At 34.4% G+C, this 265160-nt stretch overlaps 4 protein-coding genes across 5 annotated transcripts; 2 read left to right on the top strand and 2 right to left on the bottom strand.

Annotated features, from left to right (window-relative positions):
* Positions 1 to 44040: 44040 nt before the first annotated feature.
* On the bottom strand, positions 44041 to 49039 carry MS3_00004277 (uncharacterized protein). The gene is made up of 2 exons (XM_051212188.1): positions 46486 to 49039; positions 44041 to 46246 (listed from the first exon to the last, which is right to left on the bottom strand). The coding sequence occupies exon 2, from the start codon at positions 44605 to 44607 to the stop codon at positions 44278 to 44280; it is 330 nt and encodes a 109-aa protein (XP_051072341.1). The 5' UTR covers positions 44608 to 46246; positions 46486 to 49039; the 3' UTR covers positions 44041 to 44277.
* On the top strand, positions 48837 to 227509 carry MS3_00010478 (uncharacterized protein; the record flags this gene model as incomplete). The annotated part of the gene is made up of 76 exons (XM_051218846.1): positions 48837 to 48861; positions 50543 to 50580; positions 51600 to 51689; positions 53716 to 53793; positions 57993 to 58085; positions 59485 to 59536; positions 60211 to 60233; positions 67465 to 67661; positions 70506 to 70621; positions 71201 to 71628; positions 75940 to 76161; positions 76251 to 76310; positions 77764 to 77927; positions 81377 to 81570; positions 83387 to 83481; positions 84570 to 84650; positions 85873 to 86037; positions 90033 to 90137; positions 91376 to 91600; positions 94325 to 94687; positions 95437 to 95676; positions 97782 to 97807; positions 98752 to 98779; positions 100332 to 100643; positions 103290 to 103658; positions 104765 to 105009; positions 105317 to 105410; positions 109416 to 109468; positions 109899 to 110187; positions 111421 to 111621; positions 112696 to 115077; positions 116470 to 116508; positions 117469 to 117546; positions 121755 to 122522; positions 124131 to 125357; positions 129873 to 139068; positions 139105 to 148199; positions 151136 to 151294; positions 152462 to 152620; positions 153043 to 153390; positions 154351 to 154749; positions 156760 to 157235; positions 158500 to 158692; positions 159331 to 159817; positions 161601 to 161732; positions 165592 to 165829; positions 167480 to 167807; positions 168597 to 168877; positions 169612 to 169771; positions 171616 to 171873; positions 172680 to 172898; positions 173590 to 173889; positions 174700 to 175347; positions 177960 to 178243; positions 179110 to 179353; positions 181264 to 181689; positions 184047 to 184131; positions 185058 to 185521; positions 186390 to 187124; positions 188477 to 188683; positions 189175 to 189574; positions 190217 to 190243; positions 193382 to 193953; positions 197064 to 197289; positions 199501 to 199763; positions 204062 to 204325; positions 204766 to 204936; positions 205447 to 205935; positions 206953 to 207254; positions 209313 to 209454; positions 209870 to 210127; positions 212494 to 212814; positions 215104 to 216007; positions 223074 to 223357; positions 224846 to 224963; positions 226971 to 227509. 76 exons carry the CDS (start codon positions 48837 to 48839, stop codon positions 227507 to 227509), a joined length of 39966 nt encoding a protein of 13321 aa, XP_051072340.1.
* A 1759-nt stretch (positions 227510 to 229268) lies between these two features.
* MS3_00010477 (uncharacterized protein) lies at positions 229269 to 234021 on the top strand (the record flags this gene model as incomplete). The annotated part of the gene is made up of 3 exons (XM_051218845.1): positions 229269 to 229281; positions 231208 to 231696; positions 233693 to 234021. The coding sequence occupies 3 exons, from the start codon at positions 229269 to 229271 to the stop codon at positions 234019 to 234021; spliced, it is 831 nt and encodes a 276-aa protein (XP_051072339.1).
* A 3467-nt stretch (positions 234022 to 237488) lies between these two features.
* On the bottom strand, positions 237489 to 257930 carry SIRT1_1 (NAD-dependent protein deacetylase sirtuin-1). 2 transcript variants are annotated; one of them, XM_051212185.1, is made up of 8 exons: positions 257791 to 257930; positions 252945 to 257749; positions 247479 to 247876; positions 245838 to 245985; positions 242897 to 243115; positions 242645 to 242854; positions 240562 to 241020; positions 237489 to 238488 (listed from the first exon to the last, which is right to left on the bottom strand). In XM_051212185.1, exons 2-8 carry the CDS (start codon positions 253189 to 253191, stop codon positions 238151 to 238153), a joined length of 2019 nt encoding a protein of 672 aa, XP_051072338.1. In that variant the 5' UTR covers positions 253192 to 257749; positions 257791 to 257930; the 3' UTR covers positions 237489 to 238150. The 2 variants fall into 2 exon arrangements, with proteins under 2 accessions (XP_051072338.1, XP_051072337.1); XM_051212184.1 differs by having other exon boundaries at positions 242645 to 243115; positions 252945 to 257930.
* Between the last annotated feature and the right edge of the window lie 7230 nt (positions 257931 to 265160).

The following is a 265160-nucleotide window of genomic DNA, read 5'->3' as shown; positions in this document are numbered from 1 at the left end:
ACCAAAGAAACTTATTGGCGTCATATTTACCTCTGTGGAATAATTACGCATTTATAATTGTGGATTTTTGAGACCAAAACTCAACAGAACACGCAACGACTAGCCGATTTAAGTAACGTCCCTAATTTGTTATTGCATTTGTAACATTTAACTTGTAAATATTAATATTACTATTGATTGCTATTAACTTTGTTGATACTTTTGCGTTTATATATTGTTTGGTCCACCACAATTATTTGGTGAGCCCGACGTGATTATTTTTTTTTATATAGACATTTACTATATATATCTACATAATTTTTTATTATTATTGATTAGCACGACACCATTTCTTGTTTTTTATCATTATGAACTCTCCGGGTAAACTTATTGATATTGATAGTTCACCGACCAACCTTCTAAACTCTCCACAACCAGAGGATAATGTTTTAAACTCAATCAACGCTATCTCGGAACTAAGATTACCAACGTACGGTGTTAATAATCCCAGGATCTGGTTTGCACAGGTTGAGGCATTATTTTTGTCGAGAGGTATACGCTCGCAAGCGACAAAATATGCATACATCGTTGGAGCATTACCCATAGAAGTGGCAGCAGAAGTCGGAGACCTGATAGATAACATATCAGAAGCGGACCCATATGACAAAATAAAAGCCGCAGTAATCCACCGTACTTCGCAGTCTGATGAAAAACGCTTACAGCAACTACTCACCGCATGCGAGTTAGGGGACAAAAGACCTTCACAGTTGCTTAGACACATGAGACAACTAGCAGGCTCATACAAGTTAGATGAAGCATTACTTAAGCAGATGTGGTCACAAAGGTTACCTTATAGCGTCAGACAAATTCTCAGCGTATCAGGAGCCTCTGTCAGTCTTGATGATTTAGCAGACATGGCCGATAAGATAATAGAAATATATCCCGATAGTCGGGGAATTAACGCTGTACAACCCGCTAGTAGAGATGCTATGAACCCTACTCTTGACATGCAGCAACAAATGGCACACTTAACACGGCAGCTAGCATCACTGCAGGCGACTATCTCCACCATCCATTCTCGACGCCCCAGATCTAGGTCCAGAAGGAGATCAGTATCCAGACATCGTCTTAGGTCACCTAAGCGGGCAGCCGGAATTTGTTGGTATCATTCGAATTATGGTGAGAAAGCACGTCGTTGCACAAAACCGTGCAACTTCACGGCAAGCAAGCCAGACCATCAGGGAAACGAAGTGGCCAGACAGTAATAGCGGCAGCTGTTACTGGCCAACATGTCAGCCGCCTCTTCCACATCAGGGATCGTATTTCTGGCTCAGACTTTTTAGTCGATACGGGAGCAGAAATCAGCATCATCCCACTCCATCTCTCACGCAGACAACATACGACAAGCACTAAATTGTCCTTGGTAGCGGCTAACGAATCAGTTATCAAAACTTATGGAGAACAATCTCTTATATTAGATCTCGGGCTCCGTAGAAGATCCACATGGGTATTCATAGTTGCTCAAGTCAAACGACCCATCCTCGGGGCCGATTTTCTTAGTGCGTACAACCTGTTAGTTGATATGACCAACAAGAGATTAATCGACGTAAACACACGTTTACAGGTAAATGGTACACTCTCCAACGACAACGAGATCCATGGTGTTCGAATAATGAAACCTGTGAACAACATCTTCAACGACATTCTAACAGAATACCAGTGCATTACGAAATCAGATTACCAAAAGGAAGGTAACCCACATCTGGTACAACACCATATCACTACCACCGGACCACCTATTAGCGCCAGGGTGAGGAGACTACCACCAAGCAAGTTGCAAGTAGCTAAAAGAGAATTCGAACATATGATGCAACTTGGTATTATCAGACCATCCAACAGCCCCTGGGCCTCGCCGTTACACATGGTGCCAAAGAAGGACCAAGATTGGCGTCCGTGTGGTGACTATCGACGATTAAACAATCAAACCATCCCGGATAGGTATCCTATTCCACATATACATGACTTCGCGTTAAATTTACATGGTAAATTCATCTTCTCGAAGCTCGACCTGGTGCGTGCATACCATCAAATTCCGATGGCACCAGAAGACATCGAGAAAACAGCCATCATCACACCCTTTGGCCTGTTTGAGTTTCTAAGGATGCCATTCGGATTAAAAAACGCTGCGCAGACATTCCAACGCTTCATGGATAACGTAACAAGAGGCCTTGATTTCGTGTTTGCATACATCGACGATGTTCTCATTGCAAGCTCATCTTTAGAAGAGCATATCCAACATGTCCAGACCCTTTTTGATCGTTTTAAAAACATGGCGTCGTCATCAATCCTTCGAAATGCATATTCGCAGTCCCAGCCTTAGAGTTTTTAGGACATTACATTGACTCTCAAGGCATCAAACCACTCCCAGAAAAGGTTGAAGCTATTACCAATTATCCCGAACCAACCTCGGTGAAGTCATTACGACGCTTCCTCGGTATGTGTAATTTTTACCGCCGTTTCTTACCACATTGTGCTGAGGTATTACAGCCAAAAACCGATCTGTTGAAAGCCGACAAAAAAGGTACGAAGAGAGAGAAGAATCAAACATTCAACCTATCTCTTGATGCCAAAACAGCGTTTCAAAAATCAAAGTCGATGATAGCTAATGCCACCATGTTACAATATCTAAATACTGACCCCACAACCCACTTAATTCTGTGTACCGATGCATCTCAAAAAGCAGTCGGGGCAGTAATAAAACAACAGGTAAACAATATGACTGTAGTGGCATTGGACAATAGCCACACAATCCACAAAGCTGTGAACACGAGACTACTCAGAAAATAGATATTCAATATTTAACTCGGGGAAATACCTAACAATGGAGAAGGCGCGAAGAATGAATTGAATGGTCTGGAGTTGATCGAGTGGCATGGCTCGGCCATGCAGACGTGGTCTCTGCTGAATGTTACCTTATATCTCCTATTCATATTAAATATATTGTTCTTTCGCTAGCCTAACCTTGTTCTACATCATGTATTGGTAATTGATGCGATACAGTGAGTTGGTGTAGTCGATGGTGTGACTTCCACGTAAGATCTTATAGATTAGGCAGTTATATCACGACAAATCTACAAATTTAGGATTAGGTCTATTATTAGAGCAGTACTAATATCATAGTAGACCATAATTCTACATTGGTGAGCCCAACTAAAGAAACGCAACCTATTATTGTTAATCTTTATTTCCACCTTAACCTTCTCAATCGGTTTTTATTTTTGTAAACCCAGTTTTTTAATAGTCCTTTGATTAATGGTCACATATATTGTCGTAATGTTATGTCTATTAGTTCACATAAGTTACTAGCTCAATCGATAATAAAAGTTGATCATCTATATCAACTAATTAGCTTTGATGGTTCGTTAACAAGCTTTAATAGCATTTACCTGCTTCAGCGACATAGACTTGTTTAAACATCAAGCTCTAGCAAATATGACCTGTAAATAGCGTAAATATACATTGACTAACAATGCAGTCAAGGATTGAATAGTTATCTGGATCTAATTCTTAGTGTTCCTTCGCTTAACACCTCATCCTGTTTTAAACTATGCACTATCCTGTAATATCTTTTCTTCCGACCACTGCCTGCCTAATTTCATATTCTCGAGTTCCATTGCCAAACAACAAGGATGACACTTCTCCAAAAACATACGGTGAGTTCCAGCTATAAGTTTTCTGCAATCATAAGGTCATTTTTAGATGGTTCGTTCAATGACAACCACACAATTATCTGGGTTCATTCGATTGTTCTGATCCGAGCGAGTGGCAAAAACCTCAACAGCATCAAGCACCCTGGAATTAATTGCCATACTGCATGTTTTATTCTGGATGCTTTTGGATCAATACTACTCACGAATGGCGTTATATATGTCGTCCACTGAATAATCTAATTTTCAAAAATAATCAAGGCGAGTTCAACTATTTTACTGGATGATTTTTTTTGTACTTAAGATGTATATGTTTTTCAGTTGCTTTTGCCATATATTTGTAAGTGTCACTAAGCTAAATGCAGTAACTTCTTATGGAAGGTTTATAACGCATCATATTCCTGCCTGAAGTTTCACAAGCAGTCTTAACTTTAAAATTATTTATCTGGTCATGTTCATTATTTTTAAATTGTCATATAAGTCAACAACTTGCGCGTTAACCTGGCCCGTACATACGTTACACTATATCTTCATGTCTCCTAAATTTAGGAATCATCTGAATCGCCTTTAACATTTATCAATAAACCCATCATAGTCGTTGTTGCTAGTCGTATTTGGGTTTATGGATTGGTTTATCATATTAGCAGCCTAAAATGGGAACATAGTTTAGATAATAAGATTAAAAATTTAGGTACTATCAACTGCACTAGTAAAATAACTAAATCCCTAGGTAGCTGTTAGCTAAACAAACGTTTAAAATCAAAACTCCGTAGCCTACTAGAATTAACACTAAACGAATCTTTCCGAATTAAAATTTATAATTAAATTAGGCGTCTCGGATTCTTTAACGTTATAAATTTCTGATAATTTCGAATCACCTAAAGCAACAATACCTATTTTTCTACTGACTAATCCTCAATCAACACTATAACTAGTTAAACGTAATAGTTTCAGGATATCGTCATAAAGCATTGTCATGACTTGACAATCACGTAATATGATTGATAAAATTAATGAAACTATTAACAAAATCGGTCAGCAAATTGATTTACAATTATCACTAGTGTTGTTTTTCTTTTATCTTCATTCACTACAGATGATTACAGTATGTTTCTCTATCGGTTGCTTATTCAGTAAATATCTCAAAACCTTGTCAGTCTAATTGATGGTTTAGCGACACAATCATGCATGCAAATAATCAGTATAAGCAGTCGAGCAAATCTCCTGCAAACTGAAAACATTAATGTCGAATTTACCCCAACACTGACTAAGGTTCAAGCCATTATCATAGACATGAGTTGGGAGTGTACTCCCCTTGGTTACAACTTATGTACTCCCTGATAATCACATGAGCATCACTCACGGTTAATCATCTTGTAAAAACGTATTTGGTCGAGTACATCTTACAGCACCACATCACTTAGTAATGTGACACAGGCTTAACTGATTTCAGTAACTTATAATCACCATATCTTATTTAAATCGTATTCTGCCCGCATACGTGCAACTAACTTGTATGCCCATCAGCCGGCAAGTATAAATATAAATAAATAGTCTATCGCAGATCAGAGCATGTCTCTTACGAACACACTCATGTTTAACGATTCTTCCTAGCTATCTGTCCAAAATCCATATAATTATCACTCATGTATTTAAATTTTATTTTGATAACCATTCATGTGTATTAGTAGTATTACTAAATTCTATCACGGTCAAGTAAAAATGAGGTTGAGAAAATCTCCCCGTAACTAAATAAACCGTATCAAACTAACTGGAACACTAGTTGGAATTCTTCCCCACGGTATACTTTTGTTCCTTCAGTTAGCCTACTAATACAGATGCAATTGGAATTCAACTCTTATGGACAACTTACCGGCATAATCGTTATCTGATTTCATAATTTAAACCAAAACTAATACCAATATTAACATTTCTACAATATTCATTATTTTAATATTTCTAAACACAAAATAATTACTGCCTATAAGTTAAGTTATTAACACGCATCGTTTTATTATTATTATTGTAATCCCATTTTTTATAGTTCAAATAATCTTCAACCAAATTTTCATTTTAAGCGTGTTAATCATGAAAGCAGATATTTTAAGATTATTACATGTATTTCCCGACCAGATGCTGCCGTCTTTTTGATTTATCTTTCAGCTTATCAATACACGGAGGATCCTTATTATCCTTGGTAACCTCCGGCGCACGACGATCCCATCCAATTTGGTATCGAACCAACATCACGTTGATTCTGGTGGGAGAGTAGTGTAGTGGCATTGGACAATAGCCACACAATCCACAAAGCTGTGAACACGAGACTACTCAGAAAATAGATATTCAATATTTAACTCGGGGAAATACCTAACAATGGAGAAGGCGCGAAGAATGAATTGAATGGTCTGGAGTTGATCGAGTGGCACGGCTCGGCCATGCAGACGTGGTCTCTGCTGAATGTTACCTTATATCTCCTATTCATATTAAATATATTGTTCTTTCGCTAGCCTAACCTTGTTCTACATCATGTATTGGTAATTGATGCGATACAGTGAGTTGGTGTAGTCGATGGTGTGACTTCCACGTAAGATCTTATAGATTAGGCAGTTATATCACGACAAATCTACAAATTTAGGATTAGGTCTATTATTAGAGCAGTACTAATATCATAGTAGACCATAATTCTACATTGGTGAGCCCAACTAAAGAAACGCAACCTATTATTGTTAATCTTTATTTCCACCTTAACCTTCTCAATCGGTTTTTATTTTTGTAAACCCAGTTTTTTAATAGTCCTTTGATTAATGGTCACATATATTGTCGTAATGTTATGTCTATTAGTTCACATAAGTTACTAGCTCAATCGATAATAAAAGTTGATCATCTATATCAACTAATTAGCTTTGATGGTTCGTTAACAAGCTTTAATAGCATTTACCTGCTTCAGCGACATAGACTTGTTTAAACATCAAGCTCTAGCAAATATGACCTGTAAATAGCGTAAATATACATTGACTAACAATGCAGTCAAGGATTGAATAGTTATCTGGATCTAATTCTTAGTGTTCCTTCGCTTAACACCTCATCCTGTTTTAAACTATGCACTATCCTGTAATATCTTTTCTTCCGACCACTGCCTGCCTAATTTCATATTCTCGAGTTCCATTGCCAAACAACAAGGATGACACTTCTCCAAAAACATACGGTGAGTTCCAGCTATAAGTTTTCTGCAATCATAAGGTCATTTTTAGATGGTTCGTTCAATGACAACCACACAATTATCTGGGTTCATTCGATTGTTCTGATCCGAGCGAGTGGCAAAAACCTCAACAGCATCAAGCACCCTGGAATTAATTGCCATACTGCATGTTTTATTCTGGATGCTTTTGGATCAATACTACTCACGAATGGCGTTATATATGTCGTCCACTGAATAATCTAATTTTCAAAAATAATCAAGGCGAGTTCAACTATTTTACTGGATGATTTTTTTTGTACTTAAGATGTATATGTTTTTCAGTTGCTTTTGCCATATATTTGTAAGTGTCACTAAGCTAAATGCAGTAACTTCTTATGGAAGGTTTATAACGCATCATATTCCTGCCTGAAGTTTCACAAGCAGTCTTAACTTTAAAATTATTTATCTGGTCATGTTCATTATTTTTAAATTGTCATATACGTCAACAACTTGCGCGTTAACCTGGCCCGTACATACGTTACACTATATCTTCATGTCTCCTAAATTTAGGAATCATCTGAATCGCCTTTAACATTTATCAATAAACCCATCATAGTCGTTGTTGCTAATCGTATTTGGGTTTATGGATTGGTTTATCATATTAGCAGCCTAAAATGGGAACATAGTTTAGATAATAAGATTAAAAATTTAGGTACTATCAACTGCACTAGTAAAATAACTAAATCCCTAGGTAGCTGTTAGCTAAACAAACGTTTAAAATCAAAACTCCGTAGCCTACTAGAATTAACACTAAACGAATCTTTCCGAATTAAAATTTATAATTAAATTAGGCGTCTCGGATTCTTTAACGTTATAAATTTCTGATAATTTCGAATCACCTAAAGCAACAATACCTATTTTTCTACTGACTAATCCTCAATCAACACTATAACTAGTTAAACGTAATAGTTTCAGGATATCGTCATAAAGCATTGTCATGACTTGACAATCACGTAATATGATTGATAAAATTAATGAAACTATTAACAAAATCGGTCAGCAAATTGATTTACAATTATCACTAGTGTTGTTTTTCTTTTATCTTCATTCACTACAGATGATTACAGTATGTTTCTCTATCGGTTGCTTATTCAGTAAATATCTCAAAACCTTGTCAGTCTAATTGATGGTTTAGCGACACAATCATGCATGCAAATAATCAGTATAAGCAGTCGAGCAAATCTCCTGCAAACTGAAAACATTAATGTCGAATTTACCCCAACACTGACTAAGGTTCAAGCCATTATCATAGACATGAGTTGGGAGTGTACTCCCCTTGGTTACAACTTATGTACTCCCTGATAATCACATGAGCATCACTCACGGTTAATCATCTTGTAAAAACGTATTTGGTCGAGTACATCTTACAGCACCACATCACTTAGTAATGTGACACAGGCTTAACTGATTTCAGTAACTTATAATCACCATATCTCATTTAAATCGTATTCTGCCCGCATACGTGCAACTAACTTGTATGCCCATCAGCCGGCAAGTATAAATATAAATAAATAGTCTATCGCAGATCAGAGCATGTCTCTTACGAACACACTCATGTTTAACGATTCTTCCTAGCTATCTGTCCAAAATCCATATAATTATCACTCATGTATTTAAATTTTATTTTGATAACCATTCATGTGTATTAGTAGTATTACTAAATTCTATCACGGTCAAGTAAAAATGAGGTTGAGAAAATCTCCCCGTAACTAAATAAACCGTATCAAACTAACTGGAACACTAGTTGGAATTCTTCCCCACGGTATACTTTTGTTCCTTCAGTTAGCCTACTAATACAGATGCAATTGGAATTCAACTCTTATGGACAACTTACCGGCATAATCGTTATCTGATTTCATAATTTAAACCAAAACTAATACCAATATTAACATTTCTACAATATTCATTATTTTAATATTTCTAAACACAAAATAATTACTGCCTATAAGTTAAGTTATTAACACGCATCGTTTTATTATTATTATTGTAATCCCATTTTTTATAGTTCAAATAATCTTCAACCAAATTTTCATTTTAAGCGTGTTAATCATGAAAGCAGATATTTTAAGATTATTACATGTATTTCCCGACCAGATGCTGCCGTCTTTTTGATTTATCTTTCAGCTTATCAATACACGGAGGATCCTTATTATCCTTGGTAACCTCCGGCGCACGACGATCCCATCCAATTTGGTATCGAACCAACATCACGTTGATTCTGGTGGGAGAGTAGTGTAGTGGCATTGGACAATAGCCACACAATCCACAAAGCTGTGAACACGAGACTACTCAGAAAATAGATATTCAATATTTAACTCGGGGAAATACCTAACAATGGAGAAGGCGCGAAGAATGAATTGAATGGTCTGGAGTTGATCGAGTGGCACGGCTCGGCCATGCAGACGTGGTCTCTGCTGAATGTTACCTTATATCTCCTATTCATATTAAATATATTGTTCTTTCGCTAGCCTAACCTTGTTCTACATCATGTATTGGTAATTGATGCGATACAGTGAGTTGGTGTAGTCGATGGTGTGACTTCCACGTAAGATCTTATAGATTAGGCAGTTATATCACGACAAATCTACAAATTTAGGATTAGGTCTATTATTAGAGCAGTACTAATATCATAGTAGACCTTAATTCTACATACTACCCCCATGGCGTTTTTCTCCAAAATATTGTCACCATCCCAGGAACGCTATAGTACCTTTGGACGGTAGTTACTTGCTATCTACTTAGCCGTTAAACACTTTATGTTTTTAATGCAAGGACGAACTTTTACCATCATGACCGATAACAAACCTTTATGTTACTCATTCCACACATCGTACGACCGACATTCACCTCGCGAAGCACGACAACTGGATTACATCTCCCAGTTTACGACAGATATCCAATTTGTCAAAGGACACACCAACGTCGTAGCTGACGCATTTTCACGTAAGGACGTAAATACCCTGTTACGTAAACAAGACATCGATCTAGAAACCATCGCAAAACTACAAATAGACGATGCAGATTTGAAGGCCTGCCAGGAGAAGTCTAACTTGAACCTTAAACCAGTACCCATCCCTTTCTCAAATACATCTATCATTTGCGATGTTTCAACGGGTAACAATCGCCCTTTTGTACCTCTAGCATGTCGTCGACAGGTATTTCATCAACTGCATGACCTTTCTCACCCAGGAATCAGAGCCACAATCAAATTGGTTACTGAGCGTTTTGTGTGGCCAAAAATCAATTCAGATATAAAACGATGGACGCGAAGCTGCCTACAATGTCAACGCAGAAAGATTCAGAAGCACACGATCAGTCCAGTTGGCAAGTATCCCCTGCCGGAAAAACGTTTTCAGCATATCCACTTAGACATAGTTGGTCCATTGCCACCATCTAATTCATTCACTCATATTCTCACTGCGGTGGACAGGTTCACAAGATGGGCCATAGCATGCCCTATTGCTGATACTTCTGCAGAAACAGTAGCCGGCGTATTCCTTGGCCGTTGGATAGCAAATTACGGAGTACCTTCTATCGTCACTACCGACCGTGGTCCCCAGTTTCAGTCTATCTTATTTCAGGAATTCACAAGACTTCTGGGCGTGAACCATATCAAAACAACAGCCTACCACCCAGCAGCTAACGGCTTGGTCGAAAGATTTCACCGCCAATTGAAAAGCTCGCTGATGGCACAAGATGATACGACAAAATGGAGTGACGCATTACCACTTGTACTCCTGGGTATCCGTTCAACTATAAAGGAAGATATAGGTTGTACAGCCGCTGAGCTAGTTTACGGTACAACCCTTACATTACCAGGTCAACTAGTGGACCCAAACACTTTAACACCAACGGACCCAAGTCGTTTTGCTAGCCAACTGCTGCAAACCATGCAACGAATCAAAGCCATACCGCCTCGTGAACATAACAATCGAATACAACTCAACAGAAATCTAGAAACATGCAAGTTTGTCTTTGTTCGAGTTGATGCTGTTAAAAAGCCATTGAAACAACCTTATGAAGGACCATATCAAGTAATTAAAAGAACGACCAAACACTTCATAATCAACAAGTGTGGAAAGAAAGAGACTATCGCTATCGATAGAATAAAGCCTGCTTTCTACGAAGCACAACTTGACAAAGAACATACTATTTCACTGAACCAACCCCGTCCAGCAACCACCACTACAGCAGACAGGGAAGAAAAACTGAGTATCAAACCTACTTGTTTAACGCGCTCAGGCAGAGCCGTAAAAAAACCCAGACGCTATGTACATTTCGCCGAATAAAAAAATCTAAACAAACAATTACTGATGTACTATACGATTATACTCACCCGATTTTTCCCAACAAAATCCATGATTTTTTTTCCCTTTTTTTTTACAGTGTACATAATTAACCATATTTTTTTCCCACAATTATTCGTTTTGTCACATTTTTTTCATAGAAAAAAATTTGTTACAATAATAAACGAGTAAACTCTATTTAATTATTCATTTGTTGTACACACACACACTCAAAAAAAAATAAGCAGTTCATTTTTTTGGGGGGTCAGTAACAGTCTGCACATTATTATCATTGTTAGCAAACCAAGCTTTTAAATGACGGTATTCTCATTACTTTTGTTTGTCATGCTATGCCACATCACCGCTATTTTCACGCAATAACACACTGTATATTGTTAACGTACATGTCATACGCATCTCCACATTGTTAATTGGTTATTATTGTAAATATTTTTTTTTGGTATAAAATTTTTATTATTGTTATTGTAACCAGTGTTACCTCCGGACACTCTGGGGGGAGCTATGTGGAGATAGACCTGACAACCTTATTTTGTAAATAGTTTTCAATGTTATTTCTATTTGTTTTGTCAATTTTTCACTGTATGTACATTTATCATTAAATGACTGTACGTGTTGTTTTAGTCAACGACCTTGAACACTTTTTCCGTTGTAATTCTAACATAGCGTGACACACATTTTCGGTTGTTCACAAATACACTATTACGCACATACCCATTGTTCTATTCTCGCTCGTTACCAAGTCAATTGCGTTCTAAACTGGATATTATCCTCATTTCAGACTGCAGTGTCATTCCCATTATATCCTACACCAAAGAAACTTATTGGCGTCATATTTACCTCTGTGGAATAATTACGCATTTATAATTGTGGATTTTTGAGACCAAAACTCAACAGAACACGCAACGACTAGCCGATTTAAGTAACGTCCCTAATTTGTTATTGCATTTGTAACATTTAACTTGTAAATATTAATATTACTATTGATTGCTATTAACTTTGTTGATACTTTTGCGTTTATATATTGTTTGGTCCACCACAACATGTCATAGCATGGGTAATTCTGTATTGGAATTGTGGTAGGCTGATCAAAGCTTATAGGTGATTTCTAGGCGCGTCTTGTGTTAGCTAAATATTAATTAAGAAGTTTTAAAACACAGTAAGTCTTATACACTGTTTATTCCAAATCAGATAACAAAGTCATTTTATGTCATTATAATTTAACCAGCTTTTAGTGTACTATCAAGACAGTCATTTGGTTGTTTATATCAAATCGAGAATCAATGGGTAAAAAACTATTTATGAATTAATAGCGTTGCTCAAAGATTTTGGAAGAAGCTGAATGTGAAAGGTCTATGAAAACGAAAATATAATGTAGTGTTGGAGGAAGGAAGTTAATGTGTGCCATGGTGCCATTTCACATTAGTTCATAAAGTAATCTAGTCGAATGAAGAAAGTGTGTGCCGTTTTCTAATCTCAACTCTAGTGCATTAGATACTGTTTGCTAATAGCGAGCATTTAGGATCTTTCAAACTGCGGAAGGTGATTCACGGATTGTTGGACAGTTGCTAAAAGTGAAAGGAATCAAATATGTTCCTGTAGTGATTGATACAAATATGTATTTACAAACGGCATATATACACACAACCGCATACCGATTTTGGAATACAACATAAGAGTAAGTATTTGACACTAAATTCTACTAGTACAATCTTTTTAGACACTCTTTCTGTAGTTTTGTGATTAATCCTAGATTTGTTTCTTTATAAGTTTCGTATAAATCTTCAAGGAAGCAGCGAAGATTAGTAGTCCATGAAGTGGATTTTAAGCATCTTTTGTTCTTTGATCTGAATGATTTAATCATCATAAACACACACTCCAATAAGGAGTAAATCGCTAGAATCTCTCCACAACGGACTAGCTTGTTGCTATGTTGACCTACAATTTCAGAAAACATCCCTATGAACTACAAATTTACTTAAATAAGAGTTCGAATACTCAATTCAGTGCACGATCTAAGCACTACTTTCACGGGAAGCCTAAAGTTGGAAGCAAATGCCTCATTACCTATTTCTAAAACTAGACGGCTAATTGGTCCAATAATGAAAGTTTTCTTCACAACAAAGGCTATGATTACTCTTCACAAAACATGTATATGACCCTTCCTTCAATATAGCCCCTTTATCTTCTCAAACATGAATACCACAGACAAGATGAGAGTAGAAGATGTCCAAAGACGCTTCACACGCTGATTGCTAGTATGTAACTCCACTCTCGACTACAGAGATAGATGTGAGCACCTCTCCTTAGAACCTATAGGTATCGTCGGCTAGGAAACAATCTATTATTTCTCTACAAAGCAATATATGGACTCACATTTCTAACTTCCTGCCCAACTATGATTCACAACGCAGTCTACAGAATCAGAAACAACGCATGTACGCTGCCTATTGTAAAACACCGGAAACCATTGCGTTGTAAGTTTTTCACAGTACGGTTTAGTTTATTATGAAATAAGTTGCCAATTCCTATCCGTAACTGTGACACCATAACCAAGTTCAAAAGACTAATAGCACTATAACTTGACAACAAAGAGCTTCACCAACTATACCCTGAACTTCTGCCTCCAATGAGGCATTTTATTATGGACCGCTTAATATCCAGACCGGCCATGAATATAATGGACCTCAATTGTCATTAATATGAACATAACCAAATGATAGAACATATTTTTTACTCTCTCCCGATATTCATTGCTTATTAATTATGCCCCCACGCTCCTAATACTCACTTTCAGATTCAGAATCTTTCTGATGCTTAAAATCGTATTATTCTACTTGGGAGTCATGTCCTTTTTTCTATTATGCGTAGACAGATAACTCACTAATCTCATCGAAGCTGATCAACTATGGCCGACCACAAGAGGCTCATAATGTTCCAAATTCTTGTGGGTTGCTCAATGTTTTGTCTTCTTATTTCGAAAACTTTACAATTCTAAACTCTTGCATATTACTTCATTTGTTATCTATTCTTACCATCTCTAAACCACATATAAACTGACCTGTGTTGTTTCAAACTTTTACCATTAGTTATCTTCATTGCAGTGAGATATACTAAATAGATATCTAACCCATAATACAGAAGTTCCAACCATCTGATCTGATTTGCTAGTAACATGGAACTATTAGAGACGATGTATTCCAATAAGTAGCCTAGATTAAGGCAATATTCATACACAACACAAACGTAAGAGGGCCTAACATCACAAGAGTAGGGGAAGTGGTGTTACTGACCAGCAGGCCTGATGGTGGAGAGATGACGTCGATACATCCATGTCTGTAAGGCAGAACATTCCGCTAAATTACGGCTTCTTATGGTCACATGGGATGTCACGAACCAATGGAATGTAGTGTGCTTATGTTCATGTCTATAATTATTACTGTTATTAGTATCCTTATTGTTCCCCCGACACATTAGATATCCTTTTCATCTCTTCTTATCCTTCTAAACATATTTGATTCCTGATTGTCCTTTGGAATTAATTGTGACTTTCATAGCATCATTCCTAATTATTGTTGCACAAATGTTTACACTAATATCCGGTTTCACTCCGTATATTATTACATAAATCTACATGTATTTATACGAGTGCACTAAACGATTTATTTTACTTTTCTAAATTGTTGGTTTACTTCAGAGGTCAATATTCATATACAATTATTATTATTCTTATCATGATTGAACCCTTTCACCAGGTGTTCATTTCTTTTCTCTCCCTTTTTCCTTCTAAATAAGTATTATTCTTAAGATTACGAAGTTTGTAATTAAGACAGTAAATTGTGTTACATTTAAATTACTAAGTTGACGATACATAAGTAGTCGTTTATTCTTGTTCTGTGTTCATAAACACGCCTATTTAACTATTTGCGTATTTCACGTCTCCTTTATTTCTAGCCCCTTATTTTCTTCCTTTCCTTCTATAAACTCAATTAACTACCCTTCTCAATGATACAGAACCTGACTTATTATTCCATTATCATTACTCTCTTTTCCAAATATGCCAAATAAGATGCTAACATTATTGAAACATGTGTGTTATTGCATTTTTGAAGAAACCCGAGACGGTTTCTTCACAATTCTTATGTACCCATAAGATGTTTGTGGATAATAATAATAATAATATTAATGATAACAATGACCATACAAGCCTCAAAGCTTAACATGAGATAACTGAGAAAGTAGATGTTCTACATTTAACATGGAGGTGAAGCCGGGAATATTCAATTAAATTCACTCAGATGGAATGACTTAGCGTTGCAGACGTGGTCATTCTGTATAACTTGTTTTTGCTCGCACTAAATATATTATTCCGTCTTTAGCTTAAATGTGTTCTTTACAAACGCCAAACCTTATATCGCGGACTGTTACGATATGATGAGTCAGAATACACAATGGTGTGACTTCCACGTACGATCTTGTAGATTAAGTTTTCAGATTATGATATATCTGCAATTTTAGGATTGGGTATATTATTATAATAGTACTAGTAACGAAGTAGACCAAAATTGTTCAGACTTACCGTTATAATAATGTAATATATTTTTGCGGGGCAGGTAAATGAAGTTTTTACAGGCATGATCTACAAATTGCAACATTTGTTAGCTTGCATTTTGCTTCCCAAGTAGGGAAAAACAGAACACCCGTGCAGATAACTCGGAGCCTTAATGATCAGGTTTATACTTTGATGTCACACTGAATACAGTCTTTAAGATATTTTCCAATGTAGCATCGCGTCCACGTTACACACCCGATCCAATCTCGGCATAACTGTGTTAGAATTCTGGTCGTGCTAAGTATTTATGCAAAAAAAATTTTCAAGTGTTTAGTTTTTATAAAGTAGGCTCGTAGAGCGCTTGGTGTAAACTATGACCTTGAGAAAACGCGCGCTTTAAGCTTGTTCTAGACGTCAGACGTTTCATAGCTGTATCCTTAGAACAAGATTATGAGAAAAGAAAAACAGAGGAGCAGCAAGGCACTTGGATATGAACAATAAACAATACTTAACATTTTGTAGTGGAACAGTCAGAGGTATGTTAAATTATTAAATTAAATTCATACTAGCTCTTGTTGTTAGAGTGAAATGTGATCAGAGACCTCAAATGAGAGAATGCAGTAATAAGGAACAATGAGTTGTGATAATTAACAAGGTGGAGTAGGTTCAAGTTATTGGAGGGAAGTCGAAGTTATAATAAGGATGGCCGTTTATCAAAACGGAAAGTGCATTAAGAGAGTAAAGTGTTAAGAAAACTAATAACTATGCCTTTTATTGTCTGATCCGTTTAGTTTTTTTCATCTGGTGTCATCTACACAGCTCCAGTGTAAAAGTCCGAGTTAGCATGTTACAGGTTGTCTTAGTAGAATAGCTAATCCAGCATAAAATTGAAAACATGGGTTTGAATGATGAGCGTACAGAACAGATCGATTGACTTATTCTCAATCATAAAGAGCCTGATACACACAAAATGTTCTGCTCCACAAACACGGGTGGATTGAAGTCATCACCCTCACCATCAATGCTTCCCGGACAGTAACCCCACCCTTCCTCATTTTGCAATGTTATCTTTTAACAAATATTATACCCCACACGATGCTCTATGCTTCACAACCTGTTGAAAAACACTATTTCTCTATGTACCATTTTACAAGCTTATCAGGTAGTTACAAGCTATGTTCTGTGCGTGGGGCGTCGATGCAGTGCTTTAATTGACTGAAGTAAAAAGTATAGTTTGCCAATCAGAGTAATAGGGTAATGCAGGATGGTTGTTTATTAAAGCAGACGGAAAAGTATAGAAGTATATGGGTTGTAGATAAGTTAACGAGTGGAGAAATAATATTAATTGCTAGTCAACATAGTAAACAGAAGAGTAAAAAGCTAATAAACAATAAACAGGAAGAAACTCACACTTACTTTATGCTGATGCTATTTTGTGTTGTCCTAACCAGTTGATGGGTAGCAGACCACTGGTAGTAGGCAGTCGTTTGTGTGGTTCTTTTGACTTTTTAGTGTGCTAGTGATTGTTCCTTAGCGACCGAGTTTTGTTCAACAGTATCGATAGCTCCAGTGAATACCTGTCTACTTCAAGTGGAGAAAGTGGGGGAAAAATAACTAATACAACTCCAAAGTAGGAAAATTAGGCAGACTGAGCTTCAGTCCATTTTGGTCTAGACATGTAGAGATCCTATGATGACTGAGTGAGGCGCAGATATGTTCGTACGTGGTAGATCAGTGCAAGTGAGGGCTTGATCAAGCAATTTTACAAAAGTATGTAATTCATCTGCCATGCGTATTTCGGAGAGAAGACTGTTCCATATTATTGCATACTTCATGAGGAAGAAGTTTTCCCGAGTTTAGATCTGTATTTCTCAATGTTGGCGGTAGATACTTTGTTTCGAAGTTCGTATTTATGTGAATCTCGGGCAAAAACTATCTTACATGTTGAATAAGTGAGGTTTTTGAATAGTTTAAAGTAGAGGATTAAATTAGACCTAAACCTTCTCTCCCAAAGGGGTTCTATTCCTAAGATTTGGCATCGGTAACTGTAGTCAATGACTGAGTCCATCTTAAGTATTTTGCGGGTGAAGTCTCGTTGTATTCCTTCCACCTTTAGTATTTCAGGTAGACGTAGGTCGGAAAATAATAACGGGCGATATTCAACGATAGGTCTCATACAAACTTTATAAAGAGGGATTTTAGATTCATTTTGATAGAAATTACGGGGAATGAAGCCGAGTAATTTCCGCATTTTAGATGATTGTTGGGCCGACCTTGTAATCTATTAAGTACAGAACATATTTGGTGCATAGCACTGAAGTCTTTTGATATTGTACATCCCTTTTAGTTTTCGCAGCTTAGACCTAGTCTTTTGGTCGATAAAGAGAGTAATCGTTTTAAAAGCAATTCATTGGGGATGGTAGTGTCCAGTGCAGATTTGGTGGTAGTATTGAATATTCCTAAGAGGTTATCACTGGTAAAGAAGCTGCTCCAGTCAGAATGCTTTATTAAAAATCGTAAGTTTTCCCAGTCAGCGTTTGCATAGCCTCTATATTAGGAAGGCGTATTTGTTGTCTCTAATTTGTTTCACTTGGCAATAATCGTAATGGGGGAAAGGACTATTTTACGATCGCTGTTGTGAGACCTTTCACCAACCACCACCGATGTTGGTGTGACATTGTGACAGAATATATATAGTCAAGAATGTTGTGATTTTGGGCAGGTTTACATGTTGCCGCCAACCATGCATGTCCGAGAACCTAAGTATGCTTTCAAAGCACAATGGGCTAGAATGTATCTTCCAGTTGATGGTGGGAAGGTTGAAGACACCACAAACAATTTTGCGGGCGAAATCAAGAGAAGCAGCCTTAGGAAATCAGTTTCAGTTTGGAAAGGACAGGAGGCTTGATGGCCCGTGTTAGTCCTGGCAATGGTAGTCTCTTAGTCGATCCAACTTTCCTTTGAAAGAGTCGACGGATGGAGCCTCAACCACGTGCTAAGGTAATGAATTTCACTCGTCGATGATTCGATGGGAAAGTCGATAGTAAGCTGAGCTTGTGAACTTTTCTGGAGTGTCCTCGTAGATTCTCTGTCTTGGAAGATAAGAAAAATGAGGGCATATCAGGTGCAAATTTATCACCAAGCCGTTTAAAAGCTGTAATGAAGTCGCCTCTAGTTCTACGAAATGACAACGGGATAAGGTTCAGCTTGGCCAGTTAAGCATCATACGGAAGCTTCGCTATTCCTAGAATCAGCTTAGTTGCTGTTCTCTGAACCTTTTCCAAAAGCTCACTGTCTTTTTTAAGCAAGGGCTAGCCACTTGTATGCAGTACTCAAGTTTAGGACGTACGAACACTGTATACGAAGTCCAATACGTTTCAGCGTTGACATCACTAAAGCCCATTAGGTTCTAAAACTTTTGGTGGCTATTGCACGGCAGTGTGCAGTAGTCTTTGGGTCTTGGCTAACGATGACTCCTAAGTCATTATATGTCTTGACGACAGTTAGCTCAGTGTTATTCATCGTGTATGTATCTGTACCTTGATGACCGATATGCATCACAACACACTTGGAAGTATTTATCGGCAACTGCCAGGTTTGAGACCATTCAGCTAATTTCTTCAGGTTATTTAGGAGTTCTAAGCTATCACTCTTACATCGTATCGTTCTCCATATCTTGACATCGTCAGCATATACCAAGACCGATGATGATAGGAGACGAGGAAGGTCATTTACATACAAGAGGAATAGCACTGGCCCCAAAACTGTACCCTGAGGCACCCCACTAAGCACAGTTTCCCAGCTAGATAACTTTGAGTTCACCCGTACTCTTTGTTGACGCCTAACCAGGAAGTCTTTTATCCACATCAATAGATTGCTAAAGTAGTTTCAGAACACTTGAGCTGAGATATTGATGTCATTGACCGAGTTTAGTCGAGCTTGTAGAGATATTGGCTTTTAATTACACGATTTTCGAGGCTGAACATACAATTATTCAAATTGACATTCAATATGTAAGACGTGGGAGAAGTCGGTAATGATGAACGCGGGGACAATCATTCAAGGACAATATGGTTCGGCTATGCAGATCTGGTCAATCTACATAACGTTTTGTTCTTGCACTGAATGCAATGCTCTCTATCCTGTGGTGGTCAAGAAGCTTTAGACGTTATGTTGCTGATTGTTACGACAGGACGAATCAGCATGGACGATGATGTGATTTTTATGTAAGATCATCAACAACATCGCACCTTTAGAATACTGTAAACCTACGTTCTTCAAAGATCTCTATATACCGGTCAGTACAAGAAGACGTACTCAAAGACATTGTACTCGATTCCACAACTTAAATGACTTTTCCTCTTTAATAACGATGATAGAAATACTTGTCCGAACAGGGACAATAACTAAATAAAAAACAATCACACAGGAAAATCGTGCAGTTGAACTTAATAATAACCCCTCTGCACTCACCATACTACTCCAAAATAAACTTAAACGCTCTAAATCGAGAGGCAGTATATTCATTAAAGGCAAACAAGTATACGAAGATCTCAAACTTGTCACAGAATTATTTAGTGAACATTTTTGTTTCTCACTAACTAAAAAAACCATTTAATGATTCAGAACCAATCCCAGTAACTCCCTGTGAAATTGCTAATGTAGAATTCAATGTACAAAATATCTCCAAGGCAATCAGTACATTGAAACACTCCTACACTGATGGACCAGATGGTATTCCATCTTGCATGCTAAAACGTGGAGGTGATGATATGTGTGTTTTGCTTCTCAAACTATTCGCGATATCCCTCTCTTCAGCGTGTTACCCTACTGTCTGGAAAACTACACATATCATTCCCAAAATTAAAACAGGACCTGAAGCAAACGTTGAAAATTACCGGCCCATAAACATAACTTCAGTGGTATCCAGAGTGGAGGAAAAAGTAGTTAAGGCGGCTGTAGTTTAACATCTACTTGGTAATAATCTCATCTCGACCTCCCAGCATGGATTTCTTAGATCCAGATCATGTGATACATGCCTAGTAGACTACTTGAATGATATAACTCTGAAACGAGACAGCGGGCTCCTTGTATCAGTCTTATTCCTAGACTTTAGGAAAGCCTTTGATAAGGTCCCACACAAAAGGCTACTCGTCAAACTAAAGTCCTTCGGAATACACAACCCACTGTACTCATGGTTTGCTTCGTTCTTAACAGAACGTAAACAGATGGTAAAGTACAATGACTGTCTCTCGTCACCTAGACCAATCACCAGTGGAGTCATCCAGGGAAGCGTATTAGGTCCACTTTTGTTTCTTATGTATATAAACGATATATGTAACACCATAGAATTTGGGAAACCATACTTATATGCTGATGGTCTCAAAATAGTATACAGCTATAAGCCTGAGACACTAAGCGAAAGTGTATCCCAGATCCAAAAGGACCTCAATAACTTAACTATATGGAGTGAAAAATGGCAATTACCATTTAACCTCAACAAGTGTGGGATCATGCACTTTGGGAAGCATCCCTATAAACCTCAACTTCACTTAAATGAAAGTAGAGTCCAAAGACTCGAATCAGTACACGATTTAGGAATTAATTACACAGGAAGCCTGAACTTTGAAGAACATGCCTCCTCTATTATTTCTAAATCTAGACGGCTAATTGGTTTCATAATGAGAAATTTTTTCACAACAGAGGCTAAGCTTACTCTCTACACAATATGTGTACGGCCCTCCCTTGAATACTGCTCTTTTGTCTTCTCTAATATGAATATCACAGACAAGATAAGGGTAGATGTCCAAAGACGTTTCACACACCAACTGCTAGGATGTAATTCGAATCTCGATTACACAGATAGATGTAAGCACCTCTCTTTAGAACCTTTATGGCACCTTAGGCTAAAGAACGATTTAATATTTCCCTACGAGGCAATATATGGGCTCTCCTTTCTAACCTCCTGCCCGAATATGACCCATGACACATCCTATATACTTAGAAACAACACATACACTACTTACCGTAAAACACCAAAAACAAATGCGTTGTAAGTTTTTTACAGTACGGTATAGTTTATTGTGGAACAGGCTGCCAATGCTTATCCGTAACTGTGATACGTTTACCAGATTCAAAAAGCTAATAATCCTATTTCTAGACTCTAAAGAGCTTCAACCTTCCCTTGAACTCCCGCCCACCAATGGGGCACTTTATTACGGACCGCCTAGTATCTAGACAGAACAAGATTATAACAAGTTCGACCGTTATTAATATGAATATAACCAAATCACAGAATATATGGCTTATCCTTTCCTATTATTCATTGTTTATTATTCATGTCCTTATGCTCCTAACCCTCACTTTCAGTTCCCAAATCTCTACAGGTTAAATGTACATTATTGTTCCTAAAAGTCATGCCTCTTTTTTCTATTGCAAGTAGACAGATAACTCACTAATCTTATGGATGCTGATCTACTAAGGCCGATCATACAAAGCTCAAAATCTGGTCACAACGTCTTGTGAGTTGCTCAATGTTTTATTTTTCTTACCCTAAAATCTTTCTTCTTTTCTACAATTTTATACCCTCTCGTATCTTTTGGTTTGCTATTAGTCCTTACTTCTTTAAACCATTAGTTATTTTCTATAATGTTTTGAATTATTTGAATTATAGCACGAACTAAGAGTCCCAGAAATAACGCAATTGAATTAAGATGTGAGACACAAGCACAAACGAGTGTATTGTATTTGGAATTCGAAATCGAGCATTCAACAAGTACAAAGGTATTATTAATTCGTTCAAACACCACATTTTCATAGCAGTGTGATATACTATGTGGACATCTAACCCCTTAAAAAACATTTTTAAACTATTTGATTTGCTTGTAACATGGATCTAATAGAGACAGTGTATTCCAACTATGGGCTTTGATTAAAGCAGTATTCATACTTACCACAAACGTAAGAGAGCCTAGCATCACAAAAGGAGGGGAGGTGGCGTTACTGATCAGCAAACATGATGGTGGGGAGATAAATTCAATCCGCCCATGTCTGTAGGGCAGAACAATTTGTTTAATTACGGCTCCTTATGGTTTAGTGGGATGTCACGAACTTCGGGTGTTGATGCTGATTTACCACGCAAAATACCTCTTTAAATCGTGCCACGAACGTTGAATTGGTTTCACTTCCTACCCAGAAGTCCTATTACAAGCAAACCAGACAATTCGCTAATATACGAAGCCTACTCAAGACTCTATATGGAGTCTCGTGTCTGTTTGTTGATGTATTAAAACAAGACTTTAAATTAGATAGACCATCCCTCACCAAAAGTCTGTAATGCATTAGAATGTAAATTTATTTATTCAAATTTACTACTTTAAGGCTTATTTATATTATGTAGATGAAGTGTTAGTGTGCAAAAATGCGCTACGAACATTTTGGGGATTTCCCAAAATTTCTCCAAAGCTGGCAGCCTGGGATAATACCTGAAAAAAAATAATAATACAAAAAAACGAAAGGGGCTCTAATAGCTTTGAAAATGAAAGGAAGATAGCCAATTGTATATCACAATACTGTTTCTAGCACTATATTTTATTTTATAACCACACATAATCTTATACTCTCAGCTCCTTTCCGAATCGCCTCCATTTGCCAGTTGTATGTCCACTCACCCCTTGTTAACACTTATTTTCTTTAACCTATTAAAATGCTCTTGCTTAACAAATACCTTGATAAAAGAAAATTAGACTGAGTAATCATACCTTAAACATTCCTTCATGAATATTGGTTACTCTGCCTCTCGTCTTTTCTTTTACTTGCTCCCTCTTTCAGCCCCCTTGTGATATGGAACGAAAGATTTCATCCTGCACCATCCTCAAAGCCTTAGACATTCCAAAGGGACATAAGGTTGCGACATTTAGAAGCTCCCACCTTCAATGGACCTATCCTTGACCATCAGTTGCACATTTGCAACGCAACTTTCATGAAGCGCGCCAACTGTGGTACTGATTAAAACCATCTACACTCATATCTTATAAATTATCAACCCAGCTATGTAATTTACTACAGTGGATATTGTACCATTTGTATCAATTTGATCTTGCCTGTAAACTGGCATGCCTCATGTATCAAACTGTTATTTGAGAATAAATTATTATTTTTATTATTTATCTTATAGATTAGGCTGTCACATCATGACAAATCTACAATTTTGTGATTAAATCTATTATTATTGTTTGAATAATTTTTTCTGGTAAGCGTTTTTTAGCGAGTTAGTTTTCTACGGGATAGGGAGGCTAACCCCATGCTCAACCATCCTCCTTTACCCGGGCTTGGGACCGGCAGTAACTCTGGAAGAGCTACAGGCCGAGCTTTATTATGGTAGCAGAAATAAAAGTGGTAATGCCGAAATAGACCATATTTACGCAAGCTAAAGTTCCATCTTTTGGAACCAACATCGCCATACTGTGGCTCTGCAGTTCGCACCTTCTGAGGTTTACAGCTTATGGTTAGAGTGAAGAGTTAAGGGGTATATTTGACAAAAGCACGCACGATGAATGTTCTTCTTATTTTTATCTGTACAGTTGTAACCGACAATTTGCCAATACTATTGTACCAGTGAGTGAACTTGCTGAAGTTGTTGAATAAATATATTCTTATATCATTATTCGCCCATTAGTTCTGGTCTAGTAGTTTCGGATAGGTAACTACACTGTTTCATTTTTGTTAAGAACGTGGATGCTTCAAACATGACACCTTACTTTTACTCTGGATATAACTAGTGAATTATTGATAGTTGCTTATTGGGTTGTTTTAGACAATAAACTTTGATAACTCCTACAAACTTCACATTATCCCAACGGTAAACGGAAATCGAGTTTTGCTAGCCGACAATTTGATGTTCGATAATAATCTAGTAATTATGTCAACTAAGAATTCCTACAATGTTCCCACGTAAATCGAATAGGACTAGATGAGGGAAGTCAAACGTATGGGATGGCCCATGTCAAATCTGCCCTCACAACTTTGAGTAGCTTTGTTCAAGAAAGGCATTTTTTATATGAAGTGATCGGGGTTGGATAATGGTATGTCAGCTTGCATAAGTTCGTAGTGTTTACATAATTGAGTAGTCCATTTACGTCTGAAAACCTAAAAAGTCACTTTAAAGTATTCCTAGTACATTATTTTCCTTTCCTACTGCATTTTTTGAGTAATTCTCTATTGGAAGGCTGTCGTTATTCTGGTCTCGTTGAAGGTCGTAATAGGTTCAAAAAACAAATTAATATCAGTAAATACAATGAGATGATCCACAAAGAATAACTAGGGATGTCAAGAAGCTTCATGGACGTAGTAACAAACATTAGAATGTGTATCTCCAGCATCACGAACCCAGTGAGCCCAGTGGTTTTGGGAATGTTCATTCTAGGATTATGAAGGCCGAACTTTTGGTAAATTGCTAAGAGGCTAAAAGGACGCAGTTATCAGTTCGATTTGAAACCTGGTATTGGAGACTTAGTAGCTATCAACCCGTTGGTCTAACCTGCGTAGTTGTCAAACTAGTGTAAAAGACTATTCTGACAACCATTCCGGACTATATGAAAGTGAAGTATCTTTAGCAGGTTTTAAGAAGGGGATTTCGTGCTTGACAGGATTATTTAATAATGGCCTACCCTATAGTTAGCGATTAATTTGGTACAAATATGACTTATCCCTTCCTCTCAACTAGGACTGATCATCTGAGAGGACATTCTGATAAAGCCTTAAAAAAGAGATCAAATAGTTTCCATCCGAAGTTCCGTTTCGTGAGTCAAAAAGTGAATTACTAGAATCCTTTATCGGGACACGTGATGTCACTAAAAAATATAATTTAAAAGTGCCATACAATTTGGGTTTTATTTATTACCCACGCCCTTCTATTAATTTCCTAGTTCGTGACTCAGTGTAAGCCACTTCTTCAGAAAATAAATAGCCAACTCAAAATTAATCCAAGTTTAAATAGTACAACGGAACAACAAGAATATTGTGTGATCAATCAAAATACAGGTCTGAACAAATCAATGTCATGTCATTTCACTCAAGGCGATTCGTAAGCGAATGTATGTAAATTGTGTATATGTATGTGTGCACTGCTAAGGATGAAAAATGTGCAACATTTATAGTGGGGAAGGATAGAGTTTATTTCGTAAGATGACAGTGTGAGTTGTGAATGATATCCGACTAGGTGACTAGGATAGATAGTCCAAGTAGTATGTGTGGCAAGGCTTACATTGAGACACGAAACGTCAGAAAATCTAATTTTTCTACTAATTGGGGTATTGCAAATATATTATCTATTCGTTTTCAGCTTCTTTCATTTAACCTCATACTTCCTTAAATTGCATGTGGCACCGATGAATGATGTCACCTGTATTTCAAAAATACTTCGAACAAGTTACCAGTTCGTGATCTCATTTACGCAGATGGATCTACTGATGTATTTCGTAAACACAACTAAAGTTTCTTATGTACTCACTTACTCGGATAACTAACAACACGTACTTGAAATTAACTGCCTGACAGCAAACAATGTCATACATTCTGCTGTAAACTGCAGTTATGTATATGCATTCTGCCGTCTGGACTTATAGTGGAAGACGCGAGCAGCAAGCGCACTGATCGTTGACGATTCAGTCTTCCTTTAATGTGGAACATCACATTAAACTGACTAACTTTGAGAACTGGAGACCATCAAGTGAATGTAGATGTCATTTGGGAGAAATGGAGTAACAACAAAATTCAAACATCGCATTAGGCGAAATTCATAATTTATACCTCTGATGTATGCCTCACAAATGAAAATTAATTGAGTGGTTAGTCTTGATACGAAGGCCGATTACAAACACTCGTATTTCCGTTTTCAAAGCACACGAGGTTGATATTATTGAGCAGCATTCCTGGAAGACGTCGACAGGAGAAGAATAAATAGTACGACAACAACTTCCCTAAAAGCTACACCAGTTTGCACTGAGTTATACGCTAGTATGCATCAGTGTTCATTCTCATGATAAATCACACTTAGGTGTTCAGTGGCCAGATGTAATAACATACCTAAACGTCTAACAGCACCCACAAGTAAGCTTGAGCTACAGTGTCTTTTTGTTGCTTTGATGTTTGGCCAAATGAGAAAATAATAGATTTAAAAACCGACGAGACTATAATTTGTGAACGAACCAAGCGGATTTTGGCGCAAAGTTCATTCACCCGTTTGGCTAAATAGAGTCTTGGCATTATAGCTGACGTCAGTTCGTGCTGAAAGCATGAAATCTAATCCCTAACGTTAACCATCAACTGTAAATCATAATCTTTACTCTTTCAACTGCTTTACAGCCCTCATTTAACCCTAGTAAGTAGGTAGACGCTCTCACGGTCACTTTAGTGTCAATCAAAGGTTGTCCATAAGCAATAGTCCCACTCATACTTCTACTAAAACTGCACGTTTGCTCCACATCGCCGAAATATGCTTCCCAGAAACACCTTACACAGAGGTGAAAACCTTGGACCCAGCTTTGTATCCTTGCCTAATATAACGATGTTGAAGTCTTAATCAATTTAATGTGTAGGATTAGGCTCCAGTTTGGTATTGATACATTTATCCTTGCTGCTATAATAATAGACTTTTCAGTGACCCTAGATCTGACTCCAGTTAAATGGTATGCTGATTTTTAACGAAATATACCATTTTCTGCTTGATTCAGGTTGGTGAATAATGGAATAAGATAAGCCAAATTTGAGATTGAATTTCGAATACGTATACACTCCTTTTTATGCACTCATTGATCCAGACAGACAAGTATAGAAATGAAGTGAAGGAAGAGAAACGAAATGAAGCGAGGTGCGACAGAGAAGGCGAGCAAGCCAAAATGTTTTGATTAAGAGTGACTCAATATTTATATTCAAACAAAGATAAATTACAGACGTGTTATGAATAGGGTAAGCAATTGACACACATACGAAAAGCTGTCACGGTTAATATGTGGACAATTGACAAGGTAAAAATGTGGCTTGGGAAGAATGAATAGATCCGTCTGTCCAGAAACCAGAATAACCTATGTGGGCTTGGCGTAGTACAACCTAGTCCCAAAATTGTAAATTTTCATAGTGTAACTACCTAAGATCTAATGTGGATTTACGTCTACACACAAAAGAACCTGGTGTTCGCTGTGTGAGTTTTTTTGTGTGTCGTAACCCATCGACAGTATGCACCCAACAAAGCATATCTTGTCTTGGGGCTACTTCCCAGAATATTTGGTAGTCTGAACCCGTGAATATTTAAAAGTACTTTCAGAAAAAAATGCACAGGATCACATTGACAAATTATCATGTCTCTTATAACCTCACTCAATCTTACAGACGTCTCATCTAATTCAATAATAAATTATACCGAACACGACATCAATTTAAAACAAAAAAATGGGTTAGAACAAAGGTTCGTGTAAAATTTTTCATGATTAAGGTCAGTAATTTATGGAAGCCTTAAGTAAATAGATAGTGACGGTACGTTGACAGATTTTCCAAGAAGTTTTGATTTCGATCTAAGTTCTGTATGCAGTGATAATGATTAATTCAAGTGTACTCAACGATTATCTCCAGTACGAAATATATTTTTGTTATATCCCAATGAGTAGAAAAATTGTATTTTCGGCGTTTCGTGATTTAATGCAAGCCACTTCTTCAGAGTAAATGAATAACCGAATCAGATTAACCCAACTCTAGATAGTATAAAGGAAATATTGAAGAATGTTGTCGGTAGAATCGAAATCATGATAGATTTGAATATGACAGTGCCAATGCCCAGTTATTCTTGGTCAAGTTGAATTTGTGTGACCTGTTATTGTATTGATTTGCGTATCAAACTGTGGGTATAAAAATATATGTATTTGTAAAATCAAGCGCTGGAGATGAAATTGGGCATGCACGTGTGTGGAAAATAAATGGGTGAATTTATCAGCAACGCAACCATGTATACTTAACGTATCGCACAAGGTCATCTGTGCGTTCAAGCAACCACAGATTTTGTCACTTCATAATGTATTTTTAATTATATAACCAGATTATGTTGTTAATTTTTCTCTGTTTTTAATTTTTATTCGGCACGTCCGACTGCGTTACATTGTACGTTCACTGCATGCTGGGATGTTATCCCAAGTCATAGTGAATGTAATCACATAGTACATGGTTTCCAGCTAGACTGTCAGTGCATAATGTTACTGAAGAAAGGTTTGTTGTACTGTAAACTATGTTTCTATGAACAACTGACTGTTGTCTTCGGTCGGAAAGCAATATATATATCCTTTTCTTCTGTTAGGTAAGTTCAACTGGCCTATTATTATTATATTTCGTGTTTTGGTTTTATCGGCTTAATTATGTCCATTTAACTACTTTGAGCAACATGCCTGTGCAAATGAAACAATAACTATGACACTTGCTTAGTTTAGTATTTTTGGTTGTCGTATAATTCAGTTTAGTTGTAAGAATTATGGTATACTTAAGCATAGTGCTTGAAGCCTGTAACGAAGCAGATCAGTTTAGTAAGTATAGCTGCCTGTTTTTAGTGAGTATACTGATTCAGATCAGTCTGATTAAAAACAGGAAAAAACGTGCCTTTGATGCTGTTACTGTCATACATTATAAAATAGCGATAAGTATGTTTGTTGTTTATTTCTAGACTGTACATCTATCACTGACCATATTTCATGATCACTGTCATCAAACAAATTTTCCCAGCAATAACATCGGTAGCAAGATAGCTAAGCGTCTGAGCTTTTAGTTGCCTTCAAAACAGCAGTATACAGTCTTAAAACATAAGTGTTCTGTGTCTCAACTAAATGCAGCTGGCTGTGGACAAATGTTAAGAATCTTTTTGACAACTGGGACTTTTAGTTTATCAGACACTAACTCTACTTGTATGTCTTCCTGTTAAACTAGACGCAGATGCATGGGAATACTTAAATGGGAGCAAAATAATAAAAGCATTGCAATACAGTACTAAGCCCATGTTATGCTTTGCACAAGTAACAGTAGCTGACTTTATCTAATATTCATGAACTCAAGGTAAATCACAACTGCATAAATTCTTTGCTAAAAAACACGTAATTTGGTTATTTATCTATTCCACATTTCTGACTAAATTCATCACTATTTTTTCATTTAGAATGCAACAGGAGTGAGCCTTCACAGATTCTAAAAACTGTTTCGCTCATAGTACTATGGCCCTATGGAACTGTTTAAGGGAGACCCAAATAACAGCAGATTATAAAAAGGATGCTGAACGTCCATTTTAGTTTCACAACCACTTCCAGTATTTTTGACTTCTTTTACTCTTTCGTTTGGAAAAAAAAATAAAAACTGCAGCTTAACATTACCAATACAACTTTTAAACGGGAACTTGATTTAAACCTTTGTTTGATATTCGATTCTTAATGAAAGTTCTTAAATAAATTTTTGAATCTAATGCTACTTTGTTTTATCTACTTAATCGTTGCAAGAAACTTGTGACAAGCGAGCCTCTCAGCACCTAGTTCATGTGTTCAAATGGTTGTGGACTGAATAGAAGCTTTCGCTTAACAGGCTTCTGTGTCAAGTAGCACGGGATCACCAAAACCTTCTGGCAGGAACCTAGGTATGTTAACAATAAAAGAGGGAAGAGAAGTTGGTAACTTATAGTATAATACTATCCTTAAGGATAGATCCAGTTGCCTCTTAAAGGACTCCTGGGAAGTCGCTTGGACTAGCTCGGCGGGCAGCGAATTCCAGAATTTGACAACTCTTAAGGAGTAGAAGTTGTGTCTACAGTACGTTCTCCTACGTTGTCTCCAGTTTCTGGGTGTTACCCCTTAGGTTAGTGTTGGAACTAAGCTTAAGTAGGTGTTTGAGAGTATGTCCAGAAGTGTTAAGGATACTGTAAGCCATTAGGTCACCTCAAAGACGTCTATATTCTAATGTGTTAAGGTTAAGTGATTAGAGGCGCTCTTCATAAGGTGATTTGGTATATATCTTCGTCATTTTCCTGGGAAACCTACAGACTCGGGTCCTCTCACAACTTATTCTAGCCACCATGAGTTATCACGGCAGCTGATGGATGTACACGCGTTACACATCCTAACCGTCCCTGCGTCTAATCCTATAGCTCCTTATTCAAATGCCATATGATAAGCATTTAATGCCCCTACCTGCACTAATGGAACACTAATAAGTCAAAGGCACCCTGTATGGTACCTTACATTGGTCTACGCACTCGCTTAGCTATTTAGTGAGAATATTACTACAGTCCTGCTAAAAATCCCATGAACCCCCCTATCTCCATGAAAAAGAGTCTGTATTTGCTGCATATAGCAATTTTATTTTTCAGAAGTAAGATATAACAGAATTGGAGTAAAATGGCAGTATACAGTAGATGCACGTGGCACATGTCTTCATCGATTAACTGAAATAGAGAATACGGATATTAGCTTAACAGGTTTATTTAGAAAGACTAGTGTCTACTTTGAACTTACTGCGTGAGAAAGTTACACTGTAACTACGAATAATGTAGGAATCTAGTCCCCTAGGGCGTACGAAGCACTCACACTAGAAGACAGTTCTCCAAAAACAATTCGAATATGAAGGTGAAATTTTACAGGTACTTTTCATCGTAAGGATGAACATATTAGGTACCGATTGGCGGCATACCTCAAAAAAACAGATTTGCGAGTGGTGAAATATGATCTATGAGAAAGTGAGCTTAACAACAGTTAACTACCTTTTTATTCTCTGATCATGACCCTTCGGCTTCATTTTATGGCCAAAAAAGCAAACATACACTACACACTGATAGCGCATTTCCGGCTTTTCAATGTTAAGCTTGCTTTAACGCACAACGTAATGAGTAAAACCCCTCTATTACTGCTATATGGCATATTTTTCATAACAAACCCCCTGCAATAGATTGGTAGCATCTGTGACTTCATCTATGGTTATTGGAAGTCTGAGTTCTTTCGAAAACAATACTGTTATCCCCTACTGCTGGGCACTCAGTATTAGCTTGACTCTTTGGTGGGATAGTGTTGTCCATAGTACTGAAGAAAATTGAAAGCCGGTGATTGTTTCCTTTCATTTTGCCGATAAAGGACAATTAGGAACGAAGATGCGGACAGTTAGTCACAGGCGGCAGCAACAATTATTTTAGCTTAAAAAAACGAGCTTCGGCTTTGGATATCTCGAAAACAAGTCAAAACAAAACCGATAAGACTAGCCAGCTTGGCTGAAGAAATACATTGACTTCAGTAGCAGCAGCAGCCAAAACCCAGAAAACAAAGCAAAATGAGAAAAAAATTTGCTCCAACGTTCAGAGTATTACATCAACTTCTGCATTTTAGCAAACTGAAACATTAAATTCTGTAGCTACACAAAAGAAATAACTGAACAAAGCACAGAACGAAGAAAGCCGACCTCCATCGCTCACAAAGATGGTGGATTTAATAGTTCCCACCTCATTCTGATTGGTTGCTAAGCTGAAGGGCACATTTACGAAATTGAGTCGCGTTTAATTGCAGCCAAATAAATAGGAACATATATGGTTGTTTGGATAAATGGTACAAGTTGGATAAATATCCAGGTCTTCTTTCCCATTTAGGGCAGAGGGATTCAACATAATGTGGAACGCTTCAGCTACTCGCGTTTCTTCATAGTTGGTACAGACTTTCTCGGCTATTTTGATATCCGTTTGATGATTATGGAAAATAGCATATCTTGCTATTGCTGATTTAATCTGTAAAATTTCCAATTCTACAAGATTTTTGGGAGGCCTTTTTGTGTGACGTTAGCGTTCCTTGGCACGAGTTGAGATCTCATGGAAAGAATCTCGAATATAGGACGCATCCCAATAGACATAATCTGATCTGTTGACACAACTTTGTATAGGAGTAAATGGGATCGTATCTTTAGTTCTAACTAAGGCGTTTCTTAGAGTGCTAGTTGTCTTATAGAAAGCTGTAATTTCGTGCTTTTTCAATATCCACTGTCATTCATCCGTCGTGCATTGTCGGTGAAGTAAAACAACAGTGCCAACCCAAGAAATTGCATTAGGATTTTTTTAAGGTGGACAGTTTCGTTTTAATATGTTTCGAATAATATTTCTAGGAACATCATTAAATTTTTTTTTTGGGGGGGGTAATTATTTTTTTTAAGTTTGTCTTCTGAAGTAGTGGTCCTGGTTGTTCTTCTAAAGTGATTCAGGTCATAGGAAAAATTTTCAGTGAATGGATGTGCAGAATTAAAATCAGTAAACCGATTTAAATGTATATTGAAAACTAATGCTTTCGCACTTCCGTTTCAAAGGGAACACACCAAGAACTTTACCTTACCTACCACGCATACACAGGTCTCAAGGAAAAACTGATCTGTTAGTTCTACAAAGCACAGTTTTAGGATTACCGTTTGTTATTAATTTACGGACACTTCTATTTACTTATGATTCCAGTGAAGGGTATTTGAATGCATAGACGATCCATTGTTACTAAATGAGGAAGGCACTCAAAAAGAAGCATATGACATTCCGCTCACAATCATTTGAACCATTTGAGCTTTCTGATTGTTTGGATGTTTTAAAAATACTTGTTCACAACTGCGCCAGATACACGAGGTGCGCTACTTCGTGTTCGCACAGACTCATGGGCATTTATAATAATGTCAGACAAGATTGATAATCTGCGTTGCTTTTCTCAACCGCTTATCCATTTAAATGGGACAAACAACGTGACGCCAGTATCACTACCAACTCTCAGTTTATTAAACGACTATTCCCGAAACAGTGTTAACTTCGATAAAGTTCATCTTTCTCTTAGCGTACTAAGATTGGACCCTGCAGACCGCGCAGTAATAAAAATCGCAGGTAACGTCAGCTATTCAATTAAATTATGAATAATTTTACTATGCTGCGTACAATCGCATCTTTGTCGGAATATCAACTAAGTCGACTTTCCAATATCAGAAGCTTCATTTGCAAGAAAATAAATCACTGTATGACCTAATATACTTGCGAATTTTTCACCTTAAGCACTTTAAATTGCTTATGGTCTCATGTTTTTGAACTTTATGCTCCTTTAAAATGCTTGTACGGGTTGTGATGCTCTTATCGACTTCAAGCTTTAGTACGGTTCGTTAGCTTTGATTAATTTCGAATACTCGCTAATCAAACCATCTGCAATCCTGGAAAACGCCTCTTGTCTTCTTGGTGGACTTTTGGTTTCGGAAAACGCAATTCCTAACATGATGAAAAGGCTACGTGCTAGATAACCTTCAACCACCGTGTAGTATAGATACTTGTTTGCTAACTTTAGGAGCAAATAAAAACTGATCGTATTACAATTCATCCAAATTTCCCCGTGTAATCAAGTCCTCCATCTTTTAAAATCGGCAAATAACAAATCTACTATGAAGATAATTCTACAACTCATACATTTACGACAAGGAAAATACATATTTATGGCCGAATCGCTCACGTAAATTTAGTGCTGTTTCTGAGTTTTTCGTGCTACATCTTTAGTTTTTCATCTCTTAATACGCTCATTTGATACTATCCGATTAGTTCATTGAAACCATTATATTTCTTGAGTAAGTGTCCTGGCAAACAATTCGGCAACATCGTGTCGTCTTCAAATGCATATGTTGTATATATGTATATATACGTTTAAATTCATGTCTTCATCGAGTCGTTGCTTTTCAGAGTTCCTTACTTTTTTCTGATTTTGGAATTACAATTATAATTTCTCTTGACAATAGTTATATACTGATCTTCAGAGAGCTTTTAACATCAGCGACGTGGAGGTACCGTAGTAGATACATTAGGTTGTTGAAATAACGTACAATCAATCCCCGTTAGGTGAAATCTCTTGGTAAAGTGTAATCTGTGTTTTTATGGGATAGAGTACATGAGGTGTGTTTTTAAAATGTTTATCCAACCATGTTATAAATATGTTTCTACCCATGAATATGTTTTTCTGTCCAGCCTTACCTTCTTAGCCTCACACCAAAGTTATCTGCGACGACTAGTATTTAACCCGTTTTGATCACCTACCGCTGAACACTCCCTACATACAAGGTACAGTCATTTGGTATGTATACAGACTAAACCATTTTCGTGCATCATGATTTCCCTATTTTGGCTACTACACAGAATACGGAGATTAAGTACTGAGATCCTAACTACTCAGGATGAGTTGCGAAAATTGACTGTTGATTTAGTGATGTTAAGTGATTGGGAAAATCAATGGTAAAAACAGGACTTGATACAAAGATGTTTTTGCAATTTGCAACAGTTCACATCAGCACATTTGGACGGACGAACAATTGAGGATTATTCTAAACATAACTATATGGTTACTTGTTAGGTTGCGTTTTATATGTACAGTTATGGTTGATTGGTTTACAAACGTGAATCGCAAGTTTCACTCTCACTCTACTTATGGATTGATTTACTTGCACAAGTATTCATATGTACGTAATTTTTGTAGCATATTTTTTAAAAATTATTGTAGTTTAATAAAGTGTCGTGTTAAAGGTCTAAATCAAGATTATTACTACTTATTACTATATATCGTTATTTTGTTAGTAAAAGCTCAACTTTATGGTTCGACCATTCATATACTTACTACCAAATCACTATCATTAGCTTTATTTCTCATATTGTAGTCTTTGTAAAAAGTTGGTGTCACTGAACTTGACGTTAGACGTATTGTGTTGAACTTACACTAATATGATTTCTAAGAATTAGGGCTAACAATTAGGTCCAAATTGACTGGAAGGTGGGAGACGTACAAACTGATTTCCTCCAGTCGCCTATGAAATTTTACCATGTTTGTTTCGTGTTACTACTTTGTATGTGAACTTGCACTTTATCACATTGAATATCTGTTCTCCTGGCTGATGATCTTGTCTTCGATTTCAAATCATTTAGTGGGATACTTTTATATTCTGGTCTCATGAACATACATCACTCGACCATAGTTTACTTCGTTACATTTTCTTCCGTTTTAATAATCGAAAATTGTTCAGAAAATAATAAAATTCACCTCTATAACGTATGAATGTAATTAGTTTTGTATTTGCCTATTTTTCCACTGTTGTCTGCATTTACTGTTTTATATACAAACAAATGTGCATGCTTTTTTGGAAATATATGGGTCTTTACCTTCTGTTTTTAAAATTTTTGTATTAGATGAACGTGATGCAATACAAAAGAAAGCCTTCACCAATTGGGTTAATCAACATTTGGTTAAGGTAATTATCGTTATTGGTTGTTCTTCACAGTTATCGTTAACTACAACTTTGTTACTGATATATAGTAGAGCCTTTTCACTTTTCTCACTTTTAAGTTTTATTGATATTTTAAACAGATCACGTTTCAGTAATGGGGATAAATGGTGTTAACTGATGTTCACCCATTCTTTTATCAAGTGTGCATTATAGTCATTTTCACCTGTGTATTAGTATTTTTTGTTCACTTGAATTAGGTTCATTTGTTGTAGTAATGAAATAGCAGTACTCTTTGTAAAAAAACAACCGAAAAATGAAAATACAGACGTTGACTGTATTGTATGGGTGGCTATCTGTGTAGAAAGTAGTTTCCTACAAATACAATTCTAAACTATTCCGTAGACTGTTGAGCACAGAGTCCTAGCTTACCTGTCCTGACCTTGCCTAAGCTAAGACTGTGCCTGACAGTCTAGGGAATAGTTTAGAATTACATCTGTAGGAAATTAATTTCCACAACCTATTTGTTAATAAGCATTGAAAAACGTCTCAAATGACGAGGAATATTTACTATTTTAATGAAATAAGTCATTGTGGCAAATCACGATAGTATAATGACCTTCATAGTAGTACTAACATCCAATTTCGTAGTGATTATTTTCAATTAAGAGTAGTATGAAGTTGATTCAGGTTATTGGACCATTTAAATACAAACCATAAAAGCTTCATTACAAAATTAAGAAACACGGTGTGTAATGTTGTGCTTCCATAACGTAAACACTTAATGCCTTCAAGATCGTTCATAATCATGTAAGAAAAGTCGAAAAAAGTCGAATTACTCTGAAACTGCATCCAACGTTTTGTATAAGCAATGCTACTATTTCTATTCTTAGGTGTATGTATCACCTCGTTGCTGATATTCACCAGTGAGTTTTGGTCATTCGTTCTGAGTATACATGTTGTCGCGTGTTCCATCAAACACTGATCAGAATTCTGTTTTGAATATCAACAGTTGATTTTACAAACAATTGCTAACAGTATGGCTGCTTGACAATTTATCTAGGCGTGAGCACGATTTATCTATCCTGTGAATAAACTCATTATTTTCAATTGATTGTTCGCTGAGTTGTGACCAATGTCATGTATATCAAGTACTTCTAAGTTTTGATGGAATTCCGTCGCTCGAAATGCGATATGGCCACTAGCCTAAATAACTCAAAATCGTGTGCACTATGTACAGATATCTCAGTCCTATACAAGGTCACTGGCGACCCTGACAGCTCGTTGATAAAGTCTGACTATGAGGTTGAGTGAGCGTCGATACCCTCAAGATTACAGATGCACCTTGCTGACGAGTGCTAACTAGCATGAGACATAGATCCAGCTCTTCTTGTCGACCACATCTAACCAACATTTACAACATAATTATGTGAAAATTCCTCATATATATATATATAGAGAGAGAGAGAGAGAGGATGAGATATTTGTAAGCACAAATCCTTTATGTTTGTCTTCGTAATTAGAATTAAGCTGCTTCTATCTGCACACCTAACCATTCAATTTTCTTTGATAGTCAAGACAATTTTTGACATTTGCTTGGTTAACTATTTTTCGTTTTCAAATTTATTTATCAAACATGTTTTCATATCACTTGACTGGTAGTACACAGATATATATAGCATATGAACACATACCTTTGTTATCGATCAAAACTCAGAATGAATCAGTTGATCATCATACTTCATACCACATAACTTTTTTTAAGAAACTCATACATTCAAAACGAATGCTTAATTTGTCAGTTATCTTTATCACAATCACCTTAATAATAATCAAAAAATTTTTCTAGCGCTTCAGTTAAGTCCTACTATTACACAGATAACATGTTACATAAGCATCGTTCGTTTTTCTGTCAATAATATGCTTATATTGTAACTAGTGAATCGAATTGACCAGTTTAATATTTACAATCAGACTTAAGATTTCTGAAACAAAAGTAAAATAATCTACATCTGGAAGTTTTATATAGTTATGACTTCATTCGACTTGGTTTTATGTAATCGACTAGGGTTTCTGCCTCACATATAATAGTGAATGTACAGTCAGTGAATGTGTTTATTTAAAGTTTTCATGTTAGCTAATGGTTCTTTCACTCATGTTCACAACAACGTTTGTGTCTGTTTATTATTAATTATACGCTAATAAAAACCATTATATTGCGACGTTAGATTGAACTGTTTAGTATATGGTCATGATCATTTTCTCTTCGCTACTTCTATAAATATGACTTCAGATTATTTTTGACTTATGGAAGATATAGTTGATTTATATATGTTTACTTATGAACTACCAACTAATTGGTAGGAAAAAAACACAGAATTTATCATATTGTTTCTAGCCAACTAGTTGTCTTGTGCACAGATGGTTTGAATAGTTTTGACTGTTATTTTAATAATTTTCTTTCAAGTTTAACTTTTACAAGTTGAAATTTTAAAGATCAATGTTACTGATATATTTTAATAGCTTTTCCATACTATCTTAACGGCCACCGTTATTTTTTAAAGTGTCACATGTCATGTACGACATTGGTAACATTCAAAACATTGCCAATAGACACTAGTAAGTTTACAGTTCAGTGATAACACTCAAGCTTATATGATTATAGAAACCAGTTCTATGAAGATTTACCTAATTTCGATAGCTTCTTAAGACTTCTAGTCATTTGAAAGCCACTAGAAATTATTACTGCATCATACATTATTCATGTTCAGTAAAAACTTATTAATATCCAATATACGCTATCAAATATATATAGCAAAAAGAATGTTAGTACAAAAGTGTTAATAATTCAAGTGACATCAATCGAATTGAAATGAAACGATTGTGTAAAGTGAGTTAAACAAAATTATGGTTTTATTTTAATACATAAACAACAACTAAGTTTGTTAGATGGTGGCACTTGTCAGCAAGGCATATCAAGCAAGTACTAAAAGTATGGAGCAGGATTTCGTTCGAGATTTTTTCGTCTACTACGTCCAACCCCTTGATATCTCAATATAGTGAACACTATGCCAAGTTACTTAGACTAGTGATATTGGTCACATAAACATAAAGTCTTATCGCTTTTATTGTTTCGCTATCATTTTGATTGTGGGTGTAACGTGTCACTACACGGAATGTTTGCCAAAAGGTTCACAGTGACTCTCTGGTCATCATGTGTTGTTTTTTCCCAAAGACTTCATAGAATATCCATATTCTTGTGATACAAAAAAGTACCGTTAATCCCAAAGTAAAGACTGATATTTCTTACTTTTCTAAAAATTCCTTTAGTTATTTTAATCATAATAACTGGAAGAGTTTAGATAAATTTTTAAACAATATGTGACAACAAAGAATTTTAAATTTTAAAATTGTTTTACTGTTATTCGTATATTTGTTTTACTCAGTTGGTGAACTCGATGAAATTGGTTTGTACATTTTAATGAGTACATTCAATGGAGTTGAAGATTAAATTATTATTTTTTTAACTACCTACCATAGTATTCTTATACACAAATTAAAAAAGAAATTGCGGTATCCTTCAAGCTACCTAATTTATTTTATACGAAGTATAACGTTTATAACATAAAAGATGTGTGATATGATAGGCCACTACATAATGTGAATCTGTAAACTGTTGTAAAGTATTAGGAAGAGAAAAGTAGTAAAGTGAAAATATCAGCAGAAAGTATGTAAAAATGTAATTTGATTAAGAACGCAATCAATGTAGATTTCGTCCAGTTAGGTGATGGATCATACGATATTCAAAAACGGCCGTTTCTGCTTTCTATTTTTAACCATTTACTGCAACATTTCAAGCCGCTATGATACATTGTTTCTACATTAATCAGACGGCATTCATCAGTTACTAACCACCGGAAGTAGTTATACTAACTTTTACATCAACTATGGATATTGACATGATGGGTGTCTCCTCACAACATATCTTTCGTTGACTACCTTTAAAGAGCATGGTGTTCTTCTATCACTTCATACACTACTGAACAAGGCTTTGGGTGCAGCTTCTTTTAAATATCCACCATTGCTAACTATAGCATCAGTGACAGTCCCCAATCGACCCTATTTTACAAGGTCGATTTTCATCAAAGAGGATCACAGAATCACGTCGTTGTAGCTTCTGACGTACTTTATCTCATTTGCGACGCATCCAAATGGCTTGAACATGAAAGATTGAAATCTCGTGTTGTGCCTTTATTTTTTAGCTTATTTTTAGTTTTCCTATTAACATTCTTTATGAAAATTTACTGGAAGCCCCAATCCTTCAGTCACTTGATATTTCTTTTGGTCACCCTCTTCGTTCATAAATCTAAGGAACCTCGATAAAAATAGGTCATGTTAGAATGAAATATTTTAGATGTAAGAAGTTATCTTCATATTGCTTTTTGTTTGTACGATATTCATAAACACAAAATGGACTAAAATGAATCTGTCCCTGATGCAGTACAAAAACAACCTAGTTGTACTTGATGTTACGGTAAATCAGACAGTACCTTATTTATTGGCTGTTTTGATAATTGATCATTTTCTGAACCCTTTTAAATTAAACTGAAGACTAAATATCATTTTAGTTAGATAATTTTGTATATAAATAATTTAGTATACTTTCTACAGCTTGCATGTTCTCAGTGTAGTTTGTATTATCACTGTTGTTCAGTCAACCAAAAAACATGCATAAATAATTATGCATATATATATATATATATATATATATATATATATATATATATATAATTAAAGGGAATTTGCATACAAACTATATAGTTGTGTATATATACATATAGACACACTCCGGCAAATTTTCATATCCATTTAAAGTGTACAGCAGATGAAACAGTCGATTATTTTAACTAGATTGATACCGTTAATAGACAGACATGAAATCTCATCAAATATATGTAGGTAAAACACATTTATATATATATATATATTTACATATATGTATAGGTTCTTCTGAATTTCTAATTTAAATTGAATAAATAAAAAAAATTCTAAAGCCAGAAATGTTCATTTGTGTTATTTTTTTGTCAAAGTATTTGTTGTAATTTTATTAGTTCGGTAATGTCACATTGAAATGTTCAGAAGTTCGTTCTGTTTTACTTTATGGCTGCGAAACGTGTCCATTAAGAGTTGAAGATATTCGTAAGCTACTAGTATTTGACCACAGATGCCTTAGAAATATTTCTGGCATCTGCTGGGATCACCGGGTAAGTAATAGTGAGGTTTTATTATTATTTATTTATTTGAACACATAAATATTGGTACAAGAGAGCGCCAATATATATGCGCCACACAAAACAATGAGAATGCGAAGAGAATAGAAAAAAAACAACTAAGGAGTGCAAAAGAAAAAGAGAACAATAACGAAGAGATTGGTGTAAGGTAGTGTGGTAGTAACGAGGTACAATCAGAAGAAATCTTTCAGGTAAGGGAGACACAACCACTTTTTATGAAGAAAGTAAAAGAAGGTTACAGCAGGATCGCCACTGGCTTCTATTCTGAGCCATATCTGATAACGTCTCTAGCCACTGTGTAGCACCATCTCTCGGACCCCAACCAGGGAGTCGTGAAGGTCCGACAGAAGCCAGTCCTTTGCAGCTTTCTTTCATGCCACGACACCATGTCATGCACTGACCACCTCTCCGCTTCTTCCAACCAGTCCCAGAGTCGGCAAATAATGCACGACGTGGAATTCTCTGGGACGACATTCGTAGAACATGTCCAAGCCACCGAAGTCGGTGTTTCAAGATGGTGACACCAATTGAATTATCATCTCTGTGCCCGAACACACGATGCCGGACCTCTGCATTACTGACATGGTGTTGCCACTAGATGTCAGCGATCCTTCGGAGACAACGATGATCGAACACAGAGAGTCGTCTAACGTCCTCAACTCGGAGAGACCAGGTTTCACAAGCATAGAGCAAAACTGCTCTCACCGACGAGTTGTAAATCCGACCTTTTACAGCCAGACTAACATCACGAAGGCGCCAAAGATGGCCCAGATTGGCATAAGCCACTCTGGCTTCCACTATACGTGCATTAATCTCATCACTCACACCCCCACCAGCACTTATGCAGCTACCCAGATACACGAACTTCTCGACTACGTCTATCTGCTCACCATCCAGGGTGAGTACAGGATTGGAATCCTGCCAGTCTTGTAGAAGTACTTTGCATTTCGAAGGTGCAGAGCACATACCACACCTACGGACACTGATTGCCAACTGATTAAGTGCGGATTGCATGGCTTGGGCATTATCACACAGTAAGATTATATCATCCGCACACTCAAGGTCGAGAAGTCTTTCTCCAGGCAACAGATCTACACCGCCATTACTTACATCCATCACAGCTGTTTCCAGAATGTCATCGATAGCAAAGTTGAAGAGGAATGGTGAGATTGGGCAACCCTGCCTAACCCCACTGCTTGAATGGAACAATGGAGAAAGGTGGTTGTATACCCTCACTCTGCCTGAGGTGTTTGTATATAGGGCTTTTACGATGTTAATAAACTTCTCAGGCACACCCTTCTTCAATAGACAATCCCAGAGAACAGTCCTATCCAACAAATCGAAGGCAGCCCTAATGTCAAGAAACACTAAGATTGTTGGCCTTTGATAAGTATGACGGTGTTCTAACACTTGGCGGAGGGTGAAGATATGATCAATACATCCTCGACCAGAACGAAACCCAGCCTGCTCCTCGCGAGTCAATCTTTCTCGGGTTTTGAACAACCTACGAAGTATGACGGAAGCCAATAGCTTGGACGCAATCGAAGGTAGACTTATCCCCCGATAGTTGTTACAGGAACGACGTGAACCCTTTTTAAAGATAGGGACAACTATCGACTCATTCCATGACGTTGGTACACTCTCTAGTTCCCAGACTTTTGTAAGCAACATCGTCAGTCCCTTAGTCAGAAAGTCACCACCATCTTTAAAAAGAGCCGGAGGTAAGTCATCTGGGCCCGGTGATTTGTAGCACTTCAAGAGTTGGAGTTCCTTGCGGACTTCCGCCTCATTCGGTGGATCAGTCGTCACCGGCCATGGAGGGCAGGACAGTCTGACCGATGCTGCCGGAGCAGCAGGCCAGTTGAACTGCCCTTCGAAAAATTCTGCCCATCGTCCAAGACGTCGATGGATGTTAGTGATTGGCATCCCGTCATCCTCACAGTTTGTTTCGCTCACACCAGACTTCTTGCTACCAGTGGCTCGGATGAGTTGGAAGAGCTTTCGGTAGTTACCAGATGCAGCTGTTGCTTCCAGCTCATTAGCACGCTCCGACCACCATCAGGCTTCTCGGTCCTTACGCAAGCTTTGCCCAATTTCATTACGTAACATCCTTCGGTTATGGTCAAACTCACGGTCACCCGGAGTAGACCGACGGGCTTCAATGAGTTGTAAGGAACCAGAAGAAACCCAGTGCTTAAAAGCGGGACGTTTCGCAAACCCACAACTGACTGTTCCCGCCATTTTCATGGCGTCATGCAATTGCAACCAATGCTCATCTATACTTTTCGGTGGAGTGGTAGCTAGCCTAGAGGCTAGCTCGGTTCGATACTTACTAGCAACAGAAGTTGCAACCAGCTTGCTAATATCAATCCGTTGATGGTGGTCACTTCGTTGTCCACTGAAAAGTAAGGCAAGATTGGCGCAGACCAAGGCATGGTCAGAGTCCAGATAGGTACTCCAAAAGGAGCGGCAGTCTTGTACACAACCACGCCAGCGGTAGCTGATCGCGATGTGATCAATCTGAGTCCAGGCTTGAGATGCAGAGGGAGGACGCCAGCTGGCACATCGGCGATGACTGTGCCGAAAGTTAGTGCTAGCCAGAAACAGGTTGTGGTCTGTGCAAAGTTGCAGTAGACGGTCCCCGTTATCTGACCTGCGACCAACGAGTCCCCATCGGCCACCTAAACGACTCTCTTCTGTGCCTAGACGCCCGACCTGAGCATTCAAGTCTCCGGCTAGTACTACAATATCTGTCGAACGCACTTTCTGGAGAAGAACAGATAACTGGTGGTAAAACTCAACCTTGATTGCATCCGGGCTGCAATCTGTCGGGGCATAGGCGGAGATGACGAAAAGACATCGTTTCTCACGCCGATTTCTTCTCACTTTGATGGAACTTTCTAATCTAACAGCAAATAACCAACCGGTTGTTAATGGGGATCTAATCGATTAGTGCTGCCTCATCTCTAACACTTAGTGCGACACCAACGCCAGCAAGACCAGACGAAGATGCCACAGGGTCCCCGGATAAACGCACGTCAGACAAGCTTTTCGAAGCGACAGATAGAGAGCGAATTTGTAGTACTTCGCCAGAGTCTTGAATACGGGTCTCGGATAGACAACAAACATCAATATCAAGACTTTCCAAAGTCATAGCCAGCCCTATCTGTTGTCTGACCTGCATAAATGTGCGAACGTTGAAGGCAGCCACTTTGAATGGTGCACGTGGTTTCAGAAAAACTGCTTCAGTTCTCGTATTCGGTGGTAACATACAATTCTCAACCGGACAGTGACTCGAGAACGTTTAGATATAGTCGAATTTCCACCAAAGACGAGCCGCTGTATAAGTATAAAAGAGGGTGAATAATGTGGAAAATAATAATAATAATAATGACAATAATAGTAATAATAATAATAGTATTATTAATGACAATAATTGTAATGATAATAATTTGAATCAATTGGTTGTTTTTCGAAGCGAGAAAAGTAATTTCCAGACATAAAGAGTTCATCATTTGTGTGTGGGCTGTGATACTGCCCGGGTGCCCAAACCGAAGCAGGTGGTTATCTTAGGGGGCCACTCCCCGAGCCTTTGACCTAAAGGTCTAACCCACAAGGCAGTGGAGCATCGTAAGGAGATGCAATCCCATGGAAGCCGGTGACCAACAATTGGTTCATACGCCATTTGTTCCCACAGGATACTGGAGCCCATGTGCACCATTGGTTTGAAATCCGGTTAAAGCGCCGGACATTCACTTTTCGTCCTCTCGTTTTCGTAAACAACACCCCCGCCACGAGAAGGCAATGAGTAGGACTTCCCTGGCAGAGGCTGTATACGCGTGGCCGTGTGAGAGTATTTCGAGAGGGAGAGCGGACTCTCCCCACTCTCGGCCGTACCAGGGCATTCGGGGGGCAAAAAAAATAGTGAGGTTAGACGCAGGGTATTAGGGAATGACGGTAAATCAGTTCATGAGGTTGTGAACCCTCATCGACTAAGATAGTTGGGTCACGTGTTACGTATGCCTGAACACCGATTACTACGACGCGCAATGCTGACTAGTGTTGGATATGGTTGGAAGAAAGTTAGGAGCGGCCAAATCAAAACGTGGCATCAGTGCTCGAAGTCACTAACTTCTGCTCTGAGCCATGTTGGTAGATGAAGACTACGTGGTTGTGTTTCGCGTGACTATTGTAACCAATGGTTGGAGACCCTGCGTGATATGGCTGAGAATCAATCACAATGGCGTAGGTGTATGACACTTTCTGTCTTCCTTTAATCTATGAGATTAAAATCGCTATATATCTTTCTTTCTACGAACTAATTCTTTCTTTCTGTACTATGTCCTTATATGCAATCTTTCCTTTATGTATTACCACCAATTAATTAGCTACTTCTATGAGTTCTTGTTAATCTTGTTGTGTTAATGAGGTATGGCAACTTGGACCGATGCACATGTGTGCCTGGTCCTACGTTGTAGCTGACTGACTGACTGTTTGTATTGATTGATGTTTGCTTGAGAATCGTTCATGGAGTATATATTTTCACGACGCTCTAATATAAAGCAAATTAATATTGATTACAGGTCAATGTAAAATCAGTAACTAGAGTTTATTGACATTTGAATTAAGAATTATTCAGCATCCGTTTATGTAATAGGATATTGTTGACGGTATTACTTTGTAGAATTTATTCAGGTGTAAAATAACTGAGATAAATGATAAAAAATATATTATTGGATTTCGATGATATGATAACTAGCTGCTTAGATTATACTAGGTTGTGTAATATCACAAATCGCTTGAAGTTTAGAACATGAACTCTTGTCATAGTTATCTGAAGGTGTTTTCCTCACTGCATAGTCTGGAGATCTTAGTTTCGGTTCCATATTGTGTTGTATAGATGATCACAGCTGAAAAGTTCGAAACAAAATAATCAACTTCTCATCACTCCCTTGTTTCAATCAATTAATTAACTCTAACATTCTAATTCGATAGTTGTGTTAGATCCTTACTATTATTGGGGTTAAAACTTAACCTGTATTATCCCTACAAAAAAGATCATAACTTTTAGTTCAAGCTCTAGATCTTATTCTATTACTCCATATGATTATGTTTATCAATACTAACAGACCCAAATCATGCAACTTACTTCATTCCAGTCTTGAATACTGTTTTTCGATTTGCATTTTTATATATTATGTACATCAATTTCATAGAATTCTATATACGAAGTTGAATATATTACTTTATATACAGAGTAGTATCATATTGAATATTTTCGAATATTCTCTTTGGTCAATATTTCCACTCTGAAGGGTTTAATAGCATATAAGTATGCCATTTATAATGGAAAGCGTTAATCATCTCAACTCTTTCAGTATTGATCACTACAATGGTTGTCAATATGAAGCTTAACATGTTATTACACATTGTGTCTATATCTAGATTATCTAATTTGAATAGAGACAGGCTGTAATTTAATTCTCTAAGCATCGATTGATCATTCTTTCTTGTGAATAATCTATTGAATCATTTGACTCTATGTGCAATAATTTCTAAAGAAGATAGTTTTTCACTCTATTTTTTTATACACGTTTATATCAATCACTACAATTCCCGCTTTAAAAATACCAATAAAAAACCCCCTGTTAATGTTCTTTTTTTTACATTCACTGTGAAAATTTCGGTATCACAGTCGAAATTTCACAAATCAGGTGTAGTCACACTAAGAATATTCCTTTTTTTTGGAAAAAAAAATTTTCTTTTTTCTTTATCAAAAATTAGATATGCACATGTTGTTTTGCAGATGATATTACCGTTTTTTGTGTGAGCTATGAAAAAATGAAATTTGAAATTCCGAAATTGTATCGTTTTTTCTTTTCGTGTGTGTGTGTATGTGCATGTGCATTTGTTAACGAATTATCTCTTTTTAAATAGTATCTTATTCTGAAAGGTTGAACAATAAGACTAGTTTATCTGTTAGTAACAATATTGGTGGACATTTATATAAGATGGTGAAATGTTTCTCACCAGATGATAACATTGTGTATGCTAGAAATTCATTTTGTAATTTTTACGTTAACATTTGTGTTCTCGTTTCAGTTTTCTTCTTTATCTTAAAATATATTTTTTGTGTTTCAATTCATAATTTCTCTCACTTCAGATAAGCTGAGTTGGGATGAACTGTTTGAAAAAACTACCAATTAAGTTGAAGCGATAACTTAATGATCCAAACACTCGGTTATTAATCAATAGGTTTTAAATTCTAACCATCCTCCTCTACTATACAGTTATAGTAGCCCAGTAGTATTATTAACCTTCATACAAAATATCCCCCCAAATATGAACTTGTATTCGGCAAATACTTAACATTACCTATTGATTTTTATCGACACTGAGAAAAGTTTGACATTAATTAGCGCATCTTCCTTATTCATATAGATACCAAATGACTGAACTTATCGGGCTAAAGTGATTTCTTGCTGTAAATTAATTCCATGGAATTATTTACAATGATTTGTTGTTTATACTTATATGTACTACTTTTTTCACGATTGTTTGTCACAATTATCATATTAGAAAATAAACTAGTTTTAAGTCATGTTTGTATATACTACACTATTATATACATAATTTCTACTATTCCAATGGTTTATGAATAATGAAAGAAAGAATAGTGATACAAGAGATTCTCGTCATTATTAGTTATGTTTCACAAGTTAATTTAATTTCAATAACATCTTTTAACGAAAGATTTAATTATTTTGTATCTTTGTGTTTTTCCGTTATGATACCTCAATAAATTAAACACCCTTACACAACACATTATATATACGTGTATATTATCGCTAAGGTTCTAACCCCCATATCTCCCACTAAAATTAGTTCCGAGTGATGTCACTAGTTCCCATACAACTTAATCGGTATCACCTGCTCACTAGTGACTGACTCCAGGAGATAATCCTGGAGTTCTAGTGTGAAGTCCTTACCAGTAGAGTTCAACCAGGTCTGTTGTGTGATAGGAACTCACCGAAGACAATGGTGTATGGTGGCGCAACTTCGTGGATTGGCTGAAGTTAGACATTAACACCGTTGGATGCCGGCTCAGTGGTCTAGTTGGTTAAGCGCCTGGCGCGAGACTGATTGGTCCTGGGTTCGAATCCCTCGAAGCGGGGTCGTGGATGCGCACTGCTGTGGAGTCCCATACAGAGACGAAACGGCCTTCCAGTGCTTCCAGGTTTGTCATGGTGGTCTAGCTTCAATTGACTCATGAATTCAACCTGTGAAATTTCTAAAATATCCACAAAACCTATTCTGATATTAATTGGTAGCGTAAAACCGATTACATCAACATGTAGATGAGTAATTACATTATTATTATATTGAGGACAGTATGAAAATGATTGTAATTGATTATAGCATAGCTTAATAGTTAGCTGTTGTTAGTAGTATTATTGCAGTTAAAATAAGTTGGTTTCACTCATGCGCGCTTTTCATAAGATGGAACACGGTTTAGTACTTACTGGTTGGTACAATTCTTGTAATGCAATAACTATGTCCTGAGTGGATTATGTTTTATGATCACTATATTTTTTTTTTACCATAGTAATAAACAACTATCTATCCCTCCTATCTGCGATCATAACACATCATTACTATTTTTGGTTAGTTAGCTTTCTAAATGGTCATAAAATATTCATAATATTTCGTGATTTATTCATGTGAAAATTCTTATTCAGTATGATTTAAAGTTCAAGGAATTAATGACAACAGATGAATAATACTTTCTTTTTTATCTTCACATATAAACTTGGTTTGAATATCATTAAATTTATTTATATATATGATAAATAATTTAAATGTCAGTTAATGCTGGAAATTACATTTATGGATGTGGTTGCTTTTTTTCTGAATTCTAGCCGCAAGCACATACGCCGTATGTAACGGCAATTTAGATTCGTTGAAGTTATTCTTTTTGTATTGTGACTGGTAGTTATACAGTTGGCTTTCCTTGGATAGCACTGTTGAGATATCCACACTAAAACTCGAATGCAACAGTCATCGCTTCAAATATGATATCATCTGTTCAGCGCTTCTTGACTTTGACTGGTTGACTAACTAAACGTGAATAGTGGCTCTCTAATTATGACGTTAAAGGTTCCAACTCCACTCCACCTACTTCAGTTTGGCAAACCGATTAGCATCAACACTTTTCATGCCTAGAATGTGAATGAAAGCTAGGTGACAAATATGTACTTTATAAATGAGTTGAATTAAATTTAAAATAAGAGTGAGTTTGGGATGTAATTTGTTAAGACAGTATCTTATTGTTCATGATTTACACATATGTTTAGTCGAAACTGAAATAGTTATCAACGAAAGATGATAAACTGTGCTTGTTTAGCTTTTTTCGTATTATTTCCTATTGAACATTGATGTTTTTTACGTGATTGGTAGTGATTTTCAGGGTCATTTGATGCCCCTTTCATCTTGTCAGTTGTTAAGTTGCTTAAAGAAATACTTTTCTGTACTTGACGTTTCTACACGGTTACTGTTTGCTAGTTTTTCTGCAAGCGATTTGTTTTTATGTTTTTTCAGTGAACAAAAACAAAATGATGCAATTTCTTACATAATAACAGCAGTCGTCCTTTCGTTATCGTTTATTATTATTATTATTATTATTATTATTATTATTATTATTACTATCCGCGTGTAATATAATTTCAGCTTAATCTATTTAATCAATGTAATGGTTCGTCGTTTGAACAGTGAACAAAACAACAAATGAGTAATTGTGTTACTCAGTTAATGCTTGTGTGTGTGTGTGTCTGTTTTAATTCTTTGACCGTTAGTAGTTAAAATGTTATCTTTTAGTTTTTAATCTTTTGTTTCACATTTTTGTGCAGTATATATATGTTTCATATGTTCATCACTGTATGGGTTTCCAATCCTTTGTTTTAATTGTTATCATAGTCCATTAATAACTTCAGTACTTAAAATATTCATTTCAATTTGTCGTTGAATGTTGGCTTTGTTGTTAATGAATTCAAGTTTCAACAATGAGACTGTCGATTCGGCTCCCCCACCACAGTCCAATTCAATTACATTGAATTATGTAATTGAATAAGAAATGAGGTTCAAAATCCACCGAGAAATCTTATATTTAATTACTAAGGTACATTAGTTAATTATTTAATTATGTCTAGAAAATGTCAGTGTCTTCAGTTCTAATAAAGTAGTTGTAGTAAATGCAAAATGATTGTTTTACTGTTGAAGTCCCAAATTAAAATGAAATAGCCATCCAGTACTCCTTGATTTCATAATAGATTGAAATATAAATTTACTTGTAATTTGTCAAATATGAAAAAAAATCAAAATTCAAGGTTATTTTTATAGAAAGAGTTATAAGTCTACCACAGAATTCACAGGTTTCTCATTATTTGATTAGCGAATTAGTTTAAAAATTAAATATTATTGGTTATTTATTCTCTGAAGAAGTGGCTTACACTAAATCACGAAACGTCAGAAAATCTAATTTTTCTACTCATTGTGATGTTACAAATATATTATTTATTTATAACAATCTACCCAATGTTCAATTTATTCGAAATTATCAAATCAAACCTAGGTAATGATACCTAGTTTGAAAATTATTGACCTACTACACTATACCCGATGCTGAAGTATAAACGAGAACTTTATTATTACTGAACGGGACTACTTGGAACTCTCTCTCCTTGTACAAATGACTTTATTCGTGTTATCATTTGCACTGACTTTCATTTTGCATAGTTATCCCATTTTATTCCCCTTATAACTTATTCTTAATTTCACATTATTTCCTGCAAGACCCATCATCTACTCCTGAAGAAATTGTAATGTAGCAAGCTTAACTTATCAGTATTTTTATCAATTATTTTATGACCCAGGTTTTTTTACAATAAACTGTTTAGTGTTTCAGTCATTTAATTATTATGATCATTGGATTGAATTGTTTCATGTTTATGTGATACATTTCACTTAGGTAAAGCGATTCTCTCGTTCTATCTGATGCGTAAGTTTCGTGGGATATTTGCCACAAATTTCTGGCTATTTCACAGTTTATTGCGTGCCTGATCGCTTTTCGTTTATTTGTTTTCTCTATGGCTATTTGTTTGTCTACTTCTAGATCGATTTCAATTCTTCAGTTAAAAATGATTCATTGAAAAAAGACATCTACCTATTGCATTTCTCTACTCTTTTCTCGTTTTCTTTCTCTATCAGCGTAATTGTTGGGTTCAAGATTTATTTTTGGATTTACGTAATGGTTACTTACTAGTACGTTTATTGGAGTGTTTAACGAATGAAGTATTGGTAAGTTGAATATGATAAATCAAGTACTCTTCAATTTAATTAGTACATAGTTTACTAACTCCCACCATAGTTTTTTTTGTTTCACCAAGGACTACAATTTTTTCCAGTTTATTGTTCGTACTCCAATTTACAGTTTAGGTAATACAACACTCAACGATTAAGTGATTGGCCTACGTCCTTTGTTCTGAGTTGCACTGCTTAACTGCAAATATTTACCCAGTTCGTTTAGATTGCAATTGGGTAAAAAAGTTTATCTCGTTAGTGAGATTCTTGTTTTAGACGCTCTAAAGAATTTACGTTTTACTAAAACTATCTACTGTTCAAAATCCAGTCTATACGAGTCAGTCAAAGAGTAACTCAAATGTAACTTTTCTGGCCATGATACTTAGTTTTGTATATTTGACAAATATGGTTTTAAATTCTACAGGTAATCTCTACGTCTAGTCCTCCCTGTCAATGTTCTCCAACTATTCTTCTGCATTCCAAGCTATTGATTTCAGTCAATACTTTTCTGGTGTCTAACATATTGCATATGAGTTAAAACCATGTGATACTTCGTGTATCACTAAAATAATAACATACATGAGTTCTAGCTAACCATGGTTTCTGTCTCCAGTTAAAAAGAATTTAAACTATTAAATATATAGATCAGCAAATTTTAAATACTGGTTGTTTAACTAACATAATTACTATTTATTATTTATTTATTTGAACACATAAATATTAGTACAAAGGGGCACCGAATACATGTGCGCCACACAAGCCACCTGATTTGTGTGTGGGCTGTGGTACTGCCCGGGTTCCCAGAGCGAAACAGGTGGTTTACTTAGAGGGGGACTCACTCGGATCTTTTGACCTAAATATCTGATCCATAAGGCAGTGGAGCGACTTCAGGAGATGCGGTCCCATGGTAGCCAGTGACCAATAATTGGTTCATACACAATTTGTTCCCTCAGAATCCTGGAGCCCATGTGCACCATTGGTTTGGGATGAGGGTTTTCAAACTCCCCTAGGTGGATCCTCTATATCCACCAACCCGATTAAAGCCCTGAACATTCGCTTTTCGTTCTCTCAATTTCGTAAACAACAGTGATGCCGCGAGAAGGTAGTCAGTTGGACTTCCCTGACAGCGGCTGTATACGCATGGCCATGTGAGAGCATTTGGAGGGGGAGAGTTAACTCTCCCCACTCTCGGCCTTACCAGGGTATTTGGGGGTTGTTTTTTATAAAGAGGTATTTATTTAGGTCTAAACACTTACGTGTTCAAATATATTAGGTATATGGCTTACAGTGAAATTCAAGATGCACGTTTGATCGTATTAGCAAAACATGTGAGTTGGATGTACTTGTATCCTAGTGTTGATGTTCACACTGAAATTCACTTCAACCAACGTGTTATACACTAAGCTACTGAATTTAAATAACCCAACAAATATGAATGCGTTAAAAAGGGTATATATTTTCGCGTTGTTGATATTTACTACCACAATTAATTAGTTTCAGTTGTAGGATGTCCACCCCGATCCGGTTACCTCTATCATAGCTCTTTTATTCACGAGTTTTATTACATTTGATTAATTATAATTCTCATTATTAATAACAATATGAAAGCACAAAAACCCTACTCATATTAGATTATTATTATTGGACTATTTATTATATGACACGATATAACTTCAAAATCGCTTAATTCATAAGCTTATATATGAATATTGTGTTACATTCAACAAAAATGAAACTGAAGTAACGACCATTCAAATGTAACTGGTTTTATGTTATAACTCATGAAGTTTTCTTTAGTATTCTCATTTCTAAATGGTCTTATAGCACATTAAGTAGTATGTAACCTTTTTTACCTACAACATTGTTTATCTTTTCTTAAGTGATAATTTTCACAACAAGAATAACAAAAAAACGATAATGGTAATGTTTCAATAATGAATGAACTTTCTGGTTTATATAAATATTTCTTCAACCACACAGTTGTTTTGTACTGATTAATTAATTAATTATTTTTATTTCATAGGGGCTTGAATACATTGAAAGTCGTGTCCATTGGATACAAAATATTCAACGTGTATTAGATTTTCTTCGATATCGTGGGGTAATTTTTTGTTCTATTTTAAATTTGCCCGTAAATTTCCTCCTCTATTTTTGATTTGTTCTTTCATTGTCAAATTAACAAAATGAGGAATACAAAAGTCAATATAAATGATACCAATGAAAGTGAAATATAATTTGTAGAGAAGTGATATACAAGTATAATGAAAGTTATAGGATAATATTTAATTTCATTATATAGGACAGGATGGAGAATGAGGTACATTTGTCTTGTTATTACTGTTTTGACATTAATCATTCTTCAGCACAAGAGAGCCAGTTGTAAATTAGGAAATTGGTTTCGCACTAGTTTAGTAATTCTCAGAAAGGTGCACATAAGATATTTCGTTGTTTTTCCTATTAATTAATTGTATCGATATGATAAGGTCGGAGTGCATTTTAATTGAACTTTATAATCCATAGTATTATTAATTCGAAATTCTTGTCAACCTACTGCAGTTAATGACACTATTTATTTATTTATTTATTTACTTTAACACATAGATATTGGTACAAGGAGGTACCAAATACATATACGCCACACAAATCTCATTCGATATGTGTGAGGGCTGTGATACTGCCCGGGTGCCCAAACCGAAGCAGGTGGTTATCTTAGGGGGCCACACCCCGAGCCTTCGACCTGAAGGTCTGATCCACAAGGCAGTGGAGCATCGTAAGGAGATGCAGTCCCATGGAAGCCGGTGACCAACAATTGGTTCATACGCCATTTGTTCCCACAGGATACTGGAGCCCATGTGCACCATTGGTTTGAAATCCGGTTAAAGCGCCGGACATTCACTTTTCGTCCTCTCATTTTCGTAAACAACACCCCCGCCACGAGAAGGCAATGAGTAGGACTTCCCTGGCAGAGGCTGTATACGCGTGGCCATGTGGGAGCATTTGGAGAGGGAGAGCGGACTCTCCTCATTCTCAGCCATACCAGGGCATTTGGGGGCAGTTAATGACACCTCGTAAACTGATTGGAATACTGCGTTCAATATCTGTCAGCCTTCAGATTTAGTTTAAAAAAACAAACAAACTTAGTTATCTCAAATCCTACTTTTCATTAATTTTCAAACATGTCGTGTAGAATTTGGATCATATTTACACTACGTGCTTGAAACGCACTGTAATATATATATATAGGTCAATTGGGTGTCTTCATTTATTTCAGTTTTTCTCTCTATCTCGATGGTAACACTATAACTCCAGTTGTCATTCAACATTTCTCACTACTTTCTAGACATTCGAAGTATTCATTTCTCAGTCTATAAGAATGGATATTTTTTGAAAATAGGTGGTAATAACATTCTATTTTAACTGGCAAAACATTAAATAAATTTTGTTGATTGTAATCGCTCGTTTGATTCACTATGACTAGTGTAGATGAGTGGTAACTACTCACAAATCCAGATGATTGTCCTCAAAAAGCTCCCGGTGAACAGATATAAAAAAATAAGTTATCGTTTGGCATTATTGATTTCTCTGATCAAGATGGTTTAATTGTGACGCTTTTACCGCCGTTAAAGACATCACTAACCTATACTTTATATAGAAGTGAGCTTCTTCATAGGTTCTGCCATTTTTATTTGTCTTTACATTCCTATTGACTTTTTACTCGATTAACCTCTGACTATGTAGATGATTTAATTTTTTCGTATGAGCTGAATAATCAGATTTGTCTACTGATTGCTTATTGATCTAAATGCTACATTCCTAGAAAGTATAATTTTTTCATCCCAGAATCTTAAAGTTTTCTCAGTTGAATTCATGTCAATGGTTGTATCTGTGCATTGATATTAATGGTAATGCATCGTGTCATTTCAATATCATTTCCTTCAGTTTACTAGTATATGAAGGTAGGGTCCAGTTTATTCAATGTACTATTTCTCACAATTAATACAATTTATTTCCTAGATAATGATGTATTTATCGTTGTTATATCTTTCAGTTTACTTAAAATTCAATGAAATAATTGCATTGGTTTGTGGATAATATTTACTCCATAGGGTTTCCAAATCCTAGTCGTGATTTCTTTGAATTTTATTAAACTTGATTATTGCATATTTGTGTTTCAATGAAACATGAGTCACTTCATATAACAAAGTGGTTTAGGTATACATAGATTTTTTTTCACACAAATAAACGTGTTTAAAAGTCATTTAAAATGTCAATGATTGTTATAGATATGGGTTTTGTAGACCATTCATGAACCGAGAAAATTAAGTCATAATTATTAGACTTATTTATTGCTCACCATATCACATTTATTAAAACATATCTTAACTGCATATTTTACATACGATTATACGGTTATATATATACATGCATTTAATATAAGAATCATGTAAATGACCTTAGTTACTGAATAGAATTATAAACCTTTTTATCAAGTAGAATAGTTGAGATTCCTTTACATTTATTGTCTTTGATTATGTCATAAATCGTTGATAAAAGGTCTATTTTTCTTTTAGCTAGAAGTACAACATATTCTTAATCCATAAATGTTAATTTATATTTGTAAAGAGCATTGCACCAATAAGGGGTAGGTTATAAGTTCAATCCTTATTAATCCACTTACGTTACTTTAAGGAACTGAGCAATAGTATCTTTAACCCTAGCATAAATTATATTTGTTCTAACCTGAGTTTATAAATCTGTACTTGGTAAATAAGTTATACTAATATTGTGAATTTGTTATAACTTGTGGCCTTGTGCCCTATTAATATATGACGTAATGATACTGTCAATTCGAGAACAGTGATTTATCAACTGGATCAATGATGCGTAAACCAGTACGAACAGTCTAGAGTCTTTATCGTTTCTTCTTCCTGCCTAGCCGTGCCTATTAAATCCAGAACACCAATCTCAGCTTCCGTGATATAAATCATGTATTTCAAACATACTGAGGTTATATACAAACCAAATAGACCACATCGTACCATAAAATAGAAAATAACATTTGTACAAGATCTAGCCAAAAGTGGCTGTGAATGTGGGAGACTAATTAATAGACTGGACATAACTCAAGAACGGTAAATCGTATAATAATAATTTATAGGTCAAAGTAAAGCTTGTAATATGAGGAGTATAGATATACATAATCTAGATACTAAATAGTTAGTTATACATTAAGAATAATAATAATATTTGCCCATAAATAGTTCTCGATAGTTACCATTCATAATTCTCGCCGGGATAAAACAGAATGGCACATATAAAAGAAAAAGATTGAGTTAATGCAACAGTATTAAGAACAAAATTTACACATTATCTTTCAAATTTTGTAAACCCTATTATTTACAGACTACTACTTTTTCATTATTTATCTTTTCCTATTTATTTGTCTTTTTTTGGTTTTACCACATATGTTGCCCTTCTATTATCATTAACTTATCTTTATCCATTTTTTCCACATATAAAACCGATGGTTAGAGAACCTGAATGACATGGCTCAAAATCGTTTGCAATGGTGCAGGTGCATCCACTCTTTATGTTCTCCCAAATTTTGATCTCCTTATTCCTCCTTGTCTCTTTTTTCCTCTTCCCAAATTTATTTCACTGTATTATACTCTTTAAATGACATCTCCAAACACTAATTTTCCTGATTACTGCTTATACTCTTATTACCTCTACCACTACGGGATTTGGATCGACCACTGCATCTGTGTGGTGTGGTAACTCGAACTGATGTACGTACGTACGAGTTCTACGTTGTTACTGACTGACTGATTGATATTTATAGAAGTGAGAGTCTTAATAAATACTTGATTTTTATTTAGTCCTTTAATTAGTGCAATCAACGTTAGAGCCTAGCGCTGATGTGGATTAGCCCAAATCGTCATACGATGACATGAAAATAATAAGATAAATTATCTTAGTCAACAGAGATCTACAACCTGATCAACTGATCTCCCATCTTTGCCTAGTAGTACCCTGAATCTGACTTCCATATTGGTTTCACGGTTGTTCAGATAAACTTGAACAGTGCTTTGAAGACATCTATTTTCAAGAAAATGTAGCCTACGCATATAGTCTACTTTCAAAGAATAAGTTTTATGTTTAATTTTATAGACAAATGCTATCAATTTTATATTATAAGCTTCTTTTACTATTTCATTATCATTTTGAAATTAACATGTTTTTGTGTTCATTTTGTTTATGTATTATTTTCTCCCATTTAATTATTTTTTAAAATCATAGATTCGCATAGTGAATATTCGTGCAGATGAAATCGTCGATGGTAATCCCAAGTTAACATTAGGCCTTATTTGGATTATAATTTTACATTTTCAAGTAAGTTTACTCTCAACTTCTATTCGTTATTGTAATAAGCTGTTCATTTTTTGCATGATAAATGCTATTTTTAGGGTGTCGTGGAAATTGGTTTACTTTGCAGGTTGTATTCCTTATGAATTGGTCTCAATTGGGTTGTCATCTGAAACCAGAGTGTATTGGACAAGCTTTTAGCCCTGGTACGGAACCTCTCGGCAGTGGACACCCATCATGTATCCGGAGGTCTAACTCACGACATTTAGGTCTCACAACGAATGCTTAATTATTAGAACCAACCGTGTAGCGTTCAGTTAAAGCCTAATAAGTTCCCAATCATATATTTATCGTTTATTGTCTCACTAACAAATACGAGAATTTCATAGTGTATTGGTTTAGATTTTTAGTGTTTCAACCATCGTAACAATGGTGGACGGTGGTGCAATTTCGTGTATTGGTTGAAGTTAGATATTAACACCGTTGGATGCCGGCTTAGTGGTCTATAGCTTAAGCGTTCGCGCGCGAGACCGATAGGTTCTGAGTTTGAATCTTACGAGGCGGGATCGTGGATGTGCACTGCCGAGGAGTTTCATACAGGGACGAAACGGCCGTCCAGTGCCTCCAGGTTTTCCATGGTGGTCTAGCTTTAGTCGATTCATGAATTCAACTATTAAATTACTATAATATCCCCAAAACCCTTCTCTGATAATTATTTATTTACTACCTGTGATGTTTTGTGGTAAATATTAATGGACTAATTCAAACATTCGACTAATCCAGGTTTATTACTCTATGGCTAGTAAGAACATGAGTGCTATAATTTTCCTGAAGTGCTAGTGAGAAGTCATGATTGTTCGAATTCAAACACATTGGGAGTGAATCAGTAGTTTCCAGTGGCAATAAATGACCATACATTATTGCAAATAGACTGAATTTAGCTATCCAAATCAATGGATGTCAATTTAGTGACCTGAAGGCCCTAGGTTCCTCCCCCTCATAGGGGTCGTAAATGCGTGCTATTGAAGCGTCATATGCTAGGACGAAACAGCTATCTAATACTTTTTAATTTTCAAAGGTTTTGTAACAGGAATTAATTCGTGACAAAAATTCAGATATTCCAGTTTAAAGCATAATATGTCGCAATGTCTTTACACATACCCTTAATGTTAGTATAGGAGAAGAATTAGGAACAAGATAGAGAAGTTGTTTTGGGAAAACCTCGGTGACTGAATGTAGTCTTTTCCGCCACCGAAATTCAGTTGTTTTCCAAATAAGTGTTAAATATGTTTACTTGTTAAAGTTTCTCGTAATATTTTGTTTAAAACCCTAATATGTGTCTATGGTGGAAACAGTTCACATAAAAGACTCTCTACTTTTGTCACCACGACATCTTTGCTATATATATATATATATATATATTCAGATTGATGTATATGAGTGTGTTGACTCTGAACTGGTACAAATACACTTGATACGTTTTTCAAAGCCAAAAAAATGAATATTCCAGACAGAAAATAAAACATAAAAATATGCTTATTGCAAGAATTGAAACTATATGCCTAATAGCAAATAAGTGGGTTTCATGTCTACCAGACAAGTGAAAGAAATGGAGACAGAATTATAACCGGTTCGATAATAATCTACTTGATATTTAATACATCCGCTCTTAATATCTAGTCTTAGAAACAGTCAAACCATAAATCTAGTCTTTCGCTGTATCTGTATGAAACAGGATAAATTACGACTGAAATACTATTGTAACAGGTTTTTTATTATCGATGGAAATCGAAGTTTTATCACGATGTAATACATTTCAAAAATCAATTATTTACTTTTATCAGATGTGACAGTAACAAACATTTAAATTTTTATCAATTTCCGTGCATACTTTAGTCGTTTTGTTTATGGCAACCCTAAAGAGAAAATTCTACTTAAACTAAATGAGTTGTTTAGTATTTCCTGTTTTAAATTAATTAGACATAAACAGTGTTTTTTTATCAGACATATGTAGACAGGTGCGTATAGTGTTTCTTCCATATAGAGTTAAACTACTTGATAGTAGTTTTTTTTTATTTGGAGAAATCGTTTTCTTATTCAATCGACTAACTTTCTGTCCGAGAATTTAGCTTTATTGTTGCTTTTTTTTTAGTAAGTTTTAATGTAAATTTAAATGTAAATTCCTTGTTTCGAACCTGTGTAATAAGCTATCATCTACAATTGAGTTTAGGGTTTTTTTATACTTGTGCCAGTATCTATATCTATTTTTTTCTAATTTTTGACTTCCCATTGTAAATCAGTCTTGTTACACATTCCCTCTACTTTCTGAAAATAATTACAGAATTCACGCCAGTTTACAGGCATGATCAATTTGATATAAATAGTAACATTAGATGTACAGAACAAACATGTGATAGAAGAAGGTTTTAAGTATACTAGTTCAGTAATTGTTTAGGTAGTACATGTATCACAGCGATCCAATGCATCAGCCGGGAGCTTTTAATATTTCTTAAATGAACAGCCTGTTGATTTATGAACGGTGTAATTAAGGTCATTTCGTGTGCCAGATCGAATTAATGATAATTATCTACAACTAGAGAAATTAAAACGAAAACAGAGAGCACGGAACAACAAAGCAGTAATTACCAAAATATATCAATCAGGTCTACCAAAATGCGTGTGTCATGTCACACAGTGATATACTGTTGATGTTATTCAAATTAGTTAAACTTGCTGGGGACGGTGTTAACATAAAGTGACAGCAAGTAGGTGGTTTTACTTAGGGAATGCACTAATAAAGATGGCTAAACATTTAAAGTTCCTATAATATCACTTGTGGAATGAGATACACTTACAGGTGCTAGAACATTCAATGCATTATCGATGCAGCGAACAAATAATGGGAGTGATTTTATCGTACGGATAGATTGAGGTAGGTTATTCCAGAGTCTAGAAAATTCACAGGTAAAGTGATTCATATAAAGAGATGATTTAGAATGAGTTTGTTTCACTAGTGCCAAGGAATTACGGATGTCATAATGAGAAATTTCTGCATATTGAATCACGTGATTGGATGTAAACGATAGTTTATTAAGTAGTTTGAAGAAAAAGATAAGATTTAGTTTGAGTCTCCTCTTCCATAAAGAGTCTAGCCCAAGTTTATTTCATCTAGAATTATAAGTTAAGGTACAATCAGCTCCAAGAATACGAAGTGTAAATCGTCTCTGTACTGATTCCAGCCTTAATTTATCCTTTATGCGCTCACTGCTAAGAATAAACCTGCAATATTTTAGAAGAGGTCGAACACAAACTTTGTACATTAAAATACGTGACTCATTGTTGTTGTTGTTGAGACTTAGAGGTCTGTTTTAATATCTGTTCTGTAAACGACAAGTCTTGGGAATATCAAGTCCTAAGTCTACTACTGTATGTAACCTAGATAACACTTCTCCATTTATGGTAAGGTCTAGGTTGAGTGATGTATCGCCGAAGCATATCCATCCACGTTTAGCCGTATTAAGCTCCAGTTGCCATTTTAAGCACCATTGTGCTACCTAGTTAAGCTCCATGATTATGCAATTTTGCATATTTTTCAGCTCATGTGGAGAAAATGAATTTACTACTTTAAGATCATCTGCATATAGAAGGGGCTTACCCACACAAAAACTCACAAATATCATTGATAGACAATAAAAAGAGCAAAGGGCCTAAGACACTACCTTGTATTACACCACTTCTAATAGGGACAGCGTTAGACAATGAAGAGTTAATTTTAACTATTTGATGTCGATTGCTGAAAAGGAATCAAACCAAGCAAGCAAAGGATTTTGAACCCCATAAGATGCGAGTTTACCTATAAGAAGTTGGTGGCTAACCATGTCAAAGGCTTTAGAAATGTCCAGATATAGCACTAAAACTAGATATTATTGGCTACGTAGAGAAAAGACTAAATTAAAGAAGTCAAAATGACATGTCATGCAAGATCGATTTTTAAGAAATCCATGTTGAGTATCATTGATAAATTTTCCAGTGAGTAAATAGTTGAAAAGTTCATCTCTTATAATTTTTTCCATAATCCTAGAGATAGCTGGAGTGATATTTATCGGCCGATAATTGTTCATGTCACTCTTATCTCTAGATTTGTAACGGGGTATGATGTACGCGGTTTTCCAACAGTAAGGATAAGAACCAGTTTCCATAGAGAGAGTAAACAGCTTTAGAAGAAGAAGTTCAATATCTGGACCACCATATTTGTAGAGAAATGATGAAATCCTGTCTGCTCCATGACCTCTCGAAAGCTTAAGGGTATTTATAGCCTTATTAATTTTCATGCGTGTGAAGGATGCAGATTTTATTGAGTTGCTAGTCACGCACATAACTCTTGAAGCAGAGCCACTTATGATTCCTACATCATTCGCAAAAATACCACTGAAAATGTCTGCTGTAGTTTTAGAGTCGTATATAACAGTGCTATTATTCTGGATTAAATTACGATACGTTATCCTTAGTTTCTTAAATTTTTCTGTTCTATGTTGGTCAAACGACATGGTTTCAGTCTTTTCTCAACTTCTGGATACTCTCGGTAATTTCTTAGGGTTCCCAGTACAAATAACTTAGATTCAGCGTACTTTAGGATCGAAGAGTAAGATTTTATTGTGATTACAAGTATCTTTTAACTTTCTTCCTTATAATTTATAGTCATTGTTAGTTTATTTAGAAATTAACCAATGGCTTGCTTAATCTCGCTTGTTTCATTGATGATTGTTCCGAATTCATTCGTAATTTTACTCCTTTTTCACTCCCTTCGTAACATACCTCTCTACTACTAAGCTGACTCAACGTTTTCAACAGGTGCTGGCAAACTCAAACTTAAAAAACTGATCTTTTAATCTCCTTTCAATATTTGAAATTTTGACTAATTGCATTCATTCCCTTATAGCTAAAACTTTAACATAAAATATAAATTTACATCTAGCTCCCGAGATGTTAATCAAAAATCTAGGTTTTGTCATTTTCTCATCTTTAAAGGACTTTAAAGGACTCGACAGTAAATCTCTAAATGATGGTATTCTATGTAATAGAGACACGTGAGTTTTGAAACCTGAATAATACAAGTTACTACTTGGTGTTCTGATTAGTGAATGACGGAAGATGGGTGTAACTTTTCATAGGCTATCGATTGTTAGTTTATTGAGTAACCGCAGTTTTCAACTCAGTGTTAATAATAGTAGGAAAACTTCATAATAGAATACATGCAAGAATAACGTTTCTTTCATACTTCTTCATGCAACTTGTTCAACATACCCTGAAGCTTGGATTGATGTTAGTTTTCTCAACTTTTATGTTTTGAGGCTGAACCCATTGACTTACATCTTCAATGATTGATTTTAAAAATGACGATGAAAATTTTATAAATGTCCATGAGTTTCCCATGTGTATCACCGTTTGTTGAAATGGCAATAAAACTTTAGTTATCTTCTCGATTGTTGAGCCCTAGGTAGAGAGTCATTCGTGTATATACCATAGATTCTGTTGTAAGATATTTTGTACCAACGATTGCGTTGTTGTTCCAAATTGTGTAGCCTGAAACGTGATCATATTAAAGTCAAATAAGTAGAGCTGTTCATAATTCTTAGTGATGCATTATTCCGATAATATATTATTACATTTTTGAAAGTCTTATAATGTTGTTTGGGTCAATCTACTCACATACACATTCTTAACAATCATTAAGTGTTCACTGGTAACTGAGATCATCTTTTATCGATTTAGTATAATTTGCATCATTTCTAAATTTGTTTTAGTGTTTAAATTGTTATTACTCTATTCATTAGTACATTACATCTTATGAAATAACTTGATCTTGTTATAGTCAATAAGATGATGAAGTTTAATACAACCTCTTTTTGTGGATATAACTACTATAATCCTACTAAAAGCCGATATAACTTGAATATTTATTTATGGTTTTTACGTATTAAATAAGTATAAGCATGGGCGTTGGCTTTTTTTATGTATATCATGATTTTATGGCAGGAAGATAGGTTAATGTTTTAATAAAGACAGAATATTAAACCTATGGCAATTTGACTAGGATTAAGAGAGGGGGTGGTCGAGGTGGAAGGAACATAGTTCAACTGTCAGCTACGCATGCATATGGATGCGACGATCAAACCGACGGAAAGACAATATGGTATAAGATATTGTTATTATTATTCATATTATGGTAGACAATATTCATAATGGTTTTAATATTTGAAAATTACCATTCTAATTGGTGTTTTATATGTATGTCTGTGTATATGCATAAATATGATCATAATTGTAATTCACTACTTTTGATTTCGTGAACGATCTGTTGTAAATGATCTGTGAGGAAATGTCGATTATGTTCGTTGTTAGGGTGAAATAATCTTTCACCTCACAGAAACGTACACACAAAATGTTAACTATATCATATGGTCCGTTTGTAGCTAGTGTATGTATGTGCGTATGCACGTTAGTGTAATTCCAGTACGTGTACTATTTTCTAATCTTATATGGATTATCTTGGATATATTTCATGTATATCGGTTTTATTACTCTCTCTACATGTTTCTTTCTGGATTATGATTTCATGAGTTAAAACAGTTGGTGATTTACTTGATAGGATTAATTTACCTATTGTTATCGGCTTTTTTACCTTCTAAATTGGTAAATACATTTACATTAGCTTTTTTGTGTTTTCTTAAATATGTGCTAATTGTTTATCATTCATTATATGTTGAAACGTCTATGTTATACGTGCATCAGAGTTGTTTTTCTTTATGTTTCTGAACTTTTTTTGAAAAATCAACATAACTGGTACTATTACACTCTCTACAACTCTCCATACTGATAACTAAAACTGTTATGTAAATAAATTATTTCACTGGTCATTGCGCAATATTGTTTGTACTTTTGGAATTACAGTTGATCAGTCACTCTCTTTGTACAATTAGAGACGACAGTTGCACTATCATTTTAATTAGTCTAGAATAATCACAAAATAAAAAACGCTTAAAATATTCTAGTTAGTTGCATATTGCTAGTCATATACTTTAGTTAATTTAGAACTAATGACATTCTACCATACAGCAATAAATAAAGAGTGGTAAATATTGTTTTTTGACATTCATATATAAATAAAAAATATACCAAGCCATGCAATTTCATAAGAATTTACTTGAATTTTTGAAAAATACTCCTATAACTTAAGTCATTTAGTTATGTTACGCTTCAGTTATTGTTACATGTTTCTACGGCTTGCTGAACTAGAAGTTGAGTCCATTGCTATTTTGACTAATCCATGAGCTTACCTTGATGTAAAAAGAAAGGATAACGTGTTAAGTGAAGCCTAGCTAACGGTTTAGGTGTGAACAATTCATTTGAGTTGTATATCTTGTTCAAATGAATATATATATATATATATATATATATATATATATATATATATATATATATATATACTAATATTTTAGCTAGTCATTGTGAAATAGTAGAGAAAGACTACTTACTTGTTCCATTTGCAGCCAGTTGGACTCAGTAGTTGATTTAAGCCTTCAAATGAACATTTGAATGCTTAAACTTATGTATATACTGATGAAACTATCAATATATTATTTGTTCTAATACTAATTACTTCATTATAAACTGTTAAGCAATTATCTCTGTATGTATTTATTTCTTCTACCACTGTCTTTATTATTATTAGCATACAAAACCAAAAAATGCATTGACTAAAATTTTCCTCTAAAAAGTTAATTTTATTGATTTTCATGTTAGCTAAAAAGATGTACGTTTTTTGTAACTTCCCCTCTCATTCTCTCTGTATTCTGTTAGTTGATTTATTGATGGAATCGATATAGATAAATGCATTTTTTCTTCTACAAAAAAAGATAAAAATGTAGAGGGTATACTTAAAATCAATCACCTTATAGCCGTAGTGTACTTTTTTTCACTGGTTTGTTCTTTTTTAATTCCTATTTATATTCCCTTCTTAAATAAGAGAATAAGATAATGAGAAATTCAAATATTCAAAGAGTTAGATGATATTCCCTTTTTAAAAAATTTAAAATCTTTACATATTTATCGTTCTTGTTGTTAAGTGGACGTGGTTGATTGATCCTCAGAATTAGATATGCAATTGTATGCATATACATACCTGTGACTGTAACGATGGATAGAACATTGAGGAATAGTTCAACTGGCATCCTGATACACTGCTGTTATTCACTATTCGGCAACAACGTGAACCGGATATCAACACTGGACCTCCAACTATTAACCTTTAATTAACTAGAAACCACGGAAGACATTAATCTCAGACTGTTCAACTTCAAATTTCTCTTTGAACAGTGATAACGAATTATCTGTTAGATTGAGTGAAATTTATCTTGCATCCCGAAATTTCAACATCATCACCTCCTTTTTTATGAAACGACAGAGATATTTTTAGTTTGAGACTCTGGGTGACATGGCTGAGAATCGATCACAATGGCGTGTGTGTATACACTTTCTGCCTTCCCTGAAACTATAAGATCGAAATTGCTTTATATCTTTCTTTCTACCAACTAATTCATTTTTCCTGTATGCAATCTTTCTTTTATATATTACCACCACTAAATTAACTGCTTCTATGAATCCGGTGTTCATCTTGTTGTGCTAATGAGGTGTGGCAACTTGGACCGATGCACATATGTGCCTGGTCCTACGTTGTAGCTGACTGACTGTTTCCAAGATCTTAACTTCAATGTTAGGACCTGGCAACATGAAAGTAGATTGGTTTCAAATCTAAGGTTTTTACTAGTTTTTGAATTAGGGATATTTACTGACACCGTAATTTTAGAGCTAAAGGTTTCATTAAATTCTGTCAATCTGCATGTCTTATGGCAGTGTTTGTCTTCGAAAGGCGTACCGAAAATGTACGTAACCGTACCACAAACTCTTCACTTGAATACAAGGAAATTACAACCATTTAATATCCTACTTATATCTATTTTCAGTAAGGGAATTTGTGGAGATTGTAGTATTTTTGACAGTTGAATTCACGAGTCGCTCAGAGTCAGACCACCATCGGAAACCTCGAAGCACTAGACGGCTATTTCGTCCCAGCATGGGATTCGTCAGCAGTGCAGGTGCACGATCTCACACGTAGGACTCGAACTAAGGAACTTCGGTCTCACGCGCGGACCCTTAACCTCTAGACCACCTACCCGGCATGTAACGGTGTTAATGCCTAACTTCAATCGATCTGTAATCTTGCGCAACCCTTCTATTTGTCTCATCATAACATTCATTGCGTACATTTTTCTTCATATCACTTTGACCTTTATTTTTATCTTGTTCCATTTGTTTCTTTTTGCCATCCACTAAAATATATATTTAGTTGGCGGAATTGATTGAAAATCAGACAAAATTACAATCGGATCTTCGTGTTAATTTATCCATGGATAATGCGGCTAAACAAACATTACTTAGTTGGTGTCGAGCAGTCACAGCAAATTATCCAGGTGTATATATAAAAGACTTTACTGAATCGTGGAAAGATGGTCGCGCATTCCTTGCCTTGATTCATCGTTATAGGTAAGTGTATTTGCCTAGAATTATATGTTTCTATACTCTTACATCCAATTTAGTATATTTTATCTTTTGATCAACAAAACACTTGGAGGATTCAATGGTTTTCAGATCGATCATTGTAAACATGTAACTAAATTAGAACGCGCTATTTTCTAAAAGGTATCCTACACTATCAAAACACAAAAATAACTAGTGATATTTTTTGCTATAGAATTTCTTGTTTAAAACTTCTATGTTCCTTATAATTTGTGTTTATTTCAAGGCTATAAATATCCCATTTTTGGGAAAAGTATGTCGGAAATTTTCAGTCACTTCAATAACTTACAATTGGCTTTTTTAAACTTCCTTCTACAGGTTAGCATTTTAAAATATTGTGTTAGTAAATAATTCTTAGATAGATCACTGTACTATTTTTAAAAGAGATTCTGAAGTCAATTATGTTGGGTTTTTTTAAATCGCAGTGTGTTATGAAACATGTCTATGTTTTTTAATCTTTCTGACCACTCTTTAGTTAGTATTTAACCTTCTTTAAGGTTTATTTCTGATGCTAGATAGATTTAGCGACTCCGTTCGTTCTAATCACTTTTAAGCTGTATTACGAATACACATTTTTCTTGATATAATAATCTTAATCAATTCTTGTTTCTAACTGCGTTATTCTTCAAAATTGTTTACTAACAATTTACTTTATACATTTACTGGGAGTCTACTCGATGCTAGTCACTCAGTATAATGTCGCTCTGCATTATGTCCTACAGATGATTAACCACGTCTCCATTAGCTCACTTTAATTCCTATAATTTTTTATTCTAAATAATATGGACTAGACTTTTTTCTCTCTGCAAGATCACTTACACATCTTGACTATGAATGCTGGCTACCATAACTCCTTAGTTCCGTATTAAGTACAATAGATCTTTTGTGACTGAACTTAGTAAATGAATTCCAATTTTAACCAATAAGCAACTGTGCAAATTAATGACCAAATAATACACCAATGGTTGGTCAGATTGTAAGTCTTCATCACGTGAAGTTTTTGGGACATATACTGAGTAATCTCAACCGTCCTACCTTGATCAAAGATGTTGACTAGCTTGATAATAAGTCGGAAGAAAGCTGGTGGTGACTAAACAAAAACGTAGGATAAGTCTATAAAGTCGTTGAGTGTTGGTCTGAGTCATGTTCGTAGATGCAGACTGTCTGATTGGAGTCTTCACTATTATCATGACCAATAGTTGGAGACGTTAGATAACATGGCTCAGAATCAGTCCCAATCACATAATTGTATCCACTCTTTGTCTTCCCCTATATTTCTAGTTTCAAAAGTACATTAAACGTTTTTTATTCCAAAAAGTCATTCGTTTTAGAATCATATCATCTATACCTACTCATTTTAATATCTTTGATACTTCTACTACTTTGGTGTTATTCACATTTTGTTAATATTATGTATAAACTTTAATCGATGCTCTGTTGTGCAAAGTTCTATGTTACTTCTTGATTGACTAACTGAAAAATACCACTAAATGGTTACTTATTAACTGATTATCATAATATTAGTAATAATTTGTGACGACAACTTATCGTATTGGTCATGAAAACTATTACGTGTATAGACAGAGATCTTTCTATGGTCACTTATAATCGAACTATCGCGTCATCCGTCACAACACCGTAACAAAATGCGCGTCAGTCAGTCATAACGTAGAACCTGTACATATGTGCATCGGTTCAACTTGTCATAAACCATCAACACAGAGATGAATTTGTCAGACCAAATCCCAGAATAGTAGGGGTAGTAACAGTGTTAATGATAAGATGAAAGATTAAGAATCGACGATACGACTCGAAACGAATATAGATTAGCGAAAAAACAAACAAAACAAGTTACGAGGAACTTAGAACCTCAGGATTTGGGGGGAGACAAAGAGTGGATTCGTCTGCGCCGTTACAAACGATTTCGAGCCATCTCATTATAAGCCGCTTATTATTGGCTAGGATAAGCGCGCAAACCCTAAACATATTGTCTACAAATATTAAAATGGCTCAATTCAGTTGTCAATAACTTCGCGGACTGGTTTCATCCTTTAGTAATGTAGAGTGGAGCGAACTGTTGCTCAATAAACTCGTTCTTTAGTTGAAAGACGGTTATCTCGGCCACGGTTCAAGTGACGCAAGTTTGCAAGTTTTCTGAATCTGTGCCCAGATTTCGTCAGATACCAGACCATCAGTACTGATGAGACTCTCAAGACAAGTGATGCGGTCGACACACTCATTTACTTCATTCTTTATCACTAATTCAGGCAGTGACGCAAACCAATCCTGAAGTAAGATTTTACATTCGGAGGGTGAGAACCGCATCATAATGAGCATATACTAATGTGTTACATAGAATATGTATTTAAGGTGTATGATAAAGAAAGTGCAATTTGAAACAGATAATACCGGAATACAAAACCCACTAGGTAGTCCAAATCATAGGTTGACTTTTATTACTTACGTAGGCTTTCATTTTTTGTAAAATTATCTCATTATTACAAGAAAAAAAACAATCTTTTCGATTTTATAGAATTTTATTGACTTATTGGAAGGTTTTATATTTATCTCATATCAACTGTAATTCTATTGAAGACTCAAGTGTTTGTTTTTTATTCTAACACTTATGATCTGTTTATTAATCAATATTCTTGATCAATTTAATTTTCTTCTGCCTATAATATTATTTGAAAGTATACATTTTTGCCTGGTTATTATTCTTGTTTTCACTTTATTTGAATCTATAATTTATCTGGATGGCGTTTTCTATCATTGTTATAATTTAATATCTTTCTGTTTGTTTTAATTTAGACCGGATCTAATTGATTTTCGTCAAATTGATCGTCAATCTACCCGTGAAAATCTTGATTTAACATTTGACTTAGCTGAACGTGAACTTGAAGTTACTCGTTTATTTGATTCAGATGGTAGGAGTTTTAATTTCATTGTCTCAAAGGATGTTTTATACTTTTACTGATCAATATCAATCTCATATATGAATAGATTATTAAAAATAAATAAATGATGTATGTTACTAAAATGATTGTATAACCATAAGTATTTAGTTTTGGCTCTGAGACATTTTGACCAATGATCTGATAATGTATTAGAAAGATGCAGACTATATCGTTTTTTTTCTTAAAACAATTAAAAGGTAGATAGTTTCCTAAACAAATTCATAATGTTTCAGTGTGTATTTCATTGCTGTAAATTGTTAAACAAATCAATAGAATTAGTCTACTTCAAATTCCATTTGTTACACTTCAAAGTGTTGTTAATAGTTATGACTTTTTTTCTTAAAAATAAACGATACATGCCGTCCAGTCCTATTGAGTTTCTTTTTCAATATAAATTAAAATGTTTTCTTTTGGTTTTCAGAATATTTATAAGACTTCATACTGATTATGTAACAAATCAACAAATTGATGAATTTCCACTAACTATTAAAGCTACGTGAATATTATCTAACCTTTACAAACTTGTTCTTGCTTTTGCTTTTGTTTTAGATATTGCAAAAACAACTGATGAACGATCGATTATAACTTATGTAGCCTCAATTTATGATAAACTAGTATGTAATTCATCAAAACATTCATTATATCCAGTACCAATTGTACCACCTATGCCTTCTTTATATCATCATGATCAAAATTCTACTAGTAGACTAATTGATTCAACTTTTCAACTTCTTAGTGCTTCTAATCAACTTTCAGATGAATTAAAATCACTTTGGTCAGATTATCGTATTTTAGGTAGTGATCTAATACAATGGTTACGATCAACTACTGATCGTATGGCTAATCGTCATTTTCCATCAGATTTAAAATCAATGCAAGAACGTGTTATGGATGAAATACGACGGCATAGACGTGATGAACGACCAAGAAGAGAAAGAGAACGTCAACAATTAGTTCGTATGTATGAAGAATTAAAGGTAAAAAGGAAACGTTATTCTTCATGTGTATTAAAATAGTTCATCATAGTTCTTTCTTTTTATCCTGAGGACTTTTTTTTTTACCAATAATAACTCCGTTTTTTATGATTTACTTCATGAATTACTCTATATTAGATAACCATTAAGAACCAGAAAGTACTGGAAAGTTGTTTCTGTCCCAACATGTATCTCCTCAACAGCGCACATTCACGATCTCATCAAGAATCAAGCGCACGGACTTCAGGTCTCAATGTGAGCGCCACTGAATCGGCATACAGTGAGAATGTCGCGACTTAATTGAATTCAGAATTCCAAACCATTGGACAGAGGTTTCTCAACATTTTGAAACTTATGTCCACGAATATACTAGATATTAAAATCAGGAACTTCAGATGTCATAGTGAAACGCTCAGTACTTTCCAACTGATTAGTTGAGATCCAGCTGTCTAACTTCAATCAGTTTGCTATACTTCACCATCAATATCTGTTAATTTTAAAGAAATATAGTCACTTTTTTTACATATATTCTCATCACAATACTCCAAAGTGCATTAGTGATCATTAACCAGCCTCGATGTTTATTTATATATTATACAAATACTGTATTATCATAGTTTATCCCAAAACGTTTTATTAAATAATAATACCTCAACTTGTTGTTTTGTCTGGATTCATCAACATTGTTGTTCTGTTCTTTTTTGTATACTCTTATGTTTCGACTTTAAAAAAAAACTAAATATATATTCAACCAAATATTCATTTTACATGCTATGTGTGTGCACAAAAGACGTTCAATTTGAGTTAAACAACACATACCGTCAAATTGACGGTGTAGCAATGGGAAGTCCATTTTCTCCAATTATCCCAATGTTTTTGTGTGTTATTTTTAAAAAAAACAAAGTTTAAATATGCGATTAACGAAATGACAAAATACTATAAGTATGTTTATGATACGTCAATTATTCGTAACAGCAAACGGAATGGAATTCATTTGGGATAACTCTTCAAGAAGGCATTTAACTATCGGACACGAAAAGAACAACATATTCAACTTTCTAAAAATTGCTATACGACGGAGTGTAAAGGGAACTTTTCAACGTTCGGTTTAGCAAAACAGCAATTAGAATGGTCCATACCTCAATTTCAGTAGTTTTTATCCAATTAGTTTGTTGTAACGCGAAATGCTGCTGATTGGAGCGCAGCGAATTATTGATCAGACCAAAGACGCGTAAAACACGTAAGAACGACCTAGAGTCCCGATCGGCCCTGCTTCCCTGTCTAACCTGGCCAGTTGAGTCCAGAACGCAAGTCTCAGCCTCTGAGATATGAATCATTATATTTCAAGCATACTCTGTTTATATACCAATCAAGCAGACCACATCGTACCATAAAATAGAAAATAACATTGTACAATATTGACCAGTAGGAAAACGACACGTGAAATAAATATTGACCAATAAGAAAGTAATACCATTTCAAGCCCAAGGATAGCGTTAAAGTTAACAGAATAATTTTTGGGGTATTTTCCTGAATATCCTACTATAGTTACAAGAAAACACTGGTTAAAATACTATTGTATAGAGTAGAAACTAAACTCACCACTTAACACTCACAAACTGGAAAAATGGATAATTGTTTAAAAATACTTCAGGGATAACTGCTACCCACCGAAATTCATTGATAATTGTAAAAAATCTGAGACATTAAGGCGGATGTGGCCAAAGTCAATAAAACGCCAACATTTATCCATCTCAACTTTAAAGAGGATACGTTGCAAGCAATATCATCAGGAGGCTTAACACTTCATTAGCCAGAACTTATCTTGCAATCAAACTATTAATCCTGTATAAAACATGTCCAATAATCCAATCAATGGTCAACAAGTATATCTTTTATGTTACCAATAACTGGGTCTATGAGTTCAAAATTACCTGTTAAAGTAGCTAATATGTTTCCTAAGCTTTTAAACGAGGGGAAGAAACACTTTAAATAGCACAATCACTCGATATCTCTTGGACATAGGACATCAGGTTTATACATTGAAATCTTTCAAGATGATCAATAAATATCCAAGTTCAAGTCTTCCAAAATTTGCTAAAGATTTTGCTGTCAGGCGTCAAAAACATGATTCATATATCCTAAAGGAATCGATTATCCGTCTTTTTCTGCCTTGACAACACGGACCTTTCTTCATTACACCATAAAATCCTGTTCAACTGCTTGTTTCAATTGATGACATCACTACGTTTTCTATTTTGACTGTCTTCTAGATCAATTATCTTATTTTGTCTTAATGACCTTTACTCATTTTTTCTTACTTATTCTTAGCGTTTTTCATTGTGCAACCACTCTTTTGTACCTCTATTATGTAAGTAATTTGAACTCATTTTGTAATTATAATTTCTAACTATTACGGATTGTAAGCAACTGATGTGAATCAAACGAAATAAAATCAATCCTTGTTATTCCGCTTAAGCCACACTTCTTGCTCTCCTCAAAATAATCAAGGAAACAATGTGTATAAAATCACAATGTAAGGACAGATTGACGTTGGGGAAACAGTTTAAAACTATTTGAAAATCACTATAGAGTACTGTATAATTTTGATATATATTCTACAAACTATATATTGAATTTTGACTTCATTTAATTGTGAACATTAAACATGTTGCTTACATCTTTAAAATGTCAGTATTAGTAATTTAATATTTACTTTGTGCAACCATAATCCATCCGTTTGTCCAATACTTTTGTATGGTTTTATTTCCTTTATATTCACTTTTCTAAATTTAATTTTTTTTTAACTTCTTTATATTGAACTATACTTGTCAGTTTGTTTTATAAAACGAAATTTATGTGGATTAATTTGTCAAGTCATGATAATGTTTATTATTATTACTCGACAAGTCGCATAATCTACTTATATTACATATGATATTATATATTATTATTGTTATCATTATCATATATTATATGTATACTTGTAATTATTATGACAATCTTATCATTTATTCTAATGACATATGAAATCATATATAGATATATATATCCTAAATATTTACAGTTTCAAAAATTTGTTTACTTAATGTATCAACAAACTAGTGTTTCAATACATTTTATAACCTTAAACAGAACTAACCCAGTTCAATTTGATGTGCTTTGCAATTATCATAATAATAGTACTAATCATGATAATGGTAACAGTAATAATTATTGTTATAAGTATTATTATTATTGGTAGTAGTAGTAGTAGTAGTAATGATATTAATAGTTTAGTGAACGACGAACTCAGTGAAGGAAGAACGCTTTATTGTTTGATGCAAGCTTACAGAGTGCCTTCGTAAAATATGAAAACCACACATTAAATACTTTATTTGCACATCTTCCTTCAGCTATCCTTTACATGTTTCATGATTCCTTCAATGCTGTTGTTATTAAAGTTCTCCTCTGTTTACATTTCTGTTCTCTTCAATTCAATCTTCTCCTGCCAGACATCCCACTTCTGATTGTGTTACATACTACTTATATCTGTCAACATCAGTAACATACACCACAGTAGTAGTAGTATGTTTTTTAGATTCAGTGTTCTAGATGAATGAATTTTGTTTCATAGTTACCTGCTTACAAGTAATAACGCAGTACTTAATGAGTACAAAATTCTTCAAACGTATTTTATGTACTCTGATATAGTAATAAGTAAAATTTGTGTGGGTGAGATGCTGCTCAGGCAGGTAAACCGAGAAAATTATTCTTCTTAAAGTACCATTCTCTAAACCTTTAACCTCAAATTCTAATTCACAAAGTAGTAGAGTAACATCAAGAGCTTCTACCTCACGGTTTTCAATGACCGAAAACGAGTTCATGCATGAATTTTTCTGTTAGAATCCTGAAACTTATGTAAACCACTGGTTTGGAACCAGAGTTTTCTAACCTCTCGGTGAACAACCTTCCGTGTTGACCAATCCAGTTTAGGCACCGAACGTTCACTTTTCATTCTCGCCTAATCCCAACTCTCATGTGAATCCACTGAGTAAAAATTTCCTTACGGAGATTATAACTGTATAGCCGTATGAGAGCATTTCGAAAGGAAAAGTAAACTTTCCTCAATCTTGTTCGTACCGGGGCATTTAGAGAAATCTCTGAATTGAACTACGAATGTATATTTCACTTTAATAAATAAATATGTTAGCTGCTCATGGCACTAAATTCATTTTTCTATGTTAGAACGTCTTTTAAGAATTCATTCTATTCATCATGATTAACTTGTCTATAATTAATTTAATCGCTTTTTGTTTTTTACATTTCAAAAAGCCATCTTTTGAACGTGGTTTACTACCAATTGATTTATTCCTTCGAATTGAACAAATTCACCGATTATGGGATGAATATGATATTGCTTTACAAGAACGTGAATTGGCTGCAAGAAATGAAACTCATCGTTTAGATCGTTTACAATGGGCTGGTAATCGAGCTCTACGTGATTGCATTCAAGTCCAAGCACAGTTGACTGCCTTAGAACGGCGAGTTGTTGAGGTTTGTAATATATATATATATATATATATATATATATATATATATATATATATATATATCCCCTTAATACTGTTCTCTTTTTATATAAGTTCCATTTCACTATGGCTTTAAAAAAATTCCTTTTATTTGGGAATGTTAGTACTTATGAGGTACGCATAAATATATGCGATTGGGCTTTCTGGTACAGTATTTTGAGGTCAGATATACCCTCTCTCTATCTCTCTATATATGATATATATTGTATGCATAATATTCGCCAGTTATAAATAACTTGCTAACTCACCCAGTTTATTATCACGAGTATATTGTGTTAAAAACGTTTTTTAAGGGTCATTCCATTCGTTTTTATCGTCATTATTATTCACATTGTTCATATTATTTTTCATGCCGACACATTTCGTCTATCGATCCCGTGTACTATGAATAAATAAGTGCAAATTTACAGTAGATCAAATTGTCAATTTTGTTCCATACTGAAATCAAATTGTTTTGTACCTTTTTGAACTAAAGTGAACAGTTGCTAAACACAAGGAAATAGCGTAAAATTATTATTTCCATCTCTCCACTTAACCTATCTGCCTATTTATCTATCCCACTCATCCATCCCTTTGTACACATCCAAAAATTTACAGTATACTATAATCATAGATGCATAAAATTATCGTAATTAAATCAGATCCAAATTCCCTTTATTTTATTATACAAAATTATCATTGTTCACTAAAAGTTGACTCATTTTAACTTCATGTAAAAACAATTATGGACAACGATTTTTTACTTTATAATTATCAAATATTATAAACTACTATAATGTTAGTGACAATTTCATTTCGATTTTGATATAATTCATTATTATAATCGTTTTTTTTTTTCAATTACATTATCTAATCGATGATGTATACTAGAACATTACTCATTTATCAGGTAGTGATTTATATACTTGGTATTGATGCAGACCATTGGTTTGATGGCTGGTCGTACTATCTGGCTTCGCAAATGCAAACAGGTGGAGTGCAGATCGAACCTGTTTTCTTGAAAACTGAATTATATAACTACTAAGTTACTGTTTCACCGCCATAATTCACTAAGTACGAACTAGTGTTTTCTCATTGCAATCTGAAATTAATTTAAACAGGCAATCAACAGTCCCTAGTATTTATGCTTCCATCTTGAGTTTCAATATAATATTGTAGAGTTTGAATCGTATATTTTAAAGTGAATCGTTAACACTGTTATCATATCCTTAGCTTTTAATCAACTGGAGTTATAATTTCACTCACGAGACTTATCTCTAGATTTTTAAATTACAGAAATACTGGTTAACTGACATTGTATATATAGCTGAATAAAATGGTATTATTTTTATACAATTTATTTTACCAAAATACTACTACAATGGATTACTTATCAGTTAACGAGTGAATTAATCAAGCACCAATATGAAGTTCAAAAAATATCAACATTGTAACACTTGGCACTTCATTTATTTCTCTAATCGAATCTTTTTTTTTATGAGAAAACCTAGTGTGTTTTATATATAAACAATAAACAAAGTTTCATTTACTATTTAATTTGTCGATTTCATCTACATGTTGAAATTAGTTGAAATCTGAACTACCTGGTCAGCATATATTCGATACTAATAATGAAATAAGACGTTGGTGTGATCAACTAACTCAAATTGAAGCTAAAATCAATGGATTATTCAATCAAGTACAACATTTACGCACTGGACGATATATGCAAACAGAACAAATTTATAGAAAGTAAGTTATGATAATTAGTTGAGTTTAGTGTTCAAAATTATTTGTACTATTCTAACTAGTATTGGCTAATGAATAATTGGTAATTCAGTAAAGGGTATAGATTTTTGTTTATGTAACTCAATTATGACATTAAATAAATGGATTGTCGATTGCCATGTTATCGTTTTACATCGTATATTGGTCATAAATTATGTCAAAATGTCAACTCTACACACCGAACCCGTACGAACACCGGATTTTAAAATATCTAATATTTTTTTATCTCACTCTTTTAGTTACAGTAGTTTAATAGTTAAACTACTTGAATTTCAGCTAGTGAGTTGCTACTTCGAACCTTGATCCACTTATTTTTACGTATGATGTTGGTAATGTTAGATCCCCAGAACTCACTTGGTAAATGCCTTATTTTTGTAATTCTATTTTAAAATTTAAACCTCTTGTTTTCACACCACAAGCACCCATTTTCACTATATCGTATTTCTCACTTGGGAGTACCTTAAATGCTATTGGTTCGTTGTCTCTTTTAATATGCTGTTTTTTAACGTTTTCCAAGGACATTGTGGTTGTTGTTCGTGCTTCTGACTACTTGTGGAATATATTTCCCTGTTCTGAACTCGGACTTCTCTCTCTAGTCAGCAGGGTTGATACGCTTCGGAATAATTAGCTTATCTGGTCATTGTATCACTGAGTCTTCGTTCCGTTCGCAGATTAGGTGAACGAGTAATCTCTTCAAACATAGCATATGAACAGCTAATGAGTAATACTGGTAGCTTTCACATAAAAGTATGACTCGTATATGGTGATTATGTAAAATTTTACTTTCAATGTATAATACATTAGACTTTCACTGGGTGTTTGTTCGATTTTAGATATAAACAGCTTAGAAAACTTCGTCCGTAATGCGTCAAACTACCTTGTTCATTGTAGCATTTAGACAAGTGTATCATTAACCACTTGTGTATATTGATTTATGATAGATTATTAGTAAATATGATACGTGAAAGCGGAATGTCATACAATAGTACGTTTCGATTATAGTTCTATACATACCTTGCTGATGAATTCTGAAGATTTAGGACTTTTTACTGATTAATTTCAGTCTATCAAATTAAACAAAAGGATAGAGATATTAATTTACCTGTAATGTTCTTATCCAACTGGAAAATTTTAGTTGATACTGAAGACTCCAGTAGTACATTATTACTATTTCATATCTTGTAGATTTTATTAGATGTTAATAATTATCCAAGTCACAGTCAAAGAAGCTAGAAAACATTCGAACAACTCTTGCCAAACCAGTGACCTTTAAAATTTTTCAGGAACCTAAATATCCAACAGAAATCGCTATTAATATCAGCATATTTTCCAGAATTCCAAGGGTTATCGCAACCATATAAACCATCTCTAATTTTTGTGCCTAAACTTACTTTTAGGTTTAACAATATTATCTCGATACTTCCCAATTGATGAAATAACAGTTTTGTACAGGTTAACGTGAAGGTGGCTTGTTTAATGCCTAAACCGAACAATATGCTCACTCACTCAATACACCAATTAATAATAATGTTCGAGTCTTTTTATGAACCCAGTAATTTAAACTCATTTATCCACCATTGATTTCCTACTGTATTATAACAAATCGATTGAGATTTACCCGATTTATTAATGGTTTATATTATGCCTTACGTTCATATCTCCCATTCCTTTCTTTTATAGTCTATTTCATGTAATGTTAAATTGTCAAATATGCATGCCTGTTACCTAACATATTATATATATATATATATATATATACATATATATATATATATATATATATGGCTGATCATACTGTGTTTGTTACCGCTGCTTATCAGTATCATCGTCACATGATATTACCAGTAAATTAGTATATACTCTATTACATACATACGTTTTACGTTTGCCTATCTATACACTATCCTTACCATAATCTTATGTTCATACACCTATGCATAATATACATAATTTAGAATGAATAATTTTAAATGGAAACAGTAAAGATTATTAAATTTATTCTTTTTCACTCATTATATTGTTGTTAATAATAACTCCAATACTATATTTCATAATTGCATAGAAGTATAGAAATAAATAAATACATGTTGAAGGTGTTTTGGTCTCTGACACGAAAGAATATCCTCATCTATCGTCTTGAAATAAATAATTAAATCATTCGTTCCTTTCAGTTAGACAATCATTGGAAACCAGAAAGCATTGGGCAGCTGTTTATTCCTATTATGGAACTCTCCAGCAACGAGCGCCCCATACTGGATCGAACCTAGAACCATTAGTCTAGCGCGCGAGCGCCTAAACTTTAGACCACTACGTGAGACATTTATCCACTACAGAGGATGGAAAATGGTCACGCAATGTCGCAAATTGATTGACGTTAGACATTTGCATCACTGGATGCTGGCTCAGTGGCCTAAAGGTTTAGAACTCTCGTGCGAGACTGATAGTTCTAGGTTCTAGGGATGTTCATTGCGGAAGAGTCTCATATCAAGATGAAACAGCTGTCCAGTGCTTCTTAGTTTTAAATAGATATTTAATTAAGAGAAATGAATAACTTAAACTATGAAAATTTAAAAATGTCAATAAATTTACTATAGAAACAAAGAAATTTATCACTGATTAATTTCGGTAAACGAATTTTTAGTAGGAAACTGTAATCAGCACAATCAATTTATTCGGTAACTAATGAATAAAATGTTTTTTAGAAAAAAAAAATCATAAATAGACTAAGTTAAAAATGTACACACTGACTTGATAACTGAATGGTATAATGCTCATGTCATGAGACCTGATTTAGCCTAATTTCACTACTATCTGGAGCTGTATAAGTCTTATTGATACGAAGATCCTGATTAAAACAGAAATATTTGTTAATTTCTTGTAAAAAAATTATTTGCTTTATTAAATAAAGTCTAAGTTTACAACATGACAGTGATATAATATTTGAAAACTCTAAATAAAAAAGAAAATGGTGTTTCAAATTCTCTAAATGAAATTGAATAGACATCCAATAATCTGTTGATTGATCGTTGATTCTTCAATTCATTTGGAATTTTTGTAAATGTAACCTTTCAAAATTACTTTTAGTTATAAATAAGTTCTTTTGAAGTTTTTGTTCAATTTGGAAATTAATCTATATCATAGTTTGATGTCAGCTACAAATTGTCAAAAGGATGATTCTGTTATATTTTCTATATGATTCAAATGATATCACCTATCCTACTGTCATCGGTGGGTAGTTGCATTACGCTTTGATGGAATAGTCCAGACTAAAATCAAATTGACACGCTTGTATTTGGGGTTCCTCATTCAAAGTAATCTTTAATCATTTTAGCTTTCCATTACATGATTTCTTATTCTTCCGATTAACTTTCTTGAACTTCACAACTATTTTGAAATTTCTTATTCTTTTCCAGTGTCTGTACATTACACCAGAAATTCTTAGATCTTCAACGTTTATATCGAGAATTTACATCTTCTTCAACGGTATTATCACCACCCAGTGTCGTCTCTAGTTCTGTTTGTTCAACATCTATGACCATGTCGAGTCACTCTACATTCACATCTCTTAAAAATGGTACCATTTTGGAAAACACTCACCTTATTCAAGGTAAATTAATTAGTCCAATCGAACAATGCTTACAATGGATTATGGAACATTCTCACACTGTACAAACTGCATCCTATGGAGCAAATCGAAAATGTAAGATTTTTTTTCGCGCCACTTCTCTGTTGTGTTGATGATTAGAAACAATTAGAATTTATAGTTTTACATATGATTGGGGCTTGAACAGCATTTTTTCACTATTGCATAATATCAAAATTATCTAGGAATATTTGTGATATAGTCTGTATTGTGATTCAATTTACTGTTATTGATTTATTCTATCAATAGTTGTAAGATAGAAAACTAAATAACGATACTAGAACTTGCTAGTTTTTATACATCTATACGTCCTCATTGTGTTAATTCACTATCTAGACATAGTGTGTTCGTTATCTGAGTTTAGCTTATCTTGTCTGATGGGTTAGACTGTGCAACATATATCTTACTTACTTACTTACTTACTTTCGCCTGTTACTTCTAATAGAGCATAGGCCGCCGACCAGCATTCTCCAACCCACTCTGTCCTGGACCTTCTTTTCTTGTTCATTTTTCTCATGTCTATCTCCATTCCCCGGCGTGCAACATATATCGCACTATATTAAATTCCTTACACAGTCCCACAATCCACCTATACTGTTATTCCATAGTATCTTGCGCAACGCGTTACCAGGATCAGATTCTTTGCAGCGTCGTTGATGTACATTACTGATAAATCTCAAGCTAAGTCTATACGGTTACCCGTTTCCGTTGTACGTTCGGATATTAAGGGAACATGATTTTCTACCTTAGGACCCTAACTGTTTCAGGCGTTTTTGCTATGTGTCTCAGCAACCTCAACTGCACAGCTTGTTTACTCCTTCCAATGCATTCATATTTACTCATACGCATATGTAAACTGGTCAACACAACTAATTGTGGAGAAATAATTTATGCGAGATACAAGTTTATGTGGATTTGTTAGCTTAACCCTCTGAGAACTGATAAGTTTGGGTGCTTAACACTATCTTCCTGATGGCTGTCATCAATCTTCAGTTCAATTTTATACCATCTAATTTTCTTCTGTGTAGTAGCCTAAAAACTTTCCTTCTGCACATGAGTTTAAATGCTATCTGACTGTATTAATTTATAATTTCTATCGTTATCTGTTTATCAGATTATATCTAAAGCTATTTAGTGGCGTGTGATACTAGCTGGTTTCAATAAGGACGTTAACATTTCAGATTAAACCCCTTAAATCAATACGTATTAACTGTGCCAAAGAAAATATACAAGGGTTTGAATGTATATTTATGTGTTTGTAGCTTGGTCATTATTATGTTTGTACAAATAGAAGACGTAGTAGTGAGTCACGCGACTTGAGTGTATTATCATTGGTTGATAATAACTATGCCTCGCTGTGTCGATATCTCTGTCACATTTACAAGGAACGCTAGAGCCTTAACACTTGTTTCTGTAATAATACACCAACATATACAAATGAAATTATTTTAATGAATTAGAGAATGGCATTAAACACAATTAGTTTCATTACTCGTGCAAAGTAAGTCGTATGTAATTATTTATCACACTTTAAACCACTGTTATCATCAATCTTATTGATATTAATGCCATATCTTTTTGGGACAATAGTTAACGATTTAACCACATAAACATTAATCCCCGATGCTACGGGTTCGAACTCCTACTTCGGTTCAAGCATCCGGCTAGTAGTTTCGTATGCCCCCACGTATAAATATGTGCATTAAAATCAAGTAAAAACAACCTGCATCTGGTTAATAAGTCTCACTTCTTATTAATATTACTGTACTCATTTTTTCAGCCGTAGAAGAAGCTACTAGGCGTCATGAACAATTTCATCGAGAAGTGTTGAACTTTAAGAACGAAATCGATCGATGCAAAGCTAATCAACAAAAGGTTATTATTTATTTTGTTTTATTTTTTTCTGTTTTTTTTTAACTTTTTGACTTATTATTCTAGAATTAAACCGTTTACACATCACACCCTGACAACCTTCTACCTAAAAGGACATGATTATCCCAACCGCTTCGTCCTAGATAGCCTTTACTCTAAATAGGATAACTGAGTAAATAATATGTAGATTCACACAAGTTAAACGATAAATTATTTAGTTTGTGTTGAGAAACTACTAAGATCAATATGCTATACTACCTAGAAGTTGGAAGGATATTAAGGATGGCCTGATTGAGGACTAGAAATAATCGATGAATTTATCAGTCTCAGTCGTGTCAAAAAATTGTTCATATTTTATTCCAAGAGAACAACCGATAGCTCATGATCTAATTTCATTATGTAGATTAAAGTCGATCATACCTGTATACAGACACATCTATTCTCTGTCTCATTTTATTGACCATTTTTATGTTTTTGCAGTCATTTATATAAATTCCTTTTTTGCTTGTTTATATGGAGTACAGTAACTTGAACCGGTACATATTTTACCCACTTTTCACGTTAATCGAATGTATCGTTATCTGAAAAGTAAAGTCTGTTTGATTAATTTCCAATTCAATATTTCATAATTAATCATTGTAATTTGACTACAAATCACTGTGGGTAATTGATCTCAAAATTATCTGTTAGTTTTACTTCTTATTCTCTCTAGTAATGTAACTCACTTATCCAATAGGGATTTATGTTGTTGGCTCTGTGCTGAACGCTGTGTTAGGGCTAACGACACCACTATGCTTTTTAAACTTACGTATACGTGTATCAGGGTCCAATCAAACCTATAACTCACAAATTGCAAGTCTAGTGCTTTAACCACTAAGTTACTATCGTACACTTACTTCAGTTTCGATATCGTTATTAACCTTTGTACCTGTATGTTTTAAGTGGTTCGAACTTGAGAAAACAAATTTATTTTCTAGAATTCTTTCGGATAAACCTAATTCCTATTTAGTCTTTTTAAAACTCGATGTGTTTCATTTCCGATCGATTATCAATTACATTAGTCACATAATTTTTGTTCTCTGCCTAAATAGCTTCCGACACGATCAAAAGAAGAGAAACAAGTTCTTAATGAATCACTTCAAATACTTGAACAAAATTATCAACAATTAATGGTAATCGGTAGAAACATTTTCTATTTTATCTATTATGATTATTATTTTCTTGCTATAACAGTAAATCAGTGAATTATCTTTATTCATAGTAACTCATCAATATATGTTTACACATACAGATAGATTTAATAAATATTTATGAATTGAATTAGTCAGACAGTCAAAGCAACGTTAGAACCGGACACAACTTTATATCGGTCCAAATTACTTCACTATATCAATACAGGAAACGTAAATTGACATGATGTATAAAAATTTAGCCGAAATACTGGTGATATCATTTATATTAAGACTTAACTTTGTTGTGGAGTGTTGAAAGAAGGCTATAAATATCATTAAATATTATTGGAACCCATGATTTAAGAGCAAGATTTAGGATATATACATCTGCACTTGTGTAACCGTATCACTTAAGGTCTAGCACTGCTAATGTTCATATTAATCGGTCTGCACGCAGCACAGTCTAATAGTCAGTGACTTCATATATTAATGTTACGTTTTAATTTACCCGCCAATAGCCTTCTTCCAACCCAATTTTATGCCGACCAGTATTGTACGTTAACATAAACGGTGATTATGAGTGCTTAACACGTATCTTAGGCACTTCAGATAAATATTAGATAAGCTGTAATAATCGTGTGTTTTATTTTATTTTCCAACGAATATTTTTTTAATATATGAATTCGATCATACTGCATTCTAATAAAATCTTTAATAAAATTCAGTAAGAAAGTTCTTCACTTGGCTACTGAATTATATTTAACTATGTCTGTAGTCCTTACTCCTTAATGAATACTGTACTGTATACGTTGGACTTGATCGAAATCATAAAACTCAATACTCATGAGTTTTCACTCTAATAACTACTGAGAACAATCGATAACATTTAATTGAATAACTATTATAGTACTGTTATATCTTTACTAAGATACCTTATAAGAGTCAGATTTATTGAACCTGTGGTTGAACTATCAAAATAGCTTCTGAACGAATTAATCACTTTTTATACATTATTTTTAAAAATAAAAATGACCGTAGTTATTTAATTAACTAGCTAAATTTGAAATTTCAATGTCTGTATCATAGTAAGACATTTTGTTGTCTCGTAAACTGATTTAGTTGAATCCGTTATAACTGAATAATTTCCTCGCTATTTTCTTCTTGTCCTAGATTTTACTCATTTCTATTTTAAATATCGCAATTTATTTACAATATTTATTAGGAAGCTTCATTAAAACGTCGAAATATGTCGAAGTCATTATTGGAATTTGTAGAACGTGCCTATAATGAATTAATTTGGCTAAGGGAACATGAATCATTCGAGGTGACTCGAGATTGGACTGAAATTTATCATAATGAACTAGATCGTATTCGAATTGATTTTCAAGTGGGTTGTTTGTATAATTGATCGATTTTTTTGCTTTACATTAAATTTCCATATGTTTACATATGTATATAATTGTGATCATGGAGACTAGTAATCATATGACATTTAAAAATCGGTGTAATTTATCAGAATTATTCTATCAATTGTGAACCGAATACATAAATGTTTACTCTCTGTGATACCATTTCATCAAGTTCATTATTCATTGATGTTTGAAAACAAATTCAATTGTAAGCTAAAGAGATGTAGTTCTCGTGACATTAAGCATCAGTACTATGGGACCTTGGAAACACTTTGTTCAACGCTAAAAAAGATGGTCCATGTCCAATCACTTTACATTTCACACTTAATATTGAATACATTGTCACTCGGTAGCATTTTCTGCACCGTCAATCAACATTATACTCAAAAGAACTTTGATATTATTCATTCTAATTTAAAATAATCTTTTCTTAAAGTTAACTTTTTCACAAAATTCCACTAAGTAGAAAGAGCATTAACAATTAACGAGTACGAAAAACCTGCATTTCCATCCAGTTTTCTTCTTTACAAAAGAAGGAAAGTGTAAAAAAATTCCAACTCTAAAAAAATGTACGCTCACTTTGCCCCACGGATATGTTTGCCACCAGTAATCCGTTTAAAACACACCAGGAACTACTCGAATAACGGTAGTGCGTGACCGGTTTCGAGTATTTGTTCCCTGAATTCCGCGATCGCAATGACAATTTTCGGAAACCACTACTTTTCAGAAACTTCAAGAAGAAGTACCCTTTTATAGTATGGACAACCTGGAAGTGAAAGGCACTCACACATCTAATAGCACTAGACTAATTACATTATTTATCTTTCAACCAATGGATTATTAGTATGCTCAGGATCTGTCCTACCGAATTCAGTTTTTAATTGCCATTTGATATAGATAATCTTTATAAGAATTTTAAAAAGTATAACTCCAAACCGAGTGCATAAACGTGTATTCATTTATTGAATTATAAGTTCAAAGTGATTTATCGTGAATGAAAAAGAAACATAAATTTATGTCAATTGCTTTCATGCTTCTTACACGTTTTTTTTACTGTGTGTACAAGCATATTTGTTTAATGAGTGAAATAATTGATTGTTGAACCGATCGATCGATCGATGTTACATACAACCTTGTGATCTGAAGCACTTTCTAACTGAATTTTGTTCTCTTTTTTATGTATGTTTTCTATCTTGTCATTCAATCAATGCGTTGAGTTTGTGTTTGTTTCTTCTCAATATAATTATCTATATTTTACTAGGTATTAAATTGTTCCATTCGATTTCTTATCGTAGTCTATACACCTACAAGTTATTTATCACTTTAATGATGATTAACTTAAGGTTAAAAAAAAATTGTGTAGTTTTATACTCTGTACAGTGTGTAATTATTGCTACACCGGCATGTCATAATTGTAAACTGTCTTTTAGTGTGATATGATTTACTTCACAAAAAATTGAATATAAAGAAATGTAATCTTTATTTGTCAAATCTAAATATAAGCATGTTGTGAATGTTAAATATTTTCAAGTTAAAAGCCGATAACACTTTTTATGGCTTATTGTCAATTCACTTGCTTTTTATAATCATGTTAAAAGTACCGAACTAAACATATTAGTTACCGGTACCTGTTATTGTTTACTTATTTTATGCTTTCGCAACACTTTCATTTATCTATACCATCATAGATTCATCTAACTATTTATTCGAAGTACATGTATATACGTACTTATGTGTATAGATGTTTTAAAAAGTAAAAAAAGAAAACAAAAATACACAATTAAACTGCTTTTATAAACATTTCTACTTATTACCGTTATTTTTCTGATTAAAAAATCTATTAAATCATTCTTTGTGTATAATGCATTCACATTTCTAATAGATAGGTCACTGTTTTTCATATCTCGTCCTATTCTTCCTCATTCACCCCTTTATTGATGTTATTATTATTATTATTATTATTATTATTATTATTATTACCATTATTATTATCTGTTGTCAGTGTTTAATCTCCGCTCTCTCTTCGATTAAAAATGTCGATCCTATCGATCTCTATTTGCATTTTATACATAGTCCCTTGAAAATATCTTTAGTAAGGACAGTATGGATTATTGACTTTCATAGAATTGAAATTTAAGGAATGCACGTTGTTTTTTTGTTTTGTTTTAGATCTCATTGATTATAATTGGAATTATTGTATTGAAATAATAAATTCTCATATGAGGTGCTTATGATTAGATATAAAATTGTTAAATGAAACTCCAAGTGAATAACATACTGAACAAACTGTTCCTTTTCACTTTTTTTTGGTTGAGTTTCAATTACCACCAGAATGTTTAGATCTGAATAGGTTGAAACAGTTGAATTATGTAGTGCTTATAAAATTTATACTCGTAAACTACACTATCAGAAATATGTAGAGCGATTACCAATATATTTCACAAGTTACATTATAGTTGCTAAATAATAACATGGCTAACAATTAATTGGACTAACTTCCTGATGAGTCCATATTTAAGCGAAAAAAATATGAGTCTGTAGGTTATTTATGAGAATCATCTTCAATTTTTTATCCCAGTCTGATTATAATACTTCGTAGTCTGAAGCTTTTGATATTCAAAACAATGTGTGGTGTAATTTTTAAAACGAGCGTTCGTTTTGATTGTATCATTCCTACCTAGAACTCTGTCTATAGTTTAGTATGGTTACTCTTCGCAGTATTATCCCCATTTCTTCGAGGAATCTTGAACTTTATTATATTTATGATCTCTTCTTTAAAAATGAATTTCAATGATAAAATTTCAATTACTGTCAACAGTACAAGTTTATCTTGCTTAGAGAAGTCGAGGAACGTTCAATACATATATATAATTCTCTCCTAATTGTCGTTATTGTATCTGTCATCGTCAACTTCATTGTTTTCTTCCTGATTATTCGTATCACAGTGTAATACACAATTACATTTTTGATTGATAATTATATAAATAAAGCAACTAGGAATTTTGCACAACTGTAAAACTTCTATATTTGAGTTCAATGAACGAGGAAAACCCTTTTCAGTTACACATATTCACACTATCGTAAAATGTGTTCACTAGATTGCTTAATGAAACAGCTGTTTATCATAAGATCATCTTTTGTAGAAACCAGATTTCAACTATATTGTGCTAATTAAAATATGTAACAGTTTGCAAAATCATATTTATGAATTCAAGAAACATACTGTTGATAAATCTTGAGGTTTTGATAGATATTGCTGATAAAATAGTTACAAATCTTTTGAAAAAGCCCATTCACAAGACATTTATTTTCATATAATCTAAGTTAGCCGTCCGTGTTATTTTTATGAGGGGAAAAATATTTTTCTCTTGACCATGCACTGAGCATTAGCTCATTACCCTGAATGTTAGATCAATAGACTCATTAAATCATAATACATTTGACTCAATTATTCAACTAACTGTCAATTACCAAATAAAAACCAAAACGAGAGTTTATTAACACATACTAAAATGCTGTCAATAAGTGAAGATGAAAACAATATAAAATTTGAATCATATTTAGTGTAGTCGAATATCCTCGTCCTCAATCCACTCACCAATCAACAAAAGATACTTTCGCTCGAGACATCAGACATATGCTTCCTTATGAAGGATAGGTTTTTATGACTGACTGTATCAATGTATATATCCCAATTCATCAGTTTCTACAAAATTAGTTTTTTTTAATACATCTTTATGTTATTGTTTCCTTTCTAGGAAAAAAATCTAGCATTTCAACCTCTTCCTCAAACATAACGGCGTGAACATGCAAACATATTTTTCTTAAGTATTTCAGAGATTAATCTGACGTATCTTCATAAATATTTCTGGCTGATTTTTTCTACTGCATATAATTGTATAGAGATATTTTTATTGAACAAATATATTGGCTATAATAAGTATTTTATATGCTTATTTCTTCCGAATTCTAGAAACTTATGCATGAGATACATGAAAAAGAAATTGTCTACAGTGAACTCAGTGTATTAGGCTCATCTATCCAATTGGAAAATTATGATGTAACTGATCTTGTACAGGTAAGTACTGGATCTATCGTTAGTCTGTCTGTATATATTACATTTGAGGTAATTTTCAGTTGTTGCCAAAATATCAATAGATTATTGATAATACAGACTGGTGCGGTGGTTTTAATGATCAAACCACTTGGCTTTCAACCATTAAGTTATAGATCCATGTTTAGAAATGCTTACTTGAGTTTGAGTAACAAGTTAACTGAAGAGCTGCTTATTCAGTGGTTGTACATTACATATTATTATTATTATTATTATTTTTGTACTATTTCACAGAGTTTTAGTTTGAAAACCAAAACAACTATTCAGTTATTTCTTGTGTTTTACGCAGCTTATTTTTTTCAATAGTAATATTTCTTTCAACTTAAAATATTTATTATCAATATCTTGTCTGGACATTGTATTCGGTATCCTCGTTATGGTTTGTTACATAGACTTATACATATAGTTACTTTTCTTTTGGAATGAGGTACTTCACGCATGAACTCGTTAACCGAACCATGTGGGGGGTTTGTAATCTTCCTGATTGTGATCCACGAGTCAACACAACGCTTATTGTTGACTACTGTAGCCAACATGATTCGTTCTTTACTTCTCTCTATAGATCTCCATTTTTTTGTTATTCCTTCCAAACTCTTCACTTTCAATTGTTCTTTTCAAGCTATATTCTCTGTTAGTAAGGCTTTTTAATTCTTCGTTGTTAATGTTGAGAACCAATTTTGAGCAATCTCCTTTGTAATGTATCAACAATGAGAAATTACAAATCTATACAAATAACTTCATACCCACTCAACAAGCTAGTGGGTATCGGGACTCGATAGCTTATTGCGTGACGCATCAACGTTTGAAATGATAGGTGCTAAGTTCGAGTTTCATTGTGTATACCAATACATAGGCGAAGATACATTGAACAGACGAATTGTAAATAGGACAAAACACACATCTTGGTTTCTGTTATTAACCAAAATCTATATTTTCTCTGTATCCGTTTTTTGCTATCGATTAATTTTTAGGCTTCCTACAACTCTACTACTTATTTGTTTTGTTATTAAAAGAAATGTTACGATTTTCCTTCAATTTTTTTCACTATTATGCATGATATGGCATTTACGATACAATAATGCTGACTATAAAACTTTTTTTATTGTTAGATGAAATTAGTAGCCTCCTTAAATCTCACTCGTATTTGTTATACCATTACTTTTACGATTCTTAGTTTTTTCGTTAAAATATTTCACTTTTAGACTTATCTAAATGCTTTGGAACGTCATTGGGCTTGGTTATTACAATTAACCTATTGTTTTGAAGCACATATTGAACAGAGTGCACGATTTCAAAGTTTTTTCAATGATGTTGAACAATGTGAATTATTACTAACTACATCATTAGAAGAATTACGTTCTCTTTATGAATCAACGTTAAATGCAACAACAACTGAACAAGGTGAAACTCTTCTCAAACAATTACAAGTGAGTAGAAGTGAATAATTACTGTTTACGTAACAGACTTTATCATAATCACTACTACAAATTATTGGATTTTGACTCATTTCTTAAATGAATCGATTGAAGTTTGCTTGTTCTATTTCCATACTAACTTTTTCTACTGAGGATTATTGTGGTGATCGATCACCAGAACTGACTAAATGTTCACCAATCAAGCTATTGACTAATTTTCATTCACTATTCAATAATCATGGTGAACTGTGTTTGGATATACGTTTGGAAAGAGCACGTTATGTTGGCCTAACAATGCATCCTCATTATAAACACATATCCTAACACTGTTATGTAGAATGGTTATTAAAAATTTAATGACAATCATTCAATAAAGTTTTAAAACATTTTTAAGGGACCCTTAACGATTTACGTAACTTGAAAATGCTTAAGAAAAATAGATCCCTTGGTGAAGCAAAAGTTTAAAGTCAAATATGCTTATATATATCTGTCCAGATATATGATTTATCGTCCCGTTTTTCTTTAGAACTGATCAGTTGAGGAATCCATTGCTTCCTCTTTTTAGTTGTTTTATTTTCTCGAAAAAAAATCCTTAAATGATTCCTGAAGCTATCACCCGACTGTCGAACATACAGTAGGTTAAACATATTTTTTTTCAAACTAATACCCAAGTCGTTGATAGGTTAATGCTTTATACAATTTAGTCACATTCTCATAGCTACAAAATTGATATTTTCTCATCATTTAAAATAAGCATACAGGCTTCAAGATTAATCTATCTTCTAAATCTATATAATCAATAAGATTAATGTTGATTGACACATTGAAAACCAACTATCTAATTCAATAAAATTAACCGATTATCATTCATTTTCATGATTCTTTCTTTATAGTACTTTTGTAATTGATTGTACACAATGTTGATCATTGTTAATTCCTTTAATTGTCTAGTTTACAATACACCAATCATATTACATGTCAACTTAAACAATAATATTGATTATTTTAATTGTATAATGTAAATTGGTCACAGTTCAACAAGCGAAACAAAATAAAGTCAATATTCCATGATAACTTAGAAAAGATAGAACAATATGCTGAATAGTAAAATAATATGAATTAATCTTTTATTTTATTAAATTCTCTCATCATTTGCTTACAATCTAAAGAATTTTAGAAAATAGAAAGATAGAAATGAAGTTTAGCATACTTTTTGCAATGAATTTGATCAGAACATGTTGTAAACATAATAGTTTAGTAACAATCTAAATTACATTTTCTTTTTTTAGCAAAGAAAAGTGTAAATGAAATGTTGCAAATAAGATATGATAGACGTAATACGACATTTTTTAAAACGATATTCAGTTATTACTACTGTTTTTGGATCTAAAAATGTATATATTGGATGATTGGTTATGTCGATTAGCTGTGTATGACTAAAGATAACCGGGATTGTGTTTAGATCTGGTCGACTAGATTTGAATATAATAGTTTTAATTAAGTGTTTCTCTTAGTTAGAAAGTTATTACAAACCATGAAATACTTGGTTACTGTTTCATCCTAATATGAGACTCCTCTATAGTGTTCATTCACGACCCTATGTGGGGTCGAACCCAGGACACTTAAGTCATATAGTAATGTTCAATATCTAGAAGTACTGAACTGGCTTTCAATATCGAAATTACCAGTCTCAATGAGTTCGTAATATATCGCAACGACCAGTCAATTCCATTTTTGTCAACTGTATTACCTCCTACAAGTCGGAACTCCATCATTCACTTGTTTAATTGATTATTTATATTTGTTGTGTTTAATGACTGATTCAAACTCATATATTCTCCTGATATGAATTCTATTTTGAAGTACATTTTCTTACTAGGGGTACTGTTGAGTACATTGACTAATCATATTCATTTTTTATTATTGAATTCAGAAATGAGAATCACTTAATACTGTATTTATTATACTACAGAAATTTTTAATAACTACTTGTCTTCAGTTATAACATGATTTCGTTAGTGAATGTGTCAAAATAAAATTACTTATTCTAAAAAAAAAATAATTTCAATCAGTCAACCAGTTTCATTTGTATACATAACAAATAATAAAAATGATATAAAATTGTAAATAATTATTATATTAAAATTTACTACTATTGGACTACTTAAGGAGAGAGAGAGAGCAATGAAAATAAAATGAATATGATCTATTGTTCCAGCGAGATCTTCAGGTCATCACCATTTCATATTATTTTAATTATCATTATCAATCTAAATTATTCTTTGTATCTACTATAGTTTGCATTTAGATACTAAATAAGGATAATAACTGAATAATCCAATAGGGGAGTTAATTAATTTGCCCATATAAATGGGTTTCAGAAGTAAAAACTGATGTAATATTGGTTTTAAATATTATCTGTTTGTTTAATGATCTAATCAACTAATGTATTAGCCGAAAAATAAGATTAGGTGCTCATATTAATGTTGCACCGTGATTTGAAACAATGAAATAGATCATCTCAATTTTTTAAATGGGATTAGTTGTTGTTTTTCACCGCATCTATACAGTATCATTCATTAGTGAATTATTCGAATTTTAAGACAAATTGAATTTTCTATGAAACGCTTATTTCCCCCAAAAAATAATGAACAAATAATTTTTTTATCACTCTTGATCCATTTATCTCAGATGTTTCTCTTCTTTCTCCCTCTCTCTCTCAACACTATTCCACAGGAACTTCATACTCGTGTAATTGGTCAAGAGTCATTTATATTTCAATTAGTAGACATAAGTCAAGAAATTATCCCACCAATACCAAGTCACGTGGATGCACGAGACAGTTCAACAACTTTGATTGGTCGACGTATACGTGTTCTATGCTCATTCCAACCGAAAGATTATTTCTCCGATAATCAATCCTATTCCGGTGATGTATCAATCGTTAATTCCGCCAATACAAGTCATTTATCAATTGCAAACGCAAGTATTAGTAGTATTATAGAGCCAATATTTTGGCCAGTCGGCAACAATACAGGTTATTTTGATAAAGGTGATTTTTTCATAATATTGGAAAATCCAGAAAATCATAAGCTTCAGGTAAGTTAATCAATTACATAATCTCACCTGATTACTCTTTTTTCCTACAAGATACTAAATACATATTCTGTTTCAGCATTAATGATCATATACATTTCGCTTCATATCACCTATGTCACGAAATGGGGACTATTTAATCGGATACTTCACTAATTCATTCTTCACGCTTAAAATTATAACTGATACAAATTCTCGATTTTTTTTTGCATTGTTTCATATTCTAAAGATAGAAAACATGTGTTCGCTACTCTTACCATGTTCATTTCAGTCTAAAATACCATACTTCTTCTTAGTGTTGTCGCAGTACACTGTTTTACTGTCTGTATATCTAAGTTGATCACTTGTCAAAAGAAAATTCAACCTCCATAGCTTCAGTCAATTCACAGTTGCTTTTATTATGATAGTATTGGAACTTAAAAGGTTATACATCATTAAATCGTAAAAGAGTAATTGAATATGAAAACTTTGTTTGCTGTAGTTAATCATCTCTACTACAAAAATACTTTATTGTATATATAAATTAAATATTTTTATTGCTTTTTATCGTTCCGTTTTTATTCTCATTTATTTTGACTTATAAAACTGTCCAAACCGACGAAAGATAGTCTGTTTCTTCTAAATAGTATTTATATAGAAATAAATTCTATTTTTCCCCCTTTATGATTATATATATATATATATATATATATATATATATATATATATATATATATATCATCTCTGTTTATCTTTTCTTTCTCATTTAATAGGTTCGTACAGCTAATGGATCTACATTAACTGTTCCTTTGACATGTTTTCTGCCTTGTTGGCCTAGTAGCGAAGCAATGGATCGAGCTAAACGTATTATTACAACTTTACAACATTTTAAAACATGTTGGTCTGAATTGAATTTACGAATACATGGACATTTATTAACTGTAACAATGTCTAAATTTATTGATGGTGCACCTCTTCAGTATAATATTCCACAACAAATGGATATACGAAAAGTAAGATAAACTATTTTATGTCAATTATTTCATTAAAAAATATTTCGAATAACATCGTTTTGGAGTTGAAACAATTATTTGCTGAAACTTTAAACTTCACCCTTTCCATTCATTATTTCTCCGATTTTTATTTATGTGTTGGTAGCTTGGTGGTTATAGTAGTTGAATTACAGACACTACAGTCTCCATGTAATACTAAATTATTAGGATTCAAATTTTGCAGGAAGTATCAGTTTCCCTGAAATTGCGAGTACTCTTTCCTGACCAGTACCAACCATTACGACACCTAGACCCAGAACTTTCTGCCGATTCACTGACCACCTAACATTGCTTGGAGTGATTAGTTCCTCCTACATTTATTCACACCACGATGCATAAGTATAGTTTGATCGGACTGATTTTTTGTTACCTGTTATGACCACCATTTTGTCTTCGTTATTATATCACTAAGCAAAGTGAAAGAAGTGTAAGCGAGTTGCTTCCCTATTATTCTTGATTACTGAGATGCTATTGATTAGTGGGTGGGTTTGTTCTGATATTGATAAATGGTTATGTGTGTTTTTTAATTGCCATTGTTGTTACGAAAGTACGTACTTATTTTATTGATAAGAGAAAATAATAATTTATCACCTAAATTCATTTTTTACAATTCACTAGTCATTTCTTTCTCACTTCAATTTGTTTCATTGCCTACAGTCTGTTTTGTAGTAAATTAGGTCAACTTCATGTGTTTATATCAGTGTATACATTAGACCTGGGAGGAACCAATAATTATTAAACTACAGAAATACTTCACGTCAACTATTACTTCTTTTTTTTCAAAATTAAAACTATCTCCACATGGTAACAATAACCCTGCCCTCAATAAGTGACTGATTTCGATAAAGAGTCCCCGGGGTTCCAATGAGAATCTGTAACTAGTGGGGTTTAACCATTTCGCATGTCAGGTATTAATGGCATTGGTAGATAGTTGAAGACTTTTTGCGGATCAATCAAAATTAGACATGTGAACCACTCGATGACGACTCAGTTGCCTATAGTTTAAGCTTTCGCCTTTAGAATTGAGGGTTCTGAGTTCGATCGTAGGTAAGGTTTTGAATATGTACTGCTTAGGTGTCCTGTACTAATACTAAACAGCTATCCAGTGCTTTCTATTTTTCTCTACTTGTTCTACTAAGATCGGTTTCTAATTTTCACTATCAAGAGTGCATACTGAACACTTATGTATTATATGTATAAACGGCTTCCTTCAAGAAAATTATTTTTTGATGTAATCAGTTGTCTAGTGTTAAAATTGCATGAACAATACTTTTTACTAGTATAGGGGTTGTGGAGATTATTAAGTTTTTGATTGAGATCATGAACCGATTGATGTTAGACCATCACAATTGAAAACCTGGAAGCTGAGGAGTCCCACAATAAGACGAAACGGCCGTCCAGTGCTTCCAGGTTTTCAATTGTGATGGTCTAACATCAATCGGTTCATGATCTCAATCAAATACTTTTTACCACTAAACGTTTGAACTACTGTAGAGAAATAATAACGGAAGAGCCCTTGTGTGTATGTCGATATGCTCACCTGAAGGTCATGAGTCTAATTCCGCTCAAGGTATTGTAAAATCTCAAAAAGAAGACATATTAATTGTCTTTTGCTCCCCTCGTTATCATCAATTCGTTGGTTAGTAAAAATTGCCTTCAAAAAATTCTATTCAATTAAAAAATGGTACATTTTTTTGATGAAATGGGAATTTTTTCTTATAATTAAACTAGGTCTATTAAAATTACGGTAATTTACGGGTCGAAACAAAGAAATATGTAAATTAGGTGTTTTGAACTATTGAATGTCAAGCTGGTTCATTTTTAAGAATTGATTATAACTCTGACTTTAAATTAATGGATCTCTGTTGGTGACCTTTCACTTTTCAGTATCATTCCATTCCTTGCAATGTGCGAACGCTTCGTAATTGACACCTACTTTTATTGGCTACTTTTTACTGTATGCATAATTTTAAATTAATAAGTTGGAATTATGCATACAGGCAATAAAATGTCTTCTCTTGAACCATGAAATCTTTCGTTTCGTTATCTTTTTTATTCATATAAAGTTATCATCTTTGAATTGTCATTTTGTGTTAGTCGTAACATCTAGTTACCAATAAAACAAAATATAACACTAAATAAGAATTAAATACATTATTCGTAAAATTCTAAACACTCAATAGATTAAATTCACTTGGTATTGTTTACTTGGATCTTCCTATTGGTGTTTTGGACTGCAATTGATCTGCCTTTTATTGGCATATATACACATTGTATTGATATTGCCTTAATTCTAGTCCAGGACTGAACAACTCGAATGCAGATACATCCAGCTGACGAATCCCAAATAGGGCAAAACGCGCGTTCTGGATCCTACTGCTAGCCACTATCCATCTTTGCTTATAACCCAATAGAGTGGTTTAGAAAATAGGATTAATAAGTTTCATTTTCGAGTCACATTGAAAATACCATCACTTATTCGGCTATAGGTGTACTCAGTTAACACGAGTATCATATTAAAACAAAATGGCTTATTTATGCAACAGTATTTTAGGCTGTTGGTCAATAATATTGAAGTTTCTTTCATTGAAATTTCCAGTCATATTGTTAGGACATGTGATATAAACAATCCTATTATAATAGTGTGTTTATTGTTGAACTTATCAGTGTGAAGGATACAGCGATTTTGTTTCATTATGATTTAAGATTGGTTAAACCTTCAAGTAAATACTTATCATTTAACTAAACTACAATTCTTCACAATCACAGATCAGCTATTGTTTTTGTTTATATTCATATGTCTCAGTTAAATATAAAGTACTAAGTTAAAAACAGTTGTTATCGATTATTCATGTGTTATTCTATGTAATTCGTTCGTTATTATCGTGTCACTTCACTCAGTTATATCAATAACCTACATTCTGTTATTGGCTTCTATTATCAATGAATATAATGATACTCATATATTTTAAAATTAATAACACTATATCTTCACATGAATCGCTTATTACTATTATTATTCTTATTATTTAATAGTTCCCCTGTTTCCTATATCTCACATTCTGTATGTACCGCTTCTGCATTACTTACCATTATTGGTAAAACCACATGATTATGTTTAACGCGAAGTTTTTTTTGGTGTGTAACCCTTTATCTTTCATATCATGTAAAGTCTTAACTAAAAGAATTTGAATTTTAAAGAAAAGAATAATTCACATGCTCATTTACACTTATATCCATCCAGCTGTGATGTTCATGTTTTAATTTTCATTCGTTATTCTATTATGTTGTTGTGTTATTATGTTATTCCAAATACTGATTATAGAATAATTCTACAATAATCTGGTACTTATGTTATGATTTAATTTGAGATGGGTTTCCTCAGGTTTTAATTAAAAGCTTGTAGCCAGTAGATTAACCAAGCTAGGAACTAGGTAGACATTTTTCGTTGAAATGAAACTGAAAAGTGCAGACCATTCGATTCATTGGTTGAGAGCTATTGTTCTTATCGCAAGACTTGATAAGTACAAACTACTATCGAGTTTCATCCCAAAATAAAATATATATCTAATATCTCTTAGTGTCTTAATTCGTTATGTAATTGATATCAGTTCATAAAGCTTTCAATTCGTGCTTTCTATGTAGACTATCAAGTGCTGAGTCAAAAATATACTTCATGTAGAACAGAAAAATTAATAACAATCCTTAATTCTCACCCCCCCCCAAAGAAAAAATATGGCCAGATTTCTTGATAAGACTAAATATTTTTCAGAATGATAGTGATTTTACAGCATAATTGTCTAATTAACTTTGTATATGATTTTCTTTAAAGTATTTGTAGAATTTTATGAAATCTTATTCTGAATGATACTTAACACGACAAATGTTTAAATCAGTCATAAACCCTTTTATACAAAATAGATGGAATATGGACATCATTGAAATCAAGACATCTGTCTCGTCGTATTTGGGACTTGTCAGTTAGATGTACCTGCATCCTATAGTCACGATTCTCTCGGAGACTCGAACCCATTGCCATTTTCTTCAAACCCCACCCTATTATCCACTTAGCTACAGAGTTCAGATACCCACTTACTTGTGCAGCGCGTCAAAATATCAACGACAGGACAATCCAAATCGCTAGAAATTAAAGTCATTTACTCTGTTGACATGACTCCTATTGGAATCAGTATAAATCTGGATTATTTAGTATTGATAAACTTAATTACTAATTGTACATTTTCATTCACTCATTGTCTCATGCTGTTGTGTGAAATTCCAATTGTGTTATTTCGCCTTAAAGTTGTGCAGCAGTTGCTTTTTCTCCAAATAAGCCGAAGATCCTGTTATCTGATGTTTTCTAGTTAAGAATTCCAATTTACTACATACACAACTGTTCATATTAATCGGCCATTCCCAATCGTATTTTTCCAATGATGCCTTCATTTCTGTGTTCATATAATTGTGTTTTAATGTAATAGAAATTTTTCAGCGCTCTTTTAAAATTGATCTCATTATCTAATGAAAAACTATAGTGGAAATTACTGAATTCTCTTCCAAAATACATTGTAAGTGAACCTGTTTATCCTTTTCATATGTTGACGTTTTTTATTCAGGTAATTTATCGTGATGCTGAACGTTATTGTTTAGAATTGCAACTAGCTAATGTACCAGCGACAGAAGTGGAGAAATTTAAGCAACGTTTTCTAGATTTTCAAAATAGTTGCATTAAACAGGTGAATGGTGTTCAAACTACTGATGACAAGACTGGTAATGAAGGTTTATTGACCAAATCATCAGAAATTTATTCAATTATCGATGAACTGAGAACAGTGTTGAGTACGTTGACAGTACGTCTTAGGGAGTCGAATTCAATACCCTTACCAGGTAGATCAATAGATATGGAAGTTCGTATTAAAGATCACAAGGTCAGTCTTTTTTTTTACCACTTTCATTAGCTTTAATTATTTCTTTAACTTGGAGGTTTATAATTAGCGTTTTGCTGAATGAATACTGAATAACAAATGTCGACGAAGATTGATAGCTTTATCAACTATTAACACAGTAATTATAATTACTTAGAGGTTCCATTGTGTATGATCAACGCTTTTAAGACATTTGACTGTATATTTCCAGTCTATATTTAAACACAATAAACAATAATACAACAGTTAAAACATTCGGCTTTCAATCAGTAGATTAATAGTTCAAACTTCTGTCTATGTAGTACATATGTCATCCGTGTGATATCACTAGTCATTTAAAAAACACACATCGTGATTCAAAGCCAACTACACAAACATGTACTTGGTGGAAAAGAGAAATGTACTAAACACTTTAACTAAAATAATTTAGATGCAAAATTATATTAAACCTACTTCATATTACATTTTTTTTTTACAAAATAACTAATCTGTATCTTGTTACAAAAATATACTTGAAATTTGGAAAAAATAATAATCATAAAATGTATAATTTTAAATTAAATATTTCTCGTCATGAGAGTATTTTCGTATAAAGAAAAATGAAAGAATTTTGTTTTTATGTACTTTTCTCTTGTGGAGTTTTTTCTTCTCACTGTGTTGTTATGTGTATTATAAAATACTCTGTTATTTAATTAATTATATGTGAATAAATAAAACTCAAGTTATTGAGATCATGAGGAAACCTAGGTTAGAAAACCATTGAAAACCAAGATGCACTGAACAGGTATTTTCTCCTAAAATGAAACTTTTTCAGAAGTGCGCATCGATGACCCCACTGTGTATTGAATCCAGGACGTACGGTTTGTCGGTCAGTACAATCTCTAAAACTACATACCGTAAATCTGTGTTGTTAAGAAAAAATAACTCTCGTTATCTCGATTTTCAAGCATATGTATACATAAATGAATTTCCTCTATATCTCTTCTATATTATATTTGAATAATTAAACAAAGTATTCACTTTATTAAATTCCTATCCAATTATCTGTGTGTTTACATAATGCATTACGGCTGTCGTTTTCATGCATTCTACTTGATAGCACTCAGTAACCGATTTCAGATTAATTTACATGATTTTTCTTCACATTACACTATTTTGTGTGAGTGAGGGCCATCTGAACTTACAACCAACTGGTTGCAAGTCCAATGATTTACTCATACATTCATTACTTCACGATTTAATTAATAAATTGTAGATAAGTCATTGAGCTTATGTTTTATATACATGTGGAATCTCACAAAATCTCCAAATATATGAGCAACTGGAAAGAAGATACAGTTGATCATTGATATATTATTATCTTTAAAAGTACGGAATATTTAAATGATTAGGTAATTTTTGTTAGTTAATTTCCCAGTTACATATTCGTATACTGAGTCTCCAGCTACTCCATGAATGTGTAGGGTAATGATACCACCCTGCTACCCAGACTGAAGTAGATGGGATGGAGTTCGAACCTGCAACTTATTGCTTGAAAGTCGAACTCCTTAACCATTGACACATCCCGTCTATCAGGTAGTGCTTAGAGAAAATGTTATTTTGGATGAGTTGATCGCAATATCTTGAGATGTATTTCATATTGAGTGGTTAAAGGCGTGTGATCTCTCAGGCTATATTGAATTTATTTAATATATGAACTTCATCTGAAGTAAAGGATTACACAAGATTGGTGTTGTATGATAAATAATTTAAATGTAAGATTTAACCCAGGTTGGATAGATTTTCCTTTTCATTACCATGTGGAAAATCCTTCTTATCTTTCAAATATTTAACTGTTTTTCTCCCAATATTCATATGGTATAATAGACCTTGTACTTTTGATTTGTTAACTTGCCATATAAAACTTCCTTTAAGAAATTTGGAGGTTAAACTTTATACTACTTATTATTGGTGAATAACGTATTCTAAGAAATCCGATGTTGTTTGTGTATGTGAAAATTAATTTGATTTATTCATTTTAATTTATCACATAGATAAAATTACATTATTTCTTTTATGTAACAACAAATCATGCATGAACGATAGTGAAAAAAACTAACAGTAATCCGTATTTCATTACTTATTGTAAGCTATCAACCCCTATATTCTATCCACTGACATATGAGAGTAGATTGGTCATTATGTTTTGAACTTCATCCATTTTAAATTAGGTTTGCCCAATTTATTTCAAGAACTAGACTTAGATAGATAACCAGTGAACTTTAACCATGGTGTATGTAAGACATTTATTTACCAAAGCATTGATAGATGGTTGGGTAATATCTCGAAATATAAAGTATTGAATTCTCACTAATGGTCTAAAGACCAAGCAATTGCTAAGAGACTTGATGGACGTGACTTGCATTCTTGCTAGGACCATGTGATCAAGTTTGTGACGAGCCCCATATTGGAAAACAGTTGTCCATTCCTACCGATTTTCATTGATTATTTGACTGATTTCAGTCTGTGACATAACCTATGACATTCAGCAATCTCCATAGACACTTCACACAAATTATTTTTCACCAATTAAGAAGTTATTATTTAACTAGTTTTAACATATCGTTTCACTTCTTTTTTTTCTAATAACAAAAAACAATTATGCCATAGGAATGGTCTCATGCTTTAGCTCGTGTTCGTGCTCAATGTACAGGATTAGAAGAACATATCAATAGTCAGTTACAATCACGATCATTGAATGAACAAGATACATTGTTGAGTACAAGTCTTTATGCTCTACATAGAGCAGCTAGTGAACTAGCACTAACTGGTCATGAATTTTCTTGTCGATTAGCTGATGCTGACGCATGGATCGCCCGTTTAGAACAAACTGATCAAATATTAACGGATTGTGAATTATGTCTACTAGGTTGTGCAGTACGTGTACATGGTCTATTACAACTTGATGATTTGAATAGTTCAACTGATCCAGATGGTCTTCGTGTTACAGTGGTGGAAAGAGCTCATCGAGATTTAAAGGTGCGTTTCATCATAAAATTTTACTGGTATTTTGTGTTGTTATTTGACAAATATTCATCACAAAATGTTTCGATTAATAAATAATTAGAACAACATATTTTAGAGAATAATATTGATTTCATTTAGATCGTCATCAATCTTTACTCTAATATACAGTAATAGTTATTCCGACACATGAAAATATGAGACCAACCAAACTATAATGGCCGTACTACTAGATAAATCAGCCAATTAGTTTGCAAGCATCTCTCGTAGTTTGCTGAATCAGTTAAAATTTCATACCCAGTTGCGTACTACCACACTTGTTCCCATAGTGATTATGTGCTCGACAGAATCGAAGCATTCAAAGTGATTTGCGTTCAAGTTTCGACCTTGTCTTTGACATATAGTACAAGATACAGTGGTTCGAGCTAACAAACGTAGTGTGTGTATCTAAAAGGATCTTGTAATACCCCTGTCGCTGTGTTGTTCAGAGAAAATGTAATGGGCGATCTTATTAATTCTTTCTACCCTGTGTTTCTCTTCACGTTTTACGCATCTCTTCTTCACTACGTATGTATTTAAAACTGAACAATCAATTTGCACTTTTTATTTCTTTGATGAATTGTGTAATATATCTGATTGAAAACAATACTGTTTGCTGATGTATCGTTTTGCACGATGAAAATTTTTAATAGTTTACTGTATAATTGTTTACGTGAAAACAGTTAATATAATCCGATTTTATTTAAATTCATCAAGTACATCAACTCAGGAACTCTACCAATGAACATGTTTCCCTCATAAAATAATCATTTAGTCATGTAGCCTGACGTATTAAAAATGCCATATATGAGAACGGTCTTAATTAATTAAATTTTTTCACCGGTTGCAATAGTTTATTATAATTGTAGACAGTCATGCTTGTTTTATATGTGCTTGTGGTAACTAGTCCGGGAACTTACTCAAACTGTAGATATACTTGCTTCCCTTTTATTAATCACATTACGAAGCTGAAATCCAAGAAATAACTAGATTTATGGATAATAAGTATGTTGACTGTTTTGACTGTTAGGTGATCTGCTTAGGGAAACATTTATCTAACTTTATTATTATTATTATTTTAGTCGGTAGCTGAGCGTCTTCCTCAAATTCGAACTGATCTAGATTTACTTAGTCAACAATTAACTAGATTTATGGTTTCCAATGAGGCATTTAATGAAACACTCCAGTATGATACTGCTAACCTATGTGAAAATTCAAACCTGTTAAAGATGCATTTATCACCTTGTACTGATAATCATTATTTAGAATCAAATCTTGCTTGTTCTGAACATCGTCTAGCTGAAGCAACTAAAGAAGTTGAACAAGAGTGAGTGAATATTTGTGTAATTTTCAAGTGTTTTTTGGGGTATTAAAATCATATTTTTCATGATATCTACTATGACATCTATGACATCAGATAATAAATTATATTCGTAATAACCTCCGAAATTGGAATCTAGATAGTTTCAACATTTCATTTGGTCATGTTGGGTCGGCGGAATAATAGTAAAATGCCTGTTTACCTACTTACGATTGTTACCTCCTCGTGGAGGAGCATAGGACACCCACCAGCACTCCCTATCCAATCCTTTCCAGTTACTATTCATCCTTTTCATGTCTGCTTCTAATTCTAGGTTCAGTATGTTCTTCGGCCTTCCTCTTTTCCGTTTCCCTTCAGGATTCCAAGTTAGCGCTTGCCTCGTGATGCAGTTTGGTGATTCCTGTAATGTATGTCCTATCCACTTCCAACGTCTTTTCCTAATTTCCTCTTCAGCTAGAAACTGGTTTGTCCTCTCCCACAGTAGGCTGTTGCTTGCCTGTGGTTCAAGTTTATTACTCATACCCACTCACACCTTCCCTCTTTGGACTCCTTAAACCTGTCTTCCAATAATATTGATATATTTATAAGTGGTATGATCAACTTTCATCATTTTAAGATGAATAAAAAGCCAATAATTTGTAAAGTGATTATTATTTTAATAACAGTGAGCTTTAGTAATTACTCTATCACTAGTTTAGATTTAATTTGGAATCCAGTTTAAGGCAGATAACTTGTTTCGCAGTATACTATATAGCTGTATATTCTGGCGGGAAAAATTCGGCCTAGATACATTGAGCCTATATCTCGATAACATTTAAACTGATCACTACCCTTTTTAAGTATTCACTGGTATACCTTTAAAAATTTGTCGTTAGGGTTAGTGAAAACAACCATGGTCGCTATAATTTCATTCGGGCCGGTGAGAGCATTGGATAAATTTTAGGACATACCTACACACATCCAATTTTATTCTATCCTCATCTGTACACCAATCAAAATGCCGTAGACCATGACTAATTTTCTCATACCCCCCATCAACACTATCTGGTTTTTTTCGGGAATCAAGTAATCGAAGACTTTTGATTGGTCAGGAGGAATCAACTTCATTTGTGTGCATATATTATGTTTGATTGATAAACTATACATAAAACCACTTAATTATTTGAATAAAATCGAGAGCTTATTATTCACTTGGTGAGCTTATTATGTTTTGATTGGTTGAATAATTTCTGAAATTCTGTTTCCTTCTGTACGTTTCACAGATATCTGTCTGTTAGTATAAACTTTTTTCATAAAAATTAGTTTATCATAAGTGTAGTTGTAGGCTTGTGTGATAGTTATTTTTTGTGTTTAGAAAATTTTTCATGATCGGTAAATCGAATAAATTCAGACTGATCACACTACGCCTACGGCAAGTGGATTAACTCTATCTAATCAAGATGATCGCCCATATATTTTTTTATCTGGATCAGTCTAGTCAACTAAAAGTACGCATACAACTGTAAATGTTATCATTGACTATGCAGTTAGCTGCCACCTACGCAACTTTTATTTTCACCCTCTGTATTGTTGGCTTGGTCAAGTGTTAGAAATAGGCATAACAGATTAATTGGACCGATAAATTTAAAATCGTTAAGGGTTCATAAAATTTATGTCGGTTTATTGGCATGTAAATTAAATTACAGACAACATTTGAATATTCACATTTCGATTTGTATTACTGAAACAACATTTCCGCTTTTGTTAGTGGAGGAAACTGCAGTTTATCAATATAAAGCAGAAATATATTGACCGTACACCAAAGCTTAATAAGGCTTATAAATATGTTAGAGATGCCTTACATACTGCATATCTCCAGACCTCATACTGATTGGTATAGGAGAAAGTAAAAAAAACTAAGGCATAGTGGTTAGCCCTGAACATGGTATTAAACCATGAGATATGATAAAGTACAAACTGGAAATTTGGAGTTCGTGCAGTTAACAGTGATCAGTGTCTTTAGACCTTAGGTGATATTACTGATAATTGGTTGTAGACAATGTAGACACATTCATTCCCTTTCTTATCCTAAATCTTGAATCTAAATATTATTTCATACTTTTTATTGTTTTATTTTATTCCTATCTTCAAAACATATTGGCTATCTTTGATCCTTCTTATTATCATTATTATTAAAACTATTCGAATTCATTTTCTGTTCATCTTGTTCAGTTAATCTCACTGAGCTAATTTGATATGGTAATTCAGATTGATGTATATCTGCACGAGATCCTTCATTGTTTATGAACTGACTGATGAATGTTACTAGGATCATATTTAAGAAGAAAGTACACTTAATAAATTACGTAGTCGATATGTGTAAAATAAATATTCGCCTCTCCAAAAAAAATTTATATTTTGAAGCAGAGATGTGTGATAGATAACAGTGAAATCTGCTTATAATCCTTGTGAATTAGTGATATCGATGCGATCCTCACAGGATGCACATATACCAAAAGAGACTGACCAATTGCAATTTTAAACATCATTGAGAAGATCCGAACAACCAGTATATATGAATTAAATTTATGAATTGTTTCTGATTGAGATGAAAACATGATTAGTGAACTATGAGCATGGAAAGCATCTCCTTAGAATTACTTCTACATAATTTTTAAAGAAACTCAACTATTACAATGTAACAAAAAGTAATATCTTTAGAATTAGTTCTTAACCTATTGACCATAGGCTAACACGTTCGGTGGGAAATACTAAAATATCTCTGTAATGCAATTTATATACCAATTAGTACTTGAAGTAGTTGACTTTATGCAATAAAACTTGTCTGAAGGACAGTTACATCAAAAGGTTATCCAAATATAAGTAGATTTTTCGAGTTTGAACCTTCAACCTATGATTTAATGACCAAGAACTTTACTAAATTGTTTCTTTTTATCTAAAATATTACTCCCCTGTAAGTGTTCTTCTCTTGGTTGATTGGATTATGTAGACGTCCACATCTCAGAGGTAGCATGGACAGCTTGGATTCGGCTAGATGATTTAGACTTCTCAAATGATCTAGCTCTTCTATCCCATATACAGGAACATATACAAACTAATTCAGACAGTGTAGTAGCAGCCTCTGCAACAGTAGACCTCAACATACACAAGGGAAAAGCAAGATCCTCAAATACAACTCAGAGAGCATCAATCCAATCACAGTTGGCGGAGAAGCTCTGGAAGATTTGGAAACTTTCGCGTACCTGGACAGCTTCATCGGAGAACGAGAAGAATCCGATGCAAACGTAAAGACCAAAATGGCAAAGTAAGGTCAGCATTTGTAGAGTTGAAGAACATATGGAACTCAAAATAATTGTCAACCACTACCAAAGTGAGGATCTTCAATACGAATGTCAAGACAGTTCTACTGTATTGAGCTAAATCTTGAAGAACTACTACAACCAGAATCAAAAATGCACAGGTATTGATAACCAATTGTTTACGCAAGATACTCCAAATACATTGGCCGGATGCCATCAACCTGCTGAGGGAAAGAACAAACCAGCTTCCATCTGAAGAGAAATTCAGGAAAAGACACTGGGGGTGTATAGAGCATACATCACAGAAATCATCAGACTGCAACACGAGCCAAGCTCTAATATGAAATCCTGAAAGGAAAAGGAAAATGGAAAGACAAATGAACACATTGCATCGGGAATTAGAGACACACATCAAAAGAACGAATAGCAATTTAAAACAATTGGAAAGAATTGCCCAGGACAGAGTTGGGTGGAGAATTTTGGTGGGTAGCCTGTGCTTCTCCACGAGGGGTAACAGGTATAAGGTATTGATTAAGTTAATAAGTATAAGGGTATGTAAAAGAAGAAATCAAACCATTATTATCTAAGCACTGATAAACTTGTAAAAATATAATAAAAACATTCATAATGAAATTTCAACTTCATTGTTTCTTATTGAACAAGAGGTTTCATAGTTATTGAAGGGAAGGATATGTTAAATTTTTTTGGCCATAATTAAATTTCCTATCACTTGAGAAATAAATCACAATAAGAACAATAATTTTCCTTGTTATTTGTAACAAAATTTATTCACTACTTATTATTAATTATTAGTATATGGGGGGGGAGTTTTAGAGATTGTTGAATTTCATTGTTTTCACATTGAAAATCAGCTATTCAAATCGTTTCCTGGTTTTCAATGATTGTCTAACTAGGATCAGTTTGTTATGCAAACTGCAAAAGTTTTAGTAAATTGACAATCCTTTTGATTTCTTAGTTATCAAAATCCCTTATTTATGTATATTCGGTATGCTGGATCGGTCGGTGTACATCATTATTATTATTATTATTATTATTATTATTAATAATAATAATATTATTATTATTATTATTATTAATTATTAATTATTAAAGGCATTCGTAATCACTGGAATGAGTGTCCAAATTGTAGTTAAAAAAATTCTAAGGTTATATCAGTGATCTAACAACTTAAGCAAACCAATACTATCGATAAACAGAACCGTAATGATTCTTCATTAAGGGCCAGTATTGACCTTTTTCACTAAGCAAAGTAAGCGTCCATCTGCTTGAGACTGACAATCTCGCTTCGTTTATCTTTGTAACAGTTGTTTTTTTATCGAAATGACACTATTCATCTGTCTAACTACAAATTCTACAGTGAAGATGTTTGTAATCGACATAGCTTTATTTAATGAATTAGTAGTTGACGTTATGATGGGAGATAGAAAACTCGATTATTATCAGATAATCTATCATGAGTAAAAATTTTTTTGTTAGACACATCAAACCCAGGTTGTGTGAAGATGTCTGTCTATCGGATCTTCACAAAACCAACAGAATTTTGTGATTCATTTGAATCTTTTTTCATGTTAACAGACTCAAATCATTTGGTGAATCACTGGTCTGTTTCTCAAACTATCAAAAATTATCCAGTCAACTTATTGTGTGGTCAAGTGAATTCTCTTCTCGTATGCGATCATTTGGTGAAATGGCTCAGTCTTTAGGATTAAAATCATCCGATACAAATATGATTACTGTACAAAACCCTAGTTTATTAAAAGAAATTCTTAAACAGTCTGATGATTTACTAACAGATTTGCAAGTTAATTCAGATGTTATGGAACAATTGAATAAAGAAGTAGCTCATTTAATATCTTCATTAACTGTGAGTTATTTTAAGTCGTTTTTTCTATAATTATGACCAATAATCAAGAAAATGCTCATTGTTTAATCAGGTTTATATATATATATATATATATATATATATATATATATATAACATCGCCCGTCTAGATAGGGGGTGGATAAACATACGTAACGTGTGTCCCAATCACCTCAGTTAATGATTTACTGCCTTACCAATGGAATTGCCATCTTTACCCAATACACCATCCCTAACCCAGCCATCGCTTGCTTGGTGGTCCCAAAATACACGAGCAGTGCTTCGAAGACACCTATGATCGAATACCCTCTACTCGTAATAGCCATGCTTCACCCAGTATGAAGTAGGACGGAGTAAGGTGATGCTCAATAAACTCGTCATTTGGTTGACAGACGAATATATCACCTACGGCGCAAGAGACACAAGTTGACAAAAGCTAACCAAACCTTCTGAATATGTATCGAGATTTCATCAAAAACCAAATCATCAGTACTGATGAGACCCCCAAGATAAGTGAAGTGGTCGGAGCTGTTAACTACTTCATTCCCCATCATTGATTCAGGTGATAACCTAAGCTAATTCTGAAGTAACATTTTGTATTTAGAGGAAGAGGACCATATCTGTGTTGTTGCTAAAGGTGGTCAGAAAGCCTAGTATTTGTAGGATAGTATTTCTGTTTTAAGCTTTATTTAAACTACTAACCAGTAACATTATTCCTTCAATTCATTTAGTGTTCAGCTGAGGTGTGTAGGTAGATGCAGACTACCAATTTGTAGTCTACTTGATTATCATAACTAATAGTTCGAAATGTCGGCTAATATAGCTTATAATCGTTTATTCATTCACTCTTTGTCTTCGATTGGATGCTAAGCTTCTCAATTATCTTAAATTTTTTTACCCCAGTAATTCATATTTTTCTGCATCATTCATATCTTTTATGATTAGTCTTTTGTACTACACCTAATACTGCTATTACTTATGCTACTCTGTCGTTCCTCTGTTCTGATTTCGTGTGGCAACTTAAACGAATACAAATATGTATTATTTTGCACGTTGTGTTTGAACGACCGACTGATCAGTTTTCAATCATCACTATGAATTCAATGTCTCTTCGAATTCTTCTACTAATCATCATCATCCTTACTAACAAAGTGTTACTTTAAAATTCATGACTATTTTGACTAAAAGAGATTCTTTCTATTAATTTCCTCATTTTTATAAATGTCTGTTTTATAGAATTATGCGCAACATACTCAAAATTATCGTGAATTAGTTGAGAGTGTGTTTCAGAAAGCTGGTGGTTCACGAGATTATCAATGGTCACCAGGATATGGTTTATTCGATATGGGTAGAGTATTACAAACAACTGATCAGCTGAATGAGCAATTTAATACACATTCTCGTCGTATATATGATATAGTGAATTGTTTAAATCGGGTAATTTTTCTGTTCGGATAATAATAATAATAATAATTTGATCAGAATCGTAAGCACATATTTTGTTACTGTTTGATTTTAGTTGTCAGATGACTAACATTTGCGGATTTCAGTGTTCTTATTGAAATATTCTAAATAAAATAATGGTGTTTCTTGGTTATGCACTCATTCTTACCCTTTTGTAAAATTATGTTTATCAAATACTATTTATGATTTCACACGCCTGTCATTAATGACATTATACAGAACCTCGTATGAGTATGTATCAACTCACATTGCCGTATTTCATATCGCAAACCTGAAAGGACGAAAAGTGGTCTTTCGTCACGCAAACTGTATCGCTGGATACGGAGCGTTCACCTAGGGGAGTTGGTAAACTCTGACTTCAAACCAATGGTATACATGGGCTCTAGGATCTGTTTTTGGTCACTATCTGCCATAGAGCAACAGCTTCTGATGTTTATCCCCTACAGATTAGACGTTTAGGTCATAGTCTTTGGATGTGGGCCCCGAAGAAAAACAACTGGTTAGGTTTGGACTGGTGGATAGTATCCCAGCTTACATACAAGTATTTTTCTATGACGCATACTGTTTTTGGTGCCTAGTTGTACCAGATTTTACGTCAGTTGAATAAATAAACTTCATATCACCATAGAGAATAAGACAACTAACTGTTAAGTCCTTTATGTTCAAGTTTCGCTCCATATACTTCAGTTTGGACATCTGAGTAGTATCACTAGCCTTCATTTACAAGTAGTGTGGATGAAAGCCAAATGCACAAACTCTCATTAGTGAATTAGATTCTCTAAAAATATTCAACTAATCATATTTTGTAAGACACTTTTAGATATCTCTTACCTTAATACACCAGACTTTTTATTCCCATCTTACTGAAATAACACACATATGACCCTTTCGTTGTATATCTGACTATTTATGTGTACTGAGAATGAGAAAATTTTTGAGCGTAGAGGAGACAAGTCGATACTTCGAAAAATTCAAGTCTATTATTAGTAAAGGATGGACATACTTTCGTTTTCACGTAATTCCTTTTATTATTATTTTTCCCATCAGCTTCTGCGATCCGAAGAACCTATCTCTATGAATTTATCTGGTCCAATTTTTGTAAAGCCTTATCGTGAACTCTACGTAGGCAAATGGCCAAATGAATTAAACAATTGTTTAAAGGAAACTCAATCGTCTTTTTCTCCCTTGGTATCACGATCAAAGTATCAAGAAAATGGAAAAGACCACACATTACCATTAAAAGTTGCAAATAATTCAAAAGATAAAAACCATTCAGATTTATCGTATTTTAATCAACTAGTCGGGGAAAAGGGACTCAAATATAGTGTATATCTTAATGATGTGCGAAGTCAACCGGTGTGTTTACTCCCAACTGGTTGGGAAGCAGCTACATTGACTACAATATCCAAAGCACGTGAATTATATGGACCAAAAATTTTTCCAACTACTGGTGCATGGTTTGTGACTAATTTAGCTGGTGAGAATGAAACATATGGACTCGGTGAAACTATTTGCTTAGGAGATGCACTACGATGTGGATTAATTGATTTAGTTGGGCATAACTGTCATCAAAATCGAAGTTCACTTGCCATTTCCTGGTCTGAAGCTATTGATCGTGGTTGGTTAACTGCCTATACTATTCAGGCTTTAAATAGAAATATAAAAATTGGTGATTATAGTGCATCTGTAACAGATTTTCTGACTAGTCCTTCGCGTAACCCTATCGATCGTCATATCGACCCAAAGACTGGTGTAGTCATGCCATATGGCAAAAAAGTTATTGATTTATACTCAGATGGATTCATAAATGAGGCAGATTTTCATCATTTAGCTTCTATTCTATCTAGTGGCATGTGTGTAGAATTTCGAGATTGTCACTTGACATGGTATGAAGCTTTAAGCATTGGTCAAGCAGATATATCTTGGAAACCTTGTCTATCTGATTGGTTAGCTGCTGGTGCGTACAATCCAAATACACGACGTTTACGTGTCAGTTTACTAAAGTCTGGAAAAGTTAATAGCAAAAGTAAAACATCGAATAATTCATTAGTGTTTACTGAAAATGAGTTAACAATCAGAGATGCAATTAAAAATGGACTTTTAGACAATACTGTCCCAGAAGTCATTCTACCTGTTGAAAACCAGGTGGGTGACTACCATGCTACCTCTTATCGACGTGTCAGTCTGTCTGAAGCTGTTCAAATAGGTCTTGTTGATGATGTATCTGGTTATTGGCTCGGATCAAGTTCATCTTCTAGTCGAACGAAGGTTGGTGTGGAAGTGGCTCAAGCTGCTGGCTTATTAACTAAAGCTCCTTGTCTAGCTGAAATTGTTTTATCTGGTCTAATATCGTTTACTGCTCCGAACATGAGTGAAAAACATCCTAGAAACAATGTGGGTATTCTTGATGCCCACACTGGTCAATACGTATTGTTTCCAGAAGCAATTAAACGTGGAATGATAGTTGGAAATCAACCAGCCATAATTCTTATGCAATCCCATCCCAATCAAGTATTGACTTTAGTCGAAGCTCTGAATACAAACTTAATCACGCCGTCCGGATTTATAATTTTGGAAAATAAACCTATGAATTTGTGGGATGCAGTTAACAATAATTATATTCGACTTATATATACTAAATCGTATCCGCCGCCTGTAGGTTTATTACTGGCTGCTAAGGAATCAAATCAGACGCATCATCAACATCCTATATTACAAGCTATTCTTACAGGACTAATTGATTCATCGAAAGAGGAGATTATTCTTTCTAGCACAGACCCACGTCAACACGGTACAAGCTCTTCGCAACAACGTATCTCTTTAAGAAAATCAGCTAAGCATTCAGGATTGTGTGACTTACACTCTATACAGTTATTAACTCATGGATGTGGATTATTCAATGAAGATGGTCGTGAGCTAACTGGTTTGGAAGCACTTAACTCTGGTTGGTTAAAACCATGTGAAGATTTTCAATTAGGTTCAACTATAACATATGGACAAATAACAGATCCTGTTAGTGGGTCGTCTATAATATTGTCGCCAAATATGAAAACAATGAAAAATATTGATATATCACCAGTTGGGGCTCAATTACTGTTAGGCTTATCTATCAATCGTCCTTCTTTGGCTTATTTAATTAATCAACGTTTTATAACACGTTTAGCATGGCTTGGTCCAGGTTTACATAATGATAATTTAATAAATAAAACACTGAATGATTCATGGTTCACACATAGCTGTCGGTCTGATGATATATTAGCTGTTATAGATCCAATTAGTAGACGTAAGATCACACAATCAGAAGCGATTCGCCGTCATCTACTGGACATGGAGACTGGTACATTTCGAGATCCTGTTCATAATCAAATCTATCCAATTAGTGAAGCAATAGAAAAAGGACATATTTTAGTAAAAGAAAAATCTCTTATGGTAAGTTATAACTTTTTATATGTTTTTTTATCAACACATATGTCAGTATTTTTCATTTCAAGCTATCCATTTGTTTAGAAATCTTTAAAAATAGAAATAATTTCCCTACATTTTGCAGTAGAAACCTAGTTTATTGATAAATTACTATTCATTGATACAAACTATCATAGAAGTATAAAGCTTCAATATATTTTTTCGCAGTGTAAATTATTTGCCCTGTTTAATCTGATTCAGATGCAAAAACTTACTATGAGAAATAAGCTATTGAACACTATGTTTAGATTGTTGATTAGGTTCTTTGCATATGATGAGGGTCATCAACATGACCTTTCTTCCAGCATTGAATTCTAAAGTACTAGTGAGTTTTTGTAATATAATTATATATTACTAATGAAGTTTTACTTCGAGAAAATTAATGGGATTTTAATGATTTTTTAAATTTTAACGGAAAACTTATAATGAAATAAGCAAACATGCGGAATACTGATCTGTTAGTCGTTTGCTTTACACTTTATTAGTTACTTTCATACTCCCAATGATGTTATTTACTTTCTACAATTCTCTCATTAATTTATTTTCAAAGATGATCAATCACAGTATTTTGTAAAATATAACTGAATAGAGATGTATTATGAATCTTCTTTTTCTCATAGTTCAAACTGCTTCACTTAATTCTGTTCAATTAACCCTATTAATAGGAAGAAATAATGGTGTTTTGAAGAATGAGTTGAAACCATATTCTGTGTATTTCTTTCCAATCACGAAAAAAATTAACCAATTGTTGAGTTTTGACGATTAAATGGATTGAAAAAAGACCAAATTTGCGTGATTCGATTACACTGAGATCGATTATGACGAAGTGTGTATTTGCAGTGGGGATTCGCTACATTTGTAATGTGGATACTATGATAAATTCTTTCATGAAATTCATCTCAAGAGAACGTAGTAACAGCCCTATTTGTGGCTATAACCATTTGATTTCTAAGTATTGTCTTTCAACTCTTTATTATTAGTCAGTAATAGTGAAAAAGTATTTAAAATAATTTATCTTCTGCGGTCATTAAGTCAATAACGATGGTTCATTTATTCTAAATAAGCAGAGGACATTGTTGATCCTTTAAAGTAGTTGAAAATAGAACATTGGATATGCTCTTAGGCCTAATGTGTCAAAAAAATTATGTGTTTACACGTTTCTCAACGTTTAACCTGTAGAAGAAACAGAATGAATATTCGTATCATTTGTATTGACAATGTAGTATCTACTTATTGTTGTTCACTAAATAACCTATTCTTATGACTGACATAGCCTAATAGAACACATCAATTCATCAAGCTTTGTTCTTACTCAAATTTTATTTGTCACTCCTACTTAACATAATCTTTTTATTTCAGTTTGACAATATTATTGCTTTTGTTGACATGAATGATCATGTAACTCATTATTCTAATACATGTTTATGTACTCGATTTTGAGCTGTAGGGTTTTTTTTTGTGAGAGCTAACGTTACATTATTGTCGAAATTTAACTCGCTATCTACTGGTTTAAATGTAAATCCTTGAACCACTAAGTCACCGTTCCACATGAATATCAGTTGTTGTTTACCTATATTAAAGAGTCTTTAGGAAAAAAGTTTTCTCATAAGTGAACATAGTCTGTATATCATAATGGCCTTTTTTTTTAAATAAAAGGTGAAAACTTCATGTTTGTGTGTGGATATTCGATTAATCATTAGGATCGACGAAAAGTGTTGCCAAGTGATGTTTATCAATAAAATCTTGATTATCGACACAGCCACCCTTTCAAAGGATAGATGTCAAAAGAGCAAATTACTATCGTATTTTTTAACAAAATGATAATTGTTTATAGAATGCTTAATCCCAAAATAAGGATGATTAAAGTTCACTTAAACATAAGTAATTGAACGAAATATGATTTGTAGTTCGCTCATTTAATATTGTGAGCATTGTGCTTATGAGTATGATATGTAAAGTATAGTTACAGTTTTTAACGCAGCCCGAATCGTTAACTAAGAGTTGGCGCGTAAACTTGGCTTGAAGCTACACTTTTCAGATGATAGCTACCTCCCTGTTTGAATCGACTTATGTAAGTTGGATTCGAACATGTGACCCAGTGTATCAATATCGAGGAATGTGAGTATCAAATCACTTTCATAAACCCATCGTCCTTAACTAGTTATTACTACAATCCGTTATGAATATTATTAATTATTGTCAATAAACATCTTATCGTCAAGAGAGGTAACTGTAATTGTAACAGTAATTTACCCTGTATCTCAGGAATTGTTTATAATCAATGAAACCTGTGCCTAAGTATCTATATTAGTAGCTGATGTCGTCATACGTCAATTATTAACAGTTATCTTTTATCAGAGAATACATTCATGGACACAGTGTTGTTCCGTATTACAAGCTATTGCATCTGTTTGCAATATTCTGTCTATTCATCTGGTAGATTCATTACGAGGCAAACTCAAAGTTGTGTATAATCTGTCGGAAAATTGTGAAAATTTCAGAATAAAAAACAGATACAACCACCAGAAAACTTCAATGTTTCACATTTGGGGAAACAAAGAGATCAGATAGGGAGGATTACTAATATAACATATTACAAGAATACAAACAGAAAGAGGAAAACATCAATGTCTACTTCATCTACTATGTTTTGATAAACTCGAAGTCCATAAAAGAATCCAAATTCATGATACGTCTGATTTGTATAACCAGTTCATTCAGGTGGTGACGATATATTATTTTGCAATAAGACATAATAAAGTTTACATTGAACGACAGCTAAATACTCATTAATACGTTGAATAATGACAATGCAGATTAAGAAGTTTACTGTCTAACTTAGTTATCCCAATACATCTTATGATTCTGGACAAAATATTATGATTTGTAATAAAGTTTATTTATCGAAATTATTCTAAAAAAATAAGAATAAACATGTAGGAGACTTTGTTTTAATGCAGTTTGTCGAGTCCAGAAAACAGTAGACGTAAAAAATAATAAATATTTACGTTTCTTTTAAATGTATCAAAGCTTCAATATTATGACATGTTTGGAAGTCCGAAATTTCTGGGAGCAACTAGTTCACAATTTCTATAATAAAAGAGTCATGTCAGTATATGTGTAATATAAAATTCTAAGTTACTACAGTCAATTGAATAGTATGAGTATTTGAAAGAAGTGATAAGTTTTCACCTGGGACATAAATAAGAGCTATTTTCTGTGATATAATCTCAGTTAATAATAATACTAATAACACTGAACTTTTAGCTTACTGGTATTGAGTATTAAATAGAATATAGCTGTTACTCTCCTTAGTCGGATTTATCTGTTTATGCTTAGTGTTATGTGTCCACTTTGTGTTAACCGCAAGAGAATAGTATTGAGTAGTAGCACAGATGCCTCTCGCTCATAGTTTATTCAATTTGCACAATAATAGGTATTGTTTTCTCAACTAGTGAACCTAGTTTCTTTTGGTGGCTATTCAAATTCCCACAAATCGTTTTTCGTTTATTTGCTGGTATAGGTATTCTAGTGATTACTTTGTGATAATCGTTACAGTAGGCCTCTGCTCACTTAAATACGTGGTTACCCGTTTTTAAAAAAAATAAACTAATGATTCGTAAGCACAACCAAATCTTTTTATTTAAAGAAAATTGAGAGTGATTGGATGAAGTAAGTCTCGGTGATCTGCATCATGAATTTGTTCTGTATGAGACTTTTGTGGCCCTGTATCTGATTCCAGTTCGATCGTATGCTGATTGCTATTGAAATATTTATGCCACCAATCTTCCTATATAACTATCGACTAAAATCGCGTTAGAGAATAACGGAATTAACCAAGTCGAATACGAGAATGAAGCTTGAATACGTATATTTCGTACAATCGTTGATCTGAACAAACAATCAGAGAGACGGAGTGAAGGAAGCGAAGAGGAGAGAGCGAAGCGAAACGGATAGGAGAAGTCTCTTTCGTAAGGATCTTTTAGTGACACGTGATCTGACTCCAATTAGATCGTATGACCGATTGTTATTGACTTATACATGTAGCCAATCCTCACATTTAATTATCGACTTAACTCGCTTAGTGAATAACGGAATTAAATAAGTCAAATACGAGAATGAATTTTTGAATTCGTATATTTTGTAAAACCGTTGATCGGAAAGCGAAGCAAAATAAAATGGTGCTTTAGTCGATATTTATACTCAAACAAAAAACAAGTTACTGACATATGCTGAATAAAATAAGAAATTCACACACATACGATCATATAAAAAACGGTCAGGGTTACTAAACCAATAAGTAACAGGGTAAAAATATGGCTCGAGTAGAATGAATAGATTGGTCTGTCCAGAGGCTAGAATAACCTATGAGCGCTAGACATAGTAACAGCCCATACAACATAATACTTTCATCATTTATCAAAATTGTACAATATGAAGTTCGAAAAGATGATTCATTACTTAAGTAAGAATAACGAACATGTCTTATATTTTTAAAACACAAGGAGCAAAGTGTTGTTTCTGTCGTCTTGATGTAATAAAATTAGTCTAGAGTCTGAAGAATAAACAACAACTCTCAATCTTATCACAGATATTCCTCATTCTTAGATTCGATTGAATAGTTCAGTGAGAACTTTGAACACATTAAATTTCCTTTTATACTAATTACCCTACTCACCAAATTCTATTCAGATTACATATAGAATAAGCTTTATCAAAAGCCTACTCTTGTAACAAATGACTTCAATATGAGACCAAAGAAACAAAGGTACTTAAGAGTTGATTTTACAATCAAACAATGTTTTTGCTATGAGAATACTACTATTTAAATTAGATCAGTCAAATATTATCACTTAATTCGAATTCCAGCACCTCACATGTATCTTTTGAGTAAGAGTAGAAAACATACAGCTGCAAAAACAACCTTATTCGTTCTAGGCCAACAATGCTAAATCGTCTTGAAAACAAAATAAATTTGATAAGGCAGATGTGTTTTTGAGAGGTATTTATCATATCTTTACTTTTTACATACTCATGAATCTTCCATTTGGAACTTGATGAAAAACAAAAGCATTTGAAACATAATTTGACTAACAATCTTTCTAATGATCGTAAGCATTAGTAAGTAGTAAAATTGTAGTTTGTAATGGTTAACTCCGTTTCTGAAAGATCTATTTGAACAGTATTTTTAGGAACATATTAACGCGAAATAGATGTCTGTTATTTTTTACGATACCACTAGGAAAATATGTGTATTAAGGTTTGACTTACAAACGCTGTATTACACTGTATAAATAGTTTGATCCCTTCAAATAACCTGAAGTGCAACAAAGTGGCTAATTCTAACAGGCTAACATTATTAAATTATTGTTTGTTATAAATAAAAATAATATATTTGTAATATCCCAATGAGTAGAAAATTGGATTTTTCTGACGTTTCGTGGCTTAGTGTAAGTCACTTCTTCAGAGAATAAATAACCAAATACAAATATTACAAATATATTATTTTTATTTATAACAATCAACCCAATGCTCAATTTATTCGAAATTATCAAATCAAACCTTGGTAATGACACCTATATTGTTTGTTATGTTGCGTTATGAAAGTATAGTTAAAGGCTGTTGTTTCCTAAAATATTGGAAATACTAGTCTACGTTGATGGGGTTGCAGCTCATTCGTTTTATTATTTCACAATAAATCGATGATCTAACCTACGAGTTTTGACTTGAACTCTAATAAATAACTCTAATCTTACCATAACAAGTTTATCTTGACCACTGACTTGTATATTTCCTAATTATTAATTCTTTTCCGAACCCATATTTTTTTGTAAACTTTTCAAGGTCATGACAGTAACTATTTGGTCTTGGGTAATCAGTGAAAAAGGTTTATTTGCAAGAAATAGACGAAAAACCACGCTGTACAATGAAAAATTATATTATTTGTAGCTTCATCTAAATTTGAAGTAGTTTATTTTAGTTTGCACTCCAACCATGTATTGTACACATGCTTATCCATTTATCTCCGTGACATCATTATGTGCTAGTAAATACTCTTAATTTATTCCATATTATTCGGACGTTCTTAACGTAGAGTTCAGAGTCTCGTTCAACAAAAAGCTTATAGTTCACGACTGTTTTGTAGCTATCATTAATTTGAAATTCCCAGTTATTGTTATATCCATAATCTAATGCAACAGCATTAAAATGATGTGCCTTAACATCAACTGACATTTCATGAAAATAAGTCCTGGTACTACTATAGCTTTTTGGTATAAGCAATGCTCTAGTCTATTCTGTGTTCTGTTCCTACTACTAATAACTATAGTATCATTTCATTGATAAACGTATGATGTTTTCAATAATTCCTCACTCTATATAGTCCATAAAATATAAGTAATTGGAATTCTGAATGAGGTCTGAAAACTCATGCAGACAACTATCTTCATTCTTTTTCATATTCGTAGGAATTATTCGAGGACCTCTATTCAACCATAGTCTTGTTATAACTTTAATTATCATTCGTGGATAAAAAAATAATTTTTAAGTCAAGGGCATCTCAGATTATCTAGTTGGGTTTTTAGATTCTGTCGGTCATCCACATGCTTTCATCCTTTTCCCCCATATATTTTTTCCTCTCTTAGGGTAACACGTCATCCGTACCCCACTCACTTCATTCAGAAGTAAATGAATCAGTCGAAATGGTTTCTGTCAAGGAGACTCGTCTATATAAGATTTTAAATGTTCTGGACCCTCGTACCGGCATTCGGATTGATCCAAACGAAGCTGCTAAGAAAGGTCTTATCAATTTGGAATCTTTCACATACCATGGTGTACAACCAAGTATTCCAATTGAATCAGCACAACAATTAGGTTATATATCAATTTACGGCAATAATTATGAAGCCTCTCATGATAGTCTTATGGTAGATTCTACAGATAAGTTATCATATACTTTAGCTCAATTATTTAATAGTGGTCAACTAGTTAAACAGTCCGGATCGAAATGTGTTATCAAAGTCCCAGGATACACAGATCCAATGTCTTTAAATGCAGCTATTACATTGGGTTTAGTTAATGTTGAACATTCAATAGTGAAAGAATTTAACACAGAAAAATTGTATTCATTGGATAAAGCTATTTTAGTTGGTTTAATAAATGATCATAAAGGTCTTTTATTGTATAAAAATAAATGGATTCCATTGACTGATGCTATAAATCGAGGTTTGATAGCTGATAAAAAATTACCAACAGAAATACCGACTTTTGAAGAAGCTCTCGAGAAAGGATTAATTGATCCAGCCTCAAATACTTTTCATCAATCAGACAACAATAGTAATTCTAATCGGTCGTATTCTATAAATGTTCATGATGCTATTAAACAAGGATTATTGAAACCTCCGGCTACTGAAGTAAGTTGTAATAAACATTTTGGCTTTTTTATCCATTCTCACTATAAATTAGACTTTGCTGAAATTTTTAACCTATTTGATTCTTAGAGAATAGAAGTTCTTTACACGAGTGTTCACTTCTATTTCTTTTTTACAACTGAATAAGTGAATCGTAAACAGAATTCCATCTATTCGAAATGATTAAAAGTACTTACAATTAATTTCGTACTTTGTTTCACGTAACTAACAGTATTTCACCCAGAAATTAACTCACATATACTTTTAACTTCATATGAAAATCAACAGAAGTTTGATTTTGATTAGTTGACTGAACAAAGCAACAAACTATGTAATTTATACCACTATTCTCACTGATTACTGTTTGCTAATGCTAAAGATGACTTTTAGCTAAGCCTTCTGATGTCCTTAAAAATATCAAACTCTCAAACGTAGTAGGTCTATTGAACTTAGATATATTGACTGGACCGAGTGGAAAGATATCTTGGGTTTTTTACAAGGCGAAAGTATAATGATCACTATCTGCTGCAACTATGCTCTTATGATGTATGACTTGGCAATCGTAGTGACTAACTCAGCAGTTAAAACAGTTATACTGTCATACATAATTCGAATCTGATCATGTTTTTGCTACCATCACACTTTATGGACACAGAAAGACCACAAATTTAGTGCAGCAGTGGCACAATGTAAATCATTTATAAAATGGTAAATAATGCACACAATGATTATGAACAGTATTAAGCATTGAAAATCAGAGGTGAGGAAAGCAGTAGTGACAGGTAACGGTTGATAACTGTTTAAACTCGTCAAGGAGACTACATTTATAGATCAGTACATAAAACTTTAAAATATAAAGTTCGGTTGACAATCCGGATTAACCTTTTAGAACAGATCATTCGGCCTCCAACCACCTTTCAGTTGCTTCCAACCTATAGCTTCAGCAATGTAGGCACTTGACTCTCAGATATTTAGTTCACATTGTAGCAGGTTCTCAGTACACATATATCTGCCCTTTGCGAATACTCACTTAAAAACCTGAGTGCTTTTATTTGAGTGTATGTGCTTGTTTGTTTATCACTCTTTAGCTTGCTTTTATCTATCTGACTATCAGTGTTGAGTTATGTTTGATAAAACTGAGTAGACTTGGATGCCGTTGCCCATACTTCACTTCTTACAGTCTATCTGAATAAATGAATGTCTGAAATAAATTTTTCCAACCCAGTTTGTATTTGGCTCTTATTACCACTGTTGCACAATGGGGTTAACCTAAGTATAATACACGGAATTAAAAGGAGGATTTATGTTTTATGGTTCGTTCATCATCATTCATAATGATGTTTGTGATCTGTCCCAATACGTATTTAAGTCAAACTCATAAATGATCGCCATAAGTTATACAAACCTAAGTTTGCTTATTAACTTATATTCATACCTTTCTTCACCTACTGTATGAACTTTAAAATAGATGTTGACAAAAATCATTAATGATGAAAATTTACGTTAACTAGTTTGATTACACTTAGTATTATACTAATTCTAACCAATAACTGTTATAAATAACCCAACCTCAAATAATTGTTTTATTTTTAAAACAAAATAATTTTATAGACTTTTGGAAATCTCAATAGTTTACCAAATAAAGGATATACTCATAGTATGGATTCCTTATTAGCTATTAAAAGACGAAGTGCAAAAGATTCCAATTATACTGCTGAACTACGCAATAACACATTACCTCCTATCATACCATCTGGCCATTTATTAAGTAATGGAAACGATTTCATTGCTAACAGTGGTCGTACTGAATCAAAATTGATCAAATTCTTAGATTGTCATGGTGTTGGACGACTACGTGGTAAATCATCTCATTGTAATTTACGCTCAAAATCTACAGTAAACGATGGAGATGAATATACTATTCGTAAAAAACCTAGAGTAAAAAGTTGTGATATACCTAAACTGAAAGAACGTAACTGTGTACTTTATGCTTTCTATTACCTACATGATGATGTACGTGTTGAAGCCTCTATCACCGATACAATGGTTCGTGAAGGTCGTGTTGACGTGCATAGAAAAACTATTTGTGATCCAATCAGTGGACAATTCTACCCTATTCCAGAAGCATTAACAAAAGGTTTTGTTTTCGGCATTGTTTTTACTCAAGCTGAACAACATTCGGAAAATGATCAGCGAACATCTAATTCTTTATATTGGTTGGAAGTATTTCATTATCGCCATGATATATATCGCTTAGAAAGAGTGTTTGATCCTTATTTGAATAGTTTAGTTTCAGTATCTGATGCAATTGGGACTGGTATTATTGATCCTATCCATTGCTCATATACTCATCCGGTAAGCGGAAATTTATATTCAATCGAAGAAGCTTTGTATCAAGGTTGGATACAAGCATTGCCTGTTGGTAATCCACCACCATTTGATTTAATCGGCAGTTCATTTGATCACGTTCATGTACGTACAGTTGAAGAAACTACCACTTTTACAAGATCTGTACATACTATACTTCGTAGTAAACAACTTCAAAATAATATAAATAAAGAAATCTGTTCACCTGATCAAAAATCTATGCATATTTCACCACAGACGACATTAAATGTACAACGTCAAATACAATGTAAAACACCACCAAGTTATCGACCTACTAATCGGATACTGACAGATTCTTCTATTAGATATAAACTGAAATCAGACAATCAGATTACACCATCTGAAATTAATCACAATATAAAAAGTGAGAAATCTGAAGTTTCGACATATTCACATCCTAATGAACAACACTATAGTGATCGTAAACAAGAGGTGAATAAAACTGCTAAGGTACGTTTACTGACAACTTATTTCTTGTTTTACTTCAATTTATATAAATATTCAAAAACTACTCAACACAGGGACGACAACAGTTTGTCAGCCATCACTGAAATGTATATGTTTATATAAGTAGTACAAATGAATTTCACTATGTACTGCTATGATTCTCATTTTAAATTATTAATATGGTTCTTGTAAGCATTTTTACATAGTTTTAACAAAGAATTTACTTGTTACTTTTATGAGAACAATATTTTAATATAAGTAGTAGAGAATAATTCAGTGAATATATTTCTGTTTGATGTTACGTTGCTAAGAAAATGCACAATAAATCCTAATTAGTTTTTATTATGGTTTGATATCAAATAGGATATCATTGGAAATCACTGAAACTATTGAGAATTACACTTTTATATGGAATTTTAACAGTTTATAAGAATGTATATTTATATGTAGATTTTATTGTAAGTCATTATTAATTTAACTGTCTAAGATAGATTCGCTTAACTGACTAACTTTCATGCTACAAAGATGATTAATGTAACAAAACAAAAAGTCCCAGTTACAATAAGATTTAAATAAGTATTAGCTTCATTCGTTAGTGGTCTAATATATATATGATTTCATATGTCGTTAGAATAAACAATAAGATTGTCATAATTATTATAAGTATACATATAATATATGATAATGATAACTGTTATGACTTTATGTTCGGCTTTTTATCAAGTGATTTATCCACCAATCAAAATACGACTTATACAATCTTAGCACTGTACCAAACCAATGATGTTCGACCGGTATGAGCAGCCTAGCGTCCTTATGGGTTCTATTTCCGCCTAGCCCGTCCACTTGAGTCCAGAACAACAAATACCAGCTTCCAATAAGCTAATGGAATCATTTATTTCAGACATACGGGGTTTATATATCAATCAAACAGACCACAAAATAGGAAATAACATTTGTACACAATAAAGCCAAAAAGCGGCTGTAAACGTGGGAAGTAGTAGTTAATGAACTGAACATAGCTTACGAACCGTAAACCGTACAATAATAAATTATAGGTCAAAATAAAGCTTATAATAAGAGGAATATAAATATACATAATCTAATTATTGAATAGTTATATCATAGGAATGTATAGATAATATTAGTCAATTGATATGTCTCAGAAGTTACTCGTGATTTAATTTTCGCTCGGATAGAACAATAATAATATATAATATTATATATAATATAATTAAATTATGCAACTTGTCGAATAATAATAATAATAAACATTATCATGACTTGACAAATTAATCCACATAAATTTCGTTTATATAATACCAATCAACCTATTAACCTAAAAATACTATTCAGTTCATAAATTCACTTCAATCATCGAGTTTCAATTATTCTTTTGAATACACTAGATGTATTTAATCGTTTCCTGATAATATTTATCATATCTTATGTTTGATTGTTCAAAATAATTATAATCATGTGTATATGAGTGTAATAGTTGAGGCTACAATTTACAGACGACCTTTGAGTTATACTAACACTTTAGCGCTCTTTTAAATATTTTTTCCCCATTCTAAGAAGTAATTAAGCTGGAAAACTGGATATATTTTATGATGCTTTCATTAGTAATAAGTCTTTCAGTCATTGTTTTGATAGATAAGTTCAGGATAAAACCTAGTTTAACAACAAGCATGCATCACGAATTAATGTTATTATTACCGAGTTATGTTCATTTTCGAATGATAATTCATAATAACTGAATATAATCTAGTAAGTTACATTGAGAAAATTATTAAAAACGGAACAGAATCTTATAATAAGAAACAGAATCAAAAGGTGAAAATACGATCTTAAACAAATTAGTTAAGATTAATGGATATTTCAATGTTAAAAATCTTTTCATACAACGACATTAGGAATTCTTTCAATTCTCTACTCAAATATTTATATTTTATTCATTTCAAATGTGAAGAAGGTTAGATTGAAGTATGGTTTTGAACAGTTTACAATCTAGTCGAAATCTACTGAATATCAACTTCGAATGTTTATTAAACTTTGAAACAGTTATCATAATGATAAGTCTTGCTAATTGAACGCTATATTCGGTTCCTAAGCTATTCTCGTAACCCCCAAGCTAGAACTACACAGCAACTTGAACACGAGAGAAAAGGTGCAAAATATGCGAGAAGCACTTTACTCCAAAGTTTCGTTTTAGTACAGAAAATATAGGGTTCTTATAGTGTTTTAGATGTCCTTGGGTTTCCCGAAAATTCTGGGATGCTACTAAACATAGTAGCAATATGGTAACCAGCCAATCAGAAACTCTACATGTGACTTCACTTTCTTGATGTTTCTGGCTAAACGTCAATTGAACACTGATTGAATAAAATGTTTCTTAGTGTTTCCTGAACCTTTCTTGTATTTTGTGAGAAGTTTTCTGGATCACCCCAACACAATAATAGAAATACTAATATGTCATCAATACAATATCATATCTTACCACTATTTCGTTCAATAGATAATACTCATTCCATTTTCTTTTTTAAAAAAATACGTAGTCACTTAAATCTCTGTTTGAGCCGTTAAAAATTGTTCGATATAACAGTGTATAAGTATGCATATAACAATTGATATTTGAGAATAGTCCTAAATTGCATTAGTCCTATTCTTGAGTTTATGAATCTTTGACGGTTCATAAGCAAACATGACCAAGATTTAAAAAATTAGCTAAACCAGAAAAAATTTTTAACAAATGATTTCAATTCTTTTAATAGTATTCTCGTCTTTAAGGCGAGACTATAATTTATGGATGAACCAATCAGATATAAGATAATGAGTCACGAATTTGGGCGCGGAATTCATCCATACATTTGGCTAAATAGAGTTTTGGCATTATAGCTGATGTCAGTTTGTGATGAAAACCCTAAATCTAATTTTTAACCCTAACCATTAACTGTAAATGGGAATTCTAACTGCTTTATAACCCTCATTTAGTCCTAATCAGTAGCTGTTCACTCTCAAGGGCACTTCAGCGTCGCTCAAAGGTCGTCCATAAATTATAGTCTCACCGTCTTTGACTTCATCGATGGTCATAACAACGATTATTATTACTTACCTTGTTAGCTTTAGCAATGATGATTATTTTCATCCTTATATGACATTAGAAGTGTTATTTTTTGTTAAATATTTTATGATATATGTATATATATTTTTTCTTTTCCGAACTGGGCACTTAGACAATTACAAACATATGTATATTGACCAGTTCTGTAAAATCACCATAGATTCCTTAATCTTTTCATATGCTTCCACTGAATGGTCTATTTCATTTATATATTCTACTTCCATAAGATGATTTTCAAGAAACAGATTAATCTTTGAAATGTTGGAGTTAAACAGTGCGACTATCGTCAACTCGTCTATAAAGAAACAAAATAAAAATGATGATAATAATAATTTCTAGCCTATATGTCGTTGCATTTTCAAATCAGATGACGACTCATTATATCCTCTTAAACGACAGTTTGACTTTGAATAAAAAGCTTTGTCAGACAGTTATTCAACCCCGGACTAACAGAATGAGACAGCAATTGCAAGTCAAAAATAGTGTCTGTCATTAATGAATAGGCTTATGTTCCAGAACCTAGCGAAAGATGCATTTAAATAAAACATATTATTAGGCTAAAAAAAACCTGAGTAATCGACTAAATATCATTACGTACATAATACTTTGGAAAAGAAATTGCCAAGTTTTTAATGCTATTTGATAATTTATATTAACAGTAAATCAGAGTTACGAATGTATCATCTTGTCTACTACACAATGGGTTCATCGATAATCTGAGTAACAAGCTGTAAAACAATTGAATTATTTGAATGTAAAATTAAGCGCTTGCCAAATTTTCATTCACATTTTCATGTATGATATTTACTAATTGCTTAGTTAATTAATATGTATATTTTTTATGTATTAACTCATAATGTTTGTTTAAAACTGTTAACTAATAGTAAACTTCTTTCTTTTCCTCTTTTTTCCTCCGTTTTTTGCGTTGTGTCATTATTGTCGTTGTGACTGTTTATTTAAATTACTATTATTATCATTATCATTATTATTATTATTACTATTGAAATACAAATTACAATGATGATGAATTTCTATCATGATCATCTCATTATCACCATCATCATCATTATACTACTCATTTAAAATATCGAAATCATTTATCCATGGTAATGATTGTTAACTATTTGATACTATGTCATTGTGCATTACATAATCAATCCCCTGTTGCATCACTACGTTCCTGTTTTTTTTCGTTTTTATTTTTTTTGTTTTTATGCTTCTTTGCTTGTTGACTATTTTAAATTTATATCCCGCGTCTGTGTCGTTTCTTTCACTGCTTGCCTACCAATTCGTTTGTCTGCTTATTTGCTCGCCTGTTTTACTGCTTGTATGCATGCATTTATATAATTGCTGGAATCCTCACTAAAATATAATTAAACATTATATATGTTAAGAATACACATTTTAGGAATTCTTTAGGTTTACCGCTGAAATCACCAGTTCATCCTCTTCAACCTGTCCGTCTAGTTGACAGTACTACACTACCAGCTATTAGTTTATCATTAGTAAGATATCAGTATCCTGATCCTACACCTAAAATTACTTCAAATTCATCGGCAAAATATACACCACGATATATTCTTCTTGAAACTGCTATTCAAAGAGGATGGATAGATACTGAACACGGTTTACTAAGAACACAATGTGGAAGAACTAGTACAGTTAATTTATTAGAAGCTGTAGAAAAAGCGTTAATTGATCCTAATCAATTGCTTGTATGTGTTCAGCACTATAATGAAGATAATTTGAAAGAACATCCCGTGTACGGTGATCAAGAAATACCTGTTTATTATAGTTTAGCAACTATACTTGATACAGCAACATTCATAATGCAAACAGAAACGACAGAGTCTTTACATGAACACTGGAGATCAAATCTATTGAAACTACTAATTAGAACAGGAATATGTTCAACAGGTGTTCAAGGGAGAATGAACGTCAGAATCGAAAAACGATTAAGCGAAAGCGATAAAGAGATCATTCGAAAAAATGTGTTACAGAAAAACATAATATGGCGAAATGAAAATGAAAAAATTGGACAGTATGAAACAAGTAAAAAGATCAAATTATCGGACAGCAAACAAACAATGAATATACACATCGGGAACAATGAGAGGACGAACGCAAATACAAAAGAAAAAACACGTCCAATAACAGAAAAAATTGAAACAGGCATAACATATCATAAAATATTTCAAACAAAACGAAACCAAAAATATAAAAAACACGAACCAGATACTGAATATAAACAAAATATCGAAAGAAACGAAACCAAACATAAAAACACACACCGTGAATTCCTGAACAAAACATATCCAGAAGCAATCCCAGTAGGTTCGAAGAGTGTATCCGAGTTGTTGTCGGACATGACAGAGAGACGAGGTGTGGACAGTGGTTTGGATTCGGACATGCTGTCGTCAGATGGTGTTAGGTATGGAGAAGTGTCTGTTGTGCCTGACCAGCGTGGACTTCAGTTACGTGAGGCGATTGAAGCGGGTCTTGTTGACACAAAGTCTGGACTAGTTCGTGATCCGTCTAGTGGCGAGGTGTTGACGTTGTCACAGGCTGTGAACAGTGGTCTTATATCGGGTGAGCGGTCGTTGGTTCGCGATCCTAGTTCCGGACGTCTCGAGAGTCTTGGTAGAATGATGTTGACAGGTTTGTTGGCGCCTGTAGGTTTGATTGCTCTGGCGATGGAGTCGACGTCCTCGAGACCAGGAGGTGTGGTGTGTGAGTTGACGAGTGCTTCGGAGCCAGTTGTAGATGTTGGTGTGGGCAGGTTGTCTGAGTTGAGATCTGTCGGTGGCACGGGTGATTCATTGTGTGTGGATGAGGTTGGTGCAAGTGTGGTGGACTTGAAGAGCGATCAACTGGAGTCAGTGACTCGTCCATCCGACTTGATGATGACCGATGTGAGAGTGGGTGAACGTGGTGAGATGAGTGTCGGTCGTGACGCGACACCAGTGCACAGAGGCGGTGATGAATCTGAGGGTGTTGTGTCATCAGAGACGATTTCTGAGTACGGTGTATCTGGTGTGGATGTGGATGACGTTGATGTGAAGAGGCGAGCGATGCAGACGAGTGAGGATGTTTTGTCGTCGAGCAGAGATGGTGTTGTGATGGGTGTGTGTTCGACGAGTGTATCCGAGTTGTTGTCGGACATGACAGAGAGACGAGGTGTGGACAGTGGTTTGGATTCGGACATGCTGTCGTTAGATGGTGTTAGGTATGGAGAAGTGTCTGTTGTGCCTGACCAGCGTGGACTTCAGTTACGTGAGGCGATCGAAGCGGGTCTTGTTGACACAAAGTCTGGACTAGTTCGTGATCCGTCTAGTGGCGAGGTGTTGACGTTGTCACAGGCTGTGAACAGTGGTCTTATATCGGGTGAGCGGTCGTTGGTTCGCGATCCTAGTTCCGGACGTCTCGAGAGTCTTGGTAGAATGATGTTGACAGGTTTGTTGGCGCCTGTAGGTTTGATTGCTCTGGCGATGGAGTCGACGTCCTCGAGACCAGGAGGTGTGGTGTGTGAGTTGACGAGTGCTTCGGAGCCAGTTGTAGATGTTGGTGTGGGCAGGTTGTCTGAGTTGAGATCTGTCGGTGGCACGGGTGATTCATTGTGTGTGGATGAGGTTGGTGCAAGTGTGGTGGACTTGAAGAGCGATCAACTGGAGTCAGTGACTCGTCCATCCGACTTGATGATGACCGATGTGAGAGTGGGTGAACGTGGTGAGATGAGTGTCGGTCGTGACGCGACACCAGTGCACAGAGGCGGTGATGAATCTGAGGGTGTTGTGTCATCAGAGACGATTTCTGAGTACGGTGTATCTGGTGTGGATGTGGATGACGTTGATGTGAAGAGGCGAGCGATGCAGACGAGTGAGGATGTTTTGTCGTCGAGCAGAGATGGTGTTGTGATGGGTGTGTGTTCGACGAGTGTATCCGAGTTGTTGTCGGACATGACAGAGAGACGAGGTGTGGACAGTGGTTTGGATTCGGACATGCTGTCGTCAGATGGTGTTAGGTATGGAGAAGTGTCTGTTGTGCCTGACCAGCGTGGACTTCAGTTACGTGAGGCGATTGAAGCGGGTCTTGTTGACACAAAGTCTGGACTAGTTCGTGATCCGTCTAGTGGCGAGGTGTTGACGTTGTCACAGGCTGTGAACAGTGGTCTTATATCGGGTGAGCGGTCGTTGGTTCGCGATCCTAGTTCCGGACGTCTCGAGAGTCTTGGTAGAATGATGTTGACAGGTTTGTTGGCGCCTGTAGGTTTGATTGCTCTGGCGATGGAGTCGACGTCCTCGAGACCAGGAGGTGTGGTGTGTGAGTTGACGAGTGCTTCGGAGCCAGTTGTAGATGTTGGTGTGGGCAGGTTGTCTGAGTTGAGATCTGTCGGTGGCACGGGTGATTCATTGTGTGTGGATGAGGTTGGTGCAAGTGTGGTGGACTTGAAGAGCGATCAACTGGAGTCAGTGACTCGTCCATCCGACTTGATGATGACCGATGTGAGAGTGGGTGAACGTGGTGAGATGAGTGTCGGTCGTGACGCGACACCAGTGCACAGAGGCGGTGATGAATCTGAGGGTGTTGTGTCATCAGAGACGATTTCTGAGTACGGTGTATCTGGTGTGGATGTGGATGACGTTGATGTGAAGAGGCGAGCGATGCAGACGAGTGAGGATGTTTTGTTGTCGAGCAGAGATGGTGTTGTGATGGGTGTGTGTTCGACGAGTGTATCCGAGTTGTTGTCGGACATGACAGAGAGACGAGGTGTGGACAGTGGTTTGGATTCGGACATGCTGTCGTCAGATGGTGTTAGGTATGGAGAAGTGTCTGTTGTGCCTGACCAGCGTGGACTTCAGTTACGTGAGGCGATTGAAGCGGGTCTTGTTGACACAAAGTCTGGACTAGTTCGTGATCCGTCTAGTGGCGAGGTGTTGACGTTGTCACAGGCTGTGAACAGTGGTCTTATATCGGGTGAGCGGTCGTTGGTTCGCGATCCTAGTTCCGGACGTCTCGAGAGTCTTGGTAGGATGATGTTGACAGGTTTGTTGGCGCCTGTAGGTTTGATTGCTCTGGCGATGGAGTCGACGTCCTCGAGACCAGGAGGTGTGGTGTGTGAGTTGACGAGTGCTTCGGAGCCAGTTGTAGATGTTGGTGTGGGCAGGTTGTCTGAGTTGAGATCTGTCGGTGGCACGGGTGATTCATTGTGTGTGGATGAGGTTGGTGCAAGTGTGGTGGACTTGAAGAGCGATCAACTGGAGTCAGTGACTCGTCCATCCGACTTGATGATGACCGATGTGAGAGTGGGTGAACGTGGTGAGATGAGTGTCGGTCGTGACGCGACACCAGTGCACAGAGGCGGTGATGAATCTGAGGGTGTTGTGTCATCAGAGACGATTTCTGAGTACGGTGTATCTGGTGTGGATGTGGATGACGTTGATGTGAAGAGGCGAGCGATGCAGACGAGTGAGGATGTTTTGTCGTCGAGCAGAGATGGTGTTGTGATGGGTGTGTGTTCGACGAGTGTATCCGAGTTGTTGTCGGACATGACAGAGAGACGAGGTGTGGACAGTGGTTTGGATTCGGACATGCTGTCGTCAGATGGTGTTAGGTATGGAGAAGTGTCTGTTGTGCCTGACCAGCGTGGACTTCAGTTACGTGAGGCGATTGAAGCGGGTCTTGTTGACACAAAGTCTGGACTAGTTCGTGATCCGTCTAGTGGCGAGGTGTTGACGTTGTCACAGGCTGTGAACAGTGGTCTTATATCGGGTGAGCGGTCGTTGGTTCGCGATCCTAGTTCCGGACGTCTCGAGAGTCTTGGTAGAATGATGTTGACAGGTTTGTTGGCGCCTGTAGGTTTGATTGCTCTGGCGATGGAGTCGACGTCCTCGAGACCAGGAGGTGTGGTGTGTGAGTTGACGAGTGCTTCGGAGCCAGTTGTAGATGTTGGTGTGGGCAGGTTGTCTGAGTTGAGATCTGTCGGTGGCACGGGTGATTCATTGTGTGTGGATGAGGTTGGTGCAAGTGTGGTGGACTTGAAGAGCGATCAACTGGAGTCAGTGACTCGTCCATCCGACTTGATGATGACCGATGTGAGAGTGGGTGAACGTGGTGAGATGAGTGTCGGTCGTGACGCGACACCAGTGCACAGAGGCGGTGATGAATCTGAGGGTGTTGTGTCATCAGAGACGATTTCTGAGTACGGTGTATCTGGTGTGGATGTGGATGACGTTGATGTGAAGAGGCGAGCGATGCAGACGAGTGAGGATGTTTTGTCGTCGAGCAGAGATGGTGTTGTGATGGGTGTGTGTTCGACGAGTGTATCCGAGTTGTTGTCGGACATGACAGAGAGACGAGGTGTGGACAGTGGTTTGGATTCGGACATGCTGTCGTCAGATGGTGTTAGGTATGGAGAAGTGTCTGTTGTGCCTGACCAGCGTGGACTTCAGTTACGTGAGGCGATTGAAGCGGGTCTTGTTGACACAAAGTCTGGACTAGTTCGTGATCCGTCTAGTGGCGAGGTGTTGACGTTGTCACAGGCTGTGAACAGTGGTCTTATATCGGGTGAGCGGTCGTTGGTTCGCGATCCTAGTTCCGGACGTCTCGAGAGTCTTGGTAGAATGATGTTGACAGGTTTGTTGGCGCCTGTAGGTTTGATTGCTCTGGCGATGGAGTCGACGTCCTCGAGACCAGGAGGTGTGGTGTGTGAGTTGACGAGTGCTTCGGAGCCAGTTGTAGATGTTGGTGTGGGCAGGTTGTCTGAGTTGAGATCTGTCGGTGGCACGGGTGATTCATTGTGTGTGGATGAGGTTGGTGCAAGTGTGGTGGACTTGAAGAGCGATCAACTGGAGTCAGTGACTCGTCCATCCGACTTGATGATGACCGATGTGAGAGTGGGTGAACGTGGTGAGATGAGTGTCGGTCGTGACGCGACACCAGTGCACAGAGGCGGTGATGAATCTGAGGGTGTTGTGTCATCAGAGACGATTTCTGAGTACGGTGTATCTGGTGTGGATGTGGATGACGTTGATGTGAAGAGGCGAGCGATGCAGACGAGTGAGGATGTTTTGTTGTCGAGCAGAGATGGTGTTGTGATGGGTGTGTGTTCGACGAGTGTATCCGAGTTGTTGTCGGACATGACAGAGAGACGAGGTGTGGACAGTGGTTTGGATTCGGACATGCTGTCGTCAGATGGTGTTAGGTATGGAGAAGTGTCTGTTGTGCCTGACCAGCGTGGACTTCAGTTACGTGAGGCGATTGAAGCGGGTCTTGTTGACACAAAGTCTGGACTAGTTCGTGATCCGTCTAGTGGCGAGGTGTTGACGTTGTCACAGGCTGTGAACAGTGGTCTTATATCGGGTGAGCGGTCGTTGGTTCGCGATCCTAGTTCCGGACGTCTCGAGAGTCTTGGTAGAATGATGTTGACAGGTTTGTTGGCGCCTGTAGGTTTGATTGCTCTGGCGATGGAGTCGACGTCCTCGAGACCAGGAGGTGTGGTGTGTGAGTTGACGAGTGCTTCGGAGCCAGTTGTAGATGTTGGTGTGGGCAGGTTGTCTGAGTTGAGATCTGTCGGTGGCACGGGTGATTCATTGTGTGTGGATGAGGTTGGTGCAAGTGTGGTGGACTTGAAGAGCGATCAACTGGAGTCAGTGACTCGTCCATCCGACTTGATGATGACCGATGTGAGAGTGGGTGAACGTGGTGAGATGAGTGTCGGTCGTGACGCGACACCAGTGCACAGAGGCGGTGATGAATCTGAGGGTGTTGTGTCATCAGAGACGATTTCTGAGTACGGTGTATCTGGTGTGGATGTGGATGACGTTGATGTGAAGAGGCGAGCGATGCAGACGAGTGAGGATGTTTTGTCGTCGAGCAGAGATGGTGTTGTGATGGGTGTGTGTTCGACGAGTGTATCCGAGTTGTTGTCGGACATGACAGAGAGACGAGGTGTGGACAGTGGTTTGGATTCGGACATGCTGTCGTCAGATGGTGTTAGGTATGGAGAAGTGTCTGTTGTGCCTGACCAGCGTGGACTTCAGTTACGTGAGGCGATTGAAGCGGGTCTTGTTGACACAAAGTCTGGACTAGTTCGTGATCCGTCTAGTGGCGAGGTGTTGACGTTGTCACAGGCTGTGAACAGTGGTCTTATATCGGGTGAGCGGTCGTTGGTTCGCGATCCTAGTTCCGGACGTCTCGAGAGTCTTGGTAGAATGATGTTGACAGGTTTGTTGGCGCCTGTAGGTTTGATTGCTCTGGCGATGGAGTCGACGTCCTCGAGACCAGGAGGTGTGGTGTGTGAGTTGACGAGTGCTTCGGAGCCAGTTGTAGATGTTGGTGTGGGCAGGTTGTCTGAGTTGAGATCTGTCGGTGGCACGGGTGATTCATTGTGTGTGGATGAGGTTGGTGCAAGTGTGGTGGACTTGAAGAGCGATCAACTGGAGTCAGTGACTCGTCCATCCGACTTGATGATGACCGATGTGAGAGTGGGTGAACGTGGTGAGATGAGTGTCGGTCGTGACGCGACACCAGTGCACAGAGGCGGTGATGAATCTGAGGGTGTTGTGTCATCAGAGACGATTTCTGAGTACGGTGTATCTGGTGTGGATGTGGATGACGTTGATGTGAAGAGGCGAGCGATGCAGACGAGTGAGGATGTTTTGTCGTCGAGCAGAGATGGTGTTGTGATGGGTGTGTGTTCGACGAGTGTATCCGAGTTGTTGTCGGACATGACAGAGAGACGAGGTGTGGACAGTGGTTTGGATTCGGACATGCTGTCGTCAGATGGTGTTAGGTATGGAGAAGTGTCTGTTGTGCCTGACCAGCGTGGACTTCAGTTACGTGAGGCGATTGAAGCGGGTCTTGTTGACACAAAGTCTGGACTAGTTCGTGATCCGTCTAGTGGCGAGGTGTTGACGTTGTCACAGGCTGTGAACAGTGGTCTTATATCGGGTGAGCGGTCGTTGGTTCGCGATCCTAGTTCCGGACGTCTCGAGAGTCTTGGTAGAATGATGTTGACAGGTTTGTTGGCGCCTGTAGGTTTGATTGCTCTGGCGATGGAGTCGACGTCCTCGAGACCAGGAGGTGTGGTGTGTGAGTTGACGAGTGCTTCGGAGCCAGTTGTAGATGTTGGTGTGGGCAGGTTGTCTGAGTTGAGATCTGTCGGTGGCACGGGTGATTCATTGTGTGTGGATGAGGTTGGTGCAAGTGTGGTGGACTTGAAGAGCGATCAACTGGAGTCAGTGACTCGTCCATCCGACTTGATGATGACCGATGTGAGAGTGGGTGAACGTGGTGAGATGAGTGTCGGTCGTGACGCGACACCAGTGCACAGAGGCGGTGATGAATCTGAGGGTGTTGTGTCATCAGAGACGATTTCTGAGTACGGTGTATCTGGTGTGGATGTGGATGACGTTGATGTGAAGAGGCGAGCGATGCAGACGAGTGAGGATGTTTTGTCGTCGAGCAGAGATGGTGTTGTGATGGGTGTGTGTTCGACGAGTGTATCCGAGTTGTTGTCGGACATGACAGAGAGACGAGGTGTGGACAGTGGTTTGGATTCGGACATGCTGTCGTCAGATGGTGTTAGGTATGGAGAAGTGTCTGTTGTGCCTGACCAGCGTGGACTTCAGTTACGTGAGGCGATTGAAGCGGGTCTTGTTGACACAAAGTCTGGACTAGTTCGTGATCCGTCTAGTGGCGAGGTGTTGACGTTGTCACAGGCTGTGAACAGTGGTCTTATATCGGGTGAGCGGTCGTTGGTTCGCGATCCTAGTTCCGGACGTCTCGAGAGTCTTGGTAGAATGATGTTGACAGGTTTGTTGGCGCCTGTAGGTTTGATTGCTCTGGCGATGGAGTCGACGTCCTCGAGACCAGGAGGTGTGGTGTGTGAGTTGACGAGTGCTTCGGAGCCAGTTGTAGATGTTGGTGTGGGCAGGTTGTCTGAGTTGAGATCTGTCGGTGGCACGGGTGATTCATTGTGTGTGGATGAGGTTGGTGCAAGTGTGGTGGACTTGAAGAGCGATCAACTGGAGTCAGTGACTCGTCCATCCGACTTGATGATGACCGATGTGAGAGTGGGTGAACGTGGTGAGATGAGTGTCGGTCGTGACGCGACACCAGTGCACAGAGGCGGTGATGAATCTGAGGGTGTTGTGTCATCAGAGACGATTTCTGAGTACGGTGTATCTGGTGTGGATGTGGATGACGTTGATGTGAAGAGGCGAGCGATGCAGACGAGTGAGGATGTTTTGTCGTCGAGCAGAGATGGTGTTGTGATGGGTGTGTGTTCGACGAGTGTATCCGAGTTGTTGTCGGACATGACAGAGAGACGAGGTGTGGACAGTGGTTTGGATTCGGACATGCTGTCGTCAGATGGTGTTAGGTATGGAGAAGTGTCTGTTGTGCCTGACCAGCGTGGACTTCAGTTACGTGAGGCGATTGAAGCGGGTCTTGTTGACACAAAGTCTGGACTAGTTCGTGATCCGTCTAGTGGCGAGGTGTTGACGTTGTCACAGGCTGTGAACAGTGGTCTTATATCGGGTGAGCGGTCGTTGGTTCGCGATCCTAGTTCCGGACGTCTCGAGAGTCTTGGTAGGATGATGTTGACAGGTTTGTTGGCGCCTGTAGGTTTGATTGCTCTGGCGATGGAGTCGACGTCCTCGAGACCAGGAGGTGTGGTGTGTGAGTTGACGAGTGCTTCGGAGCCAGTTGTAGATGTTGGTGTGGGCAGGTTGTCTGAGTTGAGATCTGTCGGTGGCACGGGTGATTCATTGTGTGTGGATGAGGTTGGTGCAAGTGTGGTGGACTTGAAGAGCGATCAACTGGAGTCAGTGACTCGTCCATCCGACTTGATGATGACCGATGTGAGAGTGGGTGAACGTGGTGAGATGAGTGTCGGTCGTGACGCGACACCAGTGCACAGAGGCGGTGATGAATCTGAGGGTGTTGTGTCATCAGAGACGATTTCTGAGTACGGTGTATCTGGTGTGGATGTGGATGACGTTGATGTGAAGAGGCGAGCGATGCAGACGAGTGAGGATGTTTTGTCGTCGAGCAGAGATGGTGTTGTGATGGGTGTGTGTTCGACGAGTGTATCCGAGTTGTTGTCGGACATGACAGAGAGACGAGGTGTGGACAGTGGTTTGGATTCGGACATGCTGTCGTCAGATGGTGTTAGGTATGGAGAAGTGTCTGTTGTGCCTGACCAGCGTGGACTTCAGTTACGTGAGGCGATTGAAGCGGGTCTTGTTGACACAAAGTCTGGACTAGTTCGTGATCCGTCTAGTGGCGAGGTGTTGACGTTGTCACAGGCTGTGAACAGTGGTCTTATATCGGGTGAGCGGTCGTTGGTTCGCGATCCTAGTTCCGGACGTCTCGAGAGTCTTGGTAGAATGATGTTGACAGGTTTGTTGGCGCCTGTAGGTTTGATTGCTCTGGCGATGGAGTCGACGTCCTCGAGACCAGGAGGTGTGGTGTGTGAGTTGACGAGTGCTTCGGAGCCAGTTGTAGATGTTGGTGTGGGCAGGTTGTCTGAGTTGAGATCTGTCGGTGGCACGGGTGATTCATTGTGTGTGGATGAGGTTGGTGCAAGTGTGGTGGACTTGAAGAGCGATCAACTGGAGTCAGTGACTCGTCCATCCGACTTGATGATGACCGATGTGAGAGTGGGTGAACGTGGTGAGATGAGTGTCGGTCGTGACGCGACACCAGTGCACAGAGGCGGTGATGAATCTGAGGGTGTTGTGTCATCAGAGACGATTTCTGAGTACGGTGTATCTGGTGTGGATGTGGATGACGTTGATGTGAAGAGGCGAGCGATGCAGACGAGTGAGGATGTTTTGTCGTCGAGCAGAGATGGTGTTGTGATGGGTGTGTGTTCGACGAGTGTATCCGAGTTGTTGTCGGACATGACAGAGAGACGAGGTGTGGACAGTGGTTTGGATTCGGACATGCTGTCGTCAGATGGTGTTAGGTATGGAGAAGTGTCTGTTGTGCCTGACCAGCGTGGACTTCAGTTACGTGAGGCGATTGAAGCGGGTCTTGTTGACACAAAGTCTGGACTAGTTCGTGATCCGTCTAGTGGCGAGGTGTTGACGTTGTCACAGGCTGTGAACAGTGGTCTTATATCGGGTGAGCGGTCGTTGGTTCGCGATCCTAGTTCCGGACGTCTCGAGAGTCTTGGTAGAATGATGTTGACAGGTTTGTTGGCGCCTGTAGGTTTGATTGCTCTGGCGATGGAGTCGACGTCCTCGAGACCAGGAGGTGTGGTGTGTGAGTTGACGAGTGCTTCGGAGCCAGTTGTAGATGTTGGTGTGGGCAGGTTGTCTGAGTTGAGATCTGTCGGTGGCACGGGTGATTCATTGTGTGTGGATGAGGTTGGTGCAAGTGTGGTGGACTTGAAGAGCGATCAACTGGAGTCAGTGACTCGTCCATCCGACTTGATGATGACCGATGTGAGAGTGGGTGAACGTGGTGAGATGAGTGTCGGTCGTGACGCGACACCAGTGCACAGAGGCGGTGATGAATCTGAGGGTGTTGTGTCATCAGAGACGATTTCTGAGTACGGTGTATCTGGTGTGGATGTGGATGACGTTGATGTGAAGAGGCGAGCGATGCAGACGAGTGAGGATGTTTTGTCGTCGAGCAGAGATGGTGTTGTGATGGGTGTGTGTTCGACGAGTGTATCCGAGTTGTTGTCGGACATGACAGAGAGACGAGGTGTGGACAGTGGTTTGGATTCGGACATGCTGTCGTCAGATGGTGTTAGGTATGGAGAAGTGTCTGTTGTGCCTGACCAGCGTGGACTTCAGTTACGTGAGGCGATTGAAGCGGGTCTTGTTGACACAAAGTCTGGACTAGTTCGTGATCCGTCTAGTGGCGAGGTGTTGACGTTGTCACAGGCTGTGAACAGTGGTCTTATATCGGGTGAGCGGTCGTTGGTTCGCGATCCTAGTTCCGGACGTCTCGAGAGTCTTGGTAGAATGATGTTGACAGGTTTGTTGGCGCCTGTAGGTTTGATTGCTCTGGCGATGGAGTCGACGTCCTCGAGACCAGGAGGTGTGGTGTGTGAGTTGACGAGTGCTTCGGAGCCAGTTGTAGATGTTGGTGTGGGCAGGTTGTCTGAGTTGAGATCTGTCGGTGGCACGGGTGATTCATTGTGTGTGGATGAGGTTGGTGCAAGTGTGGTGGACTTGAAGAGCGATCAACTGGAGTCAGTGACTCGTCCATCCGACTTGATGATGACCGATGTGAGAGTGGGTGAACGTGGTGAGATGAGTGTCGGTCGTGACGCGACACCAGTGCACAGAGGCGGTGATGAATCTGAGGGTGTTGTGTCATCAGAGACGATTTCTGAGTACGGTGTATCTGGTGTGGATGTGGATGACGTTGATGTGAAGAGGCGAGCGATGCAGACGAGTGAGGATGTTTTGTCGTCGAGCAGAGATGGTGTTGTGATGGGTGTGTGTTCGACGAGTGTATCCGAGTTGTTGTCGGACATGACAGAGAGACGAGGTGTGGACAGTGGTTTGGATTCGGACATGCTGTCGTCAGATGGTGTTAGGTATGGAGAAGTGTCTGTTGTGCCTGACCAGCGTGGACTTCAGTTACGTGAGGCGATTGAAGCGGGTCTTGTTGACACAAAGTCTGGACTAGTTCGTGATCCGTCTAGTGGCGAGGTGTTGACGTTGTCACAGGCTGTGAACAGTGGTCTTATATCGGGTGAGCGGTCGTTGGTTCGCGATCCTAGTTCCGGACGTCTCGAGAGTCTTGGTAGAATGATGTTGACAGGTTTGTTGGCGCCTGTAGGTTTGATTGCTCTGGCGATGGAGTCGACGTCCTCGAGACCAGGAGGTGTGGTGTGTGAGTTGACGAGTGCTTCGGAGCCAGTTGTAGATGTTGGTGTGGGCAGGTTGTCTGAGTTGAGATCTGTCGGTGGCACGGGTGATTCATTGTGTGTGGATGAGGTTGGTGCAAGTGTGGTGGACTTGAAGAGCGATCAACTGGAGTCAGTGACTCGTCCATCCGACTTGATGATGACCGATGTGAGAGTGGGTGAACGTGGTGAGATGAGTGTCGGTCGTGACGCGACACCAGTGCACAGAGGCGGTGATGAATCTGAGGGTGTTGTGTCATCAGAGACGATTTCTGAGTACGGTGTATCTGGTGTGGATGTGGATGACGTTGATGTGAAGAGGCGAGCGATGCAGACGAGTGAGGATGTTTTGTCGTCGAGCAGAGATGGTGTTGTGATGGGTGTGTGTTCGACGAGTGTATCCGAGTTGTTGTCGGACATGACAGAGAGACGAGGTGTGGACAGTGGTTTGGATTCGGACATGCTGTCGTCAGATGGTGTTAGGTATGGAGAAGTGTCTGTTGTGCCTGACCAGCGTGGACTTCAGTTACGTGAGGCGATTGAAGCGGGTCTTGTTGACACAAAGTCTGGACTAGTTCGTGATCCGTCTAGTGGCGAGGTGTTGACGTTGTCACAGGCTGTGAACAGTGGTCTTATATCGGGTGAGCGGTCGTTGGTTCGCGATCCTAGTTCCGGACGTCTCGAGAGTCTTGGTAGAATGATGTTGACAGGTTTGTTGGCGCCTGTAGGTTTGATTGCTCTGGCGATGGAGTCGACGTCCTCGAGACCAGGAGGTGTGGTGTGTGAGTTGACGAGTGCTTCGGAGCCAGTTGTAGATGTTGGTGTGGGCAGGTTGTCTGAGTTGAGATCTGTCGGTGGCACGGGTGATTCATTGTGTGTGGATGAGGTTGGTGCAAGTGTGGTGGACTTGAAGAGCGATCAACTGGAGTCAGTGACTCGTCCATCCGACTTGATGATGACCGATGTGAGAGTGGGTGAACGTGGTGAGATGAGTGTCGGTCGTGACGCGACACCAGTGCACAGAGGCGGTGATGAATCTGAGGGTGTTGTGTCATCAGAGACGATTTCTGAGTACGGTGTATCTGGTGTGGATGTGGATGACGTTGATGTGAAGAGGCGAGCGATGCAGACGAGTGAGGATGTTTTGTCGTCGAGCAGAGATGGTGTTGTGATGGGTGTGTGTTCGACGAGTGTATCCGAGTTGTTGTCGGACATGACAGAGAGACGAGGTGTGGACAGTGGTTTGGATTCGGACATGCTGTCGTCAGATGGTGTTAGGTATGGAGAAGTGTCTGTTGTGCCTGACCAGCGTGGACTTCAGTTACGTGAGGCGATTGAAGCGGGTCTTGTTGACACAAAGTCTGGACTAGTTCGTGATCCGTCTAGTGGCGAGGTGTTGACGTTGTCACAGGCTGTGAACAGTGGTCTTATATCGGGTGAGCGGTCGTTGGTTCGCGATCCTAGTTCCGGACGTCTCGAGAGTCTTGGTAGAATGATGTTGACAGGTTTGTTGGCGCCTGTAGGTTTGATTGCTCTGGCGATGGAGTCGACGTCCTCGAGACCAGGAGGTGTGGTGTGTGAGTTGACGAGTGCTTCGGAGCCAGTTGTAGATGTTGGTGTGGGCAGGTTGTCTGAGTTGAGATCTGTCGGTGGCACGGGTGATTCATTGTGTGTGGATGAGGTTGGTGCAAGTGTGGTGGACTTGAAGAGCGATCAACTGGAGTCAGTGACTCGTCCATCCGACTTGATGATGACCGATGTGAGAGTGGGTGAACGTGGTGAGATGAGTGTCGGTCGTGACGCGACACCAGTGCACAGAGGCGGTGATGAATCTGAGGGTGTTGTGTCATCAGAGACGATTTCTGAGTACGGTGTATCTGGTGTGGATGTGGATGACGTTGATGTGAAGAGGCGAGCGATGCAGACGAGTGAGGATGTTTTGTCGTCGAGCAGAGATGGTGTTGTGATGGGTGTGTGTTCGACGAGTGTATCCGAGTTGTTGTCGGACATGACAGAGAGACGAGGTGTGGACAGTGGTTTGGATTCGGACATGCTGTCGTCAGATGGTGTTAGGTATGGAGAAGTGTCTGTTGTGCCTGACCAGCGTGGACTTCAGTTACGTGAGGCGATTGAAGCGGGTCTTGTTGACACAAAGTCTGGACTAGTTCGTGATCCGTCTAGTGGCGAGGTGTTGACGTTGTCACAGGCTGTGAACAGTGGTCTTATATCGGGTGAGCGGTCGTTGGTTCGCGATCCTAGTTCCGGACGTCTCGAGAGTCTTGGTAGAATGATGTTGACAGGTTTGTTGGCGCCTGTAGGTTTGATTGCTCTGGCGATGGAGTCGACGTCCTCGAGACCAGGAGGTGTGGTGTGTGAGTTGACGAGTGCTTCGGAGCCAGTTGTAGATGTTGGTGTGGGCAGGTTGTCTGAGTTGAGATCTGTCGGTGGCACGGGTGATTCATTGTGTGTGGATGAGGTTGGTGCAAGTGTGGTGGACTTGAAGAGCGATCAACTGGAGTCAGTGACTCGTCCATCCGACTTGATGATGACCGATGTGAGAGTGGGTGAACGTGGTGAGATGAGTGTCGGTCGTGACGCGACACCAGTGCACAGAGGCGGTGATGAATCTGAGGGAGTTGTGTCATCAGAGACGATTTCTGAGTACGGTGTATCTGGTGTGGATGTGGATGACGTTGATGTGAAGAGGCGAGCGATGCAGACGAGTGAGGATGTTTTGTCGTCGAGCAGAGATGGTGTTGTGATGGGTGTGTGTTCGACGAGTGTATCCGAGTTGTTGTCGGACATGACAGAGAGACGAGGTGTGGACAGTGGTTTGGATTCGGACATGCTGTCGTCAGATGGTGTTAGGTATGGAGAAGTGTCTGTTGTGCCTGACCAGCGTGGACTTCAGTTACGTGAGGCGATTGAAGCGGGTCTTGTTGACACAAAGTCTGGACTAGTTCGTGATCCGTCTAGTGGCGAGGTGTTGACGTTGTCACAGGCTGTGAACAGTGGTCTTATATCGGGTGAGCGGTCGTTGGTTCGCGATCCTAGTTCCGGACGTCTCGAGAGTCTTGGTAGAATGATGTTGACAGGTTTGTTGGCGCCTGTAGGTTTGATTGCTCTGGCGATGGAGTCGACGTCCTCGAGACCAGGAGGTGTGGTGTGTGAGTTGACGAGTGCTTCGGAGCCAGTTGTAGATGTTGGTGTGGGCAGGTTGTCTGAGTTGAGATCTGTCGGTGGCACGGGTGATTCATTGTGTGTGGATGAGGTTGGTGCAAGTGTGGTGGACTTGAAGAGCGATCAACTGGAGTCAGTGACTCGTCCATCCGACTTGATGATGACCGATGTGAGAGTGGGTGAACGTGGTGAGATGAGTGTCGGTCGTGACGCGACACCAGTGCACAGAGGCGGTGATGAATCTGAGGGTGTTGTGTCATCAGAGACGATTTCTGAGTACGGTGTATCTGGTGTGGATGTGGATGACGTTGATGTGAAGAGGCGAGCGATGCAGACGAGTGAGGATGTTTTGTCGTCGAGCAGAGATGGTGTTGTGATGGGTGTGTGTTCGACGAGTGTATCCGAGTTGTTGTCGGACATGACAGAGAGACGAGGTGTGGACAGTGGTTTGGATTCGGACATGCTGTCGTCAGATGGTGTTAGGTATGGAGAAGTGTCTGTTGTGCCTGACCAGCGTGGACTTCAGTTACGTGAGGCGATTGAAGCGGGTCTTGTTGACACAAAGTCTGGACTAGTTCGTGATCCGTCTAGTGGCGAGGTGTTGACGTTGTCACAGGCTGTGAACAGTGGTCTTATATCGGGTGAGCGGTCGTTGGTTCGCGATCCTAGTTCCGGACGTCTCGAGAGTCTTGGTAGAATGATGTTGACAGGTTTGTTGGCGCCTGTAGGTTTGATTGCTCTGGCGATGGAGTCGACGTCCTCGAGACCAGGAGGTGTGGTGTGTGAGTTGATGAGTGCTTCGGAGCCAGTTGTAGATGTTGGTGTGGGCAGGTTGTCTGAGTTGAGATCTGTCGGTGGCACGGGTGATTCATTGTGTGTGGATGAGGTTGGTGCAAGTGTGGTGGACTTGAAGAGCGATCAACTGGAGTCAGTGACTCGTCCATCCGACTTGATGATGACCGATGTGAGAGTGGGTGAACGTGGTGAGATGAGTGTCGGTCGTGACGCGACACCAGTGCACAGAGGCGGTGATGAATCTGAGGGTGTTGTGTCATCAGAGACGATTTCTGAGTACGGTGTATCTGGTGTGGATGTGGATGACGTTGATGTGAAGAGGCGAGCGATGCAGACGAGTGAGGATGTTTTGTCGTCGAGCAGAGATGGTGTTGTGATGGGTGTGTGTTCGACGAGTGTATCCGAGTTGTTGTCGGACATGACAGAGAGACGAGGTGTGGACAGTGGTTTGGATTCGGACATGCTGTCGTCAGATGGTGTTAGGTATGGAGAAGTGTCTGTTTTGCCTGACCAGCGTGGACTTCAGTTACGTGAGGCGATTGAAGCGGGTCTTGTTGACACAAAGTCTGGACTAGTTCGTGATCCGTCTAGTGGCGAGGTGTTGACGTTGTCACAGGCTGTGAACAGTGGTCTTATATCGGGTGAGCGGTCGTTGGTTCGCGATCCTAGTTCCGGACGTCTCGAGAGTCTTGGTAGAATGATGTTGACAGGTTTGTTGGCGCCTGTAGGTTTGATTGCTCTGGCGATGGAGTCGACGTCCTCGAGACCAGGAGGTGTGGTGTGTGAGTTGATGAGTGCTTCGGAGCCAGTTGTAGATGTTGGTGTGGGCAGGTTGTCTGAGTTGAGATCTGTCGGTGGCACGGGTGATTCATTGTGTGTGGATGAGGTTGGTGCAAGTGTGGTGGACTTGAAGAGCGATCAACTGGAGTCAGTGACTCGTCCATCCGACTTGATGATGACCGATGTGAGAGTGGGTGAACGTGGTGAGATGAGTGTCGGTCGTGACGCGACACCAGTGCACAGAGGCGGTGATGAATCTGAGGGTGTTGTGTCATCAGAGACGATTTCTGAGTACGGTGTATCTGGTGTGGATGTGGATGACGTTGATGTGAAGAGGCGAGCGATGCAGACGAGTGAGGATGTTTTGTCGTCGAGCAGAGATGGTGTTGTGATGGGTGTGTGTTCGACGAGTGTATCCGAGTTGTTGTCGGACATGACAGAGAGACGAGGTGTGGACAGTGGTTTGGATTCGGACATGCTGTCGTTAGATGGTGTTAGGTATGGAGAAGTGTCTGTTGTGCCTGACCAGCGTGGACTTCAGTTACGTGAGGCGATTGAAGCGGGTCTTGTTGACACAAAGTCTGGACTAGTTCGTGATCCGTCTAGTGGCGAGGTGTTGACGTTGTCACAGGCTGTGAACAGTGGTCTTATATCGGGTGAGCGGTCGTTGGTTCGCGATCCTAGTTCCGGACGTCTCGAGAGTCTTGGTAGAATGATGTTGACAGGTTTGTTGGCGCCTGTAGGTTTGATTGCTCTGGCGATGGAGTCGACGTCCTCGAGACCAGGAGGTGTGGTGTGTGAGTTGACGAGTGCTTCGGAGCCAGTTGTAGATGTTGGTGTGGGCAGGTTGTCTGAGTTGAGATCTGTCGGTGGCACGGGTGATTCATTGTGTGTGGATGAGGTTGGTGCAAGTGTGGTGGACTTGAAGAGCGATCAACTGGAGTCATTTTCTCGCCCTTCGGTCATGTTTGTTGCGGATCTGGGATTAAATGATACTTATACAACTTTCTTTGATTATCCTCTGTCGTGGAAATGCGGTTCCACTTCTGCTTCTTTGGTTTGTTATCGTGATGCTAATGAGATTTATTATGATGTAAGTTTTTTTTGTAACTCTAGTTTTCGAAATGTTTGCTTTGTCGTTTGTTATTTTCTGTATTTCGTTTATCGTTTAATAAGCGGTTTCCTTCTCACTGTAATCTGATATTTTGCGTTGGTTTACCTTTCTGCATATTCTCTTATTTTCTTCTCTGTTCGTTTCCGTTATATTTTTGTTTTTTAATTTTGTCAATGTTTTCTACTTGTTGTTCTTGCTCCCAATTTTTTCCTTCGTTTTTCTTTAGCAGGGTCTTACATGCTAATTTGTTGAATCGTTTCGCATTTGTAAATCTTTACTTTTCTCAGGCCTCATTTTAACCTTTTTATTACGTTTTAGTTATGCATGTAAAAGAATGTTTTGTGTTTGATATGGAATTTCCATCGCAACTGAATAGATTTATGATTATTTCATACTGCATTTTAATTTACGTTATATGTATTAATTTCATAATCATTTTCATTCTCTTAATCAAGCTTTTGTATTCAAGTCTGCAATCAATATCATTGTTGCTGTCATAGGATATAAATTAAAACGGTTTTCCAATGCACCGTTTTTAAATTGCATCTCTGGTTAACCGTGGTTTGTAACAACCACTGTTTTTTCTTTATATCTAAATATCTTTTTTAAATATCAGTGATTTAGAAATCACTGGTAAAGTTTTATTTTACGCTTGTTTAAAGTGAAGAAATATTTCCGTTTTCTGAATTATTGAATTGTTTTTTGTTTAAAGTTTTATTTGATAGTTTATAGAGAGTTTAAAAATTTATTAATCATTACTGGATTACCTCAGTATAAATGACTTACAACCACTTTGTATTCATTAATATCTAACCTTCATTAAGTGACAAATGTTCTAATTTTTTCATATCCCTCACATGGTACACCTTTAATTATTTGCTGACTGGCGTATATGATGGTGTAAGTTAGACTTTTCACATGGAAACTAACAATACTGATGTATCATATAGATTTGAACTGACTTATATAGTCTTAAAATCAGTTACTCACTTCCTGGTGGCACTAAGATACTTGTTTCTATGATTGATATTCCTCTTCTTTGAAATTTATCATTCTGGATTTCGATTTAAAAGGCATTTTAATATCTAACGCTCTTATGCGATTCTGGTCCTAATTATTCTTGGAGTTCTATCCAATACTAATTTTTTGTATTAGTACTTTATCGTATGTTCATTCGTGGGGACTGACGAATTCATGTTATTCATAGCGTTTGTACATCGTTTGTTGCTGATGGTGGTTATACTGTTTTACTGATCTGAAAAAACTATTTGCAGTTCCTTGTATCTTTTATGAAGGCGATAACATGACTCGGATAATGAAAGTTGGTAAACGAATCCTAGTTCACTAGCTGAAACCAATACCTCAAATCAGAACAGATTTTGCATGAAAAAATTACCGACCAACCGACTAGTTATGTATCATAGGAGTGCCATTAAATGGTGTCATTTAGGAGCAATATTTATGAAATTATTAATCTATACGCTTATTATTATTATTTGATTTTTGCTGTATAAATGATCAAATCCGTCATAAACAAAATATATTTACTACAGAAGTGTGTGTGTTTAACTAGACACTTATATAACCCATCACATTTTGACACCCAAAACGAGAGACATTTAAACAAAATTGAAAAGTGATTGTTTCATTTGTGCTGAACAGAATGATTGCTAATATTCTTAAAGTTGGTGAATTCAAAGCACAAAATATTTATACTATTCTGTATTGACTGAATAGTATAAGCATACTGATAATATCAAAAAGAACCTGATCTTACAACTTTGCCATTAGTATCTTGGGTAGTAGTTAACACAACTGAGTGTTTTTGGAAAGAAATAGCACTGATATTAATGGTGATACCAATAATAATAATAATAATAATAATAGTTTTATTCATTATTACATAACTCAACACAATCGGGGATTTTCAGTAAAAAATATTAAAATCTCAGTATAAATTCTCTGCTATCTACGTTTTAATTTCAGTGATGAGACTGTTATTGTCCGATTAGCTTTACCTACCGCTTTTGATAATGATTTGAAAATTCAGTTCATTTTTTGAATTCGGAAGCACATATATTACTTATTGCCCTTTCTCATGAATTACATGTCTTTTTGTAGACTTCATTACCGCTTTTACAGACAACAGTTTTAGAAAAATAATGGTCTATACAAATCAAGTATCACTGAGAAATTGATGTTCACTTTCAAACAAATAATCATCCTGATGTGAATAAAATGTACCGGTCGTTCCATCTAAATAATAACTGGTTAGAAAGTCTAGAAGTGAATAATACTGGTTTTTCACTTTGCTATTATATTTCTGAACTTGCATTGCAAAGATTATTGCTTGTTTGAGGGCTTAAATATCTTCTGACAAAACCCTATCTACTTCACAAATATAAACAAAACAAGAACGACAGTATTTTCAGAATACTGTGAATTCGTTGTATCACGTCTCTTTCTCTTCAGAAACAAATAAACCAAAAATCTTGTTCACAGTCAATTGGTAATGATTTAAAAAATTTTCTGTCATGAGTTATTAGTTGTTAGTGTTAATTGGGTGACATTTTTTAATGGACATATCGATTACATAACCATTCGTGAAAGAATCCGGGATACAACTTTCTGTCTTATTAGATAGTCGTCCGTCTTTATTTGGCTTTCTGAAGCCTATATTTCATCAAAAATAATTGTTATTTTCTGTTACAATATATAAACCCTATTTCGTAATTACTACTACTATCATTATAAGTAACATCGAAATTATATTATCATACTAAATATTTATCAGCTTTGAATTTGTCATCGTTAAAACAAAAATATTTTCTTCATTGTTTTGTTATACGGAACATAATAAAATTGGTTCGATTATAACATATAAATAATTCTCAATCAAAACTAAATATCTATAGTCTGCAGAATCAGAAACTACAAGAAAGCTTATATCTCAGCTTTCCACTGCTTTGGATGAAGAAACATCATGGATAACTGGTTTAGAATTAAAACTTTTACAAATGGGAAATTTGACTTTAGACGATAATTTAAACCGCCACCTCCTGGATGATCACCAAGTAAGTTTGTACAAATTTTTATATAACTATCATTTTCTGTTATGCATACAGTTGCTCATATGTTCTCACCAATCAAAAAAATATTAGGTTATTCGGTTTTTTTATTCACAGCTTACTTATAAAAAATAGTTCTTTTTACTGGCTGTATTATTTATATTTATTTGAACACATAAATATTGGTACAAAGAAACATCGAATACATATGCACCACACAAATCACTTGGTTTATGTATAGGCTGTGATACTGTCCGGGTGTCCAGACAGAGCTAGCTGGTTTTCTTAGAGGACCACAAAAGGAGCCTTCAACCTAAACGTCTGATCCACAAAGCAGTGAAGCAACTTCAGAAGATGCAGTCCCATGGTAACCAGTGACAAATTACTGGTCCATACACTATTTGTTCCTTCAGGATACTGGAGCCCATGTGCACCATTGGTTTGGAATCAGGGTTTTCAAACTCCCCTAGGTGGGTCCTCTATATTCGTCAACCCTGTTAAAGCGCCGGACATTTGCTTTTCGTTCTCTCAATTTCGTAAACAACAGTGATGCCACGAGAAGGCAGTGAGTAGGACTTCTCTAACAATGGCTGTATACGCGTGACCATGTGAGAGCATTTCGAGAGAGAGAGAGAGAGAGCTGACTCACCTCACCCTCGGCCGTACCAGGGCATTTGGAGGCTAATAGTTGAAAAACCACTAGGAAATGACAAATAAAGTGGAATGTCAGAAGTAATTAATAATACTGATTTCTAATCTGCTCTTATATTTAATTATTGTAGGATTTAATTCCACTGGCTTTGTAAATTTTTAAAATCAAATGACAAGATATGCTCAAAAATGTTAAGTGATTGCTCGCAATCAAAAATAATCTCACTCATAAGATAAGCTGATTCCTAAGGCGCAAAACCGTCTTCGTATTTTTAGTTGCGTTTATATCCTTAGTTATTTATTACCTTATATCAACAGTCTCGCTTATTTATTGACTGGGTGATTTACCACAAAGCATAACTATCAGAGTAAGCACCACTTGAGTAAATAACAACACGTAATTCTTAATGTTTTTGTATCTTTGTATCAACTAACTGACAGTTTTGCATGTGTGGTCTTTGCGATAACAATAGCCATTATTTATTAATTATAAACTGTATATACGTATGTTTATTACTACAGGAAATTTTAAATAAGATTCGTACTCATCAATCTTCAAGTCGATCTGTATTATTTCAAGCTGAACAAGCTATTGAAACCTTACGTCATACTAACCAACCAGAATCTATCTGGAAACAATTAGAAGTAAAATGTCAAGAACTGCGAACACGTTTAGAAGATGTAAGTTGAGTTTATTATTTCAGTAAATTTCGAATGATATTCTGAGAACAAGGTCAGTTATAGGAAAACCATGTTTGTCTATTATCAGTAACACTCTAGACGTCTATTATTCATAAACGCGGGTTTGAATCTCATAGATATCGCATAGATATTCTTTAAGATTGTAAATGCGCATTGATGGCAAGTACCAACTAGATTAAGCTTTTCTACTTATTGAATCCAACAACCTTACTCAAAACTTATATCGCATGTGATATTGAGTCACATGGATTAAGGACCAGATTTCAATTTGATCTATAAAATTCAACCAACACAATAGTCTAAATAACTATGACATTAGTTACTACTCTATGAGTAATCAGTGTAATAAAATATTATCCAAGTTTAATGTATATTTTTTCCTTGTTTCTCCTCATTTCAAGCTACAAACTGAAGCTGAGGGTCGAGTTCGAATTTTACTTCATAGTTTAGATTCATTAGAACATCTTACTTATAAATTACAAAGTCTTCGTAATCTATTAGAAAACCTAGATTCTGTTTTACTTGTTAACACACCATCCGTAAATACTACTACTACTACTACAATTGGAGAAAATCAACTGTCAAATAAACTAAATACAATTAATCATCCAGATGAAATAGATTCATGTATTTTACGAATAAAAGCAGCTTTAAGTGAATCAAATTCATCGCATAATAACGTTATTAGTACATTGCCAAGTGTAAAACAAAAATTCATTGCATCTGTTAATCGTTACGCTGATAGTAAGGTAAGTACAATGTTAATTCATAAATAAAATTATTTAAAAACTCTACTTTAGTTGTGAATGGGTAAGCGGTTGAATGGTTAAAGCACTCAATATATTTCAAACATTTCTTCCCATTTATCATTTCTCTAATCATAAGCAAATTAGGTAATTTAGTAAGGGAAATAATAAATTAATAGGATTCGATTAAAATATACACCAGTCCAGGTTGATATAGTTTGTATAATAACAACATGAGGTGATTAACAAGACAAAAAGCTTAAATATGAAATTAATAATACCAATTCTAGTCAAAAACAACCCAATAAGATTTGATTGAAACTAATCATTTAAGTTATTGGATATCAACTCAGTGATTAAGAGATTGAGCTCTAGCTACGAAACCCGAAGATTCTAGATTCAATATCAAATGAAGTTATGGATGAGTATTGCTGACAAATCGTATACTCGAATGAAACAAATATCCAATACTTGCTAATTCTCCACTGATTATCTAATTAAAATCAATCCATTATTTAAATTCATAATAAAAAGTAGGATTTAAAAATAAATAATTCATATGAAATGATAAAAGAGTGCAAAATTTGCAAAAAAGATATAGTATACATTTATCTACATCATACAATTCAACTTCAAGTCATATTATTTTAATATAATGTCTATGTTTTCTAGTTATTAATCATGTAATCCGTAAGTAAGAAAAAGATACTGATAGGTTCTGGGTTCGAATCTCGCGGTGTGCGGGATCGTGGATGCTCATTGCTGAACAGTCCCATACTAGGACGAAACGGCCGTCCAGTGCTTCCAGGTTTTCCATGGTGGTCTAGCTTCAATTGTCTCATGATTTCAACTATTGAGATACAATGTAATTTGTTCATCAATTCTACAATATAAACTTCATCTTTTCTTAACTCTCCAACTTTTCATTATTGTTTTCTCTGTTATTTGTTTTTCTAATAATAGAAAACATATAATATCAAATTGAATCATTTCACTGGCTTAAATTGTAAACAATATGAAGATAAAATTCAAAGAAATAATATAGAATTAGAAGATAGAATAGAATATACAGTAAAAGAAGCAAATAATCGTCTTTTACATTTAATTGGTCGTTTAGAAATTCAATCAACATATCTTACAGAAATTAATATTCTATATAAACAATATGAAAAACATTTATCTGAATCAATTCATCAATTAGATAAAACTAAATTACAATTGAATATAATACAAAAAAGTCTTCTTCGATCTGATGAATTAAATACTTTAACAATGAATAAAATTAAAAAACTTAGTCAAGAACGATTAACTAAATTATATACATTACAAGGTGATCTTAATAAAACTGAAAATGATCTAAAAGTAAGATTTATAAGTCAATCATTTATATGGCAGTAAATTTATTTTATTTAATTTTATAATCTTGTTATTTGAATCAATCACTAGCGACTGGCTTCAAGATGTGTATCTTGGAGTTCTAATGAGAAGCAGTGGCCAGTGGAATTCAACCGGGTCAGTTGTAAGTAACTCACTGATGACAATGGTGGATGTGTCACTCAATTTCGTGGATTAGTTGAAGTTAGACATTAACACCGTTGAATGCCGGCTCAGTGGCTTAGTGGTTAAGAGCTTGCGCGTGAGACCAGTAGGTCCTGGGTTCGAACCCCGCAAGGCGGAATCGTGGGTGCGCGCTGCTGAAGAGTCCCACAATAGGACGAAACGGCCGTTCATTGCTTCCAGGTCTTCCATGGTGGTCTAGCTTTAAATGACTCACGATCTCAACTATTGAAATTACTAAAATCTCTACAAAACCCTCTTCTGATACCAATTAATTATTCCTTAAGACACAAGCTTTTCAAGCAAAGATGGATAGTGGCTAGCAGTGGAGTCCGGGACCTGCGTTTCGTCCTATTTGGGATTCGTCAGCCGGATCTACCTGCCTTCCAGAGTTAATGTTCACTCCGAAATTTGAACCCAGTACCGTTCGCTTCAAACGCCATCGTGTTATCCATTTAGCTACTGAGTCCTGATAGCCACCTGCTTATGCAATAGGATGAAGTTTAAATTCACTTGGTGTTGTTTTACCTGTACCTTCATATTGTTATTTAAGACTGCAATTGATGGGAAGATACAAGTGAAACCACACCAAGTGAATTTAATTATTCCTATCTATCAAATTGAAATAATGAGTCAGTTGGAGCTAGACCACCATGGAAAACCTGGAAGCACTGGACGGCCGTTTCGTCCTAGTATGGGACTCCTCAGCAACTTCGTGGATTGGTTGAAGTTAGACATTAACACCATTAAGTGCCGGCTCAGTGGTCTAGTTGGTTAAGCTCTTAGCACGAGACTGATAGATCCTGGGGTCGAATCCCGCGGGGTGCGGGATCGTGGATGCGCACCGCTGAGGAATCCCGTGATAGGGCGAGATGGCCGTCCAGTGCTTCCAGGTTTCCCATGGTGGTCTAGCTTCAACAGTTTGACCGAATAAATATTTATTTTTTATTTTGTGAAGAAAATATCTTCATATCTTAAATAAAACGTTTACAGGGGAATCAAAATGAGATTCAGTTATAGAATTAGTCAAGGATCAACTGATCCTGTTAACTTGGAAATCTATTCTGAATTGGCTTGGATTGAACAATCTCGGATCATTATTTAAATTAATTTTAATTAAAACTCTTCAAATTCCCTTTGTTACTACTCCAATACAAATTTAAGCTGCCTTGGGTATATTGATGTGTTTGAATTTATTTCCCGTATAGAATTAAAAGCCCATCGTCAGAAAGTGTTCGATATTGATATATTTATATTCTTTGTGCATGATAAAATCAGTCATATAAATGAAAAAAACAGGAGCGAGCAGGAAACTTTGGTTGGCTAACCGAATCTATGGTTTCTCCGTATCATGAGTTGATTGGAAATTTGAACCAGTAAAATTCTTACTCGATGATTTATAAGTATCCCATAAAGCTTAAACTTCTTATTCTCAGTAGTGTTGTTCTAGTTACTCAATTATGAAGAACTTTAAACTACCCTGAAACGGTATCTTAACAGTTCTCTTCATCAAAACGATTCTGTGTAAGTGACTAATTTTATGGTGCACAGTCTCTACAAACCTATTCTCTCAAGTATTTGATTTGTTGCCTATCAGGATATTTTGAAAGTTAAACTTGTGTGCAAAATAACATAAGCAGAGTGGAATCAATAAGTAAACTCTGATTATCAATTAAACCGCAACTGAGTAAATAACACCATTTTCACTTATTCCCCGTTCATCCCCTCCTAAAAGGAACGTAACAACAAAAACATTCTCACTTAATTTATCTATTCTATTTCCTTTGTTTTCCGTCATGTTTCTTCTCTTCTCAGAATCTGAAATCTGTTGAATTAGATTTAATTGAAAAGAAATTTACTGAAGCTAATCTAATTACAAATAATTCAATGAATGCAATGAATCAACCATTAGATAATGCCTTAAATTATCAAAAACAATTAATTGATCAATGTGAAAAATTACAAAAACAATTTATGAAATATTTATTAACCAATCAAACAACACAAGAATGTTTAAATGAATTTTTAAATCAAACAAATCGAATTGGTGATCAATTATCTAATGATTATATTGATCATAAAATGGATGAGATTAAAAAACAATCAATTGAATTTCCTTTAGATATGAATAAATTAAATGAAACTTTAGCACAAATCAATTCTATCCAATCAGCTTCACAAATATTAAGAAATCGTTTAAATCAAACAATAGAACAAATTAAAACAATTGATCCTAATAAATTACGATTAACACAATCCGAATTGAAACAAACTGATATTTTAGATAATCGGTATGATTTTATTCTTCAATATTGTAATTATTCAAATATTTTGTTTTATTCTATGATATTGTCAAAAGGTGTTTCAATATCTGATTACTAGGTTAACTAAAATTGAATATTTGAGTCATTTCATCGAGATTTTATTGTTTGAAGGTAGAATTTTACTCCGACAATCCTAACCCTCATTACGATAAACAATAATTTTTAATTTAGTTACCTAGAATTTAGAATACAATTCATCTCATTGAATTTCCATAGGATTGAGTGTCGTTAATGGAGGATGTTTCATTAATAAACTAATTATTATTTACATCAAACCGTTTACCTACATAATTGAAATTTAAGAAGATTGTAATATAACGTAAATTTTTATTAGTACCTTAGTAAATGAATCAATATAAAACCTGGTATTACATTAGAATTATCGGTAAAGGTAAGGAATTATAATCAGAACAAGGAAATATAGTATAACGGATGAGTAGAATATAAAAGTATTCTTTTTTTAAAACAACATAAAGGGTAAGTACCCATTTCACCAAGTAACTCTACCCTTCATTCTCCTTGCATACTAAGCACACCACAAATTAAATTCAAATCCACCCAGATAGCAACTAGATGTAATATTTTGCATAACTATAGCACCTTCAGCTCATTGGTCTAGAGGTTAAGCGTTCGCGTGCGACACTGAAGGTCCTGGGTTCGAATCCAGCAGGCGAGATCGTAGATCCACACTACGGAGGGGTCCCATACTAGGACAAAACGGCTGTCCAGTACTTTTAGGTTCAGCTCCCAAATGCCCTGGTACGGCCGGGGGTGAGGTGAGTCAGCTCTCTCTCTATCGAAATGCTCTCACATGGCCACGCGTATACAGCCATTGTTAGAGAAGTCCTACTCACTGCCTTCTCGTGGCATCACTGTTGTTTACGAAATTGAGAGAACGAAAAGCAAATGTCCGGCGCTTTAACAGGGTTGACGAATATAGAGGATCCACCTAGGGGAGTTTGAAAACCCTGATTCCAAACAAATGGTGTATGAACCAATAATTTGTCACTGGTTACCATGGAACTGCATCTTTTAAAGTTGCCCCTCTGCTTTGTGGATCAGACGTTTAGGTTGAAGGCTCCTTGTATGTTCCTCTAAGAAAACCAGCTGCTTCTGTCTGGACACCCGGACAGTTTCACAGCCTATACATAAATCCATTGAGTAGTATAATATTTTTTTACAATTTTCACCTATCCTACATATTATTACTATCATTACTTTTTTTCGACAGACTTGAAACTTTGAAGGATGATGTTATTTCACGAATTTCACAATTGGATACATTGCAAAATCAGTTGACACAGTATGATAATGATATTAATGAATTTAATATATGGCTTGATGAAGTTGGAAATCAGTTAAATTGTCAAACAACTGCTCATCTACCAGAAAACTATTTAAAGCACAAACTTCAGTCAATTAAAGTAAGCTACTAATTTCATTTTATTCTGCTCTGTTTTTTCAAGTTTTATGTTAGTAGATTTGCTTTCTCCAGTTTTTTTTGCTCATATTTCACAATGCTCATAGCCTTCAGTTCAAGATATATATGATGTGTAATGACACATAGTTTAAGGTAATTCACACTACTTTATATTATATTAATTATTCAGACATATTACTTTAACCAAAATTACTATTGCCTAATAAAATTTAACCAAACATTTTACCTCTATAACCAGACTTTATAAGGTAACAAATTCATCAAACCTGATAGAATCCGAAAGTAAGTTAAGTTGTCAGCCTGATTACTAACTTCACTGTTAATTGTCAGACTACATATCGATCCAAACCGTTACTTAAGCTTCGAAAGTTAAGATTTATTATCACTTAAAATATTCAGAAAAGTGCCTTTTGTCAGCATCTTTATGTAATAAGACTATTTCATTTATGGACTTCAGGTCTTTGGAATTATCTCCAGACAGGGGATCAGTTTTTAAGACGTTTCGATTAATAACCGTTATTTCTAGAATTGCGTAGTAAAACTTAATTAGCGAATACTAACTAATACGTATTGTTTTTTTCTTCAACTTTTCCTTTCATTACGAATATTGAACACGATTAGATGCTTATACCAAATCGTAAACTACAGTTAGATAATATACAACAATCTATTAATGCTTTATTAACTAAACTGCCTGAAAGTGATGATCATGGTAAATTGATGAAAGAAAATATGAATAAATTGAATAATCGTTGGTCACAATTACTTCATTTAATAAATACACGTGAAGATGATTTAAAAGCAAGAGAGTCATTTAATAATTCCTATGCACAAGCACGTAATCAAGTACAAGATATGTTGTTAACTGCCGATGGACGTTTAACTACTTTATCATCACCTATCACTTTAAATTTGAATTCGGTAAAACAACAAATGGACAAATTAAATGAATTATATTCACTCCGAGAGACAATCAAACAACATTTAGATGAAGTGGACCAATTAGGTTCTGCTTATGATACTTTATTAAATACATCAAGTGGAAGTGATAAGAATTTCGGACGTGGAACAACTTCATCAAATGATGCTCATATTTCTGCTTCTTCAGGTACTTTGAATATGTTAATTAAATATTTATACGAATGCAATTTCAGCTTATTTTCATATTATATTTACATCATATGAGTAGTTATAAAAAATACTTTGATGTTTCTTCATTTACTGAGTATCTAAGATAAAGTTCAAAATTTAAATCAATAAGGGTTTATCAAATGTTAACCGGAACAATTAAGGCAAACGAGCGGTACATCTATAGTAATAGCTCTTCACATTCATCACGTAACAAATCAAATGATTAAGTGTTTTAACTACTGTATAGTTTATTAAGGGAGAGTTATATCAAGATGTTCATAAAATATGTCACACATGGAATTATAAATTCAAAGTTTAATTAGATTTCCAATAACTCATAAAAAGATGGGAACATTTATTAAATATAAATTGTAATGATATAATTTCGACTTAGCATTCTCACATAATCAATTAGGCTAATTTGTGTTTGAGGAGGTGCAGCTTTACCTTTTCGGAAAAATAATGAGATCTGGTAAGCAAATTTAGTTTTAAATGAAGAACCAAACAGTAGATGTTTCCGAATTTTTTAAAGGCATACTTTATTGATCTAAACAGTGAACTATCAACAGGCGAACTGCAGGCGCTAAGTCACTTCAATCGCCAAGCTACTAGGGGCTAATTTTTAGACTAGGTTAACATAAAATGAAGGTAATTTAAAGCTTACCACACTATCATAATCTACAAAATGTTTTTCAGTAAATCTTTGTTGCTTATTTGGTATACAAAACTTCCTTATTGGCTAAACCCTGTACTGTACTACCACAATCCCGCCAATTGATGTTTATTCAACAACACAATGATGAGAGCTCTTTAAGTCAAATTTGAAACAGTTGCCTAATGACAATTTTATTTAGTCAATAAGCTCACTATCCTTAACTGTGACATAACTTTAGCTTGTTCGGTGTGTTCATCATCACATAATGTGATATCATCTGCAGTAACTTCAGAGAAACGAACGAATTTAGTCACCTTCACAGTTGATGTAAAGAAAAATACGAAATTTGATAAACATATTTTAAAACACTGTTATTATTATTGTTATTACAAAGAATCTTTATGTAAACCAGTACTTTTTAAAATATTATTTTGGAGTTATATTCGCTAGTATGGATTTCATTATATAATTAATATTGGAATGTTAAGCGTTTAAAGGTGACGGTCTATTAAATCATTTGTATCTTAAATCCTTCAGGCATCCAGTTAAAACGATAATAGTTTTTCAAAATGACTATATGTAAATTTGTAGCTCATGTTCATCATATCGCATCTCAATAATTAAATTGTAAATCAAATATCGAAAGTCATATCCTGATGTATATTTTTAACGTAAAGTTTGTTTCTGTTTGAGAATTTAAATGAATAAGTTATTATCTAATTCAGGAATTAGAATGACCTATTGCGACTTCAATTAGTAAGAATAAATAAATAAAGGATTTCATGATCCATCATTATAGTTTAGTCCGACCAAAGTTAAATTGTGTATACACACTCCATGGTAATGCAAATTGAATCGTAATGAAAACAACATTGAGTATAAGCTACTCGGATTCAGTACATTGCTATGCTTCAGTTAATGGACAAATTTCATCAATATTACATAAACCATACTGTTTCGTACTTCATTCTATAGTTATTCATAGTTATCTGTCTAGTTCATCTATACAATTTATATGACCCATAATATTCTCTGAAAATTTCAATCTTTTAAACATTCATTTTATCCCAACATATATATGTGTGTATGTACTATAACTCAACAGCAGTACCACGTGTATCCACTTCTGCTGCCTATAAACAATCAAAAGACAATAAATTAATGAATGTATTAAGTCCAATGGCTAGCAGTGGATCAAGTGGCATCTCCAGTGCCGATCCTATGTGTAATCTACATGGTAAGCTAAGCTTTCCAAGCATTATGCATTAATATATATATATGTAAACAAATATAAACAAACGAGTGTGTTATTTGCATGTAACAAAATAACAACTAAATATTTTGTGCATGTTTGTCGCTTTGTTTCTGTTTACATTCTACTTCATAATTGATCTTTCAGTTTCATTTTTACTCACTAATCGTCTTTTGCAACAATTTGCTTAAAGCGTCGGTTTTTTCTATTTGACTTTAAAGATGTCCAATTTTTAAAACATCTAGAAACAGAGTCAATACATTTTATGTCAAGAACCATAGTACGTCGAATAACTGTTTTAACCTAGTTCCTAGTTCATCAATAGCGTTCAACAACGACCGCATACCTAACTGAACATAGAACCTTTAGTATCGTGATAAATACCATAACTTTCATACCTTCGAAGTGGAATCCTACGTTCCATGTTTTCTAATCGAGTTGTGAATTTATTTATTTGTTTATTTGAACACATAAATATTGGTACACATAAATACATACACACCGGTGAAAAATCCCAAGCTAATCTGTAGCATTTGTTCACTTCTCTTTGATTTATCAGTAATGTGAGCTTATTAATTAAAATCATATTCAGGTCATATAAGGCCCTCTGATGTACACACTAGGTAATAGAGATATCTTTATGTTTCTGATTTTACTCTTTTAAAACGTATGATATTGCACTTTTGTCATCTGAGTAATTAGATTTACTTATAGTCAGTAGTTTGTTTTAAATCATTAACTAATTTAATCTCTAACACTAAATACTAACTAACCTTACTATAAAAAAGTAGATACGTTTTCAAATATCATAGGTTATCATCCTTCTGGTGTCGCTGAATGCTAATTGATCAACATGATACTAGTTTACATCTTACAATGAACACCAGTTCACTCAAAATTAATCGTACGCATTCCAAACAATAGCCAATCACTACGTAAATTAGATTCAGGGTTTTTAAATCTGAAAATTCTAACAATTAGTAATTTATTGTCAATAAAATATCACATAACATTTAATAACGGCGCCTTATTACTTGATGTGCTTGATTCCTAATGCATATGATTATTTTGTATATGTGTATATAACATTTTATCAGTTCAAGTGTTATTTCTTTTAATTATTGTCAAATATTATATCTCTGATGTATCTGCCTATTCATGTACATTTCAGCTTTGATTCTGGTGATAAATATGATCTCACTTTAGTTTAGTTATTTATTCGAGATTCTCTTAAATATATACCACTGTAAATTTGTTTAAATACTAGTCAGTTATAGTTAATTCTTTTGTATGAAACATTGTCATGATTTCGATATATAACGTCTCATATCTAATCATCATTTTTCGTTGTTGTTGTTGTTATTATTGTTGTCGATATCATTATCATGGTCATCGATAAAAGTTTGTGATATTCATAAGTGCATCCTTCTAGTAACCAAATTTCTTTGTTTAAATAAATCGTTTTATTGTAAAACATGTGTAACGATTGTTAGTAAAAGATAAACACACCTTACTTTGTTTGGTTAAAATTTATTGACCGACATGTTAATGATGAATTATTTTGATTATAAATATTTGATTTATATATTTGTCTCCGTATTACTACTTTTAAGCATGATAAAAGATATAACAATTAACATTAACCTATATTTAAATAGTATCCAACTTGTCTTCAGTCTATTCTTGAAAAGATCATTGCAGATCAAATGCCAAATAAGTGACTACGTAATAAAAATGATGGTCTATACTCCTTAACTAATTAGTTCAATAGCTTTAAATAATCTTGAACACTAAGGTCAAAAGATCATCTAGATGATAATTAGGTATTAGATAGAATTAAAATAGTTGAACTAATAAGTCTATCTGAGCTAGATCAACATTAAAAAGCGACTGACTCATGATCTTGCGCAACCATTGGATGCCGGTTCAAATAGTCTATAGGTTAAGCGTTCACGCGCGAAACCGAAGGTCCTGGATTCGATTTTCACATACGGGATTGTAGATGCACACTGCCGAGAAGTCCTATAACAAGACAAAACAACCATTCAGTGCTTCCAGGTTTTTAATGGTTGTCTAACTTATATCGGTTCATGATCTTAATGAAATTTAACAATCTTCACAATCCATACTGATAATAATAATGAGATAGCATGCAAAAACGAGATATGAAAGAGTATTGACTTGACGATAATAAGGAAGTCAAGAACATGAAAAAAATACAGGTCCAAATAAGATAAACAAGAGGTTTGAAACATAATTGTACACTTGAAAAATATAGAAAGATAAAGAAGAAAGGCAAATAAATGTTAAAAAATAACTGACAAAATATGGTGGGTTTTTATGACCATGATAAACTATGCGACTGAGTATATAACTTCTGAGCATAAAGATCAGGCATGTGAAAGTTTTTCATTCGGCTTTCCTTCGAACCTCTTCGTCTTACTTTTCGAACACTGTTGAATGAAGAATCTGATGTGGATAGATGACTAGAATTTATTAGATGTTCAACAATCAAGCTCTTGACTGATTGGCATTCACCTTTCGATAACTATAGTGAATAGTGCTTGGATATGCTTTTAGAAAGATTACGCATTATACAACAATTGTGGCAAACTCCACAAGAGCAAGTAAATTGGTATATTTACGTTGAGGTGACCCAGAGCAACATTTTATCCTTGACACATCTTTGTATCAGATGTCGGCTGTAAAACATAATTCGTAGCTCAAATGAATAAGAAACCCTTTTTCTAAGCACTAGACAGTCGGTTTCGTAAGATTTCTAATGCTGTATCCCTTTCTAGATCAATATTCATGAACGAATGATTAAAGGTTCTTTTAGCTGAGTCGAAACGTCTTCATTATATTTAATGACCAAATGTATTTCTCATCGGTTTCTTGGAAACAGATAAAGGAGGATGTAATTCGGTAACTTTATCCCTAAATTCCTTTGAACATGTATTAATGTGGCTTGAAAAAAGTCACTATGTGAACATTTCCATCCTTTCTCAATATGCTGAAAATAAACATACAATTTATAGGATTTGAGAAGTTTTCAATTATGTATCGGTTTCCTAAACGTTAACCAAAGGAATTATGATTAGACAACTGGTATACAGTGGAAGGTATAATAGTCAACTTATGGAACGAATAATGCATTTAATTCATTTCATATCCATTTTAATAAAACTACTTTTCTCTCAATGAATGGAGATACAAGAAATTTAAACTAGGATCTCCTACTTCTAGGATACCAATGCATGTTAGATAATCATTTTTTTATACTCATTAATAATGAATACATTTAAGTATGAAATAATACTTGTATATTAATAGTTCCACACACTCTCATCGAATTTGCATAAATTTTCTTTAAATAAATAGAGAAGATGAGGTAATGAATTCATATTCGTCAAAACTTGTTTTACAATAATTAATTCATCATAGTAAGGAAAAATCAAGAGAACTTTGTAACAAACTTGTTTTAAGATATGATTTACATCAGAAGGGTTTTCGTGGATATTATAGTAATTTCAATAGTTGAGATCGAGTCAATTGAAGCTAGACCACCATGAAGAACCTATTGTGGGTTTGAATCTCGCGAAGCGGAATCGTGGATGCGCACTGCTGAGGAGTCCCACAATAGGCCGTTCAGTGCTTCCACGTTTTCTATGATGCTCTAGCTTCAATTGACTCATGATCTCAACTACTGAAATATGATTTACAATCGTATGTATATACTAATTAGTTATTCATTTTTCTAATATTTTCTTTAAACGTTAAAAACTTTTATTTTCCATGTTTGTTTGTTTTTTGTTGTTGTTGTCGAAATTTACACATAATAAAGAAATTAATGAAGTCAATCGTGAATTAGATGAACTACACGAACGTTACGATCAATTAGGTAATTGTTTAAATGAACGCCGAAATGAATTTAAATCTTTGATAATAAATTTAAATAATTTTGAAGAGAAACGTTTAGAATTAATAAATTGGCTTGGTGATTATGTAAAAACAGTGAATAATGTTAATAGAAATATTTCTACTGTACAATCTGTAAATCAAGCTGTTAATGAATTAAAAAAGTAAGTTAGTATTATAAATAATAAAACTGTTTATTATTCATAGTTTTCTTCAACTTAATTCACTTAGTATTGTTTTACTTGAATCTTCCCATTGATGTTTAGGACTGCAATTGATCAGTCTCTTATTGGCATATATGTATACTGTGCGTATTGCCTCGATATAACCTTAATTCACAAACATTATATGCAAGGTTGGATAGTGACTAGAAGTGGAATCCAGTTTGACGCGCGTTTCGTCCTGTTTGGGACTTATCGGCTGGATGTACCTGCATTTGAGAGTTGATGATCACTCTGGCGGAGATTATTATTTTATTTGCAGTGTATAATATTAATCCGGATTCTATTCAAAACTGTATTGTATTCATTTTACAATCTATAGCCACCAATTAAAAACACCCAAACACCGAATAACAAATCATATGTACTTTTATTTCTTAAACTCATAACTCTGATGGTTATGTTAGTAAAACAGGAAAATATTTCGAATTATTAAACATAGATTTCAATAGATATGCAACCAGGACATTTTTTGACACAGTATGTATAAGTTAGAAATATTGTTTTCAAGCTTAACTCGAACTGCAATATTACAACGAATGTAACTTGTGAACTGTAAATGATATACTAAGAGTTAATCAATAAAAATTAGCTTGCAATTTTGAACTATTTAGTAGTGCCATGAAACAACTCTTTGGTAAATGGTCATTAAAAAATATACAGACTAGTTTGCGAAAGAATAGTTTCTCAAGCTTTATACTTTTCTTCATCGTTATAGAAGTAGAATCTAGAAAATATGCAATCCTTCTGAGAACTGGTCAAGAGCATACACCTGCCTCATTCTGTACAAGTAGAAACTAGACTTGGTCGTCGTAAACACCAAGCCGTTATCTAGTAGGTTCCTGGCTTACTGTGGTCATCTCTTACTAAAAGGGTATTGGTTACTTTTAAAAATTGTACCTTTCGCTGTTGATCTTCACAGCTTCATTGAGAAGTCCCTATTTGCATATGAAAGTCACGTGGGCATCCTTTATTATTATTGTTTGTACTTATCTGTTAACAAACTATTCTCCTTCCTCCGTGCTCTAGATACATAGAAGACGAACTCAACCTTCAAAAGTGAAACTGCCATCTGATGTTTTTCCATGATAATTTAACTAATGAACGCTGTTAATACGCGTGAATGTTCTCTGTTTCCCATGTCACTTAGTATTGTATTTCACACAATTTACCTAAGGTGGAATTAATAAATACATATTCAGACTTTCACCAGGCTATTTTCAAAGCATGTCGGATCTGATAATTAGATATCGTGAGTAATTTTCGCAGTAGATATTTGACGAGAGATAGCTACTGCTAATACAATATAATTAAGAGAATTGTATTAATTTTGTTCACCTTATATGTTAATAGTTTCTTCTTCCTTAAATAATTATATTCCCATGAATAATTAAACAGAGACATTTTACTAACTACACTGCAATTATTTCTAAATTTTCTATTTAAACTCAAACAAAAATTGAAATACCTCAGCTATTCCATTTGTCTGAAGAACCACCAAATTCCTACTCTATAAACGACGTACTTAACTAGATAAATTGATGTGTTCTTGATAACTATTATTTACGCCTCCTTGGTTTATTTTAAATCTAGATATCGTGCTCAGTTCAATGAACAAATACCAAAGCTTGAAATTGTTCGTCAAAGTTTTACACAAGTTTTACACAATCGTGATCATATGCCAGGTGCTGTAGAATTAAGAAATTCAATGCATTCTCTTGAACAACAGTGGAATGAAGCGGTTGTATTAAATGATAAATCACAGCAAGATTTAAACAAGTTACAACGTGATTTAAACGAATTCCACAAACTTGATATTGATCTCACACGAAAACTACAACAAAAAGCTAATCGAATACATAGTGTACATGACAAATGCCTTGCGGATAATATCATGGGAAGTGAAAGTCATCTGAATCAAGTCAGTTGTATTACTTGTGTATATTTATTATAAATAATATTAAGCGATTAATCCGAGGCTGAATGTCCTATATCTACTGCATGTTTCAGAATAGATAACCTGATCAATCTATTTTGTTCCTTGCTAAATTATACTGATAGACTGACGAATTCAGTATTTGTCTACCAGTCGACCTACTGCTGTGGAGGTAATTATATAGGTCGTTCATCGAGGCCAGTTTTTTATCGTATACGGCAGTATCTACCAGTACGGGTTAACAGAGGAAAAGGCAAATCAATCGCATCATCTATACTGTATTGGGATATTTCGGTTCGGATTCATCATTTGACATGGTTATTATACTTTAGATCATTCTGTACGCATTTCATATTGGTAAAAATATAACTGATATCCTATGAAGCAGTGAGTAGTTGAAACTCTTCACCAGGAAATTTACTTTACTGCTATCATGGCAAAAATTAGAAATTTCAGATATTTATTAGCAATTCTTTGTATTTGAACAGTTACATAACCATATATATACTTGTAATTTCACTTCTGGCTATTGCCATTTGACACTTTAATTTGATCAGTTACATAACTGAACTATGTGTGACGACGTAATCTGTAACATTTGGTTTATTAAATCAATAGAGAATTAAAGTTTTCTGGTGTTAAGCATATAATTAGTGGGATATTGTTTATTCATAAAACTTGCGATAAAAAAAACTGTTGTTTAACTGGTAATTTCATATTACAGTTAACACCACATTCCATAATATATTCATCTATTTTGTTTCTTTTCATTAGATTTCAACACTTCGTCAAGAATTGGACAGTGTTGTTCCAGAATTAAATAAATTTAATCATTTAGTACAAAATTTCAAAAATTTAATTCCTGAATCTTTAATAAATCAATTAGACTTCAATTCTACAAATGAACGTGTTCGAAATGATTTCAATCAATTAGTAAACGAATTGTCAAAATGGGAAAGTGAAACAATGAGTAAAATTGAACCTAAAACTAATTATGAACAATTAGTGCAACAATTAGATTCACAATTGAAAACAATTAAAACAAAAATGGAATGGTAAGCAAAAATACTGTCTAGTTCCTTTTTAATTGTTATTAGAATAAATTATATGAAGTTACAAACAAGTTATTTACAAGATACAGAAATACTTGGGATTGGGGGGGGCTTGTTAATAATGTAGAATTTTCATAGTTCAAACTATGAACTGATCTTAGTTAGATCACCATGGAAAACTATAAACTACCGACCAGCTGTTTTGTTCTAATACAGAACTCTTCTACAATTAGTATTCGTGACCCCACCACAAGTGATCGAACCCAGGACTTCTGGTCTCCCGGAAATGTTTAATCTCCAGACCACCTAGGCTGAATTCAATTACGTGCACGTCTAACTTCAACCAGTTTGAGATACTGCGCTGTTGTCTTATATTGTGAGATAAGTCAAGTATACTTTGTACTACCTTCGAAATGTTATCCTTTTGTTAATGTAATTGCTAGACACTTAAACTGAAATCTATAAGTGTAGTGACAAAAAATATTAAAGTTCTATAAAAAGCTTATTTAACGTTGCTAGTGGTATATTTTAAGTATAGAAAGTTTATAAATAAATAATATATTTGTAATATCCCAATAAGTAGAAAAATTAGATTTTCTGACGTTTCGTGACTTAGTGTAATCCACTTCTTCAGAGAATAACTAAACAAATTAAAATTAGTCCAAGTTTTAAACTTGTTCATGATTGATTATTATTTAAAAACAATTAATGATATATTACACTAATTATAATTTTAGCAGTCCAGTGAAAGAACCTGTTGAGAAAACAAATGATTTGAATGAGATAAATAAGAAAATTGAAGAAATAAAACCAGTTTTAGAAAAAGCTGAACAATTATGTACACAATTATGTGAACATTCTATAAATCCAACAGATCAGTGTAATATGAAAGCGAAAGTAAGTATGATATTCCTATTTCAAATTATTATTACTTCATATTCAATTGTCTTTTAAAGTAACACATTCATTTAGTAGACTTTTCAGTATATAAAAATAAATAACTTTATATAGAAACAGCTTATATTAACAATTAGAGCTAACAAATCTTTAGAGATTAACTTTCACTATCTAACCTGGAATATAATAAGATGTATATAAGGTGGTTAGCTTTTATAATAATGTCTTTGTCGTCCTCCAAAATTCGAGATCATTTACTTCTACACGAATTTTCATTCAACTTAGCATTGAAATCTTAATCAAAATAAACTTAAACTGAAAAGATAATTAAGCAAAGATGGATAGTGATTAGCAGTGAAATCCAGAACGCGCGTTTCGTCCTATTTGGGACTCGTCGGTTGAATATACCTTCATCCCAGAGTTGATGTTCACTCTGGGACTCGAACACAGTACCGTTCGCTGCAAATGCCATCGCGTTATCCACTTAGCCACCTTGAATCCACTGCTAGCTACTATCCATCCTTGCTTAAAAAGCTTGTGACTGAAGGCTATATCGAGGCAATACGCACAGTATACACATATGCCAACAAGAGACTGATCAATTACAGTCCTAAATAACATTGGGAATATACGAGTGAAACAACACTAAGTGAATTTGAAAGTATAATTCATTGTTAAATAAATACAAAATTATGTTGTATTAAGTTGTACCCTTTAATTTATTATTTAAATTGATTATCAGGTTGACATTCAGTTCCCTGTTATTTTCGTCATTTTCTTAAATTTCCTCTAAACAGATATAAAATTCAGTTGAGATTCTGCTGGATGAGTAGTGAACACATATATTCCTAAAACTTAAAATTTTCAAATGTTAACATTTATGTAGAGAAGTGTTATTATCTATTCTCAGTCGGAATAACAATGTTAATTTAGATCCTAACACTTCAGTATAATAACCTAAACATAAGCTGAGATTTCGCTAATCATTATCAAACATTGTCAGGAATGTACATTTTTAATTTAGGACCTGTACGGCCAACTGTTTACTTATTCATATACTAAACTAAGAGGCTACAACTATTTCTTCGAAGCGTACTAAAATTCGTAAAATCTAAGCCAATGACTGACTAGTTGAAAGTTAAGTGCCTAATCCAGTAATGTAAGACTCTACCTATGCAGAAGTTTGTTAACAATATGTTTTATTTGAACATCTTGTCTGATTAATATGCCATATATTTTAATCCTCTAAAACCACTTATCCTCTATACGTAGTTAAAACGAATAGGTGTCGCCATAGAAATCGGCTGTCATAGATACACTTCAGACACTCACACCATAGTTATCTTCAGTGAAAATAAGTATTTGTTTTTCTGTTATTTACGATAGGTAAATATGTATGGAACTCATTTTGTTCAGTATCAAATTATCTATCTTATCTGTAATCAGAAATGATAAGAAGTCATTAGGATTCAATTTATTTTTTAACACTTGATTAGATGAGCTGTTTTAAACCAGCTCTACCAGTAACTGTTAAATCAGATCACCATTAATAATTATTCTTGTTTAAGATGATCGTTCTGTAAATTTATGAATTCCATCTATATCCATTTATATAACTGTGTCAGGGAATGATAGATTTCAAGTCATATTATGAATTGAGAACTTATTGACCTCCTCTTTTTTTGCGCACACACACACACACACATAGAAATGCATTAGACAGCATGGAAACATGTACATTGTAATCCATGAGCCATTTAAAGCACAATCAGAATTCTGATTACTCTCAGCTATAAATTTAAGTACTAATAACTTCTGTCCAATTTTGTTGACTGTAATTCTAGCTTTTAGACCTTCAACATTCATATGATCAATTAATAAATGAATATCATAAACGTGAAAATGGGAAGACTGAACATTCACCATCATTGCCCAGTAAATCTGAATTGAGTCCAATAAATAAACTAGATGAATTAAATCAATGGGTATCGGTGAAGAATAAACAATTACAGAATATGTCTCATGATCTGTTAAGTTCCAGTGTATCACATACAAATATACCAGAGACAACGCAAATTGAAAGTGATTTACAAAACTTAGAAGTAAGTTATTATCATTATTGTCAGTAAAGTTTAACACTTACACTTGTTGTTCCAAACTCAAACATTTGTATTTCAGTAATACAAATGTGAAATGATAAGAAAATTGTTTAATATGCATGTTAGAAAAACTTCAATTTTCACCATCTAACCAAATTTGTGAGAAAAAAGACCTCAAGCTAGAATTTAAAACAAACTATTTCAAATTAGATATGGTTCATTAAAAATGGACGATGGGAAAAGAATATAAAAAATACAACCATTTGTATTTTACATTGAAATGGGTCAGCATTCTGATTATGTCAACAACACGGTTTATTTAACAATGAATAGTTAATGATTATGTGCATAACTATTACAAATTGAAACTAACTGGTAAACGGTTATTCCCTCCTTATCTGAAACTCGTTTGGTTATTTGACTCACTTCATACATGAATAAACTCAATAATTTTAAAGTTCACAAAATACCATTCAAGTAATGAGTTGGGATACAATAGTTTGAAGCTGCAATAATGTTTTATGAGATTTTGATGAGGTGATTGCAAAATAAACTTGCTAATAGACACGTAGAAATTTCAGATTATTTCTAAACGGAATAAAGATCGTGTATCTTTGAGAAGCTTTGTAGTAGAATATTTACCTAGATTTTTCTAGTTGCTCAACTGACGTCAATGGCTTTCGAACTTAAAAAGTATCCACAAACTAATTTATCGTTCATCTTTTTCAATAATTTCTTCCTTTCCAATATTACTCTAATTTAATCATCATCCTTCTTATCATCAATAAAAAATTTCCTATCAATTATAGTCTATGTCAGAAGAATTAAAAGTTAAACAAAGAGAATTACAAGATTTAAAAGAAAATAATAAGTTAAATTCATCGTCACTTCCAATGGATTCTAAAACTATAGATTTATGCATAAATCAAATGAATTTATTACAAAACGCTGTGACAGCACAACAGCGCCAATTAAAATCAAGAACCAGTAAAGAATTTCTCTTATCTGACCAGTTGGAACAATTAGAAGTAAGTGACTATATCAGTCTTTTATTAAAATTACATATATATGAGCATTATAGGAAAGATACATCTTTAATAAAGTCACCAGATGTACTTTATTTACACTTTGTATCACTAAGATTACAGATCATTTCCAATAGTTGATTTGTTACACATAATAAAATCTGGCTAACTGCCTGCTAGATCTAGTTTGTCTAGATAGTAGTTCAAATTAATAAGGCACCGTTTTACGATTAATATTGTGTTATATGATTCGTAGTGTTGACAGAATCTAATATTTAGTCAACTGCCTCATTTTATGAAGCCAATTTATTTAATGCCATCTGATCAAAATAATATTTTATAAGCTTTATGTTAATACATAACGATTTGAACAATACAGTTCAACTGGCTATATCTATTCTGATCAAAAGGTGTTGAACATAAATTTAGTGTTTTACGGTATTCATCAACAAGATATTTTCAAAATCTCAATATAATGAACCACATTTCATAACATTTAAACTTATGTTGATTGCCACTGGAATTACAGCTATTACCACTAATATATTCAAAGCAATTAATATTTGTATTTATTTGTTAAATATTTTTTATAGTATATTTTCTCTAACTTGAACGTGTACTAACTAACAAATGAATATATATATATATATATATATATATATATATATATATATATATTCTATCAATAATTTAGGTATGGATAACAAATGAAGCAATTCAATTACTTAATGAACCTATAGCAATAAATGGGAAGTATTTAGATGAAAAACCGATTCCGCTAACAAATCAACAACAAACATTACAAAATCGTATACAATCTATTTGTAATAAACAGAAAGAATTAAATTCATTAAAAGAAAAATTGAGTCATATTAAAACTTATAATGATCAACCAAATATATTAACAGAATATCAACAAAATGAATTACAGATCAGTACAAATGGTTTACAAAATAAACTTAATAAATTGGAGAATGATGTAAAATTAAAACTTGTAAGCTTCACTTTCTTTTCTTTAAAATACTTGACTATTTTAGACTACAATGTGCCTTATCGGGGTAAATGTCAACAATAAAATTTTGCAAATATACACATTCTACTATTTATTCGATAGTAGTATATATCAAAGGCAAAAAGTTTCTTTATTCCTAGTTATAGAAGACTAATTACCTATACTGTTCAATGTTCAAATTTATCAGTGGAATGAGCGAATATCTTAGTAAAATGTTATCAATTACTTATTTGGCACCTTAAATTGAATAGACAAGTGTATACTTTATAAATTAAATTTGATTGTAATCTGACCTCAGATTCCTAACAAAAAGAAAGCATAAAACAATCATATCGTTATAGCCATAATCCCATGTATGATTATTAGATGTTCACTGGTGAAAAGTTCCAAACTGCAAAAAAAATCTGTGCAGTTCCCTTTAGTATCGGTGGTTACCCAACTGAACTATGTATGCTACTGCTTAAGTCTTACTTATCGTATCGATATTATCTAGTTGCTCCTACATAACTTGTGTTTAGAATCATTTTCTAGATTACTATCTAGTAAGTGTAAGTTGACAGTTAAATTTCTACCCCTTAATCATGTGAGAAAAATCGCTAAATTTGTAGGGTATGTGATAAGAAATCATGATTCTCTCAAGATATTTTCGATTAGGTTAAATGTAGTCACAGTATGATGTATGTTATTTTACATTTTCTGCATTATCTTGACAAAAACCTCATCTTTATCATTTGATTATGAATATTCCTGTCCTTTATTGTACATTTTTCCTTTTGATTTTGTTATTCAAAGTCTCATATTGATGATATTCAAAAGGCTTATTCAGCGGCACAAAATTCACTGGATACTTACAAACATTCATGTGATGATCTAGAGACTCGTTGGTTAAATCTACAACAAGTTTTATCTACTATCGAAGTAAAAGATCTCCTCAAATCATCATCTTCATCACCAATATCATCATCTCCACCATCTTCACCATCCATTACAAAACCATCAAATCAAATCAAACAAATACGTGGTCAAATGATTGAATTACAAAGTGAATTATTAGAATTAACTAATCATTCACCAAAATATTTCGATTCAAAGGATCATTCATCTAATATCAGTTTAGTTCATCAATTAAATCAATTAGAATTATTAATTCAATCATATGGTGATAAAAAATCACAACAATCAATGCAAAAACTTTTTGATGAATTACAATTAACAACGAAACGATTAGAAACTATTGAACAAGCATTAGAAATGAATTTTGAAATGTTTCAAGTGAAAGATATGGATCCATTTTCAATACATTTTATTAAAAAATTAAATTATATTTATATGGAATTACAAAATATTCAATTCAATATTAATGAAAATCAAAAAATAATTCATTTAAATTCAGAGACAACACAACATAGAATTGAATATTTTCAAGCATTGTTAAAACAGGTAACTTTTTTCTATTGTCAGTTTTAATATTCTAGCTCTTGTATCGTTGTATGAATTTTTAATTATTGATTCATTCATTTTGTTAGTTGCGTAACTAGTTAGCTTGTTAACATTCATATAAATACTTTATTCAGTAGTTATCAGTTGTGCTTACTGTTATAACTGATGAACTTGTTTGCCCTGTTTATTGTATAACGCAATGACACTGCCTATTAGAGAGCAGCGAATAATCGATCGAATCAGTGACGTATAAACACGTGCGAGCAACCTAGAGTCTTGATTGGTTTCACTTCCTGTTAAGCCCTAAGAAAACCACCTGGTTCGGTTTGGGCACCCAGTCAGTATCACAGCCCTCAAACATATCGAATGAGATTTGTGTGGTGCATATGTATTTGGTGCCTCCTTGTACCAATATCTATGTGTTAAAATAAATAAAATAAGCCCATAACACCAATGTCAGCCTATGCAATATGAATCATTTATTTCAAACATACGGGGTTTATATACTAATCAAACCGACCACAACGTACCATAAAATAGAAAATAACATTTGTACAATATTTAGTCAAAAGTGGCTGTGAATGAGGGATATAGTAATTAATAGACAGGCTATAACTCAAGAATGGTAAATCGTATAATAATAGTTCAAAATAATAGGTCAAAATGAAACTCATAATGAGAGGAATATGAATATGAACAGTTTAGTTAAATGACAATTATACGATAAAAATATACTCATAGTATTAGTCCATAAATGGATCCTAAAAATTACCATTCATTATTCTTATCGGGATATAACACTTACGATTCAGGGTTATCATGTTTTTATTTTTTTAGAATAAAAGTATAATCGAGCTTATAGATTGAGATCAAATGAACACCTTATTTAGAATTAGATCAATTAAGCAAGAGGATTGAATATTTTAGTTGATTTCAAATCTTACTCATTCATTTATGTTGTTTGTTTAAATCATAATAATTCTCTTTTGTTTTTATTGAATGTTACCTTCGTATTATTGAGAAAACTTACAATTTGAACTAAATCATTCAACTAGTGACTAGTATTTTTAGATTCAAACAGTTTGTGATATAATTAAAGTCTTTCATTATCATTAATAAAAGTAGTCTTATTCATTTCATAACTTTACTAATTTAACAGGTTGTCATAAATTGTCGCGGAAAATTAATTCAGAGAAGACAAAGTAAAAATAATATATCTGACAATAACTTTTAATAAACTAGCAATCCGGATTGTTAGTAATATGATAGATGTAATGAATACTAGACTTAACATATTATTTGCTTTATTTTCAGAAGGTATCAAATCTATGCATCATCCTTCATATTAGTACTAAAATTGCTGTATAATTTTAGCTGCTACTTTATCATATCACATATGCGTAAAAATTTATCATCGTGAATGCGCACTGCTGAGGAGTCCCATACTAAGACGAAACGGCCGTCCAGTGCTTCCAGGTTTTCCATGGTGGTCTAGCTTCAATTGACTCATGATTTCAACAAGTGAAATAACTTTTTACTAAAAACCAATGAGTAGTTTCGATTTCTCATTTGTAGTTCTGTTTAATTTATTACCCTTATTTATTTAAAACTTTCTCACTTTCAATGTACACCTTAAGAGTAATTCTTTTAGATTATTCTCTAGGAAACCAATATTAAATTGGTTTTCCAATAAACTTAGTTTCGAGACCTTAATCTACTCAACAAATTGAAAGATATTCACGGTCAATAGAATTTACCATCAGTTTCTTGCAAATTTACGGCGTACATGATATTGTTTTGTTTAGAATAAATGTAAATTATTACTGGTATTCTCAAACAAACTCAAAACTGGCAACTGTCGTTTTAAATACAAATCCATATTTACAATAATTTATCTTTGTCTAGTCCTTAAGGCTGATTGAGTTCTCTTGATCAAGTAACAATGTAGTTACGAGTCTAAGTGATTCGATACTGTGTGTTGTTAGGTAGTTGAAAGGAAATATATGACCTAAATTTAGTATCGGTTGGTGCTCATCAGGAATTTGTACTTACAATCTTGAAAGAATCAATGCTCTCTGTGGAATCCGAACATCTCAGATCGTAAAGCTATATGACTATCTGGAACAAGTAAAAGTAAAGTCATACTGCTTCCGTTTTTATTATTTTAACTGTCTGTCCTCATTTTATTCATTTTTACTACTGTAAGCCAATAACTTTTATGCTATGAAAATCCAGCCAACCTTTTACTTCACCATATAAAATATGACTTTATTAGTAGATCTTGACAATAATAAAGTTTAAGCAATATAATATTGGTTACTACTATATGACCTGTTCATCCATGTCTATCATGGAGCTGATATACGCTTTAGTCAAGAGTTTATTGATGTTCAGTGCATTAGAAATAGTATTCTTCACAAACTGACATCAACCAGAGAATCAAAGAAGACTGGATGATAACTCAACTCTAGTTTAAATTCCTCAGCAGTTAGCAATCATTGACCCCACATTGAATTATATTTTTATTCCAATCTACTAATTTTTACATTATTTTCTTGTCAATTCAAAGTTCTACTACACTGTAAATTAGTTTACATTAATTTACTCCACAGCTTAATGACTGCAAGCAAAATGTGAATGATGGACGTTCTGAATTAGCTGATAAAATGGTATCATTGCCAGATGAAAGAAAACTTAGTCCAATTTACTCAAATTTCTTAACAACCCTGAATCAATATGACACGCAGTGTAATAATATGTCAAAACAAATAGATCATATTATTAGCGCATTAAATAATCGCGTTAAACAAACAGAACAAATGGCAACACTTCGTCAAAATATTAATAGTTTATTGAAAAAAGTTAGAGAATCTCGTCAACTACCTTTAAATGAACAGTAAGTTAACATTATCTTTAGTGCTCTCTTCAAGTAATATATTGTATTCCCTTCAAAATTTGTTCATCGGACCTTCGAAAGCAAAAAATCACTGCTAATAAGCGATACAATGTATACATATTTTTTTAAGATTGGTACATTTTATCTGTATGTTTATATCTAGAAGTTTTCAGTTTCCGGAACTATTGGTTCCCTACAAGGAAAACAGCAAACGTTGGAGAATTGAATAGGATTCGTGATAAACATCATATGTGATGACTGAATTCGTACAATCTACTGACCATTTAAAAATGAATACGCTAGTATATCACAACACTCACATTTCTCGATCTCTGAATGATACCAGGTTTCATTAATCCAGATATTCGTTGTCTATCTCTAGTCCTTGAGAGCACTTCATGGGAATACATAATTCCCATGTCTTATTTTTGCACATTTGACCAATTGTTCATCGATGATTGGATAATCAACAATATAATTTTGTCTAAAGTGGCATCAAGACTATCTTAAATAAATCTGAAATGCGGTTGCGTTACAGCCCAACTCTATTTGTGATAAAGTGTTTAGTTGAAACATTCAATAACAGTTGTTTACCTTTTTAAAGGAGCATTCGTCTTCTTGATAATGAAAAGTCCCCAAAACACAAAATATTTATTTTAAATTTACACAGCATACATAATGAATCACTTAAAATGAGTCTAAAGTAGGAACATTCATTGCAATCAAGATTTGTTTAGTACCTATTTGCTTTTTTAATGATTTTATTGTATAATATTGACTTGTAGTACAAAACAAGTATCGTTTAGTATTTTGTTATTGAATTTTGTTTCCACTAATTTCCTTTCGATTTTTCTCTCTTTCCTTAGATATCTTCAAAACGAATTAGATGTATTAGATTCGAATATGAAATCGTTGAAAGAACTAAGTGAAGAGCTGTGTAAATCACCAAATGATTCATCTGACAAACAGATTAGTTCACATCAATTAGAATATGAAATAAAAACATTAGAGAATGTAATACATGAAGAATTAGCCAATTCAAAATCTGTTATACCACCTGAAAAACAAGCTGAACGACTGATATCACATTTACGTGATACTCTAGTTGAGGTAGATGTTACATATCATAATCATATGTTGTTTTTTTTTGTTGTTTGAGTATGTTTTCTGTTTTGCCTCCGTTGAGTGAACTTAACAAAATAACCTCTGGAAACTGATGAATTGTGTATTTCTCAGTATTATGTGATTAAAACTCCTACAAAAATTGAGCGCATAATCTATCGATGTTATAATAAGCTTATTTTTCCATTCGACTAAGGAGCTTATAAACTATCTTCCTTATTTCTTAATTAAATTAACAAACATCATGGCTTCATAAATACAGAATTTTTTTATAATTTTGTCAAACGAACAAAACTAAAAATGTGCCGTTAATTGTTCCAATGTTAAGTAAAGTTTCGTAAACGCATAAGGTGATTGTTTAAAGTAAGAAAATTTAGATCAAAATGAAATAGCTTTGATACGTCTGGTATATCCATGAATATTGAAGATTTACTTTCTGAGTATTAAATTAAATAAGTAAAAAAGGGGTAGAATATTAACTAAAAGTGGATTATGCTTCTTAGTCGTTCTGTTGATACCTTATTGATATTAAATGACATTCCTGAATTCGTACCTTATTTGTTTAATTTTACTTACCTTTCCGTTGTCTTATTTCGTCTGAATGTGCGTTCAGTAACGCAAGAGATATCTAATTAATGTAAATTTAACTTTTGTGTTAGGTAAGATATAGTATACGCTATTCAGTGGTGAATTATGAAGAAAATCCAACAACCGCGAAAATAAACCATTGAACCGACCAAACCTGTATATCCACTCAACTACTATGACTTTCCTGACTTCATTTTACAGCTTTTAAGCACCAGTAATATAATTATTGGATAGATCCAGAGTGTTCCTCAAGAAAAAACCCAGAGGGGACTTGAAAACACTGGAAAACATTTTTTCTAATCAGCATTGAATGAAAGTATCTCAGAAACATCTAGAAAGTGAAGAGTCACGGGCTACCTTTCTGATTGGATGATTAATTATCACGCTATTATGCCTAGTAGGGTTCCAGAATCTTCCAAAAGCTCAAAGCCATCCGAAATGATATAAATACCCTCGATTTTCTGTACACAAACTAACCTCGGAGTAAAGAGTTCCTTCCATAATTCGCGCTTTTTCTCTCGTGTTCAAGTTGTCGTGTATATTTAGCCTGAGGTTGTTAGAAGAGCTTAGGAAACTAATTCAAGCGTTTAGTCAGAAGATTTGTCAATTATCATCATTGAATCCAGTCTTTTTTGTAAATTTCTTAATATTTTCTTAATGGTACATATACTAGGCAAGCCAGTTCTAGGCCTTACAACACTCATTTCTAACTACCATACATACATACATCCACTAAATAATCGTTAATGTAATCAGGATCACTTGAATTTCTAGATAGAAGTTAACAAACTACAGTTTAAAAACGATTCCGAAAGTTCTCAAATGTACCTTGTTATGATATGAAGTAATTGGAATGTAAATAAAGAGGAATTTAGTCTTCCTGAACAATCTCCGAAATTATTCTCCTACTAATTACAATACCTCGATTTAAACAATTCATGTTCTAACTAGTGACTAGCTTCAAGATATAACTCCTGTAGTCCTAGTGAAAAGCCATGATCATTGGAGTCCAATCCGTGTCAGATTTAAGACAGTTATTCACCTCAGGCAATCGACTAAAAGGTTCAGTGTTCACGTGCATGCACTCTTCTGAGGTATCTCATACTAGGACAAAATGATGGTCTAGCGTAGATTAACTTTTGATTTCAACTGGAAATTCTACATATATTCCTTAAATCAGTTTCAGCTTGGAAAGGACAGTAGGTTAGATAGACTGTGTTAGTCCTGACAATAGTAGTCTTTCAGTTGATCCAATTTTCTTTTCAAAGTGTTTAATTATCAAACAATCCTTTTATGCTTATCATAATTAGGTTCAACATGATCTTCATATACTTTCAAATCAATTATCATCATCATCTAATCAAGAAATGATTACATCAATAATCGATGATTATCATACATTAAATAGTCGTATATTAGCAAGATTAGATCATTTTGAACAATTAGATCAATTAATTCAATCTATACAAAATAAATTAATTCATAATAGATTAAATAATGAAAAACAATTAATTAAAAATGATTATAATTATGTTTATAAAGAAATACAATTTAATTTAAATAAATTTCATTTATTTAATGAAAATGAAAAATTATTTAATGAAAAAATATATCAAATATTAAATTGGTTAAAACAAAAACAAATTTGTTTAAATGAATCAATACAAATAACGAATACAACAATAGGTAATACAACAATTTTAATCGATTTAAATGAAAAATTAAAACAATTAAAAGTAAGTTTATTTATTGAATTATTTATATTTTAGTATCAGAAAAGGGTTTTTGTAAAGATTGTAGTAATTTCAATAGTTGAAATCATAAGTCAATTGAAGCTAGACCATCATGGAAAAGAAATCTCACAATAGGACGAAATGGCCGTCCAGTGCTTGAAGGTTTTTCCATGGTATGGTCTAGCTTCAATTGACTCATGATCTAAACTATTGAAATATTTATATTTTGTTAATATTAAAATTTATTATGAATTCATTTTGATATTGAATGAATTTTTACATGTTTATATTATAAAATGATTGGAATAATTTACTTTTATAGTTTTATTCTAATAATCCCTTGTCTTTTCTTTTGCTTAGATATATAACATTAAATATAAGTATATTTACTTACGGTAAGAGTAGAGGATATCCGTAGGCTACTAGTATTTGATCATAGGTATCTTCGAAGCACTACTCGTATATCCTGGGACCATCGAGTAAGTAACGCAGTTGTTAGGAAACGGGTACTAGGTAAGGGTGGAAAATCAATTGATGAAGTAGTGAAACTTCATCAGTTGAGATGGCTGGGACACGTGTTACGTATGCCCAACTACCGACTGCCTCGACGTGCGATGTTCTGTGGTATAGGAGTAGATTAGAATAAAGCTAGGGGCGGCCAGACCAAAACATGGCACAAGTCCATGAAGTCACTGACAAGTGGACTGAGTCATGTTGTTGGTGTAGACTACCTGGTTGGGGACTGCGAGATGATAGCAACCGATGGTCAGGGACCCTGAATGACATGGCTCAAAATCGTTTGCAATGGCGCAGGTGCATCCACTCTTTGTGTTCTCCCAAATTCTAATCTTCTGAATTTATCATGTCCCTTTCTTTTTTTTCTCGTTCCGAATTTATTTGACTGGATTATACTCTTTATATAACATCTTCAAACACTAATCTTTCGGATTACTGCTTATACTCTTACTACCTCTAACACTACGGGATTTGAATCGACAACTGTATCTTTGTGCCAATGTGGTATGGCAACTCGAACTGATGTACGTACGTACGAAGTTCTACGTTGTTACTGACTGACTGACTTATATACGGTTATTACATCTCATGGAGGAGAATAGACCTTCTACTAGGATTCAAATTAATAGTAGCATGAGTTTATTCAACTGCGATCTTGACAGAACATATTAAGTTTATTTAATATTTGATTATAGGAATAGTGCTTAATAAAATATATTACATAGTTGTACAATTGTACTTATATATTAGAATTTTTTTCTAATTATCTTACTCCATTCATATCATAATCCGTTGTTAACTTTTATTGTCATTATTTATATTACGTAATCTAGTATTGTAATCTTTTTATTGCATCATCATATTCATCCTTTGTTCATATATCCCCACGAAACTAATATTCAAAAATATATATTATGTTACAAAAGCAGTTTATTTAACCTTGCAAAGTCATGTTAGAACTTATAAAAATTTGTAGTTCTATATAATGAAAGCAATTAATACCTTTCAGATATATTCATTTTCACGATTTCACTTTAAATTTACCGTAGACATAGTGATGAAGATTACTCTGTTTATCTTTAATCTTTGGCAACTGGAGATCTTGTGATCGATTTAAATTACACTGATGCAAAGAATGAAATTATTTCAATTCATATATATTATTTCTTATTTGTTGAATAGGCGAAACGAAATGCACCATATATTTTTAGTGGCCCGGGATCTGACTCCACTTAGACCGTATGAATGATTGCTATTAAAATATATATGTCGCCTATCCTCGTATATTTCATCGACTTAAATAACGTTGGTGAATAACGGAATTAAATAAATCAAATACGAGAATGGATTTTAGAATACACATATTTTGTACACTCACTGATCTGGACAGGAAATGTGAGAAATGAAGCGAATAGAAGAGAGCGAAACAAAATGACGCGCACTGGAGAAGGCGTGTAAGCCAACTCCATTTAATCAAGAGTTAATCAATATTTATAGCCAAATATGTGATGAATGAATTTAGTAAGTTTACACACATATGTGCGCATAAAAAAACAGTCAGGGCTGATAAGTGAATAATCAACAAGGTCAAAACGTGACTCAAGAAGAATGGATAAACTGGCCTGTCCAGAAACTAGAATATGGTGTATGGGCTTAACACAGTAACCAACACTACATATCCTTCGAACTCATCCTAGTATCTGTTCACGAATTATTTGTTTTTTTTTTGTAAACATTAACGGAATAAGATAATTTATTTTAACTAAAATTTCTTTGTTGTCTCCATGTCTACTGTTTATTCAATTTTTTACTGTTTTCACCATTGTTTTGTTTTTCATTTTCAGAGTTTATCAGAAGACATTGAAAATTATCACACAACTATTGAAGAGATTAAATTAAGCGGTGAACAGTTATGTGAATCAGGTAGATGTAAGTAGTACAATGATTTATTTTTAACTAATGATATTTTCAGAAGGGGTTTTGTGGAGATTTTAGTAATTTCAATAGTTGAAATCATGAGTCAATTGAAGCTAGGCCACCGCGGGAAACCTGGAAGAACTGGACGGCCGTTTCGTCCTAGTATGGAGGTCAACCAGGTCTTCTGTGAGATATCAGCTCACTGAAGACAATGGTGTATGGCGGCGCAACTTCGCGGACTGGTTAATGTTAGACATTGACACCGTTGGGTGGCGGCTCAGTATTCTATTGGTTAAGCATCTGACGCGAGACTGATAGGTCCTGGGTTCGAATCCCACGAGACGGGGTCGTGGATGCGCACTGCTAAAGAGTCCCATAATAGGACGAAACGGTCGTCTAGTGATTCCAGATTTTCCATGGTGATCCAGCTTCAATTGACTCATGATCTCAACTGTTGAAATAAATAGTTTAATTGAATTCTTTTATATTATGTCTAGTAGAAACTACCTGGCTTCTCAAAAATTAGCAGATGAAGTGAATAGGAAGTTCATATTACTCTGTGTTTAAAATTTAACTCCTCAAACCACTTAGATTTTATCTACACATTAAGATACAAGGCATAAATTTAAATTGAATCTTTTAGAGTAAATAGATTGTGACCATTAGTAATAATTGTAATAATAATAATAATGACAGTAGAATCCAGTACACATGTTTCCTTCTATTTGGGACTCGTTAGCCGGATGTACCTGCATTCCAGTGTTAATGTTTACACAGGAACTCAAACAAAATGGAATTTATCTATTCAACAAAGATGTTATTAGACGTAAAGATCAAAGTCATTAAGTAGTTTAAAATAAACTTATATGTTAGTATAAGCAAATTATGAGTAATTACCATCATTATAAACTTTATTCCATGTTTTCTTTCCACTATAGTTCTTGTAAATGAAGATTCTATACAAAATCGACTAGTAAATCTAAGTGATATTTATGAAGAACTTCAATCAGATGCAAAACGAAAATTGTTTATTTTAGAATCTGCTTTGCCTGTAGCGCAATCTTTAACATCCTCTGTGAATACGCTTAGTTCACGTTTGCTTAATGTTGAATCACGGCTTAATGGATTACTAGAAAACAATACAAAAGACGTTTCTTCAGCCCAATTAGAAAAGTCATTGATAGATCAATTAGAATATGAAATGATCAATGGACTAGAACCACAATATCAACAAGTTCATAGTCTTTGGAATCAATTAAAACAAATATGTAAACCTATTGATCTGTTTATTAATCCTTCAACATTGACAACAACACAATTCCCTAATCATTCAGATGCTAGACTTGGACATGTAGAACAAATCGATAATGAATTAAGACGATATGATGAATTCAATGAAAAGGTTAGTTTAAATCAGTGTTATATTTTGCATTCCATTCTATCAAAGACTTTATCGAATTCATAAATGTAATATTGTTCGTCATTCAAAATAGATACCACAGTAGAATGCAAGAGCTCATCAACACGATTTGTTAAACATAACTTTCACTTCTAATTGACCCAGTAGCAGAAATATTGAAAACTAGAGAGCTATGAATATCTGTGTCGTCTTAAGTTGACATTGTCAAACATCACACATCTACGACCCTACACAGAATGGAAATTATACGCTTCACGCCTCGTGACAAGCACAAAGTGTTTAAGTCACTGATTCGGAATCTATTGGTCTGCATTTTGAAATTCAGTCAATTTTCACCGTAGAGATATTGTCACCTAACACTTTCATTTGGCTGCTATCTCACTCGCTACCCAGTTAAATTCATAAGCAATGATCTCTCACTAAGGAATTCATCGAAAAGCAACTCATTAGTAACCCCACGATCATTTCTTACTTTCAAATACGACTTAATATGATCGAGTCAAACAATAATGAATGCTCTACTTGGATGACATGTCCTAACCCGACTGTTGATTAACGAAAAAGAAAATATCAATGGTGAGGAATAGTATTTTATAATGCGTACGAAGGTGGACAAATGTGAAAATGCTAGATTAGCTATCGGACATATAGTCGAAAAACTATTTAAACTAATGAGGTCAACATCAATTTTCCATGAATCTGTTGTTAACAAAATATCTTATAAGTAGCAAGTAGTATTCATCATTGTACTATGCGAAAGTCAGTGCATGTCATAAAATCTCATACTGTATCCTACTTGTTTATTCTATGTTGATTGATTTGTCTATTTTTATCTTTTATTTGTACATAGCTTACCGATTTAGCTAAAATTGTTGGTAGTAATCGTCAAAAAGCTAAACAATTAATGCATAAATTAGAAATCAAATCACAATGGTTAGATTTAGCGTTGAAACGTTTTGATCCGAAAATATCCACTGCACCATCATTAGATTGGGATAATTATTCTGATGAAAATCATTTTATAATTAATGAATCATTGGAAAAAATGCCAACTATACGTTCACTTGGTACTGAATTTCCTTATTTAGCTGTTCTACCATATCAACCTGTTATGTTAGATAAACTACATGAAAGAATAGAACAATTTCAAGGGAATTGGAAAAAATATCAAATTGATTTAACTCAATTATGCGATCAAATTCATGATATAATACAATCATCTGCATTATCAACAAGTTCTACTAATCAGAATAGTGCTATAAAATCATCATTATCATCATCGCCTATAAAAACAAACAAATCTTTCGTACCATTTACAACGGATAAATTTTATCATGAATTAAGTGATGCTGTGTCTAGTGTTTCAAAACAAATGATAACACTTGATAATCGGTTAAGTCAAACAGAAATTAAATTTGCTGAAGTTTATCCATTAGCTAAATGTTTTACAACTGATATGTATGAATTTCAAAACTGGCTTCAACATATTGAAGAAGCAAAAAATGAAATCGCTGACAATTTATCAGATTCCAGTGTTACAGTTGATGATTTAGGAGGTAATCGTAAACGAATTGAAATGATTAAGGTAACTTCTAGTGTTTTAAATTGAAATATAACTGATTCATTTTGTTGAAAGACGAATTCGTTAGTTATCTGAAGTCACTGACTAAAAATATTAACAAAATTCCAAAATACTGATATATTCTAGTCTAATCAAATCGAATTACTGAAATGAATGAGGATAATTTATGTACATGGAACCACTCAACAAATCCCTTATCATTCATTTATTAACTGAAATGGAACTCACAAAATATCCTCCACAGTTCCATGATACTCTGAAGTGTCGAATCACTAGACATCGTCAAATTGAAGCTTTTTGTACATAAAATCTATTTTACCTGGAATAAACTAGCAGAATTTAACATTATGTGTATCATCACTTTAAATTGTATATATTTCCTCGGGTCTCTCTATTTTCCTATTGATTTCTTGAAGGCCTAATTTTATGTCATGAGTTAGCAAGCAGTGACCGTTTCCACAGTATAACTTATTACCTAAGTTGTTTAATTGCAGGGGAGCAATAAAAGAGTCACAGTTACACTGGTTTACTTCTTATAGGGTTAGAACTATCAATTGGAAAAATACTTAGTTACTAAAACTTAACTATATATTCTTTATTTTTTAACCGTTATCGATGTTTTTTATAAGGCTCTTCAGTGCGTTGTTGTCGCATCGCCATTGGATATACATGTAAATCTAGGCGTAATCCTATTTCCCTGATGATTGGTTTATAAGAAATTGTATTAAATATTTATTTTCAGTTCATGATATAATTAATCTATACCTTATGTTTATTGCTTATTTTGTAATAGACAATTTTCGGATCACTGTTAAGTATAGGTTTTTAGGTTATTAAATCATTTCACTAAATATCATCAATAATTTGAGTTGGATACGATTATATCAGATATTTTTAGAATTTAGAACTCTGTTTATTTAGGTTTAAGAAATCTTGTTAAAATAAACACATCATTAACTACATACATTACAGCATTCTATCCTATAAGTCTTATAATATGCATGTTACTACCTGGCTATATACATTGAAGTAAGTGTAAATGTAATAAGTTTGAAAAGAAAAATTCCTGAGAATGATAATTAGCCGTGTAAATTACTGAACCACACTTCTTGAAAGTTATTTCTTTATATTAACACAAGAAATACCAACCCTAGAAATATCATTGGACAATCAAAATATAGGAACTAATTTATTATCATCTAACATTCAATATAAAGTCCCTTAGACTAGTGGTTATATTGATCAATGATATATGATCAGCATTAAAGATCAAACGAATATGATACACTTAACTGCTCAATGACTATTCAGTGTAAATAAATATTTTCTTATATCTTTTTAATTCTTATGTTCAGAATTTAGATGACGAGATTGAACGTCAAAAATCTGTATTGGATAGAATTTTAAGAACAAGTGGACCATTATTATCTTTAATTGCTCCAAATGAAGCTAATACTGTTCGTTTACAAGTTAAACAAATCTGTGATCATTATGCTAATTTACGTAAATTGATTAAAACTCGTGCAATCAAGGCAGAAGCCAATTTGAAACAATCAGATGAGGCAAGTTTGTGTATTAGTTTTGTTCTATGTTGTACATCTTCATCTATTTCTACTATACACAGTGAAGAAAAAAACATCTCTAATATTGTCTGTATTACATACGCTCTTGAATGATTTAGAAAAGTTTCTGCCTTTTTTTTCTTAAAGTAATATGGTTGAAGAAAAATTAACCGTACGTTTTTTTTCAGCTGAAGAACAACGGTTAATTACCTGGTAGAATTACAATAATATCTCATTTGGTAATATATCACTTCACAATCTCTTACGTTGTTTTATAAATGATAAGGTGTAGTATAGATCTAGTGTTATATCTTTCTTTGTTCCTCAATGATTTAATCTAGAATATTTTAAAATTGAATGAATAGATTTGAACTTAGACAGTTACTACAATTAATAGTATTGATATTGATAATATAACTGTGTACTTCCTCAAATGTATCATAATTTTCATGTTTAACAATTGTGTGAATGTCTTTCCTGTAATATTTCAGTTTGTCGAGCAATTAAATTCAATGTCAGACCTGTTTTCTGCTATATCAGAACAAGCTGTTAGACTAGGTGTTCCTCTGGAAGTACCTGGTACAACTGTTAAACCGTCCATATTATCTAACGTTCAAAATGAAAGTTCAAAACAGTTACTTGACCAACATCATGCTTTAGATATGTTGGGCCGAATACATTCAATGACAAGTGTTCAACCAGATCATTTACAAGAACATATTAGTGGAACATCTGCTCTTATGGAAGCATTGGAATGTCGTTTACCGGAATTGGAAGCACTTACTATTAGTATTCGTGCTCAATTGGAGTCGAAACCAACTGTCAAAGAGTCGACTACCACACGTGAACCAGGAACAGTTGAATTAATTGAATCGGTTGATTTAGAAGCAGGTTAGTATGATTGTTGTATTGTATTCTCCATAGTCCCTTCTTCAGTGTTGCTCATGTTCTGTAGATAAATTAACGTATTCTTTCCTCTCTCAAATAGACATTGGTTCATACAAGGTTCATCTGAAAGCGGTACTGAAGAGTCCACTACCTGAACGAAATAGGTGTCCAGTACTCCAGATTTTCAGTGATTGTCTAACTAAAGTCAGTCCATAATGTAAACAACAAACTGAACAACTTATTCACATTATTTATTGAATTGATTCTCTGAAAATTTTGCTGAACTCTGGGACTTTTCCTGAAAATCGCATACATTTCAAAAGTATTTACTGTTTATTATATCAGGGTTTGAAGCACCGCTGAGTTGGAGAACTCCAGTACTACTTACCGATTAGCTAGCTTAAAAATACTGGGTGTTGTAACTTCAGAAATTAAAGTTACTGACTTCCAGTAAAACACTATTCCTAGATGTACGGGATTATGTTGTAATTGTACGTCAGATACTACTCGGAAATAAAAATTGTTAAAATTTAAATTTTGTTTATCTGTACAAGCCAAATTATTCTATTCAGTCAGGTTTAGTGGAAACTTCTGACTGTTCTACTATTTCTCTTTCTAAACTTACGCAACGTATTTATTTTCCAGGCCAATTGTATGCTTTACATAGTTCCAGTAAGCATTTATGGTGCATGTTTTGTATAATTTAGATAATTTTGTTTTCTGTTAGTATACATTTATAGATATGCATATATTCTTTCTTAATGGCTACAGAGTTGAATGAAATGACTGCGACAGTCTATTATTCATTTAAAAGCATGCTTAATTGGTGATAGTAATTTTATTTAATGGTTAATAATTAAATGTAAGCACATGTTATTAACACAAAACTAACTGTGTAAATATAATTTTCACATCATACTGCAGTTAGCCAGAAAACCGTTAGAAATCAAGACGTATTAGATAACTGTTTTGTTCTGGTTTAGAGCTCCTCATTGGCGTACACTAGTGACAACGCATAGGATTTAATACAAACTATTTAGAGTTGCAGCGAGTAGATTAACAATTGATCTGATGATCCACATTTTCAAATTTAGTAGGTTAGTGATATAAATTGATGGCTATCCGTTGGTACTAGTGACTTATTACTATATACATGTATATAATCTGAGTCGGAAGATGAGATGTTCCCAAAAATATTAGACCACTGTGGAAATCAACTTAAATTCTGAATTTTCACAAACTTCAAATTATAAGGTGTTAGTTTGTTGGCGTAGCCGACAGAAAAACAGTCAGAGGGAAATTTCACCTATGAAATAAGTGAAGGATAATGAATTTTCAGTGAATACAGTATATCGAAAAATAATACACAAATACGTCAAGTATGAATTTTAGTTACAAACACGAAATAGATGAACGTTGTTCCACAATTAAGCAAGACATCCAAGGTAAATTGAACTTCAAGGAATGAAATTCGAAAGAAGGAATACATTCTGAAAGAACAAAGAGATACTGTTACAAGTAAAAGATAAACAAAAATATTTGAATAAAAGCACAAGTGGATGGGATAGGTAGTTCATTGAGTTAAAAATACAACAAATGTTCTCAAACTACTGAGGATTATTAAGTAGTACTGAGTTTACGTGTATATCCTTTTTTTGATGTTTCACTATTGAGGATTCTGATTATTCGAATAATTATTCTCGACAGAGGTCGTTTATGTCATTTTGTACATGATCGTTTTTCTTGATGAAAAAAGTAGTCGTTTTCTTATATCTATCCAGTCTGTTTATATGTATCGAGGTTTATCAACATATAATCACTATTTTGTTCTCGTTATTTCTAAACCAATTCATAAATGTTGTGCAGTTTTAGAATTTTCCGTAATCAGTCCTTTTAACTATTCAATTGTAACATATTTCTCATCCCTACGTTCAATTAAAGGGTCTGCATGTTAAATGTACTGATTACTTATCGATACCTTATAATTTCAATGGATGGGGATTTTATTTTGTTTTACTTTATTATTTGTTGTAATTTTTCCTTTATTAACATTTTTGTTTTTGTACTGAAATGCTGTTAAAAGAATACTTTTTTATGTTTATGCACCCTTTCATTTTATAAATATGTACATGTGAATGTGTTTGTGTGTATATATTTGTTCTACACGATTAGTTAGATAGTCAGTATGGCATCGTGGAGATTGTTCAATTTCCTTGAAATTATGAATTGATCTAAGTTGGATCAACACTGAAAACCTAGAGAAGTACCATACTAGTATAAAACAGCCGTACAGTTCTTCCAGATTTTGAATAGTGGTCTAATTTAGATCGACTCATGATTTAAATGTAGTTAAAAGGTGTTCTCTAGTCGTTAATTGACTCCAGTTAAATAAAGGCGAATAGAATATAAGATCTTATTACTTCGCATACGTGCACTTACTCAGACGCATTAGTAATTACAGTATAAAATAAGTTAAATACAAAGTGTGTTCTGGATACATATATTTCATACATTCGAACATTAAGAAGCAGACAAACAATGAGAGATGTGGTGAATAGGTTGATCATTGGATTTGATAACATACACTAATTTTTTATACCCAATCTAAGAAATACAAGTAAATAAAATGACACACACGTACTAGTATGCACACGTATAAATATGCTCAAGATGAAAAGTAAATAATAAGTAAATAAGCTGAATATAAGGTGTACAGAATACTCAATGACTCGTCTGTCCACAAACTGGAATAAACTCATATAGGAGTTATTGTAGAGTCGCTAGAATTGTCTGGTATATTCATGAGAACGAATAAATAATATAAGTCGAATTTATCCCGGTCATGCACTAGTATTTGTAGTTTCATGTTGTTGCTATTTTACTGTTGTCGTCTTCGTTATTTCTGTTGTTGTTTCCCTTGCCATTCAAAACATCAATACTTTGATCACAACTTCTCTCAACTAATGAGCCTCAAATAAGACGAAAAAGGCATAGTTAGTTTCTATCTAAACCAGCGATAATATAATTCAGTTCGACTTTAAAAAAGGAACAATCACTTATAACTTTATATCATCACACTAATGCCGGGATTATCATGAAAATTTAGCTAGTTGAAAAGAGTATAAAACTATTTTAATGGAAGATTATTTGAGTTTACATTATTTTGAAGCATAGAATGTAGCCACTCCAACGCTTCATTCCATTCAATGGCACGTCAGTTGACTTTCATCCTTGATGAAAACTGACATGAATGCTACCATCATTATTCATATAAATTAGTATTGAAAGAGAGGAATAATTATTATGTGGTGTGTGCTACTGATGTCGACAAATATAAGTAGTATGTATTACCAATCGAAAGTGGGACGCCTGGCGTCAGAAGATTGAGAAGATCGAAGAGAAGAGAACGAGAACAGAAAGCGATTGGTATGGAAATGAAGAAAAAATAAATTCCGAAACAATTAATTGAAATTTTGCAAATAAGGTATTTATTGTGTGGTTCTCAGATTTTATTAAGAGATTGTGTAATTTCATGCTCTAATACATCTAGTGATCACCGTTTGTGTTCTTGTTGACCACGATAGCTTCTGTAAGATTTATAATTGATTCCTCACAACCATTAAATAACTTATATTTGTAATATGTGTATCTTTCTGAGACTGTTATGTATATAGTTTTAGGTCAACTAGTCTCAAAAATTCATTACCACATAGTAAGAAAAGTTCTAATATTTATAGTATTTTCTTTCTAATAAGATTCATAGAGTTTTCTTTACTCTACTTCTTATTATTTATCATTATTATTTATTAGTTTTGAAAAATGCTGACAAACTTCAAACAGATTGGATACAATTACATAACAAATTAAATTCACGTGTAATTACACTACAATCAGCTTACAAAACATCATCAGAACAATTTTGGCCAATTATTTCAGATCTAAGAAATAGATTAGATAAAATTAAAGAATCATTAAATATTATTGGATCAGGTTGTAGTTTAAATGATCCGTGTATTCGACGTGATCCACTTGATTCAAATAGTTATAAAGAACAATGTAAAGATTTATTTGAATTAAGAGAAGAATTGAATGATATAAGTCAACAATTGAATGAATCCTATGAAGCTGGTCAGAAATTGATTAATTTAATTAATGGACAAATGACTGACAATTCAATACAATCATCGCTATCACAAACATCACTAATGCCAACAATAATGACTGATAGCTTTAGTTTAAGACGAGATGAAGAACAAGCTATACGTAATGAAGTTGATTATGCTTTGCATGGCTTAAAAGTATCACAGGAACATCTTGTTGATAAATGTGAATGTTTAATTAAACAACTCAATGAACGTGAATTATGTGCCTCACAGTTTAAGGTAGGTCAATAATTCTTTTCTTTTAAAGAAGTGATCATATCTAGTCTATATTGATTTGTTAAACTCTTCTCAATATTCATTATATGTGAAAATTATATTTGAAATAATCTCAGTGATTGAAATTTTAATAATTCCAACGTTTCGTCCAGCACACTTGTCTGGACTTCTTCAGGATAACACTCAAAATCATCAAAGAAACACATAGCGTTTTAAAGAGAACTGTGCGTTTTAATAATCAAATCAGATCAAATCTATACTGTGTTAATCTAATCATATTTAGATGCTGACTTTAGTAAAAAGGATAACATTGGTCAGTTAAATGCGAATTATGTGAAAGTTCACGATGTGAAAATAAATAACTGAATGAATTGTGTGTATGTGAGTGTTTATGTCTGTGTAAGTTTGAGTTATTAATATTAGATATTCTGTGTTAACTTGTTTTTATATGAAGGAAAGATAAAAGTGCAAGTTGAAGGTTGAAAAATCATTTTCTGAATCATCGATGTGCCTATAAAATGAAAATTATCAAATACACAGTTATCAGTTTAGGGGTTGTGGAGATTGTTAAATTTTTGATTGAAATCATGAGTCAATTGAAGCTAGACCACCATCAGAAACCTGGAAGCACTGGACGGTCGTTTCGTCCTATTGCGGGACTCCTCAGCAGTGCGCGTCCACGATCCCGCACCTCGCGAGATCCGAACCCGGGACCCATCAGTCTCGCGCCAAGCGCTTAACCAACTAGACCACTGAGCCGGCATCTAATGGCGTTAATGTCTAACCTCAACCAATCCTCGAAATTGTGCGACCATTCTCGGAGTTCTGGTGAGAAGCCGTGACCAGTGGAGTTAATCCGCGTCAGGTGGAAACAGGTGTCTGCCCCAGTACAATGGCAGATGGTCGCGCAATCTCGTGGATTGGTTGATGTTAGACATTAACACCATCAGATGCCGGCCCAGTGGTCTCGTTTGTTAAGCGCCTGGCGCGAGACTGATAGGCTTTGAGTTCGAATCCCGCGGAGTGCGGTATCGTGGACGCGCACTGCTGAGGAGTCCCATAATATAACGGAACGGCCGTCCAGTGCTTCCAGATTTTCCATGGTGGTCTAGCTTCAATTGACTCATAATTTCAATCAAATACACAATTGTATTGTTAAAATAACCCACATTAACTTCAGTCAAAATAACGATGCATGTAAAATAAACAGGTTGGATAGAGAAAAGGTCCAATTACTTGTTAACGAATATTTGCCATGTAGTTGAATACCATCCTTTCTGTTCATATTGTTCTTATTCGCTCATATATACAGTGCTTCTGTTGTCAATCTTTCCTTATGAGTGTTAAAACCTTTCTGAAGTATTCTCGTCCCTTCAAAATTGATCTTGTGTCATGTTTCCAACGCCATCGCCGACTTGTTCTCAAGTTTCTTTAGGTCAACCGAGGATTTGAGAACACTTTTCAAACATCGTTTGTGTTCCTTCAACCTCACATTCAATTGTCTTGAAGACTATGAAACTCATTTAGTCACTTTCCCAACATAGCCTGTAAACTTCTATCGTCAGCTTATTACTTACATAATAGACATATTTGTGCTAATTAGCTTGGTTTCATCAATCTTCTGAATACGATACTTTGACTGATGATTTTCATAAATGATGCACAGTATTCAAAACACATCCTTGTCAAAGTTTCCAATTGTTGTGAAGAACGACCACAACATTTCAAGCCCTCTAACTGTAGATACTTTAAATTATGATTTCATTGTCATACCTTACAGCTAATTCTTTGTGCATCTCATCAGGAAACATGAAGCATCAACCAAACTCTGTTGAAAATCTACATAAAAACACATTATTCTTGCTAACATTCATTTCTTAGTTCCAATGCTAAAATTATTCATCACCTGTTTCCTATAATAGTCGACGGCCTATGCTCCTCCACGAGGGGTAACAGGCTTAAGTAAGTGTTTTCTATAATATATTTGTTAAGTGCCAATGAGTAGAAAATTAAATTTCTGACGTTCCGTGATGTAGTATAGCCCAATTCTTCATAGAATAACAATAATAAGCAACAAATTAAATTAACACAACTTTAAGTAGTACAAAGAAAGCAAAACAGAATATCTTTAGTATAATCAAAATTGAATATGTTTGATCAAGTTATTTTGATCATGGTTATTCTATGTGCGATCTAGCTGTGTGTATTTGTGTATGTGTTAGTGAGTGTGGAAAATGTGATATTTATATGTTTGTATGTTTGTTTATGATGTTAGATGTGAATAGGATTAATTGTACTGATAAATGGTCCATAAAGGATGGATCGTTAAGCGCGGTTTCGTTTAACGAAATTTGAAATACTTCAGCCAATCGCATTTCCTCATAATTAGAAAACTTTTTTTTAATTATCTTGATATAATTAATATCGAGTTGATGGTTTTTAAAGATAGAATGTATTGATAGCTCTAAATTAATTTGTAGAAATTCTAGTTTTGCGAGATTATTTAGAGGTCTTTTGTATAGATTCAATGTTCTTTGGCACGAGTCACGAATTCAGACTCCAGACTATACAATGCCTTACAGTCTACACATCCTTGTCTGTAGACACAATCGTAATTACACTAACAAACTTAATCATTTGAGTGCCCTCTATAATTTACTGGCAGAACATAAAAATGAGCTCTCCTAAAATTATGGGTCCAAATGATGTAACTTTTCGAAGGTTTCTTCACAAATGTTACCCCCCCCCTCTAAGTGCTAGTCCGTATCTTAAAAAGTCGGTACTTTCAGTAATAAAACTTTAAGCAAAACCTATTTACCTTGACTTATGTAAAGAATCACATATATGAACTACATCCACACAAAGTTTCCATCTCATAAAAATCTTAATTATTATAACTTAGCATCATATCATACATTAAATTCAAGTGTTTCACTTGAATTTTACCGGATTAATAAGTCTAAGCACAATAGATACACTCCAAATTTCATTGTATATTCGTAGTTACTTAAGTGTTTATAAAGTAGTATATACAAATAGGGGAAAAATACGCGAATGATGCAAGCATCATGTATATATATGCCTTTTTCCCAATCTTCTTTTTTTTATTCTAGTCTGATTTAATAAATTTAATAAAATGGTTGACGGAGCAGGAAAGTGTATGGGATAATTTTCAGCCTATATCAAATAATGTTGATATTGTTACGAAACAATTAGATGAAATTGTTCAATGGAATGATAATTTAATGAATAAACATTCCGAAGTTGAAGCATTAAATTGGTTAGCTGGAAAATTGATGTCTAATACAGATAATGAACGTTTTGCTTTGGATGATACAAGTAAGAAAAATTAATTAACAATTTTACTTATGACTAATTCAGACCATGTGCTTTGTTGTCTTTTAAATAAGTGGTTTCCTATGTACTATTTAAACTTGTATTCATTTAATGTCGGTTATTTATTTACTCTGAAGAAGTGGCTTACATCAAGTGACGAGACCTCAGAAATACGATTTTTTATTCATTGGGATATAACAAAAATATGTCTATTAATAAGTGGTTTTGTTGGGGAAATCCGTAGTATTAATCAAATGTTTTCTACTATTAAAGGTAAATGATACAACACCATTGTGCATTACTTTTATTAAGTTTGCAAAGTAACAAAACAAAATGTCAGAAGCATATTCACAACCATAAAATAATCAGTATTATATTATGAAGAGGATGACCAACGATATTTAGAGTCCTCTTGTGGGGATCGGTAATATGTCAAGCGCACATAGGTTATTCTAGACTCTGGACAAACCAATCTATTCATTCTCTTCAAGCCACATTTTTACCCTATCACTCATTGGCTTAGTAACCCTGGCTATTTTCTATATGATCGTATGTGCGTGCATTTATTATCTTACTCATCACATGTCTGTAACTTATTTTTTGTTTAACTATAAATATAGATTCACACTTGCTTAAATCGAGTTAGCTCACATGCCTTCTCTGATCCGTTTCGCTTTGCTCTTTCCTCTTCACTTCCTTCATTCAGTCTCTGATTGTCCGTTCAGATCAACGATTGTGTGAAATATATGTATTCAAGCTTCATTCTCGTATTCGTGTTATTTAATTCCGTTATTCACTAATTCGAGTTAAGTCGATGGTCATATACGAGGGTAGCCGGGATGTATAATTCAATAACAATCATTCATACGATCGAACTGGAGTCATATACAGGGCCACCACTAATGTAGTCAACCTATCGACAACAATCACTCGTTCGATCCAATCGGCGTCAAAATAAAGGACCTTACAAAACTCTATATTTTCTGATCAAACCGTAATCAGAATGTACTCTAGCTTTTTTTCGGAACCAGTAGTTTTTTTAGTTTCTGGGGTCACTTTATGAATAATTTGATAACCGTTCGACTTATTACTTTATCGCTGCAGATTGAGTGTTCCATAATCCTTTATATATGACTATTTTATTGTTTGTAATCCGATGTAATGCAAACAGTATATTATCAATAGCATTGTCCACATCACTGACTTTCCTTGAAGTACGATCAAGTCTCTTTCGTCAAGATCTTTTGGTGGCCCGTGATCTGACTCCAATTAGATCGTATGACCGATTGTTATCGACTTATATATGTAGCCAATCCTCGCATTTAATTATCGACTTAACTCGTGTTAGTGAAATACGAGAATGAATTTTTGAATTCGTATATTTTGTACAATCATTGATCGGAAAGCGAAGGTGAGTCAACTCACACACGTACGCTTAAATAACAAAAGTCAAGGTTGATAAACAAATAAGTCACAGGGTAACAATGTGGCTTGAGGAAAATAAATAGATTGGTCTGTTCAGAGGCTAGAATAACCTGTGTGCTTGACATAGTACCAGCCCCTACAATCTATCCTTTCCATTCTTCTGTCCACCTTGTTGGTAATTTGCGGAGTATTATACCGTTATTGTTTGATTAATATGTGATAATCGTATGACTAGTGTTGGAGACGGTTGGGAGAAAGTTAGGGGCAGCCAAACCAAAACGTGGCATCAGTGCTTGAAGTTACTAACGTCTGATCTGAGCCATATTGGTAGATGCAGACTACTTGGTTGGGGGCCGCGTGACTGTCGTAACCAACGGTTGGAGACTCTGAGTGACATGGCTCAGAATCTATCACAATAGCGTAAGTGTATACACTCTCTGTCTTCCCTTAAACTAAGAGATTAAAATCACTTCATATCTTTCTTTCTACGAACTAATTCTTTCTTCCTGTACTATATCCTTATATGCAATCTTTCTCCTATATATTACCACCATTGACTTAACTACTTTTATGAATCCGGTGTTCATCTTGTTGTGCTAATGAGGTATGGCAACTTGGACCGATGTATATATATGCCTGGTCTTACGTTGTAGCTTACTGACTGACCGATAGTTGTATGAAATTTGTACTCGGAAGTGAATTAGCGATTTATACACTTTATATCCAATAAATTACTATGCACATTACATGCTCATTACATTTTATTCCATTTTACTGATTTTTTTACAGGCGATGACGGAACATTTCCAGTACAAAATACTACATCATTACAATCTGATCTAACTGTAGCTAATCGACGATGGGACAATTTATTAGATTCCGGCAATAGTAGACGTCATCGTTTACAAACTGTTCTACTTGGTTTAGGTGAATTTGAAAGTGCTATTGATGGATTAATTAAATGGATTGATCAAATGCAAACAGCTGTAGATCAAATACCTATACGTCGGGCAAATATTCGAGGATTAGAAGCTGATTTAGCACGCATTAAAGTAAGTCACTTGTTTCTTGAGTTCGATAACCTTTTTGTAGTTAATATTTCACCATTCTTTTATTTTGTTATATTGATAGTATGATGAACGAATGGGATAGAAACGTTAATGCTATAAATCTTCTAAGCTTATATTAATTATAGTGAAGTGTTGATGGCTTGAAAATCATTTTAATTTCCTTAGTCAGTAGTAACGTTAATTCTCATCAACACTTTATTTAACTACTATTTATACCAATCTCTTTTTGAAAAAAAAACTGCTTCTTTATGACGGATGGGTTATTACACTACTTAATACGCGTTGGTAATACAAATATCTAGTTAACAGTTCCTATTAATTCATTTTTTGTAAAAAAAAAATGGATATTACTGGAACATACGTATTACTCAAACAATTTGCTTAACTTAGAAAATGTCTTCTGGAATTCATGCATATTTCTCAAATCATTCTTGAATATCTAAATTCAGTAAACTTTCTTTATCTTTTACAATTAAAAATAAAACTAGCCATTTTGATCATTCAGATTGTTTTGATGATCAACAAGATTATAATACACGAATTAGAAATTAATTATGGTGACAATGATTATACAAATATCTTACAATTACCTATATAGTTCATTGTAATGTAAAGTCTGACAAGAAACTATAAAAAATATTTGCCCATTTTATTTTCTCAATTTATTATAATAGAAATATTCAAACTACTCTTGAATATTATAAACAGGAATTTCTCAAAAGATGCAGGACTTAATAATATATATCTTCATATTTTAAACGTAGAATCTCTATACAGTAATATGCGATTGTGGTAAAAAGAAATCCCACATTTCACAATTGATTGATCACTGGGTGGCGATCAATGTCATGCGTGTCTAGTCCTTATTAGTGCAAATCGAATGATATCGACCATGTTGCAATGTGGCCACCAGACTAGGTGACTCGACATTGCGGGCACTATATATTGAGATTAGATGATGGTTGGATAGCTCAATGGTAACGTCTCTGACTGTGAAGCTGGGTGACACGAGATCGAATCCGCCAGGGAGCACCAGTTCCCTCAGGATTACAGGTACACCTTGTTGACGAGACCCAAGTAGCACGAAACGCGGATCCAGAGTTTCCTGTTGACTACTTCCAACCACCATCTAAATCCCACATTTGTAATACCGTCTTAATCCGGCCAAATAACTGATTCTACCATTTAAGTTGAAATTTCCTGAATGTTTAGTCCACCATTAAAATTCAATATGAACCTGTGTGAACGAACAGTTGATGATACTAACTTTTAGTAGCAGAAATGACTGGGTTTTTTCAAGTGTTATGATTTTATTAGGCTTTTGAAATGAATGAATTCAAACTCATAATACTATTGAGTAGCCTTTTCGTGTAAAAATCTTCGTGTTAAGAGAAGTATATACCAGAGTTAATGGAAAAGTTTCAAAATACTTCTAAGGCACAAGGTTCGTAAAGTGAGACAATACTAACAAGCATAAAGTTGCGATTCCAATATTCCTCATTAGTTTAATCTATAGATTTAGCATCTCTATCTCTAAATACTTAAGTTTATAATTCAGTTAAAAACCAGTTAGAATTTCTGATTTTGTGAGAAATGTGTTTTTTGACTATTTAATTTTGATTGAATATCTTTTTAACTTCAAATAACTCATCATTTCTCACATTTCTCCCATTTTCTATCTTTTTTCATATTATTTTGTTTATTTTGTGTGATAATCACTTGGATGTTGCATAATTTACTCTATGTGGGATGTGGTGTTAATGTGTACCTATTTCTGTGTGTGTTCATATATATTATTTTATGTTTCATGTGGTTATGGACATAAAAATTGGCTTGAATAATAATCACAATTATTATTTTGGCCATACCTATTCATACTTAAACAGTTATTTGTCAAACTTATCACACGCTATCAGTACAATGTTATGGTCCTAAATCGTATTGATACTGAAAATGGAGATGAAGTAATGAGTTTTGGATGTGCCATATTCATTTACTAGTTTCGTAGACTTATAAGCTACTCCATACGATTGTTACATAAATCTTGGATTATGAACAACCCCCTGAAAAGTTTTTAAGTATATCTACACTACTTACAAGTAGTTATATTTATTGAGCCTACTTTAAGTCAGTCAGTCAGTCAGCTACAACGTAAGACCAGGCATATATATACATCGGTCCAAGTTGCCATACCTCATTAGCACAACAAGATGAACACCGGATTCATAAAAGTAGTTAAGTCAATGGTGGTAATATATAGGAGAAAGATTGCATATAAGGATATAGTACAGGAAGAAAGAATTAGTTCGTAGAAAGAAAGATATGAAGTGATTTTAATCTCTTAGTTTAAGGGAAGACAGAGAGTGTATACACTTACGCTATTGTGATAGATTCTGAGCCATGTCACTCAGAGTCTCCAACCGTTGGTTACGACAGTCACGCGGCCCCCAACCAAGTAGTCTGCATCTACCAATATGGCTCAGATCAGACGTTAGTAACTTCAAGCACTGATGCCACGTTTTGGTTTGGCTGCCCCTAATTCTCTTCCAACCATCTCTAACACCCGTTAGCATTGCACAACGTGGTAATCGGTGTTCAGGCATACGTAACACGTGGCCTACTTTAAGTGCAAAGAAAAGATCTTTTTTCTCAAATTAATTAACAAGGGATGCGGTTAGCAAATTGTGAAACACTATTCCATACTTTCAAAATACCAAGACTGTTTTCAGTACTCCTTTATTCACACACAAGTAGATTATAAGTTATACAGCATAATATCTGTTTAGAATTCAGAAATGCAAATCTGATTTACAATAATACAGAACGTATAGGAACTCGCTAAGAAATTGGATTACGTTGTTATGGTCTATTAGTCAAATATCCTTTGGGGTCAGATATTCTTCTAGAAGCTGGCGTATGCTCTATATGTGTTAACTAAATATTCTTTACTTTAAAATATGTATTTGCTAATATGATGTGATGTTATTTTAACTCTTCTCAACATCATATTGTATAACTTCTTTTTAAGTAGGACAACACTGAATGATGTCCATGAAAAGGTCAACATAAAAAAATATCTAAGCATAAAAGCTTCTCGAAGAGTAATTCATTTGGTAATGTAATTAACTGACTAATAATTCAGTATACTTTAGTTATGAAATAATAATGTCTAATCACAGCATTTTGCTTTAGTGCCTGTTGTTGACTGCATAACGATCGAATGACCTTGATGTTATTGAAACATATCTTACTCAATTTCGTATATGTTATATCGACAAGTCCCGCTAATAGTAACATGGATATAAAAATTCAAATACGAATGTTTCGGATCTCTGTATTTCATATATTCGGGAGATAGACGAAGAGATAAGAAGTGAAGAAAACAGATCTACTTAAAATATTACTCGTTATAAACGTAAAAATAACAGCAAATAATTCATGATGCAATAAGGAGACAGGCATTTGATGAAGAAATAAGAGTACAGATATATACGAGCATACATGAGATGTATAGGTATAGATTTACAAGGAAATGGTACTGCAAGTCATAATCTCCTATGAAGACAATAGAGTTAGTAAGAAGGCAAAAATGACCCGGTAGTCAAATAATATCTGAGTTAATAAAGCCTGTTCAGAAGTAGGGTTAAATCATGCGGGTGTTTAATAACATAAAAGCTGTTAAAATACCATAAACCCTACTAAACTTATTTAACTATAGTTACTAAAATATAACGTTTCTGTATGTGAGTTTGTGGAAATCGTAGTAATTTAATGGTTGAATTCATGAGTCGACTTAAGCTAGACTACCATGGAAATCCTGGAAGAACTGGACGGACGTTTCGCTCTAGTATGGAACTCCTCAGCAGTGCGCATCCACGATCCCGCACGCACACCGCTGAAGAGTCCCATACAAATGGCGAAATATCCTTCCAGTTCTTCCAGGTTTTCCATGGAGGTCTGGCTTAAATCGACTCATGAATTCAGCCATTAAAGTTTCTGTATGTGTAGAATGTTTTAGCCTGAAAATCTAAAGATGATCAATAGTATGCACTTGATCAACTTTCCGTTCTTATTTACATTCATCAACTAAGTATATTTTTAGTCTCACTCAGTTATTACGATCTCAGTTTACAATGCTAACAACTTAAGATGTTTTCATTGCAGAAGTTAAAGTAACCAAGTCTGAATTTTTGCCTATTAATCAATGCTTAATATTTATGAGTTATGTAGTTTTATAATTTTCTTGGTTAATTATTTTTCTCTTTTACTTTGTCACTAAGGTAATTCATCACAATATTAACAGTCATCAATTATCTGTTGTAAGAATAGAAGAACAAGCAAGGAAATTAGAACGTGCTGATTGCAACAAAATCGATAAACCCTCTGGAGTAGATACTGATAAAGATGTCAAAAGAAAATCACAGACTTCAGATTTTAAAACATCAGATATCCGAGATAAAATTATTCAAATGAATAAAGCATGGGAACATTTGAAACTGAGTGTACGCAATAAACAAGCAGCATTAGAAGAAGCATTGAGTGAGGTATGATGGTCTGTACAGATAGTTTTTTTAAATAACCTGTTTCACTCAAAGCAGTAACTGTTTATGACTAATTCATATTAGTTTAACTAAAAGAGAATTAAAATAACCCATAGTGTAATTGAATAAGAAAAAGAGAATTATAAGTAATGTACATTCGACGTTGTCTATAATTGATGACACTCTATCTTGGAAGTAAATTGTTGGAAAATATCACAAGCTACGTTTTCATTATTTCAACGATGACAAAATAAAGATGAGTAGGAGACAACTTCTAACTGCATAGTAGAAGCCGGAAAAAGGCAATGAATTAAAATGTAGTAAATTTGACCTTACCAATGAACTGCGTGGAACAAACATGTTAAATATCTTCCGGTACAACTTTTGCAGTTTTCTTACAGACATCAATATTTCAAATAATCTCAAATCTTTTTGTTTTGTAGACCTTTAATTTTCATGGTCAACTGGATCAACTTATACGTCGCACTCGACAGTTAAAAAGTCGAATGCCCCCACCAGGTGCACGCATTATGGGTGGTTTACCAGATAGTGCACGTGAACAGCTACGTCGCTTCATGGAAGTTTATGATGAACTTGTAAAAATTGGATCAGAGGTAAATAATGTATTTACTTCAACTATTTGTCATATGCTTATTGTAGACGGTAGTAATTACTTCATTTTATTTGTAGTGGCTTTGCTTCGTTAATCAATCACCGTTATTATATAAATCTCACGGTGTTTGAAATCAGAAGGCAATAAGAAGTGGCAACTATAGATTATTAGCGCATAGCACGAATAACAAAGCTTTAAGCACATCGAGCGAATTTGAGGCAGACTGGCGAATTTGTATGTGAGCAAATACATACAGAGGCAAATTTATAGTCAAATCGAATAAGTGCACAGCTAAGCAAGGCAAAGGCTAATATATTATATATATATATATATATATATATATATATATATATATATATATATATATATATATATATATATATATATATATATATTGTCTGTTAAGTTAATAAAAGGGATTAACCGAAATTAATTGGTAGGGTAGTTGCTATATGTTTATGCATGCTTAAGTTAACTCGTGCTTTATTATTCTTTTTCCCTACGTAAACAGCTTGATGAACTGCGTCGAAATTCAGCTGCATTGTTAGTTAATCAGTCAGCAGCAGAGTCATGTAATCAATTAACTACTAATCTTGAACGTTTCTCTGACCATTATGCTCAGTTGTTAAAACATGCTCAAGATATTCGTGACCGTATGGAATTAGGTTTAAAACAAGTCGAAGAATTACATGATCATTTATCACAAATGATGCAATGGCTTACACAAATGGAACGTACTATACTACAACAGAAACCAGTCAGTCGTATCGTAGCTCGCCTATTTCAATTAATACGTGATCACACTGAATTACGTAAAGAAATTACTGGACATCGTGATGCTTTAATTAATTTAGATCGTTTAGCAAGTCAAATACAATGTCAATCACAAAAACAAGATGTAATATTGGTAAAAAATCTTTTATCTAGTATTCATACTAGATGGGAGCAATTAGTTTCACGTAGTGCAGAACGTACACGTCAACTTAACACTGGTCTGAAGGTTAGTTTGTTGTTTTCCGCTTTCTTCCAAAATACCATGGTAATTCTTTCATTTTCTGAATATTCTATTCCCTGTAAAAATAGTTTTGTCTACTGCATATTGTTTCTTTGCAAATGAATGGATGATAGTCAGTGCGGTAAATATATCCTGACAAATATAAAGGAGTATTTTGTTTACGTGATTCATTTTAGCTATCCAGGATGAAAATAAAAGACAATGAGTTTTCTTAGTCGTCTGAATGAGTACTCTCTTTCTTCTTATGTAAAACATGCCCCGGTTTTTTTTCTAGGTAGTGTTCTATGTGCCTTACTATCTCACATCACATGTTCACTCTTCCTCTTCATTTACGCTCCTAACCTGAAACTCAACAAATTACAATGTGTTGTTTAGTTCCTCATCTTTGGCAATTTTGTTGGCACGTATGCACATTGGTTAGGGGACTTGACTTCCATGATTTATTCACCAGAATTGAAATTCTCTTGATATACTTTGATCTAGACAGTCCTCTTAGTATTACTGACTCCCAAATAGAAGTGCTTTTCGAAGGTGAATACATGAACACGTTTATTTCCGACCTTAAGTTGCTTTTCGCTGACTGAATCACTCTGTATTCACGTCATGTAAACTTGTACAAATTTTACTGTTTAAGTAGTATTGAAAGTGCAGTAGAGATTGATGAGTGATTCTTAACTGTGGGATTCTTTATGTAGCTAATTGGCTTTTTATAGAGTGAAATACAACTAAGAAAACGTAGATAATTAACCGGAATTAATAATAACAGCAAATGACAGTTTGAACTATTCGACCTTCTTGAACAGAAAGAAAAGAATGGATCCAAGTATTGGCAAAAATAATGAGTAGACTAACTGTTATATAAAATCATCTTAAAGTTTAAATGTGCTGGTATGTTTTAGATTGACTGGCTACTTTTGCTCATAATGCTGGAACACTTAAGTAACGGACGAATGATTTGATATTCTACTTAAAGGTGATATGATCTTTTCGATTAAATTTTAGGAGGCCAGTAACTTTCTGGATAACTGGACATCGTTAACAGATTGGTTAAAGGAAAACTTAGCTTCATTGGAGGAAGATGGTGATCGTGTCGCTACAAGACCTGAGAAAGTCGCTTATCAATTAGCATTACATCGTGAATTACAGCGAGCATTAAGCACACGTACTGTGGCTTATGATGGAGTGCGTCGTTACGCTAGACAACTACGTGATAGAGCACCAGTATGTGATCATGATGAATTAGATGATATGGTCAGTGAATTAAAGCATTTATGGCAAGCAGTGTGTACGAAAGCCTTAGCGAGGTAATTTCATAATCTCTAACCTTCTATTAAATATCATTTATAACTAAATCTGAAATTCATACTTTAATCATGAATTCGTATGAACTTATTCGTACCGTCATTCTTTATAAACTAGTTTTAACAAGTAATGAATATGATCTAATACAAAATTTCTCATTCATAATTTATGCATTCATTATGATTGTTACATTCCACGTATTATATTCACTGTCAATGTTTGAAACTAGTTTCAGCAGTGTTCGATCCTCTACTCTCTGGAGGAACTAGAGGAATGGAGTTGAAAAAAACTTGACTGGACAGCTAAAAAAATAAGGTGCTGACAAGTGTATATCATCCGTTTACATAGAATGCAAGAACTGCACTCTGTAAATAAAATGAAGCTGAGATCTATTTAGCTGTAAGGCGTAGCAGTTTTGTCAATGGAGGACCGGGTCAGTTGTCCGATGACCACGTTTTTGAGCTTAGTTATCGTCAGTAAAAATCAGTCTACCGGTCATGATCATCTCAAATAGTCTATGTAACTATTCATTGCTTTAATCTTCGCGATATGGTATTACAGCAACAATTGTTACAAGGAAATCCAAAAATGAAAGGTCATATATGTTAATGAAATAAGGCGAGAGAAAGAATCAAGTTTAATAATAACCCTTTATAATTTAATAGAAACATGATAAATTTAGAATGGTTCAGTAATCTTTGAGACTTAACAGTTCATGTTCTTTGAAACAAACGGCACATACACAGTGAGTTGATTAGTAGAAATTTGCTTACTTTGAAGATACTTTAAAATGCACACAACTGTGGGTTACCGATCAGTTTTTTTCGTTTAGCCACTTTGAAGTAAATACAGTTTTCACTTTTATGGTACATCTGTTGATTTTTCGATGTAACATTACTGTAATTTATGGGTTAGTAGTGCTTTTCCTAAACAGTTGTTTGGGCCCATCAAGCTTGTCTAATTTGTTTTTCGTATAAATTTTTACCAAGTTGTTAAAAGCTCATAATAAACTTAATAATGCTAAGAGTATCGATTTAGAATTTTCGGAATAAAGATATTGACTATTTTAGGTTTAGACAATAATCTCACGAGCCACTCAATAGATGTATTTTTGTAATATCAATCACAAACTGACTTGTGACGTGTGGTGTCCGAAATCTGATACTGATACAGAATACGCGATTTGCTGACCCACCCCCCTCCAACTGACTACTTGAGCGAGAACACACGAGTGAGCGAGAAAGTGTATTGGAATACCGAGTGAAATACCCAACTACTCATTCCTATATATACCACTCTATCCTTAGAAGATTGACCCACTGACCCCACCGAAATGCATTTGACCTTTAGGTCACTTTCGGTTACCATCGTGTGACCTTTTCTCCACTTCTGATTGGCTCTCTATTTAACTGACCCTAGTCAGATATTTGTTGAAAGTCGAGGATCACTAAACAGCCGTTTCGTCTTATTATGGAACTTCTCGGGAGTGCACACCCACGAACCCAACGGAAATCCAACCCAAAATCCTCAAGCCTCCTGGCAAATGTTTAACTTACAGAGCGCTGAGTTGGTATCCAGTAGTTTGGATTAATAACTTCAATCAATTCATGATATTTTGCAATCACTATCCGTTGCTATTGATGAGTAAATACTTCGCTACTAACATGGTCGTATTCTCACCAGAACTCCCGGGTTTAGTCTTCGCAGTTAGTTACTAATGATCTCATGATTTAGTTTTCATTTATTGTATACTATATGGGATGAGTGGAACTTTAAATCTCCTGACCTTGTTTTGAACTGCATGGATAACAAGTGATTCATGATTTAGCCGTGTTTCTGGATTTCAGAAAAAGAAACGAATAAGGACTTGATTCAAAGCTAGTAAAATTAAATTAGTTACAGAGCATTGCACGGGCATTTTACACCGCATTAAAAAGTGACTGAATTGTAGAAAATATGAACATACGAATTCTATCCAATTGACTGACTTGACACTATTTGGGACATTGATTTTCTGCATAGACATACATATCATATCCAATTTTTCCCTTCTCTTTTAGACAACGCACTTTAGAACAAGCTCTCTTGGCAGCTGGTCTTTATAAAGAAGCATTGGAAGCTTTACTTGATTGGTTGAGTAAGATTGAACCACAATTAGCTGAACAACAAACTGGAAACTATGGTGATGTGGATATTGTTGAGGTTAGCCACTTCTTAATTATAATTGTTGATCGACTGTGAACATTATTGAAAAGTTTTGAGCTAACTTTACTGAACTTTTTTGGCTGGTTATCAGTTGTTGTTTAACCAACACCAACTTAGCCAGTTCATCAGTTATGATCCAACCATGCTATTAAGTAACTTATACGCTCATGGATTTGATCGATGCTAATTTCTTCACTTCACTGATAAGTTGTATAACCTCTTCTTCGAGGTTGCACTTAGCCTTGTTGGTGATTACTAATTTAGGTGTTGGGTTGATAACTAAATTAACTACATACACGGCTATTGTTTAAAATTGATTCAACTAGGTCACATTTTCTGTATTTTAAACATTGGTTTCTTATAAAACCCTGTTATACGGATGAAAATGTAAATTATTTGTTTCGTATTTCAGCAATTGTTAGAATCTCATAATCGTTTCAAAGCTGAGCTGGAACAACGTGCCACGTCTGTGAAATTAATACATCAAGCTGCCAGTGATTTAATGAATAAAGCTTCATCTACTACTGACTCTGGAGCTGGTTCATCAGCTAGCAATCAAGCTGATGTGTTTGCTATGCAAGCTCAATTAAATCATTTATCTAAAATATGGGATCGTGTACAGAATTTAACTCAACGTCGAAGTGAACGATTGGATCATGCATTAAAAATGGTAATATTTGAGTAAACACCTTGTAATATTTGCATTAACTGGTATGCAAATATTTTTTAATGATCTTAACCTACTTCACAATTTATTTTAATTGGTTGTCACATAATCTACTAGTGTAAAAGTCATGGATCGATAGGAATTTCATACATTAATCAAAAATATGTCCGTTTTCTGGAATACATCTTAGAGTTGTTTGTTTATAATAATGGTGACTGTACTATGTTTGTATAATAGCTTGTTACGAGATCCAGTGTAATCATGATGCCGCCAGTATTTAATAATTATCAATAGATATTTCCGCTTAGTAAGCAGGTGGACTTTTAAGAACTCCCGATTAGCTCAACTATCTCTGACAGTCCAAATCAAAAAACCAATCATGAAAAACAAATTTCCTGTGTTATGTATTCCACTTTTCAGTTTTTTTCACTTATGCCGACTCATTATTTCATAATTATTCTCAGGTTCACTTTATATGTGAGATGTATCGTATTAGGTCTATAGCATCTCAAACCTTCTCTCAAGTAGTAGCGAATTCCAACCGTAGCTATTACCTTAACTCGATGATCTCCAGATATATTAAATACAACACTTGTTCCATCAGATCCTACCATTACAAACATACTAGATGAAGGATGTCTTGACCAAAACCAGAATGTCCCAGTTTTGAGGACAAGGTTATTCTTTGAACTTTACCACAATGCTGGGGTAGTAAGTTGTTCCTCGGTGGATAACTCACATGTTCAGTGATGTTGACATCCTAGAAGCAGAGAGGCGGGCTAGTCTTTTTTTATAAATAGCGAACTTCTATGTGGCCCTCGACGGTTTGGTGCAGGTCAAACTGTCAACCTCTTTCTCTTCTCCATTTCTTATATTTTCGTCTATTCTTATTGTCAATCATCGCTTTCTAGTTTCATATTCTACTTGATTTGCATCCAGTGCTAGAGATTGGCGTCTACAAAGTGTCATCCATTGTCTCAGACGCTGAAGAATGGTAGCGATATATAGTAAAACATTGCAGTACTGACCATTTGGTTACATCTTATTGGCTTAACAGTAGGGTGCTCACTATAATAACTGAAAGTTCTGGGTTTAATCCTGAAATACTTTAACTTATATCACACTATGTAGTCATAGGGTATTAAGAACAAACTGTTTAGTATTTAGTGGCCCGATATCTGATTCCAATAGGATCGTACGAATGATTGTCATCAAGTTATCGAAATATACATCCTGGCTACCCTCGTATATAATCATTGACTTAACTCATGTTTGTGAATAACGGGATTAAATAAGTTGAATACGAGAATGAAGTTTGAATACGTATATTTCATACAATCGTTGATCTGAACAGACAGTCAAGGAGACGGAGCGAAGGAAGAGAAGAAGAGAGAAGCGAAACTAGTGAGACTATAGTTTGTGGACGAACCAATCAAGTTTACGATAACAGGTCTTGAATTTTGGCGCGAAACTAATTCATTCACTTGGCTAAATATAGTTTTGGCATTATAGCTGATGTCAGTTCGTGATGAGAACCCTAAATCAAATTCCTAACCCTATCTATCAACCGTAAATATTAATCCTAATTACTCACACTGGTTTATAACCATCATTTAGCCGTAGTATGCAGATGGACATCCTCAAGGTATTTTTATCGTCGCTTAGAGGTCGTCCATAAATTATAGTCTCACCGCGAAATTAAATGACCCTCAGTGAAGAAGGTGTGTGTTAACCAAACATGGATCGATATTTATAGTCAGACAAAAATAAGTTACAGACATATGTTGAGTAGGATAAGAACTGCACACACATACGCTTACATAAAAACAGTCAAGGTCGATAAGCGAAAAATTAACGAGGTCAAAATACGACTCAAAGAGAACGAATAAATTGATCTACCCGCAAGCTAGAATAAACTATATGGGCATAACATAGAACACGACTCAACAAGTACACCTTAGTTTCCAATGCTTGCTTGTTTCTGATTAAGAAACCGTTTTTAAATTGTTCAAATTTTCGAGGTTATTTAATTCAAATTATGTATTTTTATCACACAACTTTATTACCTTGTCAGATAAACGCATCTTCATTACATGGTATTTTAGATTACTTATAGCACTATAGGTTACGAATTGTATAGTGAAATATTAAATATTAGGTAGTTGAGGCATTTAAATTGTAATCATTAATTCACAAGTTGAAGACTCAACGCACACATATCAGTTTGAGAAGCTTGGTAGATTTTCAGTCCTCTTAGAAAAATTGTATCTTAAAGCCAAATAAGTTAACGTACATTTTATTACTGACTTACGTTATCAGAATCCTCTCAAGTAGATACATTTCACAAATACTATTGTCTTCACTTACAGGCGCAGCAATTTCAGGATACATGTCGAAGTTTAATGGATTATTTTGCTGGCGCAGAACGTGTTATTCATCGTTTGGCTGCTTTACCCACCTTTGATGATGATGGCGAACTGGAAATTGAAATTGCTGGCACTAACAATCCACCAACTAATTTAACAGATGCAATTACAGCTCATCGACAAACACATTCTAATTTAATGAATCAAGCTGATCGAGTTGAAGCTGCTTTACAATTAGGAAATAAACTTTTATCTCAAGCTCATCCAGCAGCTGTGAAACGTTTACGTCAATGGGTTAATACTATTCGTACACGATGGGAGGAGGTATGCGTACTGTACATATGGCTACTATTATTATTATTACCGTTTCCATTTACAGTGTAGACTTGATGCATTTTTGTGATATATAGAAGAATGCTTTTAACTTAATAAACCGAAGAAGAGTAAGGGATATTAAATCTCACCAAAAAACAGAAAATAAGCATAAATAACCATCCTGAGTTCCCATTAGTTATTTTATATGTTGCAAAATAACTGTAACATGACAGTCGCTGGCTTTAATCATTGATTAATAAGCATCAAGGATCAGTGGATGCATTGGTTTCCATAAAGTCAACGACAACTGGACTGAACCACCGTAGTAGGTATGTATAACCCGGTTAAGATCCGCGTGATGACCGTAACCGGTGGTTAAAGACCTTGAATAACATGGCTCGAAACCGTTCGCAATGGCACATTCATTCTTTGTCTTCCAGATTCTAAACTTCTCAATTCCTCATAATTTTTTTTATTTCATTAATTTACATTTTCTTCCCTAATAGTGTCTTTGATGACTAACCTTTTTTATTACCACTAATATTGGTACTACCTCTAGTACTACTGGATTCGCCCTAACGATTTGATCTCGTTGTCCTAATGGAGTGTGGCTACTTGGACCGATGTACATGTATACCAAGTTCTACGTTACGACTGAATTTTAAATAGTAATTTACCTTTGAGTGATATGTAATAAATATCCTACTTAACGACCTTGAACATTTACAGGATGACTTCTTATTAAATATATGAGTTTATATTTCCTTACAAAAAAGATACTTTTATTCCTGTTTTCGATGTCGCTACTTTCCCTACACATTCCCCTCAAAACTATTTCTAGAATATTGTCGATAAGAAAGTAGGAAGTAACACGAGAATCAGTTAATTACATATAATTCCATTGCTAGTTTCATGTAGTTATATACTTTTATTGTGTCTGATAGATTGGGTATTTTTATGTTGCTTGTTCAATGAAAATTTAGCTAGTTTCTTTAGTGTTACAAGTTTAATTAATTGGCAATTGAATAAGTGAAGCCTAATTTCAGTATATCTGTAACCTGTCACTTATTTGCTGATTATCTTGTTCTGAATTATGATAACCAGTTTATAAATACTTCACATACTCCTAATAGATACTCTTTTTAATATTCACCTATTTCAACACGTATAGAAAACAAAATAAAACCACTGGATTAAGGTTAATTGATTTCATTTTATTATCACATATTAATTATGTATCAAGCCACCCAGTTTTATAATCTCTAAATTCCCGTATGAAGAATAGGAGTTAAGATACATTAACAAATGTTAACTAAGAATAACTTTTATTTACTACAAGATACCTCATTATTATCCAGCTATTTATCTTTTTGTTGGCCCCAACAAACAAATACATTATATAGAGGTTATCAAGTAAAATGTTATAAATGAAATTCATTTTGATCATTGAATTTGTTGTTTAAGAACTCCTGCTGGAATGTTCACATTTTTAAAATTCAAAACTAAAATCATTTTGTAAGATATAGATTAAGTTCATTCTATCAAGCCCAATTTAACTTAGTGAAACAGTATTTCTCATAAATTAGGAAACAATTTTCAATTTAACTTGATGTCAATTGAGTATAAACAAAATCATGGTGAGTTGGATAGTTAAATTATCAAGTTTTTGTAATCTTTTTCCATTAGATAACGAAAGAGTTTTGTTTGTAGTTTATTAAATTGTCCTACATTCAGATGAGATGTTTACCGATTGTACATCCTATTTCCAGTAGTTGTTTAACAGATATAGAAATATCATGGAGAGTTGTTTCGAAAAACTATACCGTCTTGGTAATTAGATTGACTTAGCAAACTAATCCTTTACAACAGTAAAATGAAGACTCGCTTACTCAGCTTTGAGTCAGAGCTTTCAAGTGACACTTCAGTGGTTCAAACCAAATTAGGCGGAAATTGATTCAAGCTTGTAAAGTAAAGGATTTGTAATTTTGAATAATAATGCTTTTGGGTATGAACCGTTGATTTTGTACTGACTTATTTCAATTAAAATAGATTAGTTTCTAAGGACTTTAAATATTGTGACCATGAATATTGAACTCACAATCTAAATGGATCAGATGATCAACTTTAATGAAAGACGAACTAAAAGAGAAGATCGTCCTCCATTCCCTCGTGATTTTGTTTTGCAATACTAACATAAATGTGTCCATAACCTAATTCAACTAGTATGTTTAACTGCATTTAAATTAATTCCATTAATTGTTATTCATTAATTTTTTTCTTAACAAAAAATTTACCCAGTTAACTTCATGGTCTGAACAACGTGGAGATCGTTTGCAAGAAGCTTTAGAAGAACAGAATAAACGTAAACTTCAACGTGAAGAACTCATGCACTGGATACATGTAAAAACGAGTGAATTAAAAAGTATTCCAACATCAATACCGATATCATCATTGTCATCTTCATCGACTAATTTACAATCAGCTAAGAGTAAACTAGACTCAAATGATTCAAAATCAATAGACTCCAAAGACTTATTTTCCATAACTCAAGAACGTATTGCTATATCAACTATTACTTCTTTAGTTCGCCAACCTAACGTTGTTGTCAATAGTAATAGTAGTATAAATAGTAAAGATTTAAAACAACCTGAAATTCTTACTGATTTTACAACAGTTTTAAATGAAATAACCGATTCAAAAATCATTGAACAATTACTCAATCTACATAGTCATTTAGAAGAAGAAGTGAGACAAAAACAACTTATTTATGAAAATATTATAAAACATGCTAAACGACGTACACCAGTTAAATCATCTCATAATATTAATAATAATAATCGCCGAAGTCGTTTACCAATACGACCCAGTGGTAATCTATTCAACCGTTCTATTAATACAGCAAATCAACAACATAATCAATCTATATCAGTTTTCACTTCACCGAATATTAATCAATTATATTTAAATTGGAGAGAATTATGGATTGCAATGTTAACACGTAAATCCCAATTAAATGAACGTTTAGCTTATTTAAATGAAGTGGAAAAAATGAAAGATTTTCATTTTGAATCATGGCGTCAACGTTATGTTTCATGGTTAAGTACAAATAAAGCACGTGTTATTGATTTATTTCATCGTAAAGATCGTGATCGAGATGGTCGACTTACAAGAGCTGAATTTATTGATGGTATAATAGAAATGAGTAAGTTTTGTGTAGAAAATATAAAATCTAACTTATTATTTCGTAATTATGTAATGATGATGAATAGTTGTGTTATTTACAATCCTAAATGATAGTTTTTAACATTATGATATATGTTGTTGAATAGTAAGCATTTAGCTTGAAAATGACTGTTCTACATTAGAAGCTATTTTAGAAAAGGAAATCCAATTATTTCACATCTTTCGTAGTATATAATTAAGCACTGGGCAGTGAATAATGATCCTTTACTACATAATGTCTTTTTAAAAAAACAAACCAACCTGAAATTATAATTTTCCTGTTTCCAGTTTCTATTTTTATCATTACTTGATACATACTTAGTAACAATGTTTTATCTTCAATGATCCAATCTAAAGACATTATTCTTGAAGTAACACCAACTTCGGCAAGCTTGTACAAACCCTCAGTGGTATAACGGAATCACTCTGTCTATGGTTTGAGTTATTTTTTCTGGTGTGCGTTTTTAACAAGGCTTTCTATGGGTTGAGGTTACTAATCCCGTCCCCAACCCTCCTCGTTTAACTGGGCTTAGGATCGATAGTAACCCCAAAAAAGCTCTAAGCCTTTCTATTACATTACTGAATAGTCTAGTCAAATGGTAGTCCAACGAATACAGTATTTGACTTTCAACAGTTAGGTTTTAGGTTTGAACTTCATACTTCTCGGTCAAAAGTGGCCCACAAGAGTAGTAAATTTCCTGGTTAGTACTTACGAATTGCTTTGAATCTTTTTTTTCGTTCACTGAATATGGTAGTTGTAGAATAGATCACCTTGATTCTCGGTGCAATTTTATGTCAACTGATCTACTACTGAGAGATCATTATCTACACTCTTTTCCCTTTAATCCTAAATTGATTTTTCTGCGTTTAATACTAAATAGACAATGCAAGTCGAAAAAGTAAGTGTGTGTGCGTGTGTAAGTATATGTATATGTATGTGTACAACGTTATCGATTTTTTCTTTGTATATTTTTCGATTGTGTTCAACATGAATAAGTTGTGTACTTCGACTACTTTTTTCTATTCTTTTACTTTTAAAACGTTATAATTGTGCTTGTATATTCAAATTTCTTGCGTACTTTTTTTCGCTTGCATCTTCTTGGGCAAATCTTTTAAAATGCTTTCTGCATACTATGACACAATTAAATGGATTGAATTCAAGCTAGTGTTATAATATTGCTAAATTTTTCTTTCATCCAAAGTATATGTCCTTATTCTGTTGGGCATGTTACTTTCGCTGTGTTGATATATGCTTTTTGCTTTCTGAAATTATTCTCATATTATTACTACCCAAAACTTTTTTCATAACATAAGTAGATTGTTGATTGCAGTTAAAATATATGGGTGACACATAAATCTAACTCATCATTAGATACATATTACTAAGTTAATTCACAATTATCTTGTTAGTAAATTGATTCTACTTTACAATAAGATATTCTTATTTACTGATCTCTTTAGAGTAATTAAATTGTACTCGATTTCTGTTATCAGTATATATTTTTACTGTTATTAATGTGCAAATTTGATGTCGAGGTAGCTCTTAGTAACACTGGACAGTATTCTCATTATCATACAATATGTAAATATAACCTTTCTTACCTATAAGCTAAGTGTATGCACAACACCCTTTTTTGGAGATATTGTGTTTTGTGAACTTGACGGTTTGATAGTGAAGCTTTCACTGTTGTTGCTTATTTCTGACAACAACATCAGTACATACTTTAAATAGAAGTTAATTATCAGAATTTCTTGACAGTTTGTTCTGTTAACGTTGAGTTTGATAGTGAAACTATCAATTTCACATAATTGGATCTCGTAATACATATCATATCTCATTTTGTATAAAATATCTTAAAAATTCATATGCAGGTGCATATGTATGCATTCCATATAAAGATAACCTTGGTGTTTACTTCTTCTGATATATCACTGTCTTTGTTTAATCATTCAACTTCAGCAGCTAATCACCAAGTTATATATTCGACTTTTGCTTCGCTCAGTAGAACTCTGGCAGCTAGCTAGGATCATTGGCTTTCCTATAATAATTGTGACGAATAGCCAAGTACACAAACTTTTATATAGCTTTTGAAATATACATATTTACATATTAGACGGAAGTTCGTCAGATGTCACAATGTTGAAAAATCTCGTCGATTTGGTAGCTGACTTCAAGGACAAAGGTATTTCAGGGATTTAGTTTCGTTTAACAGATGAAACCAATTTGATAAGCGCAATTCTGGTCTAAATACAATACGAAAAGAAATAGGTGATTTAGAAAATATCCAGTAAACGATGTACCTTTAAAAATACCTCACTAGAACATACTGAAGGTAGGTTTTTAAGGCTGAGAAAATTTAAACATTCTGTTCATTTCGAGTTACATTTCGAAAACCGAACGAAATAATATATAATCATATATCATGTAGATTTCGTAAGATCTCATCTACCGAATTTGAATCTCATACGCAATGCTGGAAACATAAATTCTGTGTGTAAACTGTAGTTAAAATACTAAGCAATTTTCACTCCAAGATTTATTTGATTCTAAAACAAATAATACATCGTTTATATAATTTTGATAGTGACTGCAAATTAGTTTAAGAACCACTAGAAGCTTAGAACGACTGGACAGTGTTTTTGTCCTAGTACAAGACATCTCATCAGTACATACACACATGACTTCAATATAAGGTTTAAAATTTTAAATCCTCAGAGTTCATTATGAACATGATATCATTGATTTGTTAAGTTAGACTCCAATTTCACAAAATCCATTCAGCTTAATCAATGAATTACAACCACATCTCTGATTTAGTTGACTCTGTAAATCATAATAAATTACTTAATGCAAGAATGCACTAACATATAACAAAATAAACACGCTAAATAGTATTAATTTGAAAAAGGTAATCAACCTTGAACTAGTAGATGTTCTAAGTAAACTTTCATTTACTTAGTTGCTCAGTTATGAATAGCCGATAACTTTGAACATCAATATATTTATATTACATTATATTTATTTGTAAATGGTGTCAAAAATACTATCACAGTTCTAGAATTAACGTAACATAATAATAATAAAGACAAAACAACAAGAAAAGTGAACTAATATTATGTACATGTAACCCTTATTCTAATTAGAAATAAATATTGTATTTATCGATGCATTTTAGTAAGTTAATGTACATAATGTAATAGATAAAGGATGTATTCGACTAGACGTTTAACAACTTATACAGAACAAAGTTCTAGGAATAAGAAATAGTAGCTAATTAGTTTAATTAATTGATTTATCGAATTTATTTATCAACTACAGAGCATTGTACATTTGGCTTTAAGCTAATATTTTAAGTGAAAGGGCTAAGAACATTATCCAACTGCCCAAATTGAATTTAGTAAAGTGTAGGGTTTAAATCTGTTTATTAGTACAGTTAGTCAACTTTTAATACAACAGAATCATAGATTCAAATATGGTTTAATCTATATTGAAAATAATAACAATATTGTAAGCTTCTATACAATACTCAACTTGGTATATGGTTTTACGTGTAACTAGTAAATTACAACTAATGCTTTTGAAACAGTGAATTAGTAGCTTATGAAATACTTTCATCTATAACTGATGGTGTATGAAAAATTACTGCATAGTAGAGAACATTCTGTACTTGTTCTATTCTAGTTATCATTTCAGTAGTCTAGACCTACTACCACACATAATATCAAAACGTATGCATTCATGTATTTCCTGTAGTGATTGATATATCCCATCACTATACTCATCTGATGTTTTATCGATGGATATTTAGTTTATTCTCAATTTGACTGATTCTACAGGTCATGGACATCTACTATGAGTTATGAGTATCATGCTCAAAATAAGTCTAACAAATAAACGATTATTACTTTGATGATTTTATTATCTATTCATCACAATGTTTGTTACTGGTCTGTTTAGCTAGAAAGTAATCGAACACGTTTTTAATGAGACATTCCTTCTGATATTCAACTATTTCCCTAAACTACTGATAGAAACTTAGTTAAACTTGGTAGCGTTTTATTCCTACCAAGTTTAAAATTTAGAATACGAGCTTAATTATATAACTATTTCCTCATATGTACTACTCACCGTCTGTTTATTTTGAACAATAATGACTCATACAACCTTAATATTTAAATAAGAACTTTCGTCTAAATTTGAACGGATAGTTTCACAATATTTGGGCGCCAAGTTAATGTGAGACATTAAAGAGGGAGAATGTATTTTTAAAATCTCAGTGAAAGAATTTGAAGTAAATCCTTAATATTTGATTTATACTCTAAGTTTGTGTTCGACTATTTACGATTTTTACCAAAAAACGTGGTCAAGAGCTAACATCGCATTCCAAAAAAGTATCACACGTCTTTGGTTGTATCAAAGAACAGTGGTCTTCACAATATTTCATTTTAACTATTGATATTCTGGTTACTTTTAAACATCAAACTCTCAATCTGTTTGTCATAGATAAACCTGTTCACTTTGGTCAGTTATCTTACTAATCGATAAATCAATAAACTATAAACTAGCATCCTATTTTACATATTTCCTTTGAGCAATACTGATGATCACTTTTTACAAAGAAACCATTCAAAAATCCCTCCGAAAATTATTTAACTTTTCAAAGATTTAAAACTAGATGTTTTGTGCCCATTTTATTTTGCACAAATAAACAACGTCCAAATTATGCGACAACTGACTGTAACGTATTGGCACGATTTATTTATTTATTTTAACACATAGATATTGGTAAAAGGAGGCACCAAATACATATGCGCCATACAAATCTCATTCGATATGTGTGAGGTCTGTGATACTGACCGGGTGCCCAGACCGAAGCAGGTGGTTTTCTTAGGGGGCCACTCCCCGGGTCTTCGACCTGAAGGTCTGATCCACAAGGCAGTGGAGCGTCGTCAGGAGATGCAGTCCCGTGGAAGCCGGTGACCAACAATTGGTTCATACGCCATTTGTTCCCGCAGGATACTGGAGCCCATGTGCGCCATTGGTTTGGAATCCGGTTTGAGCGCCGGACATTCGCTTTTCGTCCTCTCATTTTCGTAAACAACACCCCTGCCACGAGAAGGCAGTGAGTAGGACTTCCCTAGCAGAGGCTATATATGCGTGGCCATGTGAGAGCATTTGGAGAGGGAGAGCGGACTCTCCCGACTCTCGGCCGTACCAGGGCATTTGGGGGCACGAACTAAAGACAATAAGGTAAACAGGTTTATTTTGTGTGAAATCACACAGTACCTTTGTAAAATATGAAAACCATACATTAAGTCCATTATTTGCATATCTTCCTTGAGCTGCCCCTTACATTCCTCATCGTGTTTCCAGTCCTGTTGTTATTTTGATTGCCCTCGATCTTCCTTCCTCTCCTCTTTGTTTCAATCTTCTGCTGGTAAGTATTCCACTTCCTATTCCCTCTATATGCTATTCATATCTGTCTGCCTAAGTAGCGCACATCACAATATGCTTATGTATTATGCGGTTACTTTTTATCGTTGGACAAAAATGTCTCACTTTACCCATTCATCTTTTTCAATTTTTTTCACTATCCTGAAGAAGTCCAGATAAGACTGAAGGACCAAACGTCGGAATTACATAAATTTCGGTCGCTGAGATTATTTCAAATCTAATGTGTACACTACCTTTATTGTTATTATTTCAGCGCCTGAATTTCTCGCTCATCGATTTCCTCCTGTTATATCGATCTAAAATGTGACCACTAGAACTGTTACACCTTTATGTCAGGTCAAACTTTGTTTATACTTGACTGTTTATATTAATTCTATGACTGATTGACATAGAAAACAATTATTTTGACCTTGACTGTATTCCAAGATTATCGATTACTCTTACTACTTTTTGTTTTACTCAAAAATAATGCTTGATTTATGAGCTAATCAAAATTTTACACTAGTAATCCAGTCTGAATGGCTTTCCGAGCCTGGTAACTGTGTTCAGTGCTATTTGGGACTTTTCATAGAAACCCTCCTTTGACATTTAGGTAGACAGATAGACAGGCAAAATGGACCACAATATAGAGGCCAATAAATTAGTACACCACTGTAACTAGATAGAAACAACATAGCGAACAATAAGTTTACAAACCATAAAAGTTAATAATAATAGTAATAATATTTGTAATGAGGAACTAGAACATACTCAGACGAGTAGTAAATAGTTGTAGAGTGAAAAATAAGATAAAATATTATAATCAATTTTGAAAGTTGCGTTTTGAAGACTTTCATTTCTAATTAGTTCTTATCTTTTCTAGGCATAGAATATTCTCATTTTGTTTCATCTTTCAGGATAATCTACATATAAGTTGAGAAATAATCACAACTGATAAATTATCTTAACAAAACTATTGAAATTATCAACATTTATGTTATTTTAGTAGGATTAAAATGTTTTTAATCGCTAAAAATTTCCCATTATATTAAATCACAATTATATGAACTTTTTTTGGTTTCTGTGACTACCCTCAACTCGATGGTCTTCCAATCATTGCGAGTCTTAAACATTGAACACGACTTGCCGCCTCTTGAGTACACTCTGTTTACATTGTACTCGAAAAACTAACTGCCCTGGTACAATCTAGTCAATTTTACTATTAGGGGGGATTAAAATTTTTTAAATATTTAACAAGTCATATTTAGATTTATTTTCATTCTAAGTAGATTGTTATCATAGTTTTATTGTCTGGTTCTCGAGTATATATATATATATTTTCTTATATACAAATAGTTTAGCTTTATGCTATTGTCTTTACATAAATAGATTGAAATTTAACTTCTTTCATGATGTATAATGCTCTTTGGAAATGCTTTAACTGTTGATATATGTTATTTGTAATTTTCTTCTGGAAAGTAGATTTCTTTTTTTATAATTCTTTGATTAAATTATCATCTCCTACCAAATAATACATCATTCTCTAAAGATTCTTCTCAATTCTTTCAGATCTTTTTTTTCTGAATAAAGTCTTTTCTCTCCATTTATATAGAATTCCAAACAAGTCGTGTTGAAATGGAAACAGTTGCAGATATATTCGATGCTAATGGAGATGGATATATTGATTATCGTGAATGTTTAAATGCACTAAGAGCTAATTATAGTAATTTGGATAGAACATCATCATCGAATACTAATGGTGGTAGTTCATTAAGTTTAAATCGTTTCGGTCCATCGGATGAAGAAACCATTAATGATGAATTAAAACGTCAAGTTGGATTGTGTACATGTCATAACACATATAAAATTAAGAAAATGGCAACAAATAAATATCGGGTTAGTTTTAATTCAGTATAAATAAATATAGTGGATTTACAAACTAACAATGCATTTTATAAATCTGACAATATCACAGTAATTAATAGAATTTTTTTCTTTATATCAAGTTTACAATTTGAATCTCAAGAAACTTAACTCAGTGTTATTCACTGTTGATCTAGATTGCAGTATCTCTGGCTACAGTATGAAATTTCAAGACTATCAAAAAGACAGGGAAATTATAGAGTGTTTTGATATTGAAGATATATAGTTTTTTTAGTGCTTAACAGTATATACAATACCTTAGTCCTTGTAGACTGACTACCATTGTCTAACAGCGTGAATTCATTCAGAGTACTTGGTTAATAAAATGGTTGTACAGAATAGATAATACACCATTCGTTATTCTTCGAAACTTTCCAGGTACTCATCTAGTATTTTTGGAGGGTTGAAATTCAATATCACCGGGCTCTATAAATTCCATATCAATTTTTTAAAATGTGGAACAAGTTTCATGTTCATGTCATACACAAAATATTTTTATAATTAACTTTCAAGATAACCTTGTATTTATTTTCAGAAATATTACTAATAAGCGTCTCCTTAACTCAAAGATTATAAATACTAACCATTCTTTATAAATATTCTATTTAGAGACTAGTTTTCATAATTATTAGTTTTATATAGGAACGGATAATGATTTTGCTGTTATAAAGTAAATTTAAGACTATCGTTTTATTTGCAAAAGGACTTAAATCTCATGTGACAGTACTATCTTCATGTTAACAAGTACTTTTTCGTAATCAGTCCAGGAAAACTCTCCACGGTACTTATTCGTTATAAACTTTAAGGATAAAGTTTCTATATAGTTTAGAAAAACATATAAAACAAAGAATATACAGATATTAGAAAATAATATAAATATGTGTTACTAATTACGCTGACTAGTCAATGAGTAATGATCAATCTCATATCCGGCTACTTTTTGGTGGTAAACAAAGATTATCTATCAAGATCCTATGTAACCACTAATCTAAGTAGCAGAGCTTCCTGTTGACTATCTCCAATCACCTGAAGTATCGCTGATAAATACAAAAGTGAGTAAAACTAGGTATTGAATCTCATGTCTTGAAAATTTTATCATTTCAATGATAAACTTTCCAATGGTATAAAGTTGATTTGTTTTCAAAAGGCTGATAAATATTATTAATCTCTTTATTTTATTATTTATATTATATATTGAGGATATTGTTTCTTGAATAATCACTCAATAAATTAGTTAAATGACTCATAAGACCATCATGTAAACATTTGAAACTCATTCTGCTTTATTTTTACTTAATCAACTGTAAGTTAATATTGACTAGAATGTATTAGGTTTCTTGTATATATTTTGTTACACGAAATTCCATTTAACTATCATATCGTATTTTATATAAGTATTCTCTTGTCTCTTTTCTTTATGATATATTGTAAACTGATCAATGTTTTTTTCCTGATATACAGTTCGGTGACTCACAAAAATTATGTCTAGTTCGCATCCTTCGTAGTGCTGTAATGGTTCGTGTAGGTGGTGGTTGGGTGACACTGGATGAATTTTTAGTTAAAAATGATCCATGTCGAGGTACGTTTCAGTCTCATTTTCCTCTCCTCTATTATATATATATATATATACAAGACTAAATTTTTGATTATGAATAAATGTAGAATCCAGGCTCCACGTTTCATAGTATTGCAAAACACGACAATAGGCACAAGGAGTTTATTTTTATTGTAGGAAGTATCTACATATTACATATATATAGCCTTCAATCTTCCATTTGCATTATCGGTGCGTTCTTCAATTTGAACCATCTTCTAGTCTGATCTCTTCGTGTTGTGGTAACACCTTGTTTTCGATGTACTTAAACCCTTCATTCCATCTGACAGTTGTAGGACATCGATGTCAAGTTCCACTACTCATTGCTAACACAATATTGTGTGTAGCGTCCACTACAGTATCTGAGGATCATCAGTTAAACATGCCTGCATACTAGTGTTAATGTTCACGCCAGGATTCGAACCCAACGCTTATTGCTTTAAACTCTAACTTATTATCCACCAAGCCAGCGGGATAATTTGCTTTGGGTACACATATCTCAATAGGGACTGATCAATTGCAGCCATGATAAAAAAGTTGGAAATTACAAACCATTACTAATATCTTTTCACAAAGTTTGTATACCTTCCCAACACACATTAAATTACTTTTCTGATATATATATATATATATATATATATATATATATATATATATATATATATATATGGTTGTTAACAGAAGGATCATTTGTCTTCAGTTCTAAGGAGTTTCATACTTGGAAGAAATAGATAATCAGTGCTGTTTAGTTTTCAGTAGTTATTTTGTTAATGCTAATTCGTAGATGTTTATACACGCTTGAGTACGAGTTAAGAAGACCTATGAAGTCTAAGGTGTATACCATATGAATCTAAAGTAGTGTACATATACGTTTATGCATATATTTAGCATAAATTTTAGATATATGAGGATGAACAAGGCGTAATAAAACCCTTACTTTGTGTTAGCACCACAAAGAAAATTATGTAAAGAAGGTTGAAAGGAATGAAAATATCAATATCCACACTGGAAAAAAGTCGTAAGATTGAAAGGTCATAAGAAAAAAATTAGAGCAAAGGACAGAAATATGTAAAATGATGAAATATCGCTTATTTGGATAGATCAATAAGATTAATTGTATGCCATGTATTTTATTTATTTCTTTATGTAGCTCAGTAGCCAAACACAAAGTTTAATGTGCTCACTTCAAAGACACAGTTTCCATATAAAAACTACCAACACTGTTTAACTACCGAAATTGAGAGGCGAAGCTAAGTTCGAATCTTAGAATGAATTATTGAAAGCTGTCTTTTAACTACTAGGCGGCTATTCCACCTTAATTCATGTTACTAAACGTCCACTTAAGCTGCTATTTTGAGGCTCATAAGAAATAATTGCTACAGACTACATAGATCAGTGTTGTGTAACTACCTGGCCACTGTATAACATAGTTTTTATTATCAACTAACATGTCGCGTTAAAGTAAATAGAGTTTCAGTATATGTAAAATATATCCCACCTGGTTTGATCAATATAAGTTGACAAATGCATTAGTGGATTTTATTTTGTTTAAAATTCTGTCTAAACTTAACATTATCCAGTTGGTGGCTGGACGTTTTGAGAACAGTGTTTTGAATAATGTTTACTTTCTAGACAGTTCGTAGTAATGTACACCATAACACCAGACTTCAGATCAGTACACTCATTTGATATATAAATAATTTCAAATAGTTAAATATTGTATATATTTCATATTGTTTATTGCTTCTTATTATATGAACTTTTTTCTTTTGCTTTTCTCCTATGTTTTTCATTTATATTATCCTATCCATTTGACACATTTCTCTCTTTTTATTGTACACATAAAATCGTATATGTATATGAATTTCGCATATGGAATCTCAATTTTTCTATTGCATGCATATTTCCATGTGTATGATTCTATTCACTACAATATGTGCACATTCTGATCCATTATGCATGCACATATACACACGCATATTTATTTTTTAGATGCCTGTGAACGCTTAACTAGTATAGCAGATTTAGCTAAAGCAGCCGGTGTTGGTCACGGTTCATACTGGTTTCCTTCATCTGTTACTTTTCAACATTCATCTTCAACAATAAAATCAAATCATCGAAACAACTTAAATAATAGTAGTAATAATTATAAATATAATCATCCAGGGATTAGTTCAACAAGTAGCTGTAGTGAAAGTGGTCACAGTAGTAGTTGTCATGATGGTAAACAGATTACTGATTATCTTATATCGAATACAACGACTAAAAATTCTATAATTAAATCTTCTGAATCATCTTTATCTAGTTCATCACGTTTAAAAACTGTTCATAAACGTTCACGTAATGATACTCATAATTTATATCAATTAATGATGAATGGTCCTGGACAAGATAATGCATTTTATTTAGTTATACCTAGTACAAAGCCTAATCCAGCAAATCATAATAACTGTAGTTATAATAATAATAATAATACCACTAATTCTCATACACTAGGAAAGAAACATCAATCATTACATACTAGAAAATAATCTAAACTTCTTAATAAACAATGTCAACTACAAACTACATACATTCATAAATATACATTTATATATATGCATATATTCACACTTTATACGTTATTTCTTCATTTTACACAAAACCAACTTCTAAAATTCTTAAAAGTTATTTAGTTATCAATTCTTTAAATATATAAAATGTTTTCTTTGTAATTTAACTTAACATTCATGATGTTCTTTACATTGGCCAACACTGGAGTAATTATTGTCTTTACTTTGATCAAATGGAATCTAGTCATCTATATTTAAATTTGTTATTATGATCCAGTAAGCATGCATCATAATTACTGTTTGATATTGTGTTGTGCTACATGTTGTTAATAATTTTTTAAGTGAAATGCTTAAATATTACCATCATCACTGTCATCATTTAAAGCACTATCGTCATTATCATCATAATGTTTGTTGTTAAAGTATGTTGTGATCGTTCTATTGTTGTTGTGAAGCCTATCAAATTTATTCAACACATTTGTTTCAATGCACTTGATATTTGTTTTCATATATATCATGCATGCTGTTTTAACGTGGTCGTATACAATTAAGTTGTAGTTGCTATGCATATATATATTAGTACGATTATATTATGCAACGTACTTTCTTAAAGATGTATCAACCTTACCTTACGAATCAAGAATGTATAAGAGGGTTTGTAGAGATTGTAGGATTTTCATAGTTTAAATCTCGATGCTGGCTCTCTGGTCTAAAGGTTAAGCGTTCACAAGTGAGACCTGTGGTCCTGGGATATCTTGGATCACCATCTCTGAGGAGTCTCATAATAGGACGAAACGACAGTCCAATGCTTTCAGATTTTCAACGGTGTTCTAGCTGAAATCAGTTCATGATTTATATTAAAAATATATATTTATCATAACTTGATATTTATTTACTGGTATGAAATAGTAATTAAATATTTTAGACCTGTACTTTTATTGATGTTACGTATATTTTTAAGAATATAATTACTGATCTGGAACGATAATAAGCCATTAAATAGATATCTATGGTTTGAACATTATTTGGTGTGTTTTACCACTAACGGTACATAGTATTGAAAACCATGCTTAAAATCCAAGTTATATAAGAAGTCTTTTCGTCCTATTTAGATTGAAGAAAGAATTCATACTACATTAACTTCTTGAAAATTAATCCTTGGTAAAAGCCACCTAATTTTAGTTTTATATTAATTGATATCGAACAGCAAAGCATATGACTGCAATACATTACGAATCCCCAATTGGATACCCCCGTCCAGACTATTCCTAATAAATCATCATGAAAGTGGTGAATAATGATAGTGACCTCACTTAAGTTTATACATAGTTTATACAACCAAATCGATAGCATTCAGTTATCATTAAACACAAATTAACATTAAAGATTATCAGAAACTGACTGGTAAATGGTATTTTGACTTCATCACTCGTTACTAATGTATTATCTCATTAAATACACTGTTGGACGCCGGCTCACTGATCTAGAGGTTAGGTATTCGCGCACGAGACCGGTCTTAGGTTTGGATTCTGTGTGCAATATCGTGGATGCATACTGTTGAGGAGTTCCATACTGGGACGAAATGGCCGTCCAGTGATTCCAGGTTCTCAGTGGTGATCTAACATTGATCAATTCATGATCTCGATCAAAAATACTATGAAAATCTGTGTTTATGAATCTATAGTTCAAATTCATTCTGCTTCACTTTGTAAACACATTAATTCCTTGAAATTCACTTATGATAATCTACAGTAAAGATAATTATTGGATCATGTAAGTGTATAATCATTCAAATAGTCCTAATTTCTATCACTGTGTACTATGTAAATAATCAATGTCAATATAGAAAATCAGGTCACAACCAGATAATGAATTAACCAGTTTTATCAGTTGACCTACAATCATATAAATAATTTAACACTAGTTATTGAACTTTTATTGTCACTAAATAATTAGTTGAATAAGTGCTAGAATGATCGAAGTAGTCGAACTGATAAGTTGGTCATACAATTGACTATCTTATCTCAAACGAAATCTAAACCACTAACCAACTGAGGAAATATGTTCGGAAATAAAATCGACTTTTCTGTATGGAAAAAATGACACCAAAATAGTAAAAAGAATTTTTAACCGAAATAAACAGTATTCAACCAAAAATTTCTTTCACTAAAACTGTATGATTTTATTTATCTTAATCTGGTAGTCTAACATTGATCGATTCATCATCTCAATCAAAAAGTTATAAAATATTCGATTACTTTCTTGATATAGGTCATTTGTGAAGGTTGATTAGTGGGACTCAACTAATTCGAAAATCCAACTGGCTGAATTAAAATTCTTGGTTTATACTGTATATAAAATCAAACTGAAGTGATTGAGACCTTATTCTGATGTTTAATATCCACGAATTTTATTGATCATAATTACCCTCTAATTCTGTACTTTTTATAATGTACTCCTTTTCTGAAATGTCAATTTTAATATCACAGACTGAGGGTTGCAACAGGAATTTTATTCACTGCATATTTAAATGATAATGGGATATGATTGAAGTATAGGAATTATTTATAGAAATTGTATACTATGTTTACTACAAAGTTACTAAAAGCGGTCATCAAGATGCCTTGAGTCTAAAATTCATGACAGTTAACACTTGTTAATAGAGTTTATTAGTAATCCTGAGAGAAAACTGATTTCCTTCATCCTTAGTTTTAAACACTCATCACACAGTATTAAAATATTTGACTATCAAACTGTGTTTCACGAGTTCAAATACTAGAAAGAACATATGTTCCATCAAAATGAGCAGTTAAGTCTTGCAGATAGGGGTCAATTATCAAGGAACCTAGGTCTAGAACTTTCTACCAACTGCTTTTAATCTAACATTCAACTGTTTGATATTGGTCTACTTGGACTATTAGTCATACCATTTAGTAGTTTTGTAATATGATCCAGTCTTCACTGACTTCCCACCCTATCAACAGTATATCTCTGGTGGCTAATAAAGAGGAATTCTTGGTGCTCCATTGAGACATTGTAGGAAGTGAAATAAGAACTATCAAACATTGAATACATGTCCTACCATATCACAAATTAAAAATATTAACCAACGTTCATCAACTCACCAGTCTATTGGTGATACACCCGCTGGGAGACCTAAAGATCATATGTCCATACTGAATGTTCTATAGTTTTCACTGATACTCCAATTAGTTTCAGAATATAAATATATGCGTTCATCGTAACAGACATCGATAACTATTTGGTCTATATTTTATTTTCATAGTTTTAATAACAGACTGATCTTAGTTAGATAATCACTGAAAGCCAAGAAGCATCAGACGGTCACGCGCCAATGGCAGCGGTTGATTATTGCACAATATCATGAATTGATTGAAGTTAGACATATACACCATTGAGTAACTGGTAAATGATCTAGAGGTCAGGCACTAGTCGTGAAACTGAAGTTCCTGGGTTCCATCCTCAGTTGAATTGCTTCTCGATTTTCAATGGTTATCTAAGATCAGTCCATGATATAGACTGTGAAAATTCAACTACCTCCACAAACCCCTTATACCTATGTTTTGATGTCAGAGCATAAAATAATCGCTTGTGTTTTCACTTGTCCCTTATTTTTTCTTAATTTTTGTCTCTTTTCTCTTGTTAAACAAAATTAGCTCCTCAATGGAAACCGATTGGTGACTTTAATGAAGATTTACACAGTTCATCTGATTGTGCAATCGCACCAATCACACCTATATTGACAACGCTTCAGCGTAAATCCTCTTCCTTCGCCCATCGTCTACGATCATCACCAACATCACAATATAGTACAACGTCAGCCAGTTCATATGCATCATTACCTACATCAAATCATGATTTGAATGTAGTTAAAAATAACGATGAAAATGATAATACTATCACTGATAACACTAATGCTAATAGTAATAATATTAAGTATCGTCATGATCGACAGGCGATAATACCATCTCGTCATTCTGCTGCTTCATTATCTCAACCTCATAGAAATAGTATGCATGGTGAAACAATTTATGAAAAAAGTGTAGATGATAATTTACATCAAAGGCGTGCTTCAGCAATTTGTATACCTTCCATAAGTAACACAACACCAACATTTTCCAAAGAATTCAATAACAAACAATCTGGTATGTATGTAGTCTTTATCACAAATATAAATCATATGAAAGCTAAATAACACTAAATAGGTCGTAACTACTCAACAGTACTCAATTATGAAATCAAAATCAAAACTTTCAGCTCACACGTGATGAACATCTAACTGACGAATACTAAATATGGCGAAACCCGCGTCCTGAATTCCACTGCTATTCATCAACCATCTTTGATCATAATACTGTTAAGACAGGAAAATAGAATTTAATAAATCAGTTTATAAATGTAGTTTAATGAAATCTTCATACAATTTCATCATTGGCTTAATTGCAGTGTAATGACTGAGACACATGTCGATTGTATTTAGTAATAGAAGTAGTAGTAGTAGCATTTGATCAGAATCAAAAGATGAATACTACTAGCACGTCTTAAGTAGTGAATACAATACATTTTCAGTTGATATTGATTCATATGAAGAGCTTTTTACGGAAAAAATTATTACTCACACATTATCCTAAAAATGTTAAATATACCACTGAAACTAAATTTTGATTACCTAACTGTTAACTTATAAATTTCGTTAGTATTATGTTGTAACGTGTGGACTGCAGGTTAGATGCGCAGCGTATTATTGATCGATCCAGTGACACGTAAAACACGTAGTGAACGGCCTAGAGTTCTGATTAGTCCCGCTTTCCTGTCTAGCCCAGCCAGTTGAGTCCAGAACGCAAGTCACAGCCTCTGAGATGTGAATCATTATATTTCAGACATACTCTATTTATATACCAACTAACCAGACCACATCGTACCATAAAATAGAAAACAACATTTGTACAATATTTGACAGGTGAAATGAATATTGACCAATGGAAATGTCCATTTAACGTCCAAGGACACCATTAGACTTAACACGATAATTATTGGTATATTCCTCTGCATCCCTAACATATTATTCTTTATTTATTATGTAATTTAGAATGTTGTAAATGAATTACAATGTAATTAATCCTGGATAGTCGATTTATCTACTTGAAAACTTTCCAGTTGGAAACACATGTAAATTATTAAATATAAGGGTTCCAATGGAAAATTTCAGGCAAGAATGTATTACTCTGGACTTCAAAGCGATATATATTAGACTACTGAGTTCTTGTCTGAAAATTATATACATCAAATGTCTTCTCTATACTCGGCAACCAATTTCTGTCGAACTATTCTTTCTCATTTTGACAAATATTCTTATATTGATTTCTTGTCTTTAGTTACTGATGAATAAGTAGTTTATGCATAATTCAAATGTACCCAAGGTCTCGAAGAATATCTTAGTTAAATGGTTGAAATCAATGAGATTACTATATGGTTTAATTTCAGTTAAACAATTTTAAATGATTAAAAAGAGAAACTAACTGTATATTATTATTCAATAGACTAAATGTTTATGATCACTAATTGTTGTTGTGGTGTAGGTATTGGATGATCACTGTCTAAACTATTCTACAAGCTAAAAATTGATATGATTTAACAGAAAATTGTTGAAAGAAAAATTGGTTTTAATCAAACGAATCATTAATTGGACAATGTAATTAATATATGAATTTACAATAGTAATTATTTGACATTTGAATTTCTTTTTGTACTCATCTGTAAGAAGATGATTAGTATCAGTGATATTTTACTTCAGAATTGGATAAATCATAATTTTATCATATTAAAGGTAGTTTACTAATGTCGAAATGAGATTGCATAAATTTTGTTGATTAGCTTGGATCTCATTTAGTTCATATTGTAGATACAATATTTATAACAAAGTCTTGACTGCATTTATCTAGTAACTGTTTACTAAATTCTATAGCTTCTATTCCATATTCTTTATTCTTGTTGTTGTGGCGTAGGTATTGGAATTGATGTCAATTGATACCAGGTGCTAAGTTGACTATGTTCGACTGATTTATTGAGTTTTTATTACCAAAAGTTGTACTGAACTGTTTCATTTTTTTTAAATGTTTTTTTTTGTCAATACTTTTATAGGTGTCATTCAATCTGAACATTTACCTCAAATAAGTAAAACAATGTCTAAATCTCAACTTTCTACATCCTCACCTAGAAATGATTCATTACCAACTGATTCTAATTTAATTCAATCCAATACGAAAACAAATAAAGATTCTGTAACTATGCCCGGTTCAAATTGTAATAATTCACGTATAGATATGTTATCAAAATCTAAAATTCCTTTATTACAATCTAATCTAAACACTGACAATTCAAACTATCAACAATTGACAGAATTAATTGACGTTACCGCGGATGCTGACACCACAAATGATAATAATGATAATAATAATAGATCTATGTGAAAAACTGTTTATTAGTTGTTTATTTTAATTCAACTAAATGTGTATATCAAAATTCACTTTAACCACTTAAAAATGGTTACTTTCGTTAATTTATTTTCGAATTTGTTTTCTTTTATTTAATCACATTATCATTTATTTTATTGGAAGTAGAGTTTATTATTTATTGTGTGTTGTATTATTCTTTTTTTTCTTTTTTCTTCCTCCTTTTTTATTTATTTTGCTTTACACATCACAGATTTGAAGATAAAATCTACTTACTTATTGTATAAATAAATAAGAATATTAGATATGTGCACTTGAAAAATTGTCTTTATGCAACAAACGCCCTTTTTTTTTCTTCATATAATTTTATTAAATATCTAAAAGTTCACTTCAATTTCTTCTTTTACACTCTTTGTTCCGAATGACGTAGCAACAACAATAACAACAACAATAGCAAAAAACATTTACATATCGTTTTTAAAAAAAAGTGTCTACAAAAGCGATTTCTAGATTTTATGTATTTTATTATTGGGAATGGGTTAATTATTTAATCAATTGAATGAATAGGTCAAAGAGGCGGTTTGCGGTGAATGGGCAGTGGTTAGATCAATCAAACAGCGTTGTTGTCATATTTGTCTTTATCAATTCTAATATTATATTAATTAACATACAGCTGCCATTATTTTTGTGCTAATAACTTTCATTGTATCTACTTACAAATTCAAGTTAATTTTTGTTATTTCATTTGTTCTTATGAATATTTTATCTTGTGCTCTTTTATTTATCTCTTTTTATTTGTGTGATGAACTATTTAGTTATTCTGTATTTCTCATTATCTTTATGTGTTTTCCGAGATTCCTTCATACGCTTGTATCATTCAATTTCTGTTGTAAAAAAAAAGTTCTCTTATTGTTATTATTCATTGTCAGTTTATATGAAAATAGAAATACATCTATATTAATGATGTCTATAGATTTTTTTCTTGGAAGTAATCTTTCTAAGAGGAGATTGTTCATGAACAAAGTTTTACACCGATAGATTATTGGAAAGTAGAGTGTAAGCTTGAATTCAACTTAACGATTCTTTCTAGTTTTCCGTACTTGTAAATAGTATTTTGTAAAAGCGAAAGGCAACTAACTAGTCGGTTTCGCTAACTCACGTGAAACATGGATCCACATAGGGTTTCTCTCACATGCCTTCAATCACTTGACATCAACGGATTTTAAATATTGATTGTTTCTGAGATACGATATGGTTGGATTACTGGAAAATTATAATCGCCTAGAAGAGGATAATTATCTTCAAGGATTGGAGTGAACTGGTTACTATGTTCATATTCTGAAAATGAATCAATTCATATGTCGTTGACATATTTTTATCTAAATAAATAGGATGATGCATTGTAATGGTAGCATATAGACATCTTCAAAGTAGTCGTGAATTCACAACACTTTTATAGTTATCGTGTGAATTAAATCTCATCATGACTATTTTAATTTTTGAAAGAAGTCATTACAAGATGGCCAAATTAGCATCCATTCAGAGAATAAATATCGTGATCCGTTTCCTCATAAGTCAGATTAGGTTATTTTCCTATTTCTTTCCCTTTTTATTTTGGTAATTCTCTTTCATTGTATATAATACAACGACCTGAGTCAATACATGAGATGGTAAAAATTTGTAGTTCAGATAGACGATTTTGGTGAAGATTCGTCTTCCAGCTCAAAGAGCGAAACTCCACCAAATTGACACAATACACATTTGCGCTATATATTATTATCCATACCGGCTCACTTAATTCTTGTTGTGACTACCTTAAACAAATTACTTTTTATTAAGATCTACCTATTTTATTGTAAAAGAAATCAGTAGAGAAGTTCCCGTTTCAAATTGAAGTTCAAACCCAACATCATTATCATATAAGTGGGTATTCAACAACATCGAAAAGTACACTAACTTTAAATAGATTTGACAATAAAACTTTACTTTAGAAGGATGTTATTGAAACTGTGATATAATTAAGAAATGTTTATGGTAACAAGTTACAAGCATGATTACTACTACAAGTACCTTTGGGAGAAATGCTGGGATGATATTAGAAATAATTATGCATAAAGATTTGGAAATATCTAGTAGTATGACTTAAATATAAATAAATCGAGATTTGAATCAATTAATCCTCCATCTGTACTATACCTAGTATAAACAAAACTGGACAGCATTTATAGTAAATCTAAGTGCCGAACTGTAGACTGGCTGTGTCACAGTAGTAGACACAATCCAGTTTCCCAAGACAACGTAAGTCGGGGTATGTTTAAATATTAAAGGATTCAGAAATTTATCACATTATAAGATAGAGAGGCATGAAATCCTTAATTTATCGCTGACTTAAAAACAACTATTTTGCTTAGCCCTAACGACAAATTTTGAGGGTATGACAATAAATATTTTGAAGAAATAGTGGTTAGTTCAAGTATTATCGAAATATTTGCTCCAAATATCTACGTGGACACTTCTTCCTCCGAAATAAATGATGATATAGTATCCTGATACTATAGAATAATCTTTGATCGTAACCACATTTAAACTTGAATCCGTATTAGTGATTACTGGAGTCCATTGTTATTAAGAAGGTAATCATTGCACATGTTATTGACTTTTATGTCCATCTCAAAACAATATTAAACTATTCTATCATTTTTAAAATTACCAATATTATTGGACGACCAGTTTGAAGAGTGAAAAGTGTTAAAAACTGTATATTAATGTGGGAGAAGGCTTGAACAACAAATTTAAACCACAGTCCTTTTATGTTTTTCCAATATATCAAATCGTGATAAGTTAGACACGTACACTAATGACTGTTCAACGATCTAGAGCTCAAGCACTCGTGAAACCGAAGATCCTAGATTCCATCCCCGGTTTGATGTACATTGCCGAGTAGTCCCATACTGAAAAAAAAACAGATGTCCAGTGCTTCTTGGTTTTCTATAGTTATCTAAGATCAATCTACGATGTAATCTATGAAAACTCAACAATCTCCACATACTCCTATACTAATTAGAATATGATACAACGCATGAAATTTTTTTATAATTGTTAATACGCTGTGGTGTAAACTATTTCACGATCCCACTGCACAAGCAAGTGACTATCAGGATTCAGTAGCTGAGTGGATAACGCGATGGCGTTTGAAGCGAATGGTACTGGGTTCGAGTCCCAGAGTGAAAATCAACTCCGAGATGCAGGTACATCCAGCTGACGAGTCCCAAATAGGACGAAACGCGCGTCCTGGATTCCACTGCTAGCCACTATCCATCATTGCTTACAAATAGCTTGTGAATTAAGGTAATATCGAGGCATACGCACAGTATGCACATATGCCAATAACAGACTGATCAATTGCAGTCTTAAACCTCAATGGGAAGATACAAGCCAAACAATACCAAGTGTATTTCGCGATTAGTTTTACGTGAATAACATATGCATAAATTGCTAAACGATGACATATTGTTCCATTAAATTTTTAAAAAAAAAGCAATATTTATCTCTTAAGAACTTGTTAATATAATAATTGTTTGTAAAACAATAACCGAGAAAATAAGTTTATAGTGTACAACAAATGCATAGAAAAACATGTTCAAAATTCATCATGAATAAATTAATAATAAGTAAGAAAGGAAAGGGGGAAGAACTTTTTCAAATAAAATAAGTGAGAAACATACATGGAAATGTGTTTGAAAGGAAACACTGATAATAATTATCATTATAATCTTCGTTCCTCCTTTTTTTTACAGAATCTATATTAACAATGTGTGAATTAATTTAACTCAATGAAAAGTGGTCATAAACAGGTAGTCACGAAATGTTCCATTGAAAAAAAGAAGGATATACACACATATATCGGTAAAGAATAAAAATAAACACACAAAATATGTGATATATATATATATATATTTTATTTACACAAAAATTTATGGATATAAGCAACGATGGGATGAGAAGAAAAAGAATAAAAATAGCTAACAAGCTTTTTGTTGTCGTCTTTGTTTTAATGAGATTCATGTTAATTGTTTTCTTTTCTACTTCTTTACTGAATGATTTTCATGTCTTCCAGTTTACTTTTATTTTTTTTTAGTTATTTTCTTTACATAGATCGAGGTTGTTTTAACGATGATTGTTTATTCAAAGACAGATTCTCATTGGAATTATGCCGTTTTAAAGATTTACGCGAATCAGATGAATGAATACTGGACTCTTCTTTTTCAGTTATATCAATGGAAACAGATTCATCTTTAAGTGAATCTCTTATCTGATCTAAGTCATCATTATGACCGGAAATAGACGATGCTGATGATGCATTCGACGTAATAGAGATATCTGAGGCATTACATGAGATCGTTACTTCACCGGGTTTACTGTCTAAATATATTTCAGCACCAGGGAAAACATATTGATTTGGATAAATACGAGTAAATGTTCCAGCTAAAAAAATTTTAAAAAATATGTAAGATTAATTAATTAAAACAGTGAGAATTGATATTATTATGTTTGGAGATAGAATACATTACAGATTGACACCTTAATTAGGGTACCATTGGATCCCAATTTAGTGGCCTAAAGGTAACACACTCAATGTGGGATTTGAAGCCCATAGGTCCGATCAGTGTCAACGGCACAGTATTTATGAATTTCGTACTGTAATGAGACAACCATTCGGCTCTCTTCGGTTCTCAGTAAATGCATATAACTCACTGACTAACTACTGTGTGTGGGAGGTGGTGACATTACCCGGCTGCTCAAGCCGAAGTATGTGGAGAGGGACTCGGAAATGAGAACCATTAGTTGGAATTCAACTCTTTAACTATTAAACCATCGTTATCCAAGTCACCACCTCCTAAATGACATCAACTTGTGATTAACACCACCAATAAATTAAGTTAACATCCACAAAACCTTAAATTAAAATATTAAAACTTTGACAATAATCATAATAAGCAACCTTTGTTATTTGATGAGTGTCATACAAGGACTCATTAATGTTGATATATGTTACATCCTAAACATTGCTTGTTTAACAATCACAACTCGATAGCCGGGTGGATGGAAATGTTCAGGAATTCGAATTAAAGAGATGAAGTTCACTTGTTGACAGAAAGGGCAATATTTATATAACAGGTTAGGAACATACATCGTAATCTAATTAATACCCCTATTCATCCCAACAAATAAAAAAGACGAGGACGATTCAGAGCAATTTGAAAAGGTGAAGTGTATTTAGGAACACCGCATAAACATTAGCGGGAAATAACCACAGGTAAGTTACTGGTCACTCATTAGTGGAGAAATACTGGAAAGTGTAAAAAGAAGAAATTTATGTAATGAAAATTCTATTTCCACGAAAAAAAGTAGTATGGCTTCCGCTCATGAAAAAAAGATTGTTTTTTCATCTTTAGAATAGGAATCGCGTATTTTTAGAATATAACTGGCTCCCATTATAAAGAATTTGAGTCATTAGAATTTGTTTACGAAAGAATAGTAATACAGTACAAAAATGGGTATGAGACTGGTTCCATACCTAGCCGCGGGTGTAATCATCGAATCTTTGTTCTTCGGCAGGCTTTAAAACACATACTAACATTCAACTGTAACTAGCAGTTGATTCCATCAACTCAGAAGCATTGTTAGTGTTTGTTATTGGGAGGTGTCCCAAAAAAAGTATACACCTTCTATAGACTTTTTACTTGAACACCTGATCGAATTACATCTTACAGCAAACTATCGTCGGAATCAACAACTTGACGAATCGCTCAACAGGGCTATTCACTATCTTCATTTTTTCAATTAACTTCATCATAGTAGATGTCACAATCTTATTCTATTGTTATATTCCTTATTTTAGAACCATATTCTAAATGTTTAGTCTTTCTTATTATCATTAATACTACTCATTACTCTGATCTATTTGCTATTCACTCAGTTGTGATTACATATACTTGCTCCATGTGAAATGACTGATTTGAACTCACAGCTCTGTAACTGGAATTCGAATATCCAAAATACCAAACCCTCAACTTCTGATTTTCAGGGAATCGGATGACTGATACCATTTTTTTACAAAATAGATCACAAACAAACCCAAGTACACTCCAGTGTGAGCCGAGATTACTGCTTTTGCGCTTTACAAAATAACTCTATACGATGATTTAACAATAACAATGAGAAAATATAACTACCAATCGTAAAAGGGACCATCTATGTTATTTAGCTTAAAAGAAAAGGTGCTTCTATTGACTATTCAGATAATGAGTGCATTTTATATTCAAAAAATGTTATTAGTCCATTCTTTACATAGTTTAAATGCCAATATCTTATTTACTTTACTATGGATACTATGTAATTAGATTTTTATACGACAACAGTGAAATTATTACAATAAAAAAAGGATACAGAAATATACCAGTTAGAAAATATATCTAAAAATTGTAAGTGTTTTTTCAACAGAAGGTTAAAAAATATTTTTGTAATAGTTACATATTAAAATGATAGACTACTTACGTGGTAAACTTGACGCTACCTCCCAAACACACTCTCCATCTTCCTCATCTTCACTGACTTCAATTACTGCATCATTCGGAGAATTCTTATTAATCACGTCTGAAGAATTATCAGACGTAGAAACAACAGTAGAGGTACAAGTCTTTCCATCAACTTCTGAATTATTTATTTGGGATTGATTGTTCACTAAGTCCGAAGACACTGTGTCCTGAGCAATGAGATGGGATATATTTGGAGATTTTTCATCAGATTTTAGTGGTTCAGTTGTATTTTTTAGCGAATTTAAGGGAATTTCAGTAAGAGGTGTATAGTCTGATAATCCGGAAACTTCCCAACCCAATCGATGGCATAATTCGCTGACAATGATATCACAATCTCCAAGCAATTCAACATCGAAATCATGATTAGATAAAGGTTCTCTATTAATAAGTATTTGTGGAACTTGTCTAGGAACAGCATCTGTGTTGGAAAAAAAAGAGATAAAATGGGTTTGAAGTAGGGAGTAAGTTAGATCTCGAAACATTAAGAAGTGCTAGAAAAATTCAGTACGAAAGTAATCTTGAAGGTTTTCAAAATAGCATGAAGCAACTAATTTGTGCATCTTATACTGTACTTATCTTTAAACTAATTTCAAGCTAGTGAATAGAGTCATGAATAGGCACAGCACTACACTATCCATTGGTCCCATGTTTCAGAGTTAATATTTTTGAGATATTAAATTAAAATTGCAAAATCTGATAAAAATCAAGTCGAAAATGGAAAACGGGTGGCAGCTAATAGTGTTGAAAGAAGTTACAAGAAATTGTGAAGGTATGATCTAATTAAGGGTTTAGGTGGATTAACTATCACTCAGGTTCAAAACTACACACCCTACATAGTTTAGAATAGGTAGCCATAATAGCTAACCCATAAACACAATAGTTGTAGATTATGGTCCACCAAGTAGCTATTGTGTTTACAAAGCTACTACAATTGCGTCAAGAAAAATATAATATAATATAATAATGTAAATGATCTTGTAGGAAATATGAAATAGATTTTTATACGACAACGTATAAAGTCACAGAGAAGTATAACCATTAAGTTTCGAATAGCAGTAGTAATTTACAATCACATCACTTTACATAGATCATATAGAAAGTAGTGTACGGATATATCACATTGATCTATTTCCGGGGACAAATAAATACATATCAACAGTCTTTGTAACAAACATAACAGTAGCTATGGGGAAATAGATTAATAATATCAATATTAACAGAGGAGCTCCAATCCATTTTGAAGTGACAAAAGTACCTATTCGAAGCATCTCAGAAGATAGTTATGGAAAGGTTGGAGAAGTTCGCTTCGATACTGTCCAGTTCGATTCAGTCGTCCGGTTCAGGGTGACTGTCAGCCAAATTAATGACCACCAACATAGTCAAGTCACATTTAGACCCAAATCCGGCATGCGACGAAATCTCAAATGTCATGCAAGATATTGCTAACCGTGATAATGAAGTTATCGGATCTATTGGTGTACTATTTAAAGGTATTTATCAATTTAATAGTCATATTATCAGCCCTAAATGTTGTATCACTTTTCATTCATATAATCATATTGGCAATAAAATATCTTATAAATTCATATTAACTTATAATCATCCAGCTTTAACGTTCAGTTGTGTCAATCAGATGATGAGCAGAGCTACAAGATGTTGATCATTACTCCCTGAAGGTTACACATTCTTCAAGAGAGGGAGAGTTATGTGCACCTATTCTAACGGTTTCAATCGAACTTACTCTCAAGAGATGATATAACGGAATCAGAAATAGAAAAAGTCAGTCAGTGTAAAAATTGATAAGCATGATACAGTAAATATGTATTCATATAATAAGTTACTGATTAATTGATGTTAAATACTACTCAGACAAATTAAATAAACCTGGTAGTTAATCTGACCGTACATAAATCACATAAAAAGTGATGTACATCATGTATGTCATTTGAATTTATTTCTGGAGTCAAGTAAATCTATTTAAGTAGTCTTTATGAAGGAAATAATAATCAGTTTCATAGCGAAAATAAAACAATAATACTTACTAGGAATATGAGAGACAGGTCGAACTTTTAACGATGATCCAATAACTAAAACTAGATCCGTCTGTTTTATATCATTGGAAAGAGAGTCATGAAATTCATTTGATAAACCTTCACCAAAAAACACGATATCTGGTTTTAATACACCATATGAAGCTAGTCTACGTCGAGATTTATTAGTTCGTTTCGATTTAACTTTTGGAGATGTATCAACTGACATATTATTATTATTATTATTATTATTATTATTATTACTATTATTATTATTAGGATTTTCTTCTACGGTAGATAAATCAGATGAATGATTTGTAGACTCCGAGTCATTCATTTCATCTGGTAATAATGATGACGAATCGATTTTTGACGGCCAACAATTTGTACATCGTGGTATAGATTGATTAAAAATAGCCTCTTTAATAAAATCCGATGTAACTTTTAGTTTACAGTTTGTACAAGTGGCTGATGCAAATGAACCTAATAATGTGATAAATCAATAAATCAATAATGATTAATTGATATAAGTTAAAGAAAACAATAATAATGATTGAAAAATATCATTATAATAGAAATTTAATTCATAATTAGAAACTATTTTCATTCATAAAATAGAAAACAACAAATTTCAATATTAAAAATTATAAACAATGACAAATAGATATGGCTAATATGAAAGTTATGTATTTCTGTTTAATTAAAACAAAACAAGAAATATATATATTCATTCTTTTTTAATGGTGATCAAGGTGTAACAAATGAAAAACAATATTAATTAAAGACTATTAACATCAATACGTTTCTAAGCTTTTTCTAATTGATTGATTGATTGATTGACAGATCAATAAATGAAAAAGTGGAGAGTGTTAGAAAACTGCAAAAATCGAATTTAGCAAAACAAAAGATATTAACATTGAGAGTGTGTGATAACTGAAATTAGAGCCTTGTTCTACTCAAAGAAAAAGATGTATAGACAATCAGCTTCAAGTTGTCCAAATATACTGGGGTCGTATATGAAATGTAATATTTACTGTAAGTAACAGTGAGGAATATAAACCAATGGAACAAATCTCAGAATTGAAAAGAGCAAGAACAAAGATTCTAGCAGAATAGCATGAATTCATTTTATTTCGTAGGTTCTCATCAGCTGCTTACAACCTGTGATATTTAAAAATCATAGTTACATAATGGGTTTAAATTGCTTACTGAATATGTCGGGTAGATACCTTACAATCCTTTAGGGTGATTAGTAAGCAGCCAAACTCCAGTCTTCTGAAGTTTGCTGAAGCCGATGCCATCAGGCGTCAAAAACCTGACTTATGTATTCAAGAGGAGACGGTTGTTAATCTTTGTTTGCCTTGGTGACAAATATTCTTTCACTGCACCTTAATTTTTTTTCCTTTTTCTTTGGTATTTATTACATCATTGATTTTATTTTTTTCAACTATCTTTCAAATTAATAATCTTTCAACTGAACTCTACTCACTATATTCCTATCAATGTTTATTCATTATGTAATCAATTGTTCCTAACCCACTTTTGAACTGTTGTCACAATTAATGTTGTAGAATATTCTTTCACATTAGATATATATTTACAATATTCAGTAAGTAATTTAAACCCATTATGTAATTATGATTTTTAAATATCACAGGTTGTAAGCAGCTGATGAGAACCTACGAAATAAAATGAATTCATGCTATTCTGCTAGAATCTTTGTTCTTGTTCTTTTCAAAATGATAAAAGGAACTATGTGTATGAAAAATCTCAGAATTACAAGCTAAGATAGTGTGAAGAATATGTTGAAGATCAAGGTACCCACTCAGATTGCATATATCCCGAAAGAGATTGGTCAAAATTTAGTTATGAATATCAGCAATAGGAAAACCCAAACCCTTAGGAATAATAGACTTTGAAGATCAGTTTGACGAGATTTTGATAGTAACTCAAACACTGAGCAGAATGCTGACCCAGATAGTTTTGTCGCAACTGATTTTACGAACAATTTAACGGAATTAATACAATAGACTTGAATAAGTTGTCAGTCTGTCGGCTGATTATTGCATTCGACGAATTAAAAAATTCGGGCTGATTGATTATTTTTAAACATGTTAAATGACGGGGAAAAAACATAAAATAGTACAACAACCACAATGGCACCTGATATATATAAAAGCTTATATTGATCTTCATCGGCCGAGAAAGATAAAACTTTATATTGCCAGGTAAACTTAGTCCCAATGACCTTGGATTGACAACTATGAAATAAACACAGACATGTAAATTAAGTGTAGCAAATGATTTATCGTAAACCCTCTACCTTTCCAGATTGATTCTCTCTGTATATATTGACTAATTGTATAGTAATTCTTTAAGTTCTAGAGATGATCAAGTTGGATGTTTATGGTCTAGGCTTACACTTCAACCGACTTTACTATAGCTACTTCGAACTGACAGGTTGATATCATCTTTCTCAGGTTAATCACCTTTGAATTTTTTGAAAAATTAATTTTAGATATTTGCTTTCATAAGTTCAACTGTTTGAAATGAATTCCAAACAAATACATAGAGATTATTACTTAATACGATATTTTTAGGATCAACTATTTTTTAAATTACGAGTTAAGCATTAAAAGTGGCCAAGTATAGATCAATGCAGTAAACTAGTTAGGTAAATGTTAGCTGTACCATTGATCTCCATCAAAAATTTCTCGATGGAATAAAGCTATAGTTGAAAGCAGTAAACTAAAATATAAGTATCGAGTGTTCAAGCCAGTGGTGAGAATAAGAAAAATTCTAGTATTGATTTTTTTGAGACAGATTTTCCATGAAATTGGTTAGAATGACTCAGCTTCCCTGTGCTCCGCTTCTCTTTGATTCAACCAACTCTTTCTTTTAATAATTATTACTTACGAAAACTCACCTAGAATCTCCAAAAAGTTCAATACTACTCTCACTTCGATAATTAATACTTATACTGCAAAAGCGGCTGGTTTCGTAATAAGTTCACAGACAAAATTGTCCCACGTTTCTTTTAATACTATGTCCAAACTTCATGAAAGTAATGAAGACCAGAAAGTCTAACAAGTTGTTCGAGACCGTTTACCGCATTGTGTTTAAACATATAAATGAAGACAAAGAAATATTACACAGTAGAAATATCATGGTAAACATGAAACCTAACAATTAATCCCTTACACACCATGACACTGAATAAGTCGAGTAATTCCAGCAGCCTGTTCCAAAGTATCGATATTCTGTGTGTAGTTACGCAATAATTTGTCTTTGGACTCCAATAAGGCAATCATCCGGTGAGTAATCGAGGGTGAAAACTGACCAGGGAAGAGCTCCTAAAGTTTTTCAACGGTAAAGATAAAGAAATAAAATGAACATAATCAACATAACCATTCTTTTATGTAAGTATCACACATGATGTAGCAAAAAATTGTCTAGTACTGTAATATTTGCAACAATCGTGTACCATAAAAATGGCAAGTCACAAACCTCTTAACTATTACAAACCAATCAACTAAATCCCTACATGAACAAGCTTAATTTTCAAGATGTCAGTTTACATTCTTTCTTAAAAGTAACTGTCCCAAAATATTGAATAATTGTCTTTCGTTCTGTGTCTCAAGGTACAACGATATCGTCAATGTATTTGAGTTCCAGAAGTGCAATTTTCTGTTTTATTTAGACTGTGATAACGGCAACATAATATTTATTTGCTTTAAATTGTATTAACCACTCTTCTATTTTGTCCAAACTAATCAACATATCAGATCAGTTAATCAAATAAACATATCATTCATAAAACGTAAGTTGTTCTATTTCATAATGATATATGGTGAAAATAACACAACAAACTAAACAAACGTAAAACAACATGGTGTACATATCCCACTTGATATGACAGGAATGAATTACAAATCATCAGGACTTCTAATAGTCGATATTATTTGGAAACGTTCTGTACTTGTTATTAGTTGACAGCTTGAAAAAAAGTCAAGCAAGTATATTTAGTCAAAAGGCTTCGAATAATGCACATTTTTTTATCTTTAATATATGTTGGAGATTTAAATGGACGATTTGTGACGCAGTGAAAAAGAAATGATTGTAAAATTCGACAAAATTTAAGAATGCTAATTTATCTACTTTTCTCAACGCTATGAGAGCTAACCAGCGAAACCATTATCCACGGACGACTCAATGAGATTAAAGATAGCAAGTCTAGGATTTCTGAGCAAAATTCAATCATTTATATGATTAAATAGCATTTTGCCATCATAGCTTATGTCAGTTTGTGATGAAAACCCCAACTCTAATTACTAACTCTGTTTTCTTACTCTGAATACTAATCTTATTTCCTAACATTAATGCATAACCCTCTTTTGACGCTAGCAAGTGGCTGAATTTTCTCATAGTCACTTCAGCATCGCTCGAAGATCGTCCATAAATTATAGTCTCACCAAAAAACCTTATGAAAGACAAAATGTCTTTAAAAATATTTAGGTTATTTAAAAGAAATGACAAATATCGCAAAACTATCTGAAGATATTCATTCATTAAATTTTAGTAGTCCACCAAAGTAAACAAAATTCGTAACATTTGGTTAACTTTGATTGAAAGATACAAGCAATAATTGAATTATATTGTTTAAATGTTATCATTTTAACAATTATAATCCATTTAAATAAATTAATGCATATTCGTAAAATGACCCTTATTATGAAGGTAGAGTATTACAGCATTTCAATATCTATGTCAATTTTAATCAGTAGATTTTTATCACACTAATTATCAATGTTACGTGAAGTAGGATTTCTAGAAAAATAAACCATACCTTGGCGAATTTAAAGAAAGGAATAGGATTTCGTTTGAAATATGACATGTCAAACATTGCCTGTGGACTTGATAGATCTGGATAATCCCGAGATAAGCGAGCATAGATACCATCACGAGAACGAAAATCAGGAATTCCACATGACACTGAAATCCCAGCACCAGTGATTACGAGGATTGATGTACAAGTAGACAGAAGTGACAGAACTTTTTCTAAACTATTTATACGGCGCAGTCTACGTCGTGGAGCAGGTTCGGCCAAAAGTGTCAATAATAAACTTAATAATTGGTTAGGATCAGATGGTAAAGAGTTTTCATCCATCCCAAAAACACGAACCAACAATAGCCGTGGATCATTAAAGCCAGCTTGTATGAGCCTATTCAGCCGCTTGAAAGGACCTGATGCGATTTAGATAATAGGAACAATTAGTACTTACACTACATTTAATAAGAGAAAATGAGAAATTTAGATAGAACATTATGATGAATCTACTACAGAAATACTGAACATGATAATCATAGACAAAACCTATTCCAATAAAAACACTAAATTAAAAGTATACGTATTTGAAACGGCAGTTTGGTTAAAGTTACTGCAGAGAAAGAACAAGGAAGTAAAAATGTGAGATTAAAACAAAAAACGTAGACATGTGATAAACGGATCTAAAATAATAGATTCTACCTATCCGAGCAGCTAAAACAATCAAGCTCTTTCATATGATACATAAATGTTCTTAAAGCGTTATATGATACAGTTAATCCTGAATTAGCTAATACACGAAAATATATTGGTGTAAATTTTGGCTATACATTTGAACTCTATTTATAACATTAGTTATCTAGTTTGTTACTTGGATGGTTATTTTGTTACACACGTACATTAATGGGATTAGTGTGAAGACAGAAAAGTGAGAGTTGACCGTAAAACAACACTTTAACATTCAGCAAAGGATATTAAGACTTCTCAAAATCAGTCGTTTCTGAACGCAAGTATGCAGTGCAAGTAACAGATGAAGTAAAATTGCTAGAACTTTGATCTATGTCGTTTCATTCTACGTAGGACCCATCATACACAGGAATCTAGTGTTTCCAAAGACCCGAATACAGCACCAAGAAAAAAATCACTTTATCTGAGGAGAATATTGATAACCAAACAGAAGTGATGTGTTGTTACTTCTAATTGCATTGATAGATATCCGCAGGCCCATATTCCATATAAGGAAATATTTATGGTGTCATAAGTCACCTTCCCGTTAAACCTATCCTATGCTCTGCAGTTTTAGATAATAACATACATTATCAAGAAAGATAGTGGTGATATCGATATATATACACAAAATATATATACTGGTAACAATAAATTGGTTTGACATGACAAAACAATGATCGGAATGCTAACTCCTTTTAGTAAAATTTAGATTAATCAATGAATTAGAGATCGAAAACAGAGGTAAGTAACTAATTCAAACCACCTGTTCACATTACGCCAACCAAACATCAAATGACAATGAATTCATTTGATAACATAAAATTTTATCGCATAAATTCATATTGAAGGTGAAAAAAAACCCATAATGTTTGGACAAAAAATAAGTGATTTATGTCCCGAAACGTAATTGAAATGGCAATTTCTACTATTAATTTGTCTTTTTCGTACGATTATTACCAAAAATTAATCATAGAATTAAGTATAATAGGAATGATCAACGAGGAAAATAAATTGCCTAGTACATGTTTTAAACAAGCTGTCTACGAATACTAATTGGTGCACATTTAATTGTCACCAAAAACTAATACTAACCGCAGAACCATCTGTTCTGCTTGGGTTCTTGTGAAGACCCTACGCTGTACGACATACAGGTTACATATCCAAAACAGGAAAATAACGGCAGTTTAGCGACTCTCATTTCAACAAATTTTCCACATAACATCTTATGATAAAACATTTCTGTAAAATTCGAAGTTCTCAGTAAGAATTTTTGTACGTTTAAGGGTAGAGTTCCAAATGAAGTTACGAGCGTAGGAAAAAGAACAGGACCTTACGTGAGGAAGATCATTTAAAGCTATTCTGTTGTTACAAGTGAAGATCAATTATCAAGTAACATGTATCTTTGTTCGGCTCTTGAACTAGTGATACTGTACGGCTGACCAAACTGAAGTAGGTCGAATGGGGCTTGATTATTCAGAAGGAGAAAATTAAGGAAATGGTGTCAACTCAAGTAACTATAACATTATTACAGTGAGAAAGTTAATATATGAGACGATAGTTTTTGTTGTTGTTAACTCTTTTTTTAGATAGTATCATAGAAATGATTCTTTGTTAAATTTTTTATAAAGCATATTTGGCATAAATACTCCTAACAAAATAGTTTTAACTATCCCAGACTAAAGAAATGACAAACTGTAAGCGCACAACGATTTCCAATTTCATGAACAGATTATAGAATCAAGAAATCTTAAGGAATACATTAGTTATTTGATGGAAACTAAAAATAGAAAGGACAGGAAATAGGACTACTCCATAAAGCCATTGAATATTTTTCTAAGCCCTGAGTGGAAGTACAGACGTTCTAAACGAAGAAAAAGGTAGTTGAAAGCCAGTCAGTCAGTAACAACGTAGAACTTCGTAAGTACGTACGTACGTACATCAGTTCGAGTTGCCATACCACATTAGCACAGAGATGTAGTTGTCGATTCAAATCCCGTAGTGGTAGAGGTAGTAAGAGTATAAGCAGTAATCCGAAAGATTAGTGTTTGAAGATGTTATATAAAGAGTATAATCCAGTGAAATAAATTTGGAAAGAAAATAAAGGACATGAAGAATTCCGAAGATTAGAATCTGAGAGAACATAAAAAGTGGATGCAGTTGCGCCATTGCAAACGATTTTGAGCCATGTCATTCAAGGTCTCTAACCATCGGTTGCTATCGTCCCAACCAGGTAGTCTACACATACCAACATGACTCAGTCCACTTGTCAGTGACTTCATGGATTTGTGCCATGTTTTGGTCTGACCGCCCCTAGCTTTCTTCCAACCTACTCCTATACCATTGAACATCGCACGTCGAGGCGGTCGGTGGTTGGGCATAAGTAACACGTCTCCCAGCCATCTCAACTGATGAAGTAGTAAAACTTCATCAATTGATTTTTCATCCTTACCTAGTACCCGTATCCTAACAACTGCGTTACTTACTCGGCGGTCCCAGGATATAAGAGTAATGTTTCTAAGACACTGTGGGGCCCTTGAATTTTGTCGTCATTTAGATCGGACGATGTTGTCGAAAAGGCTCTCCACTTTAGTGGCCCGGGTTCTGATTCCAAGGAGATTGTAATGATGATTGTTGTTAAAATATATATGTCGCCTATCCTCGTATATAATCATCGACTTAAATCGCGTTAGTCAATAACGGAATTTAATAAGCCAAATAACGAGAATAGACTTTTGAATACAAATATTTCGTATATAGAGCGAATGGAATAGAACAAAGCAAAACGACGCACAGTGGAGATGGCGGGTAAGCCAACTCCCATTTTACCAAGCGTTAATCAATAATTATAGTTACACAAAAGTAAGTTGCAAATACGTGATGAGTAATGGGATAAGAAATGTACACACACCTATGCGCTCATATAAAAACAGTCAAGATTGATAAGCGAATAAATAACAAGGTCAGAATGTGACTCGAGTAGAATGAATAGAATGGGCTGTCCGAAAGCTAGAATAAGGTATATGGGCTTAATATAATAAACGACACTACAACACCTATGATCAAATACTAGTAACCTACGAATATCCTCTACTCTTACCGGCCATGTTTCACTGCCATAAAGTAGGACGAAACGAACTGCTGCACAGTAAACACGTCCTTTGGTTGGTAGACGGATATCTCGCCTACACCATAAATAACGCAAGTTAGCAAAAGCTAGTCGAGCCTTCTGTATGCGTGCTGAGATTTCGTCACACACCAGACCACAAGGGCTGACGAGACTTCCAAGATAAGTGAGGCAGTTGACACGCTCAATTACTATACTCCCTATCATTAGTTCGGGTGTCGATGCGACCCAGTCCTGACCTAATGCTATACCTAAGCCAGCGAGGCCACGGGAAGCAGCATCAGGGCTTCCAGACACACGAAGCGTAAATCGAGTTAATCCTTTATTTTGACATGGTGAGGTCAAATGAATGACGCTACTCGGATCCTGTATGCGCGTTTCGGAGACGCAGCACACGTCGACGGCGCGAGATTCTAAAGTTTTATCTAAGGAAGCCTGTTGTCCTACTTGGCACATTTTTCGAACGTTGAAAGCTCCTACATGTAGTTTACAGCGTGGTTTCAGGAGTCCAGGAATAACGTTCCGCGTACTCGAATCGTTTGCCCTAGCGGTGCGAGGTGATAAAGAGACGTGAGAAGGGTTAGTCGTGGAGATAAGAGAGATATTAGAAGGTGTAGGAAGGATTTGAATGTGACCAACTTGGTCTCATGTGCTGTTATGGGTATGTGGACTGATATCACTTCCCGGCTGCCCACACCGTGGAAGGGTATTTCTTGAGGAACCTGAAAAGGAAATCGGATTAGTGTTGGTCTTAACGACCTGGGAGCGTGACCGCAGAGCCCAAGGGACAACTGCTTGAGGCCGGTCGCGCACGGCCTTTTCGTGGGAGGTTTTTAACGTGTTAGCTCCGTTCTTCAAAGGACCTTACCGCCAGAGACGGAAACCCGTGAGGTAAGGTGAGGTGTGACATTTTTAGGGTCGACCTTTTCTAACCCCACCCCTCCTTGTGGGAAGGCAGCATCGCCGTCATGCTGGTTGTCCGAGGGAAACACCTTACTGCTGTTACACCCCTCTACAGTCAGCAGTACGACTTTGCCCTCAGACCTTGAGTTGCTGCTTTTAGTCTTACCGTTCTCAAATCGACCTCCCTGGCATGGTAGAACCTACAGGAACATATGTTCCAGCCAATATATCTCGGTCGGGTCATCACGATAGGCAAGCCTGACCACCGCGTCAAGATAGCAGCTACTGTCGGGAGTTGAAAGCCATAGATACATAGATCAGATTTGGTTAAAATAGAGCAAATGTATTATCCCTTCATTCCTTAGATCATGAAAAATTAATTACAAGTTCATTACGTTCCCCTCTCTATTTATTTTTTCTTTATTTTTCTTTAATTTTTTTAAACCTTGTCGATCCTCTTTTTAAGCTCTGGAGAATTGTGGTGATTTGAGTTTATATACTTTCCTACGTTTGTAATATTTATGGTTTGCAAAATAATCTGATTACTCTCCGAATGCCATTACATACTCCAGATAATTTATACGAGGTGACTGAACGAAGTATACTACTGTTAGTGATAAAGAGCATAGGAGAAATTTAAACCAATCCTCACTAAACTTTATATTAAAAAACCACTTCAATGATTAGTGATTGGATGTCACAAATTAAATATTAGCGTTTCATAGACATACCATGAATATCACGCCACTTCTCTTCACCTTGCAACTCTTCAACATTTAAGATCTCACAATCGCTTTCGGCAGACTCGTCATTATTAGTATTATTATCATCATCATCTTCGACAGATATAACACTGCTTGAAAGTTTTTCATTTGAAATATTGTCATGAGAATTCTGTGAATCATTTTCATCATCTGAACTAAGGACAACTATTTCTGAACTGTCTATGTTGATCGACGGCTCTTTGTCAGCTTCCATTGGATAAAGCTGAAAAATGTAGTTTTTTAATCAGACTTCGAAAGAACAACAAAAGAAACTTCTGTAATTTTACGATATAAAATGATACAACAATGTATGACAGATTAATTATTAGTCCTGATATTAACAGCCAAAATTCTTACTGTCAATACAAACATTTTGACTTGAATTTCTAACACTTCAGTAGACAGGCAGAAAAACAGGATATACTACAGATTAGTCACACCCCAGGTTGCAAAACACAAAATACCAAGAAGAACTCGACAGGTGTAAAAGTAAAATTTAAATTAATAAGACCAAGAGTGGTGGGAATGATGAAAAATAAGAGGTAGTCTAAAGAATCAATGTAGTCGAAGAATGAGAAATATGAAGCAACGCTATTTAAGGCTAAAAGGAAGAACGAAAAATGAACACAACTTCATCAGTCCGGCCCAAAATAACAACTCTCCCAAATCCCTACTGGGAAAACTGCACTTTTTAATACGATTTAGCATATTATTTAATAACTTCACATACCAGAGTCATTCTGATGTAAACACTCGGTTTTATTTTAGCATACTTCTATGTTAAACAGTGTATTGTTGCAGTTATTGGCAACTGTGTGTGTGTCCTCAATACTATACAGACTGAATTACCACCTTTACTTCATACTCTGCGATGGAAATCGTAGTTCAGACGACATACTAAAGTCCTCAGTGATCGGACCCCACGTACAAATGGAAGACACGTCTCTCTAGCCAAAAATCTGAAGTGTTACTCCTTAACTTCACTTGAACGCACTTGATCAATGAAGCAAACATCCAAAACTTGCCAAGGGGATTTTTTGGTGATTTAATAGGGTCATTTTACGCTCCTGTAAATGTGGGGTTTATGCGTGAGCTTGGAAGTAGAATTTGAATTTACCAATAGGATCGCAGTAGAAAGTCATCTATCAACTACATAAATGGACGATAGCACTGTAAACCCGTCAAGACTTGGCACAAATATGCATCAGCCTACTTTGACACACCACATTATCACAGAGGAACGAAACCAGCAAAATACATGGGAGGTGAATCAAGGTAATAGTAATGTCAATGATTGTGAAGACAATCAAACATGAGTTCCGAAAAGGGATGAAACAGAGGAACATAAGGTTCAACGTGTTGAGATTTAAAATCGACAAGATAAAGAATGAATAGATTTGTACCGATACGACCAAATTTTAGCCACGTCAACTGATGTCTCAACCAGGGAAGCTCTCAATCAATGACCTCATGGACTAATGTTATGTCCTAATTTGACTGCCGCCAGCTTTCTTGCAATCTATTTAGAGGCCGAAATGCCTAAGGGCCTTGAATATGATGATGGTTGGGGACATATAATACACCTCACAGCCAATGAAGACTTACAACCTTATCAAACAATTAACCATATTGTATGGTACGTCTAACCTCATGACAGCTCACTCGGTTGTTCTACGATACGCAGCCAATGCTTCGAAGAAACGTATGGTGAGAAACTTGCAGCCTATATATATCTTCTACTTTCACAGACTATGTTTCATAAACATAGAGTAACACAGATAGGACGGGTGTGCAACATACCCCTTGGTTGACAGACATATATAATTCCCAAGCGAAGCAAGTTGGCAAGAACAGAGAAAAGTTTTCGAATATGTCCCAAAACTTTGTTAGCTATCAACTAACCGAGGTTCATACTCGACAGGAAGTGTAGTTAGCGTGCACAATAGTTTTGCTGCCTATAATCAGTCTAGATGTTGATGAAGACCAGCTCTGAATTTAAGTATTACATTGATAAGGGAACATACCCTAAACATCCTTGCATTGTTACTCAAAAGATTCCAAAGGCTACATTCTGTCACCATCTTCATTAAGCAGGACTTTAACCTGCGAAAGTAGAAGATAGGTCTCAAAAGGTAGATGGGGAAGGTGTGTATATATAATGGAGTTAAGTGAAAATATGGGACAGATACCTTAAGTTACTGACTCAACCAACATTTTGTTACAAACTCTAACACGATCAAGCTTTCGAATCAGAGGATTTAGGAAGATTTACGTACTTTTAGCGAAGCTTTCGAGGTAAAATACTACCACAAGACCCCTTAGTTGAAAGTCACGCGGAGCTTCTAGATAAAGGAATATTATTAAAGCCATATATCGGTGTTTTGTTCATGAAACCTGGCGCTAACAATGAATAAATAAACTCGCTATTTTGTGGATTATCAGTTACATTGCGGACTTAGTTCCGAAATCATAAGCCTAGTTTAAACAATGAAATTAGAACCACTAATGCTAATCCCCACATTTCCACTTAATTGATTGAATCTATTTTCTGTTGCTTTTTATACCTATATCATCTAGACATGCGATTTTCCGTTTATCTAAGCGCAACCAAGTTTGTGTCTATATGATAAGTTAGAGCTTCTTTGTCACCCAAAAGTCAACGCAATTAATTTAGTGCACGTAAATTGATGGTTCCTTATTAGTGAAGACCATATAACAGTTTTCAATCAAATATTTGTTTGTTTACCACATTCAAAACCGATTGCTAGTGTCTCTATAAAAGGACTTTGTGGTGATATGTTTAAGGGTAGTTTCTTAGGAACATTAATTTGTTCTAAATAAATAGTCTGAAAGTTGGTGACGAACTAACTGACTGGTCTTGAAAAACAAATCAAGGTTACGAGATTACCTTCTAGATGTAACAAGTAATTCCTAGAACATGTCAATAAACCTTAATTTTCTTTAAGCATCAACCTCAATCAGATCTAACCAATTTGGCAGCACACTTGTAAAAAGCCTATTTAATTTGTTAGAAACGAATCCCTTCTCTTTCCGCCACACTGTGTTTCTGCCTCCCCACACTTTTCATTGGATTAAACTCCACTACTTGTGAAACTAAATACTATTGTCGAAGTCAATCAGATAGTAAGCCTATAGCCTCAGGGCTCTTCCCCACTTATTGGTAAACGTCCTAACTACCTCGAATTCCATATAGTCGGCACCATGTGATAACTACTGTCTAAATTGCTACATGCTCCCAAATGCCCATATACGGCCGAGAGTGAACTCCGCCTCTCGAAATGCTCTCACATGGCCACGTACATACAACCACTGCCAGGGAAGTCCTATTCACCGCCTTATTGTGGCATTACTGTTGTTTAAGAAATTGAGAGGACAAAAAGCGAATTTCCGGCGCTTTAACCGGGTTGGTGGATATGGAGGATCCATGTAGGGATGTTGGAAAACCCTGATCCCAAACCAGTGATATACATGGGCACCAGGACCCTAAGGGGACAGATGCCGTATGAACCAATCGTTGGTCACCGCCTACCATGGGAATGCATCTCCTGATGTTGCTCCACTACCTTGTGGATCAGACCTCTAGGTCAAAAGCTCGAGGTGTGGCCTCCTAAGGAAACCATTTGCTTTGGTTTGAGCACCAGGGCAGTATCCTAACCCTCACAAAAAATTGAATGATTTATGTGGCGCATACCTATTTGGTGTCTTCTTGTACCTATGTGTTTAAATAAAATAAAGTAATAAAATTGCTACATTCTGTGTTCTGATATTTTAGAATCCTAAAGAAATAAGTCATGAACCTAGTCAGTATAATTTCAAGGTTCGGTTACTGCTCAAAGGTCAAATGTTGGTCGGATCATACAGACTACTTGCAACAGTAACATGACACCTGTCTTTGAAGTGTTACTATATACTCTTAATTACTCTACGTCATCCATCCCCTTAATATTTCTTCTTATGTTTAATCCTTTTCATTTCTGTTAATATGGTTTTGGCATCTGTTTCTCCACTTTTCGGCTTCTCGCTCTACTGTAAAGTGATATAGTCTCGACTGTTATACATTTGTAACAAAAAACCCTACACCGACTAGGCAACCAAATTTCATCGACTGGACCATGGTCAGAAAAATAGCCTTCTTTGTCGAAATCCAGCGGAACCTAACTTTTAGAGTAATTCTGGTCAATTATTTGCGCTGCAAAAGAATGAGAACTACTCCGTTTGTGATGATGGTCAACAGACGAGGATAAACGTTCGGAGTTAATTAACTCCGAAGTAGTAACATAGATCAGAATTGTCCCACCCATTTTGCAGCCAGCTATTACCACAAATGCGAAACAAGCTGTCAGGACGCATGATATTGTGTTGTTAAGCTTTTTTTAATGTTCATTTATTACTCGTTTCGACTAACACCAAAACTTGGATAGTAAGTTCTCCCCAACCAATCACGAATAATTCCCATATTTATCTTAAAATCGAATTTAGCCAGCCAAGTCAATATATTTTAAATCTCTTTGAAACACATGGAACATGTACACACCCTAAAAAGTAGTTTCAAAAGACCGTTTAGCGTATTGGCGACGGTACCATTTTACATAACACAATTGTGTTATGTATGTTAACATACAGAAACAAGCTATGTCTGCCAACAATGGCCTTCCGTCGATTTCAAGATTTTGAAAAACAATTATTACTAAACAATTATAGTTTGAGAAAATGGACCATTCATATACGGTCGTCGAATTTCATGGAATGATCTGGAAAGTTGTATTAACCTTTATTTTATCACAACTTATACTTCACTTAGTTTGCCTCAACATGCAGATCTCAGCTGCAGGTTTCTGTTCCCCAGAAAAATGGCAATGGTTGTATATCTAGCAAATCAAAATACGATGTTGACGTACCGCAATTGGCAAAATGTTGCGCGTACAATCACCAGTCATCAGTACGAAAAATAGTGTACCAGTTGGCTCGCTTTAATCCTAACAGCAAGTATTTTTATAGGATCTTCTTTCTCTCAAAATTTCCCACCGGGTACTCGAGACGAGCGTTTCAATTGCTGATCCAACTCCGAATTTAGATGGTGGTTGGAGGTAGTCAATAGGAAACCCTGGACCCGGGTTTCGTGCTACTTGGCACTCGTCAACAAGGTGTACCTGTAATCTTGAGGGAACTGGTACTCCCTGGCGGATTCGATCTCGTGTCACCCAGCTTCACAGTCAGAGACGTTACCACTGAGCTATCCGAGCCGTGACTAACCTCCTGTAGGACTGAAATGTAATCACAATTGATTGATCACTGGGTGGTGATCAATGTCACCATTGTCTTCAGTGAGTTGATATCTCACAACAGACCTGGTTGAACTCCGCTGGTAACGGTGGCGCAACTCCGTGGATCGGTCGAAGTTAGACATTGACACCGTCGGATGCCAGTTCAGTGGTCTTGTAGATCACCAACGTTGATGATCTATGTCGAAATGATTGGAGGCCTACCCGAGTTAGACGTGAATGGTGTGACGAACCAACTAACGTCGAAGTCACACCTCGTGGTCAGCACCTTACGTGGACTATCCTCATTGACGTATCAAGGTACTGTTCGACATTCAGTGATCCGACTGCCGGATGATTTGGCTAGGGCTCAGTGACATTTCACTGGCCCTACAGTCTAATTGCTTAAGCGCCTGGCGCGAGACTGATAGGTCCTGGGTTCGAATCCCTCGGGGTGCGGGATCGTGGATGCGCACTACTGAGGAGTCACATACTAGGACGAAACGGCCGTCCGGTGCTTCCAGGTTTTCCATAGTGATCTAGCTTCAACTGACCCATAATTTCAGCCAGTGAAATACCACATTTTGTCGTGTAAACATCTTGTGGCACATAGTCTGTTTTCTTGTTCATCCACTGGTAAAAAAAGAGATGTTAAAGAGTTGTTTTCAATAAAGTATACAACTTGTCCCACTAAGATACACCATTTACTAGTTTTTGATGTTATATATTCGGCTGCAGTAGGCCACATCCTTGAAGTTAACGTGTGTTATGTTGATTCAATTAGTGATAGATTAAAGAAGTTTACCACAGTGACTTTTATGTAGGTTTCGTATTTCTTAAACTGTTTTAAGAGTATTGAAGACATATATTGTTTTCAATTAATTCTATTTTGTGTGCACATTAAACCAAATCGTTAACCAATCTTGAAGATTCTCAGCTTAATATACTTGGTCTAGCCACAGTCTAAATTCATAGCCAAATGATAAGACAAGACACGTGATATTTTTTGGACCCTGTATCTGACTCCAATTAGATTGGATGAATGATCGTCGTTGAATGATTGCTGTCGAAATATACATGTCACCAATCTTCGTATATAATTATCGACTTGACTCACGTTAGTGAACAACGGAATTATGATAAGTCGAATACGAGAATAAAGTTTTGAATACGCGTATTTTGCACAATCTTTGTTCAGGACAGACAACCAGAGAGACGAAGAGGGGGATTCGAAGTGCACAGAGCGAAACAAAGCAAAATGACGCGCAGTGGGGATGTCAGGCGAGCCAACTCGATTTAACCAAGAGTAAATTGATATTTATAGTCACATAAAAATAAATTACAGATTCACTCACATAAAAACATTTAAGGTCTATAAGCCAATAAGCGACAAGGTCAAAATGTGATTTAAGAAGAATGGATAGATAGGTCTGTCCGGGAACTAAAACAACCTATGTGGGCTTGACATAGGGCCACCCACTACAATATAATTATACCGAATGGTCATATGTGTTATTGTTCTATGACCCTTACGACGACCCACTTTAAATAGTTCATAATTTCCGTATCGGTAAACCATGCTAATACTCAGCCTAAATTATAGGAGCTCTATAAACTGCCTGACTATGGAATTGTACAATCGAAAAAAAACGATAAAAAAATGCAATTAAGTCATAAACCTTGGAGGAAGTAGTAAAAATGTTCGTAATAGATCACGAAATTCTTAGATTTCACCCTTATATGCGTTCTTATCTGCTTTTATGTTTGTCAGCATGTCGTACATGGAAGATGTACAAACGAATATAATCATACAAACTGAAAAGTGTGAAAAGCGATTGCAACCAATAACTTCATATATCAGTACGTCAGTAATCAGTTTACTCACATTGACAACGAAAATTGTCTTCACTTTAGTCGTCTTGGTTTATAATATGGCATCTGGATGTATTACGATAGATACAAGGAAAGGTTTAACCGTCTGGGTTTCCTGAACGTTTGTACTTGTTCATACGGTTAGCAACCCGCACATTGTCAAGCAAAGACTAACGTAGAAATAACAACTTATATAGTAGTTTATCGCATATCTGTGGTTATTAAGAAGATTAGGAAATAATGGAAAAACCTCTTTGCAGTTAACCATCAACATACATTGCAGCTAAGCCACCCAACTTTACGCACATAACTCAGGTTACACTCATTATATAATAGTACACCAAGTGGTGGTTATTGGAAGGTTTGTTGACAATACTGATACCTCTAAAGAACTGAAAAGAACGTAAACAAAGATGGCAGTTGTGAGAAGTGGGCAAGAAAACATCCCGACATAAATTATCGTAGCTTTTTCGGCAACCGGCAACATCCGCGGCATAAACATGACATGAACTTATGAAGAGCCAACTTTTGAAACGAAGAATTTATTCGCTGACATTTGGGGAACGGAAATCCACAAAAACTACTCATGACATCACACATGGTGGAAGTTACGTAAAGTTTAGTCGAGCTCACATGAACTACAATAGGCAATCTAAATGCCTTGAAAAGAAGGAAATTCAAGCTACAAGATCTATATTGTCTTACGGTTATGCCAAAAATGCCGCGTATTCCATCATTTGCGCACGGATATGATTGGTCGTGAAGAATAATGGCGGGAACATATGATATGCTCTTACTCTGCAAGACCGCGTTTCAAGTTACAGGCGGCAAACGGTAAATTGCGTTTCACTTACGGTAAGTGGCACGTTTATCTCAACGTCAGTTTAAGCAAAATCACCTATTAGATCTTTTTGTTGCAGATACGTCAGTGCCAATCGTTGTCATAGACCTGCTAACACACCATGCCCTGATCGTTGACCTAAGAAAACAGGGTTAGTTAACATTGACACTAAATAGAAAATTAGTGCCACTCCATTTTCGGGTTATAAGTTATGCTCAGTCCGAGTCAAACGTATTATCGATCCGTACTTCAAATCGTTACTAGATGAGCACCCCGAGCTCCATAAATCTTAACCAAAATTACTGAGCAAATAGTAATATAGGGACCACATCACGACCGAGAGACCAGCTGTATTTTCGAAATATCGACTGGTTCATAAACAGCTTGGATTGGTTCAAACTATAGACACTCACATGATGGATGTGGAGATAATCCAGTCATCTAATGGTCTATGTGCATCTCCGTTGTATGAGACTCCTATAAAGGAGGTCAGTGACATTGTGTGATATTAGCTAGGTTAAATGTGGCCTTGCCTTGGCTAAGTGAACCTGAGAATAGTAAACTAGTAAATGCTGTGAAGACTGAGGCTGCTTGTTTCACTATAGTAGAGTGGACAATATCTGGTCCAGGGAGTGTGTCCTGGTATCAATGCCTCAGTTTCTGCTACATCAGTCCGACGTTTGTGTTCTATTATGCGATTCTTGTTGAGCTATGGCTGAAGCCTTTACTAACGTAAGTCCTAAACGACGTTGGAATGTCTGAAAATACTGTTTTTTCCGGAATCTCTAGGGTCAGGCCAGGAAGACCTATCAACTGGGAAGCTCTCTGTCTTTGACTTGTCAAAATCAGGCTACATGACAGAAGAAGCTTTTCAAACTGAAGACGAACCTGTCGATCAGTTTCATATGGTACTAGTGCTTGTCTTCTCTTAGTACTCTTGTATGTTAAGTTCTATTTTGATTAAAATGCCCCTATTTCCCACCATCACTGTTTCGCTCGAATTTCATTCAGTTTTACCACACAAACAATGTGATAATCTACGACCTCAAGTTGTTTCTAAATTATGCAAAATTTTTGTAACGTAAGACCGTGTTCAGTAAGAAATCCCTGTGCTCATCGTACTTAATTGGGGAAATTTTTCTCAACTCAGGGGCTGCTATTAACCTAAACGTCTATAATTCTGACGCATAGCGTCTCATTTTTTTACAAATGAAATCGGAGTTTAGGACGGTATGCTCACTTTTTCTTGATGGTTGTCAAACAAGTACTCTTCGTTAGGAATGACTTAATATAAGCGTGACATCGATTGGCTATTTCCGTGCTGGGTTTCTGACTTCACACTATTGAATAACCCCGAATACCCGATGAGATCAAAGGGTTGAGCTTCAGCAGAGACATCTCCAGTGTGTGTTCAGCAAAGTTGACTTTATCAAAATTGAAGTTTGCCAAGATTACTGTATGTCCTAAAACGGTGAAACGGACTGATTATCTCAATGAGTGTTAATAGAAGGCAAACTGAAGTGCTCGCATTAAAGTTGATGATTTCTGTTTGAATACGCCTTATGTGAGTGGGAATGAAACTTGCCTAGTGATGGTTTTCCGACCAGGCAATCCATTTTCCTTTCACGTCCACAAGTTTGGTTTTGAATCATAGTGTCGCGTAGTCGATCCGGAATGAACAAGAGAAAGATCTCAATAAAGCTCAGAAGGTGAACAGTCTAATAATCGTCTGAATTTGACCTCTAATCAGAAACTACTATCTCCTAAAAACATCAAATTTATAAGAAACATTTGAAGTGTCAACAGATGGGTAACGTAGTAGCGACGATGCATTATAGCCACTTCACTCCGCTAAATAATGGAGATACTGTTACTGCTCTCATTTCAGCCAGCGTTAAAGGAGAACATTGATTCACTCAAAAAAGTCACCTTAGATGCTGCTGCTTTTCTGCATCATACCATTTTGTTCAGCATGGAATTGGGTCATAATTACGTCCGACGTGTGTTTACGAGCCATACTTTAATTTTGACACCGATGTAGCTTTAAAAAAGGAGCTCTACGTTTACTTTGGTTCTGCAGATACTCTAAATGTTACTTCATAAACGGTTTGGCTACTAACAACAGTCTTGTCTAACCTCGAGGTTTCAGAGGGCACCCATCAGGAACTAAAGCTTTCTACTATCAATAATGTTACCCTGTAGCCTAAGCATATATCTCATTGAACATGTATTCCCAAAATTCTTACGGGCAAATTTTATAGTTTGAATATCTATTTATCATTAAATTTTCAAACTTTTCGTATTCATGACAAAAGGTTTACAGCCTGAGTCAGTTCTTTTATAGTATGTTCCTGGGAGTGTCTGGTCTTCTCTTAAAGGAGTCAATTAAAGGGGCGGATACCACTTCTTATAGTAGCGGATTCTAAGAATCCATGGCTCGGTGTGAAAACCTGTATACCATATGTATTTTGTTCGTTCTTAACTTTTGTACTCGCCTGGCATGTCCTCTGAGTTGTCCTTATCTGGCAGGAAAAAAAGAGGCGAAATATCGGGTTCAAGATCACTTCATGGCATTCTGTGTAGAAATCAAACCACCTCATAATCTGCGGTAACACGGAGTGGAGAGATCTAGCTTCTCAAGCTGCTCTTTGTGTGGTAAACCCCGATGTCCTGAAATTGTACGGGTAGTTACCTTCTGTATGTTTTCTAGGATATCCGAGTCACCTTTCAAAGAGGGGCCTAAAACCTGAACGCAAATTTCAAGTCTGAACCCCAATAGAGTTGTGTATACTATGGTGAATATATTAGTATGTAATAAGGCAAATATCCGTCTTAAAGTCCACAGGGATCTAAACACCTAAGTTGTGGCCTCGTAGCAGTTGGCCATGGTTGTAAGATCATGACTCACTGTCATCCTATAATCCACGTGAAACTGGATTGCGTGCACTGACTCTTCCCTCATGTTGTAACTATTTACCCAAAGTGTATATAAGAACACTTGGTCACGTTGACAGACATAAGCCACTTTTCAGAGAGCTTTTCGTGTCTATAGGTAACCCTCGTGCTATTGATAGAAGAAACCAGACAAGTAGTGAATAGGTCTTTATTTCGATCTTAGCGCAGTCACAGTGGAGCGTGGGATTATCTGTTCAGACAAACAAAGGCTCTCAACATTCAATATAAGATAATAGGGAATATAACGCTTATACAAAACAAGGAAGTGAATGAATACTTGAACAATACTGTTTTGGCATATACTTGGTTGTTTGGGGTCAACTCTTAACCAACCAACCTGAGCTGTTACATTAGCTTCCCCCTAGAATCGACTTCCGTAGGAACGTCGGTTCGATTAACCTATCTATCGAAAACACCTTAGTTCTATTTCTCATCCCAAGGGAAAATTATCAACTCCCTCACTGTTTGACTTACAATCAGTGACGACTGACGCTGTCAACGATAGTCCATGGATGTCTCTTCTTCGCTAGCTTGTCATCTTATTTTGTAGCATGTGATTTCTTCTACAACTATCGACGACGGTCTGCTGCGTGCTTTCAAGAGAAAGTGTGAGAATGTGGAATAAGAATATCTGAGGAAGTGCCGCGAGCGGGCTACCCAACACCATGTTGGTGAGGTACGATTTTTCCGTGCTCAGACCGGCTATCAGGTGTTTACTCACCTGCCTCTTGAGTCGCCCTCAAGTAAAAAGTAAAGAAGAATCTACTTCAAAAGTAATGGTGAAAATCAAGCAAACCTGAAGAACTGCTCCACTGCCTGCATAAAATAATAAGATACAAAATGGAAATACATAAATGTAATTGATAGTTGTTCGGTTCCATGTAAGTGCTTGGTCTCCAGAACGGATTGGTATTCTGGAAGAGAATAGACATAGTGTAGATATCTTGTGCACGAAAAACCATGAAAACAAAAAAATACTCTTTTGTAATGCATATATGTAAAAGGGTAAACTTGCTAGAAGTTGGACTCTTTAACAAAATCGATCAAACGCGTGACCTTGAGCCTGTGACGACCGCGTTCTACAACTAGGTGCGTAACCAAGGGTGCATCAGAATACTCCACGAAAAGGAAAGGAATATACGGTTAAGAAGCAAAAAACATTGTGTAGAGTATGCGGATCAAGTACAGTTGTGTCAAATACCTTTTTCTTGTTTGATTTAGGTATGCATGATA

This window comes from Schistosoma haematobium, chromosome ZW, assembly GCF_000699445.3.
Source record: "Schistosoma haematobium chromosome ZW, whole genome shotgun sequence".
NCBI classification, from domain to species: domain Eukaryota; kingdom Metazoa; phylum Platyhelminthes; class Trematoda; order Strigeidida; family Schistosomatidae; genus Schistosoma; species Schistosoma haematobium.
Note: the sequence above shows the minus strand (reverse complement) of the source record. Positions and strands in the feature narration are given on the sequence as shown.

Excerpts from the sequence above, each read along its gene's own strand:
- MS3_00004277 (XM_051212188.1), bottom strand. The coding sequence starts at position 44,607 with ATGTTACCACCGAATACGAGAACTGAAGCAGTTTTTCTGAAACCACGT.
- SIRT1_1 (XM_051212184.1), bottom strand. The coding sequence starts at position 253,191 with ATGGAAGCTGACAAAGAGCCGTCGATCAACATAGACAGTTCAGAAATA. Across the intron at positions 247,877-252,944 it reads GAAGTGGCGTGATATTCATG|GTCCTTTCAAGCGGCTGAAT; the intron begins GTATGTCTATGA and ends AAATCGCATCAG. Across the intron at positions 245,986-247,478 it reads CTTTCTTTAAATTCGCCAAG|GAGCTCTTCCCTGGTCAGTT; the intron begins GTATGGTTTATT and ends GAAAAACTTTAG.